This window comes from Equus caballus, chromosome 13 (genome assembly GCF_041296265.1).
Source record: "Equus caballus isolate H_3958 breed thoroughbred chromosome 13, TB-T2T, whole genome shotgun sequence".
Lineage (NCBI taxonomy): Eukaryota > Metazoa > Chordata > Mammalia > Perissodactyla > Equidae > Equus > Equus caballus.
The window spans coordinates 30500361-30770460 of record NC_091696.1 but is presented as its reverse complement, the minus strand read 5'-3'; the positions used below and the strand labels follow the sequence as shown (position 1 = coordinate 30770460).

At 49.4% G+C, this 270100-nt stretch overlaps 22 protein-coding genes and 1 pseudogene across 96 annotated transcripts in view; 11 read left to right on the top strand and 12 right to left on the bottom strand.

The window, feature by feature from the left end:
* APOBR (apolipoprotein B receptor) overlaps positions 1-1639 on the top strand; it is a 4671-nt gene extending 3032 nt beyond the window's left edge. Inside the window, exons 2-4 of the mRNA XM_001496643.5 lie at positions 1-88; positions 174-439; positions 528-1639. The exon at positions 1-88 is cut by the window's left edge and continues 2564 nt beyond it. Of these exons, the coding sequence (XP_001496693.3) occupies positions 1-88; positions 174-439; positions 528-597 (424 nt within the window). The 3' untranslated portion in view covers positions 598-1639. The remainder of the gene's footprint in view (positions 89-173; positions 440-527) is intronic.
* IL27 (interleukin 27) lies at positions 1516-6369 on the bottom strand. Its single transcript, XM_001496628.5, has 5 exons — positions 6216-6369; positions 3981-4153; positions 3799-3897; positions 2763-2921; positions 1516-2055 (listed from the first exon to the last, which is right to left on the bottom strand). Exons 1-5 carry the CDS (start codon positions 6244-6246, stop codon positions 1804-1806), a joined length of 714 nt encoding a protein of 237 aa, XP_001496678.1. The 5' UTR covers positions 6247-6369; the 3' UTR covers positions 1516-1803.
* Positions 6370-28107: 21738 nt separating this feature from the next.
* Positions 28108-41238, bottom strand: NUPR1 (nuclear protein 1, transcriptional regulator). Of its 7 annotated transcripts, none has more exons than XM_070231991.1 (6): positions 40995-41238; positions 32187-32244; positions 31142-31451; positions 29311-30362; positions 28741-28890; positions 28108-28404 (listed from the first exon to the last, which is right to left on the bottom strand). In XM_070231991.1, the coding sequence occupies exons 4-5, from the start codon at positions 29420-29422 to the stop codon at positions 28754-28756; spliced, it is 249 nt and encodes an 82-aa protein (XP_070088092.1). In that variant the 5' UTR covers positions 29423-30362; positions 31142-31451; positions 32187-32244; positions 40995-41238; the 3' UTR covers positions 28108-28404; positions 28741-28753. The 7 variants fall into 7 exon arrangements, with proteins under 7 accessions (XP_070088092.1, XP_070088093.1, XP_070088094.1 ...); XM_070231992.1 differs by having other exon boundaries at positions 31353-31451; XM_070231993.1 differs by having other exon boundaries at positions 31411-31451.
* Positions 40813-77622, top strand: SGF29 (SAGA complex associated factor 29). 10 transcript variants are annotated; one of them, XM_070231983.1, is made up of 12 exons: positions 40904-41048; positions 41425-41530; positions 64023-64220; positions 65052-65141; positions 67394-67469; positions 68168-68240; positions 74866-74930; positions 75740-75869; positions 75941-76087; positions 76329-76364; positions 76470-76632; positions 77417-77622. In XM_070231983.1, the coding sequence occupies exons 4-12, from the start codon at positions 65067-65069 to the stop codon at positions 77531-77533; spliced, it is 882 nt and encodes a 293-aa protein (XP_070088084.1). In that variant the 5' UTR covers positions 40904-41048; positions 41425-41530; positions 64023-64220; positions 65052-65066; the 3' UTR covers positions 77534-77622. The 10 variants fall into 10 exon arrangements, with proteins under 10 accessions (XP_005598868.1, XP_001502107.1, XP_070088082.1 ...); XM_070231982.1 differs by having other exon boundaries at positions 40911-41048; positions 63996-64220; XM_070231984.1 differs by lacking the exon at positions 40904-41048 and adding an exon at positions 41235-41331 and having other exon boundaries at positions 63996-64220.
* Positions 77623-77770: 148 nt separating this feature from the next.
* LOC100064221 (sulfotransferase 1A1) lies at positions 77771-80183 on the bottom strand. Its single transcript, XM_014730034.3, has 7 exons — positions 80036-80183; positions 79800-79925; positions 79616-79713; positions 78966-79092; positions 78772-78866; positions 78102-78282; positions 77771-77972 (listed from the first exon to the last, which is right to left on the bottom strand). Exons 1-7 carry the CDS (start codon positions 80181-80183, stop codon positions 77860-77862), a joined length of 888 nt encoding a protein of 295 aa, XP_014585520.1. The 3' UTR covers positions 77771-77859.
* Positions 80129-84916, bottom strand: SLX1A (SLX1 homolog A, structure-specific endonuclease subunit). 13 transcript variants are annotated; one of them, XR_011424683.1, is made up of 8 exons: positions 84396-84583; positions 83791-83842; positions 83362-83700; positions 82930-83057; positions 82668-82818; positions 82513-82587; positions 81036-81125; positions 80129-80311 (listed from the first exon to the last, which is right to left on the bottom strand). XR_011424683.1 is itself a non-coding variant. In XM_070231989.1 (7 exons), the coding sequence occupies exons 1-6, from the start codon at positions 84581-84583 to the stop codon at positions 82558-82560; spliced, it is 825 nt and encodes a 274-aa protein (XP_070088090.1). In that variant the 3' UTR covers positions 81428-82086; positions 82513-82557. The 13 variants fall into 13 exon arrangements, 4 of the variants coding, with proteins under 4 accessions (XP_070088090.1, XP_001496640.3, XP_070088089.1 ...); XR_011424680.1 differs by having other exon boundaries at positions 82668-82755; XR_011424679.1 differs by having other exon boundaries at positions 82668-82755; positions 83362-83842.
* A 61-nt stretch (positions 84917-84977) lies between these two features.
* BOLA2B (bolA family member 2B) lies at positions 84978-85742 on the top strand. The gene is made up of 3 exons (NM_001433554.1): positions 84978-85110; positions 85200-85297; positions 85600-85742. The coding sequence occupies exons 1-3, from the start codon at positions 85048-85050 to the stop codon at positions 85697-85699; spliced, it is 261 nt and encodes an 86-aa protein (NP_001420483.1). The 5' UTR covers positions 84978-85047; the 3' UTR covers positions 85700-85742.
* Positions 85743-87847: 2105 nt separating this feature from the next.
* Positions 87848-94244, bottom strand: CORO1A (coronin 1A). The gene is made up of 11 exons (XM_001502009.5): positions 93410-94244; positions 91617-91815; positions 90256-90378; positions 90035-90164; positions 89763-89947; positions 89483-89602; positions 89168-89272; positions 88909-89054; positions 88735-88792; positions 88407-88622; positions 87848-88079 (listed from the first exon to the last, which is right to left on the bottom strand). Exons 2-11 carry the CDS (start codon positions 91812-91814, stop codon positions 87975-87977), a joined length of 1386 nt encoding a protein of 461 aa, XP_001502059.1. The 5' UTR covers position 91815; positions 93410-94244; the 3' UTR covers positions 87848-87974.
* Positions 94245-100178: 5934 nt separating this feature from the next.
* LOC100066204 (calcium-binding protein 39 pseudogene) lies at positions 100179-106679 on the top strand (annotated as a pseudogene).
* A 20053-nt stretch (positions 106680-126732) lies between these two features.
* Positions 126733-133379, top strand: MAPK3 (mitogen-activated protein kinase 3). The gene is made up of 9 exons (XM_023616039.2): positions 126733-126934; positions 127976-128158; positions 129954-130143; positions 130328-130444; positions 130737-130851; positions 131247-131378; positions 131547-131656; positions 131749-131903; positions 132774-133379. The coding sequence occupies exons 1-8, from the start codon at positions 126756-126758 to the stop codon at positions 131869-131871; spliced, it is 1149 nt and encodes a 382-aa protein (XP_023471807.1). The 5' UTR covers positions 126733-126755; the 3' UTR covers positions 131872-131903; positions 132774-133379.
* A 147-nt stretch (positions 133380-133526) lies between these two features.
* Positions 133527-139579, top strand: GDPD3 (glycerophosphodiester phosphodiesterase domain containing 3). 2 transcript variants are annotated; one of them, XM_001915522.4, is made up of 10 exons: positions 133527-134189; positions 134450-134492; positions 134727-134862; positions 134945-134990; positions 135148-135266; positions 135350-135439; positions 135775-135908; positions 137457-137516; positions 137622-137673; positions 139385-139579. In XM_001915522.4, exons 1-10 carry the CDS (start codon positions 133685-133687, stop codon positions 139520-139522), a joined length of 1323 nt encoding a protein of 440 aa, XP_001915557.2. In that variant the 5' UTR covers positions 133527-133684; the 3' UTR covers positions 139523-139579. The 2 variants fall into 2 exon arrangements, 1 of the variants encoding a protein (XP_001915557.2); XR_011424672.1 differs by having other exon boundaries at positions 133539-134189; positions 135148-135233; positions 137457-137521.
* A 1204-nt stretch (positions 139580-140783) lies between these two features.
* YPEL3 (yippee like 3) lies at positions 140784-144195 on the top strand. Of its 10 annotated transcripts, none has more exons than XR_011424676.1 (7): positions 140800-140986; positions 141638-141820; positions 141925-141968; positions 142182-142290; positions 142627-142711; positions 142933-143087; positions 143706-144195. XR_011424676.1 is itself a non-coding variant. In XM_070231977.1 (6 exons), exons 2-5 carry the CDS (start codon positions 141704-141706, stop codon positions 142687-142689), a joined length of 333 nt encoding a protein of 110 aa, XP_070088078.1. In that variant the 5' UTR covers positions 140793-140986; positions 141638-141703; the 3' UTR covers positions 142690-142711; positions 143706-144195. The 10 variants fall into 10 exon arrangements, 6 of the variants coding, with proteins under 6 accessions (XP_023471811.1, XP_070088078.1, XP_070088076.1 ...); XR_011424677.1 differs by having other exon boundaries at positions 140843-141089; XM_070231977.1 differs by lacking the exon at positions 142933-143087 and having other exon boundaries at positions 140793-140986.
* Positions 144196-144644: 449 nt separating this feature from the next.
* On the top strand, positions 144645-149511 carry TBX6 (T-box transcription factor 6). The gene is made up of 8 exons (XM_005598805.4): positions 144645-145452; positions 145538-145763; positions 146699-146966; positions 147048-147194; positions 147272-147342; positions 148482-148555; positions 148638-148821; positions 148904-149511. Exons 1-8 carry the CDS (start codon positions 145335-145337, stop codon positions 149112-149114), a joined length of 1299 nt encoding a protein of 432 aa, XP_005598862.2. The 5' UTR covers positions 144645-145334; the 3' UTR covers positions 149115-149511.
* A 406-nt stretch (positions 149512-149917) lies between these two features.
* On the bottom strand, positions 149918-157733 carry PPP4C (protein phosphatase 4 catalytic subunit). Of its 2 annotated transcripts, none has more exons than XM_005598804.4 (9): positions 157565-157733; positions 157171-157330; positions 153341-153392; positions 152751-152801; positions 152430-152531; positions 151655-151828; positions 151436-151562; positions 150436-150625; positions 149918-150352 (listed from the first exon to the last, which is right to left on the bottom strand). In XM_005598804.4, exons 2-9 carry the CDS (start codon positions 157266-157268, stop codon positions 150223-150225), a joined length of 924 nt encoding a protein of 307 aa, XP_005598861.1. In that variant the 5' UTR covers positions 157269-157330; positions 157565-157733; the 3' UTR covers positions 149918-150222. The 2 variants fall into 2 exon arrangements, with proteins under 2 accessions (XP_005598861.1, XP_070088073.1); XM_070231972.1 differs by having other exon boundaries at positions 153341-153456; positions 157565-157681.
* A 2006-nt stretch (positions 157734-159739) lies between these two features.
* Positions 159740-165600, bottom strand: ALDOA (aldolase, fructose-bisphosphate A). 8 transcript variants are annotated; one of them, XM_023616037.2, is made up of 10 exons: positions 164041-164280; positions 162622-162775; positions 162298-162424; positions 162001-162212; positions 161472-161526; positions 161182-161342; positions 160787-160870; positions 160493-160667; positions 160134-160333; positions 159740-160044 (listed from the first exon to the last, which is right to left on the bottom strand). In XM_023616037.2, the coding sequence occupies exons 2-10, from the start codon at positions 162760-162762 to the stop codon at positions 159949-159951; spliced, it is 1251 nt and encodes a 416-aa protein (XP_023471805.1). In that variant the 5' UTR covers positions 162763-162775; positions 164041-164280; the 3' UTR covers positions 159740-159948. The 8 variants fall into 8 exon arrangements, with proteins under 8 accessions (XP_023471805.1, XP_070088070.1, XP_005598858.1 ...); XM_070231969.1 differs by lacking the exon at positions 164041-164280 and adding an exon at positions 163750-163887 and having other exon boundaries at positions 162622-162683; XM_005598801.4 differs by lacking the exons at positions 162622-162775; positions 164041-164280 and adding an exon at positions 165514-165600.
* A 565-nt stretch (positions 165601-166165) lies between these two features.
* LOC102148001 (male-specific sperm protein Mst84Db) lies at positions 166166-172829 on the bottom strand. Of its 3 annotated transcripts, none has more exons than XM_070231973.1 (5): positions 172750-172829; positions 172227-172262; positions 171256-171399; positions 170841-170996; positions 166166-166291 (listed from the first exon to the last, which is right to left on the bottom strand). In XM_070231973.1, exons 2-5 carry the CDS (start codon positions 172230-172232, stop codon positions 166178-166180), a joined length of 420 nt encoding a protein of 139 aa, XP_070088074.1. In that variant the 5' UTR covers positions 172233-172262; positions 172750-172829; the 3' UTR covers positions 166166-166177. The 3 variants fall into 3 exon arrangements, with proteins under 3 accessions (XP_070088074.1, XP_014585519.1, XP_070088075.1); XM_014730033.3 differs by lacking the exon at positions 172750-172829 and adding an exon at positions 172513-172633; XM_070231974.1 differs by lacking the exons at positions 171256-171399; positions 172750-172829 and adding an exon at positions 172513-172618.
* A 7632-nt stretch (positions 172830-180461) lies between these two features.
* On the top strand, positions 180462-190802 carry TLCD3B (TLC domain containing 3B). 8 transcript variants are annotated; one of them, XM_023616029.2, is made up of 7 exons: positions 180462-180565; positions 180839-180898; positions 181554-181684; positions 185923-186006; positions 188632-188863; positions 189311-189406; positions 189714-190802. In XM_023616029.2, exons 3-7 carry the CDS (start codon positions 181560-181562, stop codon positions 189999-190001), a joined length of 825 nt encoding a protein of 274 aa, XP_023471797.1. In that variant the 5' UTR covers positions 180462-180565; positions 180839-180898; positions 181554-181559; the 3' UTR covers positions 190002-190802. The 8 variants fall into 8 exon arrangements, with proteins under 8 accessions (XP_023471797.1, XP_014585517.2, XP_070088067.1 ...); XM_014730030.3 differs by having other exon boundaries at positions 180496-180588; XM_014730029.3 differs by having other exon boundaries at positions 180510-180696.
* Positions 190803-190895: 93 nt separating this feature from the next.
* Positions 190896-191944, bottom strand: C13H16orf92 (chromosome 13 C16orf92 homolog). Of its 2 annotated transcripts, none has more exons than XM_023616033.2 (4): positions 191831-191944; positions 191371-191529; positions 191166-191256; positions 190896-191043 (listed from the first exon to the last, which is right to left on the bottom strand). In XM_023616033.2, the coding sequence occupies exons 1-4, from the start codon at positions 191892-191894 to the stop codon at positions 191022-191024; spliced, it is 336 nt and encodes a 111-aa protein (XP_023471801.1). In that variant the 5' UTR covers positions 191895-191944; the 3' UTR covers positions 190896-191021. The 2 variants fall into 2 exon arrangements, with proteins under 2 accessions (XP_023471801.1, XP_003362788.1); XM_003362740.5 differs by having other exon boundaries at positions 191166-191253.
* Positions 191945-196898: 4954 nt separating this feature from the next.
* On the top strand, positions 196899-202896 carry DOC2A (double C2 domain alpha). 5 transcript variants are annotated; one of them, XM_070231962.1, is made up of 12 exons: positions 196899-197051; positions 197656-197764; positions 198470-198743; positions 199114-199193; positions 199418-199492; positions 199616-199725; positions 201287-201413; positions 201494-201553; positions 201628-201791; positions 201923-202004; positions 202093-202189; positions 202281-202896. In XM_070231962.1, the coding sequence occupies exons 3-12, from the start codon at positions 198479-198481 to the stop codon at positions 202436-202438; spliced, it is 1218 nt and encodes a 405-aa protein (XP_070088063.1). In that variant the 5' UTR covers positions 196899-197051; positions 197656-197764; positions 198470-198478; the 3' UTR covers positions 202439-202896. The 5 variants fall into 5 exon arrangements, with proteins under 5 accessions (XP_070088063.1, XP_070088064.1, XP_070088060.1 ...); XM_070231963.1 differs by having other exon boundaries at positions 197018-197051; positions 198466-198743; XM_070231959.1 differs by lacking the exon at positions 196899-197051 and adding an exon at positions 197113-197324.
* On the bottom strand, positions 201970-211622 carry INO80E (INO80 complex subunit E). Of its 4 annotated transcripts, none has more exons than XM_001501790.5 (7): positions 211487-211622; positions 211258-211328; positions 211007-211059; positions 208174-208252; positions 207964-208075; positions 207468-207584; positions 201970-203445 (listed from the first exon to the last, which is right to left on the bottom strand). In XM_001501790.5, exons 1-7 carry the CDS (start codon positions 211565-211567, stop codon positions 203224-203226), a joined length of 735 nt encoding a protein of 244 aa, XP_001501840.1. In that variant the 5' UTR covers positions 211568-211622; the 3' UTR covers positions 201970-203223. The 4 variants fall into 4 exon arrangements, with proteins under 4 accessions (XP_001501840.1, XP_005598854.1, XP_003362759.1 ...); XM_005598797.4 differs by having other exon boundaries at positions 207468-207533; XM_023616032.2 differs by lacking the exon at positions 201970-203445 and adding an exon at positions 203887-204110.
* Positions 211623-212206: 584 nt separating this feature from the next.
* HIRIP3 (HIRA interacting protein 3) lies at positions 212207-214946 on the top strand. Its single transcript, XM_014730026.3, has 7 exons — positions 212207-212342; positions 212420-212540; positions 212660-212774; positions 213020-214029; positions 214130-214298; positions 214382-214480; positions 214564-214946. Exons 1-7 carry the CDS (start codon positions 212278-212280, stop codon positions 214725-214727), a joined length of 1743 nt encoding a protein of 580 aa, XP_014585512.3. The 5' UTR covers positions 212207-212277; the 3' UTR covers positions 214728-214946.
* Positions 214947-215961: 1015 nt separating this feature from the next.
* Positions 215962-234533, bottom strand: TAOK2 (TAO kinase 2). 10 transcript variants are annotated; one of them, XR_011424671.1, is made up of 20 exons: positions 233624-234402; positions 230396-230562; positions 230137-230208; positions 229940-230041; positions 229388-229433; positions 229160-229256; positions 228896-229009; positions 228699-228790; positions 226479-226572; positions 226298-226379; positions 225344-225511; positions 224906-225169; positions 224544-224705; positions 222676-223041; positions 222386-222589; positions 221806-222045; positions 218440-218652; positions 217622-217729; positions 217303-217485; positions 215962-217217 (listed from the first exon to the last, which is right to left on the bottom strand). XR_011424671.1 is itself a non-coding variant. In XM_023616024.2 (19 exons), the coding sequence occupies exons 2-19, from the start codon at positions 230525-230527 to the stop codon at positions 216696-216698; spliced, it is 3153 nt and encodes a 1050-aa protein (XP_023471792.1). In that variant the 5' UTR covers positions 230528-230562; positions 233624-234533; the 3' UTR covers positions 215962-216695. The 10 variants fall into 10 exon arrangements, 8 of the variants coding, with proteins under 8 accessions (XP_023471792.1, XP_070088059.1, XP_023471791.1 ...); XR_011424670.1 differs by having other exon boundaries at positions 224906-225187; positions 233624-234386; XM_023616024.2 differs by lacking the exon at positions 217622-217729 and having other exon boundaries at positions 233624-234533.
* A 672-nt stretch (positions 234534-235205) lies between these two features.
* TMEM219 (transmembrane protein 219) lies at positions 235206-245145 on the bottom strand. Of its 4 annotated transcripts, none has more exons than XM_005598793.4 (6): positions 244822-245145; positions 243592-243790; positions 243318-243507; positions 237898-238127; positions 236325-236494; positions 235206-235305 (listed from the first exon to the last, which is right to left on the bottom strand). In XM_005598793.4, exons 2-5 carry the CDS (start codon positions 243754-243756, stop codon positions 236357-236359), a joined length of 723 nt encoding a protein of 240 aa, XP_005598850.1. In that variant the 5' UTR covers positions 243757-243790; positions 244822-245145; the 3' UTR covers positions 235206-235305; positions 236325-236356. The 4 variants fall into 4 exon arrangements, with proteins under 4 accessions (XP_005598850.1, XP_070088069.1, XP_005598851.1 ...); XM_070231968.1 differs by having other exon boundaries at positions 243592-243793; positions 244919-245136; XM_005598794.4 differs by having other exon boundaries at positions 243592-243793; positions 244822-244995.
* Positions 245146-270100: the final 24955 nt, after the last annotated feature.

The window sequence follows — 270100 nt, the reverse complement described above, 5'->3', positions numbered from 1 at the left end:
AAACCAGGACCACACAGAGGCTGAGCCTGGGCCACCTGCCAAGTCTGCAGAAAGTACTGGAGGGGATGCCCATGGCAGCTGGAATGAGGTGAGGGCTCCAGGTGGGGTCCACGGCCAGATAGAGCAGAATCTCGAAGCTGGCCCCTTAGTACTCTGTGCCCTCTTCCCTATAGGCCCTGCTCCCCGGGTCGCTCCTGGATGTCTCTGTCCCGAGGAGCCGTGTACTCCTCTCTCGTAGCTCCTCACAGCGTCGCTGCCGGCCCTCTTTCCGACGGACTCTTGCCCCTGAGCAGCAGGAGGAGCCTCCTAGCCCACCACTCAAAGAAGAGCTGTCAGCCCCTGAGCAGAGACTTCTCCAGCCAGAGGAACCTCCAGAGCCCAGCCCCCCAAGGCCTGAAGGGACCCCAGTGCCGACCAGGAGAAGGCCCCTGGGACACGGGTAAGCACAGGGTGAGGTGACAGCAGGGCTGGGAAGGAGGCTGCGGACACCCGGAGACCAGCTCCCATGGCCTGTCTTCCATCTACAGGTTTGGCCTTGCACACTTCGGCATGATGCAGGAACTGCAAGCCAGAATGGGCCAGCCAAAGCCCCAGTGAATGGGACCCGAGACCCTGGGAGCCAGGTCCTGAGTGAGGGTCAGAAGGCTCAGCTGAACCCTGCTCAGCCTGACTCCCTCTGCCACTTTGGTTTGTTTTTTGCTTTTTTTGGTGAGGAAGATTGTCCCTAAGCTAACATCTGTGCCAGTCTTCCTCTATTTTGTATGTGGGATGCCGCCACAGCCTGGCTCGATGAGTGGTGTGGAGGTCTATGCCTGGGATCCAAACCTACGAATCCTGGGCTGCCGAAGCTGAGCACGTGAACTTCACTATACCACCAGGCTGGCCCCCCCTGCCACTTTAGATGCACCTCTTCCACTCTCTAGGCCTTAGTTTCTTGGTGTGTCATTCACGGAGCAGACAGAACCAGATGTCTGTGAGAACTATGAACTTAAAGAGTCTGAGTCTCCAGGGCAGCTGACGGACCACCTGCCCCACCGGGACCCCGTCTCATGGCCCGTCCTGACTACCTCCCCAACCTGTCTCGCCTATCTGGAGGACTGAGGTGACTGAGACAGTCCACCCCGTAGCCTTCCCTCTCTGACTGCCCCCGCGCCCGCCCACCTCCAAGCCTGCTCCCCGAGGCCTCAGAGAGCTGTGTAGGAGTAACACAAACCTCGGGGCTTGAAGCCAGCCCAGAGGAAATGGGTCAGGAGGGCCTACAGAGCTCCATTTGCCATCACTTTGCTGGGAAGCAGACCAGCCACCTTGAGCTTCCAAAATGGGAGCTCGGCTTCAGAGCTCTGCTAGTTACTGTGGCAACCACCAGCTGAGCAAGCCAGAGTTGAGGAAAGTGGGCCAGGAATCTGCAAAATTTAGGAGCAGAGAGGGGTCTGAGGTCCCGAGGCTGCAGACTCCATTCCAGGCCCCCTTTGGGTGTCAGGCCACCCCTTCTCTGAAAAGAAGCCGAGGCAGAGAGAGGGTGACAGTGCTTTATTAGGCACCCTGCATGGCAGCCTACCCAAGGATGACTAGCAAGCTCTGAAACAATAAATAAACCATCATTTCCCTAAACAATAAATAAATATCCAAGAAATAAATATCTGGCAAGGACTGGAGGGGCCTTAAATTATTGGGTAGGGTCTGGGATGGGAGGCCGGTGGAGTCCTGCCTTGTCTAAGGCAAATGAGCTGGAGGCTGTCCTGTTGGCCCGGACTCCAGTCCTAAAGTCCTAAAGAGTGAAGGGGGATGGATGGCTTCACTCCATCAGGGCTGGGAGCTGGGTGTGGGGCACCCCAAGGCCTGGGCTGGGTTCCCAGCCTGGGAGAGCAGCAGCAAGTCCCGCACGGCCCGAGACAAGACAAGCTCCAAGGAGTGCAGCAACTGGTAGGTGTAGAGGAGCTGGGGCCAGGACACCTGGACTGACGTCTGTGAGGGGCTGCCTGGAGCTCCTGTGAGCAGCTCCTTCCCCTTCTCATTCTCCTCTTCCTCAGGGAGGTTGAATCCTGCAGCCAGCACCTGTGAGGAGAAGCCCACAGGTCAGAGAATGGCCAGGCTGAGACCCTGAGTGAATCGTCATTCCTTTGTGTGCCGGGTGGTACAGAATGACATCAGACACCACAAGATCGTGATTTCCCCTGACAACCCCTACTTTAGATCTTCCTTTCTGTCATCACCTTATGTGTCTTGCCTGAGTTTTTCGTTCAAGGAAATGAAAGTCATAGAGCAAAATGATGCTCACAGAGCAATAGCTCACTCATCCAAGATTGCCCTGGGCATTGGGCTCCGGAATTTCCTCTCTTAAGGGTCGTCCTAGGATCAGAAATGAGCATAAAGGTGATATAGTTAGTTTTTATGCTGCTTGCATTTTCTATTCTCCTTTTATTAACGGTAAAATTTCTATTTTCCTTTGAAATGTTCAGGAGGATCTGGTGATGTCAGAGAATGAGGGGGAAGGGAAGCAACTTTGCTGTAGGGCCTGCTGAGGCCACATGCTGTCTCGGGTGCTTCAGAGCTATTCTCTCATTTAAGGCTAAGACCCTGAAAGAAGGCAGAGGTTGAGGGGTCAGAGCCAGGGCACGGTGCAGCTACACACACACACATACTCAGAGGATCTGGAGTATCTTCCTCCCGACTTATCCCACCTGTGGCCAGGGGATGTTAGCAATGAGCCTCAATTTCATGTGTTGGTCTCTGGGGTTGAGGAGGGTGGGTGGGCACTCTACCTGGAAGTGGAGATGCCGCTGCAAATCCCGGAGATCCAACCTCATGGCCCACAGCTGCATCCTCTCTGAGCTGGTCCAGCCCCCCTGGCTCCCCAGCCCTCCCAAAAGGGCATGGAATGGCCGAAGTGTCATGGAGAGGAAACAGAGTCGTTCTGGGTCCTGTGGAAGGAGAGGGAGGGAGTCAGGAATGGTTCACAGGCCAAGGATGACCCACTTCAAACCCAACTCCATCTCTCTTTGGGTCCCATTCACATCCCCAAATCCAATCTCCATTCCATCTCCGTATCTATTTTCATCCTCAACCCCGTCTCCATCTCCGCTCCCTTCCTATGCTCACCACCATTCCCATCTCCACCATCTTTGACCTCTGTCTTATCTCCTTTACCAAACTCATTTTCAGTCCGATGCCCAAACTTAGCTCTGACTCTAACCCCATCTCCATTGTCCTATCACTCTCTATCCACAACCCCATTCTGTTCCCTTCTCTACCATCCCATCTCCATCTCCTCACTTGTTTTCATCCTGTCTCCAAACTCTTTTCCTCTCCTTATTCCTAATCCCAATTCCATCCCTCCTCCATATGTCCAGGCTCATTTTCACTCTCTCTTCATCCCATCTCCAACTCTATCCCAACCTCATTCTACTCGCATCCTCACTAGCAATCCCTGTCCTTTCTCCATCCTCCACTTCATTTTCACTCTCATCCCCAGGTTTCTTCCCAACCCTAACCTATCCCCATTCACATCTCTACATCAACTCCATCCCTCCTCCATAATAATCTCTCTCCCCAATCCCATTCTATTCCTGTCCCCACCTCTTTCCATGCCCAGCTTCACTCTTACCTTCTTCTTAACTGCATTTCTTTGTTCCGGCTTCATCTTTGTATCCAACGACATGCTCAACCTCATCCAGATTCTATCCCTCAATTCATGCCCACATCCATCTTCAATTCAATCCCCAATTTCATCTCCATTCACCCAGCTGAGCCTAATTGCCAGCTCACCTGCCCCACCCCACCAGCCCTGCCCCAACTCACGGAGAGGCTACGCCAGGCCTGGAAGGTCATAGAAACGTTGGGGAGCTGGTCTCCCAGAGGCAGGAGGTCCAGGCTCACTCCTGGCAGATGAGATTCAGCCTGTGGGGCAAAGTCTGTTAGTGGGGCCAGAGGGCGTTGAGGATCTGCCCATCCCCAGAGCCAGTTGCATTAGGGAGACTCACAAAGCGATGGGCCTGGGCCCGAACCTCGGAGAGCAGCTTCCTGGCGAGGTGCAGGCTGACCTTGAACTCCCTCTGCAACTCCTGCAGGCTCAGGGGGGACCTCCCTGGGGGTCTTGGGAATCCCCATACACCAGCTCGAGCCAGGAGCAAGGAGAGCAGCAAAAGACTGAGCCCTGGAGAGATGGGGAGAGGGTGGGCAAGATGAAGGGAGGGTTTAAGAAGAACTTGGGAGAAGGAAAGGAACGTGCCTTTTCTGAGCCTGCCCTCTGGGCAAGCACGGTGCATCTTCTCACAGACCCTTTAAAACCACTAATGAGATGGAAGCTATTGAGGACACCATATGGCATCTCTGTATGAATGAAAGGAAAGTGCCCCTTCCCCCAGGTAGACACAACCCTGCACAGAGTACCCACCCTTGCAAGCAGACCTCAGGCTGGATTTTGACCCCCACTAACTCCCTTGGCCAAGCGTCTTTTTTAGTGAACAAACTGCATAACTGTGTGTGGCAGCCTGAGTGCTGTTATTCTCCCCATTTTGCAGATGAGGAAAGTGAGACTCAGTGAGGTTGACTTGCTTGAGGTCACAGCCAGAGAGTGAGGGAACCGGGATTGGATTGCAGATCCGCCCAAATGCAGAACCTGTGTGCTTCCCCCAAGGAACTCAGAGGAGACAGCCACCTCCCCTGGAGTGAGCACATCCTGTTCTGCCAAGGATTCCTTGGGCTTAGCCAGGCAGCTCTGATGGCCTGACCTAGGGCCCTAGGTGTGGGCTGGCAATGCTGGAGGCTCTATCCCACGGAGTTAGAAGGACAGATTGGTCCAGCCTCCACCAAGGGAGGTGAGTCACTCTGCACTGTGGGAGGAGCAGGGGGTACAAAGAGGGGGAGGAGGGCCTGGAATGGGAGGCAGAACCTCTCTTTCTCATCTAGATTCTTCCCTTGATAAGTCGCTTATTATCTCTGTGCCTCAGGCTCCCGTTTGTAAAATGGGAGAGTCAGACCAGCTGATTTCTGGAAAGCTTCCTGCCCTGTGCTTCCCGGACAGAAGGAAGAGGGGCAGTGGGGCGGGTGCTCTGGGAAGAGGGCGGTGTTCAGCAGTTTCTCCCTCAGGGAGAGGAAATCTAGCAATCACTGTCGTTACACAATTCTCCTCAAAACGCAAACCAAAACTGGCCCCTAGGTCTACGTCCGCTCCTGCACGCCCTCCTCTCCATGCCTCTTCCCTATCCATTCTTGACCTCCAACCCCTGGGCTCTGCCCCTTGAAATGTCCTCTCAGTGAAGACTAAGTGGGTCCTTCCACTTCCCCCATGGACTTCCAGAGGTGGCGGGCAGTGCCTGCCATGTCTAGCGTTCAGGCTCCCTGGCTTGGGGGCCACTCTGGCATTCTAGAGACTTAAGGCAGAGTGGGGTTCTTCCTAGCTCTATGTTGAGGGAGAATAGGTGCCCCAAGGCCCTGGTGGATATCGTCCACCCAGAATTGAGCTGTGCCATTTCCTACAGACCCTCCACTTCCTGCCGGAGTTCTGGAGCTCCCAGACACTTCCCTTGGCTTCTCCTCACCCTCTGCAGCAATCCTGGGCCCTTGGCCCCCACCTTTCAGGGTTCTGTGCTCATCCTCCAGCCCTTGGTCCCTACTCTGGCCCTACCATCTGCTCCTCTGCCTATAGCCCTGGTTCTAGCCTCTGAGTCTTTCAGTCACCAACTACAGATTGAACCTCCTTCCAAGCTTCAAACTATAACGCTTGACCCAGATAGGCTGCTGACTCTGTGCCCCCAGCCTCCCACTCGTGCCAACCCCTCCTGCTGTTCTTCCTCTAGCCAGCTCTAGTTCTCAGCCAGGCTGTCTGGAGCCTGCTCATTCACTCCAGCCAAACTCTTCATTTATCCACCTAGTCCCGGTCCTGGTCAAACCACCTGCCCAACTCTCCCCATTCATACCTCTTCCCAGCCCTCACCAAACCACCACGCCTCCACCTCTCTCCCCCATTCATGCCAGCCAAACTGTCCTATCCTCTACCCCGCCCTCGCCAAACCACCACCCCTCTCCCCTAACCCCTCTTCCCCATTCGTGCCAACTTCGTTCCCATCCTCCAATCAGCTGTATCCTGTATAGTCTTGGCCAAGTTGTTGCCCCTCAGCCCTTGGCTCCATCCACACGGTCAAGCTCTCCCATCCTCTGCCCAGTCTCAACCAAGCCTCCCACCCCTCTGGCCCCAGCCCTGGCCTCAAACTCACGCCAGCCAAGGTCGCCTGCCGTCTGGCCCATGGCGGGGCCCAGCCTCTTTGGCCAGCCATCTCCCGGGTAGGGGGAGTCTTATACTGGGGGCTGTGCCCGGTTTCACTTTCCGTCCTGCTTGTACTTTCAGCTTTGCATTCACTCAGTCTTCCCTCCTCACCACCCCTTGCTGAAATGGGGAAATGTAATTTCCCTTCCCAGAGTGGGTGGGAGGTGCGGTGGGGTTGGCGGGAAGCTGGAGTTTCGGTCAATCCCAGCTCCTGACCCCCTGCTGAGCTCCCGGGTCCAGCCTCCCTTCACTTCCCCGCTCTTAGGTGAGCCACCCACTCTATTTGCTGGTAGGTCCCAGAGACTCAAACCCCCTCCTGTTTCTCTGCTCTGTCATTATCATCCTAGAGCCGTCACCAGCCTTCTGTCCTTCAAAAGATGGATGGCCAGGTAAGGGGCTGCCCATCAGAGGGCACTTGGGTTTTGAGTCATCCTTGCTATCTTCTGGTTTACCAGGTGGCTGAAGAAGGGAGTGCCAGGGGAATCGGGGCTCAGTGGTGGCTGGGATGGGGCTTTGTGTGGGGCCGTGGGGTCTCAATCTGCACAGAGTCAGGGCTCAATCTATACCAGGGTCAGGGCTGGAAGAGAACAGGTTTGTTGAAGGCCAAGAGCTCAGTCTTTGGATAGTCAGATCCAGGATTAGCATTCAGTCTATAACCAGGATCAGGACTTGGTCTAAGGCTGGACTTAGAGCTTCATGCAGGACCAACGTCCCAGCTCTGCATGTGTTTGGGATCAGAGCTATCAATGACCTGGGGGCTCTGCTTGGGACCAGTCAGGGTTGCACTTAGAGATTAGTCCAAATCCGGCACAGAGCTCGGTCTGCGGCCGAGGTTCTGACTGAGCCTGTGATTCAGGTCAGGGCTCAGGCTTAGGCTGGGATAAGAGCTCAGTCAACAATCAGGGTCAGGACTCAGCCTGTGGCCAGGTTGGAATTGTATGAGGTCAGGATCGAGACTCAGAATAATCCTGGTGTTTCTGCTCTGTAGGCAGATGTCAGGGCTGTGCTGCAGCAACCACAGACCCCCCTTCCAGCACGGCCCTGCCCTTAGCCCCACTCTGGATTTCCCATCTTCAGGGAGAAGATGGGGGTTTCTTGGTCTTCCCCGAGGACTACTGCTGCCACTTTCCTTTTGGGACCTGTGGGCTTTCCCTGCTAGGTCCCTGCTGTGAGACAGAAACCAAGGGGGCTTCCCCTTCCTACACTCTTCCTCCTGAGCCCTGCCTGGGCACTGCTTACCAAGGCTGCCTGGGACCAACTTCCACGGAAGTACCAGTACCTTTGGGGAGCAATCCCAGAGGGCTGCTGGAGGAGAAGGAAAAGGAGGCGTGGTTGCCTAGCCTGGGCTCCTTTCCCTTGCAGTGCCCCCCAGTGGTGGCAGCTCATTCCACCACATCCCATGCCACTAGGGCTTCCCAAGAGGGGGGTCCCATACATCCCGAGATTGATGGTGAGGACAGACAGAGGCCCTGGCTGGTCTTCCTCACATCCCCAGGATGCTGTCATCCTGGAGGCCGGCTACTCCACTCACCTGCTGACCACAGCCACTCCCTGACCCTTGGCCATCACACAGAACTGCTGTATCTCTCAAGCGTTGTACTCCATCTCCCAATCCGTGACCACAACCTCCTGGCCCTCCCAACCTACTCTTGGGGTTCCCTGAGACCTCCTGTCCCTTGCTGCTTCTTTGCCCTTCTCAGTTTGGCTGCAGCTGACTCCTCCAGCCTCACCCCTCACTCCCACCCTATTTCAGCTCCAGCAACTGGAGCTTCATGCTTGAACATGATGAGCCACTTCATATGTCCTTTCCTTTGGACAGGCTGTTCTCTATGCCTAGAATGCCCTCAGAGCCTTCTCTGGAGTTCCTTCCCCTGAACCTTCTCGGAACCCAGACCCCTTGTGTCATGGGCTCTCTGCCCTGAATGGCTCGTCCCTTCCTGCTGTAAATCTCATCTCCAATGGACATTTCATGTTTGTTTATCTTTCTCGCTCTGTCCTGGCTCATACCACTTCAGCCATACTGGCCTCTTCATTGCTCCTAGAACGTGCCGGGCTTGCTCCTGCCTCAGGGCCTTTGCACTTACTGTTCCTTCCTCTTGGGACACTCTTCTTCCAGATATTTGCAAAGCTCACTCTCTCCTACGATCTCTGCTCAAATGTCACTGTCTGAAATGGAGTCTTCACTGACTGCCCTACTAAAAAAATGCAACCCTGCCCCTGGCATTCTGTATCCCCTTCCCTGCCTTGTCTACACAGCATGTTAGATATCTAACATTCTAACATTTCCTTTTTTTTTTATTAAAGATTGACACCTAAGCTAGCAACTGTTGCCAATTTTTTTTTCTTCTTCTTCCCAAAGCCCCCCAGTACATAGTTGTGTATTTTAGCTGTAGGTCCTTCTGGTTGTGGCACGTGGGATGCCACCTCAGCATTGCCTGATGAGCGGTGCCATGTCCGCGCCCGCAATCCAAACCAGTGAAACCCTAGGCCGCCAAAGTGGAGCGCGTGAACCTAACTGCTTGGCCAGGGGGCTGGGCCCTAACATTTTCTTATTTATCGTTTTTGTCTGTCTCTATGCAGTAGAATGTGGGTTCCACAAGGGTGAGAATTTTTGCCTGTTTTGTGTACTGACAGTATCCCAGTAGCTAACAATAGCAGGTTCTTAATAAATCGTCAAACAAATCTGTCTTCTGCCACACTCCTGCTAATCCACATTCTGTTCATGGCTAGTGATCTGTAAGTTGTCTGGATGGAGCAGCAGGTCTGGGACCAGCCTGAGCCCTGAGGTCTCACCGTCAGCCTTCTCCTACTCAGGCCAAGGCCCCAGCCAAGGGCTGAGGGAGGTGAAGGGGGCACCTGGGATGCTGAGCATGGCCCTGGGCTGATGATCTTAGCAGATCCCTGGCAAGAAGCAAGAGGGCCAGTAAGGGCAGCACCAGCCTCTGTCCGTATCCTTAGAGGATGGGCTTAGGACTATCTGCCTACTTAGCCCTCAGTTTCCACAAGTAGATCTTGGCTTGTGGGCTGAGGCTTGGGCTAAGGCTGGCAAGAAACGGAAATGATGTGGTGAGGGGTGAGAACTGCTGGAAAGAAAGCCGAGAACCCCGGGTTGTAGATTCCAGTGTATAGTTAATCCTTATGGTGACATCAGGTGTGTCACTAGCCTACTCTGGACCTCAGTGTCCTCATTGAAAAGCGATAGCAATTTTCAAATGTTGCCACTATTATTACGTAGAGAAATTAAAACCTAGATGATTTAGGGGCTGGCCCCGTGGCCAAGTGGTTAAGTTCGTGCACTCCCCTTCGGCGGCCCAGGGTTTCGTGGGTTCGGATCCTGGGCGCGGACATGGCACCGCTCGTCAGGCCACGCTGAGGCGGTGTCCCACATAGCACAACCAGAGGCACTCCCAACTAGAATATACGACTATGTACCGGGGGGCTTTGGGGAGAAGAAGAAGAAAAAAAAGGAAAGATTGGCAACAGTTGTTACTCAGGTGCTAATCTTTAAGGGGGAAAAAAAAACCTAGATGATTTAAAAAAAAGAGAAAAGAACCATCCACCAGCCTTCTGATTATTTTCCAAGCCCTGTTACAGCTCTGACCCTGTGGGGCACTCCATGGGGTTGCATGGGGATCCTGAGCTCAGGAAGCAGAAGTTAGAAGCTTCAGATGTGACATCAGGATGGAATCAGGGAGGGGAAATCTTGCTCAAGGTCATATAGTGGATCAGTGACAACATGAAGACTGGAACTCAAGTCCTCCATTTTCAGCTTGGGCTGGCGAGGGGAATCCCTGAGCCCTTTGATATCAGCTCCAAGGCTTGGAACTAACCCCTTGCTGAAACCAAGATGGTCTTTGGTGAGGACAGGAAGCCTAGGGGGAGATGAGGCCTGGCTGGAGCTGGGGCCACCCCTCTGAGTCTCCCAAACACAGGTGGCGAATCCTGAGGCTAGGCATAGCACCCACCCCCTCCCTGGAGAGCGGAGGAGAGAGGTGGACAAGGCCTGCGGTCCCAGCCCTGATGGCTGGACCTCTTTCCCTTTGTGCGCTTGCACCCCACCCCACAGCAAATGTAGGGTCTACCAGGATTTATTCCACAGTATGCACTCACGGCAGGAGTAAGGGGGCTTGGGAGCCCCGCCCTCTCCCACCTACCTTAGGGGCTGCCCTTAAATGTGGTATCTCTTATGGCACTACCGACCCTGGGAGGGGGAGCCTTTCTCCCTCACCCCCACCTCTTTTTTCCCTATAAAGGAAATAAAGGGTCCCTCTCACAGCCATGGCAGACACCTGGGGAGGGCTGAGAGAGAGTGGGGGCTTCCCATGGACGAGATGTTCATCGCTGGGGGTTCTACGTAAATGACACACAAATGCAGTGGTGAGAAGACTGAGCTAGCAGGGTGTGAGGAGAGGCTGGGAGGCCAGGCCTGTTGAGTGCTGGGAAGAAAGAGTTCGAGAAGAAGTTGAGAGGCCAGGCCTGTTGGGTGCTGGGAAGGAAGAGTTCGAAGCCCAGGAGGCAGGGCTGCAGAGGAAAAGCACCCGCCTGGGGATGAAAAGTCCCGGTTCAAGTCCCGGCCCTGCTCTGCCCTTTCCCCGACGTGAGCAAGATGTTCAAACACTCTCTGCTTCGGTTCCTCCGTCTGTAAAAGGAGGCCCACCATCCCAGCCCGGCCCACCTCTCAGCCCCGACATGAAGGGAAACTTGGGAGGACACAGGACATCATGGGTCAGGGCCCCACTCAGGAGCCAGACAGACCTACACTCCTTTCACAACTCCCACACTTCCCAGTGTGACCTCGGTCAATGCATGAAACCTGCCTTGTTTGGCTCATCTACCAGGTGAGGACACTACTCATACCAACCGGATAATTATGACAGCCGTGATGATTATCCACATAAACGGTTAGCATTGCCTCTGAGTAGCTGTATGATCTTAGGCAAGTTACTTAACCTCTCTGTGCTTCAGTTTCATCATCTATAACATGAGGAAAATAATATAAACTCCTAAGACTCCAGGGGATTCAATGAGCTATTGTTTGTAAAGTGCTTAGAACAGGGGCTGGCGTGTGGTAAGACTGGGGTTTTAGCTAGTCTTGGTAGGGTAAGGCCTGACCCACGAGGAAGCTCTCAAGAAGTGTTAGTTGTCATTAATAAAAGAAAGGGATGGCTGTCATCAGTGGGCAAAGAAAGGCCAAAGGAGAGTTGGAGGAAGAAGGTGAGGAATAGAAGAGGCTGCAGTGAGAGCCTGAGGGGGAAGGGTGTGTGCAGGTGGGGAGGCCACAAGCAGAGGGGGCCTCATGGCTAGAGATGTGCATCAGAGAATTCAGGCCAGGAGCAGAAATCTCAGGGAGGCAGCCAAGCGGGCCCTGGGCCAGGGTGTGGACAGCCTCAGGTCTGAGGACCACCAGGTGAGGCTCCATCCAGCCTTCCTATGAAGAGGACTTGGAATGGAGACAGACCCTGGGCTGAGCCCTGCCAGGTGTCAGAGAGGCTGGCAGGCCCTGGGCAGACACCACGTCCCCAAGCTCCCAGGCTGAGGCTGGGCCCCACACCCAACCCGGGGCTCTCACTTGACAGCCTCCAGGAGGTCTCAGCCACCCCAGGCCACGATGGTCATCTCTTGTCCTGCCCACTGCATGTGGAACCCCCAGGTGAGTGGACATTTCACTCCCCAGGAGAAGGACACACCTGCCACTTACATTTTTATGTACTATCTGATTCATATGAAGAATAGATACCGCATGTGTTTCTGCCCACCCAATTTTCTTCCTCCTGCCTCAGTTTGGTCCTGGGTCCCAGCAGGCTATCTGCATGACTGATTCATTGATTCCCATGGCTCGTTTCACTCTGACTAAAACCAAAAATCCTTCTCATGGCTTGCAAGGTCCTCATGATCCCTTCCATTGACTTCCTCTCCTATTCTCTCCTTGGCCTCCTGGCTGCCCTGCAAACATACCAGGCACACTCCTACCTCAGGGCCTTTGCACCTGCTCTTCCCTCTGTCTAGGACACTCTTCCCTCAGCTCTTCAAATAACTGGCTCCTTTTTCCTCCTTCAGGTCTCATTTTTTCATAAATACCTTCTTCCTTCTATGGCTCTGAGGACTGTCCCATCCCTTCCCACCTACACTAAGACCTTGTGTACAACCTTAAGATCTAGATGTTAGTCTCTTAGCTTTTCAATTTTTCTACACATTCTAGGTTGTAGACCCAAATCTCTGGGGTCTTCTCCAGACCTCGAGCCTCCACCTACCTCACCAGACATCTGGGTCCTGTTAGCAATATGAACAACTTCCAGTCCTTTCCTGTTTCTGAAGTGAAATGGTGCCCCTGGGTTGGAAAGGGGAAGACAGAATTAGGGGTTGAGTACCGAGGTGTGGGAACCACGGTCCTTGTCCACAGAGGGGGCCGCCTAGCTGAGAAACTGGACAAACACGTGCAATGAGAGAGAACAAGACGAAGCAGGCCCATTTGTAAGTTACTGGGTGACCCTGGCAAACCACTTTCTGGCTTTCATTTCTTTGCTGAGAGAACGAGCATAGCAACATCTTCCCCACAGAGAAAGAGAGAGCACATGAACGTGTGCTCTGGAAACTGGAAAGCGCTATTAATATTGAGAGCCCACAAAGCAAAGGTTGTCAATTAACTGTTCAGTGGATGAGAGGATGAGGAGAGAGGGACGTTGCTCGGGATAAAGTTGACGTCTGTCATTTCCGCCTGCCCACCCATTCTTCCTTTTTAAATAAAAAATAATAAAACATCTGGATTTTTCCTTTGGTGAATTATCCATCCTTTTTCTCAGAGGCTGACACCACCCAGGGTGGGCACATGACACAGGCTGAGCCAGTCAGGGTGCCCCATGCCCCTTTCTACAGTGAATGGTTCAAGGATGGGTACACGACACACTGAGAGTCACTCTCTGGACTTGCTGTGAGGAGAGGGCCTCTCTGTGCGGATTGCTAAACTGGTAAGAGGTGACCCCGAACCTGCTAGAGGCTGCAATGAGGGGAGACTCTGCCTCAGACTAGAGCCAGTGCATGGCGAAGTGCAGCCGAGAGCCTGAGAGGTAGACCAGAATCTTGATTGTCATTTACTTTGAGCTCCTGGATCCCACTATTCCTGAAGTAATTAATTTTGAAATGTTCAGTTTCACAAGCCAATCTTCTTTTTTGCTGAAGCTGGTTTGAGTTGTCTTTCTACTACTTGCAGCACATGTCCCCTCCCCTTCTTTGATCTGCCTTCGCAATTGATTTCCCATGTCAAAAGTCACAGACTAGATTTTAAAAAGTCATGACAATGCCCAATAGTAGTCAAATATATAAAAGTCAAATATAGTAGAAAGAGTACAGTGTCAGAAGCCAGCGGGAGAGCATTTCAGATAGAAAGAACAGTGTGAGAACAGAGTAGATGCCCAGTCAGTATGTACTGAGCACCAACTCAGGATTGCCCAGGAATCATTTTAGGCATTAAAGATACAGCAGTGACTGGAGCTGACAGAGAGCTCTGCCTTCACAGAGCTCCTACTGAATGGAATAAAATTAAAATTATAGCTAAAATTTAATCAAATGCTTATATGTGCCAGGCACTCTTCAACTATTGGCTCATTTAATCCTCACAATAACCCTATGTTGTAGGATTATTATTCATGCTCATTTTATATAGAAGAGGGAATTGAAGCCTAGAGAGGTTAAGGCTTCGTGCCCAAGGTCACAGAGCCAGTAAGTGGCAGCTCTGGGATTTGAACCCAGGACATCTGGCTTTCTTAACCACTATACCATACCGCCTGGTATAGCAGTTAGTATTTACTGAGACTTCTCTCTATGCCAGGCACTGTTCTGGTGGCTCTATATGCATAAACTCATGCGATCCTCAAAACAATCCATTTTGCAGATGAGAAAACTGAGGTTAAACCATAGGTACAGAACTGAAATTTGAACCAAAACAGTGTGGCTCGAGAATCCGCATTTCCCCGCCCCCCCAGCTTGATCGAGGTATAATTGACAAAGAAAATTGTAAGATATTTAAAGTGTACATAGTGGCATTGGATATACATATACATTGGGAAAGGATTCCGCCCTCCATCAAGTTAATCAATGCATCCATCACCTCACATACTTATCTTTTTTCTTTTAATAGAAACATTTAAATTCTGCTCTCTCAGCCAATTTCAATTACACAATACGTTGTTATCCACTATAGTCACAAGAGTCCGTACTTTTTTTTTTTTGAGGAAGATTAGCCCTGAGCTAACATCTGCTGCCAATCCTCCTCTTTTTGCTGAGGAAGACTGGCCCTGAGCTCACATCTGTGCCCATCTTCCTCTACTTTATATGTGGGGCACCTGCCAAAGCATGGCTTGATAAGCGGTGTGTAGGTCCATACCTGGGATCCAAACTGGCAAACCCCAGACCACCAAAGCAGAACATGAGAACTTAACTGCTGCACCACTGGGCTGGCCCCACAGTCTGCACTCTTAACCACTAGCCCATACTGTTTCTAATGAGTGAGCAAAGGAATGAAGGGGGGCCAGAAGGCAGAAACCAGGCCCAGAAGTGAAGGACAGTCCTGAGGCCCCATGTCCAAATGGTGCCAGGGTTTGGTCTTGATAAAGAGACGATCCTTCCTGCATTCAGTGAGAGTATGAGCCCCACTTGCCCTGCTACCAGCCCCACCGGCCAACAGCTGGATCTCTGTGTTCCCCAGCACCGTGGGTCTTGCTGTGATGACTACGGTGAGCAGTAGAGGTTAGAAGAATGCAGGGAGGAGACACAATGAGAGGGCAGAGGAGAGGAGCAGGGGGCAAATCAGACAGAGAGGAACCCAGAAGTCTCCCAGGCCCCAGGGGCTCCAGATCTTCCCCTACCAGGAATCTCAAAGCTATTTACCCAAATTCCAGAATTGCTCGCCTGTCCTGGAATAAGAATATACATTCCAAGCTTTCTCAGTAAATGCCAGGAAGTCTTCAGGAGCAAAGAGGTGGATGAAGGCAGGCATCTGGATGCCAGAGAGGGAGCTGGGTGAAGGTCAGAAGTCAAAGCTATGTCAGGCTCCCCGGCTTCACCTCCTCGACCTCCATCTTGGCTCACACTCACCTCTGCAGATGATAGTGTAACCGCCAAAAGGGGTCCTCTACTCACCGCAAGATAAGCCAACAGTCAAGAGGCAAGGTGTTAGGAGAGAAAGGGTCTTTTTTATTACAGCTTGCCAGCAAGGGGGAACATGGCGGACTAATGTCCTAAAGAACCAGCTTCTTTTTTTTTTTTACAGAACTTTTTTTTTTAAAGATTGGCACCTGAGCTAACATCTGTTGCCAATCTTCTCTTTTTTCTCTTCTTCTCCCCAAAGCCCCCCAGCACATAGTTGTATATTCTAGTTGTAGGTCCTTCTGGTTGTGCTATGTGGGACACCGCCTCAGCATGGCTTGATGAGCAGTGCTAGGTCCGAGCCCAGGATCCAAACCGGCTAAGCCCTGGCCACTAAAGCGGAGTGTGCGAACTTAATCCCTTGGCCATAGGGCTGGCCCCAAGAACCATCTTAAAATTACAAAATTTTGAAGCAGTTATATAGAGCAAATGTGCTGAAAAGTGTGTGTGTGGGGAAGGGTCTCTCAGAATGTTGACCATCTGGTGCTGTCGTCCTTGAGACTCCAGAGTGTCCCTTCTCCTGTCACAGGTGACGGACACCAGCAGAGGGCTTTTTCCCCAAGGTCGTTACATCCCTCGGAAAACTTGGAGAACAAATTTATCACCTTATCAGAATGGGGAGGTTTACCTATAAGCCAAGGCTACGAAAATAGCAGAGCACGCATATGCATATTTCTCACAAGCAGGTGTGTACTTATCTAGGCTACATGCAAATTAAAGCATTCCTGACAAGGAAAGCGGAGTGTCTTATGGATCAGGGTCATACATAGTCCTAACATGGTTCCCCTTTATAAGATGGCTTCCCTAATGCTAGCCTATGTTAACGGTTGGCTGTATTTATCTTAGTTATTTACGCGGTGCTAACAATAGATTTTGTGGGTAACTGGCCCCATTTACCAGGACCCCCTCACAGAGCTGGTTGGTCAGGACCTCAAGGCCCTTGCTGTTGTCCTTGCTGGTCTGGGCCACAGAATACAAGTGTCCACCTGGTACTGGACGAGGAGACTAGAGCAGCCCCAGCCAAGTCAAACAGAAGCAGCAAAGTTATATTTACTCCCCCATCTAACTTTGTTTTCATTCCAAGGGAAAGAGATGTTGACACAGACAGCCCTAAAATAAGCTGGACTGCAGCAAGAGGTGCCTAGGGTGTAGGGCTCAGTGTGAGGAGAGCCAGTCCTATGAGGAATCTGAGGAAGCTTCCTGTAAAAGAGAGTCTCTGACCCAGACCAGCTCCAGTTCCACCTTTGCCTCAAAACAGGTGTATGGCTCCTAGCAAGTCATTTTCCTTTTGAGCCTCAGTTTCCCTATCTGTAAAAGGGAGATGATGACCATATTTGCCTGATGAGGTTATTGGGAGGGCCAAATCTGTTGGATGACTGGATAGGGGAAACTTTGCCAGGGGAAAGGCAGCACTAACATAGAGGATCATTATGGAGAATCATTGGAATTCTGACAGGTCGGAATGAGAGAAGAAGTGTCCCTAGGAAAAAGGACAATGTGAAGCAAGACTGTTTCTGACACATTCACGCATGAGTATTGATTGCACACCTGCTCAGAGTCAGGCACCAGCCCTGAAGAAGAGGAACTGGAAGGCACCCAGACTAACATGTGAGGGGTTGAGGTCCTGGAATGTCACACTCAAGAGTACAGACTGTGTCAAACGAGCAATGGGGAACCGTGTTAAGAAGGATGGCGAGGGGCTGGCCCCGTGGCAGAGTGGTTGGGTTCGCGCGCTCCGCTGCAGGCGGCCCAGTGTTTCGTTGGTTCGAATCCTGGGTGCGGATATGGCACTGCTCATCGGGCCACGCTGAGGCAGCGTCCCACATGCCACGACTGGAGGGACCCACAACGAAGAGTATACAGCTATGTACTGGGGGGCTTTGGGGAGAAAAAGGAAAAAAATGGAATCTTTAAAAAAAAAAAAAAAAGAAGGATGGCGAGGGGCTGGCCCGGTGGCACAGAGGTTAAGTGTGCACATTCTGCTTTGGTGGCCCGGGGTTCGCCGGTTCGGATCCTGGGTGCAGACATGGCACTGCTTGGCAAGCCATGCTGTGGTAGGCGTCCCACATATAAAGTAGAGGAAGATGGGCACGGATGTTAGCTCAGGACCAGTCTTCCTTAGCAAAAAGAGGAGGATTGGCAGATGTTAGCTCAGGGCTAGTCTTCCTCAAAAAAAAAAAAAAGAAGAAGGAAGGTGACAGAGAGGGCTTCCCACAGAACAACTTCAGGAGACTCCTGGAGATAGCACATCTCCTCCGTGGAGAGGGGCGGCAGCACCTGGCTGAAGGAGATGGCGAGGTTGGGCCCAAGCAGAAGAGAGGGAACTTAGGCCTCCCCGCCTGGCCCCCTTGGCCCAACCCAACCCCTGCTGTCCACCTATGGTCACTCAGCCCCCAGCCCTTCTCATTGCCTCGGGTTTCTCAGCAGCCAGTGGTCACCTCTCCTGACCCCAGACAATAAGTGAATAAGCAAAATATATAGTATGTCAGATGGTAGTATGTGCTCTGCAGGAAATAAGCAGGAATTACTCCCTAATTTCCTTCTGGTCTTCGTATAAATGCTGCCTTCTTGGGGATGCCGTCCTTAACCAAGGCATTTTATTTTTTTTTATATTGCAGTAACATTGGTTTCTAACACTATATAAATTTCAGGTGTACATCATTATATTTCGATTCCTGTGTAGATTACATCATGTTCACCACCCAAAGACTAATTACACTCCATCCCCACACACGTGTACCTAATCACCCTGTTCTCCACCCCCCCCTTCCCCTCTGGTAACCACCAACCCAATCTCTGTTTCTATGTGACTGTTTGTTGTTGTTTCTATCTTCTACTTATGAGTGAGATCATACGGTATTTGATTTTCTCCCTCTGACTTATGTCACTTACCATAATACCCTCAAGGTTAATCCATGTTGTCACAAATGGCCAGATTTCATAATTTCTTATGGCTGAGTAGTATTCCTTTGTGTATATAAACCACATCTTCTTTATCCATTCGTCCCTTGATGGGCACCTAGGTTGCTTCCAAGTCTTGGCTACTGTGAATAATGCTGCAATGAACATAGGGGTGCATGTATCTTCACGCAATCATGTTTTCATGTTCTTTGGATAAATACCCAGTAGTGGGATAGCTGGGTTGTATGGTAGTTCTATTCTTAATTTTTTGAGGAATCGCCATACTGTTTTCCATAGTGGCTGCACCAGTTTGCACTCCTACCAGCAGTGTACAAGGGTTCCTTCCTCTCCACATCCTCTCCAACACTTGTTTCCTGTCTTGTTAATTATAGCCATTCTGATGGGAGTGAGGTATGATATCTCATCGTAGTTTTTTTTTTTAATTTATTTTTTTTGAGGAAGATTAGCTCTGAGCTAACATCTGCTGCCAATCCTCCTCTTTTTGCTGAGGAAGACTGGCCCTGAGCTAACATCCGTGCCCATCTTCCTCTACTTTATATGTGGGACGCCTGCCATAGCATGGCTTGCCGAGCGATGCCATGTCCACACCTGGGATCCAAACTGGCGAACCCCAGGCCGCCGAATTGGAAAGTGCAAACAACAACTGCACCACTGGGCCGGCCCCCAAAACAAGACATTTTAAATTGTGCAAGCCATGCTGAAATTCTTATTTTTAATTTTTTAAATATTATTTTATTTTATTTATTTATTTATTTTGAAGAAGATTAGCCCTGAGCTAACATCTGCCACCAATCCTCCTCTTTTTGCTGAGGAAGACTGCCCTGAGCTAACATTCGTGCCCATCCTCTTCTACCTTGTATGTGGGACGCCTGCCACAGCATGGCTTGCCAAGCAGTGCCTAGGTCCACACCCGGGATCCGGACCTGCAAACCCTGGGCCACTGAAGCAGAACGTGCAAACTTAACTGCTGTGCCACCGGTCTGGCCCCTGAAATTCTTGTTTTTGTTTGTCCACTTGTGTTTGTCTACCCCCACTAGAATGTAAGCTCCGTGAGGAAAGAACTAGTTTACACTGTAGCCATAGCTTTTAGAATAGCCTCTGGCTCAATAAACGTTTGTTGAATGATTAAGTGATTATTTCCTCAAACAGAGAAAATAACCTCTCCAAACCGGTTCTCCAGAAAACAGAGAACAGGACAAGGTTACCCAGAGCTAGTGTGGGCATTCCACGGAGTGAGTATAAATGAACTCGAACTTTACAACTTAAGCATTTTGCAAAAGTAGGAAAGAGGGTGAGTTTAGTCAGGAATACTGAACCAGAGGTTGGGGGCCATCTTCTGATTCCACCATTAACTGCTTTTGTAATCAGAAAAGCAAAGAAAACCTTGTTTTACAAAGAAAAGGAAGTGCTTCTGGTTGACCGAGACCTGGGTCTGGGCCCACCCCCGGGGAGAGGTCTTCTCTGTCAAGGCTGGCGGCTTGCACGGGAACTTGGCGGCCAGGGTGCTCTCCCTTCTTCATTTGCTAAAGGCCCCAGAGCTCTCTAGAAGGCTTGGGCATGGGTGTTAGCACACCTGGTTTACTCCTGGCTGTGTGTGTGACTGATAGTAAACCCATGACCCAGTCTTTTCCCTTCCCAACGGCTTCAGTAAATATTCAACGTGATAGCAGTAATCATGGTGGCTGGATAATATTTTCATATACAGTCATCCCGTGGTATCTGCAGGGCATTGATTCGGGACAACCTCTACTCCCCAAACCCTACCCGACTCCCATCAAAATCCAGGGTTGCTCAATCCCTTATATAAAATGGTGGTAGTATTTATACATCCTCCCAAACACTTTAAATCATCTCTAGATTACTTGTAACACCTAATACAATGTAAATGCTATATAAACAGTTGCTATACTGTATTGTTTAGGGAATAAGGACAAGAAGAAAAAGTCTGTGCATGTTCAGTGTAGAGGCAACCATTATAGGCTTTTCTGTCCACGGTTGGTTGAATCTGGGGGTGTAGAACCCGTGGATATGGAGGACTGGAGCACTCACTCTACAAACCAAGGTGGAGTTTCCCCCGCATTCCCTTTTACATTCATCCCCTTCCGGTTTAATCAGTGAGGGCCATGTGGCTTTCATTGCTAAAGTGAAGAGATGTCATTGCGGTTTCATTTTTAGTTCAACAGCCTTAGGGGACTCGATGCACAGAGAACTATGATGACGTAAGAGCAAGGTGGATGGGGGTAGCGGGTGGGGGAAACTAAAATACTCCCCAAGTCAGGGAAGGGAGGGGGCAATCTGGAAAGGAAACAAAGAGAACTTAGAAGTGATGTGTCCCTGAGAACGTGGTCCGGTGCGCAGCTCGTTCTGAATAGTTTGGTGAGTTCTGAGGACCAAGTGGACTATACCCCATTTTCAGGTGGACAGACCCCAGCTGTGCCCCTGCACCCCAGTGTGACACCAGGGCTATGGGCGGTGGCCCAGAGCAGACAGACTAAGCGCAGGGGCTGTGTGGGTGGACAGCAAAGAGCAGACAGAAAGTTACTGCCCAAGGGGAGTCGTCTGCTCACCACAAGACATGCCAACAGTCAAGAGGCAAGTGGTAGGAGAGAAAGGGTTTTTATTACAGCTTGTTAGCAAGAGAGAAGATGGCCAACTCATGTGCAAAAGAACCATCTTACAGAACAAAGACTACAGGCCAGTTATATACCAGGCTGGTCTCCGGGGGGGGGGGGGAGGTAGCTGGTCTCCAGTGGGGTCTCCATCTGATCTCTGAGTGGGCCCAGACATTTGGTGCCAGTTCCTGATAGTCCTTTGTTTTTTGTTTTTTAACTTTTTATTGAGTTAATGATAGGTTACAATCTTGTGAAATTTCAGTCGTACATTATTGCTTGTCAGTCGTGTTGCAAGTGCAACCCTTCACCCTTTGTGCCCATCCCCCACACCCCCTTTCCCCTGGTAGCCACTAATCTGATAGTCCTTTGTTTTACTGGATATGCATCAGAGAATGCAGCAACTGCCCTCTACCCTGATCTTTCAGTTGTCATTGATGATGGCTATCAGCATAGGCTCTCTGCCCAGGGGTCATCACATTCCTAAGGAACTCAAAAGAACAAAGTTATCATCTTAAAGCAGCTAGGAGGGGCCACAAAATCTACAGAGCATGTCTGGGCTAGTTAATCAGAGGTCATTCAAAGTTACAATATAGTTTCTCCTCTGCAATATGGCTTCCCTTTTGTCAACCTTGTGTTGAGCTGGTATCAAAAGGCCAGGAAGAGGGAAAGGAGAACATTTTGGCAGATGCCATTGTACCAAGGGCATGTTGAGGCCGGGAGGATACATGCCCCTTCCCAACTCTACTCCCAAGGGGAAAGGAGAGAAAAACTGCAAACTGATTCCATCAGACACCTGCCACCAGCAGAAAAGGAGGAGGAATTATCAATTTAGTTAAACGCTGGACAAGCCACATTTCTTGCATATCTGAGCTATGTTTATGTATCATTGTTTTAATCAAGCACTTACGTGGTACTTACTGCTAAGTTTACAATATGAACTCAGTCACAGCAGTAACTCTATGTTGAATGTTATTGGCTTTCCTATTTTTACACCTGGGGAAACAGGCTGGAAAGGTCAGGTAACTGGCCTAAGGTCACACAGATAGTAAGTAAGAGAGCTAGGACTTGAACCCACAGAGTCTGGGTCCAGAGCCCGTGCTGTCAGCAGCTACTCTGCTAGCTCCTTCAGTTCTTTTTCTGGGTGAGGTACCCTGCTAAGTGCTTGAAAAACACAATTTCCTTGTGTAGGGGAGGAAGCACATTTCCTCTATACTCTAGGTCCTTCTGACTGGGCTATGAAATAAATTCACATGAGACAGAATAAGAGGAGAAAATCAAACAAAGCTTTATAACATGTGTACATGGGAGAGACCCAGGAAAACTTAACAAGTCGCCAGAATGGCAGAGGTTCTCATCTTAAATACCACCTTCAGCTAAAGGCAAAGGAGGACGTTAGGGGTGGGGGTGGGAAGAGTCAATTACAGGAGATTACCAGAAAAGCACAGTAAACAAGAGTAAGGTTATTATGCAGATTTAAGTCCTGCCTTCCCATTGATAAGAGTTTCTAGAGATAAGGTCATCCCCCTCTTCCTGGTGCAGAGAGGAAGACACCTTCACAGATGGAGATTTCCCTACAGAGGTAAATGTCTCTTACAAAGGGTAAGTAAATTCTGCTTTTCAGAGCTTCTTTCATGTCTGCAGTTTTTAAAAGTAACCAGCCCAAAATAATCCTCATGCCAAAGAGACACATTTTGGGTGACCAATTCTGATCCCTTACACTTGCATTCTCAAAACCATTCCAGGAGGTGAGTATATGCTTCATCTCCTGTTTACAGATGTGGAAATTAAGACGCAAGGTAATTATAACGTGTTACAGCTCACAGCCAAGTTTGCAGACAGGGCCTGGACGTAGGCCTGGGGGGCTCTAACACTGTTCCAGTCACTTTTGCTGCATAACATGTATAAGAACACAACTGGCTTTTGACCTTGTTCCTGACACAGACGTGGATGAATCTTGACAATTTGCTACTGTCTTGTTTAATTTGAGGGATGACTCCGGTCTTGAGGATTTATGAGTTTGCTTTGCAGAAGAAAGATAATGCTTTCGGGGAGGTTGTGATCACCAGATGGTCGGCCCCCAGGGCCTTATTGGGAATGACTCCTTTCTTTCTCAGAAGCTCATCCTGATGCAGGCTCGGTGAGCCGAGGAGTTGAAAGAAAGATTTCTTAGGCTCTCAAGATCTGGTAGTAGTGCTCCTTTATTCAGAGACTAGCATGGAGTAGCATGGGGACAGGACCCAGGGGCAGTGAAGAGCTGCAATGGGTTGAGAGTTAGGGCTAAATTTATAAGGCATACGTATGTGAGTTATTTCTTTACAAGACAAAGGAAAGATCATGTAAAAAAGTTGTTGAAATGCTATCAGTGCAGGTGGGGCCTGGTTATTGGGAGGTCCTGTAACTTTGGATACGAATCAGGTGGAATCAGTTCAGGACATTCTCTGCTTCCAGGAGGGTGGTATAGATTTTCAGGTAGGGCAGAATGCCTTGGGCTTCTCTCCCTGGGGCAGCCTTAATCCTCATCACTCCTGCCAAGCCCCTTAGCTCTCTAAAACCCATCTGCTTTCTGCTCCCGGGAAGGTGGATTTGCGCAAACCCACGCTCCCACCTTTTCATCTTGGCCAACTCGAATGGGGCCTTTCTCCATCTCCAAGCACCAATGTCTCAGTATTTGGCTTGCTGTGCACCGAGCACATGAACTTGAAATTAAGAGGTTCAGTATCAAAGCCATCCGCAAATGTAGTGCTGTGAAAAGACTATTTTATTATGCTTCTGGAGTCTATGGGTCAGGAATTGGAGATGGCTTCTCTCCGCTTCACAATGTCTCTGGCTTCATCTGGGAAGACTCAGTTGCTGGAGGTGACTTGACAGCTGGGGCTGGAGCCGTCTCCAGGCTCCCATCACTCACACATCTGTAGGTTGAGGATGGCTTTCAGCTGGGACTACATCTGGGCTAAAGGCCAGAGTGACAACAACACGTGGCCTTTCCGTGTTGTCTCTCCGTGTGTGTGATTTTGGGCTTCCTCACAGCAGGGTGGGTATAGTCCAAGAACTCCAGAGAGTGACGTGGAAGAGCATGGCATTTTATGAAAGCACCACTTCTGCCGTATTCTATCCAGTCAAAGCAATCATAAAGGCCCTCCCACGTGCAAAAGGAAGGGGAACAGTCCTGTGCCACCCATTTGGTGGGAGGGCGTCAAGGCCACATCATAAGGAGAACATATGAGATGGTAAATGCAATCGGAGATGACAGCCCACTGCATCAGTGGTCCTCAAACTTCACTGCACATTAGAAACCCTTTCCAAAGTCCCAATGCCCAGGGGACTCCCTTGGCTGATGAAATCAGAATCTCTGGGCACGGAAGCTAGGCATCAGCATGTTTAACCCCTGGGTGATTACAGTGAGAACTTTGCTCGTGTATGCAAAGCACCGGGAAGTGTCTGGCTCGTGAACAACTGCTGTTTCTCCAGGTGGGAGCACCTACGACTCTTCCTACACCGTCATCTGAGGTAGTGCGCAGGTAGACTTCAAGTTATGGAAAGGTGTTTCTTTTTACAGTTATCTTCTAGTTATGACAAATGATTGTGGTTTTTCATTTTGGTGGTTATGTAGTTTCCTTTTTAAATACATTTGAGTAAAAAAGGTAAGGAGGTAATTTTTAAGGTGCTAACTAAATAATGGTATAGTATTACGTGAAAGAGGAGGCTGGGAAACCCTGAGGCAAATAATTAATCATGGAGCTGTGACTATTACTATCATTAGCATTACCTTTAGGGAGTGTTAATTGAAAGTCAACTTTGGGTGATTCAGAAATTTTAAAAGACAAACATCTGAGAGCTGGCATTTGAGAAAGGAGTGAGCCGAAGAGGACCAGATGTTTGTGAAGCAAATTAAGAACCCCACAGTGAGGGGCCAGCCCCGTGGCCGTGGCGGAGTGGTTAAGTTCCAGGGCTCTGCCTCGGCGGCCCTGGGTTTCACTGGTTCGAATCCTGGGTGCGGACCTGGCACTGCTCATCAGGCCATGCTGAGGCAGCATCCCACATGCCACAACTAGAAGGACCCACAACTGAAATATACAACTATGTACTGAGGGGATTTGGGGAGAAGAAGGAAAAATTAAAAAAAGAAAATAAAATCTTTTTAAGAAAAAGAACCCCATAGTGAGTTTCCCCCATTCTCTGCAAGGAGCTGGGAATCCTTTGAATCCTGGCAACCTGATGGGGAAATTTCCCCAAGCCTCTAAGGGGAAAGAGAGGTTCGTCATCACTCCAGTTCTCGGGAGGACCCCGAGAAATTGAAGAAACAGATATTAAATGCAACCAGGGGATGAAAAAGAAAGAGGGTAGGAAAAGAGAGGGTGGAACAGAAGAGACAGGTTCTGGAAGGCTTGAGTCAAGAGGGAGTTCTTGTCCTGACTGGATCCCTAGGCCTCACGGGAGTTTAAGTCAGTCCCTGACCCCTGCTCACCCCGCCGCCAGGCCTTGATATCCCCTTCTGCAAAGGAGAAAGAGTGGGGCTCTAATCCCCCAGGATCCTTTCAGGGCTGGACATTCTGTAATTCCAGGAATTGTCTGGTTCGTGGAACAGCCAGTTAAAGGCCTCCCAGGCAGATGCTGTGCCAGGGAAGGGCGAGGCCAGAAAAGGCCAATCAGAGGCCAGGAGTGAGGGGTAGTGTGTGGGGCCTCCTGGCAAGTGTCAAAGGACCCAGCAGCCAGGGAGTGGCCACGTCCAACTAGGGACACAACACTCCCCAGCCTGTTTTCTCCTTTGAAGTTGACAAACAAGAGGGTAGTCTCACCATTTGACAGGTGAGGAAACTGAGGTTCAGAAGGAGCAATTGACCAGAAATCAACTACCATCTAGGATTCCTCAGTGTCAGTACATGGTTCTTCTCAGGCATGTAGTGAAAAAGAGAGAAACCCAGGCTTCGAACACCAGACCGACCTGAGTTCAAAATCCCAGCTCCTGCAGGTTGTGGCGGTGTGACTTTGGGCAAATTACTTAACTTCTCTGAACTGCAGTTTTCTGGTCTGTAAAATGGTATTAATAATAGTATGCCTATTGGGTTACTATAAGGATTAAATGGGACAATGCTTATAAAAACAACACCTGTCACAGAGTAGTAGCCCAATACATAGCAGCTGTTGCTATGATTTTCTGAAGCTGACACACCAAGTTTGTCCTGGGCTGAGAGCTCACTGCCCAGTGCTGCTCCTGCCATTTGCCTCCTGAGTTCAAGAGCTGGCAGTGGCCCTAAGGTGTGGTTCTAATCATACCTAGTTCCCATTTGGTCCTCTTGCAGTCCATGCCTTCAACCAGGCTCTGCTAATACAGTAGGCATCCAATAAACATTAGCTGAATGAATAAATAATTTGGCATGGAAAGAGGGATTCAAAGGGAAATGTGAAGGAGCTGTATGCCAAGATGACTGAGATTCTGGGCACAGGCCTGCTGTGCATGCGATCCCAGAGGAGGTGTCTCTCTGGGGTGGAGGTGAGGAGACAGGTGGTGGAGGGCAAGACGGGGAAGACTTTGAAGAGAAGGAGGCATTTGAGCTGCAACTTACAGGATGGGTCAGATTAAAGACACCTCACACAGAAACGACCAGAAAAACAAGTCTGTTCAAGGGGCAGGTGGGAGAGTCAGTTTTCAAGCCCCGTTGATGAGTTGCCCTGAGAAGGAATCAGGCAACTCAAAGGCAGCAAGTTCGCTGTCCCTATGCAAGCAGGCAGACGTGATCCCAGTATGGAGTGGGGTGGGTTGGACTTTTAACGTTCTTCCCAGGCAGCGATTCTGTGACTGTTATCAGGCTGGACTCAGGGGAGGCCGATGCACAGGGGTGCCTTAAGGTTCAAGCTAGTCTTAGTCGGCCGTGCAGCTCTTACTGCTTCAACAGGTGCCTTATGCCTTCTGTCCATATTCCTGGGTCCCTAAGAACAATTGGCTCCATGTTCTCCAGCCTAGGACTTAAACGGAAGGGACAGAAGAGGAAAAAGGCTCTGCCTAGGGCTAGACCCAAGGGTTCCCCCACCACCACCGCCCCCCCCCCCCGCGCCTCGCCCCGCCACTGATGTTGAGTCTGTGGAAAATATTTCTTGCTAGTTTTTTTGAGTGTTCATTCTCTCTGTTTAATAACAAAACCCTGCCCTTCCCCAAGTTTGGGCTAGCACATGGCTAAGCAGTGAAATACTACATTTCCCAATCTCTCCTGTAGTTGGGTGTGGCCACGTGACTAAATTTTGAGCAGATGTAGTATGTTCTACTTTTAGGTTATGGCCTTAGAAATGAATTGGTGTGGGCTCCCCTGGTTCCTGTCCCGCTCTCTTTCCACAGGCTGAGATACAGATGCGATGGCAGGTACTGGACCAGCTAGCTTGAACCTCAAAGTCGAAGCCATGTTCTGAGAGTGGCAGAACAATGAGCTAGAATGAGCTGGAATCCCTGACACAATGGAGTTGCCATTTTAGGCCCAGGAGTGCTTACCCTTGGAGCTGTTATGTGACAGAGAGAGGACTTTCTATCCTGTTTTGTCTGGCTCTTCATTACAGCAGCCCAAATCTGCATCTCAATCAATATATCCTCTTAGCTTCAATCTCACCTCTTATTTGCCCTGTGCTCTTCTCCAAGTGTGGCCCCAGACTGATAACGCTAGGTAAGAACTTCCTCCTCCTGCTGACCTCCCAGAATGCTGTCCTGGTAGCCCCCTGGGCAGAGGGACCCACCTGACACTTGAGGACACCAAGAATCCTTTAATTTGAGTAACTTGGGGCAAGTCCCTCAACGTTTTAAATCTGAGTTTTCTCCATTTTGCAGATGGCACCAAGAAATAACCTTCACTTCAAAAGGTGACGTTATACGAATATGACATGATCAACAAGATTGTTATTCCGAAAATGAAGAGCAGCTGGGGAGGGGGCTTGTTTCATGGGCAGCATTACCAAGAAACAGGAAATCCCCCTGCACCCCAAAAGAGACCACAGAAATGTACGCACCAAAGCACATCCATACAAAAAAATGCATACTTAGCTCTGCACGCCCCTACAAAGTCAGGAGCACATCCTCCCAGGCACATAGCCAGACACAACACTAACAAGAAAGGCTCTCACTGGCTCATGCAAATACAGACACACGCAGGCAGGAACAGAGAGAGGACGAAAACTCACACAGGCTGCAGCTGCTGAATTTTGTTTATTGTCACTGCCACCCTGGGGAGCTCCCAGGTCTTCAGCGTCTTTCTTTTGGGGAGTAACTTCATGACTCTGCCTTTCTATTCCCTGCCTCTTGCTCCCCATCGTGTCCTTTTTCTGGGGCTTGGGGCGCTTCCTTAGTGGCCCCTGGGAGCCTCAGTCAGGTGGGGTAAGTCCTGGGGGTGGGGCGGAGGGCAAGCAGGCCTGGATCCGGTCCAGGTGCTGATTCTTCCATGGTTCTGTCTCCATTGCTGTGTAGTGTCTGTGCTTTGGCCTCATCTGGAGGAAGGAAAGCACGTGACCAAAGGGACAGAGGCCTGGGTTCTGATTCTGCCTCTCCTACTCACTTGCTGTGTGACTCCAGAGAAGGATCCTACCCTCTCTGGGTCTCAGTTTTCCTCTCTGTAAACCAAATTTCCCTCCAACTGGAAAGCTTCTATGTTTCCCCCTTTGCTCTGGTCACTAAGAAGCTCAAAGTCAAACGTATGCCTCATTTTATTCTATGTTGAAACAAGTCCTTTGATCCCTCCTCCCCACCCAGTCAGCACATTCAGGCCTGCCCTTTCAAGGTAGAGGGACCTCCACTGGTGCTCTGGGCCCCCCCCGACTCCTCACCTCCAGCTCTGTTTCAGGGCCGTGCCCCTCGCTTTTTCCGCTCGGTATTCTGGAGCTTGGTCACCAGCTTCCTCTCATGCCCACCAGGGCTGGGGTGGTTGGTGTTGGCAGCAGCTTCTCTCTTGGTGCGACCTTTCCGGCCTCCCACTCCTGGGAACCCAGGCAAGAGGCCAAGGTGAGGTGGGCAGAGGCATGATGCCTCAAAGGAGAGGCAGGGAGTCGGGAGTGTAGGGGTCGGGGGAAGAGCCTGGGTTGGAGTAGGGAGACTGGGGGGGTCGTCAGCACATAGCTTTGGGGCAGTCATAATCCCTGTTCCCCATCTGAGGAAGGAGGGACCTCCAGAATGATCTGTTGTTGCCTCCAGTATTCTAGGAGTGTGTGAGGCCCCAGGGCCAAGTAGGACAGCACTCAGTGGAAGTGGGGTTAGAAGGGGGTGACTCGAGGGATAAAGAACACCTTGGCTGGATAAGGGTGAAGTGTGGGGAGAAGTCCAAGGAGGGAGCCTAGTTTGGGGGTAGGGGTGGGGATTGGAAGGGGAAGGACCAGGAGGGAGGCAGGGCCAGGTCTTACCCTGGTAAGAATGAGCCAGGCCGTAAAGGTCGTACTCATCCAGACTCAGGTCTTCGTCCTCTGGGTCCGAGGGCTGCTGGGACGGGTTGGCTGCTCGTGGGAAGGTGGCCATGATGTCTGGCTCACTCTCGCTGTCTCTCTCTCGTCTTCTAAAGCTTTGTTTGTGTCTAGTTTCCTGACACCTCTCAGTTCACTGGCCCCAATTTATAAGGCCACGTCTCCTCCTCAGCCCGCAGTCTGGCTCCAGCCCCTCAGGCCCTGTCTGATGCAATCAGGCCCTTTCCCAGAACCCAGCCCACTAAACACCAGTCACGAGAGGGGAAGAGTCCTCCGTGAGTCCCAGCCCCCCTCGCCTCCTCCCTCGCACTGGGGCTCGGGGCTCGCCCAGCTGGGTGTTTTTCCACAGAGGAGATCCCCGCCCCTCAGGGAGGAGGAGGAAAGAGGCAGGGTCTGGGCATAAACAGTCCCCGGGACCACGGCCAGCAGGGAACTGAAGGCCTCACCTGGCCAACTCCTTCCTGTCTATCTCCTGCCCTCTGCCACACGCCCCTCTTGGGCTTGGGGTGAGGGCCACACATCTCACGGCCCCCCACCCCAATTCTGGCTCAGATTCAGGACTGTGGTGGCAGAACACGGAGTGAAAAAGGATATCAACACACTGTGCTAGGTCAGTAGTTCTTAGCCCTGTCACACCCAATCCCCCTTTTTTATAAGAAACATCTGGAAAGCCCCTTAATATCCTGAACTGGGCTCCCTAGGTAATTTCCTCACCTGAGAGGAAGGCTAGCAGTGTGGTTAAGAGTGCAGATTCTGGAGCCAGATGCCCTAGGTTCAAACCCCCGATCTACTACTGCCTGTGTGACCCTGGGCAAGTCACTTTCCCTCTCTGTGCCTCAGTTTTCTCCTCTGTAAAAATGAGGATGATAATAATTGTATCCACTGCATAGAGTTGGTGAGAGGATCAAAGGAGGTAATCCATGCCCGGTCCAGCGTAAGCTGCACTATCTAAGAGTTAGTCACACAGTTCCCAAACACTCCGTATGATGCCCTCACTGCAATGTAAAGAAGACACAGAAGGAAATTAATTTATAATAAAATAATACATATTTCAAAACATGGACATACTGAGGTAGAAGACATTATGAAGTAAACAGGTGTTTGTACCTATTTAATGTGAATTAAAGGAAGAGGTTTAGATAACAAACATGTGAAACTGGAATTTTCCACTCTTGCCCAAGGATCTGACCATGTGGGTCGAGTTGACCCAGAGAGGCCACACCCTTGGGTGCCCACTCCTGCTTTAGCTCAGGCTTGTTGTGCACCAGCTCCCAGCCCTGCTGTCCAGGGCAGGCAAGGGGGCAGACACAACAGTCTACCTTTTTTTTTAAACTCTGGTTCCAGCGCTGCAGGACACGCTTGGTGTTATTCTCTGCTCACACTCCCACTTTGCTGTGAGGCTAGTGAAACACGTTCCAACTCAATGTTACCTAAACTCCATGCTTCCCCAAACCCTAGAATAACCCAGTCTTGTCCTCTGTTGAACAAGAAGCAACACTTCTGCTTGTGTCCTTCCCTAGCCTGAGCCAGAATTCAATTTAGCTTTTGTTTTCTAGATTTGGTTGATTTGCGAGTTCTTTAATACCCAGGAAATGAAAGTGAAGACAGGAGGACACTTGAATAAAAACAGAATTGGGATAATAATGACAGACCAGATGAGAAGAGAAAGACGAAAGTCACCTTAACTTAAACAAAGATAACACACCACGGCACATTAAGGTGGAGACAATTAGGAAATAGGATGTTCTTGCAAAGTGGTGGGCTTTATCACTACCTGTAGTAGCAAAATAATTCCCTCTATCATGAGATGGGAGGGGGTAAGGAGTAGGCTCAGATCATCGTAAATAAGTTTTTTTAGCTTCATGAATGTCTAGCAGGACAGTCAAACGTCATGCAGGACATGGGACAATTCCGTGTGCAACTGTCTGGCTCCGCCTCCCTGTCATTGTGACCACCAAGAACGCCCTCACAGATTCCCGAGCTACCCCCTAGGGGGCGGACTTTCACTCATCACGTCTGCCACCAGGACCACGGGTTACTCGCCGCGAGATCTTGGGCTCACTTCTGAGTTTCCATCTGTTCAACTGTAAAGGGAAGACAGAGACAGCACCCGATGTGTGAAAGGGTTTTGGCTACAGCCGGGCACATGGCGTACTATTTCCCCCATTCTTCCAACAAGGAAAACTGAGGCTCAGAGAGCCACTTGCTCAAGGTCACACAGATGGGGTGAGGAGGATTCCTCCCACAGTCTACCTGACCCCAGCTCCAGGGCTGGTGCTAAGTCTGCCCAGCTGGCCAAACACTGGCAAAGGCTGGGTAGCTGCGTGTGTGGAGGCACCTGCCAGAGATTCCTCCCTCTCTCCCTGACTCCCTGTCCCCTCCTCCCTGCCTCCCAGTGAGTGCCTGCGTCAGACCAGGCTAAGCACTGAGGACACACAGAACCACACCTGGTGGCACCTCTGGATGCTCTGTGCGATGCAGGAGGCGGGTCAAGAGCAGATTAGTGCACCTCCCGCCCCAAAATACACACGCACCCCAGTTACTCTTCACCCCATCACCCTCACTTTACTTTCTCCACAGCAGTTAGTTATTGCTAATCAAACTATCTTTTTTGTTTGCTTCTCCATGATTTGTCCCCACTAGAAGGCCATCGTTGGTTAAGTTCAGTTCGTGGTTAAAGGAGTAGGCTCTGCCGCCGGACTTCCTGGGTCCGAAGCTTGCTTCTACTGCTTGTTAGCTGCGTGCCCTGAGACAAGTTATTTAATCTCGCTGCGTCTCAGTTTCCTCATTTGTAAAATTGGATTAATAATAGTACCTACCTAGTGGGATTGTTGTGAGGATTAAAAGGCCAATTCTTGTAAAGGCTCAGCACAGTGCCTAGAATGGAGTAAGTTTCCATAAATGTTAGCTATTATTATTATCATTATTCATGAGGGCGGGAATCCTGTGTATCTGATCATTGTTGTAGCCCCGCTGCTGGCACACAATGGGCACTCGGTAAATGACTAGTTGAAAACATGAAGCTATGCTAAGATCATACTGCTTTCTCAGCTTCCAGATGCTCTGCTCTAAGGGAAGTGAGGGAGCCAATCTTAGTCCCACAAAGGACTGTGAAGACACTGTGGCCACCCTCCATGGAGCTAGGGAGGGTCTCCTTGGCCTTGATTGTGTGGGTGCTGGAAGAACAAAGCCTAGACCTTTCGGGGAGGAGTGGGCAGAGGGAGGGTGGCCAAGAGAGAAGGGACTTTTGGGATCCCACTGGCTTGGACCTGTAGGGCCCCAAAAATGACCCAATGGGAAAAGTCAAGGTGTGTTTTCCCATCCTCTAGCCTCCGGGTGCGTGTATAATCAGCTACAAGGAAGTTAATTTTCTTTCTTTCTTTCTTTCTTTCTTTTGAGGAAGATTAGCCCTGAGCTAACTACTGCCAATCCTCCTTTTGCTGAGGAAGACTGGCCCTGAACTAACATCCATGCCCATCTTCCTCCACCCTATACGTGGAACACCTACCACAGCATGGCTTTTGCCAAGTGGTGCCATGTCCACACCCGGGATCCGAACCAGCAAACCCCAGGCCGCCAAGAAGCAGAATGTGCGAACCTAAGCGCTGCGCCACCGGGCCTGCCCCAGGAAGCTAATTTTCTTGCTGCTTATGACTATACCTTCGTGACATTCTAGATTGCCAGGCACACCTATTACAACCCAGTGTGATCAGCCTGGAGTAAACACGGGCTGGAGGAGGTCTCAGGAGGGCGCCTAATCCAGCATGGGGCCAGTGGGGGTTGGGTCGGGCAGAGGACCAGGGCAGACTTCCTGGGGGTAGTAAAGCCTGAACAAGAATGACTGTGAGGAAGACAGCAAGACATGCCCAACTCCAGGACTTAAACCATCCAGCTCAGGGAAGCCTGGACAGACTGAGGGATGTGCAGGAGTCTTTGGATGGAAGGATCAGGAGCTTCCCAGACCAGAGGCAGGATATGTAATCAAGGTGGCTGGTGACATCGCTGCTTACCAAGGAGACTCAAGAAGCCTAAATGAGGTGAACCAAGACGTATGTGTATGACCTTCTACCCCAGGACAGAGAAACCCTCAAACCTGGCATCTGTGCTTGCAGTTCTTGGCTGTGTGACATCATCCCCGTGAATATAAATGGATGCAATCTTTCCATGAGGGATTTGGGAAAATTGCTAAGAATGTTAAATGCACATCCCCCGATGTTGCGGTTCTACTTACAAGCATCTCCTCCAGAAATGCTCTCAGTTTTGTTTGTAGCAGTGAAAAACAGAAACGACCCAAGTGTCCTTCAGTAGATGAAGTAACACCCTTCTGTGAAATAGCCTGTGGCCATTAGAAAGAATAAGCTATGTCTCTAGCTCTGAAGAGAAAGTTGTCCATAACATATAGTTGAATGAAAAGCAGCTTGCAGAACACTAGGTATACTATAATCCTAATTTTTGCATTAAACTTATTGAAATAATATAGATAACTGTAGTACGTTTTTTTCAGCATAATATAGGTGTCACATATTTCTCCTGGTAACTAAAGAAGATAGATGGCCAGATAAAACAACAGTAGAAGGATCTAGAATAATAATTTCTATTACTGAAAGTCTCCCGAGAGATCAGCAAATCCAACCCCATTTAATAGATGAGGAAATAAGGACGAGAGAGAGTAGCATTCTCCCCTCTACGAATGTTGAGGGCACTAACCACATACCAGGCACTTGCTTGGTGCTGGATATGAAAGTAAGCAGAACGCAGTACCACACTCAAGGTGTGGGTCATCGAGAGGCTGTTGGATGATGACACCCAATATGTAGGATGTTTATCACACAGTGTAACATGTGAGAAAAGCACATTCAAGCTGCAAGGTGCACCTAATTCAGGCTTGTGAGCAACTCCCAGAGAAGGTCATGTGTGAGCTGCCCTGGGAAGGATGAGCAGAAGTCAGATAGACCAGGAGGTCATGGACAGTGTCCCAGAAAGGCCAAAGTAGGGGAAAGCAGAGCTCATTTAGTTAACCAAAGGAGCTGGAGTACAAGGCAATTCTAATCCTGGGTTTAGGAGACACTAGTCTCCTGTCTCCCAGTTCAGTGCTGTTTTTAAAATGACCTGTCTCTCTAGGTCTAATGACAAATATGTGATGATTCAGCACATGTATCAATCATGGCATAGAAAAAAAGCAGCATACAATGCATGGCTCATGCTTACCCAGCTGTAGACATTAAGATTTTCCAAACCCTGTTGCTTAAAATGTCTCTCTAGAGGAATAATCACTTCATAGTATAGACTTCCATTTAAGCTAAAATTTTTCTATCCATTGGGTCATGCCATAGAGCTCTTAAATCTGGAAGGAATTTTTTTTTTTTTTTTTTTTAAGATTTTATTTTTTTCCTTTTTCTCCCCAAAGCCCCCCGGTACATAGTTGTGTATTCTTCGTTGTGGGTTCTTCTAGTTGTGGCATGTGGGACGCTGCCTCAGCATGGTCTGACGAGCAGTGCCATGTCCGCGCCCAGGATTCGAACCAACGAAACACTGGGCCGCCTGCAGCGGAGCGCGCGAACTTAACCACTCGGCCACGGGGCCAGCCCCAGGAAGGAATTTTAAGGGGTTATTTTGACAGTGGCAGGAGAGGGACTGGGCGCAGTCTGATACTCCGGTGCAGGCAAGAAAGGGTCATTGTCTGTCAACTGACCGAAATCACCTGCTTTCTATTATCACCATCAATTCTCAATGTCAGCAACAAAATATGCTTTCCCTGCTCCTACAGACACCTCGCCCCTTAGTACAGTAAGACACTTAGTATACACCTGCACACAAATAAAGAACAGAACCAAACAGATTTTAGAAATACCTGAAGTACCCATATTAGCCATCTATTCCGCTATTACCATATATTCTCCATTCAACTTCATTTTGTAAACATAGCTTGAGTAGTCAAAAATACATAAAGACAAAAAACTCAGAACAATGTTTATCTTCCTAAAATTATGATAGTTAGCTCCAATGAAGAGTCTCATCTCTTTAAGTCTCAACTCCATTTCTAGCTGGGGCTACTGGCGTCTGATGTCCAATGCTGTCACTTCTGTGTTCACAGGCTCATCCAGAGCAGTCCTCACTCACCCTCTCTACTGGGCAGTCTGGCACGTGCTCGGTGGAGTAAACGCCAAGAGGTCTTTACTGTCCAGCTGTATGTTGAAAAACTGGGTGGACAATATCACAGTGTAATTTTTGGTGGTTTCCTGGACAGATTAACAATCCTTGACTGTGTAAATGCCAATCCAGGTTTCATACAGGCTAGCTGATGGACCACTCCTGGATGGGATGTGCCCCTGGGGCCCCGTGTGGTGTGAGGGTCTTCAAGGTGTTGTTCTGAGGAATGTCAAGGGGATCCCGCGGGTCGGTAAGGGTGATCTTTGAGTGTTGCTTGGTGGCTTGTTCCATCTGGAACATAACTCCATCCTTACAGAGTGTTGATGAAAATAATCCATAACCAATCTATAAATGAAAATTTGGGTGAGTTTATTCTGAGCCAAAATGTGAGGGCCATAGCCCAGGGCCTTCCTTCCCCAAGGAAGGAAGGACACCAAAAATGTGGGGTGTACAGAGTGGTTATATACCCTCAAAGAGCATGTTTTACGTAGGATTGAAATGTCCCTTTTACAACAGTCACGAGACTGCTCTGTCGGCACAGCAATTGATGAACACGGCAGGTAGTAGGTCTGCTGTCTCGGTGGACACAGTGGGGTGGCAGGTTTGTTGTCTCGAGCTGGGTGGTCACAGGGTGGGTGCAGGAATCAGTTCCTAGCCTAGGGAGAGATGCTTATCCTTAAGGAAATGCCAGTGTGAGGGGAAGCTGCACGTTTATTTAAGGCCATTTGTTCTTCCCATAGTAAATGTTTAAAGCAGATATACCATGCGTGCTCAATGGCCATGTCAGGCCCTTTTGGAAAAACAAAGTCAGGCCGAATTAGGTTTACACTAAATGGCTTCCTCATAGACTCTCATATATCCTATTGCTTGCCATTTCTATTTGTCAAGAGGAAAATCTGTTCAAATAATCTCTTGCTGGGGATGACCAGTGGCTTGCAAGTTGAGGGGGTGGTGGGAGAGCGGGACCAGGCTGTGGAGCCCCCTACTCTGTGGGGGCAGAACCTAGCGCCCTGCCCACCACTGTCCCGGGGAGTCCTCCGCCCGCCGCCTCCACCCCCACAAGGAGCCTGAGCCCAAGGGGTTGCTGCGCGGCTTCAATCCTATTTCTGTACAAAAAATTATTTTAATGATTGAAAAAAAAGTGGAGGGGCAACGGGATGTGTCCCAAACTCTCCAGAGTGGTTAAATCCTAGACCTGGTTACGGAGAACTTTTCCTTTCTCCATTATAGATTCTAGACCTCTGCGATGTTTGACTTTTCAGTGTATACCTATTTTACAAAGAGGAGAAAAAAATAACTTTTAAGAGTTAATTTGTCTCATCCTCTTCCTCCATTGAGCTCCCTGCATACTATGCCACCTTCTGGCAGTGAGGTGGCTTCTTCTGCATGTGTTGGGGACAAAACCCATCAAATGTGAATAGTTACAATTTCCCTCACCTGCCTGCCTCGGGAGGTGGGAGCCTCTTTTGTTTTGCTCAGGAGGGGGATGGGTGGGCATGAAGAGGGACAAGCCCAGGGACAGGCAACTGGCTCTACACAGCAGGTGCCTGAAATCCCCACGCAAAAAGCCTGTTCTGATGGGGGAGAAAGCAAAGAGGAGGGAGAGACATGAGCACTGTCCTCAGCCGTGGAACTCCGTGTGAAGGGGGGGACTGTAAAGGGATTGAGGGGGAGGCATACTATGTCACTCCCGCCTCATGGCCTCAAGAGACCTTCAGTAAAGATCCCTGTGATTTTTTTTTTTCTTTTTGGAGAAAGATTAGCCCTGAGCTAACATCTGCTGCCAACCCTCCTCTTTTCACTGAGGAGGAACGGCCCTGAGCTAACATCCATGCCCATCTTCCTCTGCTTTATACGTGGGATGCCTAACACAGCATGGCTTTTGCCAAGTGGTGCCATGTCCGCACCCGGGATCCGAACCCACGAACCCTGGGCCACCACGAAGTGGAACGTGCGAACTTAACCACTGCGCCACCGGGCTAGCCGCAGTCCCTGTGATTTTTGAAGGTTCTTTGGAAAGGATTTCAGATGTGATGCTCTGAAGCGATGAAACTAAATGATAGACCAGAAAGGCCTAGATTTCTTTGCCATGCTGTGGTTTTCTCACAGGAAGGGACCATGCTGCTCAGGCAAAGGGAGTGTTCTGGTCAGTTCCACCATTCTAAATCTCCCCACATGACTCAGTGAATGCCTGGTTTATACCTCAGTCTCTTGTGAGTTGTGTCAGAGTGAGTCTATCCTGAGAGGTTGCTGACAAAATGGACTTTCTGGTGCTGCAGAACTGAGCACCAAAATCTATCACAGTCATCCCACCAAAATGCTGCCCCCTCAATGGCTCTCCCTGGGCATTTCATTTTCTCTTTTATCTAAGAAATATTTATATTATGTGCCAGGTACAAGGCTAAGTGCTAAAAATACAGTGATGAGCATAAATGGATATGAACCCAGACTTCATGGAGTCTATAATCTAAAGGGTGAGGAGTAGGACAGATAGGTTACAAACAAATAGAAAATTGTGACATTTGTGTTACTATCACAATTACATCAGGTCTACACTTGCTTTGAGAGATTATAAGAGAGGGATCTGGCTCAGTCAGGGAGATGTGAAGATGAGCAGGAGATAAGGAGGGAAAGAGGGGAGGGAATGTGCTCTAGGCAGCCTTTGCAGAGGTCCTGTGGGAGAGGAGACAGGACAGGTCTGAAAGATCTGAAGACTGGGCAGGCTGAAGTGGAGAGGAAGGTAGAGTGGTTTGGGAGAGGAGGCAGTGGGGCAGGAGACCAGGGGTGCGAGGACATGAACACACTTGGATTTTGTTTCCTTTTTTGAGGAAGATTAGCCCTGAGATAACATCTGCTGCCAATCTTCCTCTTTTTACTGAGGAAGCCTGGCCCTGAGCTAAAATCTATGCCTATCTTCCTCTACTTTATATGTGGGACGCCCACCACAGCATGGCTTGCCAAGTGGTGCCATGTCCGCATCCAGGATTCGAACTGGTGAACCCCGGGCCGCCGAAGCAGGACATGTGAACTTAACCGATGAGCCACCAGGCCGGACCCATACACACTTGAATTTTAAGAAGATCATTCTGGCCAGAGCAGGTTAGGGGAGACAATTTAAGAAGCTTTGTTTACTGCCACTAGTGGACATGGGTTCTTTCATATAAGAGAGTCCATCTACTCTTCATCTCCACTCTTCATGCTAGTCCAAGCTGCCTCTGCTCTTGCCTAAACAGCTACAAAAGCATTTTATTGTTTTCAATCCTGGATGCAGAGGTTGCGTTACTCATTTCTCACTTTACAGCACACTGTCCTCATGGGGCCCAGAAAAATCTTCACATAGGCCACAAGGGGACATGCATGAGTCTGTTCACTGTGGCATTGTTTGTGGTAGCCAGTAGTTGGAGGCAATTTAGAGGCCCACCATGTGGGTCCGCATAACTAAAATTTGGGTGCCCACTATGAAATATTGCATGGTTATTCTAAGTAACAGGCTAGGCGTACACACAACAAGGACGGGTCTTCAAAGCATGCTGCTGAGTGGAAACTGTAAGAAAGAGAATGAGGTTTATAGGACAATACCATTTAGCTGAATTAAAGATACAGGCACACTAAACAACGCAAATGTTTTACAAAGACTCCCACACACCATTGGGGAAGACAGGAGGAATGAAGAAGAGAGACAGAAGGCCATAAATACATAAAACAAGAGAGAGGCCATGCAGAGCCCCATGAGGACAGTGTGCTGTAAAGTGAGAAATGAGTAACGCAACCTCTGCATCCAGGATTGAAAACAATAAAATGCTTTTGTAGCTGTTTAGGCAAGAGCAGAGGCAGCTTGGACTAGCATGAAGAGTGGAGATGAAGAGTAGATGGACTCTCTTATATGAAAGAACCCATGTAAAGCATTTCAATGGTGCCTAATACATACTAAGTGCGCACCAAATGTGAGCTGTTCTTATGTTTATACTGCAAATACTTAGGGATGGACTGAAAACGGGAGGGGAGGGAAAAGGTGATGTCAAGGATAACTCCCAGGGGCTCCCTTGTTGCAGACAGGGAGGTGAGAAAATGAAATGAGAGGACAGATGATTCTTTTGAGGAATTTAGATATGAAGGGGAAGAAAGAGCTATCCCTTACACATGGGCAACTCTTGAAAACACTTTTAAAAAATTAATCAAGCGGGGGGCTGGCCCCGTGGCCGAGTGGTTAAGTTTGCGTGCTCCGCTGCAGGCGGCCCAGTGTTTTGTTGGTTCGAATCCTGGGCGCGGACATGGCACTGCTCATCAAACCACGCTGAGGCAGCGTCCCACATGCCACAACTAGAAGGACCCACAACGAAGAATATACAACTATGTACTGGGGGGCTTTGGGGAGAAAAAGGAAAAAAATAAAATCTTAAAAAAAAAATTAATCAAGTAATACATGTTTATTGTAGAAACATCAGAAATTAAAGAAAATTCAAACAAACCATAGCGAGCTCCAGTTTTCTCTTGTGGAATAAGTAAGGTTGATATTTGACATTCATGAGAACTAGCTCCTAAGACCTTTGCAAATGCAAAATTTGTATCCTTGCTGGCATAAGCCTCCTAAAACGCAGGATAGAGCTGAGACTGGGTGGGTGGTCATGCTCTTCACTGAGGTAGAGACCACAGAAAGAAAAGCAAGTTTGATGGAAGAAAATGATGCGTTAAGTTTTGGACTGAAACAGTTTGTGTTGAAGTCTGAGATTCTTCTAAAGAATACAAAAATACTGAGGGCCTATTATGTGGCAGACACTGTGCTATGTACTGGGAATATACAGGTGAACAAAAAAGATGATCCTGACCTCATGGAGCTGGGAAATGTACCAAATAATCAGACAAATAAATATGTAATTATAAACTTTGGTAGGGGGTATGTAAGAAATAATAAGACACTAGGATGTAAACCATTGTAGCTAAATATTTGCTCACATCCTTAATACGTTCCTGGAAAGATTCCCTAAAAGCACGATTTCTGCGTCTACAAATCTGTTGTTTTTATTTATTTAAAAATTTTTAAAAACAGTTTATTTTTTGGAACGGCTTTAGGCTCACAGCAAAATTGGGGCAGAAAGTATAGACTGCTCATATACCCACTGCTCCCCCCTCGATCAACAAGCTACTCTTTTTTAGGTTTTAAAAAAGTTATTATTATTTTATTATTATTTTGAAGCGGCTTTGGGTAATGGGAGAAGAGACTGAAAACACACAGGAACCCTAGTTTGTTAAAAAACAAGGTTCAGCTGAAGAACCCGAACAGTGTGTCAAAGGAAAGACTCCATTTCCCAAAGGGCAACGCGGCACGTCACAGAGGAAGGACCGCACATGCGCAGAGTGGTCCTCCAGGACGCGACTCATAAAAGGGAAAAAGCCTATGCGGTTCTCAACGTGCCACGAATCTTTGAACGCGAGCGCGGTATTGTCCGCGGACTTTGAAAAGCATTCGAGGGACGCACCTGCTCTCACCGCCGCAGTTTCCAGCGTGAGGTGCCTGTTCCGCCCGTGGCTCGGTGGGTAGGGATGGGTCGTGGTCTGGGATCCCCAGAGAATGGCGGGAGCGGAGGACCTGAGACCCCCACTGCGTCCCCACTTCCCGGCCTCGCTGAGGCGGCTCTGGAGGGGCGATGCGCACGCGCCCTTGGCCGGGCGAGGCGGGGCTCGGGGAGGGAAGGCCCGCGCCGGGCTTTGAGATCTGCGCCTGCGCCGCCGGCCCTGCTAGGGTGGGAAGCGGCGGCTGGCCGAGCTTGGCGCAGAGGCGGGCAGGGACGGGCTACCCAGCTGTAGCGCGAGAAGGTGAGGGCTGAGGATGAGCCTCGAACACTGGCGTTTTTTATTATATGCTCGAGATGTGCCCATTTTAACAAAATAACCTCATTCTCCCTCCAGATTCCTGCAGGTGCCTTCTCGTCTCTCTCGCTCGGTTTGCAGCCAAAGCTTCAGTCTCTACTCACTGGCACCTTTTCTCCTCCGAGTCTGTTCTGAACCCACTCCAGTAAGGCATTGGTCCCCACCACGCTGCTGCAACAGCTCTTTGTCAAAGTCACCAATGATCTCTAGGTCGCCAGATTCGGTATTTAGTTCTTAGTCCCACAGCAGTGTCTGATGCAGTTTATCACTGCTCCTTCTTGAAACGTGTTCTTCACTGGGCTTGCAGAACATTCTCGTCTTTAGCGTCAGCTCTTCTCTGGCCTCTCTGCTGATTCTTGCTCCTCTTCCTTATCATTAATGGTGGCACTGCCCCAAGGCCTCATCCTGGATCCGTTCTCTGTGTTCACTTGCTGGGAGTTATCCATTTCAAGGCTTTAAATATTAATACCATGTATTGTGCTAACTCTCGAATTTCCATCTTCAACCAATGCTCTGCCTTGAACTCCACAGTCTTATATTCAGCTCTTACCCCCACCCCCCCCACCCGCCGCCTTTTTCTCCCCAAAGCACCCCCGGTACATAGTTGTATATATTTTTTTAGTTGTGGGTCCTTCTAGTTGTGGCATGTGAGATGCCGCCTCAGCATGGCTTGATCAGTGGTGCCATGTCCGCACCCAGGATCCAAAACCGTCGAAACCCTGGGCCGCCGAAGCAGAGTGCATGAACTTAACCACTCGGCCAGGGGCAAGTCTCTTATATTCTGTTCTTGCATGACATCTCCTCTTAATGTTTAATCAGCATCTCAAACATGTCCAAAACTGAAATTTTGAGTTTTACCCGCCACACACCTTCCCCAGTCCTCCCATTCTTTCAGTTGCTTAAGCCAGACGCTTGAGTTATTCTTGGCATCTTTTGCTTCCCCCCCTTCCTTCTCTATCCTTCTGTTAGCACGTATTTATCCTTGAGGCTTTGAAGTTTCACTGCTGGGTGTCTAATTGTAAGTATTCTCTCTGGCACTTGGTGGGTCCATTCTGCCTGAAAATTTGTTTTCAGTTTTTGGTGTTCTCTGTCATTATTTCTTTAGATTTATCCATTTATCTGTTCTGTGTCTCTATTAGAGTGTTATTTCACCCACAAAAAAGTGTATGGAACTATTTGTTTAATATCTTTGTTCCTTTCTGGACTATAGCAAGGCAGAGACTGTCTCATTCACTGCTGTATATCCATCATGCCTGTCACAGAGTAGGTACTTGATAAATATTATTGAATGAGTGAATTTATAAAGGGGAAGTACCTCTTCTCCATAGATGGGAGGTAGACAATCCCTCTTAGAACGTGTTGATAGCAGCCAATTTTTTTTTTCTGTGATCGGGGAGGAGAAGATATCGAATGGTCCAGCTTCAGAATTGTTGCAGTGTTTCTAAGACAAAAGACTGTTTTAAGAGGTTTCCAGGATTCAGCTCAGTTCAGCAGTCTGTTCTGAGAACTTTAAGTAGGTGCCAGGCCCTGTGCTAGTTTCTGAGAATATAAAATGCATAAAACTGTATCCCTGTCTTCTGAGAAGTTGTGGTCTGGCAGGAGAGACAAGTAAATGAAACAATTAGTGTCTCGGTGTATGTATGACAAGTGCAAGAATGGAAGTTTCTGTACAGTGTTTTGGACTTTTTTTTTTAAAGATTTTTCTATTTTTCCTTTTTCTCCCCAAAGCCCCCTAGTACGTAGTTGTGTATTTTTATTTTAGTTGTGGATCACTTCTAGCTGTGGCACGTGGGACGCCGCCTCAGCATGGCTTGATGAGCGGTGCCATGTCCCCGCCCAGGACTCGAACTGGTGAAACCCTGGGCCGCTGAAGCAGAGCACACGAACTTAACCATTCGGCCATGGGGCCGGCCCCCTGCTTTGGAAGTTTTGATTGCCCTTGGCATCAGGGCAGATGAGAGGAGCCTGGGGCAGCTGGATCACCCTGCCAGGCTTTTATGGCTGTGAGCAACTTTTCCCTTTTACCGCAGCATGCCATACAGATATTACCATGTTCTCTGTGTGCCGTGGTGTGAGAAAGGTTGGCGAGTACTGCTGTAAAAGCATCAACTTTGCTGCCGTTTGGTTTGGACCCTGGATGATGAGTAAATTTGAGAGACTCTGGGGGGAAGTGGAGGAAGGATGAAAGGGCATTCCAGGCAGGCATAGCAGCTTGGGCAGGCACGACAGAAGGATGAAAGTTTACCTGTTTGAGTTGGGGCACTGGAATTGTTCGCCGGTCTTATTGGAGGGTAGGGTCCGTAGGAGAGGGCTGTTTGAGAGGCGCTGTCCAGGATCTGAAGCAGTGCCTTGAAAGTGTTTCGTAAACCAGAGTGTCCATTTTAGAAATACCTGGCCCAAGCATGAGGCCCTCTGTTCTCAGTTGGTAGATCCATTAGGGTCCATAGTTTTAGCCACCGACTTTGTGGAGCTGGAAGTTGGGACATGCGGTAAGTTGCAGGCCTTTTTTTCTGAATTCTAAATTTTAATAGAAAGATTCTTACAAAGGTTTTAAAAATCAATCTCATTTAGGCTTTGGATGAATCATCTGCATTGGAAAAAATACCCAATTTATGTCACTTCAGGATATGTGGTCACTATATCAGTGGTGTGGATGGTAGTTTGGTGGACACTGAACTAATGGGAGTTGGATGTTGATGATACTAAGGGCTTTCTGAGCCCTTAAAGCTTAGGTTGTGCAGTCAGATGTATCTGGATTTGAAGCCCACCTTTGCCGCTGTTCCTTTTGTAACCTTGGTGAAGTTGTTTATTTCTCCAAGATTCAAGTTTACACAGTGCTAAATGAATAGTACTTACTTTGCAGGATTGTTAGGACTGTTAAATAGGATAATCTACATAAAACTGCTCAGCACGAGGTAGGTACTCTGTAAGGAATAGCTGTCATTATTACCTTTATTTTCCTGCTCTTTTTTTCAGATGCCATAGTGAGACACCATCTTACTGGTGACACTTTCAGGGTAATCATAATAACCTAACAGTTGATTGGCAGTTTACAGTAGACAAAATGCTTCTACTTCCATGATCTCTTTTGCTATTGAATATGCCGCAGTTGTGACAAAATTTGGAAGTTGGAGGAAGACTGTAGATTTTAGAGTTTGCAGTCTTGCAGCCCCAGCTCAGCTACTTGTATTTCCTGGGTTCCCTGGTGTAACTTAACCTGTCTGAACTTCAGTTTCGCCAGCTGTGAGGAGGGTGTCCTTTTCGGATTGCTGTAAGGTTTCCACGAGAATCACTTGTGTAAGCTTCAGTACAGAAGCATGGTAGATACTAGGAGAAAAAAAAGAAGTCATCGCTTCTCCTTAATTTTTTTTTAAACCAGTTGACAATTGTAGATTCTTATTTATGGTAACTGCATTGAAGGTATGGAATCTGAGTGGAGAGTCTTAGATGCCTTGCTTCCCTTTGACTCAGAACAAAGCCCTTATTGTCTTAAGCCCCGAGGGATTAATCTTAGAGTGGCATAAATATAGGATGTTTGAATTTGCTTGTATGAGGCCTCGGCTGCTAGTAGAGGGGCCAGAGAACAGTTTTAGGCTGAATGTTTAGCAATCAATATGTGCTTCCATCTTGCAACCTGGATCCCTAAGAATTATCTATTAGTCAGACTTCTCAGTTGCAGATAACAAAAAACTAACCCAAACTAACCTAAGCAGAAAAGGAGTGTCTACTGACTCTTAACTGGAGTCCTGGGTATACCAGCTTCAGGCATGGTTATATCCAGAATCCTAAATTACGTCACCAGTATTTTCTGTCTTTCAGCTGTGCTCTCCTCCATGTTGGTTTCACTCTCTAGCAGGCAAAAGCCTCCATAAGTTCCAGGCTTCTATGCTACTCTCTTAACAACCAACTGAAAGAGGGTATCCTTTGCAGATAGCTCCAGCAAAAGATCTGAAATTGATTTTGGCCAGACCTGGGTCACTTGTCTCTGCCTGAACCAGTCGTTGTGGTCAGGGAGAATGTAATATTTTCATGGGCCCAGGTCATAGACCCATCCTTAGAACGAAAGTGGGGGATCGTTTCCCAAAGGGAAGTTGGAGTACTGTTACCAAAATGGAGAAAAGGTGCTGGGCAGTGTACTCAGAGGTTGCTTCCGGTAATGGTGGAGTAGCTCATATCAGGCCAACCTTTATGTAAATAATGATTATAAACTCTGCACAAAATATAAAAGACTGCTTGCTATCTGAAGGTACTGGAGAGCAAGCGAAAGCAGGCAGTAACTAACTGCAGAGGAGTTGACACCCAGAAGAAGGGATTGGCACTGGCAAGTCTCTCATTTGTTTGTCGTTTTTTTTAATGCCTTGTCACATGATAAAGGCCCATCTTGGAAAGAAGATAACCACAGAGAAGGAGTTCCAAATTCTTTATATAAAAGTTATTTTATTGGGCCGGCCCCGTGGCCGAGTGGTTAAGTTTGTGCGCTCTGCTGCGGCAGCCCAGGGTTTCACCAGTTCGAATCCTGGGCATGGAAATGGCACCGCGCATCAGGCCATGCTGAGGCAGCGTCCCACATGCCACAACTAGAAGGACCCACGACTAAAAATGCACAATTATGTACCGGGGGGCTTTGGGAGAAAAAGGAAAAATAAAATCTTTAAAAAAAAAATTATTTTACCCAAATGTCCATCAACTGATGAATGGAAAAACAGAATGTGATATTATCTATGCAGTGGGATATTATTCAGCCATAAAAGGAATGAAGTACTGATACGTGCTACCACATGGAGGAACCTTGAAAACATTATGCTAAGTGATAGAAGCCAGTCACAGAAGGCCACATATTGTATGTTTCTGTTTATATGACATGTTCAGAATAGGCAAATCCGTAGAAACAGGAAGTAGAATAATAGTTACCAGTGGCTGAGCCGAGGAGGGAATGGGGAGTGACTGCTGATGGGCACAAGGTTTCTTTTTGGGGTGATGAAAAGATTCTAAAATTACATAGTGGTGATAGTTGCACAACTTTGTCAGTACACTAAAAAGCCACTGAATTGAAAATAAAGGAAGTCAAATAAGCACTTGAGAAGGTTCTCAATGTCATTAGTCACCAGAGAGGTATAAATTAAAACCACTGTGAAATAGCACTTCACACTGGCTAGGATGACTAAAGTTTTTTTTTTTTTTTTTTGAGGAAGATTAGCCCTGAGCTAACTGCTGCCAGTCCTCCTCTTTTTTTTTCGCCAAGGAAGCCTGGCCCTGAGCTAACATCCGTGCCCGTCTTCCTCCACTTTATATGTGGGACGCCGACCACAGCATGGCATGCCAAGCAGTATCATGTCTGCACCCAGGATCCGAAGCGGCGAACCCCTGGCCACCGAGAAGCGGAACGTGCGCACTTAACCACTGCGCCGCCGGGCCAGTCCCTAGCATGACTAAAATTTTTAAAGTAAAAATGACAACACTGTATGTTGGCAAGGATATAGAGCAACTGGAACGTCCATACATTATTGGTAGGAGTGGAAACTGGGACAGCTACTCAGGAAAAGGGTCTGGTCTGGCAGTTTCCTATAAAATATCCACCTCAGACCTGAGTATTTATTCAAAAGAAATGAACATATGTCTAAAAAAAGAGATATGACTGCTCAGAGCAGTTTTATTCATAATGGCCAAAACCTGGAAATAGCCCACGTGCCATCACAATAGAACTGGTTTGTTCCTATAGCAGAATGCTATTCTGCAGTAGAAAGGAACAAACTCCTGCTACACAGCAACACTGGAGAATCTCAAAAACACGTTAAGGGAAAGAATGCAAACATTAAAGAATGTGGATGGCATGATTACATTTCTGTGGAGTTCTAGAACGGGCATAACTAATCTACGGTGGAAAATACCAGAACAGTAGTTCTCTCTGTGGGTAGAAATAGAGGGTGTGGCCTTCTGCGTCAGTGGAAGGAAGAGAGTGTTGGGACCCAAAAGAGTTTAGAGTCCTGGACCTTGCCTCAAAATTCATAAGAATGCCTGAAACTTTGCAGGAATTGCTTAATTCCTAACCTAATTCCGTGGTTTGAGAATAGTGCTGAGATCAGCTGGGACCCTTGGACTCTGCTGACGGGCAGCTTGGGCTGGAAGCTGTTTTCCCCAACCTGGGAGCTGCCTGGCCTTTGGGTCAGATATGGCTCCAGTCCCCAGTGCCTCGCTGCCACTTGCTTTGCACCAGCAGGCGTGGCGTTCTCAGAGTGGAGAGCCGCAGAAACCTTTGCTTCTGTTGGGGGTATTTTCTGAGTAAATTCCGGTTCATGACTGGATCCAGAGATAGCAGTAGTTTGTTATGAAATCATAAAAGGAGGGAGTTCTCCTAGGCAGGGCGCTACCCAGGAGGCAAAGCTCAAACAGGAGAGCCCCCTTAAATGGCGTGGTCTTGAGACAGTCCAGCATCTCAGGGTGCTCCCCTGGCTTGGGATGCATCAGTGTTTTCTTTTGCTTGTGCTTTTGACTGCTTTGCTCAACTCACTGCAGTCCCTGTCTTCTTTCCTGGCAGTCCCCTGATCCCCATCTCAGCAGCTTGTATTCACTAAGTGTGCGCTGTGCCAGGAACTGCCTGGGACCGACCTTACGTAGCTGATCTGCGGGTGAGAGCTCTGGTTTTTATTGAGACTCAGAAAGGTTAAAGAACTCCCGCAGGGTGAGCACATGGCTTTCTGAGAACCTTACAGCTGTTCCGTCCCCATTCCCCTCCTTGGAACACTCTTAAAATACACATGAGTTCATTTCCCTGATGGCTTTAGTGTAGGTGGCATACGTCACTTCTTTAAGTGACTTTATGCCTCTGTCGCCGCTGGGCATGCGGTCTGCCTCTTTCTCTGTTCACCAGAGTAGGTTCTGATAAATGGTTCCCAAAACCTTCCTATGTTTCAGGCTCTATTTTGGGTGCTAAGATAGAAAGATGATTAAGACGTGTACTTAAGGGGCTAGAAGTCTGAGAAGTGGACTCCAACACAATGAGAAAGCAGTCTTAACAGAGCGCATACACTGTGATTGCAATTATACTGCATATACAGAAGGTGGCATCCGAAATGAAAATCATTTTAGATTGCTGAGATTTGCTTTAAGATGTTCTTTAATGTTGTACTATTTTTTCCACCTAAATTAGGAAATATTGGAAAAAGCGGGGTGGCTAGAGTGCTCTGGGGAGCCGCTGACTGCCTGGGTGGGTGCCCCAGAGAGGAGAGGGCGTTTGAGTAGTGAGACTGTGCTGCCGTTTGTTGGTTAGGTCCCGGCAGAAGGGTCATCAGAGTAGTGGAAACAGCTTGCTGGTCACTTTGAGAGTTGACCGCTGACAGGATCTGGAGATGGCAGGAGTGTGTTGTCAAATCATAAAATGAGGTTGTTCTAGGCAGGGCATTACCCAGCAGGCACAGTGATCCTCCAGAATCCTGTCAGTCATCTCAGCACTTCAAAATTATTTCACACTAGATAAAAATGAAGTGAGACAAAAGCTTTTTAAAAATCACAAGTCACCGTTTGTATGTGAGGGGATTCTGATAAGTGGTGTAGGGGCCGAGTGTCGGAGGCCTTCAACAGGTCTCTCTTCAAAAACGGGGCCCTCCTCTCCCGTTGCTGCCTGCTGGTGGCAGGAGGAGGCCCTCCCTGTTTGGTATTTGACCTACTCCTTCCCCTCCAGACCACGTGGGTCAGCTTTTTCACTTGGGTTTGCTGAAAGTCTCAACCTCCATCTCGTGTGTGTGTGTGTCTGTCTGTCTCTGCATCTGCCATTCGCAAAAGTTTTTATGAGATACATAACTTTTTTTCTTGTATAATCATGGGATGTCTCTGGAGAAATACCCAAGAAACAATAGTGGCTGCTTCTGGGGGTGGGAGATTTCGTTGTACTTCTTTTTTTTTTTTAAAGATTTTATTTTTGCTTTTTCTCCCCAAAGCCCCCTGGTACATAGTTGTATATATTTTTAGTTGTGGGTCCTTCTAGTTGTGGCATGTGGGATGCCGCCTCAGCATGGCTTGATGAGTGGTGCCATGTCTGTGCCCAGGATCCGAACCAGCGAAACCCTGGGCCACTGAAGCGGAGCTCGAGAACTTAACCACTCGGCCACGGGGCCAGCCCCTCATTGTACTTCTTGAATCATTTGAATTCTTTTACTGTGTGCATATATTATCTACTCAAAGTTAGGTTTTTTCTCCTCAATAGAAACAGGCTTTGTGTCTAACCATAATGAGACAGAGATGGGGTGATGTTGTGGAATGTGATGGGGGCCTAAGCTAAAACAGTAACAGGTGTGGTGGAAAAGAGGGGGGCGGATTTGAGAGAAATTTCTGAGGCAAAATCAATGGAATCTGACATGAAGGTTGATCCAGGAGGTGGGGGATTGGAGATGAGCAAAAAGGAGGAATTGATGACTATAGGATTTCCAGCTTGGGAAGCTGGCTGGACAGTGACAGACTCCATTAACCAACATCTGGAAGGCAGAGCCTTGCAGGACAGAAAATGTGAGGTGTCTCAGGGGCATCTTGTTTGAGTTATTCAAGTGGCAGCTAGAAGTCTGAGTTGGGAGTCTTGGAGAGAGGTCAGGGCTGATACCGATTTGGAAGTTTCAGAATATGGGGCCTTGCAGCCAATGAGAAGGCTCAGGAAGGGCGTAAAGAATGAGAAGATGATCCTGAGGTGATCTTCCACTGGGGTGGAGGAGGAGGGCAGCAGAAAGACCATGTGAGGCGGTTAGAGAAATAGGGGAGATTGGAGGCCTGAAGCAGAGCCTTGAGAAGCAGCGTGTGGTCAGGTGTTCAGTACAGCAGAAAGGTCCAGAAGCTCTTTGGGGACTCGGGGAGAGCCAGACTTCAGTGGGTTGAGGAGTGGATGGGAGTAGAAGTGAGGATGGTGAGTACTGTGTGCCAGCTCTGTGCTAGGTGCAGAGGATAAAGTGATGCCCACCCTCAAGAGATTGGACAAGCTAGGGGAGGAGACAAATGCAAAGAGAATTTGGATGTGATTGGTAGGCACAGTGGTAGAGAGATGCACAGGGTACAATGGGAACACAGAGAAAGGTAACTTAACTCGCCTAGGAGACTGGGGGTTCTGTCTGTGATTAGTGGAGGAGCTGACTTGGTAGTAAGCCAGGTCTTAGAGAATAATCAGGCAGAGGATTGGGGGTGATCTGGTTACAGGGAGGACATCCCAGATAGAGGGAACAACATAAACATAGAGCATGGGGATAAGAAATTACCTGGTGTTTGGTCAAAAGTGGAACATGTCAGTATTGCTGGAACACAAAATGTGAGGCAGACAGTAATAAGTTGGGAGGAGGTGGAGATGGAAGCCTCTCTGTGGAGTCCTGTGTCCAGTGTCAAGGGCTTGGCTTATCCTGGAGGCAGGGGGTTGAAAGCTTTGGTCGGGGAATATGACCACACTAGTCTTGTAGATGCATGGTTCTGGGGCTGTGTAGAGGGTGGATGTGATGGAGATGCGAATGCTGGAAGGAAGACCGGTTAGGACCACTGCTGCATAGGCTACAGGGAGACCAACCTAATATGGCCTGAAACAATGAGTGAAGGATAAAAAGCAGACAGATTGGGGCTGGTCTGGTGGCGCAGCAGTTAAGTTTGCATCTCTGCTTCGGCAGCCTGGGGTTCACCGGTTCGGATCCTGGGTGCGGACACACGCACTGCTTGTTAAGCTATGCTCTGACAGGCGTCTCCCATAAAATAGAGGAAGATGGACATGGATGTTAGCTCAGGGCCAGTCTTCCTCAGCAAAAAAGAGGAGGATTGGCAGCAGATGTTAGCTCAGGCTAATCTTCCTCCAAAACAAAAAAAAGTGGGCAGATTTATTGGGGCAATAAACTGACAGGAGTGGTGATGATTGGACATGGGGATTGAGGGAGAAGGGGGATTTGAAAATAACTCAGTTTCCAGCATAGGTGGCTGAATGGGTTATGGTAACATCAGCAGAGAAGGAGCAGGCTCCACATAGGAGTTTTGAGGGTGGGGTGGGTAGGGAGATGATGAGTTTGGTTTTGGACATGCTGATTTTTAACAGTTTTATTGAGATACAATTCACATACCAGACAGTTCACCCATTCAAAGTGTATAATTCATTGGGGTGGCTTTTTTTTAGTACATTCACAGAATTGTACAACCATTGCCATAATCTAATTTTAGAATATTTTCTGGAGCATTAATTTAAAAACTTTTTTTATTATAGAAAATTTCTGGCATACAGAAGTAGAGAGACTCGTGTCAGGAATGTCTGTTGGCAATAGTGATTTGGGGTCTTCTCTGGTCAAGATGTCCAGCTGGCATGAGAATGTAAGATTCTGAATCTTGGGGAAGCCGTCTGGATAGATTCAGGAGTCAGTACCCTGTGGTTCATTGTTGATAATGCGGTAGCTTGCAGGAGCCAAGGAAAAAGCCTACACTGGAAAAAGAAGTTTGGATTAGGTGATACAGGAAATTCAGAATGGAGCTAACTTCCGGGCTGGTGGTCAGGGCAGGAGAGAGGTGGTGTGTGAAGTAGAAAAAATGATGAAGTTCTTACCAAGTGCCTGACACTACTTATCAGTGGGCTTATTGAAGAAGGGGGATTGCTGATGAAAGCAGAGATGGCTGTTCTTGCCTGAGGAGCTTCCACTCTGGTTGGACAAGAAAAGATCTACCTACATCAACTGGCTAGAAAGCCAGTTTATAAAGGTAGGTTGGAAAGTTGAGGTACATTCCAGGAAGAGTCAAACGAGAGAAAAATTGGCTTAGTTAGGCTTACTCAGGCAAGACCAGTCTTAAACTGGTCCTTGAAAAAAGTGTAACGTTTGTATCCTTGGCAAGGAGGAGAAGGGGCATGCCATTCAGCCTCTTTGAAGAGTGGGATGGCGTGGGACAGGACATCTGTGTTTGTATGTAGGTAAGACAGGCCAGAAGGAATGTAGCAAATGAGAGATGACACTGGATGTGTCTCAGGGCTAGGTCCCATCCCTCAGCCTCCTCTCCCTTGGACTTGGCGTGCTCCCGCCCCTCAGCCAACACACTCATATTTCCTCCACCTGTAAACCCCTCCAGCCACTGTGTCTCCGCCTCAAGCCTCCCCCACCTCTCTCTGGTGTCACAGCCCTGCTAACAGGAGGTAGCATCTACATTTGCTCCTCGCACCACACCCCTCCTGCATGGTGGCTTCTGTCTCCCACTGAAAGTGTTTTCCCTGAGGTCCTCAGTAACGTCCTGTCAGGTTCAGGAGACAGCTCTGAGCCCTTTTCTGTGGCATTTGGTATTGTTAATCATCCCCTCGTGTACACTGTCCTGCTTTGGTGGAGATGTAATCACACAGATCGGGGGTGGGAAGGCGGTGGCTGGAGAGACCTAGGAGTGCGTGGGATGGTGGCCAACCTCGAGCCCTGAGGAGTGCCAGCATTTGGAGGACAGGCAGGAGAGAGGCCAGCCCAGGAGACTGAGGAGGAGCGCAGGGGAGGTGGGGGCAAACCCCTCAGGAGGGAGGCCCTGAAGTCCGAGGAGGAGGCAGTGGGCACCTGTGTCAAGATGCTAACAGGTCAGGTCAGATAAAGCGGGAAAGGATCTAATGCCTTGATCTGTAGGGGGTTATTCCTTCCCTTGAGAGAATTTTCACTGGACTGATGAGGACATGAGCTAAATTGAAGTGGGTTGAAAAGTAAAATGGGGGCGAGGATGTAGAGGCATATGCTTGGACAAGAAGTTTTGCCCTGAAGAAGAACAGAGATGGGTGGGGAGCTGGAGGTGAGTGTGGGCTTCAGAAGTTCCTCTTCTTTTTGAAGATGGGCTCTCCTGAAGTATGCTTGTTTGTTCCTAAAGCTTAGGGAAGGAGTATCAGATAGTCCAAGAGCACAGAGGAGGGGCTGGTCTTCAGTAAGTACATAGACAGTTTTTCCCTCTGCAGGGCAAGGCACAGCTGACAGGTGCTGCTCCTTTTCATAGTAGCTCCTCATTTTGATAATGGGAATCAAGTCTCTTGGCTTCTCTTCTGAGTAAAGTAGGAACCTCAGACATCAGGTAAGGGGCCCCAGACCCAGATCCAAGGGCAGGAGCAAAGGTAGCGAGGAGAGAGAAGGTTTGAAATGTCAGACAGAATCATCAGGGAAGGGTAACTGGATCGCCCGCAGCACAGTGGGAGTGCCTGCTGTCTGTGTTGTGATGGTGCAGGATAAAGTAAAACCCAGCTGCCCAGTTGTGGGACCGCCCCCAATTTTAACATGCACAGGTGTGGGCATGGAGAAGGCAGGTGGTTCTGACCGGGATTCCTGCTTTATTTAGCGGAGAGAACAACCCTTTTCCATACTAATTCATTCCTTCCCAGGACCTTTCCCTGAACTCTCATCTTCGGTCCCCGCCTTCACCTTTGTAGCTCAGTGGGGCTCTTTCCGCCTCCCTCTTTTCTCACTCAGCAGACAATCCCTAGCGTCATCAGTTCCCAAGACTTTAGTAATGACCTGTCTGCTGATCATTCTCAAATTTATCCACTTCCAATCTCTAAACTCCAGATCCATTATTTTGTGTGGTTCTAGTTAATGCAACTAGACTTTTTTTTTTTAGATTGGCCCTGAGCTAACATCTGTTGCCAATCTTCCTCTTTTTTTTCCTCCCCAAAGCCCCAGCACATAGTTGTATATCCATAGTTGTATATTCTAGTTCTTTTGTGGGGTTGCTGCCACAGCATGGCCTGACCAGTGGTGTGTAGCTCGGTGCCCAGGATCTGAACTGGCAAACCCCCAGCTGCCAAAGCAGAGTGCGAACTTAACCACTCAGCCACGGGGCCCCTAGACTTTTTTTTTTTTAAGGGACACATTCTTCTCTATATTAAAATGCATTCTATAAAGCTGTGGTATAAAAATAGTGATGCACATGTGAGAAAAAAACAGATCAATTTCACAAGCAATCAAAAAATAGATAAATTTGGCTTCATAAAATTAGAAACATGCTTCATAAGACACAATTCAAAAAAGATAACCCAATAAAATGAGAAAAAGGGCGGTTCTCCAAAGAAGATACACAAATGGCCCATAAACACATGAAAAGATGTTCATTATCATTAACCATCAGGGAAATGGGAATCAAAACTACTGGTTACCATTTCACACCTACTAGGATGGCTGTAATCAAAAAGATAGACAATAATACATGTTGGTGCAGATGCAGAGATATCGGAACCCTCATATATTGCTGATGGGAATGTAAAAATGGCACACCCACCTTGGAAACAGTTTGACAGTTCCTCAAAAGATTAAACATAAAGTGACCATGTGATCCAGTAATTCCCGTCCTAGGTATATACCCAGAGGATGAAAATATGTCCACAAAGACTTGTACACAAGTATTCGTAGCAGCATTATTCATAATAGCCAAAAAGTGAACACAACCCAAATGTCTATCAGTTGATTAATTGATGTACAAAATGTGGTCTATCCAAACAATGGAATATTATTCAGCAATAAAAAGAAATGAAGTGCAGAATAGGCAAATCTATAGAGGTAGGAAGTAGATTAGTGTTTGCCCAGGGCTGGGGGTGCTGGGGATTTACATCTATTTAAAATGTACAATTCAGTGGTTTTTCGTATATTTACAGTTGTGCAGCCATCCATACAATCAATTTCAGAACATTTTCATCACCTGGCCAGAAGGGCCCCTACTCATTAACAGTCACTCTCCTTTCTCCCTCAACGTCCTCCCTGTCCCATTTCTGTGATTTGCCTGTTGCGGCTATTTGGTATAGATGGGATCATACAGTGTGGTCCGTTGTGTCTGGCTTCTTTCACTGAGCGTAATGTTTTCAAGGTTCATCCGTGTTGTAGCATGTATCAGTACTTCATATCTTTTTATTGTCAAGTAATATACTCCATTGTATAGATAATACCATACCTTATCCATTCGTACAATTTTTCCACATCCTTGCCAAAACTAATTATGCCTCTTTGATTATAGCCGTCCTAGTGAGTGTGAAATGATAACTCCTCATAGTTTTGATTTGCATTTTGTTGATGGCTAATGATATTGAGCATCTTTTCATGTGCTTATTGGCCACTTGTATAACTTCTTTAGAGAAGTGTCTATTTAGATCATTTTTGCCTGGGGGCCAGCCCGGTGGCCAGGTGGTTAAGTTCGCACGCTCCGCTTTAGCGGTCTAGGGTTTCGCCGGTTCGGATCCTGGGTGCAGACATGGCACTGCTCATCAAGCCATGCTGAGGTAGCATCCCACGTGCCACAACTAGAAGGACCTACATCTAAAAATATACAACTATGTACCAGGGGGCTTTGGGGAGGAAAAAAAGAAATCTTTAGATCATTTTTGTGTATGGTTTGAGGTAGGGGTCCAAATTCATTCTTTTACATGGGGATATGCAATTGTCTTAGCACTATTTATCAAAAAAAACCTGTTCTTTCTCCATGAAGTTGTCTTGGCACTCTTGTTGAAAATCAATTGTCTGTAGATGTAAGGGTTTATTTCTGGTCTCTCAGTTCTGCTCCGTTGATCTTTATGTTCATCCTTATGCCAGTGCCACACCGTCTTGATTACTGTACCTTTGTAGTACACTTTGTAATTGGGAAAACTGTTTTTCATTTAAGATTGTTTTCACTGTTCTGGATCCCTTGAATTTCCATATGAATTTTCAGATGAGCTTATTAATTTCTGCGAAGAAGCCAGCTGGGATTTTGCTAGGGATTGCATTGAAACTATAGATCAGTTTGAGGAGTATTGGTATCTTAACATTGTTAAGTCTTCTGATCCATGAACGTGAGATAACTTTCCATTTATTTAGGTCTTGTTAATTTTTTTAACAGTGTTTTGTAGTTTTCAGAGTGAAAATTTTGCACCTCTCTGGTTAAATTTATTCCTGAGTATTTTATTTTTTGATGCTATTGTAAATGGAATTGTTTTCTTAATTTCTTTTTTTTTAAGATTTTTTTATTTTTCCTTTTTCTTCCCAAAGTCCCCCCGGTACACAGTTGTGTATTTTTAGTTGTGGGTCCTTCTAGTTGTGGCATGTGGGATGCCACCTCAGTATGGCTTTATGAGCGGTGCCATGTCCGCACCCAGGATGCGAACCGGCAAAACGCTGGGACACCGAAGCGGAGCGCACAAACTTAACCACTCGGCCATGGGGCTGGTCCCTAATTTCATTTGTGGATTGTTGTTCACAGCTGTATAGAAATACAGTTGACTTTTTTTTTTAAACATTGGCACCTGAGCTAACAGCTGTTGCCAATCTTCTTTTTTTCCCCCTGCTTTTTCTCCCCAAATCCCCCTAGCACATAGTTGTGTATTTTTTTAATTGTGGGTCCTTCTAGCTGTGGCATGTGGGATGCTGCTTCAGCATGGCCTGACGAGTGGTGCCATGTCCGCGCCCAGGATCTGAACCAGTGAAACCCTGGGCAGCCAAAGCAGAGCGCACGAACTTAACCGCTTGGCCACGGGGTCAGCCCCACAATTGACTTTTGTCTGTTGATCTTGTGTCCTGTGACCTTGCAACTAGTTGTAACCTTTTTATTAGTTCTAATAGTTGTTTAGTGAATTCTTCAGGATTTTCTGTATACAGGTCATGTCAACTGCAAATAGAGATAGTTTTCCTTCTTTCTCTCCAATTTGGCTTCTTTTATTTCATTTTCATTGCCGACTTGCCCTCACTGGAACCTCCAGAACACTGTTGACTTGTTCCTGACCTTAGGAAGGAAAGCTTTCAGTCTTTAACCAGTAAGTATGATGTTGGCTGTGGATTTTCATAGATGCCCTTTATCAGGTTGAGGAAGCTCCTCCACTATTCCTAGGTTGTATATTACTTTTTTGATAAACAGAAGCATAGAATTTAAGAAAATATGAATATTTAAATACATGGAGTTCACAATTTATTAGTGGGGGAAGAGTTTATTCTGTTCAGTGTGAATCTGATCTGTGTAGGTATAGAGATATGTATTAATTGAACAATCTTTCTAAAAAGGCAGGGTATCATGGAAAATTTCAGCACCCTAAAAAGTTTCCTCTTGTTTTTTTTCCAATCTACCTTTATCTTTAGGCATATGTCCATTTTTACCTAGTTAAAATAACTAGGCAAGGATAACTCCTCCTTTTATTACCTTTTATTGTCATTTATTCTTTTTCTAATTACTTTTTGTTGTATTTTATTTTCATCAGTATACATTCATCTTACCTGAAGTCAGATATTTTTTAGTAGTCAATAATTCTCCCATTTACGGTAAGAAAGTAACTGTTTTTGTCGGTGTCGCAGTCCAATGTACACATCAGGATAGATGCGGAGAGGGCTGATGGCCACTCTGAGTTTATTATAACCAGCGTTTCAATATATACATAGCTTACATCTGTTAAACGTACACAGGTGTTCTGGATGAAGTAATTATCGAATGCCAAGAATTCTTAGTGATTTCTCAAGGAGCCGTCCCTCGGCCTCTGTTTGATATTATCATGTTTTTGCTGTGCTCGTATATTTTTATCTCGGAGCAGGCAAGGCCTCCTAGGCAACAGCTCCTCCTGCTCCCGATATCGATATTGTGTCTCCACCTGTGCCCCCGGGCAACCGATGCCTGGCTTAGGTTGCCTCCTCCTGGAGGTCTTACCCGTCATTGGCTAACCGGCCTTCTCACCTCCGGGTCACAGTTTGTTGGCAAGCCTTTTCCAGTGATTATTAACCCTTCCTGCGTCAGGGGTGGCTACAGTTTTATCACTAGGAAATTGTCTTTTGAGTCCCCATTTTGCTGGTTAAAAAAAATGGGGACCAGGGGCCGGCCTGGTGGCGCAGTGGGTAAGTTCACATGCTCTGCTTTGGTGGCCTGCGGTTCGCTATTTTGGATCCTGGATGTGGACCTACACACTGCTTGTCAAGCCATGCTGTGGCAGGTGTCCCACATATAAAGTAGAGGAAGATGGGCACAGATGTTAGCTCAGGGCTAGTCTTCCTCAGCAAAAAGAGGAGGATTGGCAGTGGATGTTAGCTCAGGGTTAATTCTCAAGAAAAAAAAAATGGAGACCAGAATGCTTGAATCATTGGTCAGGATAGTAGCAGCAGAGCTGGGGCCAGAGCATGCTGCTTTTTTTTTTTTTTTTTTATTGAGTTAATGATAGGTTACAATCTTGTGAAATTTCAGTTGTACATTAATGTTTGTCAGTCGTGTTGTAGGTGCACCACTTCACCCTTTGTGCCCACCCCACACCCCACCTTTCCCCTGGTATCCACTAAACTGTTCTTAGTCCATAATTTTAAATTCCTCGCATGAGTGGAGTCATACACAGATTATCCTTCTCTCGCTGGCTTATTTCACTTAACATAATTCTCTCAAGGTCCATCCATGTTATTGCAAATGGAATGATTTTGTTCTGTTTTGCAGCTGAGTAGTATTCCATTGTATATATGTACCACATCTTCTTTATCCATTCGTCTGTTGATGGGCACTTAGGTTTCTTCCACGTCTTGGCTATTGTAAACAGTGCTGCAGTAAACATTGGGGTGCATAGGACTTTTGGGATTGCTGACTTAAAGCTCTTTGGATAAATACCCAGTAGTGGGATGGCTGGATCGTATGGTAGTTCTATTTTTAGTTTTTTGAGGACTCTCCATACTGTTTTCCATAGTGGCTGCACCAGTTTGCATTCCCACCAGCAGTATATGAGGGTTCCTTTTTCTCCGCAACCTCTCCAACATTTGTTGCTGTTTTAGATATTTTTGTCATTCTAACGGGTGTAAGGTGATATCTTAGTGTAATTTTGATTTGCATTTCCCTGATGATCAGCGATGATGAGCATCTTTTCATGTGCCTATTGGCCATCAGTATATCTTCTTTGGAGAAATGTCTGTTCATGTCTCCAGCCCATTTTTTGATTGGGTTGTTTGATGTTTTATTGTTGAGTTGCGAGAGTTCTTTATATATTATGGATATTAAGCCTTTGTCAGCTATATGACTTGCAAATATTTTTTCCCAGTTAGTGGGTTGTTTTTTTGTTTCAATCCTGTTTTCATTTGCCTTGAAGAAGCTCTTTAATCTGATGAAGTCCCATTTGTTTATTCTTTCTATTGTTTCCCTTCTCTGAGAAGGCATGGTGTCCGAAAAGATCCTTTTAATACTGATGTCAAAGAGTGTACTGCCTACGTTTTCTTCCAGAAGCCTTATGGTTTCAGGTCTCAGCTTTAGGTCTTTGATCCATTTTGAGTTTATTTTGGTGAATGGTGAAAAAGAATGGTCAATTTTCATTCTTTTACATATGGCTTTCCAGTTTTCCCAGCACCATTTGTTGAAGAGACTTTCTTTTCTCCATTGTATGCCCTCAGCTCCTTTGTCAAAGATAAGCTGTCCATAGATGTGTGGTTTTATTTCTGGGCTTTCAATTCTGTTCCATTGATCTGTGCACCTGTTTTTGTACCAGTACCATGCTGTTTTGATTACTGTAGCTTTGTAGTATGTTTTGAAGTCAGGGATTGTGATGCCTCCCGTTTTGTTCTTTTTTCTCAGGATTGCTTTAGCAATTCGGGGTCTTTTGTTGCCCCATATGAATTTTAGGATTCTTTGTTCTAATTCTGTAAAGAATGTCATTGGGATTCTGATTGGGATGGGGTTGAATCTGTAGATTGCTTTAGGTAGAACGGACATTTTAACTATGTTTATTCTTCCAATCCATGTACATGGAATGTCTTTCCATCTCCTTATGTCGTCATCCAATTCTCTCAGACAGGCCTTGTAATTTTCATTATATAGGTCCTTCACTTCCTTGGTTAAATTTACCCCAAGGTATTTTATTCTTTTTGTTGCAATTGTGAATGGTATTGTGTTCTTGAGTTCTTTTTCTGTTAGTTCATTATTGGAGTATAGAAATGCTACTGATTTATGCAAATTGATTTTATACCCTGCAACTTTGCTGTAGTTGTTGATTACTTCTAAGAGTTTTCCAATGGATTCTTTGGGGTTTTCTATATATAAGATCATGCTGTCTGCAAACAGCGAGAGTTTCACTTCTTCCCTCCCTATTTGGATTCCTTTCATTCCTTTTTCTTGCCTGATTGCTCTGGCCAGGACCTCCAGTACTATGTTGAATAAGAGTGGTGATAGAGGGCTTCCTTGTCTCGTTCCTATTCTCAGGGGGATGGCGCTCAGTTTTTGCCCATTGAGTATGATGTTGGCTATGGGTGTGTCATATATGGCCTTTATGATGTTGAGGTAGTTTCCTTCTATGCCCATTTTGTTCAGAGTTTTTATCATAAATGGCTGTTGGATCTTATCAAATGCTTTCTCTGCATCTATTGAGATGATCATGTGGTTTTTATTCCTCAGTTTGTTGATGTGGTGTATCACGTTGATTGATTTGCAGATGTTGAACCATCCCTGTGTCCCTGGTGTGAATCCCACCTGATCATGATGTATGATCCTTTTGATGAATTGCTGAATTCTGGTTGCCAAAATTTTGTTGAGAATTTTTACATCTATGTTCATCAGTGATATTGGCCTTTAGTTCTCTTTTTTCGTGGTGTCCTTGTCTGGTTTTGGTATCAGCGTGATGTTGGCCTCATAGAATGTGTTAGGAAGTGTTCCATCTTCCCTAATTTTTTGGAATAGCTTGAAAAGGATAGGTCTTAAATCCTCTCTGAAAGTTTGGTAGAATTCCCCAGGAAAGCCATCTGGTCCTGGGGTTTTATTCTTTGGGATGTTTTTGATTGCTGTTTCAATCTCTTTCCTTGTGATTGGTCTGTTCAAATTGTCTGCCTCTTCTTGAGTGAGCTTTGGGAGATTGTAGGAGTCCAAGAATTTATCCATTTCCTCTAGATTATCCATTCTGTTGGCATATAGTTTTTTGTAGTATTCTCTCATAATCCCTTGTATTTCTGCAGAGTCTGTTGTTATTTCTCCTCTTTCATTTCTGATTTTGTTTATTTGAGCTTTCTCCCTTTATTTCTTTGTAAGTCTGGCTAGAGGTTTGTCAATTTTATTTATTTTCTCAGAAAACCAGCTCTTTGTTTCATTGATCCTTTCTACTGCCTTTTTTGTTTCAATAGTATTTATTTCTGCTCTGATTTTTATTATTTCTCTCCTTCTGCTGGCTTTGGGCTTTATTTGTTCTTTTTTCTCTAGTTCAGTTAGGTGTACTTTAAGGTTGCTTATTTGGGATTTTTCTTGTTTGTTAAGATGTGCCTGTATTGCAATGAACTTTCCTCTTAATACAGCTTTTGCTGTATCCCATATGAGTTGGTATGGCATGCTATCATTTTCATTTGTTTCCAGGTATTTTTTGATTTCTTCTTTAATTTCTTCAATGATCCATTTCTTGTTCAGTAGTGTGTTGTTTAATCTCCACATCTTTGTGCCTTTCTCAGCTTTTTTCTTGTAATTAATTTCTAGCCTTATGGCACTATGATTGGAGAAGATGCTTGTTATTATTTCAATTTTTTCAAATTTGTAGAGGCTTGCCTTGTTTCCCAACATATGGTCTATCCTTGAGAATGTTCCATGTGCACTTGAGAAGAATGTGTATTCAGCTCTTTTAGGGTGAAGTGATCTATATATGTCTATTAAGTCCAATTGTTTTAGTTTTTCATTTAGCTCCACTATTTCCTTGTTGATTTTCTGTCTGGATGATCTGTCCATTGATGTGAGTGGGGTGTTGAGGTCCCCTACTATTATTGTGTTGTTTTTAACATCTTCCTTTAGGTCTGTTAATAGTTGCTTTATGAATCTTGGTGCTCCTGTGTTGGGTGCATAGATATTTATAAGCGCTATTTCTTCTTGATGAAGTGTCCCTTTGATCATTATATATTGTCCCTCTGTCTCTCTCATTACTTGTCTTATTTTGAAATCCACTTGGTCTGATATAAGAATTGCAACACCTGCCTTTTTTCCCTTGCTATTAGCTTGAAGTATTGTCCTCCACCCCTTCACTCTGAGCCTGTGTTTGTCCTTGGGGCTGAGGTGTGTTTCCTGGAGGCAACAAATTGTTGGATCTTGTTCTTTAATCCATTTTGCCACTCTGTGTCTTTTTATTGGAGAGTTCAATCCGTTCACATTGAGAGTGATTATTGATGCATGTGGACTTAATGCTGTCAATCTGTCCCTCATTATCTTGTTTTCCTGTGTTTCTTTTCCTGTGTGCTTTAGCCTACCCATTTAATACTGCAATTTCTTATGCTGGGTTTCTTAGATTTTTCCTTATTTTTGATTTGTGACTCTGTTCTCTACTTTATTTTAGTGTCTACCTTGAAGTTTGTATTTAGAATCTCGTGTATAATATAGTCTGTTCTCTGGTGGTCTCTTACTTACTTGACCAATACTGATTTAGACCCTTTGCTCTTCCCCTCCTAAATAATTATTTTCATTTCTTATTCCAACTCATGTTATGAATATGTAGTTAGAGTGATAAGATCGTCCTTGCTTTGGTAGTTTCCTTACCTTTACCCTAATGCTATAGTTGAATATTTGCTATCCTGTTCTGGTTCTATCCATCGGTCTCCCTAGTCTGTGGACTGTGACCCCTTTCTCCCTTTTTTCTTTTTTCAGGTATGAGAGCCTTCTTGAGGATTTCTTGTAGTGGAGGGCTTTTAGTTACAAATTCCCTTAACTTTTGTTTGTCTGGAAAAGATTTAATTTCTCCCTCATATCTGAAGGAAATTCTTGCTGGATAGAGTATTCTTGGCTGAAGATTTTTATCTTTTAAAGCTTTGAATATGTCACTCCATTCTCTCCTAGCCCGTAAGGTTTCTGTAGACAAATCCGCTGACAGTCTGATAGGGGCTCCTTTATAGGTTATTCTCTTCTTTTTTCTTACTTCCCTGAGTATTCTTTCCTTATCTTTCCTTTTTGCCAATTTTAATACTATGTGCCTTGCAGTAGGTCCTTTTACATTGACAAATCTAGGAGATCTGAAACCTTCCTCTACACGCATTTCTCTGTCAATCCCTAGATTTGGGAAGTTCTCTTCAGTAATTTCCTTAAGCACACTTTCTACTCCATTTTCCTTTTCCACGTTCTCGGGAATTCCTATGATCCTTATGTTCTTACTCCTCATTGAATCCACTATGTCTCGGAGATTTTCCTCATTTTTTTTAATTCTTAGTTCTCTTTCTTCCTCTGTCTGGAGCCATTCAGCCTGTCTATCTTCAGTTATGTTAATTTGCTCTTCTATGGTGTCTACACGGGCATTCAGGGAATCCATATTCTCTTTTGTCTGGGCCATTGTGTTTTTCATCTCTAGTAATTCTGTTTGATTCTTCTTTATGATTTCAATCTCTTTTGTGAAATAACTCCAGAACTCGGCTTGTTTCTCTATCTTTCTCTCTACGTCATTGAGTTTTTTGATTATAGCTGCTCTGAACTCATTATCATTTAGTTTACCTAATTCCAAGTCCTCAGGACTTAATTCTGTGTTTTTATTGTTTTCCTTCTGGTCTGGGGCTTTTATAAATTGCTGGATGGTAGAGGAGCGTTTTTTTCGCATGGTGGTAGAATTCAGTTGCAGTTACAGCCTGTCGCCACTAGATGGGGTTCGAGAGTGGCGTGTCATGAGCGCTCCGCCTTGGGGCAAGATGGCTGCACCCACTGGCTTTGCGGGGGGGGGGGGGGGCGGGGGCTGTTACTCACACGCGCCAGTCTGGGTTCAGATCAGTTCTGTTCTCTGGTCTCCCGAGGCCCTGGGTTTATGGGGTCCCCGTGGACGGAAGCTTTCCCCCCGTCAGCGGGTCTCCACTGAACCAGTGGCAGGAGTCCTGGAGGATCCCCCGGTCGCGCGGCCCCTCCCCCGCTCCTTCCCGACCCGCGCCGCAGCGATCGCAGACTCTAGGGGAGGGAGCAACGTTCTCTCCTACCATTCCAGCGCCTCCGAGGCCGTAAGTAGGGTTTATGATCTCCGCCTTCTTGGTATTGTAGGTCTCTAACGTATTGGCATTACATTTAGTCTCTGAAATTCAGTTTTTCCAATCCTTTGTTGTATTTTGGAGGGGAGAGAATCCCGGGTCAGCTCACCCCACCATTTTGCTCTGCCCCTTCTCCTAGGGCATGCTGCTTTTGAAAGGTACTGCATAAGTACTCCTTGACTTGGTTGAACACATTAAATACAGACATCCTTGGATTGGGGTAGAATTCCAGGACAACTTGCCACTGCGTTGGTTTTTCTAGGGCCGCTGTAACAAATTACCACCAACTGGGCAGCTTAAAACAACAGAAATATATTCTCTCTCAGTTCTGGAGACTGGATTCCAAAACCGAGGGGTCGACTTGGTTCCAAACCCAAGGATGGGTTCCTTCTTGGGTGCTCAGAAGGAGAAAATGTTGCATGCCTCTCCTAGCCTCCAGCGGTTGCTTCCAACCCTTGGCATTCCTAGGCTTGCAGCTGCGTAACTCTGATTCTGCCTCTGTCACATGGCTGACCTCCCTCTGTGTGTGTCCGTCTCTCCACCTGGTGTTCTCTGTGTGTCTGTCTCTGTGTCTCTTCTCCTTTTCTCATAAGGAGCCCAGTCATATTGGATTAAGGGCCCACCCTACTCCAGTATGACCTCATCTTAACGTACATCTTTGTTACATCTGCAAAGACCCTCTTTTCAAATAAGGGCACATTCACAGGTACCAGGGGTTGGAACTTCAACGTATCTTTCTGGAGGGTACAATTTAACCTGCCAGAGTCACTAATGAAGTTCTCTTCTCTTCCTCCTCCACCCCAGGTGACCCCATATGCCATGGCCCTTGTGTCTGCTGATTCCCGAATTGCAGAACTTCTCACAGAGCTCCATCAGCTGATCAAGCAAACCCAGGTAAAAAGCCACAGCCCTGGGGCTGGCCCTGTGGCCAAGTGTCTGGGTTCGCACCCTCTGCTTCCACGGCCCAGGGTTTCACCGGTCCAGATCCTGGGCACAGACATGGCACTGCTCATTAAGCCATGCTGAGGCGGCATCCCATATAGCACAACCAGAAGGACCTACAGCTGGAATATACAACTATGTACTGAGCGACTTTGGGGAGAAGGAACAAAAAAAAAGCCACAGCCCTGCTCTCCTAGAGGGGAACATGGGCTGTGACCCGGAAGTGCAGAGGGGGTGGGGTGGGGGTGTTGTGTTCAGAGAGGTTAGACGTGCAGGAACCAAGATGATGTAATCTGAACTACCATTCCTGTTTGATTTTCTGTCCTGTGTAGGATTTCATGATTCTTTTTGTTTAATAACAACTATATTGAGGCATAATTCACATACCCACAATTCACCCATTTAAAACGTACAATTCACTGGTTTTTAGTATATTCCAAGAGTTATGCAACCATCACCATCATCAGTTTCGGAACATTTTCATCACCTCACAAAAATGCCTGGTATGCCATAGCAGTTCACTCCCCTTCTCCTCCCCTCGTCGGCCCAGATAAACAAAGATACTCTTATCAGGCGAGCTATTCCAAGGGTTTAGAGCTTATCTCCCAGGAGCTGGTCAAGGGCCAAATCTTTTTTTGAAAGGTGCAGGGTTTGAAAACCCAAGCCTGCTGAGTTAATCTTTTATTGCACAGACCACGTCCCTGGCCCTCAACCTTGGCCCTCTTACAGCAAAACAATCATATTTGTCTGATTATCTACATTTAGTGTAGCATTTATATAACAGATACAGCAAGTGGATCAGTATGAATATGCTTAACGTTTGGAGGAGCCAGTGTGGGGTAGGGGTAGATCTTCATATTTTTATACTCATTTGGTGAAACTTGTGCAGGGGAAAGCAGGTGCAGTATATGGGAACTCTCTATTATCTGCTCAGTTTTTCTGTAAACTTAGAACTGCTCTAAAAATATTTTATTAATGAAATTTAAAAGATAAAGAAAAAAGATACTGGCACATTACTAGAATTCCATTCAGTCATCAACCATTAGTCTAGTTTATCAGTATACCATAACTAAAATGTCTCTCAGAGGGATGCCACTCAGGTTTGTAGGCATCTGTTTGACTTTGTCAGGTTCCAAAAGCAGGAGTGGTCTTGGCAAACGTGTGGCTTCACCCTTTTGGTCATCTGGTAGAACTGAGCCAAGAGCCAATATTATTCCCTTGCTCTGACCTCTCTTGAGATAGTAATTAATATTTAATTTCCCTCATCGCATAATCCATTTATTCATTCTTTTACCCTCAGCTACTATTTCTCCTTCTATTTGTCATTGATTTTTACCCCAACTTTTCTCCCTTTGGAAGGACGATAGGTTTGGCCATACCGTGCTGGTCCTGATGCTGGCGGCCACGCTGGTCTAGCAAGTCCACTCCCAGTCAGGTAGACTTGGGTCACACAGGTGCAGAACTGGTGGGCTCTTTTGACCACTAGGCAGTACCGCTGTGTTCACTCTTGACCCCATTTTTCCAGATGGAGTGAAGGCACAACCCGTCCCCTCAGGCACTTAGAAGTTCTGATATAAAGGTTAAAAGGTATAGTTACAATTTCTTCCTTAGGAATCATTCCTGCCTCTGGCATCTTTAGTTGCAGCCCTAGTCCCAGGACCTCTGTTGTGGGGAACAATTGACCAGCATCCTTCCCCATTCCCTCTTCCCAAGATGGATTGATCATAGGTATGTGTGTTAAGTTCCAGACTCTCAGTTCTATTCCATTGATCTATATGCCAGTACCACACTATTTGATTACTGTAGCTTTGTAGTAAATTTTGAAATCGGGAAATGTGAGTCTTCCAACATTGCTTTTCTTTTTCAGGATTCTTTTAGCTATTCTGGGTCCCTTGGATTTCCGTATGAATTTTAGGATGCGCTTGTCAATTTCTGCAGAGAATTCAGCTGTAATTTAGGTAGAGACTGTAGATCAGTTTGCCTCTTTTTGATAAAGGAGAGTCATTAAATGTGTAACTTATGATTTAACTTTAATGCCTTCTGTAATGCTTTTGTATTACTCAGGGAACAAAATCCTTTTGAACTTATCCTGCATTTGGATTTAGAAAATGAGGGCCATATTTATGGGACCTCTGGCCTGGAATACAGGGTGTCACAGCAGGATGGAGGGCCTCCCTCATGTCCTCTTGACCTTGTCCTTGCAGGAAGAGCGTTCGCGGAGCGAACACAACTTAGTGAATATCCAGAAGACCCACGAGCGGATGCAGACAGAGAACAAGAGTGAGTAGCTGGGCTCAGGACAGAAGGGGCTAAAGGAGTGGGCCAGGCCTGGGAAGATGGCTGGCATTTCCAAAAGGGACTTTTGCATTTATCTGCGTAATCCAAAATGAACTGCTCCTTAGGCCAGAGGGACAGTTTTCTTTTAGGCTGGGTGACCTAAGGTGACCCAGGAGACAGATGACAGACTGCCTAGTACTAAGGGACCTTAGAATCCCCCAACTCAAGGGACTGGAAAGTCAATGAAATGTTATGAGGCATCCAGGAACTCTCTTGGGGTGCACGGGCGTCCCAGGTGGCTGGTGTTTTCTGGAGAGTGTTCCCTCCCGAGTGCCCTGCATGTGTCCCTAGGCCCTCAGACAGTCAGGCTCCTGGGCTGGTGCTTTCCAGCTGTGAGAAACTTTGAGAATTGTTTTCTGTTTTCTCCCATGCTGAGAAATATTTTCTGCATGTGTCATGCTGTGGCAAAGGTTAGAAAGTCCTCTCCTAGATGCAGCAAGAGCATTTGTACCCTATGTAAATATAAACTTGTTGAACTTGGAGTGTCGGCCTTGGGGAGCACTTCTGAGCCAGTAAATCTCATACCTTGGTCCATGGCCTCTCTGCGCCTCCCAACGTCTGATTCCGGTGTCCTAGAAGCAGTGCCACATTACTGCCGGCTGCCCCTCACCCATGTCTTTCTCCCTGTCTTTACTCTGCAGTCTCTCCCTACTACCGGACAAAGCTGCGTGGTCTTTACACGACTGCCAAGGCTGATGCGGAGGCTGAGTGCAAGTGAGTACCGCCCACTGCCCTGCGGCACTTCCCCTTCCTTGCCCGGGCGCTGGGCTGCAGGAGCCTACAGACCAGAGCCCCAGCCTACCTTTCCTGCCATGAATTAGCAGATTCCTAGCCCCCAGCCTCTCCCTTGGGGCCCACCTTCCCTAGAGCCCACTTCTAGGCCCCCTCATATCTCTAGCCCTACTGTTGTATAGATGGCAGCAAGGTGGAGGTGAAATCCCAGCGCTGCCAGTTACTAGTCCTGTGGCCTTGGGCTGTCACTTTAGCTGTGACTCAGTTACTCTGTCATTAAAATAGGGATAATAATTACCTACAGAATTGTCAACATAAAATGGGATAATGCATATAAAGTGCCTAATACCAGTGTTTTTCAAATTCCTTTGACCATAACTCAATGTAGGAGCCTCATAACAATAATAATAAATAATAATAATAATAATAAAAACTCCTATGTGGCCTTACTGTGTGCCAGGTACTATTCCAAGTGCTTTATATATTTACCTCATTGAATCCTCAGAGCAACCCTAAATGGGGGTTACCATCAAATGAGGACACTGAGACACAGAGAGGATACGTAATCTGCCAAAAGTCATGCAGCTAGTCAGTGGAGGAGCCCAATTTTAAACTCGAAGTCCATGTTCTTTTGCTTCCCACAGCATACACATTTATTTTATATGTTTATATATCACAGAATTGGAATAAGAATTACAGTTTTTACTGTTACTACGTATAGTCTATTTCCGTTGTACTTTTTAAATGACAGTTGTTACTCAAGAAATTAATTTCATGCCTCACTAATGAGTCTCAGCCTGCAGTTTAAATAATTGCCTTGCACACGTAGGTGATGGCACATGCAGAGCCCGGTGGCGGTGACAGCCATGCACCAGAGTGAACACCCTAAGCATTACTGGTGCCTCCAAGGCTCTTCTTTTCCTCGCATCTGGCTCTTCACAGCCTCTGTCCTGTGCTCATAGTCTCATATTTTCTTTGCCTGCTGTCAGCCATTGTGCAAACCTTTGCTGGTGCTTACCCTGCACCTGGCACTAGGCACTCTCCTTATAGAGCCACAAGGATAGTGAGGATCCTGCCTTTAAGGGCAAGCAGTCCAGAAAGGAGAGATACCCTAAAAAAAAAAAAAACAGTTATAGGACAGTGTAGTTGGTGGGCTAGCAGAGATAGGGCTCACTGTGGCTAGGGATCTGGGACAGCCTCAGGGAGGAGGAGAGACTCAAGCTGGGGGTCAGTAAGCAAGACAGAGAGCCCAGGCAGAGGGGACAGAGTGTGCAAAAGTCATGGAGGAGTACCTGCAGGGCAGTGCATCTGGGGAGTGAGAAGTAGTCCTGTATGGCTGGGGAAGGAGAGGGCAGGACGTGGGGGCCTGGACTTTATCCTGGAGGCCCCAAGGAGCCAATGAAGGTGTAAAAGCAGGAGAGAAACCCCTGGCTGCACCATGGAGAGTACACTGGGTAAGATGCAAGGCTAGTCAGGAGACAAGAGATGGTAATGGAGTTGAGCTGAGACAGTGGCAGTGGGGATGGAGAAGCAAGGGTGCCTTCAAGGACAATTTCTGAGATCAAATTGGGGGACCAGTTGGGAATAGACAAGTTGAGGATTCCAACGTTTTTAGCTGGGACAAAGGGATCTGATGGGGCTCGCTTTGCCAGGTTGAAGAGCAGAACAAAGGGGTGGGGCTGACTCGGGGTGGGGAAAAGATGGTGAATTCCGATTGGACATGTTGCCTTCTTGGCTCTCCAGCCCACCCTTCCCCACCCCAGGTTCTCCCTGATTTGCAGGTTTATCATCTGGCTATAGTTGGGCCCTTTCCCACTCAGCTGGCTGGAGTTTGGCTTGCATAAGTCAGAGTGACGCAGGCTCACTTGAGAGTAAAAAGCACTGTCCCTTCCCCGCTCATCTGCTGACAAAGCAAGGAGACTGCTTCTGAGACCAGTCTGGCCTGGGCTTTCTCTGGCATTGACATAACCAGAATTAAACATTTATGAGCTTGTTTCATAACTGCAGCTCCCAGCTTCCTGCAATTCTGCTGCCATTTCACTTTTCAGACTCTTAAACATTCATTCACTAAACCCTAAGTGAGGCCTCCTCACTTTCAAATGCCATGCTGGGAACAGGAGAGCAGGTGAGATGGCTAAGACGCCCCCTGCCCACAGCAAGCTCCGAGTCTAGGGGGGAAAAATACCTGTTACTGTATGTTCCTGTAGCACTGATCCAAGTGCTGTAACACGCATCAGCCCATTTTCTAAAGGGATTAATTAAAACTCTCAGGAAACTGAAGAGACGCCAAGAGCCCACTTCAGGAACTAGCCCGAGTCCTCTGAGGTGTTGCTGTGCTTTCTACTGTGTGCACCACAGCTGCCTCCCAGCTGGTTTTCCTCCTGTTTTGCAGGAACTGGAAAGTAGTCCCTGTGTCTTCATTTACCTAGAAAGTAGCCCCTGTGTCTTCCTTTAACTGGAAAGTAGCCCCTGTGTCTTCATTTAACAATTGTCTCTCTTTTTTTTGTTGTTGAGGCAGATTAGCCCTGAGCTAACATCTGCTGCCAATCCTCCTCTTTTTGCTGAGGAAGATTGGCCCTGAGCTAACATCCATGCCCATTTTCTTCTACTTTATATATGGGATGCTGCCACAGCATGGCTTGCCAAGTGGTGCGTACGTCCGCAGCCAGGATCCAAACTGGCAAACCCAGGGCCACCAAAATGGAATGGGTGAACCTAACCACTGCGCCACCGGGTTGGCCCCCAATCATCTCTTTTTTTAAAGATTTTATCTTTTTCCTTTTTCTCCCCAAAGCCTCCCAGTACATAGTTGTATATTCTCAGTTGTGGGTCCTTCTAGTCGTGGCATGTGGGACGCTGCCTCAGCCTGGTTTGATGAGCAGTGCCATGTCCGTCCCCAGGATTCGAACCAACGAAACACTGGGCTGCCTGCAGCGGAGCGCACCAACTTAACCACCCGGCCACGGGGCCAGCCCCTCATCTTTTTTTTTTAAAAGGCCTTGAGGTGGCACACTGGCAGCAGGGGTCAAAGGGAAACAAAGGCAAAGGTCTCCCTCTCCATATTGTAGTGGAGGATAGGCAGCCATTCGTGGGTGGGAACGAGTGATGCAGCTCTAAAAGGGCAGTGCACAGCGTAAGGGATGGTGTCCTCAGTGACACTTTGGCCACAGACAATGGGCGTCTCTCTTTGAACAGCCTCAGTCACTCAGAGTTCCAGCTAGGGAAGGTAGTTTTAGGAGTAGCTAAGCTAGTACCAGCAGAGGTACAGCTTCGCTTTCCAAGGGCCTGAATGACTCACAGGCCTGGAGGAGAGAATGAAGGCCATAGTGCCAGGACTGTCTTTCTGAGGCAGGCACTGGGGCCTGGAAGCAGACCGTCTGCTGGTGGGCACCTGCGGCATGGATATTGTTCCATGTTGCTGACCAGATGTCATGCTCTAGTCCAGACATGTCACAGGATGTGTCAGCTCGGAGGCCAGGGGAAGATATTTCTCCCTCCTCACCCGTGACACGGACCACACTCAAGCAGAGACCACTTAGAGGTGGGCAAAAAAGCCATGTGCCTGAGAAGCTACCACCTATTACCTTATCCCCCTATTGCAGCCACCTCCCCTACTGCAGTCTGGGGCCAAGGACTGCTAAGAAGCCAGCAGTGTGGCCGCGGGTTCCTTCTGCTTTCGGTGGGAGGAAGCGAGGAGGGCTCCATCTGTCCAGCGCCCCTGTCATCAGCTGCTTTTCTTCTAAGACACTCTGCAAGCACACCTCCAACTATCTCAGCCAGGGAGAAGGCCCAAAAGGAAATATTTTTTACCTTTTTTCTTTTTTTAAAAAAAATTTTAATTTTTTTTTTAAAGATTTTACTTTTCCCTTTTCTCCCCCTAAAGCCCCCCGCTACATAGCTGTATATTTTTAGGTGTGGGTCCCTCTAGCTGTGGCATGTGGGATGCTGCCTCAGCATGGCCTGATGAGCAGTGCCATGTCCGCGCCCAGGATCCGAACTGGCGAAACCCTGGGCCACTGCAGCAGAGCGCGCGAACTCAACCACTCAGCCACGGGGCCGGCCCCTACCTTTTTTCTTTTTAAAATGTTTCCCTAATCAAATGATTATGCTGTGCATTTGTATGCAGCAGTATTGGATTATTTTGAAGGGCCCACACTGTGTTAGCTGCTTGCTAACGGTCAGGGAGGAGGTGCTGGGGGTGGGGGAGAGAGGTTAGGGCTCTGGGCTCTTGGTTGCATTCGAAGGAATGTCAGCCAGAAAGAAGCCCTTCTCAGTTGTTCCAGGTGAAGTGGGACTCTTGGGGTAGCCTCATCCCCAAGGGTTGCTGCCAGGCTGGCTGGCTGCCTGTCAGAAGGGAGGGTCCCACACTTTGCCTGGGAGGTAATACTCAATGAACTGAAGCTTTTATGGTTCTGAGATGGAGAAGTTTCAGTTCCAGAAAATTGCTTTTTATGTAGTAAGTGATCTTAAAACATTGTTTCCTCGAATCTCTGCTGTGGAACGGCACTAACTTGACGAAATGGAGTATTGCATTCCTCTCCTAGAGACTCACAGCATAAATTAAGGCATTGAAGGCTCTGCCAAGCTCTGCAATAACAATTTCTTTCACTCAGTATTTCACCAAGTTGCTTGGCCCTGGAATACATTTACACACTGGCTCTCAAGTCTGGCAATGCCCCAAGCTTCTGATTTAATTGGGGTGGAGCTCAGACGTTGATACTGATTTAACCTTTTATTTTTGTGTAATTTCAGACTTACATAAATGTAATATTTTACCACATTTGCTTTATCATTCTCTATATATACACACGCTGTTTTTTTTTCCTGAATTGTTTATGTTGCAGACATGATGCCCCTTGACCTCCAAATACATCAGTCAGTATTTCCTAAAAACAATGACACTCGTATACAACCACGGTACATTTCTCAAAGTCAGGAAATTAACACTGATATAAAACTATTCACTTACAGATCTTATTCAGATTTTATCACTGTCCACTCATGTCCTTTATAGCAAAAGAAAAGAACATCTTTCTAGTACAGATCAACACAGCATTTATCATGTCTCTTTAGTCTCCTTCAATCTGGAACAGTTCCCAGGCTGTCTCTGCCTTTCATGACCTTGACATTTTGAAGATGATAGGCCAGTGATCTTGTACACTGCTCCTCAGTTGGGTTTGTCTGACGTTCCTCACGATTAGATTCAGGTTTTACACTCTCGGCAGTAATAGCACAGGAATGATGTTGTCCTTGGTGCCTCATATCAGAAGGCACAAGACACTGTCCCATGCAATAAGGCGTTCTCTTCCTGGTTTCTCCCATGTCCAGTTATTGCTCTTTTCCATTGTATACTTAGTAAGTGTCTTAAGGGAGGTACTTTGAGACTATGTAAATGTCCCATTTCACATCAGACCCAGTAGATTTGGTATCTTTATGATTCTTGCTTAAAACATTTGGGATTTTTTAAAACTTTCCAGGGGATTCTGATGTCCAGCTAGAGCTGAGAACCACTGCATTAATATCTCACAGAATACAGCTTAGGACATGCTACATAAAACTGTCCTCCAAGCAGGCCCAGCAGCAATGACCAGACTTCCAAAGTCCCCTTTGGCCTCCTGGGTTTTACTCTGTCTCTGCTGTCCTGGATGCTGACAGCCCTGTGTCCCAGGGCTCACAAGCCTGTGGGCGCACTAGCTGAGCCCTCCATGCATCCTGCCCCAGCCATGGTGAACTGCGACTACCTGAGCACATGGGGCAAAGTGTTCACCCTCCCTGCTTTGATTTGCCCAGTTCCCTCTGCCAAAGCTGCCCCTATTCTGGCCTCTGCCTGATGAGCTCCACACGAGTCATGCCCTCTGGGACGTGCACTGGGACACCTTCTGTGACACTGTATTGGGCTGTGTTCTTATGTGTCTCCCCCCTGATGAACAAAGGCCTCAGAACCATGGGGGCGTTTACTAAACGTTTGCTAGAGGAATGGACTGGAGAGTAAATGACACAAAGTGGAGTCTGTGCTGCTAACTGCTGTTGAACTATTCTTTGGGGGACATTCCCCGAGGTCTAGGATAAAGAAGCCTTCCTCTGGCAAGGATTTGTGTTCACATCTGCCAGGTTGCTTGGATCCCAGCCACTCTTGAGCCCCTGTAAACTAACTCCAGAGATTTTTCTGGGGCTGCAGCCTTTCAGGGACACGTTCCCTCCACCTGGCCCTGCTCTGAGTCGAGACAACTCCCCATAGTCCTCTGGAGTGTCTCCTAGTACATGTCCCACCTTGGGCAGACCCCGAGTTTGAACTTCTGTCCTCCCTATCTCGGGAGCTTGTTCGAGGCTGCCGGCACTCAGCAACACTTCTTCAGGATTTGTCAAACTCAGGCAATGGCAGCTCTCTCTGCTTTGCTTATGTCTCTAGGATCCTTAGATGTTTTGGCCTGCTACTTTTTACTGTCTCATCAGTTCTTTTATACTTTTCAGATTAAAAAACAGATGTAGGGTTTCCAGTTTTTGGCAGTAGGGTTGGCCTGAGTTACCCAGCCTGCCGTAACCAGAAAAGGAAGTCTATGCTTCGTGCTTCATCCATCGCTCTTCTCTCCCTTCTCCCCAACCTCAGCATCCTCCGGAAAGCCCTAGATAAGATTGCGGAAATCAAGTCTCTGTTGGAAGAGAGGCGGATTGGTGAGTTAGAGACAAGTTTGGCGTTCCCTAACCAGGTGGAGTGCGGGTTCCTGAGAGCAGCAGTATGTCTCCCTGCAGGGGAGCCTGTAACCTCAGCCTGGTGTGATCATCCCATGGGCTTCTGACCGAGAGGCGCACCTGGGCCCTGGGGCTGGAAAGGGAATGGAGATCGTGCCGGGTGCTCAGGCAGGGCCTCCCCGGTTCCCCCTCTGCAGACCAGGACGGTGTGCCCCGCGCCCTCATGTTCCTCTCACATCCTCTACTGCCGGGCGCAGTCAGCCTCCTCCTTCCCCGACTTCCATTCCTCGCAGTGGTGAGAACCTCACTGTTTTTTGAGAGCCACATCCTGGGTGTCTTGAAGCCGGCCTTTCAGGTGGAGTTTACCCAGGGTGTGGTCCAAATCCTTCCAGATAGTCGAGGCTTTCCCACTTCTCTTGCTGAAGCACGTGAGTGTATGTACAGCTGAGTGACAGCGTCGCTCACTGAACAAATGGACGTAACCAGCACCCAGATCAAGAGACAGAACATGACCAGCACCTCAGAAGCCCCCCTTTTACCCGCTTCTAGTTCCTTCCCCGCAAGCAAATCCACTAAGCTGACGTCTCACCATCTGTTAGTGTAGCCTGGCAGTCTCCCTCACCGGGGCATCTAGTGGAAGGGGCAGGGATCACATCTAAGCCCTCGGTGCTAACTCAGGAGGTGGGGCTCCAGGTTGAGCTCCTTTGACAGCTCAGTGCGGGCATGCTAGGGTGGGTCTGGGGACAGGCACCCTGTCCCTGTTGCCTCAGGGGCTCACTTCCTTCCCACAGCGGCCAAGATTGCGGGCCTGTATAATGACTCGGAGCCCCCTCGGAAGACCATGCGCAGGGGGGTGCTGATGACCCTGCTGCAGCAGTCAGCCATGACCCTGCCCCTGTGGATCGGGAAGCCTGGTGACAAGTGAGGGCGGGTCCATGGTGGGGGGAGCTGGCAAGGGAGGGGCTGGGACTAACACTTTATTCCACCCTCAGGCCTCCACCCCTCTGTGGGGCCATTCCGGCCTCTGGGGACTACGTGGCCAAACCTGGAGACAAGGTGGCTGCCCGAGTCAAGGCTGTGGATGGGGATGAGCAGTGGATCCTGGCCGAAGTGGTCAGTTACAGCCATGCCACCAACAAGTGAGTGGACACCCAGCCCTGTGGGCTGTTCTCCTGTCATCACACTTGCCCCTCTTTCACCCATCTGCAGGATGGGAGAAAAGCTTCCCCGAGGGTGCCTGCAGGGACGGAGATGGCAGGGGAGGCAGCCGTCTCCTTGGGCTACTTCTCTTCCCCGCCCTCCTCCTTCCCCTCCTCATGGCTCCCCAACTTGGACTCTGCGTCTCCCTGCATCCACCATTTTCCTTTTGTTCACCCGTAGGTATGAGGTAGATGACATTGATGAAGAAGGCAAAGAGTGAGTGTGCTGGCCAGGGAGGGGCCGCGGAAGCCTTGGGGACAGCTGAGCTGCTGGGAAGGAGCCCCTCACCTGGCTATGGGTTGACCTAAGCTCCCCCTCCAGGAGACACACCCTGAGCCGGCGGCGTATCATCCCACTGCCCCAGTGGAAAGCCAACCCTGAGACGGACCCCGAAGCCTTATTCCAGAAGGAGCAGCTCGTGCTGGCCCTGTATCCCCAAACCACCTGCTTCTATCGTGCTCTGATCCACACACCCCCACAACGGGTAAGGCAGCCCCCATGGGAGAGACCCTGCTTGACACCAGGACGGGGCTGACCAGATGGGTCATGGGATCATCTTCTCACTGCCTTCCCCTGTTGTCCTCATCTTATGGCCTCTCTGGGCTGGGAGGGTCCTGCGAGTTGCCCTCCCTCTTCTGCTTACACTCTGCCCTGTAACTCCCCTCCTGCCCTGTCCTCCAGGGCAGCACCAGCTGACCTCTTTTGAACCTTCAGAGCCTTAGCCAGCCCTGAGTGGAGTGGACCTGGTGTGGCCTCTGAGCTAACCTCACTTTTGCACTGAGATGAGCAGCCTGAGCCCTGAAACAGGAAGCGCCATGCCCAGGGCCTGTCTTCCCACCCCTGACTCCTGCACCACTGCCCTTCCTTGGCCTGAGGCTCTCTTGTGCTCCTGTGACATTGCTGGCACCCTGGTCACCCATCACCCAATGGCAGTTCTCCCCTCTCTCCAGGATCCCTGGCTGCTACCCTCTGGGTTGTCCTTGATCCCCTTAAGCAGAGTCCCCAAAAAGCACCAGAGCCTCCAGTTATGACCCGCCCATGTAGGTAGTCTCCATTCTCCCCACTCTTTATCCCCTGCCCTTGGCCTTCTGTTGCTGAGAAAAGAGCTCTGTAGTGGCAGGGACTGGGTTCAAACATCTAGACTTCATGAGTGAAGATGAGGAAAGGCGGCTGGGAGCCCATGCACCAGAGGTTCCTGTTGGTCAAGGCCTGGGGGTGCCTCACCTGGTGGCCTCTGACCAGCCCCTCCTGTCTGCCCCCTGCCACAGCCCCAGGATGACTATTCGGTCCTGTTTGAAGACACCTCCTATGCAGATGGTTACTCCCCTCCCCTCAATGTGGCCCAGAGGTACGTGGTGGCTTGTAAGGAGCCCAAGAAAAAGTGAAGCAGGGTGGCAGATTCGCAATCTCCTGCCACCTTCAAGGGGGAATGCAACAAAAGATTTTGTGATCAAATAAATATTCTTCCCCCTTGCCCATGTCTCCTGGTTTTACTTTTCCAGACCCTTCTTCCCCTCCCCGTGTAGGGCAAGTTGGAGGCCATAGAGGAAATGGCTTCATTTGGTCCCAGTGGGCATTTACTGTTTTAGCTCAGGTTTGCTCTTAGCTTCCAACAGAGCCTCTCCGTGTGACACAAATTTATTTTATTCTTGAGGCTGTGATCGGGCTTGTTTCACACCACTCCCTTTGGAGAAGGCCTGATGAACACCACTCACACCTCTGAGCGGAAGCTGAGTTTGCAGCCTGCCATCTTCTCAGCATAGTCGGTGTCAAAGTGCTCGTTCTGGGCCACGGTGAAGGTGTTTTTCCAGTCCCCCGCGATGCCTGTGGAAGGAAGGAAGGAGGGAAGCTGGGGGTCCCGGCCACAGAGGAGGCCCTGTGTGGTTCAGGGCTGGCTCTGGCTGCCGCCTCCACCCTCGCCTCCCCAAATGCCCATCCTGGGCGGGCACCCACCTTTCCTCATGAAGGCAGAAATGTTGTGGTCCATGATGTCACAGGGGATGGTGCTGTAGTTAGCCATGGGGTTCTTCTTCATCTCCTTGAAAGATGTGTGCTGGACAATGCGATCTAAGGTCTCCTCTGGCAGGGAACGCCCCACAAACTCCAGGATCTTCTGAATCTCCTTTTTGGGGTTCTGGAGCAGCAGAAGAGCTCTTCAGTGGAGGTTTGGATTGCTCATTGAGCAAACAAAAGGGAGGCCCCTCTCTAACCTCTCTGGGATCTCCTACTGCTGCTTAGAGACCTCTCAGACCCAGCACCTTGACTGTCTGCTCCTCTTTCCCTGGGGCAAATTTAATTGCCTTATGCCCTGTGATCTTGGAATGAGCTCTGATTCCTTAGGGGTGAGGGCAGGACAGTCCTCTTTTCCTGACTGGCCCCAGGGAGAAGCAATGGCAGTAAACGGCTGATGGAGAGTTGCACGTGTTGCTGACCCAGGCGCTAGGAGGTTAAGAGCTGTGCAAAGTGCTGCCACCAAGATGGCACTGCAGCTCTGAGTCCTGGGCAGGGAAGGCGGGGTGGGGACTGCCATAGGGAAGGGAATTTGGGGGGCTTTGGCCAGTGCCCGTGAGGTTCCTGCCTCCCCATGTGTGACGTGGAGGGAAGTGGTAGCAAGTGGTCTCACCTCTTTCATGTCCTCATAGAAGAGATAGAGGACGGGGTGGGTGTGACTCAGCTCCCACCACTCCTGCACGTGCTTGTACCAAGACCCGTAGGACACTGGGGAAAAGGGCAGGGGACACAGACACAGAGGTTGGTATTAGTTTGAGCTGGCTGTCCCTCAGTTCCACCCCCTCCTTCCTCCAGAGTCAGGCCCACCTTCCCCAGCCATGAACTTCTCCAGGAAGCTGTCCCAGGTGCCAGGGTCAGGGTGCACTTTGGCCATGCGGTAGAAGTGGTAATAGGAGACGGCCACATCCTTTGCATTGCGGGCAAGGTACACCACCTGGAGGAGTGGATGACCCCCCATCCCCCATGTCATTACCACACAGCACACCGGGCACTAGGTGTTCTACCCTTCATGGCATCCCTGTGAGGGAGGTTCTCTCCTGGTTTGGCCATGGGGGAAACAGGCTTAGAGGCTGACTTGCTCATGCTCCTGTGGTATGGGAGCAACTGAGCTGATACTTTGAACCCTGCTCTGATGCCAAAGTCCTAGCTGGTCCCTGGAACCATATTTTATACTAATCTAATCCCCTCAATGCCACCATACCCAGATTTGGAGCAAGGCGTGCCAGATGCCCACCAGCCCCCTCCTCTACGGGCCTGTGGGCACCCAGACTGCTTTTCTCAGCTCTGCACAGAGGGCGCTCACTTTCACTGGTTGTGACCCCACCAGAGTGTGAGGCAGATGGCCTCCCCTGCTTAAGGTGAGACCAGTGGAGGCAGTAAGGAGACCTTTCCAGAAGACAAGGGCAAAGCTAGAATGGCCCAAGCAGCCTCCTTCCCAGGCTTCCTTTGCCACTCACCTTGACCTTCTGATCCAGCAAGGTTTGGGGGAGCAGGGACAGGGGCAAGTGTGTCTTGAGGAGCCGTGGGGCTGGTGTATCTTTCAGAACCTCGACACCTAAGCCATGGGTAGGGAAAGGTCTGAGCTGGAGCCCTGATCTTACCTCCCTCTGCTCCACTTGCCCCCAGCACCCCACCACACACCTGAGGGAATCTCTGGGGCCTTAAACTCAAGGAAGGGCACTCGGATGAAGATAGGGGCCCTGCGACACTTTTCAAGGTCACCACCATGGTAGATCATGTCCAGGATCTCGCTCACCCACGTGGTGCCTGGAGAGGGAGGGAAACAGGAAGTGAGCAGGGCTGAGGGCATGCCCTTGCTGGCCCAAGGTGGGGACTGCAGCCCAGGAGAGGGGTGGGTGGTAATGAGGATCACCTACCAGATTTGGGGTAGGTGCTGATGAGCAGGTCATCAGGCCGGGCTTGGAAGCTCTGCAGTGGCCCCAGTGCCTCTGCAAAGTACTTGATGAGAGGGACCCCTTTCACATACTTCAGTGGTGGGCGGGAGGTGTCCTGGATCAGCTCCATGCTGCCGTGTCAGGGACCAGAATGTGGCCTACTTCCCTCAACAATATTACAACACCACCGTCTGTTGAATTCTTGCTTTGTTTTAAGATGAGGAAATTGAGGCTGAGGCACCGTCTGTTGAATTCTTGCTTTAAGATGAGGAAATTGAGGCTGAGGGAGGCTGAGGCTGAGTGACTTGCCCATACCCACAAAGCTGGTGAGGGGCGAAGCTGGATTTAAAGCCAGCTCTAACGCTTGTGCAATGGGTCAGCTGGCTGTACCTTTGACTTACCAGCAGAGTTTTGAAAAATCCCAGTGCCTGCCGGGACATACCCCAAGCCAATTAAATCACTCTCTGGGTATGAGACCCAGATATCAGTTTTTTTGGAATCTCTCCAGGAGATTCCAACGTGCACTAGAAAAAACTACTCCTCTAGGACCTACCAGTCCTAACTCCGTGCCAGCCAGTTTTCTCTCTTACTCCTTCCTGCCATGGCTCCTGGCCTACTCCCAAGAGGCTCCTCTCCCTGACATCCCCTCCTAGAGCCCCCGGGCCCCTCACGTATGGAAACCTCCCAAAGGCCAGCCCGGTCTGTGATCCCATGTGCGCAGCCACACTCCATCTTGGCTTGGGGATAACACAGCCAGTTGAGCAGTTATACACAGTGAGGGTGTGGTATGTGAATGAGCAAAACTGTGGTAACTCAGCGGAAGCGGCCAGGTGGGGGCTGGAGCTGGCGGACTGAGTTGGCTGTCCATGGGGAAACGACAGGGACGTTAGAGGCAGGGGCAGAGTGATCAAGTGATAGAATAGGAGCTAACAGTGCAGAGTGAGGGAGATCTGACCCAGCTGGTCCCCACCTTGGCACTCACCTGATCTCTCTGATTGTGGCCTTGTGACCAGCTCGCTGTGCTGTGGCTTGGCGCAGGTGCAGTGTGGTGAATGCAGAACTTGTCACTGGGCTGAAGGTTTTATAGGGCCAAAGTGGGAGGGATCTGGAGTTAGCACTGGGACTTGGCTGTCCTCCAGGAAGCAAAGGGCAGAGTCTGGGATGGGAGGAACCCTCTGTGCTACCCTCCTTAACACCCCAGCTGGGGCCAAGCTTAGACTGGCTAGAAAACCCAAGATGTGGGTTTAGCATGTAGAAAACAAAAGACGGAAACTAGACAAAGGGCCCACTAGTTTTCTTTCTGGATTTTTGTGTAATCCTGGCTCCTGAGCTCCCCTCTAAACTCCACCCCTGCAGGGTAGGCCAATAGACAGCTTTTTCTTTTTTTCTTTTTTTTAAAGATTTTATTTTTTTTCCTTTTTCTCCCCAAAGCCCCTGGTACATAGTTGTATATTCTTAGTTGTGGGTCCTTCTAGTTGTGGCATGTGGGACGCTGCCTCAGCGTGGTTTGATGAGCGGTGCCATGTCCGCGCCCAGGATTCGAACTGACGAAACACTGGGCCGCCTGCACCGGAGCGTGAGAACTTAACCACTCGGCCACGGGGCCAGCCCCCAGACAGCTTTTTCTAATTGACCCGGTCTAGAGATGGCAGAGGAGTGGAGAGGAAAAGTGGACACTTCAAGGTAGGCATGAAGTGTCAAGGTAGGCTGCTGGTTCCAGGCCAGTCTTAAAGACGCCAAGGATTCAGGCCGGGGGTGGCCCACAGGCCCCCGGCAGCCCTGGTATTCCAGGAACTGCTGGCTCTGACCACAAGGCCAGTCCAGAGTGCTGTGGGTAGGCAGGGTGATGGGGCTAGGGGCAGAGCAAGGTAGGGCAAGCTGTTTCTGAGGCAGCATAAGATAGGAAAGAGCAAGAACGCTGGAATCTAACAACCCTCAGAGTGAGTCCAGCTCCACGGCTGCCATGGGACCTCCTGGAGCCTGATTCATGGTTGCTGGAAGAACAGTGGTCCCTGGAAGGTGCTTTTCTTTCCCTGGGTTTGAAGAGGGGTCCACAGACAGAGACAAGGAGCTGGGACTTAGAGAGCCACAGGTCCCCATCTGAGGGGAGCATCCCCCCTGCCCTCCTCAGCCTTCGTCCTTACTATTTGTTTTAAAGTCTAAAGTCAAGCTGGGTACTGTAAGTGGATGGGATCTGAGTCAAGGGTCCAAGTCTCCCAAGCCCTCAAAAAATGTGTGACCTCAGAAAAAGCTTGCTGGGGAAAGCTGAGGCAGGGGAACCTCCAGGCAGAGGAGAGGCTGGTCCACGCTGGGGCCAGCAGCCCCTCCCCCATCCTCTGTTCTCCTCAGACCCCAGTGACTGGCAGGGTGTCTGCTCCTAGCTCCACCCCCCAGCAAACACACTAGAAGGTACGCTTAACTCAGACTTTTTATTGTACTCAAGTAAAAACTGCCCAGACCTGCAGGGATGGCACAGAAAAGGAGTGGGTTGGGGATGCTGAGCTTCAGATCTCCAGCATGTCTGTCCAGTGCTCCTGTGGGGACAAAAGGGTTGGTCAAAGGAAGCCTAGGGGACGGAGTAGGGTAGGAGGCTGGGGCCAAAGGCACTTCTCACCTCTTCTGATTCCAAGTCGTCGTCCTCCTCCTCGGTGCCCATCCGACCCAGCCAGATCAGATCTCCCCACAGCAGTGAGTTCTTACAGCTACCAAGGCGGGCAGTTGGTAGAAGACACAGAGTCAGGCATCACAAGCTTCCAGGCTAGGCCCTGGGTGCCAAGATGAGGATTCAGCTGCCTCGGGCCTGGACCTGAACAACTGGGCACCATCTTCCTAGAGCTAAACCAGGGTAGGGTTTAGGGGAGGGGTGCTGGACTCACGCAGGGCACTGGCCCTCTAGGGGCAGAAGCTGCTCTGGCTCCTCCTGCAGGAACTCCTCTGCAAGGCAGATCACATGGGCCCTTAGGGGGCAGACAGGGTGGGGGCAACACAGAGGGTGCTCTTCATCCTGTCAGAAGTGGCAGCAGGTTGAGAGAAAAAACAAGGTAGAATGATGTCGCTAATAGTCATGAAAAGTTCTGTGGACCAGACCCTGTTCCAGGGGCTTTACATAAAACTTTCCAGTCAAAGGTGAACGGCAAAGGCCCTTTCAGCAAGAGGGTACCGGTGTGAAGGAAGAGGGGCAGAGCGGACAAGGGGTGTCAGTAAGCTGCCTGGTCCCTCAATAAACAGTTCCGTCCTCAGTCGTCTGAACCCTAGACCCGCCCATCCCTGGAGACCAGGTGAAGCGTCTCCCCTGGAGCGCCTCTCACCTGGAGTGCACGCGTGCACAGGGTGCAGCGGGCCTTGGCGTCCTGGTCCTGCGTGGGCTCGGAGTCGGCAAAGGGAACGGCGCGGTGCCTAGGGGCAGGGGCCCGCGGCGGCGGAGGCCCGAAGGCCAGCGGCACGTGCGGCGGCGGCGGCGGGCAGAGATCACGGCGGAAGTCGGCGCGCAGCCAGCGCACGGTGAGCGGGAGGCGCGCCCAGGGCGGCGCGCGCAGCATGTGCGCCAGCACGCGCAGGTGGAACGCGAAGGCCGCCTCGCCGCGCAGGCGCGGACCCACGTGTGCCAGGCGGCGCGAGGCGTGAGGGTGCTGCCAGGCCCACTCGAACTGCAGGCAGGGAGTACCCGGCTTCAGGGCCGCCCGGGGAAGGGCCCAAGCCCCAGCCCGTCCTCCCCGCATCCCCATCTCCTTCCTTACCCGAAGGGCGGCCACAGCGGAAGGGAAGCCGTGCACGATGAGCACCATCTCCCTGGGGAAGAGAACGAAGGCGCGACCTGTGAGCCCCCCACCTCACCTACCCCACCCCATCCCGAGTCAAGCTGAATCCCCTCGGCAGGGTTAGCCTCTAGTCCTACCCGAGAGTGGAGTCCTCACACCTGTTTTCAAGCCCAGCCCACGAGGCCCGGCCGCCTTCGGGAAGGTACATACCCTCGCACCTGCCAACCTCAGGCCCTGCCTCCAGCACAGGTACTCAGTTGCTATCCTCAGTTTCTCTTGCCTCCAGGTTCTCTCTATTGCAGCCCCAGCCTTGTTCACCAGCCCCCCTGTCGCTGGACCAAGCCTGGATCATCAGTCCCCTTCTACCCAACCCCCGCCTCTGTGTCCCACTGCCCTGTTTCACAGGGCTCCGCCTCTCCACCAGGCTCCTCCCCTGTGGTAGGCCGGCCCTCGTCACTAGCCTCCCCACCGCGGTCCTGTTTCTCAGCCCCACAGGGGCCCCGCCCCTCTCAGCAGGCCTCTCCTCCGCCGGGCCCTCCTCCTCCTTGAAGCCCTCCCGTTGACCATGATCCGTCCCCTCTTACCAAGGCCCGCGCCCGCTAGTGCGCCAGGCCCCGCCTTTTTTGCGGCCCCCGTTGTGCTGCTGGACCCGACGAGCAGGGTTGACTGTGAACCCGACGTAGACGCGACCCGGGTGCCGAGGGTTGAGGCAGTAGAGCAGGTAGACGCCGAAGAAGCACCCGGGCCTCGCCGTGCCCCCCGCAGGGCCCATCTAGACTTCTGGGTTGATTGCTGTGGCCAATGGCCTCGGGGAGGGCTGCGTGGCCTGGGCCGCAAGATGCTTGTCTGGGAAAAAGCGCTTGGGGGCGATCCCGAGCTACCTTAGAGACCACGGTAACGCAGGTTCGTGCCCCTACCCTAGCTGGAGCTAGGTTGTTTAAACCGGCCCACACAACCGGCTGCTATGCAGGCGGCGGGCACCAATTAGCGTCCGCTCGGGCCGAGGCCGTGCTTATGCAGAGTCTGATTGGCTTACTGATGGTAAGCGCGGACACCCATGACCGTTGGAAAGCTGGGCTTGCGAGAGGGCGGAAGTGCTTGGTTTACAGACGCCTTAGTAAGGGCGGAAGTAGAGGCCTCGGCGGAAGTGGCGTCAGGAAGGGCGGAAGCAGTGTGGCCGGGGTCTGAGCTGGTCGTGCGTCCCCGCCGGGCTGCTGCCCTCGCTGGGCTGCCGCGATGGAGCTCAGCGCCGAATACCTCCGGGAGAAGCTGCAGCGGGACCTGGAGGCAGAGCACGTGGTGAGTTGAGCGGCCTGGACTCGCCCGACGAGGGGAAAAGGGCTGCTGGGGGCAGGGTTTAGCACCATCCACACCATTCTGCCCCATAGGAAGTGGAGGACACGACTCCCAACCGTTGCGCGTCCAGTTTCCGAGTCCTGGTGGTGTCGGCCAAGTTTCAGGGGAAGCCGCTGCTTCAGAGACACCGGTGAGGCCCTGGGAGCACCTCGCTCAGCGCGGTCCCAGCTCCGGGACGATACCCCGGCCACTCCCTGCAGCTTAACTCCCTCACCCGGGCCAACTCGGCCCAGCACCGTGGACCACGACCCCAAGGATCCCGCCTTCGTGGCTCCTGCTTCAAGTATTGTGACTTTGGCCCTCTCCCAGCTTGTTCCCAGCTCCCGGGGACTACGACCTGGGAGACACCTCCAGCCTCCCTGGTCACCCTACCTTCAGGGACTGTGTCCCAGGTCCCAGCCTGCATTTTCCTAACGCCGTCTCTCTCTCCAGGCTGGTGAACACGTGCTTAGCAGAAGAACTCCCGCACATCCATGCCTTTGAGCAGAAAACCCTAACCCCAGAGCAGTGGGCCCGTGAGCGGCAGAAATAAGGGACCTGGACCAGCACAGCCATTAAATTATGAATCAGGGCCAGCTTCTGTGTCAGTGTGTTGTGTTTGGGAGGGTGAGAGGGGTGCTGAGTCTAGAGCCTAGCTTCTCCCTGCCCTGCCACAGTCCATGGTTTTACCATGGGCAAGTCCCTCTCCACAGGTAGGCCTGTGTCCCCACTTATAACACATTGTATTCTTAAGGTCCCTTCCAGGGCAGGCCTCACAGGCCTTCTCTGTAATTTCTGGTAGACCCTTAGGGGTACTGCCACTACCCACCCTACCCATCCATTCATTGACCATTGCTGGAGATTCTTGCTCTGCCTGCATTCAAGATGCACAGATGAGAAGGTGCTTAGAGTTTCAGGACCCTGGCCAATTTAACAAATCTCTCCCTCTCCCCAGCATCATTGCAGTGTCAGAGGCATGATACTTCCACACTTCCCCCGCAAGTTCCCCCAGCCCCTCACAGCCTCAGGGACGTAGTACTCCAGCAGCAGCTCCCCAACACCTGGAATGCTGATGTTTTCTGGCCCGCTGGAGAGGGCCCAGTGACCCGTTAGCCCTGGGCTTGATGTGGCCACAGCTGCCCCGGGGAGACCATGAGGTTTGCAAGAATGGAGGTGTGGGCAGGGAATAGGGTTAGAGAAGGAATATAAAGCTGACCTGAGACGCAGAATTGGGGCAGGTGATGCCCCTATGATCAGTCTTAAACACAGGTGCCAGGGTTGATAAGGCCTTGTACAGATGAGGTCCCTAAGACCCAGGAGGGATAGCAAGTGACCCAGTTGGGGGCAGGGCTCTTGCGGAGTGAGAAATGGCAGGTTTCAACCATCCCACCCACCCTGTTCCCCTGTTTTCAAGGCCAGTTTCTTGGCCCCTAAGTTACCTCCACCCCCTACCTCCCTCTCGCTCCTATCAGGGAGAATGGGCTGGTAAAGCTGGAAGTCATGGTGATGACAGGTTCCTTTTGGGTCCAGGAATCGTTTCTGAACTTTTTTTTTCAGTTTCCCTGGGCCAGGAGGAGTGACTGAATCTACTCAGAAGGGCCCATTATGCCCAGAGAGGCTCAGATAAGAAACCTCACCTCTTTAAGAGGCCCAGGCTCCAGATCTTCTGATTCTGTCTTTACCACGTCCCTCATTGGATCCACGCACTGTGTTCACAGAGCTGTGGTGGTATCCCTCCCCGTTTTGTAGATGGGCAGCTGAGGCCTGGAGAGAAGTGACTTGCCCAGGGTATGTCGCTTGAATAGAGGTTGAGACCAAAATGGGCAGCCAGGGATGTTTGTATGGCTGCCTTGCGCAGCTCTCTACCCAGGTAGTTCCTATAGCACACTGAAGACGGGGGAGGGGGCTGCGAGTGGGGCGTTTAGTCCTCGCTGTGGTCCCTGCGTGGATGAACCAACCCTGCTGTGGCCAGGACACCCATCCCTAATGTCTCCCAGCTCAGGGGGTCACCTGCTAAGTTGGGCATCAGAAAGCGACTTCAAGCCCCGTACTGATAGCGCCTGACAGATCTATTCAAGTCCCTGTCACAAAGGCCAGGCCAGGTGGAGGCCACAGTAAGGGCTCAAGAAGCAGCAGCACTGTGGGGAAGGTTCTGAACCAGAAGGGGAGACTCAAGTCACGGCTCAGGATCTGCCCTTTGGCAAGCCCCTCTCCTGCTCTGTGCCTCAGTTTCCTCACCTGTAAACTAGAGTTGAGCCATTGCTTTGGTTTTAAGCTTTTTCCTTACAAAAGGTCCCCTTACTTTGATCCCTTGGGCCTGTAGTTTGAAAGATGTCATGTAAGTGCTACTTGTTTCATTTCTCCATAAGCAACAGTGTCGGTACAGTTGCGTGCAACCTGCTGTTTTGGTTGACTAGGAAGGACAGGTTTGGGGTAAACATAGGAGTTACTGAGACTCCAGGCTAGGGCCCTGAGTATCTCAGACCTGCTATCTCTGAGAAGGAGCTGGGAAACAGAGCAGGCTTCCAACCCACATCAGCACGGAGTGGCTCCCACCCACCAAGGCCTTTTCCTGTGGTCTAGGGCATCCCCCAGCCCCTGCCATGGAACAGTCCCATCAAGGCTACCGAGAGGGAAGCTCAAGGGCAGGTCAGTTCAGCAGACCCAGCATCTAGGTGACCAGGCATCAGAGTCTGAGAGATATCAGAAAATAAAGCCATTTTATTATTATTTTTCTTTTATGTGCCATTGTGGCCTGAGGAGTAGGGAGTATGAATGGAAGGGAAGGTGGTGATGCCATGGGTCCCAGCTGAAGGCCCTGGGGTCCTCTACTTGGCCTGGACTGTCTCCTCCAGCCTATCCAAGCGCTTCTGTAGCTCCTGCACAGTGGCCTGGAGCTTCCTCATCTCTTCCTCCAGCCGGGATACAGCATCCTGGGGGTCCAGTGCTGCATTAGCTTCCCTGGGTTCCCCTTACCCTGCCATCCCCTCAGCCCCCTCCCAAGAGCCCCAGGGCTCAAGCCCTTCCCTCTCTCAGCCAGTTGCTGCCCAGAGAGCTGGAGGCCTATAAACCTGAAACCTGTTTTCTGAGGCCTCAGGATTACCCACTCCCGGCCCCCAAGGGATCCCCAACATTGTGAGTTTAGGATGCCCCAAATGCCAGCCTCTTTCCACTGGGTCAATGACCACATCAGTAGTGTAGCAGCCCCTGCCCTACCCTGTCTTCCCATCTTGATTCCCAGGTTCCCATCAACCTCTCACCGAGCTAGGAGTGCCACTGGCCTCTGGTGCTGTCTTCCTGCGCCCAGTATCCAGGCCCCGGTTGACCCTCAGCTCCCGGCTCTTTGGGGGCACGTAGCCATCCTTGAGGGAAATGAGGAGGGGCCCGGCATTCCGACCCCCCAGCCACTCCTCAGCTGTGAGGGCAGCATCCGGCCCTGCAGTGGGTGGGTACAGGTCCTCCTGGAACAGGTCCGACTGTGGGCAAGGCCAAGGCTGGTTAAGAGAGTGCTTCAGCCACAGCACCACCCTGCAACTCCATGAGGTCAGTGCCCCACCCAGAGCCCAGGGAGGGACATGGGAACATCACCTTTCTAGGCACTGTCATGGCAATGGGCTCACACCTCCGCTCGTGCAGCTTGTAGAATCTGTGGAAACAGGAAGGTGAGCAATGCCCACAGCATGGTTGGGCTGGGACTGAAGGTCAGCGTGGGGTCAGCACTGCCCAAGGAGCATGCTCAGGTCAGAGTCAGGGGGGAATCACCTGGCAATCTCACACTTGTTCACCTCCAGGCCACGTTTGGGCATGTAGCCCATGCCACGCTGGGACTCCTTAGAACTGAACATGGAGAGATAGTGCAGGAATGGGGCCTCAGAAGTGATCTCGAAGTACCGGATAGAGCTGTCACCCTGCAGGTGGTGGGTGCAAGGGACGATCAATACTGACAGATGCCTCCAGCTGTGGTCCTTTCGAAGCCCCACTGCCCACCTCCCTCCCCTGATGCCCTTCCCAACTGGGCCACCTTGCCACAGAGGTAGACAATGTTGGTGTCGGGGTCAAAGAAGGGCAGTAAGACGCCACTGCTAGTGTCCAGCTCCTGCAGGGACAGAGGCTCCTCCAGGTGCTTCTGTAAAGTCAGGTGGGAGGCAACAATGAGCTGGGCCGTGTCAGGCCCCAGGGATGGTGCTCTTCACTGAGCAGTGACCCAGGAAAGACCAACCGGCAGAAACTCCATCTCATGGTGGGTAAACTGAGGCTCGTGGCCTTATAGCCAGGCAAGTGGCAGGGCAAGGCCTAGGCCTCCTATCTTCTGACTCTGCTCCCACCAAGCACTCACCATGTCCCACAGCGCCACCTGCCGCTCACTCATTCGGTTGAAGCCTGTGGTCAGGATCTTTCCATCTGATACAAACACAGCGCGCACAGGCCTGGTCCCCTCGTGGGGGCGGTCCTTCTCCTGGAAGGAAAGGGAGGTGGTCAGTCAGGCACATACACACACACTCTAAGGGCCAGACCTCTGCTGGAGGCGAGAGAGGGCAGCATTTAGGGGCCTGGTTGGTGGTGGGTAGGAGGAGTAAAGGTCCCACGGTCAGGGGTCACGGTTCATAGCAACTCACAGCTACAACAGTGCCTTTGCGGGGCTCGATGATGCGCACACGCTTGTCGCGGCAGGAGGTGCAGATGAGGGCACCGTCTCGGCTCCAGTCCACACTGTAGATTGTATCCGGGTGCACGTCCGTGCCCAGCATCAGCATGGTGGCCCCAGTGCCCACATCCCACACCAGGATCACGTTGTCACAACCTGGATGATGGCCCCAGTGTCAGAAGCCATGAGCCTCCCACTTTCATTGCCAGGTGACCAGCCGACCCCTCCTCTCTCCCCAGGTACCTGCACTGAGCAGCACATTCTGGGCTGTGGGGTGCCAGGCTACGATGCCCACGCGCTTGGTGTGGCCCTCCAGGGTGACGACAGCTTCCCTCAGGGGCAGCACCAGGCCCCCGTCAGGGATCTCCCACACCTGGAGAGAAGGAGTGAGTGAGTCTTAGGGATTCCACATGTCAGATCCAATGCTGGAACCCCCTCCTAGCCCGTGTCCCCCCACCACTCACCATGACTGTGCAATCCTCGGAGCCACTGGCAATGACGTTATCATTGTGCGGGCACCAGGCGATGTCCAGCACAGGGGCTGTGTGGCCACAGACCGTGGGCGCATTCTTGTCCACACGTCCAGTCTAGAGGGCACAGCAGAGCCTCTGAGGGAGGCGCTTTTGCCCTCTGAACCCAATCTAACCTCCCCACACCCCTTCAGAGAGGCACAGAGAGGAAGGCTATGGGGTCCCTGGAAGGCAGAGCAGGCCTAGGGTGGGAGGGTTTGTCCTGTGCCCCAGTCCCAGAGTTGTCTGGGCAGCTCAGGAGGGCTGGGCACAAGTAGTGCAGGATGGGCTGCAGGGTTGAGCACCGGGGCCATGCTGAGCCCTGGTCCTGCTTACTGTCAGACCCTGGCCAAGTTCCTGTCTTTATCTCAGTTTCTCATCCACGCCCTGAGGGCTGGCACCCCCACCCCCACCCCAGCTTCCCTGAGTGAAGCTTCCATGGGATGATAAGCAAAGGCCCTGGGCCTGGGACAGGTAGCGGGGGGCTAGGTTGTATTGGGGTTGGGGTTCCCCAGGGAAGTGTGTGAATGGTGGGGCTGGGTCCTTCCAAAAGGGCAGGGACGTGGGGAAGTCTGCCATAGCTGGCCCCCAGGCAGGGGCAGAGGTTTGGAAATGGCCACTTCTGGGGACAGCTGCTGCAGCAGGGCTTCCTGTGTGAAGAGGAGTGCGGGGCGTGGGCCCAGCTCTCACCCCGACAACCACTTCCTCTTCTATTTGCTTCCATCGGCCCTTTTAAGGTAACAACTTAGGGCCCGTCTCCCCTTCCTGTCTCACCCCCCAAGAGCACAGGAGTGTGCTGGGGGTGGAGTCAGCGGACAGTAGGGGGAAAAGGGAGCAGGACTAGAGGGAGGGCAGGGCTGGGAAGGGGAGAGGGCCTCTTACATCATCCCTGCCTGTGAACTGGGGGCCGCTGCTTGCTGGGTTTCCAAGGGCTCAGACAAGCCTAGACCTGACGTCCCTCCCAACCCTGAGAGCACTGCTGGGCCTGCCCAGACCCCAACCCAGCCCTCTCTGTGCTCCCAGGGGGAGAAAGCCCCAGGCTGAGACTTGGAAGACCTGGCCCTGGGTCTGAAGAACTCACTGCACGACCCTTCTCGTGTCATCTCCCTCTGAGCTTCAGTTTCCATATGACTACTGCATGTAGGAACTGGAGGAAGCTTAAGGCCCATCTGGCCTAGCTCAGTTTTACAGATGACAGTGCTGCAGCCCAGGAAAGCTTGGTGACAATCACCTAATCAGGACCTCCAGGGGGCCATGGGACAGCCAGAGGCCCCCTTAAGTGGAGGACTGCTGATCCCAGGGCTCCTGGGGCTCACCTTGCCCAGGGGCAGCACCAGGAAGGCCCCTCCCCCGCTGGCCTCACATATGAGGGCCACGAACTTGGGGTTGACAGCACAGAAGCCACTGTCCCAGGTGGTCTGCGAGACGCGCACATCCTCATAACACTGGTCGGCCTTGGCTGGCTGCCCAAACACATGGCGGAACTTGCTGGAGCGGACCACTTGTCGGCTCATCCTGGGGAGCACATGGGTTGAGAGCTTTTTCCCCTTCAGGTCAACTCTGACCTTACAGTGGTCCCCGTTTCTTCCAGGACACCCCTCAGCTTAGAGTTTAAGGTCTCAGCTAATTTCCCCAGCATCACCTCCCTGGGCTCCCTACCCCTGTCCTCTGTAACTGACATCCTGCTACCCTCATGCTTGCCTTCCGCCTGCCTCCCCACACCCATCTAACCTTCTCCACCCACCCCAGGCCCCACTTGTGTACCCTTGGCCTCTACAGCAGAGCCTCAGGTGGGGTAGCACCTAGTGCTGATCTGTCAACTGACTGGCTGATGGACACAGAGCCCTTCCCTTCTGATGATTCACACTCCGGGGGCTTCAGTACAGACAGCTTGGAGGGTGCGTTCTCTCAGTCTCAGCATCCAGACCTCACATCCCTCATACCCACATGGGGAGCTTCTATAGGCAGGGGCAGCACTGGCTTTGCCTCCTGGCACAGGGCTAGGCACAGAAGGAAGTGGCCTGCCCAGGAGGCATGTCCTCAGAGGCAGGATGGCCTCCCTAGTAGGTCTCTGGGCATCAGAAATAGGCGGATGGCTCGGGTCCTAGTATCCTCCTCCCCATTCCTCTGCATCTCGCCTCTGCTCAAGCAGGTGCCCTAAGTGCCATCTCCACCCACACTGGAACTATACACAGCAAGGGGGAAGCTGACACTGACTTCTCTGAGGTCCAGCTAGGATAGTTTTCCCCTGCGGTGGCTGGGCAGAGAGCAAGCAAAGCCAAGGGGACTGCCTCTGGTCCCCCAGGCTCCAGGCCCCATCTCAGTACCCAACAGCATCGCCTTCTGTCCAGTGTAGGGGCCTCTGCTTCCCTCTCGGAGGGCAACCTCCCCAGGGCCTCTACTCTACCTCCCCAGCTTCACCCATCTGCCCTGTCTTTGGGCCTGGCCCTTCTCACTGGGGGCTCCAGCCACCCTCACCCACCCTGTGACTCTCCAGGAGGCTCCTGGGTCTGCCCGCCCAGAAGCAAGCGAGGAGCATGTGTGAGAAACAGCAGTCTGGGGCAGGGCATCAGGCCCAGGTGAGAAGCCTGGGTCTGGGGAGAGGGGAGCCCCAAACTGGAGGTTGGGGGACAGGAAGTCATCGCCCCACCCTGCCTCCTCCCCCACCGCAGGTACTAGGTCCGGAAACCACGGAAAGGGGAACTTGGTCTTTTCTTGTTTTGCTCTCAACCCCTTCCTGTCTCCAAGCTCAGGGCAGCTGCTAGGCTCATCCCAGCCTGCCCCGAACCCCCATACCAAAGAGTCCCATTCTGGGGAGAGTCACCGCCGGCTCATGTCCTGACCCCCGGCTCCCCCACCTCCATCTTGGCTGCGCTGGTCCCTCCCCCGCGCCTCTTCACAGCGCTCTCCCACACACACATGGACCCTCCGACGCGCACCCACACCCTCAGGCGAGTCCTCTCCACGCGGGGCGTGGATGGGCTCTGTCCCTATCTCAGAACCAGCTCGACCTGACAATCTGTCCGCCCCCAGAGCCAAGCTCACGCCTGCCTCACAGGTGGCCCAGGGCAGCCATGCCTAGACCCTTCTCCGGGCACCCCAGGCTTACCTGCTGCTGAGATGAGTGACCCCCAAATGGAGGAGGGAGAGCAGAAGGATAAGGAAGGAGCTGGAGGAGCCAGAGACTGCCCGCTGAGGATGCTCTTGTCAAGACAATGAATGAGAAGCAGCAGCCGCCGGCCTCCTTAGGGGTGGCAGCGCCCCTTTGGGCGGAGCTCTTGAGAGGGATGGCCTTTCCCTCCGCGAAAGCGCCGCCTCTCTCCAAGCCGGCTGCCTGCCTTCCCCTTCCTCCGCGGAGGAGCTCAGCGCCTTACGCTGCCAATTCCGAATCAAAACAGATGCTGCTGGCCAGTCACTGACAATCTAATCTGCACCTTTTTTAATGTCAAAATGCAAAAATACCCTGTTCCTTCTTCCCTCCTTCAGTCCATCCCCAGCCCACTCACCATCCTTTCCCTGGCGTTCATAAAAGCGCCCATCAGGCCCGCTCTTCGGGCCCCACGCCCACCCCAGCTAAGGCTGTGTTCCCTTTCTCCCCCCACAGTCAGGGAATGGAGGTCAGGAAGGGGCTCCGCGAGAGAGCCCTGCGCCGACCTGCCCCCGGGAGACCTGGGGACTTGTCCAGGCTCCTACATCTACAGATGGGTGGCCTTGGGAGAGGCACTTCACCTCTTGGGTCTCATGTCTTCATCTAGGAGCAGCTCTGCCCTTCTTCCTCACAAGGAACAAATGAAATAATTTGGCCCTCCGGAGCGCCTCTTTGTGCCTGGTCTGTAGAGGTGAAGGAGTCAGGTTCCTGCCCCCAAGGAGCTCTCAGCCTAATGGAAGGAGGGGCGCGAATAACAGCTTTCAGGGAGCTAAGCAGAGGCAGCAGCCTACACTTCAGACTCAAGAGGAAGGAGGAGTTTGTTCTCATCCCTGGATTCATAGACCACGTCATGGACATAGCAACGCAGAGTGCGAGAAAGACCTATTCTAGAAACTGACTTCCTTCTGAGTTTGACTCCTAGCTGTCACACCTACTGAGTGACCTTGGGCAGGTTACTTAACCTCTCTCAGCCTCAGTTTCTCCGTCTATAACAAAGTCACACCTACCTCATGAGGTTATGGAGAAAGGATAGCCTTTTGTGCCTCATCTGGAATGTAGCAAGTGCTTACTAAATGTTAGTTCTTGTTATTGTTACTGTTACAGAGTATCTGAGCTGGACCTGAAAGGATGAGAAAGCACCTGCAGGCATGACTGGAGGAGGTCTTGTAGGCTGAGGGGCAGCCTGAACAAAGGCCGAGTAACGTGGGCCTTCAAGGGACTGGTTCAAATCCTAGCTCCACTACAGATTGGCTGGGTGACCTTGGGCAACAGGTCTAACTCCTCTGAGCTTCAGTTTCTTCATCTGTAAATGGGGAAATGTGGTTTGTTCTGCTCTCCTCACAAAGTTATGAGGCTCAAATGAGACAAGGTATGTCAAAATGTTCTACACATTATTCAATTGTAGAAACCTGTGGGTTGCACTGTAGCTGAGCGCCTGCTGCTGGCCTGGCCTGGCCAAGGATGAGCAGGGACTGTGATGTACGGTCTCCAGCTGAAGTGGTAAGAATGATGGGAGGCGTCTCCGGAGTGCCTACTATGTGCTGGGCACTGTTCTGAACACTATAAATATGCTACACTCGTTTAATCCTCACAACACTCCTGGGTGGCAGACACTACCTCCATTTTACAGAGAAGAAACTGAGGCACACATTGCCTTCAGCCCTGGAGCATCTCATTCCAATCAAAAGACAGGCACATTGATGAGGGACCTGAAAACCACGCCCCCAAAGGCAAGAGGCTGACAGGCCTTGAGAGGGAGAGGTCGGGAAGCACAGACGCTGCTTCCACATTCCAGTTGGTCTGCAGTGCGGGATGGGAGCAGACAGGTCTGGGGCTGCTGCAGAGGACGGATGCAAGGCCAGTGGTGGAACACAAGAGTGAGAGGGGGCCGGCCCTGTGGCTGAGCGGTTAAGTTCGTGCGCTGTGTTTTAGCGCCCTAGGTTTTCGCCAGTTTGGATCCTGAGCACGGACATGACCCTGCTGATCAGACCATGCTGAGGCAGCGTCCCACACAGCACAACCAGAAGGATCTACAACTAGGATATACAACTACAGAGAAGAAGAAGAAGAAGAAAAAAAAGATTGGCAACAGATGTTAGTTCAGGGCCAATCTTTCAAAAAAAAAAAAGAAAAACAGTGAGAATTAGTTCAGTGGTGGGTGGTGAAGGCCCTGCCATGAGGCGCTTCATGTGTTTGAGAAGGGGCTGAGGCCTCCCTAAGAGGGGTGTTGGGAGGGGGTTCCTGCGGGGTGCTGCTGGCCCGGCATCTTACCATCTCCTCTTTACTGGTGGCCACATCTGGATTTTCCCTTGGGGAACCAACTTTTCTCACTGGCAGTCTCTGAGGTTCAAGAGGTGGGTCCAGGGTAGGCAAGTGGCCTACCCTTCCCCAGTCAAAGCAACCTTTTTTGATTGGTTCAGGGACAGGCACTTATTCAAGTCTATGATCAGAAGCACCAAGGAGCTGCTAGGAAAAAGAGCCCTCTTTCCACTGGGAGTTAGTAGACTGAGAGGTTCTAAGCCCAGCACTAGTAATGACCACCTTGTCACTATGCAGGAAAAGCTGGCCAGAATGAGCGCACACACAGGACTGCAGAGGCAAGATATGAAGACAGATATATTCTTGACATCATTTGAGTATCTGGATCAAGCTGTGCCTGAGCCCTTTAACCTCTCTGTCACATAAAGCATAAGTGCCTTTTTTCTACATAAGCCAGTAAGTTTGAGTTGAATTTCTGGCACTTAGAACTGAAAGAGTTCTGACTGCAACACCCACCATGAAGAGAGACAGAACCAGAGGCCCTTCCAAGGTGCCAGATACATTCAGTAAAGAGGGACTGAACAGCTGAACAAGGGATTACGTCCAAACTCCTTAGAAGACCAGCAAGACTTCACTGGTCTGTCCCACCCTAAGGAGTGGAGCTGTAGAGCATGCTGGAGTCAGACAGGCCCGGAGAACCGCAGCTTCACCATCTGCTGCCCCGCTGTAGCGATGTTCCCTCACCTGTAAAAGGTGCACAGCACTGCTCACTTTCTAGAGTGTGCACCCACCACCCAGCCTCAACAATTATCAAGATGTGGCCAATATGGATTTATTTCTTCTTTCACATTATTTTCTTGGAATCTAATAAAACAAATCCCAGACATCATAGCTTTCAACTTAAATACTTCATATTTACTTCTAACAGGTAAAAACTTTTTTAAAACCTCTTAGAGTTTCTAATACAATTGCATTCACTTTATAGATCAATTTGGGAAGGATATTAAGACTTCCATCCATGAATGTAGTGTATTTCTCCATATATTTTGTCTTCTTTTATGTCCTTTCATATAATTTTCAATTTTCTCTGTAAATGTCTTGTATATCATTAGATATTTTTTCCCCAGGTATGTTACAGTTCTGTGGGTATTTTGAATGGATTCTTTTTATTCTAGTTGTAACCTTGTTTTATTTTATTTTAAAATCAACTTTCTTTACATACAATAAAATACACCTTTATTTCCGTAAAGTAAAACACACTCATTTTAAGTGCATGGCTCAATTAGTTTTGACAAATGTATATCCCCATGTAATCACCACCATTACCAAGATATGAAATATTTCCATCCCCCCTAAAAGTTCCCTCATGCCATTCTATAATCAATCCCTACCCTCAGCCCCAGGCAACCACTGATCTGGGTTTTGTCAGCATAGATTAGTTTTGCCTGTTCTAGAATGTTCCATCCAAATGAAATCATACAGTATGGGTCTGAGTTTCTTCATTCAGCATAATTTTTTTTTTGGATTCATCCATGTTATTGTATTTCAGATAAGGATTTTTATTTTACCTAAGCACAATACCATTATATAAGACACAATTACATCTAAAAATTTCAGCAATAATTTCTTAACATCATCTAATACCCAAGTTGTGACCAAATTTCCATGACTGCCTAAAAAAGAACCCAGCAGTCAGGACAACCAGACATTGTGTGCCTCCTAGAAGATGATGCAGTAAGTATGTAGCAGCACCTATGTAGTGTTCTTACCAAAATCATCATCATCATCATCATCATCATCACCATCATCATCATCCCCATCATCTTGACTCTAATCAAGCCTCCACATCTAACTACCAGTTCATAGGAAGTAAAGGTGTAGAAGAACAGGGTAAATAACACCTTGAGGAAGCAATCATCTAAATTTAGAAGGTGGAAAATTCTGCAGGACAAATGACCTGGCTTCAATAAGTAAATGGCATTAAAAGAAAAGGAGGGGAAATATATTAAAACAGTCTTAAGAAAACTATCAACTGAGGGGCCAGCCCAGTGGCGCAACAGTTAAGTGCGCACGTTCCGATTCAGCGGCCCAGCGTTCGCCGGTTCGGATCCCGGGTACAGACATGGCACCTCTTGGCACGCCATGCTGTCGTAGGCGTCCCACATATAAAGTAGAGGAAGATGGGCATGGATGTTAGCTCAGGGCCAGGCTTCCTCAGCAAAAAGAGGATTGGCAGCAGATGTTAGCTCAGGGCTAATCTTCCTCAAAAAAAAAAAAAAAAAAAAAAAAAATATATATATATATATATATATATATATATCTCAACTGAGCCAGCCCTGATGGCCTAGTGGTTAAAGTTGAGCACTCACCCCTTTGGTGGCCTGGGTTCGCTTCCTGGTCTTGGAACCACACCACCTATCTGTCAGTTGCCATGCTGTGGCAGCAGCTCACACAGAAGAACTAGAATGACTTACAACTAAGACATACAACCATACACCGGGGCTTTGGGGAGAAAAAAAAAGAGGAAGATTGGGAACAGATATTAGCTCAGGGCAAATCTTTCCTTGAAAAAAAAAAAGAAAGAAAGAAATATATCAACCAACTGTAATATGTGGACTTTCTTTGGATCCTGATTCAAACAAATCAACTGTAAGAGGAGATGTTTAAAATTAGGTTCTGTCACTTACAACCAAAAGAGTCCTGACTGCTCCAAGCAGCGCCAGGTCCTCAGCACTGAACTGCCATTCCATCACTGACGGATCTCAAGAGCCCTATGAGGTATGTTATTGTCCCTCTTTTACAGATGATGAAATCAAGGCTCAGAGGAGATAAATGACCTACCCAAGGTCACACAAACTGAGATCCAAATACAAATCTGCCTGACTCTAAAACCCATGAGTCCATTCAAACTGTCCAGGTGGCCTCTCAAAGCGGTGGTGAGCAGTGGAGTTGGGAGGGCACACCCGGAATGAAGCATGGCAGACACTCCATAGATATTGGTGGAATAGATGAATGACATTACGTTTGAACTGAGTCTTGAATAAGAGTTTGCCAAGCGGAGAAGGGAGCGGAGAGGGAGAAAAGCAATTCCGATAAAGGCAAGGAAAAGACAATGACATTTTGGGGAAGGGTGAGCTCTTCCCCATGACTGGAGCCTCAGGTGCTTGGGATGAAGAGGAAAGCGGTAAAGCTGGCAAGATCAGCAGGAGGCAGGTCATGAGGGTCCTCAACCTGTGTCTTCTCAAGGAATTTGCTTTTATAGGCAAGGAGAAGCCCACACAAGTCTCCGAGAAGTGACAGGGTCTCATTCCAGGTCTTCTCACAGCTGTGGTCTTCCACCCACCTGCAGGCTCAGCCCTGACCCACATTCAAGAACCAATCCTGGCCTTAAGCAGGAGGCATATAAGGATGCCATGTCCACAGGCTCAGGCCTAAGTCAAGCTTGCCAGCCACTTCTCACTAGCCATCTGCTCAGGCTGCCTTCCTCACCTTCATGAGATGACTAATGCTACTATTTTGTGGAGAAAAGAGAGAGAACTCTTTCAACTCCCCTGCTTCCACCAGCAACAGTATCCCCAGCTCCTATCAACAGCCACAGACTGTTATGACAGAGCAGGTGTCCTCCTTGGGCCCAAGGCTGATTTCTCCCTCTTGGGACACATTTCTTCCCATTTCCTCAGTGACCTCACTCCATCATTGACTCTCTTTCTCCTGCTCTGCTAAGTTCTCCTCTCCACAGACCCTCTCTCTTAAGTACATAAAAACAAGCTTAAGTCCCCTGTGTCTTTGGGGGAACTGTTCTCAACTTGGTGACCTCAAAGCACTTCCCTATCTCTCTCTTACCATTCACGGTCAAGTTTCTTGAAAGAGCTGCTCACACTCGGTGTCTCCACTCCCTCGCTTCCTACTTACTTTCCATCCACATGAGTCTGGCTTCTGCTCCCACCATTCCACATGGACCTGCCCTCTCCAAGGCCATCAATAACCTTCTGATCTCTAGCTTAAACAAGCACAGCTTGGTGAGCATCTGATGCTATGGGCTCCTCCCTCCCTCTGGAATTCTTCCTGTCTTTGGCACCGGGGGACCTGCTCTCTCCTGCTTCTCTTCCTTCTCTGCAGCTTCCTCTTACAAGCCCCTGCAGAGTGCCTCTGCCTTTGCTTATCTGCAGGCTGCTGCCCAGGACTCCGCCTCATCTGTTGCACCCAAACTCCCCACACTATCTCACGCACATCTGCAGCTTAGCTACAAACTCTGACAACCCCCAATCTGTCTCTGCAGCCCAAACCTACTCCTGCGCGCGCTCCCCAGTTCTGACTGCCAACTGCAGACTTCTCTGACTTTGAATGGTTCGACTTAATGATTTTTCAACTTTACAGTGGTGCAAAAGCAATACACATTGAGTAGAAGCCATACTTTGAATTCTCAATTTTGATCTTTTTCCAGGCTAGCAATATGCCATACTCTCTCGTGATGCCGCAGCTCCCCATCAGCCCCACGATCACGAGGGTAAATACACTTACAACCATTCTGCACCCAGACAGCCATTCTGTTTTCACTTTCAGTACAGTATTCAATAAATTACATGAGATATTCAACACTTTATTGTAAAATAGGCTTTGTGTTAGATGATTTTGCCCAACCGCAGGCTGATGGAAGTGTTTGAGCACATTTAAAGGACGCTAGGCTAAGCCATGATGTTCAGTAGGTTAGGTGTATTAAATGGATTTTCGACTTAACAATATTTTCAACTTACGATGGGTTTACCAGGCTGTAATCCCATCTTAAGTCAAGGAAGATCTGTATATGGCTTGACCTGTGTGTTCTCTTAGCACCTCAGGGAAAACCTCGCAGAGGAGGAAGTCTTGACCTTGAATCACCCCCTTTTGCTCCATGCCCACCAACACTGCCTGAGTTGTGTTGCTTGGACCATTGTGTTGGCTCCCGGACTAATCTCCTTCCTCTGATTCATCTTTCACAGCATTGCTAGAGTCACCTTCCTGGTCATACTATGCCTACCTTACAAAACTCTGTCAGCTCCTCAGCACCTTTAGGGAAAAGCTGAAGGTCCCTCAGCATGGCATACAAAGCCCTTCGTGATCTTCCCCCATCCACCTTTCTGGCCTTGCTGCTCATCGTTACCCAAGCTCAATGTGCTCCCTCCTTCCTCTGGTCCAGAGGCTGAGCCTTCAGACGCCTCTACGGGAAGGAGTGGAGGTGCGTGTTTTGGTTAGCTGTTACAGAGAAAATCACTCCAAAACTTTGTGACTCAAAATGACAACCACTTCTTTATCTCTCATAAGTTTTGGGTTTTGATAGGGAGTGTCGAGAGAGAGAGTGCTCCAAGATAATAGGCCTGTAATTGGCACAGGGTCACTTCTCCCACATTCTGTTGGTTAAGCAGTCACAGGACCAGCCCAGATTCCAGGGGAGGGGAAATTTTTGATGTGGAGAGCTACAGGGAATTTGTAGCCATCTTTAGTCCACTGCAGAGGACTGGGCAGGTAACATGAATACTAATTGATGGGGGCCAGGTGAATTACAATAGGGAGTGGATGGACTGTGGCTGTGCCAGCCCTTTGTCACAGGCCATGTGTAGCTAAACTTTCTGATTTTTCAAGATGAGTTAGAAATATGGATTTTTATGTGAAACCTCCAGATCTTTCAATGTTGGGACCTAATTCAAAAATTTCTAAAAATGTTATATGAGCAAAACTAAATATATCTTTGGTTTGGATGTGCTTTTTCTGGCCAACAATTTCTTGGACTCTGTCCTTTGCCTTTGGCACAGGCCTGAAATCTCTTACTCCTTGTTTGCTGCCAAACTTTTATGTACCCTACTTATCCTTTAAGACGCAGGTCAAAATTTCCTTCTCTGTGAAGCCTTCCCTGATACAGCCACTCCTCAAATGGTTTCTTTTCTCCCCTGTGCTAATGTCCCCTGGTGCATCACTCTATCATGGTAATTGGATAATACGTCAGACAGTAATTGTTTACAGGTCCAGATCCTACACGAGACTGAGTTTTATTTGCCCAGCACAGGGCCCAACACGTGGTCAGCATTCAATAAATATAAATTCTTCTTCTTTCCCAACACTGCTAATCAACCACCAACTCTTGTATACTCTATTTTCACTATTTTCTTTCCTGGCCAATCCATCCTCCATCCCTACTGCAATTACTCTAGTTCAACCCCTCCTCACTTTTCCCAGAATGATTCCAAGAACTGCCAACAAGCCTCCCTAACTCATCTGCTCCATTGCCCCCAATCCCTGTCCCTCAGCCAGACTCTTTCTCCCTAACGCACAGATCTGACCATGTCAATCATGTACTCAGATTTTTAAGATTCCTCCTTTATTCCTCACAATAAAATCCAAACTCCATGAACCGGGTTAGCAGATGCAGGTTTTGTGCCTGTCCAGCACGGCCGGTACAGGGGTGGAAGCCGGGCCAATCAATGTCAGCCTTGGGTCTTTTTCTGGAACTGCTGGTTGCCATTTCTGTCACTATGTGGGGAAAGCCTTCCTGAGAATGAAGCCAACAGGCAAAAACCAAGTAGGAGGGCCAGCCGGGTGGTGCAGAGGTTAAGTGTGCACGTTCTGCTTTGGCAGCCCAGGGTTCACGGGTTCAGATCCTGGGTGCGGACATGGCACTGCTTGGCATGCCATGCTGTGGTAGCCATCCCACACATAAAGTAGAGGAAGATGGGAATTGATGTTAGCTCAGGGCCAGTCTTCCTCAGCGAAAAGAGGAGAATTGGCAGCAGTTAGCTCAGGGCTAATCTTCCTCAGGAAAAAAAAAACAAAACACCAAGTAGGAGTAAGGAGTGGGGAAGAAGAGAGAGAGAGCGAGGAGAGAGAGATTGATATGATGACCTTATTGAGCCCCTTGATCTAGTTTTGTTTGAAGCTGGGTACTTCCCAGGCTTTTCCAGTTCTCAAAGTCAAGGTAAGATCAACAGCCCACCGGCTAGTCTCAGGGGCCTGGTTTGACTGATATGAAAAGTAGAATTGATATGCACATAAAGCAAAGGACATTCAGCAAAGAAGGCCCCAGCTTGTACCATGCTGCATTTTCTAAGAACCAGATCCCCCACTGATAAACTTCCACTTTGGAACTGACAAACCAAGCTCACCACATGTGACCTCTAGGGAGAATTTTGTCCCGAAGCCTTGTCAGCCCCAGCTGGGGTCTCTCCAAGTAGCACAAATCCCTCCTCTAGCCGCCCTTGGGAGCTCTGCAATAGGATCTTGAGACATTAATACCAGAAGGGATCTTAGTATGGCTACCTCTTTTTACCCGCGGTGAAACCAAGACCCAGAGACCACAGTTAGTTACACAGAGTCTGAACAAAATCTGGGGTCTGAACTCCCATGGAACCACATTACCAAGTTTGAGACAAGATCCCTGTCTCTTCTTCACACCCAACTGCAGCTTAGACACAAAACAGACACCAAGACTTCAGGAGTTTTCAAAGATGCATAAGGTGTCCCGCTTCCTTCCTTATGGTAAATAAAACCAAACAGGGAAAGAAAAGGGGATGCAGTAACTTGAGTAAAATAAATACAAATATTTTTTCACTTTCTCCGTGGCTGTTTCTGAACCATCTTTCTTTTATCCATATCCAGCTTGTACTCTCATATTTACACAGCATCAGTGCATTTAATCCAAACTATAAGGAAAGAACTCATCTTTATTAGTCAGGTCTCTTTGAGTTGCAAATTTCAGAAACCCAGCTTAAATCAATTAAAGCAAAAAATAACAAAAGGAATTTAAGGGATCACATAACTGATAAGTCCAGAGACTGGAGCCAGTTGCTCAAATGATGATATCAAGATCATCAGGATTCTCTTTCTTCTTTCTTATGTGTTTAATTCTCAGGCAGATTCTCTCTCTCCATTGGTGGCAAAGATGACCACCAGAAGCTCCAGCTTACAGCCTACCAGATGATCAACCCCGAGAAAAAGAGAGCTTCTCTTTCCCAGCAAAAGTCATAGGCTGACTCTCATAGGACCAGCTTGGGTCACTTGCCCATCTTTGAACCAAGCCTTGTGGCCAGAGGGATGGAATAGATAGAGTGGCCAAGCCTCATTCAAGTGCCCACTCCTCAAGTCGGGAGGGTGGAGTCAACCACGTCCAAACCACTAGGACTAAGAATAGGGGCTTAGACCAGTCAGTTAAAATAGAATGAATTTTGGGAGGCAAATATCATGACCACTACAGTTCCACAAAGTAAAATCAGGGTGTAAGAAAGAATAGTGGTTGGCGGGCAAAAAACCCAACTAAATTGCATGATTTAGGCAGCTATTGTCACTGAATCATCTATGTTTCTGAAGATATAGGAGTCTTATGGTGCATAAATATTAGGGTGATAAGATTTCGATTGGTAGATACAAAAGTTCTTTTATGTTCTTATCTGAGACACAGAAAAGCATGTGAGCCATTTTCCATTGCTGGAAGGCAATATGTATAATCACAGTATTTCAAAGCTGGAAGGAACCATTTCATTTGAAGAAACTGAGGGCTAATGAGTGAAGCGACCTCCAGAATCAACCAGTAAGTTAGTGGCAGAGTCCAGTATCCAAGTTAATGATTTTTCTCACCACATTCCAGCTGTTTCTGATGCTGTAGTAGACATCTCTTGTTTTTGCCTGCTTGTCATCTAGTCTCTACTCTAGTAATAGGGACTAGAATTTACTTTGGAAGTCTGTACGGTAATATGATAGTTGCCTACCTAACCTCTATTTCACTCCAAATGACTAGTCTAACTCAATCATGGAAATCCTATTCCTGGTGCCAGTGATTGGTTCAAGAATGGTCGTTTGCCTCAAACTGGCCAATGAGGCCAAAAGAAGTCATTGGGGGTGCTTCATGTAAAGTTTTCCTTGCTCATAAAAAGATACACTGTGTTGGGGCCCGCCCCGTGGCTGAGTGGTTAACTTCATGAGCTCTGCTTCGGCGGCCCAGGGTTTTGCTGGTTCGGATCCCGGGTGCGGACATGGCACTGCTCGTCAGGCCACAGTGAGGCAGCATCCCACATGCCACAACTAGAAGGGCCCACAACTAAAATATACAACTATGTACTGGGGGGATTTGGGGAGAAAAAGCAGAAAAAAAGAGATACACTGTGTACAACTGAAATTTTACAATGTTATAAACTATTACGACCTCAATAAAATAAAAAAAGATACACTGGTGATCACTTCCTTCAAAAACTTATTTAACTCTTTTATTATAGCCACCCTAGTTGGTATGAAATGAAATCTCATTGTGCTTTTAATTTGCATCTCCCTAATGACTAATGATGTTGAGCATCTTTTCACGTGCTTATTGGCCATTGGTATATTTTCTCTGAAGGAACATCTATTCAGATCTTTTGTCCACTTTCAGTTGGGTTGTCTTTTTTAATATTGAATTGTAAGAGCTCTTTATATATTTCGGATATAAGTCTTACATAAGATATACAATTTGCAAATATTTTCTCCTATTCTGTGGGTTGTTTTTCCACTTTCTTGATGGTGTCCTTTGAAGCATAAAAGTTTTTAATTTTTATGAAGGCTTTTTTTTTTTTTTTAACACTAAGGGCCTACAGTTGTCCCTTACATTTACTTATTTATTTTAAAGATTTTATTTTTCCTTTTTTTTCCCCAAAGCCCCCTGGTATATAGTTGTGTATATTTAGATGTGGGTCCTTCTAGTTGTGGCATGTGGGATGCCACCTCAGCATGGCTTGATGAGTGGGGCCATGTCCATGCCCAGGATCTGAACCGGCGAAACCCTGGGTCCCTGAAGCAGAATGCACGAACTTAACCACTCAGCCACCAGGCCAGCCCCAAGAATGATTTTTTAAATGTTTTCATAATTAAGAATTTTAATCTCAAAAGTAATACATGTTCATCATTTATTAAATCCTGAAAGATACATAAAGAAAAAGTTGATAATTTCACACTAACCCTCCATTCCCATTGCCCTGAGGTAACCAATGTCAACAACTTGTATATTCCTACACACCTGGTAAAGAATATCCTAAATGTGGGTATTTTCCAGAAAGCCAAAGAAAAGTCCTGGGTAACATAAGCATTAAAAGGAGATGAGCCTTTGAAGGAAATTCCGTATGGTACAAATGAAAAAGAACCACAGACAGAAGCGGCGGCCAACTCGCTCAAGAACTCTGTAACAGTGGGCTCCTTAGCACCCTGGTAGCTGACTTACAGCTCATTGACTTTGAGGGCAAAAAAAGATGTGGCTCAAATTTTCAACAATATTCTCAGAAGACAAATTGGTACAAGAACTCCCACTGTTGAATACATCTGCACCCAACAGAATATTTTGTTCGTGTTATTGAAAGGGTATGAATCTCCAGAAATAGCTCTAAATTGTGGAATAATGTTGAGAGAATGCATCAGACACGAACCACTTGCAAAAATCATTTTTGGTCAGAACAATTTTATGATTTCTTCAGATGTGTCGAAATGTCAATATTTGACGTAGCTTCAGATGCATTCGCCACATTCAAGGATTTACTTACAAGACATAAATTGCTCAGTGCAGAATTTTTGGAACAGCATTATGATAGATTCTTCAGTGAACATGAGAAGTTACTTCATTCAGAAAATTAGGTGACAAAAAGACAGTCACCCAAGCTTCTCGGTGAGTTACTATTAGACAGACACAACTTCACGATTATGACAAAATCCATCAGTAAACCTGAGAACCTCAAATTAATGATGAACCTTCTGCGAGACAAAAGTTGTAACATCCAATTTGAGGCCTTTCACATTTTTAAGGTGTTTGTAGCCAATCCTAACAAGACACAGCCCATCCTCAACATCCTCCTCTAGAACCAGACCAAACTCAGAGTTCCCCAGCAAGTGTCAGAATGACAGAACTGAGGACGAACAATTTAATGATGAGAAGACCCATCTAGTTCAACAGATCAGGGATTCGAAGAGACCAGCTCAGCAGGAAGCCTAATTTCTAGTCAACATCTAAAATATTAAATCCAAATTCAGCACCTGCTGTTAGCTATTCAGCACCAGGCACTCTTATCGAGTCATGAGGAACATTACTGCTAACCTGCTGTTAAGTGAATGGTTTTTCATTTTTACCTTTTTTGTTTTTTTTGGTCCAAGTTGGAGAACGTAGCTGCTGCTTTCTTGCACGTGTGGACTTTCTCTTGATCTTAGCGTCATTCCAGAATTCAAAGACTCCGTCAGCTGTAGGAGTTCTGAACATGGCTGGGTTCATGAAGGCAAACGCACAGGTGGCAGCGGTTTAGGGAAGGAGGACCTCGGTATTACCAGAGACACCTACATATTTGCCTTTATCTTTGCTGAGGATCTAAGCGAAGTTCCTTGGTGAGATTGCTGCCTTCACTAAAGGAAGGTTTGAAATGGGAGGGGAACTGTATCCAAGGCAGATAAAGTTGACACGTGAATGAATCAATACTGAAAATTTTTTTTAAAAAAAGGGAAAAAGGAGATGAACCTTAAAAGGAGAAAAAAAGGAACAGCCAATGGACTGCAAACAGGCTAGAAAAATCTTTTTGGGGTGACGGAAATGTTCTAAAACCAGATTGCGGTCATGGTTGCGTAACTCCATAAAGTTACTAAAAGTCATTAAATTGTGCACATAAAATGAGTGAATGTAAGTTATACCTCAATAAAATCATTTAAAAGAGAAAAAAAAACAGCCAGGGAGATAGGAGGAAAATCAGGTGCCAGGGGCACACTCGACTCTGTCGAAGCTTCCTAGACACCCGTGGTGGGCAGAACAGGCCCCCTTAAGGAGGTCCACACCTGGTCTCTGGAACCTCTGAATATGTTACCTTACATAGATAAGAGGACTTTGCAGATTTAATTAAGTTTACGGACCTTAAAAGAGGGAGATTATCCTGGATTATTCAGGTAAGCCCAGTCTAATCACATAAGCTTTTAAAAGCAGAGAACTTTCTCCAGCTGGAAGCGAGAGCGACGTGGCAGAAGTCAGAGATTCTCCCCGCCCTTGCTAGCTCTGGGAGGTAGGGGCTGTGTGCACGCACAGGAGTGAGGCCTCTGGGAGCTGAGCATGGCCTCCGGCTGACAGCGGCAAGGAAGTGGGGCCTTGGTCTTACCTACGACCACAAGCAACTAGGTTCCACCAACAACCTGAATAAGTGGATTCTTCACAGAGCCTCCGCGTCAGAGTGAGTCAGCTGACACCTTGATTTCAGCCTGGTGGCTTCCAGAGCAGAGAAACCAGTTGAGCCAAATTGGACTTCCGAACTACAGAACTGTGAGGCAGTAAATTTGCATTGTTTGAAGTCTCTAAGTTTGTAGTAACTTGTTAGGGCAGCAATAGAAAATTAATACAGTACCTATACTAGGCATCTGATGTCAGACCCCACCTCAAACCTTTCAACGACTTTTTATTGCCTAAAACCAAACAGAGTGTAAACTCCTCTAAGCAGCAGTGTGACCTTCCATGACCCCACCCTTGACTCACTCATCAGCCAAAGGCTGTTTCCCCGCCTGCATGCGCTCTGCTCTTACCTCCCTCCCTCTCCTAGGAAGCCTTTTTCATTCTTTTGGACTTAGTCAGGCAACAGGCTCTCCTGTCTGTGATCTATAGCACCCTCTGTATAGTTCCATCATTAAAACACAATATAATAATAATATAGTGTACAATTACACTTATAATGTAGTACAATGAGCCATTATGTGCATGTATTCCCTGCTTAGGCTGTAATTGCCTTCAGGGCAGGATCAAATCTTATTCATTTTTGCTTCCCTAGTTCCCTATACACAGTGGATACTCAATAAATATTATTTACATGTCCCATTAGGAAGAAAAAGGTTTTGTAACTAATGAAGAAGCTCATTAGTCTACGAAGAGCTTAGATCCTGAGGAGCCATTCACATGTGCACTCATTAGTAAGGAAGGAGTAGTTTCCTGGATATATTTCCATGACACAGGACTGTGTGTCAGTCCTCAAACTCCACACTGCTCCTCTTACCCTCCTTGTAGATAATGTTTCACAGAACACTGCTGTTGACGCCTGTGGCAGAAAGAATCCTCCTTCCTGGATATCTCAGTGTCAATGGGAACTCCTCGCAGCTACCATGTGCACACTCGCCACCTGGTTACTCATTTGGATGTTGTCTATGTCGGAAGGGCCTAGACATGTGAAACTGCCAGAGCCGGGTGACTAAAGCTTCCACACAGTGCGTTCACCAGCTTAGCCTGGAAGTTTTCCTAACTAGTATCAAGCCAACAGGCATTGGAGGCATTTGCCAATCACTTTTCCTCTCCTCTTGATGATTAATGTCAATGACACAATTTTTGTAGGTTACATAATTAGATCTTTGTTCTTCAGAATGGATTTCTTTTTTTTTTTTTTAAGGAAGATCAGCCCTGAGCTAATATCTGCTGCCAATCCTGCTCTTTTTGCTGAGGAAGACTGGCCCTGAGCTAACATCTGTGCCCATCTTCCTCTATTTTATGTGGGACACCTACCATAGCATGGCTTGACAAGCGGTGCCATGTCTGCACCCAGGATTCCAACCAGTGAACCCCGGGCCGCCAAAGTGGACCATAGGGAACCTAACCACTGTGCCACCAGGTCAGCCCCTACAATGGATTTCTACTTGGGAAAAATCATCCCATTATATGCATGACCATTCACCATTTTCTTATGACTTACAATCAGTGCTTTTAACACTGATGAGGTGTGGCAGGGTTAACAATGTTTGCAAAGCACCTCGAAGCCAAGCACAAACCCAGGAAACATACCAAAGATGAAGGGATAATGCTGACGCTGACTAAAGCTAAAATGATCGCACACAACCACTGATTCCATCTGTTGGTTCGAGCAGAGCTGGTACTTGCTTTTTCTCGGGTACAGCTTGACTTTTCCTATAAAGGTTTATAAGTTGAAGAGTAGAGAAAATGTTGTGTTTTGACTTGAAATTAAAATTATGTTATAATATTATAACACACATATTTAGAGGCAAATGTTCACCATTAGCTTCCATAAATTGTTGAGAATGATAAACCATGAACTAAGTATTTAGTTTTCTATTCTTTCTCTCACTGATCTCCTCCTTTCAATAAGGAGGATAAGCTCTGTCTCAAATCTAGCATGTAACCTAACGGTGGCTGCATGTGTCAGTAAATGAGTTCCATGGTCATGTCTCCGGCATTGCTGAGCCCTTGATAACGTTTTCCTTTTCCTTAAAATCCACTTACGATGCTCAAACATCAGCTACAATCCTGACGTGCTGACATTCTACTTTTTCACCCATACTCTAACTGGTTCAATCATATGACATCACTAACACCAACCTGAGATCTTCTCAGGAAACAGTACAAATTATCACACTTCATGTATATTTGTAAATGTCTTCATCAACATTCAAACGTGTGAATGTTTTCCAACAACACCCTGAAGCTGAGTAACATGATAAAATACTCTCTTCTAGCAGAAAATTCACATCCTACAGCATGGATAAACCTTGAAGACATTATGCAAAGTGAAATAAGCAGTCACAAAAAGACAAATGTAGTATGATTTCACCTCTATGAGTTAACCAGAATAGTCAAATTCATAGAAACAGAAAGTATAATGGTGGTTGCCAGGAACTCGGGGGACGAGGGAATGGAGAGTTCTTGTTTAATGTGTGCAGAGTTTCAGTTTGAGAAGATAAAGAGTTCTGGAGATGAGTCGCTCAACAATGTGATGCATTAATGCTGCTGAGCTGCACACTTAGAAACGGTTAAGTTGGTACATTTCATGTTATATGTAGTCCATTCTTACAAAGTCCTATACAGGCAAAACTAAACTGGATTGCTTAGAGATTTAGACATCGGAGGGAAAACTAAAAGGCAAGGCAAGGAGATGGTCATCACAACAGTCACAGTGGTCAATACGTCTCCAGGGTGGGGACCAGACTGGGATTGGGCTTGGGCTTCTGGGGATGCTGGCAATCTTTTGCTTCTTGACCTAGGTGACAGTTTTTTGTTTTGTTTTGTTTGCTTTAAAAGATTAGCCCTGAGCTAACATCTGTTGCCAATCTTCCTCCACTTTATATGTGGGTCGCTGCCACAGCATGGCTGACAAGTGGTGTAGGTCCGCTCCTGGGATCCAAACCTGCAAACCTGGGCCACCAAAGCAGAGCACATCAAACTTAACTACCACACCATGGGGCCAGCCCTGGTGATGGTTTTTTTAAAAATACACACTTCTACAACAAAAGAAAAAAAATACTCACGGAATGAATTTCTAGATTGATGGGGCCCAACACAGTGAATGGAAACAGATCTAGACCAAGATTTTTAGAACACTGGGGCCAGGGAATTTCCCCACATGCTTCCAGAGAGACAAAACAGTTTTCTTTTTATATATATATATATTTTTTTGAGGAAGATTAGCCCTGAGCTAACATCTGCTGCCAATCCTCCTCTTTTTGCTGAGGAAGACTGGCCCTGAACTAACATCCATGCCCATCTTCCTCCACTTTATATGTGGGACGCCTGCCACAGCATGGCTTTTGCCAAGCGGTGCCATGTCTGCACCTGGGATCCAAACCGGCAAACCCTAGGCTGCTGAAGCGGAATGTGTGCACTTAAGTGCTGCGCCATCGGGCCAGCCCCCAAAACAGTTTTATAATAGTCATGAACAAGAATGGAACTGGATTTCTCAGTGTCAACAATGGGAGCCAGAAGACAGAGCTGGCATTCCAAATACTGAGGACAAATGATTTCCAATCTTGAATTCTTTGCCCAAGCTATTAAGTGTGAAAGTAAAATAAAGATATTTTTAGACATCCAAAGTCTCAAAAATGTACCCTTATCAAGGTACTAGAGAATGTAGCAACAACAACAAGGGCTAAAGCAAGAAAGAGGGAGACATGGAATCCAAGAAACTAGGGATCCAACTCAAGAAAGACATGACGAAGTCCCTGTAGATGGTGAAGGGAGTTCTCGAGGAGACAGCTCTGCAGCAGGCCTGGAGAAGCACCCTTCAGACGGAAGCAGGTCATTAGGCTGCAGAGGTGTCTTAAAGGAAATAAAACCAATAGAAATCTAATGTGTTTGAATGTAATGAGATATTTACACCTCGAGGCAGAGTTTAGGATTGAATTAGTGTTATACAAACAAAGTAAACAAATAATAAAAACAGGACACAATCATTAACTCAGTGGCAGGGCAAGGGGAAACAAAAAGTGCAAGAAAAGAGAAGTAGTCATAGTAACTCCATGGTTCAGCTGTGGGTAACTTTTACGTATAATTATAGGGATGTAAGCTGAATAACTATGTAACCAAAACTGTGATACAGTAACACGAGGGGGGGCGGGCGGGGACGGACAATAACAGAAAGTGAGAGATGAAAGAAAGCCTCAACTTCCAAAATGATAACAGATAGTACCTAAAGCCAAAAAAAACCCTATAGAGAATACAAAAGAATCAGTTAAAGGGGTTGAGTGTAGTGCCTCTGGGGAACAGGAGATGAGCAACCGGGAAGCTCTGGTTTTTCATAATAAGCCTCATTGAATTCCTAAACATGCGCATATGTGACTTTGGAAAATAAATAAATAAACTTAATTGAGATGAAGAAGAATTTTCCCACTTTCTCTATGTCTGCGTTTTTCTAAGAAGCATATGCTTCTTTATTTTTCATTATTTATTTATTTATTTATTTTTTGGGGGAGGAAGATTAGCCCTGAGCCATCATCCACCGCCAATCCTCTTTTTGCTGAGGAAGATTGGCCCTGAGCTAACATCTGTGCTCATCTTCCTCTATTTTATATGTGGGACGCCTGCCACAGCATGGCTTGATAAACAGTGGGTAGGTCCATGCCTGGGATCCGAATCAGCGAACCCACAGGCCACAGAAGTGGAATGCGTGAACTTAACCACTGCGCCACTGGGCAGGCCCCGCATTATGTTTATTTTTTAATGAGAAGATGTTTTAATTGATCAAAAGAAGATATTGGCTGAAAATAAATATTTCTGATCATTGATTTGGAAACCTTCCGGCCAGGGATATATACTTCACATTTGTAAATAGTTATTTGTGAAGCTGAGGCAGTTTTAAAACATGGCCATAAATTCTTTTTTTTTAATAGCTTAAAGCAGTAGCCGTTTTATTGAGTGTACAAGTCTATGGGTTGGCTAAGCAGTTCTTCTAAGCCATAAATTCCTTGACACTCCTCCCTCAAGAGGTGGGGTCTATGGCCCCTCCCCTTAATCTGGGCTGGCTGTGACTGCCTCACTAAAGAGTGTGCTGGAAGTGATGTTCCAAGGATGGGTCATTAAAGGCCATGCAGTTTTCACCTTGCTCACTGGAACACTTGTTCTTGGAGTCTCAAATGCCCAAGTAAGAAGTCCAACTACCCTGCCACAACCACGCTGCTAAGGACAATCATTGACACTGTGGTTGACAGTCCCATCTGAGCCTGTCCTCACCCATCCCAGCCCAGGTGACAGTCATATGAGTGAAGAAGCCATCTTGGAAGTGGATGCCCCAGTCCCAGCTGTTCCAACCCCAGCTGTTAGCGTCACCCCAAGCTGTCGAGGTCATCTGAGCTGAGGCTCAGACATCATGGAACAGGGTATAGCTCTTCCTGATATGGCTTTTCCAAATTCCTGATCCACAGAATCAATGAACATTAAAAAAAAAAAAGTTATTTTATGCCACTAAATATTATGATGGTTTGTTACACTATGTAATAGATAAATGAAACAAAAGCTAAAGGAAAAAGCAGTACGTAATTAGGTACTAATGTACTCAGTGTGAAGAAGACAATGCCTATGACTATTACAATGCTAAATTAATCATTCGATGCTAAATGAATGAACAATTATCTCATTGCCCGTACTAAATATTTTTCTCTTTATGTTGCAATAGTAAACTAATATGTGTAATTTTAATTATCATTTTAAGAAGATCCAACCAAAAAAAGCCCGTTACTCCTTCATTCCCTTTAGTTCCTGACAAAGAAGCAACGGGAGAAGCACTTAAGGGAACTAAAGTGGCTGCACAGGATATTCGGTGATAGAGGATGGAAGAGCTACCTACTCAGGGATAAACACGGAAGACTGACATAAACCTAGAAGAATAGTAGCAGGATGGGCGTAACTCGGAATCGACTGAGATTGTGAAACATGCTATTGACAACAAAAAGGGCTTTTATAGCTATATTTGGAGCAAGAAGAAGGAAGAAATGGGCCCATTGCTTAGGGTAGATGGTGTAATATTAACAGATGATCAAGAGAAAGCAGAACCTCCCAACTTTCTCTTGGTTTGTCTTCTATAAGGAGAATGATGCTCAAGATTAAAATAGTTTCAGGCTGTAGCCCAGAGGAAATTGAAGCTCCCAGGAAGGGAAGAACGGTAAGAGAACACTAAGTCAATTGAAATGTTAAAGACCCCAGATTTACGCGCAGTCCATCCCCCAAGATGCCGAAAGAAACTGGAGATATGATTTTGGAACTATTGAGACAGACTGAGAATTTTAGAAAAAATGAAAAGTACTGGGGACAGGCAAATATCATTCTGAATTTCAAGAAATTTAAAAAAGTAATTTATAAAACTATTCACCAATGACTTTGGTATTAGTCACTTGGACAAAGTTCTAGGTTCTATATTCTCTAGGTGATTTGTGAACACCAAGTAGGGGGAGCAGTGAGAACTACTCATGCTGGATTAACCTCGTTTCCCTTTTTCTCAGGGTCACAACACTCTTAGATGGGGGAAACCTTAAGACTTTAATTGCTTTCTGCTTTGATTTCAAGGAAGAAACAGTCTTTTAGGACATCCTTGCAGACCATATAAAGAAACCTGCACACAAGTACAGGAATTTGGCAAGTCTACAGTAGTTTGAACATTAATATTAATTAAATGTTGATTTTGGGGGCCGGCCCTGTGGCTGAGCGGTTAAGTTCCCGCGCTCCACTTCAGCGGCCCAGGGTTTCATGGGTTCAGATCCTGGGCGCGGACATGGCACCACTCTTTGGGCCATGCTGAGGTGGCGTCCCACACGGCACAACCAGAGGCACGCACAACTAGAATATACAACTATGTACTGGGGGCCTTTGGGGAGAAGAAGAAGGAAAGAAAAGAAGAAAAAGATTGGCAACAGATGTTAGTTCAGATGCCAATCTTTAAAAAGAAAAAAAATGTTCATTTTGGTGGTGTCAGCAAAAGTGGCAGAGGAAAGGACTTATGAAAATTCACTCCTACATATAAGCAATGAAAACCCTTGCAAAAATTGTCACAATCAGCTTTTTCAAAACTCTGTAAAGTGACCAAAGACTTGCAGCAACTTGGGGAACGCTTATACAAGGAAAATGGCTGAATTTTGGTAAGTACAGTGTTTTATGACATCTTAACTTGCCCGAGTCCTGTCCCCCGCCTCCAGCTCTATTGCAACCTTGAAAATAACCCACATTCCCAGTGCAACCTGGCAGCCACTGGAGGGAACAGAATGGAGCTGGAGGGCTGTCCAAGTCTTATTCCAAAACAACTGTCATTACTGGCACTGTGTGTTTGGTCCTTCGGAGATCCCACTTACAAGGCTGTCTGTATTTGACTTCACAGGGAGCTTGCCCATCGTGAAAATGCTTCTCCCTACGGGTCATTTGTCAAAAACATTTACAGGCAAGTGTTTTAACTTCGCAGCTGCCTGAGGTAGTGGACAGCTGTTAAGGCGAACAGTTGACTAATCAAAAAGCTTAAAAGGAAAGCTGAGGGAGATCAAAGCTCTGAGATGACAATGTGAGGAGCTCTACATACCCACACCCCAGAAAAACAAGCAAAGCTGGTGAAAATTATTTAAAAACAAGACAAAACAAAATAACCTTAAAGTCTCTGGAAATTGTCCTAATGGCATATAGCCAATGAAGAAAGATTTATTCAAGAAAATCCACTAAAACTTGGTAAGAATACGGAGAGTCTGCAGCATTTGAGCCACAACCAATTCCCTCCCAGACTCCTCCCTCCCTCCCCACCAGCTTAGCCTGAGGGAGACTCCACTCTGAGTAGGTGTGGCCAGGAAGGCAGAGCTCCCTCTCCCCTCAGCTCCCAATCAAGGAAAATATTACACATGAAAATATTTACTTAAAGCAAAAGAAAGCAGTAAAGGAAGAAGAAAGAAAAAAAGACAGGAGACATATATGAAAACAAAAATTTAACTGGTGGATGAAAACTCAACCATATTAATAATATTACATGTGAACGGATTAAACAATCCCATCAAAAGGCAGAAATTGTCAGACCGGATAATCTATAGGTGACACACTTTAGATCAGAAGATACATAGGTTGAAAGTAACAGGACGGAAAAAAGATACATCATCTAAAAAGCAATCCTAAGAAGGTTGGAGAAGCTATACTAATATCAGAGAAAATAGACTTTAAAACAAAAAAATGTTACTACAGATAAACAGAGACATTTTATAATAAAAAGATCAACCCATCAGGAAGATATAACAATTATAATCATATATACAACAACAACAGAGCCTCAAAATATACGAAGTAAAGGCTGACAGAATTGAGGGGGAAAATAGAAAATTCAACAACAGCTGGAGATGTCAACACTCCACTTTCAGTAATGGACAGAATAATGAGGCAGTGGAGCAACAAAGAAAGAGAAGACTTGAGCAACACTAAACACAAAACAGACCTAACAGATATCTATAGAATGCTCCACCCAACAGCAGCAGATACACATTCTTCTCTCTCTCTCTCTGTTTTTTTGGTGAGGAAGATTGGCCCTGAGCTAACATCTACTGCCAAGCTTCCTCTTTTTGCTTGAGGAAGATTCTCGCTAACATCTGTGCCAATCTTCCTCTATTTTGTATGTGGGACGCCACCACAGCATAGCTTGATGAGCGGTGTGTAGGTCCACGCCCAAGATCCAAACCCGCAAGGTTTCTTTTTGGGGTGATGAAAATGTTCTGGAATTAGATAGTGGTGATGGTGGCACAACCTTGAGTACACACTAAAAGTCACTGAATTGTACACTTTAAAATAGTGAATTTTATGAGATATGAATTACATCTCAATAAAAAAGTTGATTTCAAGTAATGAAGTATTAGTATACACAAGAACATAGATTAATCTCGAAAGTATTATCTGAGTGTAAGAAGTCAAACACAAATGCCACCTGCTATATGATTCCATTTATATGATATCCTAGAAAAAGCAAAACTAGAGTGACAGAAGTAGATCAACCGTTGCCTGGAGGAGAGAATCACTGGAGAGGGGCTGTTTTTTTTGCTTCCTGCTTTTTCTCCCCAAATCCCCCCAGTTCATGGTTGTATATTTTAGTTGTGGGTCCTTCTAGTTGTGGCACGTGGGACACCACCTCAGCATGGCCTGACGAGCAGTGCCATGTCCACGCCCAGGATCCGAACCCGTGAAACCCTGGCCCACCGAAGCGCACGAACTTAACCACTCGGCCACGGGGCCGGCCCCTGGAAAGGGGCTTTTTAGTTTAAAGAAACTGTGCTAGGGCTGGCCCAGTGGCACAGCGGTGAAGTTCACACGTTCTGCTTCTCGGCGGCCCGGGGTTCACTGGTTCAGATCCCAGGTGCAGACGTGGCACCGCTGGTCAATCCATGCTGTGGTAGGCATCCCACATATAAAGTAGAGGAAGATGGGCATGGATGTTAGCTCAGGGCAAGTCTTCCTCAGCAAAAAGAGGAGGATTGGCAGTAGTTAGCTCAGGGCTAATCTTCCTCAAAAAAAAAAAAAAAAAAAGAAGAAGAAAGAAAAGAAATTGTTCTATACCCTGACTAAGGTGATTGTATACAACTACCAAAATTCATCAAGTTGTATATGTACTTAAAATGGGTGGGTTTTATTGAATGTAATTAATATCCTAATTTTAAAAACAATAAAAATTTGTGTCCACTTAGTGAGGTGTCTCCAATGATAAGAGATGTCCAACATCTGTACATCCTTTGCAGTTTTAAGGTCTGCATGTTCAAAAACCTCCAAAAGTTTACCACACGTACCAACTTTGTGAAGTAGACAGAAGCAGTTTTATTATCACCAATTTACACTTGATAAAACTAAAGTTTAGAAAAGTTATGCTACCTACCCAGGTTCATATATAAAAGCATTTAAATCTCAACATCCCTATGAAGTGAGTACTACATTCTCTTTTCAGAAAAGAAAACCGAGGAAGAAGTTAAACTGATAAGTGGGGACAGGATTCAAACTCAGGCAGTCTGATTCCAGAACCTGTATTTTTGTTTTACTTTGTTTTTTTATATTAAAGAGAAGCAAGATGACATAGGCCAAGTGATATACGTTTGCAGGCTGAATATGGCCTTGGAACACCCATTTACAGCCTCTACTCTAAAGTCATACAGGCGTAGGTTTGAGCCCCTGGCCTGACACTTATCATGTGTGTCTCAAGCTAGCCACCCAACTTTTCCAGTCCAGCTTCCCCGTGAGTGAAAAGAGGGTGGCGTCTGGAGACTTCACAATGCTGGTGTGAAAATCACATAAGATCACGTACCCAAAAAAATCTAGCACTCAGTAGGCACTCAGTTTAGCTATCGCCTACCTAGCACAAAGGTACTCAATAAATGTATGTTGAAATAATATAATCAAGGCTTCTGCAGTTGATGGAAATACATCTCATCTCTCCATGGCTCTGGGAAGTAAATTCACAGAAGCAGAAAGAGAAGGGAGCTTGCAGCCTCCACTCCATCACCTCTCAATTAATCTATAATGACAAATGGTGATAATTTCCATGAAAGAAAAGAACACCATGAGAGAGGCAAACGAACAGCATATATTTTAGACTGGGGGTTAAGGGAAAGGCTTGTGTGGAAGTGAATAAAATATTGGGCCAATACTCCTACTGTACTCCCACTGCTCAGACTACATATAGAAAATGGTATCTATTTTGGATACTGCATTTTAACAGGAACACAGTCAACTCTGAGCTCATCGAGAAAAGTGCATTCCAGCTGATGAAGGGTGTGGAGGCTATGGCATAAATATAAATACAAAAATTCATTCATTCAACAAATATTAAGTGTAAAACACTACTTGATACTTGGGAGGGTTTAAAAGTAAAGATACCAGCATGACGGCCTTCGAGAAATTTTACAACCTAGTAGGGACAGCAAGGTGAGTACATATAACACAAATTTGACATTAGCTCTAAGACATACGAGCTACAGTTTTGGCACATGCAGCTGGAGAATACCAAGAAAGACCTCATAAAGGAGTGGTATTTGAGCTAATCTTGCAAATAGAAAGGATTCCTTTTATTAAAAAACCCATATAAAGAGCATCTCAAATAACAGAATAGCATAAGCAAAGGTGCAGAAGCAGGAATGTGTGTGGTATGCAAGCCACTGAGAAATTCAGTGTGGCTAGAGCAAAAGCTTCATCTAGATAAGGAGCCTGAAAAGATAGATTTGGATCCAAGTAAGTAAGGCCTAGGATGTTGGGAAGGAATTTGGACTTCATTTGGCAGTTAATGGGGGGCATTAAGAATTTCTAAACAAAAAAAAGAATTTCTAAACAGGGGCCGGCCCTGTGGCTGACTGGTTAAGTTCGCATGCTCTGCTTTGGTGGCCCAGGGTTTCGTCAGTTTGAATCCTGGGTGCGGACATGGCACTGCTCATCAGGCCATGCTGAGGCGGTGTCCCACATGCCACAACTAGAAGAATCCACAACTACAAATATACAACTATGTACTGGGGGGCTTTGGGGAGAAAAAGGAAAAATGAAATCTTAAAAAAAAAAAAAAAGAATTTCTAAACAGAAACACTGTAATGGACACTGCTGTTTTGCCTGCTCAACACTTTCTGGGGATAGCATCCCAATTTTCCTTAGGAAAACCATCCCTCCCCCAGCCCTGTTCATGTCATGCAAGTAGAGATAACTAAACTCCAAATTCCACATTGACTGGTTCAGGGATTTGCACAGGCTCCAAACAGAACCAATAACCAATGGGAATCGAGGATGGGGCTTTAGTTACAAGGAGACAAGAAAGAGAGAGAGAGGAAGAAACAGAGACAGAGACAGAGACAAAGAGACAGAAAGAGATGAGCTTTTCCTCCTGATGGAGTTACTGGAAAAAAAAAAATCAGACACGAATCTAGAACTGCTGGCAGCCATCTTGCCACCATGAGAGGAACCATCTGAGAATGGAACCAATTCAGAAGAAAGCAAAGCTCAGAGATGGGACCTAAGTCCTGATGACATTGTTTGAGTCCCTGGAGCCAACTGTGCCTTAATATCTACCTCTAAACCTTTCAGTAAGAAAGCCAAGAAATTTCCTTTCTTGTTTAAGTTGGTTTGAGCTGGGTCTTTGACCACTTGTTACTGAAAGATTCCTGCTTAATACAAACCTCATGAGAGCTGTTTTAGGCATCTCTGAGGAGGAAGAAGCCTGAAGGAAAGGAGACTAGTCAGTACAATAGTTACAGCGGAGTACAACAACAGAGGCAGAGGGAAATGAGGAATCGCACGGAAACGCCAGCCAAACCCAAAGTGAAGCATATTCTACAAAATAACTGGCCTGGCTGGTAATCTTCAAAAGGGTCAAAGTCACGAAAGAAAGAAAGAAAAAAGACTAAGTAACAGAGTAACTGTTCCAGATTAAAGGAAATGGAGTCATAACAACTAAATGCAACATGTGATCCTGAATTGGATCCTGAACCAGAAAATGGAGATTAGTGAGACAAAAAGCTGAAAAATATCTGTAGATTAACTCTATTACAGTTAACGTCTTGACTCTGCAGAAATACAACGGATTATAAGAGAATACTACAAAAAACTATATGCCAGCAAAATGGATAACCTAGAGGAAATGGATAAATTCTTGGACTCCTACAATCTCCCAAAGCTCACTCGAGAAGAAGCAGACAATTTGAACAGACCAATCACAAGGAAAGAGATTGAAACAGGAATCAAAAGCATCCCAAAGAATAAAACCCCAGGACCAGATGGCTTTCCTGGGGAATTCTACCAAACTTTCAGAGAGGATTTAAGACCTATCCATTTCAAGCTATTCCAAAAAATTAGGGAAGATGGAACACTTCCTAACACATTCTACGAGGCCAGCATCACTCTGATACCAAAGCCTGACAAGGACAGCACGAAAAAAGAGAACTACAGGCCAATATCACTGATGAACATAGATGCAAAAATTCTCAACAAAATTTTGGCAACCCAAATTCAGCAATTCATCAAAAGGATCATACATCATGATCAAGTGGGATTCATACCAGGGACACAGGGATGGTTCAACATCCACAAATCAATCAACGTGATACACCACATCAACAAACTGAGGAATAAAAACCACATGATCATCTCAATAGATGCAGAGAAAGCATTTGATAAGATCCAACAGCCATTTATGATAAAAACTCTGAACAAAATGGGGATAGAAGGGAACTACCTCAACATAATAAAGGCCATGTATGACAAACCCACAGCCAACATCATACTCAATGGGCAAAAACTGAGCACCATCCCCCTGAGAACAGGAAAAGACAAGGATGCCCTCTATCACCACTCTTATTCAACATAGTACTGGAGGTCCTGGCCAGAGCAATCAGGCAAGAAAAAGGAATAAAAGGAATCCAAATAGGGAGGGAAGAAGTGAAACTCTTGCTGTTTGCAGACAGCATGATCTTATATATATAGAAAACCCCAAAGAATCCATTGGAAAACTTTTAGAAGTAATCAACAACTACAGCAAAGTTGCAGGGTATAAAATCAATTTACATAAATCAGTGGCATTTCTATACTCTAATAACAAACTAACAGAAAAAGAACTTAAGAACACAATACCATTCACAATCGCAACAAAAAGAATAAAATACTTCAGGGTGAATTTAACTAAGGAAGTGAAAGACCTATATAATGAAAATTACAAGGCTTTTCTGAAAGAAAAGGATGATGACATAAAGAGATGGAAAGACATTCTATGCACATGGACTGGAAGAATAAACATAGTTAAAATGTCCATTCTACCTAAAGCAATCTACAGATTCAACCCCATCCCAATCAGAATCCCAATGACATTCTTTATAGAAATAGAACAAAGAATCCTAAAATTCATATGGGGCAACAAAAGACCCCGAATTGCTAAAGCAATCCTGAGAAAAAAGAACATAGCTGGAGGCATCACAATCCCTGACTTCAAAACATACTACAAAGCTACAGTAACCAAAACAGCATGGTACTGGTACAAAAACAGGTGCACAGATCAATGGAACAGAATTGAAAGCCCAGAAATAAAACCACACAGCTATGGACAGCTAATCTTCGACAAATGAGCTGAGGGCCTACAATGGAGAAAAGAAAGTCTCTTCAACAAATGGTGCTGGGAAAACTGGAAAGCCACGTGGAAAAGAATGAAAACTGACCATTCTTTTTCACCATTCACCAAAATAAACTCAAAATGGATCAAAGACCTAAAGCTGAGACCTGAAACCATAAGGCTTCTAGAAGAAAATGTAGGCAGTACACTCTTTGACATCAGTATTAAAAGGATCTTTTCGGACACCATGTCTTCTCAGACAAGGGAAACAATAGAAAGAATAAACAAATGGGACTTCATCAGACTAAAGAGCTTCTTCAAGGCAAATGAAAACAGGATTGAAACAAAAAAACAACCCACTAACTGGGAAAAAATATTTGCAAGTAATACATCCGACAAAGGCTTAATATCCATAATATATAAAGAACTCAACAAAAAAAATTAAACAACCCAATCAAAAAATGGGCAGGAGACATGAACAGACATTTCTCCAAAGAAGATATACTGATGGCCAATAGGCACATGAAAAGAGGTTCATCATCGCTGATCATCAGGGAAATGCAAATCAAAACTACAGTAAGATATCACCTTACACCCATTAGAATGACAAAAATAACTAAAACAAATAGCAACAAATGTTGGAGAGGTTGTGGAGAAAAAGGAACCCTCATACACTGCTGGTGGGAATGCAAACTGGTGCAGCCACTATGGAAAACAGTATGGAGATTCCTCAAAAAACTAAAAATAGAACTACCATACGATCCAGCCATCCCACTACTGGGTATCTATCCAAAGAGCTTGAAGTCAGCAATTCCAAAAGTCCTATGCACCCCAATGTTCACTGCAGCATTATTTACAATAGCCAAGACGTGGAAGCAACCTAAGTGCCCATCAACTGATGATTGGATAAAGATGTGGTATATATATACAATGGAATACTACTCAGCCGTAAAAAAGAACAAAATTGTCCCATTTGCAACAACACGGATGGAACTTGAGGGAATAATGTTAAGTGAAATAAGCCAGATAGAGAAGGACAGTCTCTGCCTGACTCCACTCATATGAGAAATTTAAACATGTGGACAAAGAGAACAGATTAGTGGCTACCAGGGGAAAGGGGGGTTGGAGGATGGGCACAAAGGGTGAAGGGGTATACCTATAACACGACTGACAGACAATAATGTACAACTGAAATTTCACAAGATTGTAACCTACCATTAACTCAATAAAAAAATTTTTAAAAGTTACCGTCTTGATGTTAATAATGTACTGTGTTTATTTAAAATGTTAACATTCAGGTTGATGAGTGTTGATGAAGGGTATAGAGAAATTCTTTGAACTATTTTTGCAACTTTTCGGTAAGTTTTGAAATTATTTAAAAAGTAAAAAAATATATACACAATTAGAGTTGGAACAATAGTAGAGGGGATGGCTTCAGGAAATATTATGGTCATGAAATGACAAGGAGTTGACTAGATATGGAGAAAAATTGAAAAATGAGAAAACAACAAGGTTCAACTCTGAGAGAATGGTAATGGTCCTGAAGCAAATAGAGTCTGGAAGAGAAAAAGGTTTGGGACTAAAAAGGGAGACTTTCATTGGACATGCCGAATTTTTTGTATCAGCCAGCCTCCAAGGGAACTAAAGCTATCCAGCAAACACTGAAACTCTGGAACTGGAAGTAGGAAGAAAGGCAATGGCTAAGGAGAGAGATTTTACATAAAGGAAAAAGTTGACACCACAGGAATGTGATGAAGTGACTAAGGGAGACATTGTAGAGAAAGAAGTCTGGTGAGAAGGACAGCCCAGGGAAGGAGCCCAGCGCGGGCAGGCAGAGCTGACCACAAAGATTTCAGAGAAGGGATCAGCTGGAGAATGCTTATACCAGAGGAGAGATGCTTGGGCATAGCTGTTCTCTAACATATGAAGAAGTGTTACAAGAAAACTGTAACAGATGTTTTTTGATTTTCAAAAAAGGCCAGTAACTTAAATCTTGATAAATTACTACATGTGTTCTGACCCCTGTTCCTGCACATTTGCTGCCTTCTGTCTCTGCTGGCTAGCTGAGTTAGTTGAAACGGGAATGGTCATTTGTTCCCTTCAAATGCTACTCACTTGTGTTACCTGGGCAAATTACCCACTGGCCTCTCTTGTGACCTCGACATCACAAACAGACAAGAACTGGCTTAAAACTTAGTCTAGGTAGACCCAGAGGATAGAGCTAAACCTAATAGGAGCCATTACAAAAACTGTAATAATGCAGCGAGCTGTGAGGTAACGACCTACCTGATGGAGGAAATGATTCCCAGGGCTCCTTCCAACCCCGTAGTTTCACAAGCTTCTGATTTTTTTTTTCTGTTAAGTGTTCATAGTATCTACTTTATATGTCTTCTGCGAGGATGATAGGAGATAAAGTACATAAAAGTGCCTGGCACAGAATAGCTCTTCAGTCTAAGTTGAATGTGAATCTATGAAAGGGACTAAGAAATCCCAGTCCAATCTCCTGGAAGTACCAATCTCAGCCACTAGAGGGGAATCTCAGCCACACTCCTCTAATGAGACTTGGCTACCGGCTGAGGCGGCAGGCACCCCTCCGGATACACCAGCCTTTCCTATGCCGGGAAACTCACTCCCACTCAGGAAACCTGGCTCCATGCTGAACTCCAGGGTGTTTTCTCTGAGTCACTATACTCTCCCACAGTTGCAAAATGGTCTGGCAAAAGTCCCTCAAAGGCTTTTACTGCTTACTAATATCCAAACCCCTTGCCAGAATCCAAGGCCTTCCTCAATCTGGCTGCTCATGCTGCTCCTTCTCCTTGATGCCTTTCTTCTACCCCAAACTTCTGAAACCCCACTTCTTTTTCAATGACACAAATGCCATCTCCTCCTTTACTCCCTCCTCACTCTCTAGAAAGAATGATCTCATCCCCTCTGAGTTCACACACCATTTATTACATCCATGTATCTTATATTAAATTGATTTATGTATGTGCATATTTCTCTTCAATAGATTAGAAACTCCATATGGAGAGAGGCCAGTGGGTAATCTGCCCAGGGTAACACAGCGAGTAAGTAGCAAAAAAGGGATTCTAACCCAGGTAATCTGGCTCCAGAGCGTTCTTGCTGTTCACCACTGTTTCATACTACATAGTAATCTTTCATCAGCCACAGCGCCTAGCTCAGAGCTTTGTACACAGTGCCATTCAATATCTTACCAAATGAATAACTAAAAAAACATTGATCTAATTAGCACCTCTTGAACCTTCACTGACTTATGGGCTATTGGGAACCAGCAACTCAGCCTCATTAATCTGAATTAGAGTGCCTGGCCATAGATCTAATTATGAGCAATTTCAGAATCATAATTACTGGTCCATTTTGTCTCTTGATCTGTAATGCATATAAGGACCAACTCCCAGCTTCTCAGGGAGAAAAAAACAACATGATTACTTACTGAAGCCTAGGAAACGTGCTTTTCTGAAGCTTCCACCTCACATCTTCACTGCGAACTGAGGGGGATGGACTTGATGCTCTCCGAGGGCCCTTTCTTCAGTTTTAACAGTCTATGATTCTGAGAGATGGCAATGGAATTAAAAAGAGCCTCTGCCTGTGTGTCAGAAGATATCATTATGAGTCTCAGCTCTGTCTTTATTACAGTGACCTTACCCAAGTTAGAGGCCCCAACTCTAATTTCCCTCCATAAAACTTGATTCACTCATTCAAAATTTTTGCGCGTCCAGGTGCCAGGCCTGGGGGAGGGGGGTTGGGGGGTGGTGTACAGTAATGAACAACACAGACATGAACCCTGCTCCTCCAGCTAAGAAAATCAGACGACACCTCTATTGTAGGGTTGTCCTAAGGAAGAAACTGAAGGTCAAAGTATGGTGTGAACTATGAAGTGCAGCACAGGATCAAAAGATGATCTTGACAGGATTCCAGTGTTGCCCAATACAAGGACAACAAAAATGTTACCTATTTTGCTGTTTTCGAGAAAAGCGTGATAGTGCAGTTTAACCAAACCCAGTCAACTTTGCATGCAGCTTTCTTGCCTCTCCCCTGCTTTCCATGTAAAGGTCGGCTGGGGTTATCTGTCCTGGGGGTACAGGCACTGCTCCGTTGCCGGCAGAGGCCAGATCCCTAGCCCACTCCCGCAGGCCTCTGTCCAAAACCCATCAGGCTGGGAGTATGGACCCTGGGTTCTCCAGCTCTCCGTTGTCTGAGTGGCTCCAAGCCACCAGCCCGGGCTCGGGATTCAGCTTCCTCATCGGTGAAAGGCAGGCTACACCTGTGAAGAAGCCATCTCCTACAGCTACTGTGAAACACGGATAGGATCACTGAGCATCGGGCGGAGCCTGGCTCAGGAAGTTCAGAGGGCTGGTGAGGGCTCCCTTAGGGTTCCATCTCGAGTTCTGGGCTGCTCCTCGGCAACCCGGCCCTGGTCCCAGCTCCAGCACTCACTTGCTGGATGGCTCGGGATGAGGTCACCCGGCGGCCCAACTGGCTGTTCTACATTCAGGGGGAGAGTCTGGACCGTCTCAAGACGGCCCTGGGGAGCTTCTAGCTTGACTGGAACAGACGGAGCCGGCAGGTGCGAGGGACCACGGCATTAGCGGCGAGAAAACCGGGCGCGCGCGGGTCACAAGACGGGCGCAGGGCGCGCGGGGGCGCGCGGGGGCGGGGCCTGGCGCGCGGCTCCGCGGGTGACAGGGCGGGCGGGAAGGGGCGGGGTCTCGGGCGGGGCCGCCGGCGGGAGGGGAGGAGTGGAGATGGCGGCGGCGGCGGCGGCGGCGGCTCAGGGGGGCGGGGGCGGGGAGCCCCGGGGAGCTGATGGGGTTGGCCCGGGGGTCCCAGGGGAAGTGGAAGTAGTGAAGGGGCAGCCGTTCGACGTGGGCCCGCGGTACACGCAGCTGCAGTACATCGGCGAGGGCGCGTACGGCATGGTCAGGTGAGGGGGCGTTCCGGGGGAGGGGGCCCCGCGGGAGGGGGCAGGGAGGGGTGCTGAGTGCTCTCTGAGCCGTCGAGACTCCTAGCATCCCGAAGAGGCAGGGGCTCTTGGAGACTGGAGAGCGTCCCAGGGCGAGGGCCTTTGAGTGCTTCCTGGGGGAGGGGGCGCAGCGTATTCGAGGGAGAGAGGGCTTGGGGGCTTTGAACGACTATTCTAGAATGAAGGAGGGCCATCTGAGTACGTAGATGTGTGGGAGCTGTGGGGACCTTGGGCACTCTATAGACACGGACTGAGGCGAAGAGAGTTAAGTATTCTTGGGGAGGAAATAGCCTGAAGTGGAGAATCAGCGAAGGACCCTTCTTTGGGGGAGAGGATGCTTTGATTCCCCCCCAGTGAGGCCTGCCAAGGAGTTTGGGAGAGAAGAGCTCAGGGCTGAGCAGGATGGGGCAGGGCTTTGGGCCGGGGGCCAGGGGCCCAGTGAGCTATGAGGGGTCCGGCAGTGCCTCCCTGCAACTTCCAGGAGGGGTCTGTGAGTTCTCCCAGCCCCACTGTGTGGTCTGGGCCTTTGTTCATCCGGGAACAGCTCTGCTGCTTGGGTCTCTCACCCTGACACCAGTGCTTGCCTTATCCCTTTTCTCCAGTTCCTCCTATGACTCCCTCCTTCTCACTGTGTTTGCCTCACTGTACATCCTCCACTCATCTCCCACCTCCTAGACCTGTGTTGGGATGAGGGAGCCCATCCCATGGGGATGGAATCAGGGGTCAGGGCAACTATAATGGAAATGGTTGAGGAGAAGGGAAGCCAGTGGTCGGTCAGTCTCTTCCTCTGTTTGTGAAGTCACTGAAGGGCTGCCTGGCTAGTCCCCGGCTTTCTCCCTGGAGATCCCAGGCCTTCATAGCAGGAAGGAACCAGCATTGTTTATGACTTGGCCACAGCCCTCTCCTGCTCCCTTCTCTCCCTGCCAAGGCCTGGGTGGGGCCACCAGGCCTGGACTCCCCCTTTGTAAGGCCACACCGACACCACCTCTCTGTCCCTCTCAGCTCAGCTTACGACCATGTGCGCAAGACTCGAGTGGCCATCAAGAAAATCAGCCCCTTCGAGCATCAGACCTACTGCCAGCGCACGCTGCGGGAGATCCAGATCTTGCTGCGCTTCCACCATGAGAATGTCATTGGCATCCGAGACATTCTGCGGGCACCCACCCTGGAAGCCATGAGGGATGTGTATCCTTCACCTTGGCCAGATGGCTGGCCGGGCACAGCCTCAGAGCTGGGCTGGGAGAATGTTGGCTTTCTTTCTGTTTCCTTGTTCCCTACCACCCTCCAAAACAAACCCAGTACACGAAATTTTCCAGCAGAAAAGAGGCCACAGAGTGTAAGAGGACCAGGAGGCCTCAGATGAATCCTGGCCTGCTGTAGCCATGCCGTGTGGCCTTGGGCAAGTCCGTTCTCTCTGCTCTGCCTCAGTGAGGGCTGGGCAAGATGGTCTCTATGGGAGCTTTGTCTTCTGACCGCTGCAATTCTGTGACGTAATCCAGCCTCTGCCCACAGTCAGTTCTTGTTTAACAGATGATGATTCTTTCCTCTCTGGGTCCTCAGACTGGAAGGAAGACAGCTGTCTTTTTTTGAGGACCTACTATGAGTCAGGTGCAGTGCATGCCAAGTGCTTTCACATTTCTTATTCTACCTCCCAACTGCCCTACGAGATGGGTCAATCAGCTTCATTTCAAAGATGAGCACCCTGAGGCTCAGAAGGCCTGAAATCAAGTGTTTCTGCCGCTGCCACCTCCCCTCCCCTAGATGAGAACCTGTCCTTCTTTCTCTGAGACTTTCTGCCCAGAGCCCCACCCCAGTTACCTGTGGACTTGAACCTTGCCCAGGGAGGGACAGCCTTGCCTTCGTAGCCCTCCCCCCAAATCGCTTTCCTGGCGTGTTGTCCACTTCCTGCCTGGCTCTGTTGTTAGCAGCTTGTAACACCCGCCACCTCCCCACCCCCACCTCCTCACTCCCAGTCCTCCACCCAAGAGTGGGGATTTGTACTGCAGTGTCTGCAGTCCCCACCACAAACTGTGGGCAGGAAATCTCCACGCTCACCCCCAGCTTGCTGTGTGACTGTAACCAAGTCACTGCATCTTGCTGGGCCTCTTCATCTGTAAAACAGCAGGGTTGGTCCAGATGTTCTCAGAAGGCCCTTTTGAGGCTGATTCTAAACGACAATCCTGACTTATTCTTTCAGAGACAAGCCAAAAGACGTTTATTTATTTATGTTTAACCTTTGTTTTCTCCTAAAGTATAAAAGGACATTTACTCCTCCATCTTCTGATGTGTGTCTAAGCACTCTTTGAGTAGGAGTGTGCTCTTGGGAGTTTCTCCTCATTTGTCTTGCACAAACCATTCCCATAAGGCAGGCATTTATTTTTAAGCAAACATTTATTGCATGCCAGATGATGTTCATACATTATCTCATTTAACCTTCTCAACAGCCATGTGGCTCAGGCATTTACCATAGCCATACCAGTTCATGTTTGCTGATCATTTACAATGTGGCAAGCACGGGGCTGGCTGCTTTACACAGGTCATTTCCTCTAATCTTCACAACTACTCTCTCAAGAACGGTTCTTCCCCCTGCTTTACAGATGAGGAAATGGAGGTGCAGACAGGTTGAGGTCCTGAAGCCCGTGAGCAGTGGAGTGGGGATCTCAGACACAGGCAGATTAACTCCAGAACTACTGCTCTTAACGGTGCAGTTCTCCTGCCTCCCGCAGTTTATTATCCCTCTTTTCCCAGTAGGGAAACTGAGGCCAGAGAGCTGAAGTGCTTTGCCCAGGGTCATCAGCTGAGGCCCTGAGCCACGCTGCTGAGCACTGGCCTTGCCCAGCCCCTCATGTGGGTGGGCTCATCTGGTGAGTCCCAGGGGTGCCAGCTGGAAGAGATGTGAAGCCTGCTCACCAGAACCTGTTCTTCTTAACCAAGTGCCTCCTGCTACCCCCACCCGGGGGGTCTCCGGTGCCATCCTCAGCTACATTGTGCAGGACCTGATGGAGACAGACCTGTACAAGTTGCTCAAAAGCCAGCAGCTGAGCAACGACCACATCTGCTATTTCCTTTACCAGATCCTTCGGGGCCTCAAGTATATCCACTCAGCCAACGTGCTCCACCGGGATTTAAAACCCTCCAACCTGCTCATCAACACCACCTGTGACCTTAAGGTCAGAGGGTTAGGTGCCTGTCCCCTCCTCCCCCGGCGTCTGGGGCTTGAAGGTGACCAGTAGCCCCCATGGGTAGGAGAGTATCACAAGCAAGGGGAACAGCATGGGCAGAGGCATGGCAATACGATTACATGGGCTGGGGCGGCCTTGAACACCAAGCTTAGCAGCCTGGGTTGGATTCTAGATCTGCGATTTTGGCCTTGCCCGGATCGCCGATCCTGAGCACGACCACACCGGCTTCCTGACAGAATACGTGGCCACTCGCTGGTACCGGGCCCCAGAAATCATGCTTAACTCCAAGGTATGGGGTTCACCACCTCTGAAGGGAAGGGGCCAGATCCCTTTTAGAAAGCGCTGGAGCCACCCCTGAGCCAGGCACTGAGTCCCATGATGCAGGAAGTCTACCCCCTGGGCCTGGTCACACTACTCTAGTCCTTGGGCTCTGGAAAGAAGCTGAGCATTAGCTCTTCTGGGCCTCTGCCCTCTGCCTTCCTGGCTGTCGTTGAATCTAGGTTGGGGGTGGTAGCTTGGCCCAAACAACAGGGCCCTTTTGAGGCTGGTCCAGGAGCCCACCACTTTCTCCTCCTCCCCAGGGCTATACCAAGTCCATCGACATCTGGTCTGTGGGTTGCATTTTGGCTGAGATGCTTTCCAACCGGCCCATATTCCCTGGCAAGCACTACCTGGACCAGCTCAACCACATTCTGGGTGAGAGGGGCCTGGCCAGTGGAGTGGGAGGGAGATTAGTTTATCAGAAGTGAGATTTCTTTAGGGTCAGGGTGAGCGAGTCTTCAGGAATTGAATCAGGGATACCATCACGTATGGAGCCTGTAAAGCATCTCACAGTATTTCAGTGAGGTATAGATACCATCCCGACTTGATAGATGGGAAAAGCAAGTCTACACCCCACACTTAGGAAGTGCTGGAGCTGGGGTTTAAACCTAGGACTGCCCGAATCCAGACCCCTTGCTTTTCACCACCATAGTATTGGCTGGGCGGGAACTGTCAGGGCCTGGAATTGATTGGTGGGGGCTCTTGTTCCTCGGTCCTTCTGTTCCCAGAAAGGAGAGGAGATTTCTCACCATCACCTGCCTTACCCACAGGTATCCTTGGTTCCCCATCCCAGGAGGACCTGAATTGTATCATCAACATGAAGGCTCGAAACTACCTACAGTCTCTGCCCTCCAAGACCAAGGTGGCCTGGGCCAAGCTTTTCCCCAAGTCAGACTCCAAAGGTGAGAGAAACATGGGGGCTGATGTGGGATAAAAACTAGGTGCACAGGAGGGTACGTGAGCCCAGAAGCTGCCTGAGTAGACAAGCCCCTGGCCATGGAGAAACAAAGTAATGCCTCTGGGAGCTCCTCTGGCCTTCCCTTTGACCCCTGACTCCTGCCCTTCACTAGCCCTTGACCTACTGGACCGGATGTTGACCTTTAACCCCAATAAACGGATCACAGTGGAGGAAGCGCTGGCTCACCCCTACCTGGAGCAGTACTATGACCCAACGGATGAGGTGGGTCAGCCACCAGGAGCAGGGCTGGCAGATAGGTGGATGGGTAGGGACCCTCAGTACCTGGCCTGAGCCTTACTTCTTTGCCACCCCAGCCAGTGGCGGAAGAACCTTTCACCTTTGACATGGAGCTGGATGATCTACCAAAGGAGCGGCTGAAGGAGCTCATCTTCCAGGAAACAGCCCGCTTCCAGCCTGGGGTGCTGGAGGCCCCCTAACCTAGACAGATGCCTCTGCTCCCTGGGGCCTGGTGAGTGCTCCCCACCGCCCACGCACAGATTCACCCTGATACCAGGGTCCCCAACACGTCTCCATACAGTCACAAGCTTGCTCACGCCCACGATCCATGTGTATGGTGGCAACAGAAGGGCCCAGAGCCTGCCCAGGCCCAGACCTGAGGTCCGCCAGTTCTTCATGTCCTTCCTCCTCTATCTCAGCCCCAAATGTCTCCCGCCTGTTAACACCCTGCATCCTCCAGCCCCAATAGCCATTGCAGACCCTCGGAGGTCACTGATGGCCCCTCTCACCTGTCTGAGGAACAGAGCCAGATTTTGGCTCTCCCAGTATGGGCAGAGAGGCAGGTGGGGCAGTCATTGTTGTGGGAGGAGCCAGCAGCACCCAGCCTGACCCAGATGCTTTTTCACACCTGGTGCCCAGGTCAGCAGTTCACATACCTTTGGGGGACCCTGATGTGCCTGCACCCACACACACTGCCCTCTTTTCCTCCTCTAGTCTCCTCTCTGTCTTTGGCCAGCTGTGGCCTGATAGAAGGAAGGCAGACACACCTGGGTTCAAACCCTAGTTCTGACACTTGATAAGAGCTCCATGATATTGTACAAGACACCTCACCTCTCTCTGCCTCTGTTTCCTGGAGACAGTCTTGATAAGGAGAGCAAACACAGAGCACTAAGCATTGTTCTAAGAGGTTGACATGTATTAACTCATTTAATTCTTATAGCAGTACCTTGAGATAGGTACTAATGTCATCCCCATTTACAGATAAGGAAACCGAGACACATCCCACTTACCTGTGAGGATGAAATGAGAAATCTGAGGTCAGGGCTCTGGCAGGTCCTCTTGTGGGTGCTAATGTTCCTTTCCGGCCTGCCTTTTTGTTTAGGCCCTGCCTCCTGACTGTCCCTCCCCTGCCGGACTGTTAGAAAATGGACACTGCGCCCAGCCCAGACCCCGGCAGCCCAGGTCAGGGCAGAGGGTGGGCCTGGCCCCCTCCCCTTGCTTTGCTCAGGCCTCCCACTTCAGGCAGGCCAAGGTTCCCTCCATCCCCCCCACTCCCAGGACCTGAGAGGCTCAGGTGGCCCCAAAGCAATTCCCCTCTGCTGCTCTGCCTTCGTCTACCCCAGCTATCCCAGTCTCTGGTACTTCTGGAATCACACAGCTCTGGCTGCCCCGGGACCTACTGAGGGGCAGTGGGGGATGGGGAATGAGGGACACTGAGTAGGGATTCAGGGCAAACCCTGCCTGACTCACCTCATTAAAACCCCACCCCATTTTCCTTGAAGGAACATTCCTAAGACTCAAGGACTAGTATCCCTGAGGAGTAGGGCCTGGACCTGAACCCCTTTCCCAAAGCTGCCCCATCTAACACTCCCCGCTGCTTCTGTGTGTGGGTGAACAGAAGTGGAGATGGGGGCCCATGGAGAGCCCAGTGCCCCTGCCCACCCCCTGTGCCTGTATCTAATATATAAATATAGAGATGTGGATGATGGCCTTGGCTCTTTCTGTGTTCGCCGATGCCCTGACCCTAACCATTGCTGCTTTGAGGACTGACTCTCTGGGCCAGCTGCTTCCCGTCTGTGGCTTCACCCAGCCCTAGTTACCTTTGGCTCCCCAGTTGGCTAGGGTTGAGGATGGCAGTGTAAGGAGCTCCAGACTCCTGGACAGAGTGGAGTCAATTTTCCCTTTAGTCACTGTTTTCTCCCCTCTCTGATGGCTTCCCGTCTAACAGGCTGAGGGTGATTTGGGGTTGACTCAGGGGCACCTTACACCCCCCCCCCCCCGCATTTTCTGGAAATGGCAAGGGGCAGTGTGTTGTATACCCTGGCCACACACACCAGTGGAAGGGGGAATGTTATGGCAGATCTGGTGTTGGGGGACTTGATTGCCCACTCTGGCCAAGGACAGAGGGGTGCTGGGATCTGTGAAGGGTCTCGGGGTATGAGGGCCACAGCTGCCTGGCCTCTGCTCCTGCCTCTACCTCATCCCCAGCTGAGCCCTGCAGCCTGGCCCCAGGCCAGCAGCAGGCTCAGCAGGTCCCAGGGGCGTGGTAGCAGCCAGCGGTGGAGCCAGCCTATATCGGCAAGGCAGTCAGAGAGGCAGCATAGTCCATCGGGAACAGCTGAGCTCACTGCAGTCAGTGCCTGGAGAGGAAGCATGGCCATGAGCCCTCTGCTGTACTACGCCTTGCCTGCCCTGGGCAGCTATGTTGTGATCTCCATGTACTTCCTGCGCCGGCCTCACCTGCTGCACACACCCTGGGTCCCAGCCTTCTTTCCCCGCCTAGGGGCCCACCGGGGAGGTAAGCTGGGCATGGGTAGGATGAGGGGGTAGCGGCTACTGAAGGTGGAGTGATGATAGCAAGACAGGAGCCACGGTAGACAGCAGGTCCAAGGGGTGGGATGTTAGAGGGCAGAGACCAAGGTCGGAGTGGAGCAGGGTGGTGGAGCAGGATGTAGAATGGGAAAAAAGTTCAACTTGGGCTGACTAGGGGTGATGAGGCAGGGGTGGGGGAAGGAGGGAGGCCAGGCCCCAGGGACCCACCCCAGCTGCCCCACACAGGATCTGGAGAGCGGCTGGAGAACACCATGGAGGCCATGGAGAAGTGAGTGCACCTGCCTGGCCCAGCTGCCGGGTAAGGTTGTGCTAGTTGAACACTACATGACACCAGAGGGTGCCATTCACTTCCTATCTGAGTGACTGGAGCTCCCTGGAGGTGTGTGGTGTACAGCCTGCACATCCCACCTTGAACTCTGCCCCACGCTCCCCAAACCTCCCCACCACCCCACGGTCTGGCCCGTCCCCATCCCCCTCCCACCACTGACCTTCGCTCCCTTAGCTCCGTGGCCCAGCGAGCAGACCTCCTGGAGCTCGACTGCCAGCTGACACGGGATGGCGTAGTGGTGGTATCACATGATAAGAACCTGTCCCGCCAGTCAGGTGTAAATAGGGATGTGGGCAGCCTGGACTTTGAGGTGAGCCCTGCTCTCACTGTACCCAGAGAGCCACCACGCCTCCATGCATGCGTCCTGGTGACATGCTCCCTGCTTTCCCCAGGAGCTGCCCCTCTACAAGGAAGAGCTGGAAGTGTACTTCTCACCAGGTGAGACCATGGGCTGTGAGCCCAGGGCTGAGCCAGCCCCACTGGGGTCATGGCGTCAACCTCTTGCCCTCTCTTCTCTGGGACTTGCCCCCTCCCTCTGGGTTCCCACCCTTATCCCACCAATCCTTTTCTGATCCCTATTTCTACAACCCCCCAGGCCACTTTGCACATGGGTCAGACCGGCATATGACACGTCTGGAGGATGTGTTCCAGAGGTTCCCTCGGATGCCCATGAGCTTGGAGGTCAAAGGGGAAAATGTAGAGCTCATTCACAAGGTGGTGCTGCAGACAGGAGCGGGCGGGGCTCAGGGCTGGAGAGAAGCCTGACTCTCCCCTTGGTTTCCTCCTCCTCCTCCCAGATAGCAGGCCTGGTGAGGCGATTTGACCGCTGTGAAATCACCATCTGGGCCTCGGAGAAGAGTTCAATTATGAAGAAGTGCAGGGCTGCCGTGAGTCCCTGTTCCCTCCCTGCTCCCCACCTCCCCCCAGCCTCAGAGGCCTAGGCTGGGAGGGGCCTGGGCGTTCTGGAGGAACTGGCCCTGTGTAGGGTCTCCAAGAGTAGGATTGGGAGAAGTGGGGTGGTGGGGAAAGTGTGTGAGCAAAGGCCTGCTGGTGGGCACGGGCAAGTGCACTTAGGCCCAGAATACCCGGCCCAGACGGGGCTCTGATCCTGCACATGGTTGGGCTTCCTGAATGTCTAAAACTGTTTCCCCTGAAGGCCAAGCCTCTCCTCTGCTTCCTCAGGAGAGACTGATCCCCCTTCTTCCTTCCCCTTGCCTCCCAGAACCCCGAGATGCCGTTCTCCTTCACAATAAGCCGAGGATTCCGGTTGCTGCTGCTCTATTACCTGGGGCTGCTGCCCTTCATCCCAATCCCTGAGAGGTTCCTCATCTGCTTCTTGCCTACCATCATCAACAGGTACCCACAGGGCCCCGTCTCCCTTCTTCATCCTCTCCCAGACCTCTGGCTGTTTCTGGCTTCAGAAAAACACCCACCACCTCAAACCCCATTGGACAGGGTCCCTTTTGGAACAGGAGACCCGGTGTCCCCAGCTCCCTGGCTACCCTCAAGGATAACCCCCAGGGTACTTTGAAGACACTGGTTCTCACCCAGCATTCATGAATACTAAGGGGGCCATGAACCCCCTGTAATTCTATGAAAATGTGTGTTGATGTGGATGGAGTTTTGGGACAGAGTTATTATTCATCCATTCATCTGACAAATATTTATTGAATGCCTATTCTGTTCCAGGTGGAATTACACTAGTAAATAAGACCAGTGTGGGTGGGGTAAGACGCTCTGTGAACTTACAGTCTGGCAGGGGAGACAGCTATTAATTAATTATAGCATCACTCCGATTCTCAAAAGGAAAAGCAAGCATTTTCCGCTGGAAGACAAGGATTAACAAAGTAACAGCTGGGTCAAGTATCAGGAATTTGGATACTTCGCCAGCTCTCAGGCCTGGCTCCTCCCTTTGCTTTCTGAGAACTCTATGGCCGCCCCCAGCGCTTTCTGCTCCCCTCTGTTGTCCTTGCTAGTCCCAACAATCCCTTGCTACCAAGACATCATTGTACTACAAAATTTTGTATACATAACTTTTTTTTTTTCTTGAGGAAGATTAGCCCTGAGCTAACATCTGCCGCCAATCCTCCTCTTTTTGCTGAGGAAGACTGGCCCTGAGCTCACATCCGTGCCCATCTTCCTCTACTTTATATGCGGGATGCCTACCACAGCATAGCTTGATGAGCGGTGCCATGTCCGCACCCAGGATCCGAACTGGCGAACCCCGGGCCACCGAAGTGGAGTGTGCAAACTTAACCGCTGCGCCTCCAGGCCGGCCCCTACGTAACTTTTTATACATGGTTTACAAAGTGTTTTTACATCCTTTAGTTTATTGGAGTTTTACCTTGTAGCACCCCCAGGTTACAGGAATCATGACCCCCATAGTACCATGGAGAATGGGAGGCTCAGAGAGGTTCTGTAATTTGTCCAAGGTCACACAGCGAAGCCTGCCCTTGGACATTGTAAAGGGCCTCTAAAGTCACCCCTGGAGTGGGACAGTTTGGCGCAAGTAGCCAATCCGTTAAACACTGTCTGGTCTCAGAAAGCTGGACCAGCCCAACCAGGAAGACCTCCAGATTCCATGTCCAGCTTGGGAATCAAGCTGGGTGCTGGTGGTCCTGGCCCACTATGGATTTGGTGTGTGACCTTGGACAAGTCACTTTAGCTCTCAAAGACTCAGTTTTCTCTTCTGTAAAATGGTGAGGCAAGGGGCACACCTTCAAAGCATGGAGTCAAGGGTATGGGAGTAGGATCTCACTGCACAATGGGTGAATTGTCCTCTGGGAAACTGTGAAGGCTCTTCTAGAGGGGGCAGGGTTATACTAGGCGGGGTCACTGCCACCCCACCCACCCCAGTGACCGAGAGACCCCCAAGGGGCTGACTACACCACCACCTCTCCACAGGACCTACTTCCCATTTTCCTCCCCTGGGCTGAACCAGCTGGCTGCCGTGCTTTCCAAATGGTGAGGTGGGCGAGAAGGTTGGGTGGAGTGTCCCCACAGGCCCTGCCACTGCCCTTCTCCTTGGTCCCCTCTCATCATGGTCTTTGCCACCCCTCTCCCCACCAGGTTCATCATGAGGAAAAGTCTGATCCAACACCTGGAGCAGCGAGGGGTGCAGGTAATGCTTGCCGCCCCCCGTAAGTGCGCGGTTCAGCACGGGCCTAGCACAGCATTCCAATCATAGCTCTGCCACTGACTAGCTGGGGCAGTTGGGGAGGTCACCTTCTGAGTCTTGGTTTCTTTGTCTGTAAAATAGAGATGATGGTATATTTAAGTGTTCTGGATATGTAACTGGTACGTAGTAAGGGCTTGATAAATGTCAGCCATGCTGCTGCTGCTGATGTATTGAAGTGTCCTGATCCCTGATGAGGGGGGCAGGGGAAAGAGCAGAGAAGTGAAAAACCAGCCCAGCCCACTGCCTCCCTCTCTCCTGGGCATCATCAGCTTTGACCAGGTCATTTAATTAGCAAACCTTTGTTGAGAACGCACTGCATTCCAGGCCCTGTGGTACCGGGGACAGAGCATGGAGCTTACCATCAAGGGCAGAGGAAGGAAATGAGGAAGGTCATCGCGGGGGTGATGAGTGGACAGAAAGGAAACAGTGCTGTGTGGGGTTAGAGAAGGCCTTCTGGAAGAAGTGAGGAGCTGGCTCATGGGGAGGGGAAAGGAAGAGCATGAGATGGTAGGAGGTAGGAGGCTCAGCGTGTGGGAAGGCCAGGAGGAATAAGAGGCCATGGCAGTCCGAGGAACTGAGACGGGTTCTGCCAGGCTGCAGTTGAGGAAGCAGCGCAAGGGGCGCTAGAGGAGGCAGCAGAGGCCGAGGCGGGCAGCTGGTGCACCTCAGTGAGGAGCCTCGACTTCAGCCCAAAGGGAGGGGAAGCTTTTGAGGGGCTTAAGCAGGGAGAGATCCAGTTGAGGTTTGTTGAGTGAGGGTCACTCCAGCCACCATGTGGAGACGGGATTGTGGGGCCAGTGTGGAAGTAGAGTCTCATTAGGAGGCTGAGGCTGCCAGTGACAGGACTTTGGCTTGGGTGGCAGCAGTGGGGATGGATGGGAGAGTTAGCCCACAGACAGGCCAGGACTCGACCACTGATTAGATGTGGGGCGAGGGAGGCCTGGGGATGACATAGGTCTTTCCGATCAGCCCTCTCACTCTGCGGGTCTTCACAGCTCTTGGAGGTTGGACCGTCACTCTCATTTGTCACATTAAGAAAGCAAGAGGTCCAGTGACTTGCCCAGGGTACAAATACTACGACTGCCTGCCTCACTACCCACAAGAGGGGACTCAGGAGGCAGGAAGATGCAGAGCCGCGGCAGATGCGGGCAGGCTGGGCGGCACTGATCACTGGTAAACCTTCCGCAACTGGCTCTCCGGAAAAAAACACAGCACCCTAATTTGACCATTGGATAATTTTCCTGCTGTATATATTCCCACAGTGGCCAATTTCAGGCTGCCAACATGAGGTCACTGAACACAGAGTTGAGAAGCACACCATTATATAGTATTTCTATCTTATACATTCAACAGACATAACCTCCAGAGCACAGGTAATTGTAAAATGTAGTAAAATAATTAGGAAGTGATGAGTTTTGGGGATCTATTACCTTTGTTTTTAATATAATTTATTGACTTGTAGATTTATATAATTTAGTATTTAATAATGGCTGTTTTTAATAACCAGTTTACAAAATTCCTGAAAACTTAGCAATTTACTTCAGCATACCACTGCTGGGGGCTCTCCACAGAGGAGAACTCCCACCATCTGGATGTAAGGGGGAGTTCCAGGTAAAGTTGTGTGGAAACTACAAGCCCATCCCTCCCCACTCAGGTGATATTTTGGTGCCTTAATGAAGAGTCAGATTTTGAAGTGGCCTTCAGCTTGGGGGCCACTGGCGTCATGACCGATTACCCCACAGCCTTGAGGCGCTACCTGGACAACCAACGAGCAGCTGCCAGGGCCTCCTAAGCCTGGTGCCCTCTCCCTCTCTTCTATTTCTCTTCCCCAATAAATATTTTCTTTTCAGTCATGTCTTTGTGCTTGGGGGACAGAGTTGGGGAGATCCTAGACTGCAAAGATGGCAGTTTAGGGCAGACGAGGCCAGCCTAGGGCCAGAGTCTGGGCCCCTAACCAGCCTGACCCACTGGTTCCACCACATTCCAGACCTAGAGTAGAACCACACCCTGTGGCAGCCTGGCCTCCACTCTCCTCAGGAATGTCCCTTGCAGGAGCAAGGCCCCCTACCCCTTCAGAGCCACAGATAATGATTCCATTCTCCTGAGGCCACTAAGAGCCCCAGGCACACAGCAAGGGGCTTGACTTGCCCCTGTGGGCCTGTCAGCTGGCTGCAGAGGGTGGGGCTGGCTGGGACAGCGCCCATGTGCTGCCTCAGACATTCCAACCTTCCATTCCCAGGTCTCCTACTCCAGACCCCAAATTCCTCAGCCCTCTCCAGCCTGCGTACCTTATTCATTTAATGAATGACGTATTTCACAAAAAGTAGTCGTTTATTGACTACTCTAGGCCAGGCTGGGGAGTGGGGCCCCTGCAGGGAAGAAGACTAGTATGGCAGACGTGTTTAAACAGACATTTTCAACTGAGTTCAGAGCTGAGAAAGAGAAAGGAGGAAGACCACAACAGACATGTAACCCTGCCTGGAAGGCAGGGACAACAGAGAAGGCTGCCTGAAGGAGGTGATGCTCCACAGTAGGAGCTGGCTTGTTCTGAGGCTCTGGCTCCCAGGGGAATGACACAGATGGACACCTTTAGCTCTTCCATTCCAAGAGTCTGTGCCTGGTGCTATGGCAAAGTCCGTGGAATCAGACAAAAGTGAGAATCCTGACTTTGCCTCTTACTAGCTGGTTAACTTCGGGAGAGCCGCTACACCTCTCTGAACCTCAGTTCCCCGGTAAAAATGGGAACAATAGCAGAAGCTGCTTCATAGGATTGCTGCGGGGATTAAGAGAGAGGGGCACCGGCGGCGGGTGAAGGCAGATAGTTGACTGTTTCCCGGGGGCGTGCGTCCAAACGCCATCCTCCTCCTAAACCCACACGAGGTCAGGAACCTCAGATCCTTGCCCCCTCAAGGACCGCGGGACGCCAGGGCGGCCGGCCGCCCGGGTTACCGGCCGCAGCCGCATTTCCGGGCCGGCGGGAGCCGGGAGCAGGGGGAAGGGCAGCCCAGGCCCGCACCGGCCGCTGTGTGACGCGCCCCCTCATTTGCATGCTGCGCGCCGATTGGCCGCGGCGGCCGCCGGGACCAAAGGCCGGCCCCCTCCCCCTCCCGCCGCAGCCGCGGCAGCAGCTGGTCTCGGTGTAAACAAGTCGCGGCGGCTGCGATCCTGGGCCGGGGGGGACGGCGCCCACCAGGAGCGCCCCCCACACCCAGGCCAGGCCACCTCGGCGGACCGGGCCCCCGCGCGCCCAGGCGAGGTGAGGCCCGCATCGTCAGCGCTGCGCGTCGCCCCGCGCCCCCGCCCAGCCAGCGAGGACTGTCCCCTTCCCCCGGCGCCCGCCCCCCACCCCTACGCTCCAGGTGAGCCCCGGGGTGTCAGGTAAGGTTCCTCGATGCAGGTAAGATCTCCTCGACATAGACAAGGCCTCAGCGTCCCCGGATAAGAGCCCCTCTTCTCATTGAGGCCTCCTGCCTTCTCCAGGTGAGGGACCCTCTCCCCAGGTGAACTCCCTGTACCTCAAATGAAGCCCCCCCCCCTTTGCCCAGCAGTTCAGATGAGGTCCTAGGGACCATCCAATTCCTAACCCCTCCATGCTCCCCCTAAACGAAGAACTGACGGCTCATCCATGCTAAAGCCCCTTCCTCCGACTTCAATTGCCAGGCCAGCAGGGGTGGGGCTGAAAGCAGGTGGGTGACTCATCCTGTGCTCCTCCTAGCCTCAGTTTCCCTATCGATGCAACTCCAGGCCTCCTCAGTGAGTCAAAACGGAGATCGTAGTAGCCCCTGGAGAGGCTGCTGGCTCTGGGGAGAGGAGACAGCAGCCAAGTGTGACAGAGTCCCAGTGGCCCTGGGTGTGCTTGTATGTGTGTGGCCCAGGTCCTGACAGCCCACTCACTTCCTCCCTGCAGGCACTGGGCTCCCTCTGCTCCCCTTGGGCTGCTCCCCGCGTGGGGCCACTGCCCCCGGCCCCCGCCATGGTGCGGATTTCAAAGCCCAAGACGTTTCAGGCCTACCTGGATGATTGTCACCGGAGGTATAGCTGTGCCCACTGCCGTGCTCACCTGGCCAACCACGACGACCTCATCTCCAAGGTAACCAGGTCACAGTTGGGGCTGGAATGGGAGGCTAGAGGGGCTGCCTGAAAGCTCCCCACCAATAGACTTGACCCCCCTTTTCTCTCCCTCCCAACCTTTAGTCCTTCCAGGGCAGTCAGGGGCGTGCCTATCTCTTCAACTCTGTGTGAGTATTTGGCCTCCCTTCTTGCTTTCCTTGACCTCTGTTGTGACCTGTGACCCCTGGCATCATGCTAAGACTCCTAGAGTCCCCTGGTTCAGGCAGGAAGCTGTTATTGCCCTTTTCTTGGATGCTAAGGACAGACACAGTTGGATACAAGATAGAGGGGGGCCTTCTGATGGCGGGACCCTCCCTGGGACTGCCCCCATGTCCCCGCAGGGTGAACGTGGGCTGCGGGCCAGCCGAGGAGCGGGTGCTGCTGACAGGTCTCCATGCTGTCGCTGACATCCACTGCGAGAACTGCAAGACCACTTTGGGCTGGAAATATGTGAGTCAGTGACCTCTGACCCCAGGCTAGCCTTTGACCTGACCTCACATCACCTCCTCATCACAAGCAGTCATCTGGTAATCTTTCAGAGTGTACAGGCCCAGCTCACATGAGTAAAACTATCTTTTCATTCTCTGACCATGTTCTCTTCTCTCGCATCCTGCAAGGGCTTTTAGAATTTTTCCTTTAACGCATCCCTCTCCTCACAGGCACAAGCATCCCCATTTTAGAGATGAGGATATAATCAGAATTACCATGTACTGAATGCTTATGTGCCCTGCACTGTTATGTGCTTGGCATATATTATCTTATTCAATCGTTGCAACAATCCTATAGGTAGAGTCTATTCTTATCTCCACTTTACAGAAGAAGAAAGGAATGCCCAGAGATGTTAGGTAACTTGCACAAGGTCACACAACTGGTAAGTAACAAAATAGGGACCAGAATTCTAGTTTTGTTTTTTAACTCCAAACCCTTGACCCCCAGCTTCTACTGCCCTTCAGATGATCAGAGAAATTGCCCAAGATCCCACAGCAACCTGGAATTTGGGTCTCTGAGCCTCCATTTCCCCTGCCCTCATTGCCACTGCTGCTGTCCAGGGTCTGATTTCTCTTTCCTGAGTCTCATTTCCTTATCTGGCAGTGGAGGATACAGCCACTACCTGGCATCCAAGATTGTTATGGGGATCAGATTAGATGGCACAAAAGAAGATGCTCTTGAGAAACTGCAAGGGACAGGATTCTTGAGGTGTCACTTGGAGCTGTGATGCCTCTGTGAGGCATCTCTGGATGCCCCAGGCAAGAGACAGGCAGATAGACAGCCCTGACCTGAGTTCACCCCTAGCCCTGCCACAGATTTGCTTTGTGTCCCCAGACAGGTGGCTTGGTCTCTGTGGACCTCTGTAAAATAAAGAGGTGGCCTAATCCAGAGATTAAAAACTCAAGTTCTTGGGGGACCAAGCAGATACTGTGGATCTGCAAAAGGGGCAGCATAGACCTGGGGAGGAAGGATGGTTGTGGCAGACTGGAGTGAGCATGGCCTGCCTATATTTTAGTATTTTAAAGTTATTTTTATTAAACTCTGTTGGCCAAACAAAACACAGGTATAGGCCAAAACTGGCCCTCAGGCTACTGGTTTGTAATTCCTGGATCTTTGTTGGAGCCATATCCTCTCTGTTGGAGAGCCAACATTAGTACTTAAAAAGTACCTGTGATTCACAGAGTTCTGTCTGTCCCCTGTTAGTGAGAAACCTGGCCCCGCCATTTACCGGCTTTGTATCTGTGGGCAAGTGGCTTGGCTTCTCTTGGTGACAGTTCCCCCGTATGTAAAATGGGGCCAATCATATCCACTCCCCAACCCCTATCCCTTTTGGTAAGACCCTTGCCCCAGAGTGACGGCCTCTCCCCTCTTTCCAGGAACAGGCCTTTGAGAGCAGCCAGAAGTACAAAGAGGGGAAGTACATCATTGAACTCAACCACATGATCAAAGACAACGGCTGGGACTGACCCCTGCCTCTGCCGCATGTGGCTCCAGCCCGGCCTGGCCGCCAGGGGGCGCCACTGGCTTCCCTCCACACGAAGGGAGCTCTGGACCTTCAAGGCCTCTGCAGAGGAAGGATCCAGCTCCTGTACATATATTTTATTGCATGCACTGTGACCTTGGGGGGGGAGCTCAGAAGGTGGACGACGCCCCCGCACCTCCCCGCGATCTGGCTGGCTTGGATCTCGTTTTTAACCCCTTCCTGCCCCGCCTGCCCTATAGATATGGCCTACGTGCTGCTCTCTTCGCCCCAGTGCACCATCTGCCCTGTGAACTTCTTCTCCCACTGGGCCCCTCTTACCCCAGGCGCGTCTGCTCCCCTTGTTCTGTAGCGTTTGTACATAATAAAACAATGGAGTGGAGACAGCCCAGGCTCATGTGGAATCCGGGAAAGTGGGTCTCCATGCAGATTCCTGCCTCTATAGACCTGTTCCTTTTTGAGCCCCGACGGGGCCGGGGGTAGGTACGGCGGTCAAAGCTGGGGGCCTGTATTCCTGGGGCCTGGCTTCAGCCATCTTCTCTAGGACCCAGGATTTGTCTTACTGCCGGTAGAGATTCCCGCGCTCACTCTGGGCTCCCTAGGCCTTGACCTCGGCTGATCTGCGTCTTCTCGGCCTTAGCGTTTTGCCGCCGCCTGGGGGCAGCGCTCCTGCGAGACCACCGCACCGCCAGTTTCACCGCCCCTCTCGTCTCAACTACAACTTCCAGCGGTCCCAGCGGCAAGTGTCTGTCTCCTCCGCGCCGAGCCTCGGCGCTGGGCCTGCTGGGAAGTGTAGTTCCGAGGGCGCCTCAGCGCGGGACCTTCTGGGAAACCCAGGCGCCAGAGACTGTCGAGCTGTGGGCGCCTCTAAACTTTTGAGACTTGGCCGAGGGTGAAGGTTTTTCAGAATAGGAAGCAGGAAAGACTGCAGGGTTTAGGCCTCAGTTGCGGACTCCTCGAGGTCCCCACTGCCCGCGTAACAAGCTCAGGCCGCGTCCCTCCAGCTCTGCTCTTTCCCTCCCTCCAGTCATGCTTAGTCCCTCCAGCCCTGTCCTCCAAGTGAAGGGAGGTCACCTGCCAGAAAAGTCTGGGGGCCAAGATCTGTCCCAGGACTCCGGTCTCCATCCCAGGGTCCAGGTCCCGCCCCTCAGTAGCTTATCCCTAGCCGGGGCTCCCCCCGTGGGAACGGGGACCAGCTGGCCGGAAGCGCCAAACTGCATCCCTGTCCGAGCCCAGGGGGATCAATCAGGCCGAGGAGTTAATTATGTAATGAGGGGGCAGGGGGTCGGGGCTAATGAAGCCTGGGGGGAGGAGGGGGGAGGGGAGGGTACCCAGGTATCCGGCCCCCTCTTGGACCCCTTCCAGGCCCCAGGGGTCTCCACCCCAGCCCAACTCCAGGGCCCCAAAGAGGGGAGGGGCTGTGATCCTGGGTCTGGAAGAGGCTGAGCTGTGAGCTATAAAGGGGGCATCACTCAGCAGTGGGGGACTCCAGGCAGCGTGATCTGAAGCCAAACAGGACTACTCCATGTACCATCCACGGGAATTGTACCCCTCCCTGGGGACTGGCTACCGCCTTGGGCCCCCTCAGCCTGGGGCAGATTCCAACTTCCCACCCGCCCTGGCAGAGGGCTACCACTATCCCGGTGAGCTTTGGGATGAGCTCCTGTGTGCGGATTGAGGGGGCTGCTGTGGCCCTTGGCTGGCTCCTCATTCTCCTCTCATCTCCAGATCTGGACACTCCTAAACTGGATTGCTTCCTCTCCGGGATTGAGGCTGCTCCCCGCACCCTGGCTGCTCCTCCACCTCTGCCCCCAGCCCTGGGCACTGAGCCAGCCCCACCAGCCCCAGAGGCCCTTCATTCACTCCCTGGCGTCAGCCTGAGCCTGGAGAACCGGGAGCTGTGGAAAGAGTTCAACTCCGTGGGAACAGAGATGATCATCACCAAAGCTGGGAGGTGAGGGGGCTAGGCCAGGATCAGAAGACCCAGGGTGTCCCTGGTGGGGGTCTCTTGGGAACGGCAGAGTTCCTGGTGATGGCGCTAGGTTTGAGGGTTTCTAGGGGGAATAGAGCTCTGCCTAAGTTCACAGTGTGATTGTGGCCTGGGTCATTCTATGGCCAGGGTCAAGTGTCAGTCTGTGTAGTCTGTGGCTGGTTTAGGGACCAACCTTTGGCAAGGGTCATAGGTCAGTCTAGGCTGGGGTCAGAAAGTATGACTGGGTTATGGGTTAGTATGTGGCCTAGATCAGGGGGTCAGTCTGTGGCTGGAGTCAGGGTTCAGACTATGATTAGAGTCAAGGGCCGGCCAGTGACTGGCATCAGGGAAATCTGTCCAGGATCAGGGGTCAGTATGTGACCAGGTCCTGGGTCACCCTGGAGGCAAGGATGTGGTCAGTGTGTAGCCTGTATCGGGTCTTTGTCTAGGCCAGGAGCTCAGGCCCTAGCATGGTAAGTCCTCTGCCCCGCTGAAGGCGGAGCATTTTTTTCTCCTGAAGCACATTTGTCCAGGTGCTGTAGATTCTGGTGCTGGAGATAGGGTGAGGAGGCCAGGGTAGAGAGCAGGAGGCCCCTGGCAAGATTTCCGGGAGAACAATGTGTCACCCCTGTTTCTTCAAATGGAGTTTGAGGGGCCTGGAGTCAGGAGTCGGGGCTCCGCTCCTAACCTGTTGTATAACCCTGGTCAGATCACCTGTCTGTCCTGTTTTCCGTCTGTGAAATGGGATGAGACAAGCTTCCAGCTCTAAGATCCTGCCCTCTGAGTTCTGATTCTACTTCCTTCAACATTTCTCTGACAGAACTGGGTGAGCTAGTGGCTATGGCCCCTTGCCGATGCTGGGCCCACCTATGGCCAGTGGATAGCTCCAGGCCCCTCCTATCCCCTTCCCTGTCCAGGCGCATGTTTCCTGCTTGCCGGGTATCTGTCACCGGCCTGGACCCCGAGGCTCGCTACCTGTTTCTTCTCGATGTGATTCCAGTGGATGGGGCTCGCTACCGCTGGCAGGGCCGGCGCTGGGAGCCCAGCGGCAAGGCGGAGCCCCGCCTGCCTGACCGTGTCTACATTCATCCTGACTCTCCTGCCACTGGTGCCCACTGGATGCGGCAACCTGTGTCTTTCCATCGTGTCAAGCTCACCAACAGCACACTGGACCCCCATGGCCATGTGAGGCCCAGGCTGGGACCCTAGAATGGGGGTTAGGGGTGGGGCCCAGGGCAGGGGTCACTCTCGTTTCTTCTCTCCCAGCTGATCTTGCACTCCATGCACAAGTATCAGCCCCGTGTACACTTGGTGCGGGCCACCCAGCTTTGCAGCCAACACTGGGGGGGCGTTGCCTCCTTCCGCTTCCCTGAAACCATGTTCATCTCCGTGACAGCCTACCAGAACCCACGGGTAAGTGACCCTGCTTGAGGGGGTGGTGGCGCCCTGCCCAGGCTGCAGGAGCTTTGACCTTGAATGTGTGCCCCCAGATCACACAACTGAAGATTGCGGCCAACCCCTTCGCCAAGGGCTTCCGGGAGAACGGCAGAAACTGTAAGAGGTGGGCATTGTTCATTCACTCACTCGTTCATTCAACAAATGTTTATTAATCACCCACTATGTGCCAGGCACTGTGCTGGATGCCAGGAACACAATGGTAAATAAGCACATTTATTCACTCACTGATCCAGCAGACACTTATTCAGCACCTGCTGTGTGCCAGGCACAGCTCTAGGCCCTGGAGATGCATCGGTGAACAAAACAAACCAAACCCCTGCCCTCATGGAACTGATACTCTTCTAGTGGGCAGACTAGACAGGTAAACAAGGGAAATAAAATATTATATAATATGTTAGGAATAAGTTCTAAAGATTAAAGCAAGCAAGGAAGGGCTGGAGTGAGGCATTCGATTAGAGGCCTGGAAAGGTCCTGAAGGAAGTATGGGAGGAAGCCATGTGGATATGAGGAAAAGCTTGCCAGGGAGTGGGAACAGCATGTGCAAGGGCCATGAGGTGGGAGCATGCTGGAGTGGAATCAGAGGCAAGTTGAGAGGTGATGCTCCCGCTGGATTATGTTGGACAGTAAAGGTTTAGTGAAGACTTTGGTTTCTATTCTGAGTACTGCCCCCTCAGAGCCGGCCTTGCCCTCAAGGAGCTTACAGTCAGGCAGAAGACACAGACATTATTCACCCTAACAAATGTAAAAGTAGAACTGTTGACAAATGTTATCAAGGAGGGTGTGTGGTGCTGTGGGAGGTCGGGAGGACTTCCTTGAGGAAGTTCTACTTGAACTGAGACAAGAAGGATGAGCTAAGTTGGTGAAGAGGAGACAGAAGAGGATTCCAGAGTGGAGCTGAAAGGCAGCTACCGTGGAGATGGACACAGTGAGCAAGGTAGGACGAGCTGGGTTCGGACCATACCTTGCCCTTGTAGCTTGGGAAGGAGTTGCTGTTGATTCTAAATGCAATAGGAAACCACTGGAAAGTTTTAAGTGGGAAATAAATCCCAGCTTGGCCACTTTCTAGTCATTTAATTCTCTAGCCTTCAGTTCCTTCATCTGTAAAATGGGTATAATAACGGCACCTACCTGATATGGTCCCCGGGAGGGTGAAATGCCTGGCACCTGGTAAGTGCTGTTATTACCATCATCACCATCACCACCATCACCACCACCACCATCACCACCATCATTGTTCCCCAGGGAGCGAGATGCCCGTGTGAAGAGGAAACTACGGGGCCCAGAGCCAGTAGCCACAGAGGCCTATGGGAGTGGAGGTGAGTGTAGTCCCAATGGTGATGGAGACAGGCCTGAGATGCTGATCCTCCTTAGCCCAACCTGTCCCTTCTCTCCCCCCAGATGCACCAGGTGGTCCCTGTGATTCCACATTGGGTGGGGATATTCGTGAGTCAGATCCAGAGCAGGCCCCAGCCCCTGGGGAAGCTGCCCCTGCCTCAGCTCCTCCATGTGGTGGCCCCAGTGCTGAGGCCTACCTTCTGCACCCTGCAGCTTTCCACGGGGCCCCTGGTCACCTTCCAACCAGGCAAGTGAGACAAGGGCACAGGGCTGGGCTGTTCCAGGCTGGAGGTCCCACTCCCGTTCTGACACCTCTCCCCCCACTTCAGGAACCCCAGCTTCCCTGAGGCTCCAGACTCTGGGCACCCAGCCCCCTACTCAGCTGCATTCCTGGAGCTGCAGCCCGGGCCAGGGGCCTCAGGATACCCAGGAGCTCCCCCAGCACCCTTTGCCTCGCATTTCCTCCAAGGGGGCCCCTTCCCCCTACCTTACCCTGGACCTGGGGCTTACCTCGACGTAGGCTCCAAACCAATGTACTGAGCTATTGCGAGGCCCCTTTGCCTCCCTCCTTGTCTTCCATTACAAACCTCCAGTTCCCTTCCCCCAGGCCTATAGCCCCACTTCCACTGGCCCCATCCCCCACACCAAATGGCTGCGTTGGGCCTCTCCTCTCCACTTCACACTTTGATTTCACTCCCACCCCCCTCTGGCTTCAAAGCTCTGGCTAAGCTGCCGAGAGTCCAGCTGGGGCCAGCTTCCCCTTCCCAGCTCTCACCTCTCACCTCCGTGTGAATGGAGGGAGGCTCTGCCTAGCCAAATGGGCGTCGGACCAGCGCTCCCACCTCCCGGGCCTCACCCTTGGGCTCCTCACCCTGTCTCTTCTCATCACCAGAGTATTTTTGTTAATAAAACTCTAAAGACACTGGTGCTCTGGAAACATTGGGCTAATGGTGTTTGCCATTGGGCGGTGCTAGGTGAGCAAAGGTTTCGTGGGGAGACCCAGGCCCGGACCCAGACTTGCCATTTCCAGTTGCTTGACCTTGTGCACATAAATCAACCTGATCTGGGCCTGTTTCCTCTTCAGGAAAATCAATGTCCTGACATTCACCGTTTTGAAAATTAAAACAGGCCTCTGAGGACCCAGCCCTCTACCTGGCACTCAGGAAGCCCTCAGGAGAGGTCGCTGTCACTGGATGGGGACCAGGAGGCTTTAGGCAAGTTGACCGGCCTGAGCCTCACCTTCCGGGCAGGATTAGGGCTCTGGTGCAGTCAAGGGCCTCACTGGCCCTTGGTCCCAGGGCAGCATCGCTGCTCAGTTCCAGTCAAGTCTGACCAAACCCAAAGACCATTTTTCTTCTTTTATTAGAATTTTTTTCTTTTCTTTTTCTCAAAATTTTTATCTAAAAACAAAAACGAAAAAAAATTATTGGAAACTTCATAGTTCAACTGGGGAGAAAGGAGAGGAGGAGCATGGAACTGAAGCTCCAAGCCTCTTCAGAGAAAGTCCTCACCCTCGAAGTGCCCTCTTTAGGGCGAGAGCAGAGCCGGGGACAGCACCCCTCCATGCCCAGCCTCTGTCTGGAGAAGAGGGCAGAGTCACAGTGGTCCAAAGGCCAGAGGGGCTGGAGGGGGACAGGGGCCAAAGGGGTCAGAGGAAGTAGTCGGCCACGGGCTTCTTGGAGGGGATGCCCCGTGTCTCTTGGGGAGCAGCCTCGAAGATGATGAAATCTTTCTGGAGATGCTCGTCCAGCTCCAAGATGGCAGCCACATTCCCACAGCTGGAAGTGAGAGGACAGCAGTGTTGGAGTGTGTCAGCCTAGATCCCCACCCCTACCTTGACCTCCTGGCCCAGGCAGCTCACCGGTAGCAATAGTTGGGTGCCGACCACACCGTGAGCACAGTCTCATTGAAGTGCCACTTGTAACCTTCCATCACCAGTTGGTGGGCACGGCAGATCATGTCAATGTCGTTGGCTGCATTGAACTGGGCTACCACGTCACTGCCAAATAAGTAGCCAGCCCCCCGGGGGCTCACACCCCAGCCAGTTGTGTCTGAAGCAAATAAAGGTACGGATGGGGAGAGGGTGTCTTCAAGGCTTCTCTGGTTGTCTATTGCCCTTCGAAGGAGAGTATCCTCTCCCCCTCCCTCCCTGAGACCACGGGGCAAGAGCACAGGGCCTGAATGTGTTCTGGGGGATCCTGGGAGATAGGACAGCAAATGTTGAAGCAGATAAGCTCCAAAGAAGAAAGAATTTCCTGATAGTTGGAGCCACCTCATAATCAGAGTGACCATGTAATTTGCTGTCCAAACAGATACACACAAGAGTGAAAGGAGGTGCTCACAATCATCACGCTGGAATAGCAGGTGTGAACAAGGGCTGTCCTGGCCAGCCCAAGTACCCAGGCAGGGGCACAGCCGTGAGGGACTGTGGTACAGCAGAAAGAGCTCTGGACTGGCATCTGGGAGACTTAGCTTCAGTCTTGGCTCTGTTTCACACTAGCTGGGGAACCCCACAAAATGAGGGGCCCTCAGTGGGAATCTAACCTCTACAGAAGCACCTTCGCATTCAAGGAGCCAACAGTTTTGTCCTAAACAAGCCTCTAGGCCATGATATACATGCCCCAACTCCCTCTCTGAGCTCAAAGTACCCAGCTAACCATGCTCCACTTCCTCATGGAGGGCGCTGGCTGGGCAGCAGGTCGAGCACAGAGACCAGTGAAGACCGGCCCACTCTGCTCTTCCCCAATTGCACCTCGCCTGACTGTCCCTTCAGCATACTTACTTTATGCACAGGACTCCCTCAGTCTCTCCCCAAGCAAGGGTAGAACCTGCCGTCCCCTGCTCCGCCTGCCAGCCCTCACCTTCAGGGTCGGACCAGAGCAGATCACACATGGGCCCGTCATGAGGCACCTCTTGCTTTCGGTCAATTGTCCGGATCTGGTCCAGGGTCTGGATGGACGGGGAGAGACCCCCATGCACGCAAAAGATCTACAGGGGAGAGCACGAAAGGAGGGAACAGAGGCTGAGGCCCAGGCCTCTCCCATCCCACCAAACCCCATGGAGCCCTGGTGCCAGCCTACCTTGCCATCGATGATGGCCGAGAGGCTGAGGTAGTCAAAGATCTCAGTGCAGTAGCGCCACACCGTCACCGAGCCATATTTGCGTAGACACTCATCATAGAAGCCGTAGACCTGAGTGATCTGACGGCTCTCATGGTTGCCCCGGATCAGGGTGATGCGGTCAGGATAGCGAACCTGGAGGTAGCCATCAAGCCACGGCTGGGGTCTAGGACCTGTCTCCCCAGCATAGATCTCCTCACATCTGCCAGCCCCACTCCATCCTCCTCACCACTGCCCTGGCCCAGATTCATGTCATCTCTTACCTGAATCATGCTGCATCCACCTCATAAGCTCCCAGTCCCTCCTCCAGAGGATGCAAAGCTGACCCCTGCCCCATCAACTACAAACCTAATGGGTTCTCTTCCACCTACCAGGGACAGACCAAGTCCTTAGCAAGACATTCAAGGTGCTTTGTCATCTAGCCCCTTACCATCTCTCTCCCACCAATAGATACTGTATCCAGTTGAACTCAACTCTTTGCCACTTTCTGAACAGTGAGCCTCTATTCCTCCCCTACAATGCCGCCCCTCTGACCTCATCCTCCAGGGGCCCAATCAGATGCCCCCCAGTCAAGGAAAGCTTCTCTGACCACCCCCTGCCAGGCAGCATCTGTCCCTGACCGGCAGCAGAGCTCAGAGTTGGGGCTGAGTGGCGCAGGAGTTGAGGGCAGAAAGGACGCAGATGGGTCAGGCCTGAGGTGGCCTAGGTTTGGGCTCCAGAAAACAAGGGTTCTCACCTTAAGTGCCAGCAGCAGGAGGAACGTTTCGACGCTATAGAAACCACGATCCACAAAGTCCCCCATGAAGAGGTAGTTGGTCTCAGGGACATCACCTCCCACCTGGGGGGAAGGACGAGGTTCTGCTTGGTCCTAACTGTCCCCCACCCACTGTGGTGGCCTGTTTTCCTGTCAAGTTAAGGCCTGTCTTTCATGAAGGGCCCAGCTAACTAGAGGCCTCCTGCCCCTACTCCACTCACCAAATTCAAAGTTTTCACTCTCAATAAAGGCTCTTCCAGCCAATCCCCCAGGTCACCTTTCCCAGCGTTTCCCCACACTCACTCTGAACAGCTCCTTGAGGTCATAGAATTGTCCATGGATGTCACCACATACCTGGGAAGCGAGAAGGGGGGTCGGAATTCACTCGGTCCGAAAGCCTCTGCTCCCAGCGGCTAGCCTTCAAACACCCACTGCTTTAGGAGATCCTTATTGCTCCTGGCTAAGCCTCTACTTCTCAAGGTCCAAACTCTACTCTCTCACCCCAAGTTAGCCTGGTCTGGAATCCGCCCTCATCCCACAGTGAGTGCCAGCTATTCTGTGGGCAAGCTCTAGAGCTAGGTCTTTCCAGCTAGACTGGTAGCTCCTGGAGGACCTGGCCCTCCTCTCCCAACTCCTCTCAAGGTAACCCAGAATAAAGGTACTAATAACACAGAAAACATAGAAACACGGGGAGAAGAATCAGTCACCAAATTAAGAGTCCTTCTGCCCTGGCCAAGAGCATCCCCCCAACAAATCAAAAGACCCTTCCCAAAACATCCATTTCTTATAGCAAGGCTCCCCTGAAGATGGGGAGGGGACAGATACATGGGGCTTTCTGGGCTCCCTGGGATGAGGGGTAGACTTTTGGAGCCTGAAAGACTAAGGGTACTCACTGTGACTGGCGAGTCCACCCTCTGCACGTTGCTTTCCTCTACCAAGATCTCTCTGGAGACAGGAGAAGACCAGGGTCACCACAGCCAGGCCAGCCCAGCCCAATTCCTGACCTTTTCTGAGGGGGAGGGGAGGATATGGGGTGGTCCTTGAACCTCTAGGGGGCAGGAGCGAGGTGTGCAATTTCCCCAGGATAGGCTGACCACAGCGCTCACTGCTCAACACCCTTCCACGGCTCCCGGCTGCCAACAGGCCAAAGCCCAGGCTCTTGTTCCAGCATCCAAAGCCTGCCCAAGTAGGACGTGACTCTCCCGGCCTTGACCCTCCCTGCTGCTTCCTTTCATGCAGCCAGCACTCACAAAGAAAATCTATCCCCTCCTCTCCACACAGAGCCCTCTCTCCGTTCATGTTGCTCTCTCAGCCTGGAGCACTCTGAGACTGTGCCCCTGGCTGGGCTCTCCAGATCCTCTCTACCCATCATAGGGGCCTTCTCCCAAAATGTCCAAAGGCACAGGGGGGTCCCCTGGGCAGGCTAGTCATCAGATGTGATAGGCCGTGATCAGATGTGCTCCCCGTCAAAGTGATATGCTGTTGCTACTTTCCCATTATTTATTTAGAGGAAGCAAGGACTTCGTTCTTTCATTCCTCCTTGCAGTGCAGTCTACTTCTCCTTGAGTGAGCATGACACACAACTACTTTGTCAGTTATAGACACTCAATTTCAGTAGTACCATATTTCCAGATTTCGTCCTCGATAACACTGGTGGTGAACATTCCAGTTCACATCATGCACCAGGACTGTAGTAAGAGCTTTGCATGGATGAGGCATGCCATCAGTCACCCTCAAACACAGGCACTTGGATGATCGCCACTGCTCAAATGAAGTTAACTGGCCACAGTCATATAGATGGGACTTGAACCAAGACAGCCTGGCTCCAGGGTCTGGCTCTTATACAGCTATCCTGATGTGGGAGGGCCCCAAGCACTGGTTCAGGCCCCTCTCTTTCTCCCACTAGGGGAGGAGCTCCCTGCATGTCCCTCAGGGTGCTCTGTATGACAAAGGCAGCTCAGGGAGGCATGCCTTGGCTTTCTGGGGATGGGAGGAGGCACTGGCGGTGGTCCAAGGGGCCACAGACAAGCAGGCTCTCCCACCTGTATTGCATCTTGTGTTGAACATCCTCCCACATCAACTGCTTATAATGACCTTGCCAACTGACTAGAGGAGGTTCCTTTCATCCTCATCTGACAGATAAAGAAACACGCTTAGGAAAAAAAGGGACAGCATCAAGGTGACAAAGCTGGAGAATGGCTGAATTGGACCTCAGTAGCCCAATCTCTTGAGAATTTATGCCAGCCCTTTCTAAATTCTGGGTCAAAACCCCACCTGAGTGCCAGTAGGGCCCTAGCATGGTCATGGTGGAAGGCCCAGCCTCCAACCCCAGCTCTGTCACTTGTAGCATAACACCAGCTCTCCCAGAGCTCACATCTGCTCACCTTGACTTCCACAATGAACACTATCTTTAGGAAGTGCCTACGCAAGTGCCACGCCCTGGTCCTGGATATGCAGAATCTCATTTGAACTCCATAATGATTTCAAAGACTTGGAGAGATAAAGTGACTTGATCAAGATCATATTGTTTATAGGTGACAAAGCTGGGATTCATACTGGAGGCCACCTGATTCAAAATGTCAAATATGCTGACATTTTTAACAGGAGGAGGTTCAACTCCCACACTTCAGGCCTCTAGAGTTTCACAGGTTTGAGTCTATGTACCCTCTGAGCAAGCTGAAGCTCTTGACTGCCAGCCTTGGCCTGGACTCCTGGTGGGTCCCCCAGGAGGCCATGGCCAGGTGCTAGAGTTGGCACCCCTTCAGATTGGGCCTGGGATAATAGTGGCCAACTCAGGCCTCAGCCTAGTACCTCCTAGCTCCATCTCAGTTTCAACTGCGCAAGACTCTCCCACCCCTCAGTCCGCTATAGCTCCCTACTGCCTCCCACACAGTCTAAATGTCTCTGCCTGGCTGTCAATGAGCACGGAGTATAGTGCAAGACCCGGATCCAAGACCCACCTCCCCTCCAACCAGCGGCAAGACATTATCTTCTCTGAGGCTCAGTTTCCTCTTCTGTGAAACCCTCACCCCTGCCCTGCCTATTCCACAGGGCTGCTGCAAAGAGCAATGGAGACTGAATACATCTCTGTTTTTCTGAAATCTCCACAATGCTATCCAAGCATTAGCTACTACCACCAACAAATGGATGTAGGCCCTGTGGAGAGAGAAGACTTATTGGAAAAACAACGGTGCCAGGCAGCAATTGGTTTAAGTTCCTAAAAATGCCAATCAAGACTGAGTAATCAGGGATGACTAAAAACATCTTGGGGTCTGGTCAGGGAAATTTTCTCGAGCTGGCAAAACATAGAAAAGCCATAGACAAGGATTTAAAAAGGGGCCTTGCTTGTTCACCAAACCCATGCAGGCCCTGATGGCCACAAGTTCAGAACCCAGCTCTGCCACTTTCTCTCTGGGTGACCTTGATCAAGTCACTAGTCCTCTAGGGGTCATGGCTTCCTGTTCTATAAAATGAAGTAAATAATTCCAACCTCACGAGACTGCTGTAGGGAGGAAATGGACTAAGTTCTTTGCTAGTACAAGGCCAGGCTAATAATAGGCCTGTTGTTCAATAAATATGGGATAATTCTGCTGGCTCTTTTCCCACAATTCCTCACCTTGGTGGAAGCCACAGTCAAACAGGAACTCAGAGGAGGCAGGTAACTGGTCTCCTCGCTGTTACCTACACATCTCAGGGCCTCCACTCCTACTATCATCCTGCTCCCATCAGCTACTCAAATTATTTTCATCTTTCAAGACCAACTTCTCTTAAAAGCCTTCCCTGATGACTTCAGTTCCTATCACCATTGTCCTCGTCCTTCACAGTAACAACAATAACACCTAGAAGACTGCTGAGCACTCACTGTACCAAAGCACTATGCTAATCCCAAGCACCAACTGACTGACTCTTCACGACCATCGTATGAAGCGCTATTATTCCCACTTTACAGATCAAGAAACTGAGTCTCAGAGACCTCGAGATCACCAACACAGCTAGTAATTAGCAGAGCTCAGATTCCAAACTAGAGCCACGGCATTCTAAAGTCTGGGCTCTTAACCACTACATCATTCTATTTCCCACCTATGAGTTGGGCCCCTCTCCATATCATGCTTAATTCTACTCTGGCTTATTTGCTACCATTTCTTAGGCTCCCACACTGAACGTGAGAAGGATCTACTCCACCTTCTTGCATTATGGCCTGAAAAGGGACAGGACACGGAGAACTGGCTTCAGACTCCATTCCTTACTTGCTGTAAGGGAGTCCTCACCTGTAAAATGGGGACAATACCACCCACCTTTAACAGTTGTCTTTGGAACTGAAACAATCTTATAAACCAGAGTCTTTACCTCTTCTGCCTTGAGCTTTTGTTCTTGCGGACATTCCCTTTTGTCACCTTATTCTTCAAAGTCTACCCGCAAAGTTGAGTTCCTCCAAAAAGCCTTCTCCGTTCCCTCGACAGATACAGTTGTTTCCTTAAGCTTCCCAAGTACTTTCTATGATTCTCTAACTCCACTGAAAATATATCATCTAATACTTTTATATGTCTTTATCCAGGTCTTTCTTCCCCCAACAGGCTGGCTGTTCCTCGGGGGAAGCGGCCCTATTCTGCTCCTCTCCGGGAAAGCTTCCAGAATAAGCCAGGCCCAAAGTTCTCAGCTGAGTCTGCCCCAGGCGGGAACCCCTGGGCAGCAGCCAGGCCTCTCTTGGGGCCGCCGGGCTCACCTGGCCTTAGCGCACAGGGCCTTAACTTCGCTCTCCTTGATGAGCTCGCAGCGCCGCAGCTGCTCGATCTGCCGGTCCAGGTCGCTGATCTCCGCCATGGCCCCCCCCGGCGCGGGTCAGAGCCGGGGCCACCGCCCCCTCCGCACCGCACAGGGGTCTCCTGGGAAGGGCGAAGACGAGCCCGCGGTTCAGAGTGTCCGGGACGGGGGGGAGGGACGCCGGGGGGGGGCGCAACTCAATTCCGGAGCTGGCCCGGCCGCCCCCACCCCCGCCTCTCCTCACAGGGCCCCCGGACCCCCGGCGTCCCGCGACCCTGGCCGCCCCCGGCTAACTCCCGTCGAACCCCGCGGTCCCGCGCTAAGGACGGTGGCCTAGAGGAGTCTCGGACTATTACCGCCCCTGCGACTGCGGCGCCCGCTCTCGGGCTCCCTGCTTTCCTCCTTCCCTCCGATTTGGACCACCGCCACCGCCGCTCCTACTTCCGGCCCCGCCGCGGAAGCAAAGTGAGGCCAGTTCCGCCGCGCGCCGGACGTGACGTCATATACACCCCCCTCCCCCGCCGCGCCCTGAGCCCTACCTCACAAGCCTAAGAACGGCTGAGTGCCAAGGGACCGGATGTCGGCAGCGAACGAGCGGAAGTGATTGTGGGCTAAGCCGATTGGCGCTGTGAGCGCTTTGAGGGACCCCTGTCCAGTCCCGTCCCATCTCGGTTAGGGAAACTGAAGCCGAGCCGGGGCTCCGCCTTGTAACTTTATGTTGCACGTTTTTGTTTACCAGCTTTACTCGGCCTCCCCCATTACAATCCCTGACGGATGGAACTTGCTTTGGTTCACCCTTGCGGCCCTAGTGCTTAGAACAAGGCCTGGCACAGTAGGCATACGTGGGTATTTGCTGATGAATGAAGGAATCCCAGTCCAGATCTCTTTCTCTGGCCCCAGAGAAATCTCTGCCATGGAGGAACTCCGAAGTTAGAGGCAGAAAGGAGTTCACCTCCCCCACACCAAGCCTCTGCCTCAGTCAACATGACCTCCCTAATTCTAGAATGGTCCCCTTGACGCCCCTCAGTTACTTTCTGTTTTTTCTTTCTTTTTTGAACAGGAGAAACTGGCTCAGAGATTAACTTGTTCGTGGTTACATAGTTAAGAATTTTGGGTTTGAATCAAGGTTAAAATTTGAACCCAGGAAAGCTGCGTTCTCAGTTCTAGTTTCTCCTCCTTCTGTCACTTTCTTTCTGGAGCTCCCTTTGTCACTGTAAAATAAGAAGTCCAAAATTCCCCCAACCTAGTGTGTGAAGTCTTCTGCTTGCCTAGTCTCTTTGCTGCAGGCAGAGGAAGCAAACTTTAAGAAAACTTCAGTGTCTGAGCCCTTTTGGAATGTTCTTTTTGCTATTTTTGACTGACATTCAATTTTTATTTGCTTTACGTTAGATTTTGTTTCAAATAGTTGAGTGAGGCTAGGCACGGAAGTGAGGGCAAAGTTTAGAGGGGCCCTAGGAAAGGGTTTGGTTTTGGATGTAGGCAACAGATGCATATGTGCACAGAGAAGCAAAGGCCCAAGTCCTTAACCTCCTAGAAGGTCCTAGGTCAGTCAGTTCAATGCAGATCACGATAGGGATTCAGTAGGTCCACAGATCAGAAAGGTCAAGATTTTTATTTCTCTGGAGGGGAGCTCAGACAGGAAAGGGCCCATATCAGGAAATGTGAGAAGCGGCCTGACTAACTTAGGTCCTTAGTTATGACTAGAATCTTTAATAGGTGAAAAGACCTGGTGTAGTTGCTTCTACACCCCAGCCTGGGTGATTGCGGAAGGGTTCAAAGCATGGCATAGGGGTTTAAGTGCAGGGCCCATTCTGGCTTCATGGAGCGCAGCCGCTAGAGGTTCAGTTCTTAACCTGGAACCTGAGCTCTACACTTCTGTATGCCTGTCTATCTGTATTGTTGAGTGAGTGTGTTAGAGACAATTCCAGGTTCTTCAAGGGGTTCCACAAGCCCAAAGACTACGAAGCCAGTTCTAATCCCATCTCCTATTAAAATGGGAACACGGACAAGCTCAACAGTATAGATTAAGGAGATATGCATTCGTAATCTGTTTCCACCAAGAAACAGTGCAGTCTTAGGTAATGTAGCCTTAAGGATGAATTGAGAATAACAGCACCTCTCATACAGGACACTTATGTTGCCTGGCTCATAAACTCAGGAAATCTTGGCTTTTGTCAGTGGCTGTTTTTCTCACAGGGACCTTCTGCATCCATGAATTCTGGGTGTAAAAGTGAGGCTGAGCCTGCAACCTCGTAAGACTAGCAAGTCACACACACACACCCCAACTGTGAGCCTTATCGGATGCTGCTGGTAGAAAGGAGTGGAACACTTGGTGGTTGGAATAGAATTCCACAAGCTCTCCTCTTGAAGCCCTGGGCAAGTATAAAACAAAGCAGGAAGGTCCTATCCCGCCCCCTTCACCTTTTCCCTGCCCAAGAAGGAAGAACACAAAACAAGGGCTCTTTCTTCTGGGCTCTGCCACCTCCCCCAGCCCTGCCCTGCCCCGGACACCACAGAAATGAACAAGAGACTCCCCCTTAAATAGTTGTTTATTGGCAGTGGGCTCGAAAGGGTGATGGAGTTAGCATACACAGACAATACCACAGACCAATGTCACCAGGGAGGCAAGGAGAATGGGAAAGAACAGCCTAAAGCCCTGGATGAGGCCCCCTCTTCAAGAGTGAGAGTGGGAGGAGGCAGGGCCTGGAGTGTTGAGGGGGCAGCCTTAGAATACCTCCACTTAGTAGGCATGGTTAGAGATGAAGAGGGACTCGCTGGCTGCAGCCCCAGCGTGACCACTTGGGGTGTATTTTCCTTGGCAGGCGAGGCTGTTGGCCTAAGAGGGGAAAGAAGCCAGAGTAAGAAGGTCTCTTCTCAGAATTCCATCCACCCCAGCACCCTGCCCGCCTCCTGCCCCATCCTTACCAGGGCTCGCTTGACATATTCCTCCTGGGCAGCCTTCAGGTTCTCCTTCTTCCCACCCCAGGCCTTCAGGGCAGAGGCCTGCAGGGCTCGGCCATAGGAGAAGGTCAGGGCCCACGGCTTCAGCAGGGGGCACTTGTTGATGGCGTTGAGGTTGATGGATGCCTCCTCCTCACTCTGGCCTCCAGATAGGAAGGTGATCCCTGTACAACGGTGAAACAAGGAGAGGGAGTGTAGTCAGAGATCCAGGGGACTGGTAGGAGCCCCGAGAAGCTGACCTGGAAATCAGACCAAGTGAGCATAAGGATTGTGGGTACAGTTTATCTATCTCCTAGAGGTCAAGATAAGGGTGTGGGTCTCACCAGTGACAGCAGGGGGCACCGTGCGACGCAGTGCCGTGACAGTTGCCATGGCAATCTCCTCATGAGAATATTTGTGGGTGCAGGCGTGGCCTGGGGTTACCATATTGGGCTTCAGCAAGGTGCCTTCCAGGTAGATGTGGTGGTCACTCAGAGCCTTGTAAACAGCAGCCAGCACCTAGAGCATGGCAGGACCAAAGTGGGTGGGGTGGAGTTGGGGGAACAGGGGTCAACCCCAGGGACCCTGGCCCAGCTGCCTAGCCCACCACACACTGCCCAGGCAGCCAGACAACCTACCTTCTCGGTTACATACTGACAGCGCTTCAAGTCATGGTCCCCATCAGGGAGGATCTCAGGCTCCACGATGGGCACAATGCCATTCTGTGGGGTAAGAAACAGGGTAGCTGTGAGGCCTCCTAACCCAGAGCCCCACCTACAGCTCTCTACAGCCATCGGCCGAGATCTTATCTCCATGATGGAGACTCATGGCTGCACAGCCCTCAGCACACTGTAGGCGAGAGGTATCTCTCCAGATCCATCCACATAACACAATGTGTTATGCTTGCAAAGCCCTCGGCTTGCAAAGCCCTCGAGTGAGGGAGGGAGGTATCTTGGCAGATGGGAGGCAGGCTAGCTGACACTCTGGAACCAAATGACGTGGGAGGTGGCCTGTTGGGGTTCTGCAGGCCCACCTGCTGGCAGATGCTGGCATAACGGGCCAGAACATTGGCATTTTCCATGATGGCAAGGGATGAGGGAGTGTGCTCCCCAATCTTCAGCACACAGCGCCACTTGGCAAAGTCTGCTCCGTCCTTCTTGTACTGGGCACAGCGCTCAGACAGCCCATCCAGCCCTGGAGAGGGGACGGAGGAGTCAGAGCACGGCCGAGGAAGGGGCAGGTGGCTCCCATTCACCCTGGCCACCCAAGGGGTACTGACCCGGGTGGACTGGTTGGTAAGGCAGGGAGCCAAACAGTTCTCACCTTGCGTGGTTGTCTCGCCGTTTGTTCCTGCCAGGGGTACCACGCCCTTGTCTACCTGTTGGGGTGGGGGCAACATAAGACAGGGAAAATGACCTCTACTCTAGTACCCTTTTCTCCTCTGTAGTCCCAGTCTGCCCCCAACTTTACTCAATCTCTCAAGTGGCATCTCATGATTTGCAAATGTTTTCACTTACAGCCTCTGATCCTATGACGCAGGATACACAGGGATGTTATCTGACAGAGAGTATGGGCTCCTACCATTTCCTAACTCTGTAAGCAAAACACTTCACTGCCTTGAGCTTCTGGTTTTTCATCTGTACAATGAGAGTAATACAAGGATCTACAAGGATTAAAAACGCCACGCACTTCCCGTAAGTTTCGAGCTTTTCTTATCCATGCTTCAGGGGTGATCTGTGACAGACTCCACTGAAGTCTCCGGGCTCCCAGTGTTCATCCCCTGGCCTATTACTCGGGGTTTCTTTCCCCCAGATCCATCTCAATCTCATATCCTGAGGCCCAGCCCCCTCACCTTGATGCCCACAACACCGCCCTTGGATTTGATAACTTGGGGGAAGGGACGCCCATCATCTGCTTTCTGGTAGAGCGTCTCATGGAAGAGGATGACACCCCCAATGCACGGATTCACGCGGTCGTCGGCAGTCAGCAGCAGCTGGCGGTAGAAGCGTCGGTTCTCCTCTGTGTTCTCAGTGCCAATGGATTGCAGCCGCTTGGCAATGCTCCCTGGAGGGGAGCCGCACATGAGAATAAGGGGATCAGCCTGTCACCCCCAACCTTGGGCCCTCCTCCCACTGTCTCCTGCCCGTACCAGTGGACTCATCTGCAGCCAGGATGCCCTTGCCCGGAGCCACGATGCGGTGAGCGATGTCAGATAGCTCCTTCTTCTGCTCCGGGGTCAGTGCTGGATATTGGTGAGGCATGGTGGCAGTGAGTTCCTGGGCAGAAGAGACAGGTGGGCGAGAACTGCTTAGCTGGGTCCTCCCATGGTCTCCCAACGAGCAGGGCCACTTGCCTGGAGGTCAGGGCAAAAGTTCCCTACCTCCCCTGCCCCACACCCACAGGTCTTGGGGCACTTCCTGTCCCAAGCTCTCCCCTACGCCCAACTTCCCTATATTAGGCCTGCCTTCTGTACCTTTCCTAACTCTGTTTGTTGCTGGGTGTTGCCCAGCTGAGGGTGGGGTTGCGTACTGGCACCTGGGGTAAAGGAATAGGCCAGAGCCATGGACAGGCTGGTCATGTAGAAGCTGGACCCTTCTGGCTTGCGCTTTGCCATGGGGTTACCTTGCCTAGAAGCAAAACCGAACTGGAATATTTTACAATTTAGAGGGGCTGGCCCGGTGGCACACCGGTTAAGTTCGCACGTTGCGCTTCTTGGCGGCCCGGGGTTCGCCGGTTCAGATTCCGGGTGCGGACATGGCACCGCTTGGCACACCATGCTGTGGTAGGTGTCCCACATATAAAGTAGAGGAAGATGGGCACGGATGTTAGCTCAGGGCCAGGCTTCCTCAGCAAAAAAGAGGAGGACTACCAGTAGTTAGCTCAGGGCTAATCTTCCTCAAAAGAAAAAAAAGTAGAATTTAGAGGTTGTGCATAAGGCATAGGGCCCAACCCTCTCATCTGAAAGGACCCAGAGAAGGGGAAGGTCTGTGCTTCAAGCCACACAGAAACCTCAGGGCCAGATCTGAGATTAGAACCCAGATCTTCTGACTGCCATAGGGCTGTTCCTTCCAATCCACCCAAGATCCCAGGGCTGGGCCAAGCTCCCACGCCTCAAGGACATCCCAAGGTCAGCCCCCCCGCCCCCGGAGGGATATGGGGAGGGTGTTAAGGGTGTTAGGAGAAATGTAGGAGGGTAATCAGAAGCCCAGGAAAGGGTAGCAGAGGAAGCCCAGCCGAGGTGGAGGAAAGGGGTGAGGTTTGCCGTTCTCACAGCTCATACTGACTAAGAGAATGGAGGAGAGGCAAGCGCCCCACCCCTTCCCCTGAAAAATGCTCCCGTCTGTTCGTTCGGCTGCAGCTGTTCCAGGCTCAGAATCAAGGTCACCCGATAAGGAAAGACACGGAAAGTGTTAATGGGGCATCATGCGCCGCCAAGGGGTTTCCCCTCCTCGCCATGGGTGCCTGTCTCCCAGGGCAGGGACCAACCACCCGCTTTCGGGAACTCTGAGGCAGTCTATGAGCTGGCCCCCCACCCATCGCTGCCTCTTAGGATCCCTTCAGAGGCAAAGGGTCCATAATCTTTTGCACCCGGTGTCCTTACAAGAAAAGGGGAGAGGGAACGGCTCTTCATTTCGTCCTGCTTCCTCCCCCGCCATGACTCAGCGTGCCAAGCCGTGGCTGCACTGCACCACAAACGGAGGACGCTCAAGCTGGAGAGGGCTGGGGCGTCTGGGTTGGGGGCGTCTGGGTTGGGAGCACGCGTGTGTGAGTGGCGGTGGTGCGGGAGATGCTGGGACCGGGTGAGGGGCTCCGCGCCGAAGCCCGACCCGCCACTGCCCCCAGGATCCTTCTCCACGGTCCCTGACCTTCGCACGTGGCGAGGGGCGCTCACCTGGCACAGGAGAGGGGCGGGTTTGCGGGGTGGAGCGGTGGAGGCCGGCGGACTGGCGAGCGGAGTGAGGGAGCGAACACGGCAGTCGTCACCAGCACCCTGCGTCTGCGGCGCGTTCCAAGAGGAACGCTGCCTATTGAGCTCCCGAGGGGGCGGCGCACGGGGCGGGCAGTGGAGAGGAGGTGCCGGGCCTTATAGAAGCACCGCTCCACCCTCGGTGGGTTTTTTTTCCTTTGTAGGGAGTCGGGGGCCCCGGCGTCCAATTGCAGGCGAGGAACCGTGCAAGAGGCGGTCCCCGAAAGGCGAAGGCTGGAGGCGGCGCTTGGGCGGAGACAGAGCAGCGAGAACACGATCCCTCCCCCGTCCCCTTCGGACGTGACTCGGCCCACATCTCGCGGGTCGCCTGGGCCCTCCCCTCCCTCTCCTTTTCCCCCCTGCCTGGCGCGCTGTGGGGCGCCGTGACTCAGCCGGGTTCTGGCACCGAAGGGGGTGGGGGTAGGGGAAAAGCGAGTGAAAGAGCCCGAGAAGACGGAGGTTCAGCTTGCCCTCCCAGGCCCGGCCCAGCAGCCCGCGGCAGCCCCAGCTTCCGGCCTGCGCTGATGCAGAGCGTGTCACTTTGTAACAGAACCCGGAGGTCAGGCGTCTGCCGGCCTTGTCCGCAGGCTGGACTTGCGGGCGCTGGGGCGCGGGGCTGACCCCTCTCTCTGTCACTAGCCCAGGCGGAAGAGAAGGAGAAGGAGCACAGGGAGCGCAAGGAGGCGGCTGGGGTTGGCGGAGGGCGGGAGCGCGGCGGCAGCGGTGTCTGGCGAGCGCCCCCGCCCCATCCGCGCCCCTTCGGTGCCGGGCTGGCTCCCGCGGCTTGGAGGGCCAACCTTGAGCGCGCGCACGCCTTCTCCGCCCGCAGCCGGGGCGAACCGGCCTGAAGCCCCGGCCGCCACGCACAGCCAGATGACGTGGAAATTGGCCGGTCACCGTTCCCCTCAAGCAAGTCTCGGGGATGCGGGGCTGGAGTCCCTGCGAAACGTTTCCCTTGGACTGACCTTCCTCTCCAAAATAAAATCCGTCCCTGAGCTGGTCAGCCTCCCAGATACTTTCCGAGGCGCCCATCTTACCGGCCAGGTCCCCTCTCCTAATCTGGATCCCTTCAGCCCACCCTCACCCCCACTCCGTCCTGCTGGCGCCCACCTACGAGGAGGCTGAAGAAGCGGGCAGAGCCTGGTCAGCAGCGAGTGAGCCCGTGCCTACCTGGGCTGGGTTATAAGGCAGCTCCAGCCCTCCCCCAAGCCAGTGTCCCCGACATTCTCCAGTGACCCCTGCCCTTTCCTAGCCACAGATCCCCTGGTAGGGACCTATATTTAGGGAAACCTGAAGCCCCTGACATTCACGCCAGCGTGGAGCCTAAATTGAGGGAAGGGGGAGGAAGCTGTGGGCCTGCCCTATTGGGGGAGGGGGGAGGGCGCCCTGCCCACTTACCGGTACTTCAGAAGAAATTTCTTCTCTTGAAATTCAGACTGAGGCCCTCAAAAGGTTGTCAAGAGAAATCAATCTTTGGATAGAGATCTGTGGGGAGGGAAGGAACAGTACCAGGACTTAGATGGTTTGGCGTTCCCTGCTTCCTCCTCTGGTACCCCCTCCCCTGACTCTGGGCCTTGACAAGTGGCCCTTGTGATTCTCTTGAGCTGGTTTCTTTAGATGGAGAGCAGATGCACAGACTACACTCACATCTCAAAATAACCAAGATCCATGGACGGGGTGTGGCTGAGAGACCCCTACATCTGATACTCAAGGCCCAAGCTCCTCCCATAATGCTGTCTGTGGTGAGCAGCGTCCCCTGCCCTCAACTTTAAATATAACAGCTTACTAGGGGAGGAGGAGAGGAGGGCAGGAGCACCTGCCAGAGCTCTAGCCCCTCTCTCTTCTGGCCCTCCAAAGGGGTTGCAGTCCAGCTAGCCAAGGGCTCTCTGAGTCCTGCTCTGCAGGGAGCCAGTCTCTCCACGGCTGGTTCCCAGGCTGGTGAGCTGGACAGGTCATTTGTGGTTCCAGTGGCCTGGAGAAAACTGTCCTGAGGCCTCTCAGGAAAGAGGTCATGCGGGCCCTGGGGGCTGGCCTCTCCCCAAAGGGCAAGGACTCTGGGTCCTCATCGGAGCTTGATCTCAAAGCAGAGACAGTTGAGGCTCTGGCAGTCAGGAAGTTGGCACGCACAGGCACAGTCGCAGAGTGGACAGCAGCGAGGGCAGCAAGGGGCCCAACCCTGAGGGAGAGGAGAAAGGGGTGAGGGAAGTGGACAGGAGGAAGGTGGACCAGAGCCTAACGCTGTTTCCCTCTTAGGGGAGAAGGGAACAGGGAGGCCTGGAAAGTCCCATTTGCTCAGTGGAACAGAGGGTACCATCCACCATTCTTGGGAACAAATCAATTCCCTGTGTTGTTGAGAAATCAGCAAGGAGGCAACATTCCAAACAACTAAGTTCAGGAGCTGGAAGAAATTATTCAGGGGGTTCGCTCTTTCTCCATTTTATAGGCGAAGAGTCTGAGAACCAGAGATCAACTGGCCCCGGTCTCACTCTAGGTCCCAATGTTTGGCTCAAAGATGCTTCTACTATATCCTCGTGGCCTCGTGCAATTGAAAGTCAGTAAACAGGGAAAGCATGGACACATTTTCTGTCCATGATGAAAACAACTTGCTGGTTTTGTGGATTTCTTCCTTGGCATGAGCACCTACTCTATGCAAGGCACAAACTGCATTCATGAATGATTTAAAAAAATCTTTCTGGGGCCAGCCCCGTGGCTGAGTGGTTGAGTTCGCACATTCTGCTTTGGTGGACCAGGGTTTCGCCGGTTCAGATCCAGGGCGCAGATGTGGCACCGCTCATCAGGCCATGCTGAGGCGGCGTCCCACACAGCAGAACCAGAAGGACTTACAACTAGAATATACAACTATGTACTGGGGGGCTTTGGGGAGAAGAAAACAAAGACTGACAACGGATGTTAGCTCAGGGCCAATCTTTAAAAAAAAAAAAAAAACTTTCTCATTTTCTTTGAAAATGGCAATTTGCATATTTTTAAAAAGAGTTACATCTCTTTTATTTATCAGAACCTTGAGTAGAGGGGCCACTTTACAAAAGAGGAAATGGAGGGTCAGAGAGGGGAGTGATACCCAAAGGATCACAACTAGGGAACGTGCTGGGACGGCCCGGGCCTGCCTGCTTCCAGTCCTGAGAGCCCCTCAACCCTACTGCCTCCCAGGCCGGGAATATCAGCTTCTTTCTGGGTCTGCTAGGGGAGGGGCATCATCTCACATCTCCGCTGAGCTAGCACGAGGACTCATGCTCAGCAATGAATGTTGAATGAATGGATGAAACGAAACATATCATTTTTCCCTCTTTAGGCAAAAAAGAAAAAAAGAAAGACTTCTCAGCTCTCAGGGGAAACAGTCTGCCTCTTGGGAAATAGGAACAGCATGTCCTTAGAGACAGGACTGGAGAACCAGCCCACTCCAGCTCACCCCTCTCCTGCCCTGGGACGGGAAGGATCTGCCACTGCTTCAGGCATGGACTGGAGTCAGGCCAAGTGGCAGGGTTGGGGCACACCCAGGATGTGTGACAGAAGATTGGCTCCTTGAGGCCTGAGGCAGAGCTAGTGACAGTCACAGTTGCACAGCTCACTCAGACACCGGGCCAAGCCAGGAATAGGGGAATGACCTTTTGAACAGCTGAGGTTTCGGGGTGCAGTGTCAGATGACTGGTGAGATCAGATATGACTAGGGGCTCCACTGAGCGGAGGGGACCTGCCATCCACTGGGCTGGTGTTACTGCCAACAGAATTCTCTCTCAAGGAGGAGGCTGGAAGTGTCATGGTGGAAGAGAGAGCGAAGTCGTTTCCTTGTGTTTGATGAGGGTCTGGTTCGGGGCATCTCTGGGGATGAAGTTGGCTCTGTGGGTTTTTGGAGGACCACACTGTCATTGTGTGTGCAGAACTGGGGACTGAGAGAGGCTCTGCTGCTGTCACCTCAGAGAAGAGAGTATTAAAAGCATTTCTTGGCTCTGGCCACTGGAAGGGTTTAGACCTGGTCGTTAATAACTGTCTAATGGATTTTTCATCTCTCACAAGCAGCCATGTGGCTTCTGGAAGGAATCTGCTGTTTAAGTACCTTAAACAAGGACTCCATGTGACTGTTAACCCTTGTGTTTCTCTAGGCTCTGCAGTTTTTCACTCTGATTTCTTTCACTTTGATTTTGAAGGCCAGCCATCTTTACTGGTTAGAGCTTAGGCCCCAGTTTGAATCTACTTCATGCCCAGGTTTGGGTAATTCATGTTTTGAGCCTCAGTTTTCTCATCTCTGAAACAAATATAACACTTACTTCATAGAGTCATTGTGGGGAATCAGTGGAAAGAACTAAGTGCAGTGAGGCCTGGTGCATAGGGAAAGCGCTAGGGAGCGCTAGGGAAAAGGGGCTCTTCTCCTTGTCATGGCTCTCTTGCCCCTCAGCAGTAGTTCTTAACGCTGGTGTGGATCAGAGTCACATGAGAACTTGTTAAAATTCGCAAATTCCAATCCCATCCCAGACTAACTGAGCATGGGGCCTGGACGCCTGGCTCTCTGTTTAAGCCTCAGACCCACTTCTGGTCACACACAGGGCTGAGAAGCGACCACTGCACTGTATCACATCATTTCTCATGCTCTGCTAGAAGTGCCTGCTTATTTCTCTCCATTCTTCTCCAGAATGCGAGCCCTGTGAGGGCTGAGACTGTGTCTGTCTCGTTTCCACTGAGCTCCCGGGGCCCAGCAAGCGCCCCAACGACGACTCCATAAATCTTTGGTAAGTGAGTAAACAAGCGGGTGAGTAACTAGATCCTCACAACATCTCTGTGAAAGAAGCAGAGCAGGCAGGTTTCCCCCCAGAAAGAGGAAGAGAAACCTGGGTTTGTGTCCCGGCCCAGGCCTCAGGCAAGTCATTCAAGCATCTGTAAGCTTCAGTTTCTACAGCTGTAAAGTAGACACGAGCTTTGTAACATCAGTGGTTGTTACTGTAACTTAGGGAAACTGTATAACAGAGACACTTTAATGTACTTTGTGGAAAGACAGTTCAAGGACAGTATGACTCTGGGCTACCCTCTGCCATTCTAGAACCCTTCTTGGCTCTGGTGGAAGCCAGGCAGAATCAGGCCCTGAGGACTCCAGGTTTGGGATTCCCTGCAGCCCTGGAGAGGAAGGTGGGAGGAGCCCACCTTCTGTGCTGGCAGAGCACCTCACTTCATCCTCACTCTCAGGGAGGAGGACAGGTCCCTGACTAGCCCCTTGCTGCCGACAGAAGAGAAGGGGGCGTTGTCCCCATGACAGGGAGCCAGAAATAATTTTGTAATTCAGCATTTCCTACAAAATAGGAGTTTTAGGACCCATTGTCTTCTTTTTCCCCTTTGTCCCCTTAGCCCCAGGCCTGGGACCCCTCTCCTGGCTACCTCTGGGAAACCAAAAGCAGATTATTTGAAAGAGGAGCGCTCTTTGCCCTATAATTTATTTTGAAACTCAAAACATCTCCCAGGGATTTACATCAACTACAGTCGTCCCAAGCTATGAATTTGCTTGGTCTTTTATCCTCACTCTTCCCTCCGGGGAAGGGCGCCACTTGAAGGGCAGGAGCTTTGCTGTCTAAATCCTGAGCCCAAAATAAACACTGCCCAGGAAGGTGGTCAATTACCTGTAATATCTTTAAACCCACAAATGCCAAAATGGCCTGTCCTCTGCAAGCCAGGCTTCTCCCTGAAGATTCCGTTTCAACACACTATGGAGCAATTTGCTACGAAAACTCTGCTGTGTAACATTGGAGAAGTGACTAAACTTCCCTGAGCCAATTTATTCCCCTGCAAAAGGAGGATAAAAATCCTTACCTATCTACATGGACAGCCAGGGACAGGGGACCAAGATGTGATGCCAAGTAAAAAGGGCAAGTGGCAGATGGGATGAAATAATGTATGTAATAGAACCCCATTTTTACCCAGTAATAGTACGATACAGCAGTGATGGTACTGTATTAGTATGCGAGGGACACACATAATACGTAGCAACCTTGGTCCGAGAGCTGGTTTTTAAAGTGAAGTGTACTTTCTATGTATTTCTACGTGCATACTTTGTAATCAATGCTTTTGTAATCAGGAAAAAAATCCATATATAGGTTTTTAAAAATACCCAGCTCTCAGGGTTGTTGAAAAAAATAATAATGTCAGGGGCCGGCCCCGTGGCAGAGCAGCTAAGTTCGTACGCTCCGCTTTGGCGGCCCAGTGTTTCACTGGTTCGGATCCCAGGCGCGGACATGGCACCGCTCATCAGGCCACACTGAGGCGGCGTCCCACATGCCACAACTAGAAGGACCCACAACTAAAATATACAACTATGTACTGGGGGCTTTGGAGAGAAAAGGGAAGAATAAAATATTAAATAATAATAATAATAATAATGTCAATAAAGTGGCAGAGTCTCTGGAACACAGCACACATCAACGAGCAGAAGGGGCTCTGTCTTTTTTCTTAACTACTATTTTCAAAATTGATTATGTGCCCTACATGTTACACACCTACTTTCTCCAGCTGTCAACCTATTTTCTTTTCTCCAAGTAGCTTTTATCACCAGAAAGTATCTGATATGTTGTTTCTGCTGTTTTTGGCTGACTCCACCTGACCCTGTATGTGGAACTGTGCCTGGCCTAGAGTAGGTACTCAGTAATAAAATTGTTGAACAAAAAAATGCATGCACCGATGGGCCTAGATCAGGGCTCAGGGGGTCAGGGGAGAGGGTGGGAACTCACAGCTTCCGTGGGCTGGAGGCAGCAGGCATCCAGGCAGTGGGCTGGGCCAGGCAGAGGGAAGTCACAGGCTTCTGCACAGGTCCAGCAACAGTCTTGGGGCCCAGAGACACCTTGCTTCCTGCAGGGGGAGCTGCAGGCTGTGCAGCAGCCCTGGGCCTAGGAGACGGCAGGGCTCAAGATCCGGGAGAGGCAGCAGGGAGAGACAGCCAAGACTCGGTTTTTGGGAGAGAGGCAGGAGAAGGTTCAGCTAGGGACAAGAGAGGAGGGACTTCCTGGTCCCACAAAAGGGACAGATGTGGGGACTAAATGGCAAAGGAGCCCCAGGGTAAGAGCCTGCAGATGAGGGGCAGATTGACTGGGTTCCTCTTTCCTAGAGCCCACCCTTCAGCCACCCCACCACCACCAGGCCCCTCACCAGCAGGCAGTGCCTAGTCAGCAGCACTAGGCCCAGCAGCGACAAATAGATGCCCACAGCGATGAAGACGATGGCAGGGATGGGGAGCAGCAGGGGAGGAGTGCTGACAGGAGCCGGGGTTGGATTCCAGGGGCTAGAGGAGGCCTGGATGAGCACAGGAGGAAGGGGTGACAAGGACCCGGTGGGGAGGGACTGCAGGAACACAGAAATACCAGGAGGGACACGGAGGTGGCTAGGAAAAGGGGAGGAACAGCCACCACATGGTGGGGAGAGATTCCTGGGACTACACTACCTTGTCCTCCAAACCTGCCTTTTTCCCTGTCATCTCCATTGCAGCACCATCAAGGACCTGTTGGTCATTCTAAACTCTTCCCACACTTTTTGATCTTCCTTTCAGAACGCCTCTCTGACCGGGTCTATTGTCTCTAATTCCACTGCCACTACTTTACCATCTTCAGTCCATATTACTGGCCTCTATCTTCCAACCTGCAATTTTGCCCCCTTCCACGCCATTTGTCCTTGTGTATCCCTCCCTTCCTTACAATCCATCAATGGCTCTCCCAACTCAGTCCCAACTTATCTCAGTGACAAAGGCCCCACACTAGCCCCGACTACCTCTCTCTCCCTCCCTCTCTCCACTCTAGCCATAGTGAAGTCCCGGCAGTTCCCCAACTACCCTATCCTCTACCTCACCCCCAGGTCTCCGCCCGTGCTGCTCCCTCTGCCTGGAATGCCTTTTCCCCTTGATTACTTGGCACACTCCTCATCTTGCCAGGAAAGGCGGGAATGTGCCCTCCCGTGGGAAGTCCATCTTGGCACTGTCTGCCAGCTCTTGTCCTGAGCTGGAAGGGTCTGTGTTGGGTAAAGAGCCCCCTCTCCAGTCTGGGCTCAGCTCGAAGGCAGGCACACTCAGGGTGAGTTTAGGGCGCTGAAGGGGCGGCTCCTGAGAGCGGTAGGGGCCTGGGACTCACGTCCATGGGGCAGGACAGCGCAGGTCAGTTCAGGAGCTGCAGAGGAGAGAACGTCCTGCACCTCAGAGGCTGGGAGGGGCCATTGCACTGCGCTGCCCACCCTTCTCCTATTTCCCGTCTGGGGAAACCGAGGCCCAAAGATGGCCCCTGGTCGGGAAAGTGCGGGTCGGGGGTCGGGAGATTCCGGGCGACGCCTCCCTCGCACGCGCCAGCCCGACCCAGGCCACGCCCCGCCGCTGTCCCCACACTCTAGGCTCCCTCCGGCGACCCAGCCCCATCACCTCACCCTCGAGGCCGTGGGCGGTTCACGGATTCTGCGCCGAGCTGGGTCCGCTCGGCCGCGGAGGCTGCTCCAACCAGAAACCTCCCTCTGCTTCTCACTGTTGCCATGGGGATCAGAGCGCGGCTCCTACGGCGGCCGCCGAGACCCATACCTCCTTCTCCTCGCCTCGCTTCCCTTGCCGGATCCCCCGGGGCCGCTAGCTCTTATACGTCGCGGTCTGCCGGACTTTCCCTCACTTACTGAACGGAAATGGCGAATTAATTCCCGCCGCCACCGCCTGAGTCGGATCCTCATCCTATGCTGGGTCCTGCGGTGCTACAAAGGGAAGACTCAACTCCCGGGCTACACCACCAACTTGCTGTGTGACTTCGGCCAAATCACTGAGCCTCGCTGAGTCCATTTCCTCATCTGTAAAACGGAGAAGTGGCTGCCTCACAAGGATAGTGTAAAAATCAAAGCTACTTGTTAATTGTACGGAATTATCCTCAATATTTTTTCAACCCAACCCCACTCATTTTTATTGACAGTGCCCTAATTTAGGACTTCATCATCTGGTCTCTTCATCCTTCACATCACTGTCAAAGCGATTTCCTCCCACCCACATCAGATCTTGTTCCTCTTATAATTTTTAAACCCCCAAAGGCTCCCCACTGACTCCAGGATAAAGCCCAAATGCCTCAGCCGACTGTCAACACAATCGGCCCCCGGCTCACGTATCTTCCATTTATTCATTCACAAAATGTCCCACTGGGTGCCAAGCACTGCTCTAGGCTCTGGGTCTTTAGCAGAGAATAAGGCAGACAAATTTCCTGCTTAAATTCCCCTGGGGGAGGGGGATTAGATAATATGTAAACAAACAACATTGTTTTGTGCCCCATCAGCTCTTTCAAGTTTCCCCCGTAGGGTCTGTTCCAGGTTCTTGAACCAGTGCACACAGTTTCACAGCTCCACACCTTTGCAGATGCTGTACCCTCTTCTCAGAACACCCTTCCCATTTCCTCCCTGATGAACTCCTTCCTCATCCTTCAAGCTTCTGCTCAATTTTGCGTCAGGGAGGTCTTCCTGCCAACCTCAAACACTGGTGGCTGTTTGGGGCTGTTCTAGCACTTATCACAAGGTATTTGAGTTCTCTGCTTTGGTGCCTGGCTCCCCAATTAGACTGGGAGTGCCTGGGTCTGATTCATCTCCATGTCCCAAGCCCTAGCAGTTGGCCTGGCCTTGGGGGCCTCCAGTGAGAACTCACTGATTATATGAATGAGTCAAATCCAACTCTCTCCACCAATGAAGTCTTGTTCTCCAGATGCTCTGGTTCTCTTGGCTGTCAAGGCACTCACACCTCCCTCTTCCATTCTAGACCTTTTTGGGTCTACACACACACTTGCACACTCATGTAAGCACACATCCCCTGCAGAGGCGACAGACTTCATACACGATTGCTGCATCCTGGCACGTTCCCCTGAAAGCAGTGTCACCCTGTACCTACTTTTGTCCATGTTCTCCACCCCAGTGTTCCTCGCTACAGCTGCCGCCCCTGGGGATTTCCTGTACCATGAGGCAACCAGAGAAATTGCCAGAGTCTGTGTCCCTGGTTCTCAAATCCCCTCTCTGACCTTCAGCCACACTGAGAGGGTTCCAGCCACCTCCTCTGCCACCCCCAACCCTCTCAGAGGGGACTTCAAGCCCAGAAAACAGGAGTCTAGCTGTCCCCAATGTCACCATTGTTGATTCTAAGGCAGGGTCAGACTGTCTTCTTGGGGGGTGTCTTCTTATCTATCCCTAGCTTCCCTGCAGAATCCTGAGGGCAAAGATGAGGCCAGTTCCCGCCTCAGCACCAGGAAAGGCCTCAGGTGACACATACTCCCTCCCTCTCCTCAGCTCCTGCCAACAGAGAGACGTCAGCCTTGGCAAGGCCTCTGGCCACGTCCGTGACCTGCAGTGGTCACTCTCACTGCTGCTGGTGTTCTGTTCCTACCATGGGCTCATACATTATGCAGGAGGGCGGACTGCACCAGGCCTGCTCACTGCAAGGCAAGCCATTAGGAGAGGTGATGTATGCACCCTCTTTGCCAGGGCCGTACTTCTACCACAGGACATCATTTGTTGGAGGCAGGGGGAAACAAACTTCACAACAGCTGAATAACCATGAGGTCTCCCTCTACCTAAAGTTCAAAGCTGGAGATGTCAGATGTTATCAAATGCAGTTTTGCACTGACCCTGGGAAAGGGAGAAAAGGGTTATGTGCTCCCAATCATCGTGGGGTGGGTGGGACACCTGAGAGGCCCAGAAAACCCAGAAGATGAAAGCAGCCTCAGCAGGTCAGGGTTGGGGCGTGGGAAGGAACCCTGGCAGTTCTGATTTTGATCTAATACTTTCAGCCCCTCCCATGGCCATCAGATAATACTGCCTCCCAGAGACTAAGAGGAGGTCCACAGCCTCCTTACTATGAAAATGAAAGGCCTATGCTTAAGTAATTACCCTGGGGAATGAGAAGCTAAGTTGAGCTGAGCTAGAGCAAGCATCAATAGAGGCCTCTTCACAAACTTGATCTTATTTAATCCTAACAGTAGACCTAAGCGGCAGAAATTATTATTTCCATTTTATAGCTGGAAAGAAAATTATGACCCAATTTAAAAAGAATTTTAGAACAGGGCAAGATTTAGGTTTGAATTCTAGTTCTGCCATGATGTGTCTCTGTGACCTTGGGGATGTCACTAGATCTCACTGAGCCTCAGTCTTCCTACTGAGGAAAGTAGGGATTACATCAGAGACGTGATGATTAGAGAAAATGTACGTGGAGTCCCTGGCACAGAACAGGGGCTCGTTAAAAAAGATCACCACCACCATTAAAGAATATCACAGCGGAGATCCACACTGGGTCACACAGGAACTGTGCTTTACACATATGTCACTCATCATCCCAGCAGCCACATGCAGAGGTTCTGCTCTTGTCTCCATTTCATAGATAAGAAGCTCAAGGCCCAGAGAAGTTAGATCACTTGCATACGTTCTACTGGCTAGGGAGCAACAGAACCAGGATTCGAGCCCAGAGGCTCAGAGAGGTTCTGATGCTTGGCCAAGGTCACATAGCCAAGCTATGGGAGAAAAAAAGGGCATGCACCTTTAATTTTCTCACTTCGACTCACCTGTTGTGCCCCTCAGCTTTTGCTGTTGTACAGATAAAGGGTGGGACTGGACTTGCTTGGAACAGTACCTAACCTGGGACAGGTACAATAAAAGCACTAAATAATAAATGCTCTGGCACCCTGGCCAGGACTCTCCCCAGAGCACGGGTAGGGGGAATTGGACCCTTCCCCGGGTATCGTGTGGGAAACAGGCCACTTCTGGCTGCTTATTGTTTACTTATTCACAGCCTTCCACGATATCACGCCTGCACATCTCCGCAGGGCCGAGGCGGCGCTGCCCCCAGGCGAAGAGGATGCCCAAGGCAGCATTTGGACAGAGGAGCCTGAAGTAGGAAGAAACGGTAAACTCCAGGCGCAGGGTGAACTGTGACAGGTCTGCGAGGACCGCATGGGCGTAAGACAGTTACCTGGAGAGCCAGGCCGGGGCGGGAAAGCGGCGGCCGAAGTCGCTCGCGCCTGGGACGGGCCCTCGCGTGGTGCCACCCCTGGCTGCCCCTCTCCGCGCGGACGCTGCCGGCTGCCTTCCAGAGGCGTGGGTGGCCCGGGGCCGCACCTCCACGCTGGAATTGGCTGGCGTTGTCTCCCTTCCTCGGCTGGCATGTTCAGGCACTCCTACAACGCCCAGACAAGGGACCATCCCATCTTGGTTTATTTTAGACGGTATACCAATTAGCGGGAAAGCGCGGGTGCCCACATGAAAGCTATTCTCTTTTCAATTCCCTCTCAACACTTCTGACTATTCCAGGAGAAAGTCTCATTTTGCTGCCAGAAGCCCTTTAACACCTCTCTATCTCTGCTTATCTTGTCTTGTCTTTTCTTTAACAAAGAAAGAGCAGGCCTCCAGCTCAGAATTGGGAGCAGGTGATAGTATCTAGCTAGAATGTTAGAACAAGTTTTTTCACTTTATTTTTTTGTTTCCTTCTGTTTACTGGTGATACTGATTTTCTACTTTTGGTGGAGATAAAAAGTTTTCTTTTAAAGTACATGGTTAAAAGCAGATACTCTGGCAATCAGACTCCTAAGTTCAAATCCTAGCTGTGCCACTTACTACCTGTGTGACCTTGGGCAAGTCACCCCATCTCTCTGTGCCTCAATTCCTTCATCTGTAGAGAGAAAGTAATAATGGCATCTCCTTCTTAGGTTATTGTGAGGAGGATTCTATTAGTTAATATATGTAAAGGGCATAGATTGAAGCCTGACGTCTCGCATATGCTGTATCAAAGTTTGTTATTATGAGGTCAAATGGGACAAAGAAACAAAACCCCTGCGGGTTAGCGAGCCCTTCTTTGGACCAATCCCACCAGTTTCCATGTGAGGAAACGAAGCTTTGGAGAAGATCATTAAGAAGCTGAGCTAGGATCTCAGTAGGTCTCTGGATTCCCCATCCATTTACCAGCCACTTCAATCTTCAAAAATTAAAGTAACCTCTCAGCCTTGGCTTATTCATCTGCAGAATGGGACTAATACTATTTCATTGGATGAGGGAACAGTGTGCGTAAAGGCGGCTCAGAAAATGAGTATGACGGCTCCAATACATTCTCAACAGGGGTAATATTGCCCCCAAGGAGCAGAAATTGGTTCTTGGAAGGCAAAAAAACTTACTCTTTTTTTTTTAAGATTTTATTTTTTTCCTTTTTCTCCCCAAAGCCCCCCAGTACACAGTTATATATTTTAGTTGTGGGTCCTTCTGGTTGTGGCATGTGGGACGCTGCCTCAGCGTGGTTTGATGAGCAGTGCCATGTCCACGCCCAGGATTCGAACCAATGAAACACTGGGCTGCCTGCAGCGGAGCGTGCGAACTTAACCACTCAGCCACAGGGCCAGCTCCTACTCTTTTTAATATATAAAGCACAGATATACACTATATCTGTTATCAAAATGTCAGGAGGAGTGACAATTAGGAAACAAAAGGTCTAAAAAAGCCTCCTCAGGGGAGCAATAATGAAAAAAAAAGTTGAGAAACACTGCTTTAAACCAAGGTGTTTCCAACTTGGGTTGTTTCCCACAAGCGTATTGTGGAATCTGCTTAATGGGTCATGATCAGCATTTTGGGAGAAAACAATGACGTAGAAAATGCCACAGTGCACTGCCCATAATAAGGATCATCAGCATCGTGAGGGAGTTTGGGTTCAGTTCAGTGTGTATGTTCGTGTGCTGAGTTGTGAAATAAAAGGTATCTCCTATGAGTCACTGTAAAAAGTCGAAAGCCACTGCTCCAAACAACTATTTTGCTTTTTCTCCCCTCATCCTTTATTTCTCAGACAAGCCTGTGCGGCCTTGGACTCTTTTGCTTTAAACGGGAAGAAATTGATAACGAAGAAACGCGCAAGAGTCCAGATTCCAATGAAACTGGGGCCTGACGTTGATCAGCTCATGGCCCAGGATCCTTCCCCTCCTCAGGCTGTATTCCAGGGTGAGCCACAGGCACGAAGGAGGAGGGCCTTCCCTCAGCACGGAGGCGAGGACGCCTCCCACTTTGCTGCCTCTTCTCATCTCCTTCTCTGCCTCTCCCTGGCCTCCTCCCGCTTCTCCCAGCTTGGAAGGCAGCAGTTCGGTTGACCTGAGTCTCAGTCCTAGCTCCACCACGCACTCTGCAACCCTGGGCCAGGTCATTTCGCTTCTCAGAGCCTCAGTTTTCTCAGCTATAAAATGGGAGATCGTTCATAAGATTGTAGTCATGCTTAAATGAGAGAATGTATAGAAAGCATATTAGTATTTTAGTGCCTTATATACCACGGATGCTCATAATAATAGTAGCTAACAAGCCCTGGACCCCGTGCTAAGTAGTTTATATGCATTATCTCTATTTGATCCTCAAAACGAGCTTACACAAGAGCTGGGAAGGTAACAGGGCAGACTCCAGGCAGGCTGCCTGGTTTCAAACAGTTCAGTATTTTTCTGTATGCTTGAGGGCCATCTCTATTTCTTTCTTTGTGACTGCACTGTCTCCCTTTTAAAAAGGAGCTTCCCCCATAACCCCACATAATGACTTCTGCTTACATCATATTGGCCAGACCTCTAACTGCAACGAAGACTGGGAAATAGAGGGTTTTTTTAAAGATTTTATTTTTTTCTTTTTTCTCCCCAAAGCCCCCCAGTACATAGTTGTATATTTTAGTTGTGGGTCCTTCCAGTTGTGGCATGTGGGACGCCGCCTGAGCGTGGCTTGATGAGCGGTGCCATGTCCACACCCAGGATTCAAACTGGCGAAACCCTGAGCCACCGAAGCAGAGTGAGCAAACTTAACCACTTGGCCACAGGGCCGGCCCCCGGCAATAAAGTTTTTTAAATAGACACATTTCAGTCCCCAACAAAATAAGAAAAATAGTGAGAATGGATCCTGATTAGGCAACTACAGCCTCATCTTCAACTATCTTATCTCGCTCTTGGTTTAACCTTTAATTTTCAGAGGCCTATCCAGAAGGGAAAAAATGGAGCAACTACAGAAGCAAGAAATATTAACACAGATAAGCTCTGAAAATGTGACTGAGATGTCTAAATTGTACTCAATGATGTTTTGTTTCTTTTTTTATTTTTAAACTTTCAAGTTCCTTTAGGGAAATGAGTTTATGAGTTTTCTACATCTTCTTAACGTTATAGAGACCAATATATTCAGAAAATATGATTGAAAAAAAATCCTACCTCATTTACTTTCTGACTGTATAACCTTGGGCAAGGTACCAAACCTCTCTGTGCCTCTGTTTTTTCATCTGTCAAATGGGTACAATAATAATCCCTACCCACAAAGTTTTGAGGAAATGATTTTATTTTTGTTTGTTTGCTTTTCTGTTTTTTGGGGAAGATTAGCTCTCAGCTAACTGCTGCCAATCCTCCTCTTTCAGGATGGCCCTGAGCTAACATCCATGCCCATCTTCCTCTACTTTATATGTGGGACGCCTGCCACAGCATGGCTTGCCAAGTGGTGCCATGTCCGCACCTGGGATCTGAACCGGTGAACCCCGGGCCGCTGAAGCAGAATGTGCGCACTTAACCACTGCGCCAGTGGGCCAGCCCCTGATTTTATATTTTTAAGCATTTAGATCAGTGTCTGGTCCACAGTAAATGCTACATAAGTATCATTTAATGAGTTGGCATTACTATTATCCTAACTTCACGGATGAAGAATTGAGGCCCACAGAGATTGGCCCACCATCGTTCAGGGAATGGCAAAGCCCACATTTGTGTGGCAGTTTTAAAATTCCAGCTTAATTTAAATAAAGTCCACAAATTTTAAGAGTCTGCCTTAGAAAGTTCACATACATTTACACCCATGATCAATATAAGGGCATTCCCAACACCTCAGAAGACTCCCTGAGTCTCCTCTCTGCCAATCCCTCCCCACAAAGTCAAACGCTGTTCTGATTTTTCACCAAAGATATTTTGCATGTTTTGAACTTCATCCAAACGGAGCCATACAGTATGTTTCTTTTATTATCCGTGGAGTCTGAATTTGACGCCCAGATGGTCCCACTGTAGACACTGCCGTCTTAACTATTATCCTATACTGCCTTTTAAAGCAACAACTACTTAGGCTGTTCTTATTCCCGCCCCCCCCCCCCGCCCCCCTTCCTTTCCCCTCTCTCAGCTCCGCCCCTGAAACACAGCTGTCCATCAAGCCATCGACGAATTCTAATTGGTCAGTTCTACATTAGAAGGCTTTACACCCCACCCCCCCCACCCCCCCCCACCCCCCCCCCCCCCCCCCCCCCCCCCGCAACAGAACAGGCTTCTCCGCCAGGAAGCACGTGATAGGGCACATGTGTCAAGAGGTGGGCCAATGGGAGGATGGCATATTCCAAACCCTCCACCAGTCAGCCAATGGGAGGGTGATGTTCTGCCCTCTCCAACTGCCTCAGCGAGCTGCCTCGGCCTCGTGACCTTGCAGTTTGACACCTTGCTTATATCCTGAGAAGGTGCCCTCAAAGCCGCTTAAGGGGTGCGGGATGGCAGGCCCTGACTCCTTACATTCCTCCTAGGCCTTCCCCACCCCTCCCCTCTCTGGAGTGGACGGGAGGGGAGGCTTTTCCAGACAAAAATAACATATGTAAATATATATGTTTTCAGGGGTTATCCTGTTTCTTTTCTTCTTTTTTAATAGCTAATACTTTGGTTTTTCTTTTTAAAGAAATATTATTTTTAAATTTCAATATCTTTACAATTTGAACTCTCCTCTTCCTTTTTCCAAGTTCTGGGTGCTGATGAGAATCACCAGCCTTCCTCTCTAGCCTCCACCTTGCCCCTCAGAGGTGAGGATGTAGGAGAAGGCAGAGGTGACACAAAGGGCTTAGGGTAGGGGGACAGAGGATAGAATGGGGTGGAGTTAAAAAAGAGCAGGCTCGGGGTGGCCTGGTGGCACAGTGGTTAAGTTCGCACGTTCCACTTCTCGGATCCCGGGTGCGGCCATGGCACCGCTTGGCAAGCCACACTGTGGTAGGCGTCCCACATATAAAGTAGACGAAGATGAGTACCATGTTAGCTCAGGGCCAGGCTTCCTCAGCAAAAAGGGGAGGACTGGCAGTAGTTAGCTCAGGGCTAATCTTCCTCAAAAAAAAAAAAAAAGTAAAAGAAAGAGCAGGCTCATCATTAGGTTTGAAAGAGAAGGAGAAGGAATTTTAAGACGTGAGATGGACTGGGAGGTATAGAACAGCTTCAGGGATTACAGGGAAAAGGAATGAAATGGTTGGCATTAGGTTGTCCAGTTGCCTCGGATGAGGGATATTTAAAGTGCAATAAGGATCCCAAAGAGATTAGGGAGGAGCTGCGCCTGGTGGCTTTTGATGTTTACAGATGGATGGATCCCATGGGACATTGAATTATTGGAATGAAGGGGGTCTCTTGAGTGTGAGGGACGCTGTGCGGAGGTGTTCACATGGCCATCTCTTCTCACCTTCTCTACCCCAGAGAGGCATGACCCTGCTCTTCGTACTGGGCTGCGTCTTCTTCCCACTGAGCTTCACTGTCCTCTGCTGGGGCCTGCAGAACCACTCCACCCTGCGGATGCAGAGACCCGAGGCTGTTTTGGTGGCATCCAAGTAAGAAAACAGAGGGAGGGGCCCCTTCCTGGGGCTGGGGCTGGTGAAGCTGATCTACTTTCAGGAAGAGTTAGTGGGGAGAGCAGAAGCAGAGTGTATGTGTGTGGGGGGTGGCGTGGGGGGGGGCGGGATTAGGAGTCAAAAGACCCTGGCTATGGGATCTTTTGCATGTCATTTAACCTCTCGGAACTTCAGAGCCCTCATTTGTAAATGGGTTTAATGAGAACGTCCACTTGCCATTCTTCATGGAGATATTGTATGATGTCTATAAAGTAGGGGTTGCAAACTCCTGCAAGTAACCCAAGAGACGTAGGCTCTGTGGGGACTGCATGAAATGTGGGACTCATGTAGAAACATCACACTGGAGGCAGGGAGCAGCGGCTCAGCTCTCGCCAAACAGTATGGAATTAGAATGTGGGCCCAACGTTGTCTGATCTTCTAATTCTTTCCTTCAAAATGTTGAGCTTTTATGTGAAATCTCCTAATTTTCAAACTGACAAATAACTTAGAATTTAAGAAAATACTGTACTGGCAACACCATACTGGCCAAACAAAACATGTTTGTGGGCTGGATTGGGTCCCTCTGCTGCCAATTTGTGACTTATTTGACAAAATGTAATATACCTGTGAGCTATCATCAAACCTTAGGTAGGAGAGGGAGCGAGCAGAAGGCAGAATTTACTTGGGTGTCTAGGTGAGTTCCTGAAAGATGAAAAGCTACCTCTGCCTGCTTAAATCCACATCATCCAAAGTGAAGCCAGGTTTGTGGTCCTCCGATGAGCAGTCATGGCGGCCTACCATCAACCATCCTGCCCCCAACTCAGCATCTTCCTGTAGCTTTGTTCATCTTCGGCTTTGGAGACATGCAAACACGGGTTTGAAATCCAGCTTTGCCAATTCCCATAAAGCTGTCTTATCTTGGACAATTTTTTTTGTCTTTTGTTTTTTTAAATCTCTAAGACTCATTTTCTTGTCCATAAAACAAAGATACTACCACCTGGGAAGATCAAGTAAGAATGAACATAAACTGTCCCAGGCCCAGCACAAAGTAAACACTCAGGAAGTTGGGTCCCCTTTCCCCCTAAGTGCAGCCCTGAGGTCAGGAAGCTAGGTCCACTATTGTCTCTAAAATCACCCCTAATTCCTTCTGCCTAAAGCCAGAGACGTCTCAGGCTCTGTTTCTGAAGCCTGCCACTAGAGGGCAGCACAAAATTGCAAATCCCAGCCCTTTGACTCACTTGGGGAAGTGGAATGGGCTTGCAGAGACAAATTATAGGGTTGCTAATTGAGGCGTGTCTTAGGGCAGGCATGAAGACCAAAGTATGGTTTGGATAGCAGGCCCCACATCATTCAGAAGTCCACAGGACAGGGATGGGAAGGCCTAATTCCAGGGAGGCAACTTGAAAGGGTTAGGAGCAGCTTGGAGGCTGGTCTGGTTCTGGCTGGGCTTTTGACCTACAGCGTGACCCTGGCCAAACACTGGGCCTGGTTTCCTTGCAGTTGAGTGAGGGGCTTGAACCAGCCAATTCATGGGGTCCTTTCCCACTCCAAACAACTGTTCTGTGAAGTCCAGTAGAAAGGGGAGTCAGGAGCATAATAAACTTGGAGAAAAACACAGTGACCGGTGCTTAGGGAAGGCCAGGAGAGGCCAGGCAGCCTGAAGGCAGGGGCAGGGGCATCCTTGGGCTCAAGGTGGGTTTTCAGAGAGGCAGTTTCCCTATCCTCTTCAAATCCTGCAGCCACTATGACACCTACTATGAGACGGTTTCTGCCTCTTCTTAACTATGTGACCTTGGGGAGGGTCACTGAAGGCCTCAGGACCATTTCTTGACATGTAAAAAGAGGACAAGAACTGTTACCTCAGTGCTGGTACCACAGTTAGCCAGAATCACGGGACGGTCTTTCAGGAGTCAGGATCTAGAGACACCTCATGTATACCTAGAGCTTCCCTTCCTCCCATTGCCGTGAAGGACCTGCAGGGGGGTCTCTGAGTCTGAAGATAGGTTTTGAGGTGTTTTTATTCTCATCCATTCCTTAAACTCATCCTTTGGAGACAGCAAGATGCACCACTTTCTTCCGCTCCCTCCTATTCCGATCCCCTCCAGGGAATCCTCTCTCTCTCTGCTGGAGTGGGCACCCCTAAGCTGGGACCCCAGCAGGCCACTGAGGAACACGTTGGGAGGGTTGGCAGAGGAGGAAATGGCAGGCATTTGCAAAGTGCTGGTGGCGAACAGGGTCAGGTCCATCTGGGGGCTCACAGCCCCCTCCCAGCTGGCCAGGGAACCCTGGGCCACCTCCCTCCCCAAGAGGAGAGCCAACCCTCCCCTGGTCCTTGTCCCCAGCAGCCCCCTGTGCTGCGGCTGCTGTCTCTTTAAGGGCCTCCCCCTCCCTCTTTCTCTGCTCCCCCCATCTCTGTCGCAGCCGCTGCTGTGGCTCAGAGCTGCATGGGGAGATGCTGCTGCAGGTCCGGTTTCTTGGTGTCTGGTCAGTGCCATCACTTCCCCACCCGTCCCTCGCCCTCCCCAAGCTGGTGCCTTCCCCTCCCCCTCCTCCTCCCCACCGAGGGGGCAGGGGGCTGGGCATGAACTCTCTATAATGCCCTGTGCAGCTTCCGCACTGGGCAGCAGGGACTGTGGCGGCCTCGAGAGGCGGGAGAGCAGTGCTGACCACTGACCACTTGCCGGGCCACTCCTCTGTCTCCCTTCCCTCCCTCCCTCTCTCCCTCCCTTTCAAGGGCTGGCACCACAGTCCCACCCCCCACTCCGCCTTCTCGCCTTCTCAGGCCCTCCCAGTCTCTCCACGTAAGCCCCCCCTCCCCACCTGCTCCAGCTCTCCCTCCCCTCCCCCATCCACATCCTCCTCCTCCGGTACCCTCTCCCTCTCTGTCCTCTCACCAAGTCCTCCCTCCTCTCCTCTTTCCATCCCTCTGGCTCACTGTTCTCCTGCTCCCTTTCTTGGATCCTCCCTTTCCCTCGTCTGCCCCTTTCCCCAGTCTCATCTAACTCCCTTTCTCCCTTCCTCCGGTCTGACTCCCCTAGCCCCCAACCTCCATCTGCCCTGTCCCCTTTGTGCCCCTTTCTCTTTTTCTCTCTCCTTCTCTGGCTTGGCGTCCCTTCTCTACCTCTAGTCCCTTCAGCTTGGCCTCCCTGTCCCTCCACGGCTGCTCATCTCCCTGCCCAAGGCCTGAGCCACCATGCTGGCCCCAATGGTGGCTGGGGGGGTGGTGTTCCCCGGACTCTTCCTCCTCTCCAAGAATACACTCCAGCGGCTGCCCCAGCTGCGCTGGGAGGAGGCCGACGCGGTCATTGTCTCAGCCAGGTAAACTGCATCCCTCCCCCTCTGCCCCTGTCCCCTTCCCAGGCTTTATGAGGATGGAAGGGACCTCAGCCCTTCTCTGGACCCTTGGCCCAGTGGGGACTGAGGGCTCCTGGAGTGGCCAGTGGGCTTTACCTCCAAGCTTCCTTCTCTCCTCACTGCCTTACTTGCCATCCCAGGAGACCTCATCCAAACCCTGCCATATGGTCTACTAGTATTCAGGCTGCTTTTCTTTCCTTTCCTCATTCACCCTCCCACCCTCCAAAACAGGGCCCGCATGTGACTAAAATATTCCTATAAGATATTAGGGAACCAGCCATGGAGCAGAGAGCCATGTATTGTTCAGGGCATGTGTTTAGGGGGACAAGGGACAGAGGAGTGAATGATAGAATTCTGTACAACGCTGGAATAAGGGCCAGAGTTGGGGAGGGGAGCATGGCGGCAGTCAAGGGGAGAGCGGGGAAAGTGGTCAGGGGTAATGTGGGGTCACTGAGGGGCTGGTTGGTGGCCAGCATGATGACTGGGTGGCTGAGTGGTGCGAGAACAGGCTCAGGGCTTCCCCTTGCCATCCTGTGTTGTCCCCCTGCCCCTGCCCAGGAAGGGGCCTTGTTATCAGCCACACATTCTCAGCACTGTCTCACCTCAAGATGACCTCCCTGGTGTCCTCCTGAGAGGAAGGTGACTCAGTGTCCACAACTGAGGGAAGGGAGATGGCAGTGGGGAACAGGGTGAACTGAGTACAGCAGTTAGGCAAGCCCAGGGGCCTGAAGAGCAGGGTGAGCCCTGGGCAAGGCAGCCTCAGGGAAAGATGGGTAGGGACCAGCCTGAGAAGTGACTGAGTCTGAAGCACAGGAACTGGAAAGTAAAGAGGAGACAACAAGGGCGTATCTCCTCCTCTACCACTGCTCTTTCTTCCTCCCTAGGCTAGTGTCCTCTGTCCAAGCCGTCATGGCCTCCACAGCTGGCTACATCGTCTCCACCTCCTGTAAGCACATCATTGATGACCAGTAAGTGCTGTGAGACCACATCTGTCCACGTTCCAGCACCTCTGTGTGTGTGTGTGTGTGTGTGACCCTGAGTATCCCAGGCCTTCCAGGGGACTCCTTCAGTGGTCACTTGGGCCTGAGCAAGTTAACTGCAATAGCTGCAATTCAACACCTGGGGATAAATTTATCCTCATCCTGTCCTTAAAGGTCAGAACCAGAAGGAGGAATGGGGGTCAAAAAGGATTCTCAAAGCAGCTCCTAGACTTCCTGGCCTCTTGTATCATAGTAGGTTCTGAACGTTGTCTTCTCCCTTACCTTTTCCCGTCTTTACACCCCGCAGGCCCTGTTTCCAACCAGCATGCAACTGAGGTGCCTCCCTCCTCAGGACGGGCTCACCCCTCACCTCCTCCCAAAATCCAGGTGTCCAGCCCCAGCTCTGTGCAGAAGAGGGAGATGAGAGGAGAGAGATGAAAATGACAAACAAGGCCACTAATGGTTAGGCAGTGGGGTGTGTGTGTGTGAAGAGGCCAAAATTTGGCACTGGCAGCTGCTGCAATGCCTGGTGCTTGCCGGGAAAGCCCAGGCCTCCGTGGTGGGGCAGGAGGAGGAAGGAGAGGGGCCCTGTCCGTGGTGCTGACGGGCCAGCTCTAGGTGACCCATGGGCTGCTGCAGTGTTGCCTTTGAGGGTGCTGACGACATCCCATGCTTAACTTCTGGCCCTGCTCCCTTCTCTGGCAGCCACTGAGCCCCAGGGACACTGTCTGGATGACCCTTACCTGGAGGCGCCCCCTCTTCCCCTGCAGATGAGTTCCTTCATCTGTGGAGTGAGGTCCATCCCTGCCTGGAATAGCTGCTGTGAGGAGGAATTGAGTTGTGTGTGTCAAATGCCCAGGGCAGTTCTGGCTCATACACAGTGGATACTTAACTCTTTCTTCAGACCCTTCCTGATGACTTGGCTTCTTCCTGCCCTCTCCCCACTTCCCACCCTTGGGTCCAAGATGAGCCTGGATCCCTGCACACTTCCTCCTCTTGCCTTCTTACCGAGGTCACCTTCCGGCTCTTACATTTCTTTCCCCCCAAGTCTGTTTTTGTCCCTCCTCCCTTTAATCCTCAGGTGGGTGGGAAGGATCAGGGTTAATCCAGGGGCAACAGCTGTTCCTCCTTCTGAGCACCTCATTGCTGAGAAGGGGGTTAGCCTTTCACACTGCAGCCCAGGGCCTGGTGGTCCTGGTCCCCTCACAGCCAGTGGTCCCAGTGTGTCTGCTGCAGCCAGCTCTCTCTGGGCCTCTCCCTGCTCTAACTTCTCTCAGGCCAGTTGGACCCCTTTCCATTTTCCTGCCCTCTAACCTGGGCTGCACCTCCCTTCCCTCTCTCTCTCACTCCTGGTCACACACTCCAGCATGGGTCTCAGCTTCTCTTTTCCTGAAATCATGCCTGTTAGAGTGGGCTGCCTGCTTCCTTCCAGGCCAGCCACCCCCAGGCTCACATTCTGCTTCCATCTCACCCCCAGGCCTTAGCTGGCCTCCCGCCAGAGCTCACTCCACTTCTCCCTTCAGCAGCTCATCATATTTGGTCTCAGTTCTTTTTGTGTTTCACTTCTGGATGACTTTGCTTTTGTCCCTCCACCTACCTGGGTGAGTTCCCCTGGGCCTGCCTCTTTGACCTCCCACCCCCATCTCAGACCTGTCACCGGACTACAGGATTTAAGAGAAGGTGCTCAATGTGCTGATTCAAGAAGAAAAATGCAATGTTGCATATTCATGCACTTTTCATTTTTGTTTACTCTCAAAGTACATAGAACTTTATCTGCTCTTGGCTCCTTTCGCTCAGCATTTTCTCCCTAATGCTTGGCTGGGCCTGAAAAAACAAGAGATTGGGCCACATTCAGGCAGAACAAGCACCACTGACAGCACCAGCAACTCGCCCAACGGGGCCTGTCTGTGACACCTGTCTTGAATCTTCTAGGAGACAGCAGGGCTGAGAGCAAGAGCTATGGGGCCAGACTTCTCATGTTTATTCCTTGGTCAGGTTACCTAGCCTCTCGGTTTCCTTATCTGTAAAATGGGGATGACAACCATACCTACTTTTTATAGGGCTTTTGTGGGGCGTAAATAAGTTTATGCAAAAAAAGATTTAGAATATTAGAATAGTGCCTGGATGCAATAAGCAGTCACTTAATGTTAGCAAATATGATCTCTCTCCATCTCTCACCTCTTCTGCTATTTATCCTAACCTCGGCTGTCTCTCATATCTCACCTGAGCTTGTTTTCTCACTCCACCTCTGCCCTTGGGTCTGTGGCTGTCTTTGGTCTGTCTGCTTTTTTCTCCCACCAACTTGCAGACAGAGAGAGAATACGAATGCGTGAATAGGAAAAATGGGTGGTTCTGAGGTTAGACAGGCTGGGTGTGAATCCCAGCACTACTGCTTACCAGCTGTGTGACCATGTGACCTTGGGCAAGTTTCTCGCTCTCAACCTGTGGGTTCCGTCATGTAACTTGGGAGTCCACTTCCATCTCCGGTTGTTGTGACTATCACTTGAGATCTGACTCATGTGATGCATCTACACTGACCCCAGCACCTGGAGCTGCTCTGTCCATCTCCCGTCCTCCTTGATCCCTCTCTTTCTCTTTTTCTCTGCCCAACAGACACTGGCTTTCCTCTGCTTACACGCAGTTTGCAGTGCCCTACTTCATCTATGACATCTACGCCATGTTCCTCTGTCACTGGCACAAGCACCAGGTCAAGGGGCACGGAGATGAAGCGGGAGCCAAAGCCTCGGGCAGCACCTGGGCTGTGGCACGCGGCTACCTGCACAAGGAGTTCCTCATGGTGCTCCACCATGCCGTCATGGTGCTCGTGTGCTTTCCGCTGTCGGTGGTGAGTTGGGAATGCTGAGAGCCAGGGCCCCCATGTTCTGCTCCTGCCAGCACTGCAGAAGACTCTGAAGCCCTGAGTCCAGTTTGCAGCAGCCGGGCGGGCCCAGAATGCAGGGTCCATCGAGGATTTACTGAGCACCAGACCAGCCCGACAGCAAGAGGGTCTGCGGTCAGCCTGGCCTGCTGGACCATACCCAGCTGTGGTGCTTTGGAGCTGCTGTCGTATGTCTCTGAGGCTCAGTTTCCTCATTTATAATATAAGGTATAGAGTCTTACCTGTAGGGTTGTGGGAGGGACACAGCGAGGTAAGGCTCCTGGCTTTGTTACCGCACACGGTTCAGACTTTCAGAGTTAAGCATCTCCGAAAGTGACAGAGAGGAGAGAGGGAGGGCAGGCACTACCCAGGAATCCAGGGTGAGGCCAGGCTGTTTCCTTTCTCTCTTCTCAGGTGTGGCGTCAGGGCAAGGGAGATTTCTTTCTCGGCTGCTTGCTGATGGCAGAGGTCAGCACCCCCTTTGTCTGCCTTGGCAAAATCCTCATCCAGGTGAGAGGGTACCTGAGGCTATATGAGCCTGACAGGAGGACACGGGTAGGGCAGGCACTTTTAGGTACTTTCAGGGATTCTTTAAAGGACAGGCAAACTGTCAGGTCTGGGAGGGGCTTTGGGCGGGGTAGAACAGAGGCGGCAGAATGCGGGGAGGCAGCTTCTGGGGCCTTTAAACTGGCCCTTGTCGCGACGGGAAAGGCAGGGAGGTGGGCGGGGCGGGGAGGCGGGGCCCGGGGGCTGAGCCGGGGGCACGCCCCTGCGCCCTGACCCCGCCCCCTGCTCTCTGCCCCGCCCCCTCCCGCAGTACAAGCAGCAGCACACGCTGCTGCACAAGGTGAACGGCGCCCTGATGCTGCTCAGCTTCCTCTGCTGCCGGGTGCTGCTCTTCCCCTATCTGTACTGGGCCTACGGGCGGCACGCCGGCCTGCCCCTGTTCGCAGTGCCTCTCGCCATCCCGGCCCACGTCAACCTGGGCGCCGCGCTGCTGCTCGCCCCTCAGCTCTACTGGTTCTTCCTCATCTGCCGCGGGGCCTGCCGCCTCTTCCGGCCCCGGGGCACCCCGCCGCCCTCTCCTTGCCAGACCAAGGACTGAGGGTGGAGCCAGGGGACTCTCCCCACTCCCCTCCCCCTGTGGGGACAAGGCCCTGGGCTGCTGGGTGGGTGGGGGGAACCAGGGGCCTCTTGCTCTGACAGCCCCAGGAGTGACAGATGGACTCCAAAGGGGTGGGGACATCTCCCCTCAGGGCCTGAGTGAAATGGAAGGCAGGGAGAAAGGACCTCTTCTCCCCACTGTGCCTGAGCTGAGGGTAGCGAACCCCTTCCTGCATACCCGCTTCTTCTATACCAACCCTGGGGCCCTGGAGAAGGGAAGGACAGAGAAAGGGGCACCACTTCCCATCCGCTGAGGGCTTGAGGGCTGTGAGGAGACCGATGGGGACCCAAGGGGACCAGGAGTCAAAGAACATGGGGGAGGCCCTGATACCAAGGCCATCCCAGCACCCCTGCTGCAAACTCTCTCAGCTCCCTGTCATCTTGGAGGGAGGGGACCCCAACGAATCCCATGGGCCTCGTGTGGGGGTTGTTGCCCACACAGCTCCTCTCCAAGGGAGGCCAGCCTGAGGAGTCTTATTTATTTATTCACCCAAATTCAAACTAGTTTGTTGGGGTGGGGGGAGGGAGGTGGCTTCTCCCCCCTCAGCCTTCCCAGCACTGAGTAACCCCGGGGGCAGGTGAGGGGCGCTGAGCCCTTCCCCGTCAGGCTGCACATCTTGCTCTCGGGCCCTGGCATGTCCCTGGTGCTACACATCTCTCAAGGCTTCCTCCAGTCTGGGGTCAGGGGGACCCTGGGAGGTGCTTTACAGACTGCTAATAAAGATGATCTGTGTGACCGCCACCAAGGCCCTCTTCACCCAGTTCTTTGGGGCTGGGAAGGGAGCAGCGGGGGCAGGGAGGAGACTGGGAATAGAAAGCACTGATGACCATAGGATGGGGCAAGACCCCCTGGCTGATCACTGAGCAGTCAGGGAAGAAAAAAGCAAGGATGTTTATTCATCACCTGGAGACAAGGGCAGTTTTGGGCACTTGGCAGAGTGCAGGGCCCTTGTCCAGCTCTTTAGGCCCCTTTCTGGCAGCTCCTATGGGGTAAGGAGATCAGAGGTGGGAGGTCACACACTGCCTCCCTAGGCTTTTGGGTCCTTCAGCCTTTCCCAAGGAAGGCTGAGGTGGGTGGGGCCAGGAGCAGGGGGGAAGTCCTTACATGTGCGTGCAGAACTGGAAAAGGAGGAAGAAGAAGGCCAGTACCAGAGCACCCACCAGGATGTGATGGAAGAACTCAGACTTGGAATCTGCTAGACAAGGAGGGGAAGACGGGGACTCTGGCCTCATCGCCAACAGAAGGGTCAAGGGCAGCTTTCCTCCAGGCCCTGGCAAGGAGGAAGGCCCCTTCTCAAGCTGGTTCATACCTGAGTTATCAAAGACGACAGGTCTCTCTCCAATAAACTGGGCCAGTGCCAGGAGCCTGGCTTGGTCCAAGTCTGGGTAATCAAAGAAGTCAGTTCCGTCTATGAAGAGCGGAGGCTCTGCTTCTGGGGCCAAGATCTTGGCACTCTCTGGGCTGGGTGCTGAGGGCCCAGAGCAAAGTCTATGGCAAAAGCTGAGCAGACCCCTGTCTCCCACCCTAAGAGACTGAGGCAGACCCACGCAGCCTTTGCATGGCTATGGAGGGGATTGATTTTGTTCCAAGAACTTCTCGAGGATCAGCTCAGTTCTCCATGGGAAGGCCCACGTTGGATGGGGAGGATGGGAGAGAAGCATGGAACACAAAGAGAAAAGCCCAGGCTTGGCACCCCCTGCCCCTCAGGGGGCTTGACCCTTTCCCCCCAAGCCTTCCTCCTTCCCACTGCTCCCAGGACAGCTTCCCACCTGTTTCTGTGGCTCCTAGCCCAACCAGCCACACCCACCCCCACACCCACTGCCACAGCCTCATGACCCCTCCACTCCTGTGGCAGGGGTGGAGGCTCTATGATGTCACAGCCTGGAGCCGTTCTGATCATGAGCTCTGGGGTGAGGGGAGAGAGAGCTAGGAGCTGGGAGCCTTCCCCTAAGCCCCCGACTCGGGGAAGAGGAGAGATTGGGACCCACAGAGCCTTCATCCTTTGGGATGATGCTGAGGATAAAACAGTAACAGTGGCAGCCCCAGAACTTAGAAATAGGAAGGGACTTGGTAGGACAATTTTGCTGAAAGCCTGACTAAGGAAAGCTGCATTTGTATAGCAGGCAGTTTGGGGTTGGGCAGGCAAAACACCTCCAGTTAACCCCAAGATCGACCACAGGTAGCATTTACTGAGCATGTTACTAGGCCAAGTACTTTGCATGGATTGACTCACCTAATCACAACCCTTAGGTAGGTACTGCCCTCATTATACAGAAGAGAGAACCAAGGCACGGAGAAACAACGTAATGTGAGCAATGCATACTTCCAAGGGGAGTGTATTTTCCTCCATGAGGCTCGCCCTGGCCTTGTGTCCCCAAATTCAGAGGCACAGAGGTCTCCCCCATTCCCTCAACCCCATCGCTTAGTGCTCAGCTGAGGACTACCCTGGAGCTGGGAACCAAGAGAAATAACAGGTTTTTCCCACTAGATGGCAGCAGTGTCCACGCCTGCCTGCCTGCCTGTTTCCCTCTTTCCACCCCAGGAAGGCACGGCTCCCATACTCCAGGCCCTCTTTCGGCCTCTTCCCACAGGTTGCATCAGGTGCTGCAGGCCTGGAGTATTGCTGGGGGAATGGCAGAGGAAGTCCCAAGGCAGGTCTCTGGGTCATGCACAAAGGCTTAGCAGGCTCCCCTCTCTGGATGGGCTCCCTCAAGGGCCATCCCACTTCTTCTTTCTAGTCCCCGATTTTCTCTTATTTGTCACTTCTCAACAGCCACTTTCACTCCTGCGGCCCCCTCTCAGCTTCTTAGAGTTAGCTCCCCTCTGATTGGCAGGTAGGCCTGTCTGTCACAGATGTGTCCCACCCTACTTCAAGACCAAGGACGCTTCAGGGTCTCCTGTTTTACTACACAGATGCCTGTTCAACAGCCTCTGACAGACCCAGTTCTATGACATCCCCCACGCCAGGCATGTGAATGTGACATGTATGAGGACCTCTGCCCTATTGCTGAAGGCTCCCTCTGCCACTGGATCCCCACGCTTCATCTTTCCTGCCCTCAGAGACAGCCCACCCATTCTCCTCACAGCAACCCTGGGAGACACCTGTCACTGTCAGCTTTTAAACCCTAAATAAGAAAAAAGCCCAAAGAGGAAAAAAGAGGGGAAAGAGGAGGCAAAGTAACATCTATGGGGCCTTGTGGGGCTGGCTCATGTGGGCCTGTTTCCCCTACACTGATCCCTTCTTTTTTTTTGCTGAGGAGGATTCACCCTGAGCTAACATCCATGCCAATCTTCCTCTGTTTTTCAGTATGTGGGCCACCAGCACAGCATGGCTGCTAACAGAGTGGTGTAGGTCCACACCCAGGAGCAGAACCCAGGTCACCGAAGTTCCTGAACTTAACCACTAAGCCACCGAGGCTGGCCCCACTGATCCTTTCTAAGAAAGAAGAAGAGACTTAAGCAAAGTCACAGGCATGTTCAAGGCAGCAGGGACTCCACCTGGTTCTGGCTCTGGGCCAGGGCTCCCCCTCAGCATGTATGCAGCTGCTCCTCAGTTTGGCTGGGAAAAACCGGCCAGAGCCCTTGGCCTTTGGAGTAGATGTTGCAGTCTCCTCAGTTGCTTCAAAAGAATACAGCTAAGCTCTCTACCAGACAAAGCCCTTTTGACACAAGCAGTGAATTGTCCATTCATTTATTCATCCAACCATTAAATAAATGTATTGAGCTCCTGCTATGTTCTGGGCTCCATTTATGGCTTAGCTAGAAATCACCAGGGCCTGATCACAGGGGAGAGAACTCATGGATGCATAGCATTGGAGTATAGATAGACAACCCCTAAGGGGCTGTCTATACTTGCTGTCTCCACTCCCCACCGCTCCACTGAAGCCACTTTTGCCAAGTCCACCAGTGACCTCTTAACTTGCCAAATATAGTGGTTACTTCTCTGTTCATTCTGTCTGTCTCTCAGCAGAGGGCACACCTCCCTGGCTCCAGCCATGGGAGCCATGCTCACCAATTTTTGGGACTCCTCCTTCTCTAACCAGCTCAGCCTTGGACTTTCTCTTTTCTGTCTATACTGTTTCCTGAGGTGATCTCATCCAGTCTCATGGCTTTAAATACCATCTATATGCTGATGACTCACAAATGTATATTTCCAGCCCAGCCCTCCCCTCTGAGCTCCAGACTCCTCTACCCAACTTCCTGCTTCATGTCTCCGTATCTCCAAAAACATCTTAAACTCAATGGATCCCAAATGAAGCTCTCAATTCTCCTACACCGAACCTGCTCCTCCTTTCTGTCACAGTAAGTGGTCTCACAGAGCCTCCAGATGCTCTGCTCAACACAAAAACCTAGGAATCCTCTCTAGACCCCTCCCTATCTCTCTCCTGACAAACTCATAATCAAGGCCTGTTGGCTCAATTTCCACGTAAATCTCAGCTCCATCCATTTCCCTCCCCCTCTGGTGCTGCCCCTTCGTTCAAGCCAACCCCATGTCTCGCCTGGTTTATTGCAACACCCTGTGGACTGGTTGATCTCTCTCTATTCACTCTTCCTTCAGCAAGAACAAACCAGAACACGCGGATCCACTACTTAAAACCCTCCAATGGCTTCCTGTGGCTCCTGTGTGAATTCTGAACTCACCCTGATCTGCAAGGCTTTTGCCCAGCCCTGTTCACCTACCCACCTTGGTTCTTCCCACACTCTCCCTTCTTCAGCACACTCCAGCCTTTGCACACACCTCTGTCTAGGCCACTCTTGTCCCCACAACTGACCTGCCTAACTCCTTCCCATCTTCCAGGTCTTAGTGGAGACCACACTTCCCCTGGGACATGAACCTGAGCTCTCACAACCTTCTGACCATGCCCTGTCACGGCACCAATCTCACTACACTGGTCTGTCTCCCCTACAAGGCTGTGAAGCCAGAGATCGTTGATCTTAGTCATAGTTGTATCACCACGGTATATAGTAGAGGTTCAATAAATATTTATTGATTTAATGAATGGCCTTTCCACCTCTGGACACACCAGGCCTCATCACTGTCTGCATTTTCCCCTGCAGTTGGCTCAGGCTCCAGACTCACCCTCGCCTTCCAGCAAGGCTTTCTGGCGGCATATTGCTGGGTCTGAGCTAAGCCCCATGAGAAGACAGCAGTGGAGGAAGCAAGACTCTGTGGCTCTTTGCCTAGCCCGCCCCATTCCCCTCACTGCAGACCCAGGTCTGCCTCTCGCCAAACACACCAGCTCTGGTCCTGGATGGCATCCCCCTTAGTCCTGCCTCCTTTCTTCTTCTGGAGAGCACTGAAGGAAACCTAATGGTTGCCTTTACTTAAAAAAGATATTATTTTAATATATTCTTTTGAGTAGGTAACATATGCACATGGTACAAAATTCAAAACGCACAGAAGGATGAATGTTGAGAAATAAGTCTTTCCTATTCCTGCCCTCCTCTGCCTCACAGCAACCCCGTCAGAGGTCACCATAGTTACCCCTTTCTTGTGCAGTCTTCCAGAAATAATTTATATTAGCACAAATAAACAAACATATATAAGCTCTTTTTTTTCCACTCAAATGGAAGCATTCCATACATGCCGCTCTGTACCTTTTTTGAGTTAACACGAGGTTGTGAAGATGATTCTGTGTAAGTCCATAAAAAGCCTTTTTCTTTGTCATGGCTGCATACTATTTCATTGGATGAAATTGTGTCATAACTGATTGGACTGGTCCCCTACTCTTGGACATTAAGGTTGTTTCCAATCTTTTGCTATTGTAAACATGCTGCAGTTAATAACCTTGAACTTCTATTATTTCACTCATGGGCCAGCATATCTATAGAATAAAATCCTAGAAGTGGAATTTCTGGGTCAAAAAGTCTATGTATTTGTCATCTTGGTATCCACCATCAGAGTGGCTTCCACAGAAGTGATGCCCACTTACCCACAGCCTTGCCAATATTGTGTTAACAGATGCTTTGAATTTTACCATTTGATAGGTGACAAGTGGTATCTCAGTGTAATTTGACTTTGCATTTCTCTTTTTAAAAAAATCATGGTAAAATCCACATATCAATATTTATATCCTAGCCATTTTCAAATAGAGTTCAGTACTGTTAAGTATATTCACATTGTTGTGCAACTGCATTTCTCTCTTTTAAATCACAATATTTAGTCTTGCCAGCTTAGTGCCAGGTCCAGCTTGGGGCAGACTGCTCCCTGGTGGTGGGGAGACAGTAATGTAAACAGGCAAGACCAGCGTTACCAGAGCTGGGTCTGAGATAGCACTGGAAGCTGGGGAGTTGGGGGAGATGCTCCAGGAAGGTTCCATGGAAGAGGTGACCCAGGATGACCCCTGAAGCAAGGGAAGGTCTTCCAGGCAGAGGAACTTGTGTGAGCAAAAGTCCAGAGGCCTGAGAGATTCAGGTGTTTTCTAGGAACAGCAAGAAACGTTCCTGAGAGCCAGCGTGAGGAGTGGGGGTGACGAGATCAAAGTAGTCATGGTCTTGGACTGAAGGGCCTTGAAGGCCACTGTTAGGACTTTGTCTTTGGAGAATGGCAAGTTTGGGGCAAAGGAGGGCAAAGATCAAAGGTTGGAATTAAACTCACAGGCAAGTGGCAGGGTTCAGGTAAGAAATGGCAGACTGATGAGGAATGACTGTGAAACATTCAGAACGAAGCCCCTCCGCATCTGAGGGACGGAACAGAAGATGGTAGGGGGTGGTGTGAGGGTGGATTCCCAAAGGAGATGCCTTCCCTGGGAAGGGGACAGTGGTCCTTGGGGGCTGGCTTGGGTTACAAGGCGAGACGCCTGAACAGCCAAAGGGCGGAGACGTGGGGGAAGCCACAGCCTGGGACCTCAGACTGTGAGATTTCCCAGCCGGCCGCCGGGACCCGGAGATCCCAGGCCAGAGATCGCAGGCGGATCAGACCCCCTTTCCCGCCCGCCTCTGGGCGGCTGCGGATCTCTAAGCCCCGCCCCGCAGGCCTCGCCCCTACGGGTAAGGGGAGGGAAGGGCCGGACGCCCTCCCTCCTCCGCTCGTTCTCTGCGGGGGAGGGGCGTGAGGAAGCGCAGGGGGCGGGGAAGGATGAGCCGGCGTCGCCCTGGCAACTAGGCCGGTGGTCCGCCCTGGAGGGAAGGAAGGAGAAAGCGAGAGAGGGAGGCACTGTGGGCCCTGCGCGGGAGCCTGGGTCTCCAGGGAGGAGTTGGGGAACACCGGGCAATTCTCACTGTTGGTTCCCGGTGGCGCAGGGAGCCCGTGTGTTTGCGAGTGTATGTATGCGAGGTTCTCCGGGGTGAGAGTGTCAGCGCGTGTCAGGGTTTGTGCATATGTGTGAGCGTGCGCACGTGGGCACAGGCGTGTGAGCGCGAGTGCCCGTGCAAGGTGCGTGTGCCAGCCTGCGTGCCCGTGTGTGTGCACTCGTGTGCGCCCCTAAGTGTGCCCGGGACGGCGCCGGCGGGAGAGTCCCGCCCCCTCCCCAGCCTCCGGCCGCCCCTCCCCGCCCCCCGCCGCCTGCGCCGGCTGCATCCTCGCCTCCACCTCGCTCACCTCCCCCTCCCCGCACTTTCTCCGGCTCTGCCTCCTTCTCGGCTCACACAACAGGACTCCGCGCTCTTCTCGCTGGCCGCCCTCGGAATCGCCGGCCGCCGCCACCCAGGCTGCACCCCCCGTCCCCCCAGTACTTGGGCACCTGTTGGAGGCACAGAGGCAGGTGCAGGGGGCTGGGCTGCTGGGGGCGTGAGGGTGAGGGTTTGTGTGTGTTAGCCTGTGTGTGCCTACAGGGGTGTTTAGCTCTCTGACGGCTGCAATTTCTGGTCCCTCTGGAGAGCTAATCTCAGGAGGAGGCATCTAAGGCAGGGGTCCCCATCCTGGGCTGCAGGGGTGGAGGGACCAGGCAGGCAGGCAGGCAGATCCTGGGGCTGAATGAAGGGACAGTGGGAAACGAAAGCCTAGAAGGGTGGGTGACACCTGGACCAGACAAGTGCCCTGTGCAAGATGGACAGAGCCTCAGGGAGACAGACCTCAGAGAGACAGAGGAGGCCGCCTTGGGGCCTCTTTGGGGGTAGGTGGGGCCCAGGGGCAGAAGCAAGCCCAGAATGAGGGGCAGGAGCTGGGAAGATGACAAAGGGACAATCTAGAGGTAATTGGGCAAGGCTGAATTGGAGCCAGGACCTATCTGGGGGCAGTGGGCTGGCAGCGCAGCCCCTGTGGAGCAAGGCTTGAGATTTGGAGGGCCCAGGCCTCCTGCTCGCCCATCAGCTAGCACAGGCTGCCCTCTCCCTCCACACCTAGGAAGGGAGGCCAGTGAGGGCCCCACAGACCTGGCAGGTTGCCACCTGGCCCTCAGCCAGCGGATGATAGGTATGAGGAGTCAGCCCCCGGCTCACACTCTCTTGAACCTCCCTCCCCCAGCCAGGGGTGCTGCATGAGGGGCCGCAGGGGCGACCGTATGACCATCAACATCCAAGAGCACATGGCCATCAACGTGTGCCCTGGGCCCATCCGGCCCATCCGCCAGATCTCTGACTACTTCCCCCGCCGGGGACCAGGACCCGAAGGGGGTGGCAAGGGCTCCGGGGAGGCCCCTGCTCACCTGGCCCCCCTGGCCCTGGCCCCCCCTGCAGCCCTCCTTGGGGCCACCACGCCCGAGGATGGTGCTGAGGTGGACAGCTATGACTCGGATGATACCAGTGAGTCTGAGGGCTTGAAGGGCTCAGGGTGCTAACGGGGGGCCTCCAGGCTTGTGGGAAGGGGATGGGGCCTTGTTGGGGGGAGGCGGCGGGAACTGCCGCCACAGCTGCAGTCAGGGTGGAGATTACAGCTTCAGCACAGCTCAATATTCATTATTTCTGCTGAGACACTCAACCACCCACATAGCCTCAACTGCAGCCCAGCCAGGGACCCAGACGCACACATACTTGTAGGCTGACAGACACACACACACACACACACACACACACACACACACACACACAGCATTCAGCCAGCCTGCCCACCGGTCTCTCACACACACCTGTCAGTTTACACACTGACTTAGGCTCCATCTTCCCTCTTCTCCAGCCGCCCTGGGCACGCTGGAGTTTGACCTTCTCTACGACCAGGCCTCCTGCACTCTGCACTGTAGTATCCTCAGGGCCAAGGTAGGCACTCCCTGCCTCCCAAGCCCGGTCCCTGTTTGCCTCCTCCCCTGGGAGGGGTGAGTTTCCATCCTCCCCTCCCTTCCCCAGGCCAGACCCCTGCTCCCCCCACCCCTACACCCTCTAGTACCTTTCTTCTTGGTTCTCCCCATCCCAAGGATCCACTCTGCAGAGAGAGGGAGGGAGGGCTGGGAGCTCATAGCCTTCTTCCTTCCCCTTCTCTCCAGGGTCTGAAGCCCATGGATTTCAATGGCCTGGCCGACCCCTATGTCAAGCTGCATCTGCTGCCTGGAGCCTGCAAGGTAATGGCCTTTCCTCTACAGCAGCCTGACCCAGCTTGTGGGTCTGTCCCCAACCTTCCCCTGCCTTGAGCCTCTGTGGCTCTGGGGGACATGTACTGAGAACTCTTCATCCCCACACCTCAGGCCAATAAGCTAAAAACTAAGACTCAGAGGAACACGCTGAATCCTGTGTGGAACGAGGACCTGACGTACAGTGGAATCACAGATGATGACATCACTCACAAGGTGCTCAGGTGAGGGCTCCGTCCTCCCCATTACCAAGAATTCCAGCGCTCAGCACCTCAACTGCACAGCTGTCACTGGAACTTTGGTTGGTTGATCTACCTCCCATTAAGCCCCTCTCAGATGCTCAAGAACAATCAGTGGCTCCCCATTCCCTTTGGCAGCAGGTCAAAATGTTTCACTGGCATTCCCATCCCGCAAATAATCTACTGCTCCTCCAGTAGAGAACTGCCATATCCTAACTGCTCGGGTTCATTACTCCTGATTTTTGCCTGTTGTGTCTCTTCCACCTGGAAAGGGTTCCCTGCTTCCTCTCTCTGCCAGCCTAAATCCCACTCATCATTTGGGGCTCTGCCTCCTTCTGAAAGCTTTCCCTGGTCAAAGAGACCCCTTCTCAGAGGCCCTGACTTAAGTCAGACCTATGCAGCGGAGGGCTGCCCATTCTGTTGCCTATGTCTCCCTAACATCTCTAAGGCGTAAAGCCTTCAGGGACAGGAAACTTGCTCCATCATTCCAGGAGGGAGGTCGAGCTGTGGGGAGAGTAGTCCCTGGTGTGGAGTGAAGGGCAGAAAAACCCAGGCTTGAGAGAACTTTTCCTTTGTTCTTGGGCAACAGGGAGCCATGGAAGGGTTTGCATCAGGGCAGGGGCATGGTCAGAGCTTTCAGAGGGATCACCTTGGTGTTGGGTGTAGGGTAGACTGGAGGGCAGAACAGGGGCAGAAACCAGAAAGGCTGGCCCCATATTTCAGATGTGAGAGAATGAGGCCTGAATTACTTACTGAGTGCTTACCCATGCCCAGCCCTAGTCTTCGCACATTTACATTTATTTCACTTGATCCTCCTAATAGCTTTAGGAGGTGGGTATTCATTATCTCCATTTTATAGATGGGAATTGAGTGACTTGCCCAAGGTCACAGAGTTGCTAGTAAGTGGCAGAGCTGGGAACTGAACCCCTCCCTACAGCTGCTCAAGAGTGTCACAGCAGAAGGAAGTGCAGGGGGCTGCAGAAAGGGGCAGATGTAAGTAAAAGCAATCGTTTCTTAATTGCTGGGCTCAGGAGTCTCTCCTAAGCTAGCTCCCTGCTCCACGCAGTAAAGGACAGGAGCTCCAGAGGAGGGGTGAGCTCCTCATCCGACTGCCCAAGACTCCTCAAGGCCCTTCTAGCTCTTATATCCTGAATCCATGACCCACATCCACCACTGCACGCCCTGTGCACATTCAGTTGGATCCTGTCCCCAGGCCCTGAATGGAGGCAGTTCGGGGGGAGGTACTCAAGATTTATGAGGGCTTCCTGAAGTAGAGTGGCAGGTCCTGATGCACCAGGGACAGCCTGGGCAGCTGGAAAGGGAGGGGCAGAGGAACAGGGCAAATCAAAGCGTCTTTCTCAAGGTCTAGGCCTGGTGCTCACCACAAAGCCTGTGAGATGGCCTATTTTACAGCTGGGGTATAGAGTATTTAAGGAAAAGCTGGGACCAGCCTCTGGTGCTCAGAGTTTGGTCAGAGGCCCTTTCTCCCACACTGAAGTGGGGCTCAGGTACCCCAAGGGGTCCTGACCCTGCAGTTCCCCACCAGGATCTCTGTCTGTGATGAAGACAAGCTGAGTCACAATGAGTTCATCGGGGAGATCCGTGTACCCCTCCGCCGCCTCAAGCCTTCACAGAAGAAGCATTTTAACATCTGCCTTGAGCGCCAGGTCCCGGTCAGTGCAGGGCTGCAGGGCACCAGGAGAGGGGGCCCTGAGGAGGCCAGATTTCCAGAACCTTCTCTTTGCTCCTTCAGCTGGCTTCACCCTCTTCAATGTCGGCAGCGCTGAGGGGGATCTCCTGTTACCTGAGGGAGGTGAGGCACCTCACAGGGACCATGTGTGGGTGGAAGGTGGTGAGGACGCAGGCTGATGCGTGTCTGCCCCGCAGCTGGAGCAGGCAGAGCAGGGGCCGGGGCTACTGGAAGAGCGCGGGCGCATCCTGCTGAGCCTCAGCTATAGCTCTCAGCGCCAGGGGTTGCTGGTAGGCATTGTGCGCTGTGCCCACCTGGCTGCCATGGATGTCAATGGCTACTCGGACCCCTATGTCAAGACGTGAGCCCTTGCCCTGCCCTGAGGCCCACCCTTCCCTCCCCAGGGAACCTGACCCCTGCCCCATCCTCCTCTGGGACCTGGCCTATCCCTGACTGCCCCACACCCCCACCCCTGCCCACCCTCCTTGGCAGGTACCTGAGACCAGATGTGGATAAGAAATCCAAGCACAAAACATGTGTGAAGAAGAAGACTCTAAATCCGGAATTTAATGAGGTAAACAGGGCAGGGACCAGAAATTGAGGGGCCTGGGCGTGGGGGTGGGGGCAGCGCCTCATGTAAGGTGTGACTTGTCCTGTCTCAGGAGTTTTTCTACGAGATGGAGCTCTCCGCTCTGGCTACCAAGACTCTGGAAGTCACAGTCTGGGACTATGACATTGGCAAATCCAACGACTTCATCGGTGAGGGAGGAGCCCAGTTGGGTGGGGCTGATGGAGGGCAGACTGGCAGTGAGATGGGCTCTGACTTTGCCTGCCCCTACCTACTCCCCAGGTGGCGTGTCCCTGGGGCCAGGCACCCGGGGAGAGGCCCAGAAGCACTGGAGCGAGTGTCTGCAGCAGCCGGATACAGCCCTGGAGCGCTGGCACACCTTAACCAGTGAGCTGCCCGCAGCGGCCGGGGCTCTGCCTTCAGCCTGTGTGAGACAGTAGCTGCCCAGCACAGGCCCCTCAGGGCTGGGTCCAGTACCCAACCTTCGCACGGGTGTGTTGCACGTTTACACGGGGTGGATGCCCCACCCCGCACTACCTGTCTTATTTCGTGAGACTCTCCGTGACCATGGGTCAGTCTGTCTTGTGAGGGACTGTGGAGATCTATATTCACATATGCAAACTTCCTCCTGCCTGACACGCTACAACACGCAAATATGCAAACTACCCATCCTGTGCACACCTGCAGGGGGAGTCCTGTCAGTGCCCCCTGCCCCAAGGCCCCAGCTGCTGCTCTTCTCTCCTGCCTCTCCAGGCTGCCCGTTCCCCTCCCCGCACAGGGAGGAGGTCGGATTAGGGGGGTTTCGGAGGAAGAGAATGTTCCCAAAAAAGAAAAGGACAAAGAACCAAAAAAGAGCCACTCCTTTAATACAGAATCTTCGTTAAAAAAAAAAAGAACCTAGCCCTGTACAGCTGCCCTTTTAAACAGGGGACCACGGCAGGGTCTCTGCCTCTCTGAGAGGTGGCAGATGCTCCTGGCCACTCATTTAAATAACTGTCTCCTGGATGGGGCCACGATGTGAAGGCAGGGCCCCTGCCTCCCTGGTGAGGGGCCCACCTTCTGGGGGACATTCGTGCATGTTTACGCCTTTTCTGATTGTGTCAGTGGCCGCAGCATGGCAACTGGGCGTCAATAAATGTCTCTGTGGAAGCTAGGGGCTCGTGTGTGCTAGCACAGAGGGCGCTGGGCAGGGGCTTAGGTGGGGGGGCGGGGGGGCAGGAGGGTGTCACTCCGGGATATCAATCACCAGGTCATCATCCCCGTCCAGGGCATCATCCCCGCTGCCCGCATCGCTGAACATCTGCCGAGGGACGGCGCTCAGGATCGTGGGAGGGGGCATCTTAGGCGGGGGCAGTGGGGCTAGGGCTGCCCCCACCCCAGCCCCAGAACCTCGGCCAGGGAAGGTCAGCGGCCCTCCCACAGGGCAGTCGGGGGGTCCCACCGCCATCTGCAGCAGGGGGGAAGAAACATAGGGAGGGCTTGTCAGGGAGGTACTGGGACCTCTAGGAGGCTGGCATTGCCCCTTAAGGCAGTTCTGGGGGACGGGGAAAGGAGCAAAGGCTCATTCAAGGTATAGTGGACACAGCCGGGCCAGCGAATGCTGGAATCAGGGGGCCTACCCCACCTCAGCTTCTTCAGAGTCTCAAACCAGCAAGTGCCTGGGGGTGAGGGGTGGTGATGGAGGCGTTGATGAGGGTGGTGGTGGTGGGGTATCTTACAGGAAACCAGGAGGGAAAGGCTGGACCCTGTCCTCACCAGGGAGGCACCTTGGCTGCTCTGTGATAGCAGTTACAGCCAGTCAGTCAGCCTGGAGTGCCTGCCTGCCTGCCTGCCTCTGGGCACCTCAGATACCTCTTGCCACCACTGGCCGCCTCCTCCTGCAGGACTCACTGGTTCAGTGAAGGGTGTCACAGGCCTTCACCCCCCACCGGGTGAGGCTTCTACCTCTTACACCTTGGACGAGTCCCTCCTTGGGATCCCCACAGCCACTGGCCCAGGCAAGGCCCTCCTCTCAGCTCACCTGGGCCATGAACCAGCCTCCTAACTGGACTCCCTGCCTTCAGCCTCTCCCAGATCCAGCTCCTCCTCCACACTGCAGCCAGAATGAGCTCTCTAAAACACAAACCTGAGCGTGTCATTCCTCCACTTAAGGGCCTCAGGCTCCTTGCTGCCCTCGGGGCAGGCAGTGCAGTGTACCTGAGAACAGGCTGGTCTCTCCACCTGGAGTGTCCTTTTCTATCTGTCAAAAGTCCTGCTTTGTCCTCTGAGGCTGGGAAGTGGTCTCTGTCCTGCCCAACCCTCTAGCCCCATCCCTGCCAGGCCCTTATGAATCCTCCCCATAGAGAGCTCTGTGGGCCTTGTGCTTTGCCGTGGGCACAAACTGAGCACTTACTAAGTGCCAGGTGATTGCTGTTAAGGATTTCTGACCACTCAGATCACCCTGGGAGGGAGGAGAGGTCATGGGCCAGAGGAGGAAGCCGAGACTTGGAAATGGAGATTTTAAGGAACAGGCCTGACAGGTCCCCATGAGGCAGTGTCCAATCTGCCCCTGGGTGTGGGGGTGACAGGGGGTACATGGTCTTCACAGTGACCCTTCTGAGTGCTTTAACACATTCAGCCCTCATGGCCTACTCTTTGCTTCTCAAGGAGCGCTCCCCTCACTCCCCTACTGCTGTTCCTGGGGTAGCATGAGCGGCCAGAGTGGGTTTTTACCTCAGAGTCAGTACCTCAGGGTACAGGAGTCTACCAGGAGTGATGACACACAGGAGGCCCAGCTCTGAATAGCAGCCTGACACTCGGTACCAGGCACCCATGTGTACACATGGGAGCACACACACATGCATGACTGAAAAGGACAGCTGCATGAGGACTGTCCCCCTCCTCTGGCTACCACCTCTCGATCCCCACCCTAGTCCCCACGTTCCACCCCTGCCTGGACATACTCAGTGGCTTCCTCAGTGTGCCTGAAGGCAGCTAATGTTTATCTCTGACCTACTAGGGACCAGGCACTGAGCTAAATGTTTTCTATTCTATACTCATCTTATCCTCATAGTGACCCCACTGAACAGAGACGAAGGCTGAGGCTCAGAGAGTTAAATGACACACCCAGGGTCACACAGTGAGTACAGTGAGTACGTGGAGGAGCTGAGATTGAAACCCAGCTAAGTCTGACTGAGGCCCAGGCTCTTAACTGACCTGCTTCAGTCGTCACAGCTTTCCCTCCTCTGCTCAGACTTGCTACCTTCCGTCTGCTCACACCAAGTCACCTGGAAACTTCAGGGATTCCCAGTTCCTTACAGAACATCCTGACTCTGGGTGTCCGGACCTTCAATAACTCCACCCACCCAATCTTTCTTTCCAGTGTTGTTCTCTCTTCTCACTGCTGCTTCAGCCCAAACAACACTTGCACCGTGTCCCTGTCTTCCTTCCACCATTGCCTCAACCTGGAACATCCAAATCTCAGTTACTCTAGGCTCAAATGTTTCCTCTTCTTTGAGGCCTCTTCCACGCACAGCAATTATTTGGGCCCCTCTCTCAACCAACATTTTCTCTCTCATACGTCCAGAACTTAGCTTCCCGACTTTCCTCTCCTTCAGGACCCAGCACCTCAGAAAACCTCAAACTGCCATGCCCATGCCACACCACTCCTCTACGCATCTGCTCCAGGCCTCACAGACCCTTGCCTTCTCCACTGTCCTGCCCTACAGGCCAAAGCAAAAACCCTGCTAAGTAGAGCAAAGGGCCAGTATTATCACCCCCATTTTTCAGGATCAAGGGCCAAGATCACAGGGAGTAAGTGGCAGAGCTGGAATTCATACTCCAGAACCCATACTCCTAGCCACCACAAACATGGCCTCCCATTTTGCTTCTGGCTCCAGAGCCTTGAGTGTATGGTCCACCCAAACTTGAAAGCTGGGTCCAGACTGGTCCCTATTCCACTCTGATTCAGAGCTGGAAGAGCATTATGCCTTCTCTGTGTCCTCATCTCTCCTGGGGCTCAGTGCTCAGGCCTCTTCTCCTCTCCATCCACACTTTCACCTGATGATCGCATCCATCTCCATGCTGATGAATTCCAAATATGCACCCCAGGAGCCCCAGGCTCACAGTATCCAGCTGTTTCACTGGCATTTCCAGACAGCCTCTCGACATGTCCAAAACCAAACTCCTCATCTTCCCTCCCAAACCTGCTTCTCCAGTCCTCCTCATCTCAGAAAAGGGCTACTCCACTTCTTTAGTTACTCAAGCCAAAAACCCTGGAGCTTCCTTTGACTCCTCTCTTTCTCACAGCCCACACCACTGGTCTTCCTGAGGCTCATTCTTTGAAATGGACCCGTGACCTACTTTTTGCCCTCGCTACCTGGTTTACCACGGTAGTCTTCTCATTGGTCTCCCAACTCCCATCCCGACCTTCCCCCTAGTCTATCCTCCACACAGCAGTGTCAGCAATTTTGTTAACATGTAAATCAGATCAGATTCCCCCTCTGCCCAACCTTCTTCAGTGGCTCTCCATTTCATTCATAGTACAAGCCAAAGTCTTTACAACACCTATAAGGCCCTCCACAACCCTGCCCCTCAGTTACTTCTCTGACCTGCTCTCTGATCATTCTCCCCCTTTCACTTTCCTCCAACCACACTGGCCTCCTTCCTGGTCCTTGAACAAGTCAAACACACACCCTCTTCAGGGCCTCTGCACTCATTGTTCTCCCTCACCAAAACACTTTCGCAGAGAGCCACAAGGCTTGTTCTCATTTCCTTTAAGTCTCTGACCAAATAACATCCCAGATCACCCAACCATAAACATCAGCCCCCATCTACTCTGGGGCTTCCCATCCTCTTTACCTGACTCCATTTTTCTGCATTGTTATCTATTTATCTTGTCTATTCTCTGCCTATCTTGCTAGCACGTGCACTCCACAAAGGCAGGAACTTTTGTGTTTTGTTCACTATTGCATCTGCAGCATCTAGAACACTGCCTGGTACACAGTAGATGCTCCGTAAACACTTGTCAATTACACGTAGTTTGATCACACTCACTTTTACCAGTGCAGAATCTGAGACATAGAGGGTCAAAGAGATCTACTCAAGTGTACATGGTTTTTAACTGGTGCAGCCTTGACTTGATTTTAGATCCCACAACTCCACCCCTCTCTGGAGCTGCCTGGCATCACAGAACGCCTTTGAAAACGAGCCTGGTCCCCAGCCACACTGTAGCAGTGTAAGGGCAGGACCCCAGGCATCTTCACTCCGAGTCCCCCAAGGCTGGTTCTGCCCCTGATTTGTCTCCACTTCGAGCCTGTGAGCCAGGACGTCTCTGACCCACTCCTCAGTGCCTAGGCCTGGGCTGGGCCCCCAGCAGCCCAAATCAATCCTTCAAAGTTCTTGGACAGGCCCCCAGCCCATCTTGACCTCCCTCAGCTGGCTGTCCTCCTGCTGTTCTGGCCCCTCCCTAACGTCCCCAAATCAGGGTACCTTGAGTTTCCGGGGCAGGCGGGGCCGTTTCTCCCGCTTGGGCCTCAGGGGGCTGGGCTCGGGCAGCTGCAGGGCCAGGTAATCAGAAGGGAATGGGGGGTAAGGAGGGGAAGCCAGCTGCAGGTGGGAGTGGGGGGATGGAGACAGGAAATGGAATAGATGGGATGGGGAGTGAAGGGAAGAAATGCAAACAGGAAGAATGAAAAACAAGAGATGGTAATGAGTGTGGCTCCTGAGAACAGAAGGGGAGGGGACAGCAGCAGGACTTTGTCCTGGGGTCTGCTCTCCTCAGTCATGTCTGTCCCCCATCTACACCAGAGAGAGGTGGGCAGCCCCGACTCACACCCCACCAAGGGATGCTTGCTGGCCACACCCAGCAGACGTCCTCAGAGGTGGGCTGGCTTCCCCTGCCAAGGCCTGGCCCCTCTGCCCAAACAACGCCCACCTTATTCCCAGGCATCTTAGTTACCATTTCCCACACTTGACCCCAACTCACCGAGCTCAGGTATGGGGAGGGGGCCCCAGAGGCCTGAAGGGGAAACCCTGTTGAAGGAGGCAGGGAGAGGCTGGAGGGGGAGGGGGCGCCCCCCAGCGGAGGGCTTCTCTTCCTGCAGAAAGGACAGTGGAGGGAGTCAGAGGCAGCTAGGAGGCCCAGGTACCCCCCAACCCCCACCCCCAGAGAAGAATGATGGCTTCTTCTTCTCACCTCTTGGGGGCTGACGTGTCCGACAACTTGGGTGTCCCCTCTGTCTCGCTGTTATCTGAAGATGCAGTGGCATCTGAGTCTGTGAGAGGGGAGGGCTGGTCAGTGTGTGTGGGAGGGTCCTTGTCTACCTCTGAGGGGTGTAATCTTGACTCTATGGAAGGGCTCCAGGGAATATGACTCCCCACTTGATGCACCCATGCTATTCTGGGAGGCCTACAGCTTCCTCAACTTCTCAAAATGTTTTTTAAAACCTACTTCCTGCCTGGGCTCCTCGCTGAAAACATGTTTGTTGAGCACTTACTATGTGCCAGGCTCTAAACGAGCACTTTACATTCACTGTCTCTCCTTGTCTTCATACCTAACCAAGGAAGAAAGTGAGGGTATCACCTACACTTGCCAGATGAGGTCACGGGGGCTCAGAAAGTAAGGTGTGGGGCTGGGACTTGAACCTAGGTCTCTGACTCCTTTACCATTTTACGCCACTCTCTCCTTATTCACCTCTAGGCTACCTTCAGCTCCTGCCTCTGCTCCCCATATTCAGGGTCCTGTTAATCTACCCCTCAAATCTCTCCTACCTTTACCCATTCCACTGCCAACAGGTCAGGCCACCATCATGTCAAAATCACCTGCTAAGCAGTCTCACCTCTCCTGCCACTCACTGTACACTCCAACTCCAGAATGACGTAAACCTGATCACATCGTTCCTGATGATGTCCCCCAGTGCCTGCAAGCATTCAAAGTGCTTCTTAATCTGGCCTCAACCTACCTTTCCCAAACTGTACTCTTTACATCACACCAATCTATTTCCTCAAAAAAGAAACTTTATTTCCCAGTTCTGCACTTCTACCTAGAAGGCCCATCATTCATTGACAAATAACCAAAACACATGATATATGCTGTTCCCAATTTCTCTGTTCAGACAGATCCTTTAAGCAGATTAAATGCCACCTCTCTGAGAAGTCTTCCAGAATCCCTGAGGCCCAATTAATTGCTGGCTATGATCGAACTCTCTACTCTTAGTTGTCACGGCTCTCCTCACACTATGCCAAGACATGTCACGTGTGGATCTCCCTGACCAGACTATGGGCTTCTCCAGGATGACTGGTAGTTTGCATGTCTGGCTCTTGCTCCTCAGATTTACCTTGCTCTGACCATGAACATGCTGGTTTTCTCATGCCTCCTATCCTGAAGTCCCTCTTGCACAGGAAGTTAATTGGAAGACCTCAGGGAAGGAATAGGCAGGCAATGAAAAGCCAGGATAAAAGCCAAACGTTTTGCCATGACCTACAGAAGCTGGCTCCTACATACTTCTTTGACCTTACCTATTGCCTACTACCCTCCTATAATATGCAAATGAATGGGTGTTGTATGTTCCAATAAAACATTATTTACAAAAACAGGCAGCCTGGCTGGCTGTTATTTGTTGACCCCTGCTCTAGACAAATGTTTAAAGGCACCAGGAAGAAAGGCAATTGTATGTGACATGTGGCATGGCTTATAAGAGCTTCACCCTAAAACAGGGCCACAAATGCCCACCTTACGGCTTTTTCAAACTGTGGGTTTCAACACATTAGTGGGTCATGAAGTCAATTTATTGGTTTGCAATCAGTATTAAACGGGAAAAAAAAAGTCTAAAAAGTATCAGAACAAATTGATGATATAGTGATCTTAATGTTGTTTCATTAAATGTTGTTTTGTAACTAAGTATGAATGCGGGGGCTTGGTCATGGTGTAAAAGATATTATTGATTGTACCTAATGCTCAAAAAAGTTGGAAAACACTATATGCTTGAGCTTTTGTACTCTTCAGACAAGCTGGTCTATTCTTTCCTCAGGGCATCTGCATTTGTTATTCTCTCTGCCTGGAGATCTCTCACTCACATCTTCACCAGATTGGTTTCTTCTCATCTAGGTCCCAGCTTAATATTACTTCCTGAAAAAGGCCTTTCTTGAGCACTCTGTTGAGATGTTGCCTGCCATCTGCTTTTTTTTTTTTGAGGAAGATTAGCCCTGAGCTAGCATCTGCTGCCAATCCTCCTCTTTTTGCTGAGAAAGACTGGCCCTGAGCTAACACAGTGCCCATCTTCTTCTTTATATGTGGGACTCCTGCCACAGCATGGCTTGCCAAGGATCCGAACTGGCGAACCCGGAGCCACCGAAGCGGGACGTGTGAACTTAACTGCTGCACCACGGGGCCAGCCCCTGTTATCTGCTTTTGTAGAGTCTTGCAAACTAAGAATGTCTTTTAGATTTTTAAATGATTCGGAAAAAAAATCAAAAGAAAAATATTTCATGATATGAATGTAAATTCAAATGTCAGTGTCCGTAAATAAAGTTTTATTGAAACACAGCCACGCTCATTTATTTACATATCACTATGGCTGCTTTTGCACTACAACAGCAGAGCTGAGTAGGTGTGACAAAGATTGTATGTTCTGCAAAGTCTAAAATATTTATTACCTGGCCCTTTACAGAAAAAGCTTATCAACCCCTGCTCTACTCTGATCACTACCATATAACCCTGATTTTATTCCTTTCAAATCTAAAATTCTAGTTTCTTTCCTTACTTATTACTTTCAACTAGAATACAAATTCCAAGAGACGTTGTCCATCTTGGTTACCACTGTATTCCCTGTACAAAGCACAGTGCCTGAAACACAGTAGATGCTCAATAAATACTTGAGTGAAAGAATGGCAGAGGTGGAGGCCACGCGACTAGGTTTAAGAACCACTGGAGGCTGCATTAGCCTCCACAGCCTAAAAGGAGGGGCCCAGGAAGCTTGCTGAAGCGCCAGGAGCCAAGTCCTCCACCAATTTTTCATGATCTTGCTCACCAGAAGAGTCTTCATCCACGTTCTCGTACTGCAGAAGTCGGTCTAGGAGAAAACTGAAGGGGCGGGGAGGAAAAGTGTTTATTCCCGTCTCGGCAATGTTCTCTTGGGCCCTCGTCCCTTCTAGTTGCCCATTGGATCCTCGCAACAGCCCCAAGGCAGGCACCAGGCATTTGTGGTTCCATTCCAGGATAGAGTCCGAATGTAGACCCACATCACCCGCCGGCTCCCCTCTCCCCGACAATGTGTCTCACCTCTTGTCCCGGGACACCTTCAGCAATTTCCTCTGCGCCTTCCTCAGTTCCTCCTGGAAGCACTCGTGTTCCTGTATCATAGGCAAGGTGGGCGCTGAGCCAAGGGCCATCTGTAAAGGGGCCCGGAACCCGGCGACAGCTCACCCGACTCTCTTCACACGTGGGTAAACTGATAATCCTGCCAGCGCCAGACCTCACCTTCTACCACCTCCCCCGCCCCAGCACTCACGTAGATGAGGAACTTGAGCTTCCGCTTCAGGTTCCGGTATTTCTTCTTGTAGTCCACTTCGCCGTCCGCCGGCCCATTCATGACCGGCCTCAGGAGCAGTGTCCCACTGCTAGCCTGCAGTCCTGCTACCCCGAGCCGGTTCAGCCCAGCCTCTCACGCCTTCACTTCCGGAGACTATGCAAGGAAGCGTCCGCTGGGACTACAACTCCCGGCGTACCCCGCACCCACCGATCGTACCCACACGGATTGCCCTCTTAGGGAACACTGGGAAAGGAATCTTGCTTCGAGGGGCTACGCTGAAGATGGCGTCGCAGCGACGCGATAACGTCACAAAGATGGCGGACGCTGGTGGCCGCCCTCACTGACTCTAACAGTGCTTAGCGGTTGGAAACCAGAAGACTTTCCCCCAGGGTTCCCCAGGCTCCACGGGAGGATGCCCTTTTTTTTCTGTCTTTAGAAACCACAGCGGCCTAGATGGTGCCCGTGACCACGGACGGAGGCAGCGTCGCGGGTTGATTACGTTACACCCAAAGGTTGCCGGCGCCGAACTGGTTTCTAATGAGAACTTTAAAAACGATTCGTTCTAACGAAAGGAAAGAGCCACGAGACCCTCCAACTGCCCGGAGAAAGCAAGTTTCTACAGTTCTCCGTCCAAGTGACCAGCGACCGACTCCCAACGGTCCCTTGCCTCAGGGCGCCACGACACTGCGCGTGCGCAAACTCCTGTCAACCGCGCTGACGGAAGCCGAGAAGAAAAAAAGGCGGGAGCCACCAATCCCAGGTGGAGCAAAATGGCGCGGGAGAACGAGATGCAGGAGTTCGCCCGTAGCTTCTTCCGAGGCCGGCCGGACCTCAGGTGCACTGGCGGTTCAAGTTGGGGTTGGAAAGGGCAGGGGCGGGACGGGGACTCCGTCTTGACACATGTCTCCCCAGCACGCTCACGCACTCCATCGTGCGGCGGAGGTTTTTGGCTCACACGGGCCGCGACCACCTGGAACCCGAGGAGAAGCAGGCGCTGAAGCGGCTAGTGGAGGAGGAGCTGCTGAAGATGCAGGTGTGGGCGCGAGCCTGGGCCACGGGAGGTGGGGTTTGTTGCCGAGGAGGAGGGGCCTCAGGGAGGGTGGGACGGAACACAACCTTGGTACACGTTTTGCTCTCTTGATGCACACACAGGTTGATCAAACCGGTGCCAGAGAAGAGAGGCTAGGCCTTGCCAAGAAGGTGAAGAGGCCTCCCATCCCCTGCAGTGATTCAGAGCGAAAAAGGTTCCGTTTCGATTCGGAGTCAGGTTAGTGCCTTCTATATAGTTGGCTCATTCAAAAAGTATTTATTGTGCATGTTTTACGTCCCAAGGCATTAGGTGAGGGCGCAAGGCCAGTGAGTCAGATACCAGGAACAGGGTGGGCCCATGGCTGTGTTTCCTGCTCCCCTTCCCTCCAGCTGTCAGAGCAGGGTTTGAGGCAACCTATCCCAAGTGGAGGGGGAAGGGATAGGAGGAACCTGTCCCAACCTTGTCTTCTCTCTACATTCCAGAGCCCAGCTCTGCAGCCTCCAGTCCAGACTGCTTTGGCTCCCCAGCAAAGAATGGGATGGCAGCAGCAGCAATCAGTCCAGCCAAGGAGGAGAGTCCAAAGCAAGCCTCAAAGAAAGCAGTTGAGAGCAGCGATGAGGAAGAACAGCAGAGGGACCCGACTGCAAAGGTTGGATTAGAGAGGGAGGAGGTGAAGGAGACAAGTGAGGAGGAGGAGGAAGAGGGCTCTGCCAGAACAAGTAAGGTCTGGAAGGAAGAGAGCAGTGAGGAAGAGGAGGAGGAGGAAAAGGAGGCCAAAGGCAGGACTAGGAAGAAACTTGTGACAAAGAACAAGCAGGCACTAAGCAAGGCCTCGGCCAGTAGGAAGCAGGCCAGGGAGGAGAGTGAGGACAGTGAGGAGGAACCTGCCCAGAGAATGAGAAAGAAGGCTGAGGGAGAGAAAGGCGCTAAAAGTGAAAAGGAAAGTGAAAAGGAGAGTGAGGAGGAGGAGACCCTTGCCAAGAAGAAAGAGAACAGAGAGGAAGAGGAGGAAGATTGGAAACCCAGAGCCTGGGATAATGGAGGGAAAAGGTCAGCTTGGGAGGAGAGGAGGTATAAGCAGAAAAGCAGGGCAGCGAGACTGCTGGGAGACTTGGGGGACCAAGAGGAAGAGAAGGAAGAAGCAGCAGCAGACAGTGGGAATAAGAGCAGGGGAGATGAAGAGCCCCCAGTGCAGAGGAAGAGCAAAGACAAGAGCCAGTGGAAAGGTGGCAAAAGGCAGAGTGGAAGCAGTGAGGATGGGGAAGACAGCGGGAGAAAGATGAAACCAACTGCTAAAGGCACTGGGAAGACAGCCAACATGGGCGGTATCAATGGTGAGGCAAGTGACTCGGAGAGGGAGGTAACTGACAGTGAGGCAGGGGGTAGCCCTAAGGGGGAGAGAAAGAACCGTTCTTCCAAGAAGAGCTCCAAGAAAGACAGGACACAAAGCTCCTCCTCCGCAGATGGCAGTCCAGAACCCAAAGGCAGGAAGGTAAGGGTGAAGATGGAATGGGAGGCCACCACTCTGGAAGAGGGAGACCCTAGCTCAAGTTCAGAAGACTTGGCTTTCAGCTGCTGTCTTTCCTTGCCAGGCTGGCTCTGGTTGTCGCGGTGAGGACCACCCAGCTGTGAGGAAGCTAAAGCGCTACATTCGGGCCTGTGGTGCCCATCGCAACTACAAGAAGCTGCTGGGCTCCTGCCGCTCATACAAGGAGTGCCTGAGTGTCCTCCGGGCAGAGCTGGAAGCCCTGGGCATGAAGGGTGAGGCTGGATGTGCCCTGGGGGCTTCAGGAGAGGGCCTTGGCTGCTGGGGAGGAGAAGATCACGAACCTTTTCTGCCCCAGGTAACCCCTCCTTAGAGAAGTGTCGAGCCCTGAAGGAGCAGCGGGAGGAGGCAGCCGAGGTGGCCTCCTTGGATATTACCAACATCATCAGCAGTTCAGGTGAGGGGCTTCCTCCCACTCCCCAGGAGCAGATGTGGCTTGAACTCTTAGGCAACTAATCTCCCACCTCTCCTTCCCCCTAGGCCGGTCACGCAGACGCACGGCCTGGAACCCTTCAGGAGAAGCAGCACCCCCAGGGGAGCTGTACCGCCGGACCCTGGACTCAGAGGAGGAGCAGCCCCATCCCCCACCCCCAGACTGGTCACATTTGCGGGGCATCATCAGCAGTGATGGTGAGAGTAACTGAACTCCCTCCCTCCTCCAGGAGGGACTTCCCTCTTGTAGCCAACATATAAAACACCCCCACCCCCAACTCTGTGCCTGCACAGAGCAGAAGCAGCTTTCTTCAGAGAAGACTTGCAGCCCCTAGGGACATAAGTTGTTGGGATCCTACTTCTCAGCCTCGTGTTTAAGGTGTTTGTTTTTTAAGACTCAATAAAGGAGTGTTTGAATCACCTCATCAAAACTGCCTGGCATTCTCACTCTCTGTACTTTGGGCCAGGAAGCCGAGACGTAGCCACTGTCCCCTGCGGTCTGATATCCTTTCATTTTCCCAAAGTTCTCCAAAGTTCCAGCCTTCAGACCCTGCCATTCAGTCTAACACCAGGCTCCTATCCTCCTTCCTTCAGCCTGACCAGCGGGCCCCTCTGATCACCCTGCTTTTCACTGTGTTTGATAACCTAATGCCTAGTTGGGAGAAGGATCCAAATAACTGGCCTTAAGAATGTGCAGCACAAAACAAAATGACTTGCGGACAGCTGGTGTCTTCCTTACCTCTTCTGGAAATAGCCACTTAGTCCATCGGCCCACTCTTTCAGCCTTAAAGGGGTGTGTTTGGGACCTAATCTGATCAATTAGAGCACCCCAGGCCTCTGGCTACAGACTGAGCCAATGAAGGCACTTCAGGACTTTGCTGGAATTCTTGCTGTTGAGATGTAAGCTTGGAGCTGCCAGGGGCCCGTGTGTGACCTGTGTGTGAAGTGAACCTTCTGAAAATCTCTGAAGCCAAAGCAAAGGGGAGAAGAGGTCAAGACACTGATGACCTCCTTTGAGGCTCTGGATTCAGTCATGCCTGAGAGGCATTAAAATCACTGAAATTTTTAGTTACACGGCCCAATACATTCTCTCTTTAAATACAACTAACACTAGGGCCGGCCCGGTGATGCAGGAGTTAAGTTTGCACGCTCTGCTTCGGCGGCCCGGGGTTCACCGGTTTGGATCCTGGGTGTGGACCTGTGCGTCGCTTCTCAAGCTATGCTGTGGCAGGTGTCCCACATATTAAAAAAATTAGAGGAAGATGGGCACAGATGTTAGCTCAGGGCCAATCTTCCTCAAAAAAAAAATTACAAACTATACAATAACAAGATACTTAAATACTTCTTTAAAATAAACAAACAAATATATACATAAAAGTAACACTATCACCTGCCATCCAACAGTCCTTAATACACACCTTAAGACAGAAAGGGTGAGTCCTGGTATCTGTTAGAATAACCAACAGTTTATTAAAAGCTTGCTGTGGGGCTCTGTGCCAGCCCCGTAGCTTGGGAGGGGCTCCCATGACTGCCCCCAGGCCTGGGAGCAGCCCCTTCCCTGGTCCTTCCCTTGGTCCCCTGCCCCAGCTCTGATCTCAATTAAAAAAAAAAAGATAAAGGACAAGACGGCACAGGACGTCATACAGCAACAGGGGAATGGAGAGACCCAGGCATCCTGATCCCAGACCCCATCCTGATCCTTCTTTCCTAGGAAGGCCTTTATCTCCCATTCTCCCCACCCCAGGCCCCAGACCTGCTCTGCCACATCCCAGGTCTGGGGGGCCTGGCGACCCCAGTCGATGGCCCCATTGCAGGGGGTAGTATACTTCTTTGAATATAATAGATCTAGACCCACCCTTCCCCTCCCCAAGGGGACTAGATGAATATTTGACACGCACATCTCTCTCCTTTCCTGAAGTTGTGATGGAGAGAGACCCTGGCACCATGGTGGGGAGGCAGGGGCTCCTGGTCAGCCTTGAGGCACCTATGCCCAAGCTGGCCCTGGGCCATTGGCCAGCCCAAGAAGCTCATGAGATGAGGTTTGAGGGGAGCTGGAGCCAACATCCTATCCCCTACCTTTGGGTGGGCCTGGAGCTTACAGCCCTCCAGGATCAGGCTCCACCCACCCCTGCCCCTGCCCCTGCCCCTGCCCCATTCATCTTCCCATCCACCCTTGCACTTCAAGAATAGAAGTGGGAGGAACCATTGAGGATGTGGGAAGCAACACTGGTGCTGCGGCTCAGAGGCCCAGGCACTGCGGCAGCAGGTGGGCCCACGGTGTCACTGCCACTGCCCCCTGAGGCTGCCCGCCGCAAGGGCTGGGGGCTGTTTCTTAGCAGCAGCAGGGCTCCACCACGGGGTGTCCCACTCTGTGCTGGGGGCCCCAGCCAGTTTGGGGGACCTGGGGGAGCCAACAGAGAGGGCTGACGCCAGGCTGGGGGTGGCATGCCTGGTGGAGGAGGACCATGGCTCCAGTGTGCCCCTGAACGAGGAACAGGACGGGAGGGCCAGGCAGGGGCAGGGGGTGGAGTGGGATAGCCCTGGGCAGCAGCCTCAGCTGGGATGCCCCCCAGAGCCATACTGGAGAAGCCAAGCCTCATGCTCTCAGCATCGAAAGCCTCGATCTCACGGGCCTGCCGCTCGAGCAAACTCCGGATTCGCTCGGAGCGCCCTGTCTGCAGGGCCAGCAGCTCTTCCTCCACCTGGGGCACCCAGAACAGAAGTTAGAGAGTCGGGGGCAGCGGGGGCTCCCCTCCCCACCCTGTGCTAGAGGCTGAGCCCTCTCACCCGCTGCTCCAGCAGTGCCCGCCTCAGAGCTACTCTCTGCTCCAGCTCCCGTAGCTCCCTCTCATGTTGACTCTCTGTGCGGATCTTGATCTTGCTCTGGTAAGCATTGAGCAGCTCCAGTTCCTGTTGAAGCTGCTGACGAAGGGCCTGGAACTCTGCCTCCTGGGTCTCATCAAGCCGCAGCTGGAGAATAGGAGGAACTAGTTTTAGGGGCCTCCTCCTTCACCCCCACATCCTCCCCTGCCCCAGGTAGGCCTGGACCCTAAGGTTTCAAGAAGCAGCCAGCCTCAACATCTATCAAAATGAAAGGTCGTCATACCCTGTGACACAGCAATTACACTTCCAGGAATTTATCCCCCAGGTATACTTGCACATGTGCTTGAAGGTGTTCACTGAAGCGTTGTAATAGCAAAATACTGGAAACAACCTAAATGTCCACCAATAAGGGATGGGTTAAATAAATTACGGTATGTTCATACCGTGGGCAAGTCTACGCTGTTAAAAAAAATGAGACAAGTGCACGATACGGAAAGATGTCCAAGAAATATTAGGTGGGAATAGAAGTTAGAGAACAGTATGTAATGTATGATTCCATTTTTGTTTAAAATTTTTATATAATTTTCCAAATAGGTGAGAAAAAAATCTAAAATGCAATTTATTAACAGTTACATCTGAGAGGTGGGATTGGGTGAGGGAATGGCAATGAACAGGGGCACTTTTACTTTTTACACTAAGTGTAAATTTTAAGTGGCCCATTCCAAGTGTTACGTGTGATCATTTTTAGAACAGCAACCTTTAAAATCCTCCAGAAGTCTGAGGAAATCGGCCTGAGGGCCACAATCATTTTGATTTGCTCCCTGTTCACACATTAAACTAACTCAGGCCCAGGAAAAAATTATAGCCACTCTTTCCTTGGTCGTTCTTGGTAGAGTAGGCAGGCAGGCTTTGTCAAGACCTTAAGAAAATACTTCAGAGAGATAATAAAACCATTGCAGAGAATACTAAGAGAGTATCTGAGTTTCCCAAGAACAAAAAATCCCATCTCTGTCCACACCCCCTGACTCCCACTGCCCATAACTAAGCTGGAAATACAGAGGCAACCTCCACCATGCTCCCTCCCTGGACCCCAGGCCTCACCGCCTGTGAGCTGAGCATCTCCGAGATGGACTGGTCATATTGCTCGGCTAGGATTGCCAGCTTGCGGGTCTGTTCTTCCTTGAGCCGCTTGAGGAGGCTCTTGTGCTGAGCTTTGGGCGTCGTCTCCAGCAAGTGTGCCCGTAGAGCCTTGTACTGCCGAGTCTGGATCTTACACGTCTCCTGGAACTGCTTCTTTATCTGCAGCTCCTTAGACTATGCAGTGGACGGACCGAGGGGAGGTGGGGGCAGGGGAGGAGAGGAGAAGGAGAAGGAGGAGGAGGAGGAGGAGGAAGAGGAGGAACAACCAGGGGAGAAGGGGAGATGAGAGAGAGGAGGAGAGGAGACAGAAGCAGAGACAGGGAGAGGGAGAGAAACAGAAAACATGTTAGACAGAGGGGGCGGGGGGAGCTGTATACAGACAGACATGGAGAGATGGGATTGTGTTGAGCAAGATCAGGAAGATTCTCAATAGGCAAGAGATGCAAAGAAAACAAGACAGGTTCCAAGAGCATGTTCACAGAGTCAGGTGGGAAACTCACAAGAAACAGCAGGAGAGTTCATGGACAGGGAAGTGAGAATCTTTTAAAGAGTAGTGAGTGCACATAAGAAGTTTTGACCATGCAAAGAGGGATAACATATGACCTAGAGAAAGAAGCATGTGAGCAGATACAGAATATGCACAAGAGTGAGTAAGAAAACCAAGTTACAACACACCCACGGAAGAGAAGAGAGCTAAGGAAAAGACAGAGGAAGTCTTAGGTTCAGCACCTCAGGGTGGGAGGGAGGAAAGGAGGATAAGCACTGAGCTGAGAAATGGATAAGAAGGGGTGGCTCCATGTGGGGCCACATAAGGGAAAGGGGCAAAGGAGGTGGCCAGAAAGGGCCTGACAAGTTCAAGGGGCCAGCAGGTGCCACCCGGACCAGATCTCCACATTCCAGCCTGACTCCTCACGCACTCAGCTCCCACTCCAAGCCCACCACCAATCCCATTTCCACAGCCCCCACTCTCTCTGCCTGGCCCCTCAAACTCACCACCCACTACTGTGGAGGGTTTGCAGTCCCATCCCCCAGCCCTCTAGGGTAACGCCTAATGCCAGGAGAGAACCTCAGTTCCCAGACAGAAGGGAACCACATAGGGATTGGGTTGGGATAAAAGGCAGGGGATGAGGACAAAAGAACCCAGAACCTAAGCACTCTCTGGAAGGAATCCACAAATGAGAACTGCAGGACCAAGAAGTTCTGTGGAAGCTCAACAGGGGCCCAGAACCCTGAGCTGGTGGTGGTCATGGTGCAACGAAGCTATGGAGGCAGAGAGGATGAGGCTGAGGAGTGAAAGGGGTTGAGATAACGTAGATGGGGGTGAAGAGTTCATGGAACTGGGAGCCAAGGGTCCAGATTGGGGGCATACGGGGGAGGCTAGGCGGCAGGACAAAGCAGACAGAGGCAGCCTGGGCCAAAAGTACAGTTCCGCTCAGATATTTTATTTGTGTTTGTCTTTTTCTTTTTTTGGTTGGGGAAAGGGGACAGGTTGGAAGGGAGACAGAAAAACAAAATCAAAGAGAGAAAAAAACCATGACTCTTCCCACCCACTGCCACCCCTGGCCCCAGGCCTGAGTCGATGAGGGTGAGGATGAGCACACACACAGGGAGAACAGCAATAACTTAGGGTGGGGGAGGAGTGTCAGGACATAAAGTGTAACTTCCGGACTCCACGGTGGAGGAGGCTGCCTGTCTAGAGGTCCAAAGGGCTCGAGGTAAGGTGGGGAAGCATACTGAGGAAGGAGGGGTAAAAGGGAGGAGAGGACTGGGACTGGAGAAACTTCACTGAGTAGTGGGAGATAAAGTGCTCAATGCTCTAGATTTGGGCTGGGGAAGAGCTAGAGTTGGTCACCTCCAGGGGGGCAGGGCCCGGGACTGGCGGGTTTGGGCTCTCCGCCCAGCTAGAATCCCTGGTGGTGGTTGGCGGGAGGCAGGGGGCCCTAGCCGGCGCTGCCTGCGTGGTAGCAGCCGGGGGATACGGCTGGGTCGTTCACCCCGAAGCAGGCCCCAGCTGGCCAATGCGTGGATGGCTGAAGGGGGCAAGCAGGAGGCTAAACCCTGGCTGGCCCGTGCCAGGCGCCAGTTCCAGCCCTTGCACAGGGCCCAAAACCTTGCCAACAGGGCTAGTGGGTGTCGAGCAGTGCGGGGATTACTCCGCCGGGGCCCAGGAACAGGCAGACGGCTGCGGAAGCCATTCTTGTTGGTCTTGGGGTAGAGTGCAAACAGGCCCCGGTCTCCCACAGCTCCACAGCCCTGTAGGGCTCGGAAGGCCATAGGTGACAGGCGCAGCAGAGCCCGCAACCAGAGTCGAGAGATGCCCCGGCGCATCCGGGGGCCCTGCTGCTGTACCCATTTGCCCCCAGCTGCCATAGCTGCTAGAGGTAGAGCCAAGCCTGGCCAGGCTAGGAGCCAGGCAGCCCCAAGGCCCAGAGGGACGCCCATAAGGCCTCGGCGCCAGCTCAGACCCAGGACAGCCCCCAGTGCAGTGCCCTGGGCCAGGAGTAGGAACAGACTGGGGGGCAGGTGCAGGGCTGTACAAAGAAGTAGATAGGAGGCTCCCAGGCCCACCAGCCCCACCTCAAGGGCCAGCAGCGCTGCCTGCAGGCCACCCCCACCCTGGGCTGCCAGCAGTGGGAGCAGCAGCAGAAGTAGTAGGGGTAGGAGGCCAGAGGAGGATCCCACTGCAAAGGAGAGGCCAGCCAGGAGGCCATGGGACAGGAGTCCAGGGAGCTGGCTAGCAGGGCCAGGCCTCAGATGTGTTGGGGGAGGTTCAGGGGGTATGTCTGGTGAGGGACAGCCATCTCCAGGATCCCTTGGGGTCCTAATTAGAGCTCCCTCCTCCTCTTCCTCCTCCTCCTCCGGGACTGGGGTCAGTGCTGGGCCCTGGACCCAGCCAAGCTCAAATTCCTCATCCAGGAGGCTCCCATCCTCCTTCCCCCACAAGCTCCATGCCTCGGCCACCTCTTGGCCCACAATGCTCCTCTCCTGGGGTGCCAGGGATGGGACTCTAAGCTCCTCTAACTCCTCCTCAGGCAGAACCCAAACTTCCTCATCAACCAAACTCCTATGATGTTGTGGACTAGGAATAGGGGTTCCTGATTCTTCCCCCAATATCCTCTGCTCCTCTGGCACCAGGGTGGCCCCTTCCTTTCCCAGAATCCTTCTCTCAGGAACTGCTTCCTCCTCCTCTCCCAGAATTCTTTGGTCCAGGACTGCCTCCTGGCCAGATGAGCAGGGCTGCTCTTCTCTAGGGATGCCTGTGCTGGATGGTCCCAGAGCCCCAGGAATGGGGAGCGGGAGGCCCGGGGGACGCTGGCCTGCACGTACTTTGAGGCTCTTGGGCTGCTGGCGAACCTGGGCTGCGTGCTTCTGCCGCAACTCTTGTTCACGCCGCTTGTTGTACTCCAGCTGGTTGCCCAGCTCCGTCTGGTGCTGCAGGCGGGTGAGCTCAGCCCGTGTGCGCTGTACAGCCTGGAGCTGCCGTAGCTCCAGCTCCCGTGTGGCCTCATGCTGCCGCAGCAGCAATGCACACTCCAAGTCCTTCTGTGTCTGTTTCTTGTTCAAGTCCTGAGGCAGAAGAGAGGCAGGGCCCAGAGCCCAGTCAGGAAGCCTTATTGGCATCAGGGAAGTGAGAGCCCTAGGACCTCATGGTAGAGGGAGCACAAGGTGGAAAGATGAGGGGTGTAGATGAGGGGTATAAGGGAGCCAAGCTCCTGGCTGGCCTGGGAACAGAAGCCTAAGAGAACTCTAGCAGAGTCTGATAGGCATGAAAAGCAAGAGGGATGTTGAGGAGAAGCCCAGGCATAACACAAACGGGGACAGAGGGGAAAGATAACTACAAGTGAGGTAAATAGAAAAGGGTCGGTGCCTGGGATTCGGGAGAGGAACAGCGGATGGGGTGGCCTACCTCTCGCAGAAGGTCCTGGTCCAGGCTGTGACGAGCCAGCAGCATCTTGCGCTTGTACTGGCGACACTGTAGCTCAAAGTATTGGCGCTGCCGCCGCAGCAGCCCCGCCTCCTCCTCTGCCTGGCACTGCTGTAGCTGTTCCTTCTGCCGCAAAAGCCACTCGGCCTTCTCCCGCTTGGGCGTGCTGGGGTTCTCCTGGAGCTCCTGGGCAAGGGCAGTAGGGAGAACAGGGAGCTCAGGACCTGCCTCACCCAGCATTGGCCCCACCTACTGCTGCAGGCCTATCCCACCTCCTTTAGCTGCTCCTTCCGAAGTTTGTAGGTTCGTTTCTGTGCCTCCAGAAGGGCAGCGAGCTCCTTCTTCTGCTGTCCCAGGATGTGCTGCTGGAACTTACGCTCCTCGGCCTGGGCAGCTCGCGCCTCCTTCTCACCAATGGCCTGGTGCCTTCGTGACAGCTTTTCTGCCTCAGCCCCAAAGCCAGCCCGCTGTGCCTCAAGCTCCCGCTGCAACCGTGCACTATGTTCCTCACGTTCACCCCTCAGCCTCGACTCCAAGGCCAGCAGCTGTTTCTGGTGCTGTCGTCGCATCCGCTTATAGCCACTCAGCTGCTCCCGCAGGGCTGAGTCCTGCTCATGCTCCTGGATCTGACGGCTGACCTGGGATGCAAGAGAGAATGAGAAGCGGGGCTTAGCCCTGACCCCATTTTATTAATATACACAGTCTTTGTGCTCTATGGGTGAAGAACATGGGTTTTATTCATGGGTTTAATTCTCATTTGGTACCTTCCTCACACTTAACCTCTCTGAGCCTGCAACCTCAACTGGATAATAGAGATACAGTCTACTTCATAGTTGGTGTGACTGAATGAGATGAAAGCTGTCCAGCACAGGGCCTGGCATAAAAGCAGGAACAATTCAGATTAATTCAAAAGAGTAGAGGCATCACACAGACCTGGGCCCAAATCCTAGCTCTATCACTTACTATGTGACCTTGTCGCTAAGCCTCAGTTCCCTCATCTGTTAAATGGGGCAATACTACTTCCTCTTGGGGGCTGTGGAGATTAAGTCTGATACATACGTAACAGTGTCTAGAACACCCTACCAATACGTGTTGGCTTTCTCCACCTTCAGGAAATACTGAGGACCCATTACAGCCCAAGTACAGAGCCAGATCTGAGCCACCAGATGTTCGAATAACAAGAACACTGGGCTTGGATGTCTTCATCTAAGGTTTGAGCTCAGGTCTCATTGTCAAGGGGCTATGTGAGTGGACCCCAAACTAGTCTAGGTGGCCAAGCCCCTGGAAGAAACACACCTCACTGCATAGTAGCACAAAGCACCAAGCATCAGAGGATCTGAAGAGTTTTCCTAGCAGAACAACCAGCCATAAGCAGAAGCCATAAGAACATACTAGACCAACCAGTGGCCTCTAAGGGGATTGTTGGTGCTTGCAGCCAAGCAGGAACATAATCTAAAGGTTTATTAAAAGTATGGATGAAAAACTATGTTTTATAACAAGTCTACCCACTTTTTCCTGTCAACTGAGAAAAATACTGCCATGATTTGATTTTAGGAGAGGACCAAGGTCCTGCTTACAGAATTTGAGAACCACCAAAGGTGCCTGAACAAGTGCCTTGGGCAAGCAGCCCCTCTGAGTCACAGCTTCCTCATTTCTCAAATGGGATCATACTCTCTCCCTCCCAAAGGAGCTGTAAGGATTAAATACAGGCAAGTGAGTGGGCCTGAAAGCCAATCACTGGCATGAGGCAGACACCTGAACACGATCCTTGCCCTCCAGGGGCACAGAATCAAGCAAACCTGTCATAATGCCATTCAAGGTACACCACAGCACAGGGATGTGAAGCACCTGGCTGGCCAGGAGCCTGGAAAGGCACCCCAGAAGACAATATTTAAGCCCAGTCACAAAAATTAGGTAAGAATTTGCCAAGCTAGGAACACCCACATTGGGCAACATAACCAAAACAGTCTGTTGGGAGGAGAAGCGATGGGGGAGGGTCAAGGTAAGGAGAAGGAGACAGACAGCAACAGAAAGTGAGGGTGGAAACTGGACTTAATCATGTGCCACAGAAAGAAAATAATTTCTGGACTTAGAAAAAGAGTTTGGGGTATCCAGGATGAGGGAGGATGGCTGCACTTACCAGGGAGGCAGTACGGATGGTGGCAAAGTGGTCCCGGTTGCGGCAGTAGGCCCGGCGGCGGGCAGAAGAGGTGGTAGAGGTGGGAGCTGGGGCTGCAGGTGGCTGGAGAGGGCTTGGGGTCACCTCTGGCTGGTAGGGGTCATCATACAGGTTGTCAGAGCCCTAAAGGAAGGGAAGGTGGAAGAGATGCCCAAGGTTCAGAGGGCACTAGGCAGAAATGGAGTTCCCTGGGGACCCAGTCAGATTTAGAGGAAGACCAGTCATGTTTGGGAGGGACAACAGGGAACCCAGGTGATTCCTGAGTATGAGCTGGGGCTTGGCTTTGCCACTGTCAGGACTACTATTCAGGGTGAGCTGCATACCGGCAGACGGTGGATGATGGAGCTATGGGAGGTGACTGTGTGCTCCCCCTCCTGCATCATGGCCATCTCCCGAGCTTCAGGGCCTTCCTCCTCCTCCTCCTCCTCCTCTTCTTCTTCCTCCTCCTCCTCCTCATTGTCCGAGGCATCTGCTAGGCTATTGACTGAGCTGCTCTGGCTGGAGGCGCTGATGGACATGCTGGGCACTGAGTGGCTACTCTCTAGACTGGTCAGTGTCCCGGCCCGGTGCATGTAGGGCTCTGTCTCCTGTGGATAGGGTGTAGGCTGTTGGGCAGGGAAGGGGAAGGACAAGGGGTATGTACATGAGGTAGTATAAGGAGACAGAGGGCATGGGGAGGGTTGGGGAAGGGAAGCCAAGCAGCTGCTAGGACGCAAGCACAACATGGTGGTAAAGAAGGGTGGCAGGGCAAGCTGGGTCACCTCCTCCTCCTCTGGGGCCTCGGTGCCAGGGCCATTGGGTGCTTCTTGGAATAGTATCTTCTTCATCTTACGGTACTGTAGGTTGTCCAGCTCCCGCACAGCATCCTTAGTCCTCTGGATTAGGTCCATGATGACTGTGGGTGGCCGCTCCCGGAGCACAAAGCGGTGCTGGGAGAAGAGAACACTGAGGCCTGCTGCCAAGCACTCCCCACCCCCGAGTATCCCATGGGTCTTAGCATTCCCTCTGGCCTGAGGCACTCCCCTGGGGCTCATGCTCACCAGGGATGGATGCTGGCCTTGTCCAAATCCCTCCTCCCACATTAATCTTCCCCACCCAATCTCTACTTCCCGGACAGTCTCTTATCCTTCTAGCCATGGCTGACAGGCGAGAACAGTCGGGAGATGTAGATTCTAGTCCAGGCCCTCTATCAAAGTGCTGCATGCCCCACATCTCATGTGGCCTAACTGGGCCTCAAAAGGTATCCCACAATTACAAAACAAGTAGGTCAAATTAGACAACCTACATCAGTTTCCAACTAGGGCTCCTTAGGCCCCCATGTATCTGTGACGGGAATGGGGGCCTCTCTACTTTTGATAACTCAAAAAACCCTAAGGGAAATCATACATTTACCCATGACAAGGCTATACAGGCTTTTGGCTTGAATTACATTAGATCAGTGTGGTAACCCTGGTTATCGCACAATGACCAGAAGCTCTGGCTTATATACATCTTTGGTTAATAAAAGATGGGAAAACAAATAATTACTTAATAAATAAAGGCAGCGTGGTAGACAAAAGCTTGCAAAACATAGTGTCCACTGGGGATAGGGGTGGGAATTCACAAACGAAGTTCTTGGTGGAGGAAAAAGTGGGAATCACTAATTTCATTGAGGGGTTTCTGTGACTCTTAACAAGCTACAGTTCTGAGAGAATGCTAGACCAGTGAGCTCTCACCTTCAGAAGAACCTCTGAGGTTGGTCTGTCCTGAGGAATTTTCTGAAGACAGGAGTCGACAAAATTCCGGAAGTACTCAGACCTAGAAGTCACAGGAGGGAGAGGGAGGGGTGGCAAGGGCATGAGCCAGGCAGCCTTACCCTATAGCCTAACCCCTAAGCCCAGGAATCCCAGTCCTCACCAGTGTCCTGACTGGAGCACGGGGGACTCATTCTGTGCAATGTGGTATAAGGCACTCATCGCATTCATATTAAACAGCGGTGGTTTCCGTTCCGCTACAGAGAAAGGTCAAGGGGAAGAAGGTGAGAGGTGGCAGGTGGGCAGAGGAGACTGGAATGGAAATCAGAAGACTTGGGTTCACACCCCAGCTCCCTGACTTCCTCACTGTGTGACCCTGAGCAATTCCCAGAATCTCAATTAATTCCTTCTGTAAAATGCAACACCCATGCTCTCCCTTGCACACGGTGGAATAGGCATCAAAGAAAATAACGTATGCGAGAGTACCAAAGAAGGCAAAAAGAAGTATTCAGTTAACGGCCCAACTAATATGTATTAGATACCAAATGAGAGCAAAAAACTTGCTAAGCATTATGGGGAAGATAAAGAAAAACAAGAGACAGGCCCTGTCCTCAAGGAACTTCCAGTCTAACAGGGAGGATGAAATAGGACTGAACAAGTAATATCAAGTTCAAACTATTAATTAGTTTGATGAGAGGAAGACAGGCAAATGGCTGTGAAGCTGGGTGTCTGGTGGGCCCTTAGGATGGTATGTTTGCAGGGGATTCAGGGAAGGTCTCCTGGAAAAAGGGATATTGGAGCTTGGCCTTAGATTTGAAGTTGAAAGCCTCTTGTGGCCCAAATGTTTTGTGTTTATGTTTTTGGCCTAAACAGTGATTTTTAAATTAAATTCCAACATAACAAATAATAATCATCTAAATTTCCAATTTCTCTTAAAAAATTAGACTGGTGAACCAGAGCCTGGATTCCTGCATTAACAACGGGCTGGAGCTAAGCAATAGCAATCTCCAGTTTGCCAATCCTCTCCATATTGGTTCTCTGATATGGAGTATCAGTTGCCATTTACAATCAGTATTGATGGGTTTTTTAATAGAGAAATATTTCTCTGTATCCGTGTCTCTACCAAAACCTAGGAATAAAATGGACAGCTCTAGACTTTTCCTATACCTGCCTTCCTTTACATATTTGCATTACCTGTCTGGCTGTGCCTCAAATGGTAAATGTAGACATGTGAAGATGGACAGAAAGAGCTTGTCCAAATCTCTGACCTTGGGCAGGGGACACAATACAAACCAAGGCAAGAAAGTGGAAAAGTTCATGGCACACTAAAGTGGGTGGGGCTCATGAAGGGGAGAGTCAGCCTTTAGGAAGCAGAGCCTTTAATTTGGTATAAGGAAGGATGGGGACGGCTTCAGTCTTGAAAGCAATGGGGAGCCTCTGATGGCTCTGAGAAGGAGAGTGAAACAACAGCACCAAGCTTGGGCAGATCTCTCCGACATAAGAAAGACTGCAAAGAAGAAGAGACTGCGGTAGGAAAGATCACTGCAGGAAGTTGCTGTAAGAGTAACTACCGGCACCTCTTTCTTGGGCAACTATTCTGTCTGTGCCTCGCATCGCATGGGAGGCCTTACAAACATTATCTCGCTAAATTGGTATTTTAATAGTGTAGGCTGGCAGAGATGAGAACCTTGACATGACCTCAAAGCCTCATGAACTCATTTGAGCCAAATTCTCTGGCCTCATCACTCACTGCTCTTTGCATTACATGTAATATTTCAAACAACTGAAGCTAGTCTCAGCTCCCCATGCCTGCTCTTACCTGTCTGGAATGTTCTTCCCTACAGTCTTCAACAGCTAACTATTACTTATGTGGTTCTAGTTTAGATATCTCCGCTACAACCCCTGACAAGTAGGGGGTATAGCTCAGGGGTAGAGCATTTGACTGTAGATATCTCCGCTACAAAGAGAATTTCCTTAGGCCCTGAACTAGGTCAAGTCCCTTGTTTTATGACTGTACTGCTCCCATAACTTCTCCATTTAGCTTTTCTCACATTGAGAGAAAATATGCCTATTTCCCTAACTTGAATGTAAATTCCATGAGGACAGGAACTTCATTTACTGCCATAGTTCCAGAATCTACTAGCACAGTACATGGCACACAAAAAAGAGTCAGAACTAGAGTGGTGGACAGGAAGAGATGAATGCTACGAAATCTTCAGGTCTAAGAATTGGCGGGATTTGACAGCTGCCTGTACTGGGGATCAAGGGTAGAGTCAAAATGGACAGGACCTTAGAGGCCTCAGAGGTTGGGCAGGAGACAGTAAGAGACAGAAAGGAGCAGAGAGAAAAGAGGATGAGGGAGAAGAGAGGAGGATGCCCTTACCCAGCTCGATGCAGGTTATCCCCAAGGACCAGACATCCACCTTGCCATCGTACTGCCCCTCATCCATTGCCAGGATCACCTCTGGAGCCATCCTGGGAGAATAGTCAGGAGAAAGAGGCTAATCACCTGCCCAGACCATGCCAACTCCTGCTCCCAATATCCAGGGAGCTCTCCCCCTCACCATCACTCCCACTCACCAGTATGGGGTGCCCACAAAGGAGTTGGCGGGTGCCATGATGGAAGCAGAGCCAAAGTCCCCTAGCTTCACCAAGCCTGGCTCTGATAGCAGGATGTTTCCAGCTTTCACATCCCTGCCAGAAGCAAAGCACAAGGATAAGACATGTGTCTCAGGAAGGCTGGGCAGGGGCTTTAGCATCAGTTTCCAAAAAGGGTGTAGCCCAGCTGAATGAGGAGTAGTGTAGTGAGCACCCCCTCCCAGCCATTGTCAGTGCTGCTTATACCTATGGATCATGTTGTGGGAGTGCAGATAAGCCAGGCCCTGAAGGGCGCCGTGGGTCACAGCTGCAATCTCCACCTCCTGAAGGGGCTTCTTGTGCACTGGGGAGTGAGGGTAAAACATCAAACTGGGGAAGCTCAAGGATGGACTGGAGCACGCTCCCCTTAACCATTCCCTTACAGCTTCTCTGCTCTTTTCTCGTCTCCCACTTGTTGGCCAAAGTGTCACTTACCTTCTAGAAGGTCAGAAGCTGAGCCCAGGCAATACTCCATCACCAGCTAAGGAAGAGTCAAGGGTCAGAGATCAGCAGATCTGGCCACCCCTGGCCCATCTCCCTTGGGCAGAAATCCAAAACAGAGAGTGTCCTTGCCTATCCTCCACTCAGGCAATGCCCCCGGGGTAATGACAGGGAGGAAGGACAATTGAGAAAACAAGGGGGTGCTGGGAGAGTCCCTAGAGTCAGGGCCTCCCCTAGAAAGAGCGCTAGATACCACCACTCTCATCTGAATCCTTTCAAAGCCCCATTCAATCTCCATCTCCTCCAGCCCATGTGCCCCTTTCCAACTGCTAACAGTCTATCTCACTCTTCAAATCAGCCTCTCCTTCTGGATGGACACTGATGCTCATGCGTTTGTCTGAGCACTAAAGAAGTTGGATGAGACTTTCTCCTTCCCAAGATCCCTACAATGGCACCCTGATCAAAGCCCGCCTAAGAGACTGGACCAGGATAAGGATGGGCCTGAGTAGGGACAAAGATTAAGCCAGAGGCAAAGGGCCAGCTCACCCAAGCCGTGTGCTCCCTCAGGTAACAGCCCCGGTACTGAATGGTATTGGGATGCCGGAGCTTCTGTAGGAACCGCACCTCCTTGATGATGTCCTGCCACTTCTGGGAGGAGGTCAGGCAGGGGAGAGGCTTACTCAGCCAGCATCTTGAGATTGGGGTCCCCTGCCCCTAACCCAGTCTTGTCAAGCCTGACCTACCTCATTTGACTGCTTCCCACTGTAGGACATCTTCTTGATGGCCACCACCTCACTATTCCGGACATCTCGAGCCTAGAGAACCAGACCAGAAGATGGTGAAGGTCTCCAGCGAGAATTGAGCAGCAGTAAGACTTGCTGGCCCAGTAGGACAAGGCAGGAAAGACTTTAGTGGTGGAGTAGTGTAGAGGGCTTTTTGGAAGTCCACATGGGGAAGAATATAATCACCAGCCCTACCCTACTCTCCCAAGCCCCAACTCACAAAGTACACGGCTCCAAAGCTGCCATGGCCAATTTCACGGAGGTCAGAGAAGAGCTTTTCGGGGTCATCCTTGAAGAAGAGCTCAGCCACATCAGGGTCCTTCAGGCTCCCGGCCCGGCCCCCAGCTGGCATGGTGGCCCCTGGGGGCCCTGAGAGTGGGGCCTGACCTAGAGAACAGAAATGGGACCCTGAGAGCAAGGATGGGGACTTCAGAGAGAGAAACGGGCCCCTCAAGTTTCTGCCTTCTCCTCTAGTTTCCCAACGAGAGGGAAGCACTGCTGAGGAAGGGCAGGGGGAAATTAGGAACCACTACAAAGCTCCAAAAAAATAAAGTTGCCCTGGCAACCAGAGCACAGGAGCCGGGTCCCTTGAGTCCCTAAAACTGCTAGGAAGACTGAGAGCTAAGCATCTTCACCACCTTCCTCAGCCCTCAACAAGTTCCATTTCCTAACAACCACTACTTCTCCCCTCCAAAGATTTTGCCTCCCAGCCAGAACCCCAGATCCCCAAGCGTCCTGTCCCACAAGTCCCATACCCCAAACATTTCCAGGCACCTTCCTGCTCCCCTTGGCACGGAGGCACCACCCCCCCCCCCCCCCAACTCTCACACCCTGAAAGAAAGCAGGAAACGGTCAGGCCGGAGGCAGTGGAAATCCGGCCATTGTTAGAAGCGGGTACTGGTCCAGAGGGGCCAGAAGACTCACTCTGAAAAAGGATTAGGGACACTGTGGCAGGGAGGAGATCTAGAATGGGAAGGACAAGGATAGAAATGGCACCTGGCTTTGGGGGCATCTCTGTGATCTGGGCTGCCTTACTTGTCCAATCCAATCACGTACACATCATATACAGGTACAAGACATTTGCAGCGTACAAATAGCATTTATTGAGCATGTATAGTGAGCACCTTACAGGTATTATCTCATTCAATCCTCACCACAACCTTATGAGGTATTACTATTACCCCCACTTTGCAAATGAGGAAACAGGCTCAGAAAGGTTAAGTGACTTGCTCATAGCTGGTCCTCCACCACTGTGTTTCAGAACAGCATATGAAACAAGCAGGGCAGGGTCATGATCATCACTTCACAGATGAGGTCACTGAGGCATAGAAAGGAAGAACTTCTCCAGTCAGAGAACAGGACTTTCTCATAACTCTCTCAGCAACTCACCCCAAGTTCAGCCCCTTCCTGCAGTAAGCCTCTCCTGATCACTCCATCCCTTGGAGAGAGCTCCTAGGAGCACTCAGCCAAACACCCAGAGAAAGCTCCTGCAGGACATCAGAGCCAAGACCCCCAAGAGGATCCCAAGCCAGGCTCCTGGCTAAGCACTTGCTGAAACTTAGGCACAAAGGGAGCTTCAGCAGAGCTGGACTCCCAGGGCAGAGTTCTAGTTCCTTAAAAGCACCTAACAATTTAGCATGTAATTATATTCTGTCGTGCCTTGTTTCCTGTTATGTTGTTAATTTTGTCTCCTCAGCCCAACTGGAAGCTGGAGGGCAAGGAGCAAGCCCTCCTCTCCAGTGGGCCCCCAGGGTGCAGAGGGCTCAGAATAGCCTGGGAGATTGATTGATTGCCCTCAGCCCAGTCCTCAGCAGCTCCCAGGCTACTCAAAGCAGGCCCCTTTCTCCTCTCCCGCCAGCAACCCTGCCAAGCACTCCTCACCCTCACCACACACCCACACACAAAGGCAGGTACTCACAACTTGCCAAAGGAATTTTCCTGACCTCTTTACCACCACCCAGCCAAGAACGCCAGCACAGGACCCCAGGTCACATGTAAGGGATGCCAGCAAAACATCACATGGGGCCTCTTCCTCAAATATCAACGAACATTTGACCGACTACCAATGTCTGTGCTAAATCACAACCACCTTCTAAAACAGACAGTGTTATCTCCATTCTGCAGATGAGGAAACCCAAGTCTGTCCCTAAGCTACACTACCAGTACATTTCATCTGTAATGTACAGCAACAGGGCTTTGACTAAGTTCCCTATACTTGGTGTTCTCTTTGGTAAAATGGATTACAGCATGTGGCTGTTGAGATTTTTAATGACATCGCATACTTAGAACACTATGCAGACACTCAGCATGTGGATTTTTCCTTCCCTGCCTCCAGGGTCACCACAACAAGGCTTTAATACTTTGGGGATCGTCCTACCTCTCAGCAGCTGGGCTTTAACAGTTAAGAGACACTACTATGGCTATCATTTTTGAGGAGAGATAGCTCTCTTGGAACCCAGGTCAAAGACTGGGATAAGGGTAAAGATGAAGGCCACAGCAGAAAGCAAAATCCATGAGGCAGAAGGCAGGAGCCAGAGCCTCCCATCAGGAAAAGCTTCTGAGCACAGCCCTCCTAAAAAGGAAGCTCTTGTCCCTGTCATTCTTAAATCTCACCCCAACTCACTCTCCTCTGGACCCCTGGCCAAGCCCAGGCACAGAAGAAAACAGATGGCAAGAGACAGGTCTGGAGTAGGGGCAAGACTTGATTGAGGACCTGGGTTCAAATCCTGATTCTGCCACTGTGTGACCTCGGGCAGCCTCTCTGGGCCTCAATATCCTCAACTGTAAAATGGAAAGATGGAAATAAAAGAGCCCCCAACAAGAGGAATGGGAGGTCACATGAAAGAATGGATGTAAAGCACTTTGTAAATGATAGATTGCTTGACAAATGGAGAAGATTATTTATACCATCACAGCAAGAGGTTGGAAGGCAACTATAGCTGGGGGAAAATATTGCCAGGCACCCCTAAATACAAACGCACACACACACTTGCTAGCATGGACAAGAAACCCAACAGACCATGCCTAAAAAACAGATAAGCAAGCAGACGCACCATGGGGATCAGAAGCATGGGAATCAACACCCAGAGCAATAAGGAAAAAGGGGTATAAGCCTGGAGAAGAGGTAGCTGTGAGGGACAAAGTGAACACGGAGAAGACCAGAAGGGTGCAAACCCATCTGATTAGCTCAAGCACCCTAGGGCGTGACCCTCGGTGACATAAGAGACCCTGTCACCTGAGGTCCCCCATCAACCAGACATAATGAAGGGAAGAGGAAGGGGAACAGGGTGGCCCCAGAAGGCAAGGCTAGCCAGAGGCTGACCACTGGTCCAGCTGGGCTCCCCCGTCCTGAGGAGAGGGCCCACCCAGGCCCAGCTTCTCAGAAAGGGGTACCCTTTCTTCTCAACGCTAGACACAGGGAACCGCGCCCCTGTACCCCGTGTCTCACCTGGTAGGGGTCACTATGATGCCCCAGCGCCTCCGCCTCCTCCTGGGGTCCTCCAGCGGCTCTGCCAAGCAGGGAGAGGGGCAAGGAGACCTTTCCCCTTGCCACCTCTTCCTCGGCTTTCGCCCCTCCTGAGGGGCGGGCCCGGGAAGCCTCCCCTGGAGGGGAGGGGGTGACAACCTGATCTGACCTCGCGGTCCAGTCCTCCTCCTCCTCGAGGGCGATAGTTGCTGAATCCCGGATTTCTGATTGTGGGGTCTGAACCCCAGATATTTGAACGGAGGGAGGCAGAATCTGGTATTTGAACGCGTGGGGAATGAACCCCGGATACCGGTGCACGCAGGGGCCTGAACCCCAGGTATTCGAGATCCTATGAAACAGAGCCCCAGGTTTAGAGAGGTTGGGACCCAAGTCCGGGATATCTGGAATCTGAGGGGTTGCTACCCGGATATTTGAGAAGCGAGAGGTCAAGCCCGGAAAAGGGCCTGAGACCCAGGTCTTCGGCCACCGACAGGGGGCCCACCCCGGGGACGTTCGGCCGCACGGCCCCTCTCACGCCAGGGTCCGACGGTGACAGCCCCCACTCCCGCGCAGGCCTCCTCCCTTTCCCCTTTTCTCTCCTGAGGGTAGCAGAAAGATTATGGCTATGGGCGGTCCCCGCGCCCTCTCTCCCTCTCTTCAGTCTCAGCCTCTCTCCGCACCACAGCCCGGTCTCGTCCCAGTCTCCCTCTCCCTCTTCCTCCCAATTCCAAGATGGAGACCGGGCGGGAGGGCGCAGGCGCGGTAGGTACGCCCGGGCAGAGGGGGCGGGGCCCCAAAGGAAACAGCCCCGCCCCTCCCTCCTTACTGCTGCGGCATGGGAGACGGGCAGCCAACGAGCCAGAGTGCGCGCGCGCCCCGCCACGCGGACCCTGGGTGGGAGGAGGAGGGGAGAAAGGCTCAGCTGGAGGGAGGAGCCCAGCGTGCTGTCCAACTGGCGGTGGCGAGGGCCGCGGCGCATGCGCTCGCCCCGCCTTAAGGGCTAAGCCCGAGCTTGTTGCTAAGGGAAGCTTTGAGGGGGCGCCGGGGAAGGAAAAAAGAAGCCGTGATCTGCGCCTGCGTGCAGTGTAGAGGTTGGGAGGGGTAAGGGAAGGCTGCCGCTGGGCGCAGAAAAGGCGGGAAAATGGACTGCTTTGGTTAGTGACCGTCCAACCGGGATGTGGGCTCTCAAGTTCGAGGAATCTTTGCTGGGAAAACTCAATCTGTCAAATCCCTTCAGGAAACTGAGGCCATTCGCACTTGCATGACACTGCATTTATGTCACAGCATTCCCATGACCATATCCACCTGACTCTCCCAGCTAGCTGGAATTATCTATTTTATTTCATAGAAGAAAATAAGACATAAAGTGGCGGAGCTAGGATCAAAACCAGGATTTTTCCAAAGCCAAGTCACAACCGTGGGAAGAGCTGCAGTAACCCAAGCACTATGCTAACTTGTATCTCAAACTAAAGAGTCAACAAGGAAAAGTCCCGCAATCCTCCTGAGCCGGTCTACCCTAAAATTTCTCCCTCAATCCAATCCCCAGTAAACACCCTGGGCAACGTTGGGCAAAAAAGCCTTTTATTTTCCACCACATTCCAGCTTTCCACTTTTTGTAACATCTCTTCCAACTCAGGACCAAGGCCCAAGAAGTTGATTCACACCTGGAGAAAAAGAAAATTAAAAAAGAGGGCAGGTCAGAGGGCCCTTAGGGGAAGCTCTGGGATGGCTGCAGAAACTGAGGAAGGAGCAGAGGAAGTTACAACTAGACACAGGCACAGGCACTTATCACGATTCAGGACCCCAGGATCTGCTGGGGCCAGAAGGCACTCCTTTCCCAGTCTGCTCAGATCTGAGAAAGGCTGAGCAGTTTCCTGTCCCAAGTAAGTGGTTGGAGCAGTCATGTCTAGCCCTAAGCAAAATAAGCAAAGTTGATCTTGAGCGTCTAGTTCCTCCGGCCAGAGGCCCTTCCCTGGGCCTGGGCTGTTTCCACTTCTCTCACAGTTAGTTCCTAGGGCACAGCAGCCAGCTGAAGCTAAGAACACCTTAAGAGCAGGGTGCACAATATATGACTCTCAAATTATATGAGACCTACCTGACAGGGTGAGAATTTTTTAGAGATATTTTTTTTCCTCAATGAGTTGACACACGAAATTGTTAGCCAATATGTCCCCCACCCACTGCTACCTTTGTAGGCTGTGTCTCTCCAAAGATCCTGTTAGCAGAATCAACTTTTTCTAAATGCAACAATGGCTAATGGAAAAGAGAAGGTGCATGTAAAGTGTTGGACACACAGCATATGCCTAGTAAATGGGCATCATCAATCAATTCTTTTGAGCTGTTCAAGATGAATTTTACAAAATCAGAATTTTGTAATTCTCAGTATCAGAATTTCAGGAAAAAAGCAAGACAAACATGATTCACATCCAGGATGCATCATCAAATTTGAACAACTCACCATTGTTGCCAAAAAGCCTGAATGTGAACTACAGCTATGGATGAATCTTAAAATCAGAATGTTTGCCAAAAGAAGTCAGTCATAAAAGAATATGTATGATTCCATCTATATAAAGTTCAAAAATAAGTAAAACCAAACCATATTATTTAGGAATGACTATCTCAGTTACAATTGCCATCCCCACTCCAACACCTACTCCCATAGGACTAGGGCAAACAACCTTACCTGAGAACAAGACAGGAACTATGCCAGTGCCCTCAGAGCCGGGTTCTAGACCAGTGGGACTCCCGGCGGGGATGGAAGCACATAGCAGTGAGACAGCAGAGAAGGCCACAGAAGAGAAGCAGGAATGAGCCCAAAACCAGCAGCCTGGAGCCACACAGAGCCAGCTCCTCCTAGGGGTGGACATAGGGAGGGAAGGAGGAATGAATGAGAGAAAAAGAGAGTGGAGAATTTTCCCTTGGGAAGACATCTTACTCCCAAGGACTATAGAGAGAAGCCTCCATGGGGGAGAATGCTGTCCATATCCAGGAGGCAACTAAAGGGAAAATGTTATTTCTATACAAGCTAATTGTCTTGATGGTCTACAAACTGCTTTCTTGCCCAACCATTGAACTGAACCCCCATGATGACGCCATGAGCTAGGACAATTCACTATTACCCACATTTTAAAGATGTGCAAGCAGGACCAGTTCTGGAAACCTGGATCATCTCTGCTTCCAAGCTCCCAGGTGATGCTCTTCACCAGGGTCTTTGCAAATGTGAGGGAAGAGCATGCAGGAACCTCCGAACTGGTCTCCTCCACTCAGCCATTCTCTTGCACTCTGCACCAGTGACCCCCATGGCCTGAGTGTCAAGTTGTAGCATCTTAGCCTGGCACCACGGTGCCCTTGCATCAATCTTCACTCTTCCTCTAAGTCATTCCTAAGCCCCTCATCATGGAGTGTTCCCAGAGGCTGAATACTTTTCAATCTCTAGGCCTGTCCTTATGCTGGTCCCTTTTCCTGGACTGTATTTCTCCTCTCCTGAACCTCCTCTACTGCATTCTCTGCCCAAATCTTCCTCATTTTCCAAGGATGACAGGGCAGAACAAGGCTGGGACTTGGGAGTCAGAAGGCATAGGCTGCTATCCTGAAACTGCCACTTAATCAGTTGTGTGACCTTGGGCCATCACTCCCACCCACCCTCCCCATCTAAGTCTGTTTCCTCATCTGTAAAATGGGATAATAGTGGTCACCTCAAAAGAGTATTTTAAAATCAAATGAGATAAAGAACCTGAAAGTACTCTGTACATTATAAACTACTGTATACAATTCCCTTTCTTAAATGCCACCCTCTCTGTGAAGCACTTTCCATAAATATTGGCTAGGGTTAATTGCTCCTTACTCTGTGTTTGAATAACACTTTGCTCGCACCTCTATGACAGCAATTAGCCCATTCTGCCTCCTATTACAGCATCTGAATGCCTCTGAAGTGGAGATCAAATTTTATTGTATTTAAAGACAATAGTTAATAGTAATAGCTGTCATTTATCAAATCTCTATTATGTACAGGCAATGTACTGGGCACTTTACATTCTCATTTATCCTTAATTGTTGGAATTAGGAGAGAGTACCGTGTTACAGATGAGGAAGCTGAGGCTCAGAGAGGCTCAGATACTTGTTCAAGGTCACACAGCCTCGGAGGCAGGATTATAAAGCCTGTGCTTTATCTAGTAGGTAAAACTGCCTCCAGAAGCTTTCAAGATACAACATTTGGCTTGGCAGCCCATGAAACCCCAACAACCTGAGACTCTTACCGAGGTGAGCAGCTTGGTGAGTACAAGGCCTTCGTGGCTCCAGACCCTGACACACTCTTCAGCCATCCTAGGGCTCAGGGTGGCATTTCCTGCTCCCTCCTCCAAGCAGGATATGGGTGGCTGGCTGGAGGGCAGGATTCCTGGAGCAGCACTAAAATACAGGCAGGTTCCTGGTGTCCTTTCTGTGGTCACCCTGGCTGTAATGAGGACTAGCTCTCCTGCAGAAGACCCTATGAGAAGCACAGGAGAGGAGATGGAAGAAAATGAAGGGTGGGATGGGAGCGACCCATCTTCAGACTTCTATTCATTTCTAAGGCTTCCTAAAGTACCAGGTGTTTTGGCATTGACTCTATTCAATAAAGTACTCTATATACCATTATTTACATCATTGAGAAATGAAAATAACTGTGTACCAATATAAACAAAAATTAATTTAAGTTAGCTTACAATCAATAAAACAAGCATACCAATACTTGCAAAGTTGCAGTGAAACTGGGGCAGATACACACTGCTGATATCAGTTTGTATAAACTGGTTCACCCTTTTTAAGAGCAGTTTCCCACTAGGTACCAAAATCCATTAAAAGGTTCACACCTCCTTTCAAATTAGTGAGGAAAGGATGGCCTATTCAGTCAATGGCCTCGGGACAACTTCCATTTGGAAAAAAAAAGTTAGATGTATCTCACACTAGAAAATAAAGTCCAGGTGTATTAAAGACCTATACAAATAAACCAAATAAAGCAAAACAAAAACCAAAGAAAATACAGAAGAATATTCTCTAATTTTAACGTGGGGAAGGCCTTCCTAAAAAAGACACAAAACCTAAAAGCCTAAGTAAAAGGACATGAGCAATAAACTTAACCTCATAAAAATTAAAGGCTTCTACACAATGAAAGATAAGTTAAAAAAACAGTTAACAGGGGCTGGCTCCGTGGCCGAGTGGTTAAGTTCGCACGCTCCTCCGCTGCAGCGGCCCAGGGTTCGGATCCTGGGCGCAGACATGGCACCGCTCATCAGGCCACGTTGAGGTGGTGTCCCACACCTCACAACTAGAAGGACCTGCAACTAAGATATACAACTGTGTACAGGGGGGTTTGGGGAGATAAAGCAGGAAAAAAAAAAAAAGATTGGCAACAGTTGTTAGCCCGGGTGCCAATCTTTAAAAAAAAAAGAAAAAAAAAACAGTGAACAGAGTGGTTGAAAATACTTATATTCAATTGGCAAAAAGGTTTACAATTCAGAATGTATAAGAATCTTTGAAAAATCAAGAAGATAAAGACAAATAACTTAAAAGAAACACGAGCAAAGGATAAGAACGGGAAATTCACAGAAGACATGAAAATGGCCAAAAACCCTCTAAGAAGATGTTCAACCTCACAGGCAATCAGGAGAAAGTAAATTAAAACAATCAGGTATTCCTTTGCCCATTAAGTTGGTAAAAATAAAAAAGATTGATAATAATAAGAGTTGCTGAAGATGTGGGAAAATGGGCACTGTCAACTGGTGATATCTTTCAGAAGACAATTTGGTTGTATCTGTCACAATTTTAAACGGGTACAGAGAGGGACTGAGAAGATGCCCACCAAACTGGATTCTGCAGGGGAGGTAAAGAAGGATCTTTACATTTGCTTTGTATACTTCTGTGTGATCTGAATCCACAACGAAATGAATTTGTCTATTAAAGGAAGGGCCATACCTTTTGACTCAGTAATACTACTTGGAGAAACTAATCCTAAGGAAAGGATTCAAAAGAAAAATGCAAAGTATACCAAGATGTTTACTGTAATTTCATAACAAATACGAAACAATAGAGATGTTTAACAAAAGGGAAAATGTTAACAAATGATGGCCTAACCACTTAATGGATCACTTTACATCCATTAAAATAATAACGTCCAGATCATGCAGTAATACCAAAAAACACATATCATAAGTGAAAAAGGAGATCTACAAACCAGTATATACATCATAGTTACAGCTGAGAAATGTACAGGCAAAACTCTGTAGGAGAACTCCCCTTTCTTCTATGTTCCCCAAATCAAATCGGTCACCAAGTCCTGTCAATCCCTCACTTCTAACATCTCTCTCAAATTAGTCCCCTTTTTTCACAGTACTATCTTAGCTCAGTTTTTCTCATCATCTTTTTATTGCAACCACCTCCTAACTGGTTTTCCTGCATCTGGACACATTCCTCCCAGGCAGTCAGCCAACAGAGTGTGATCTTTTCAAAAGAACAACAACAATAACAAAATCCTACTCTTTTCCTGATTAAAATCTTTGAGTTTGCTCAATGTATTGGATAAAGTCCGACTACCTTGGCTTGACACACAACACCCTCCCTGGGATTCTGCTTGCTTCTTCAGGCCCATCTCCTGCCACTCATTCAATACTCTTCCCCTGCAGCAGTCAAACTGAGTCCCTTGAAGCTCCTAACCATGCCGTCATGATCCCCGTCTGCATGCCTTTGCATATGCTCTTCTCTCTGGCTGGAAGGGCATACTCCTAAACCTCCCTCAAGCCTCAGCTCAGGCACTGTATCCTTGGAAAAGCCTGTCTTCACCATCCCTGCTCGACAGACTTCTGAGTACTCCCCGTGTACCTTGTGTTCTACTTCACACACTGAAAGGTATTTACTTCTGTTCACATCTGTATTCTGGCCAGACTGTGAGCAACTTGAGGTGAGGGCCCACGACTTACAAATCTCTGCATTCCTCGTGCTTGGTACGTAGTAGGTGCTCAATAATTATTGCTTAGCTGATGCAATCATAGGTGATTATTTTTTATTTTTGTCCAAAATAATCTTTGATGATATTACTTTGTTTCTAACCATAAAATGAATAGGGCTTCTTTGCAGAAACAGAAACTGATAAGCTGATCCTAAAATCCATATGAAAATTCAAGAAGTCCAGAATGGCCAAAACAATCTTAAAAAGAAGACCAAGTTGGAGGACTCACATTTTCTGATTTCAAAACTTAATACAAAGCTACAGTAATCAAAACAGTGTTGTACTACATAAGGATAGAGACACAGATCAATGAAATACAACTGAGAGTCCAGAAATAAACTCGTATGTCCATGGTCAATTGATTTTCAATAAGGGTGCCAAGATTATTCAATGTGGAAAGAATAGTCTTTTTAACAAAACGTACTAGCCACCAGCAAAACAGTCTCTTCAACAAAACTTGCTAGCCACCTGCTAGAATGAAGTTGGACCCCATCCTCACACTATACACAAAAATTAACTCAAAATGGATCATAGACCTAAATGTAAGAACTAAAACTATAAAATACTTAGAAGAAAATATAGGATTAAATCTTAGTGACCTTGGGTTATGCAAAGTCTTCTTAGATGTGACACTAAAAGCACACGCAACAAAATAAAAAATACATAAATTGAACTCCATCAAAATTAAAAACTTTTTTCCTTCAAAGAATAACATCAACAAAGTGAAAAGACTACCCAGAGAATGGGAAAAAATATTTGAAAACCATACATCAGATAAGAGGCTTGTATCTAGAAAATATAAAGAACTCTTACAACTCAAAAAAGACAAATTACCCAATTTTAAAAATAAGCAAAGACTCTAAACATACATTTCTCCAAAGAAGATATACAAATGGCCAATAAGCACATGAAAAACATGCTCAATATCATTAGGCATCAGGAAAATGCAAATCAGAACCACAGTGAGATACTACTTCACCCCGACTAGGACAGCCATAATAAAAAAACAGATAATCACAAGTGTTGATGAGGATGTGGAGAAACTGGACCTTCATACACTGCTGGTGGGACCATAAAATGGTACAGCCACTTTGGAAAACAATCTGGCAGCTCCTCAAAAGATTGAACATGGAGTTACAATATGATCCAGCAATTCCACTTGTAGGTATACACCCAAGAGAAATGAAAACATATGATCACACAAAAATTTGTACGCAATTGTTCATAGCAGCATCATTCATAATAGCCAAAAAGTGGAAACAATCCAAATGTGAATTAACTGATGAATGGATAAATAAAATGTGGACTATTCATACAATGAATGCTATGTATCAATAAAAAGAAATGAAGTGGGGCTGGCCCCTGGCCAAGTGGTTAAGCTCACACACTCCGCAGCAGGTGGCCCAGTGTTTCGTTGGTTCAAATCCTGGGAGCGGACATGGCACTGCTCATCAAACCACGCTGAGGCAGCGTCCCGCATGCCACAACTAGAAGGACCCACAACAAAGAATATACAACTATGTACCGGGGGGCTTTGGGGAGAAAAAGGAAAAAAATAAAAATAAATAAATTTAAAAAAAAAAAAGAAATGAAGTACTGATATGAGCTACAACATGGATGAACCTTGAAAACATTATGCTAATTGAAAGAAGCTAGTCACATAACACCACATATTATATGAAATGTCCAGAATAGGCAAATCTACAGAAAAAGATAGTAGATTGGTGATTGGCTAGGGCTGGGAGGTTAGGAGGAAAAAGGAAGTGACTTTTAATGGCTACAGGATTTCTTTCTGAGGTAATGAAAATGTTCTAAAATTGATCGTGGCGACGGTTGCACAGTTTTGTGACTATACAAAAAGCCATTTAACTGTACATTTTAAATGGGTGAATTTTATGGTATGTGATCTCAATAAAGGTTTTACATATCTTTTTAAAGAAAAAGAACAAGAAAAATTGTCCCAAGTCTGTATATATCAGACACATTCCTTTATTCTCATTCTTCGATCACACATGTACACTTGGACAAACAGAGACCTCCCCCTCAACACACATACATATGTGCAATTCACAGGAGAATCTTAGAAGGATAGTGTAGGAAAAGACCTTAGAAGTCAGAGAATTCCACCTTTCTCTTCTCCCTCTTCATCTCCCCATTCTTTAGACAAGGAACTTGAGGCCAAATCTCACACAGGAATTAATGGCACCCATTGACTCTCTCTCCTTCACTTATCATTTTCCCTGAGGATTCCATGCTCTTTGGGAATGGGTGATGTCTAATTTTTTCTGTACCCTCCATGGCACATAGAGCTGTGCTAAGCACGCAGCAGGCACTCACAACACTAGCTTAATTGAACAGAACATGCTTCTCTCATATCCTTGAGGAAAAAGAAGGTGCCTTTAAGAGGGGAATGCCGTAGAAATAAAGAAGGATGAGAAAGACAATTAGGTCAAATCTAGCCCATTTCATCACACCTTCAAGGAGGGAATCAAAGAACCTCAGAGCTGGAAGGGGAGAGAGAAAACATTTATAGAGAACCTACACAGTGGGCCTCAGGTTCACTGTATCTAATCCTTATTACAGCAGAAGTGATCAAGGCCCAAGGATATGCCCAGGTCATCAGGTTAGTGAGGTCAGAGGCAGGGCCAGCCTGAGTGTTCTAATGTCCAACCCCACGGTCCTCCTTGATCTCACCTTTCAATCCCATCTGACTACCAGGGACCGTGGCTTGGAAGGCCTGGGTTTTGTTCTTGTCTGGATCATCTCCGAAGTTCAAGGTGGTCAGCAAGCCCACGATATGAGACCCACGCCACTTCCCTGTGACTGTCTCATTCACGGGGCACAGGGTCACCTGGCCAAAAGATCTCAAGAAAGAGACCCAGTCCTGTGTGCAAAAGGAAGACGGGAGAAAGGTGAGAAGTTAGTAGCACAAGCAGGACTGCGTGGGAAGGATGAAGAGGGTACTCACCTGAGGGATGTCAGGGCTACGCAGGCCAGTCCTGTGGGTGAGGAGGAAGCCACCAAGGCCCAGGCCAGAAAGGCCAAGCAGCAGCAGGATCAAAGTGGCACAGACCAGAGGTGGGTGATGGGCCAGACAGAGATGCAGGTTGTGTCCTGCCTGGCAGCTGCCCATGGGGAGCAGAGGGGTCTGGGCCTCCACGGAGAGCCTGCTGGAGGACAGGAAGGAAGAACTGGACAAGAGCCTACCATCAAGAAACCACTTACCCATTTTATTCAAAGGGAAGCTAAAACACCAAGAAGACAAGGGACTTCCTCAAAGCCACACAGCCAGTCAGTGGCAAAGCCAAGACAAGAATCCAAGGTTCCTGACTCCAAGTTTTCATCTCCCTGCACTACTCAATAAATGTTTGCTGCATTTCATTTCGAAGTAATCAACGTAGAAGCAGAAGCAGAGCACGCTGCGCTCGCAAAAGGAACCGAAAAATGAGAATTCTCAAGGTGAGGAATTTAAGAAGCAGCTGTTCTGGGGTTAGGGTTTGGCTGAGAAAGGTTTCTAGCCAATAGCCCAGACAAAGGAAGTGTCCGACAGCACTCTTCTTTGGACCTGAACTGCTCAATTTGAATTCTCCTCTGCCACTCGTTGGCTATGTGAGAAAAATCAGTTAACCTTTGTGAGCTTAAGAATCTGTGAAATGGGAGTTATAATGACTACGTGTGGCAGATAAAGCAGTTTGCATAGTACTCGGCCTTGCAGGAACTCAACAAATGTCCATTTCTTCTCTATCTTTCTGTGTCATACTTATCTTCAAAACCAGGTGAGACAAGACAAAAATACTGTGGGGGAAACTGAGGCTCGGGGACTTTAACAGAAAAGTGATACAGCCAAGGTCTGAAACCCGCCTCCTGCTTCCAGGTGGAATGCATTCCCTCGCGAGAAGCCACAGCCTGATAAAAAGGAACTGGAAGGCGAGATAAACACATGGGGTGGGGAGAGAAGGAGGGCTCCAGGGAAATGCAGGCGTCACAAATGCTCAGCCTCTGGCCTGCCTCCCGTCCCGGCCCATCAGGAAAGGAGAAAAAAGCAAGAAGCAGAAGGGCAGAGCCTGAGGGTCAGCAGTTGGTGTAGCCCCTGGGCCTCCCCTCCCCCGCAAAGCCCCTGAGTTCCTCCAGGAACTCAACACCCGCATCATCCCTTCTCGGTCTAGGGGCGTCGAGTCCGCCCGCCGCTCGCTCTCACCGTTCGGAGCAGGGCGGAGGCCGGCGCCCCCCACGACGTCACGCGAGGAGCCGCGAAGGGGCGGGGTCCCTGCTCCCCCCCCCCCCGACACACCCACCCCCGCGGCGGGGATTCGCATGCGCAGTGCCCACGCGGCGGCCGTCTTTCCTCTCCAAGTCAGGGTGGGGGCGTACCAAGAGGAAATCCAATAAAGGGGCCAAGGGGAAGAAATAACTCCGCGGGAGGAGAGTAAAAAGGAGAGAGCCAAGGGACCTAATTCTAGAGACGTTGTTAGAATTGTAAACTCTCCCTCCAGAGAGACCGTGGGGGCATTTCAATGAGACTGTCGTCTCAGGCATTTTTCTGTTGCTCATCCCCTACCCGCGCCAATCGCACAGCCCAGCCGCGCCCAGGTTCCGGGTAAGGATTTGGGGTCCGCCCGGGGGGCGGGGCTCCAGCCCTCGGACTTCGGCCTTCAGGGCTGGCTGTTGTGTTCAGGGTTCCTGTTGTCTGCGGAGCGGTAATGTTTAAGGTTTAAACCTCGCCCTTGGCACCTGGGTTTTAGCGACTCCTTAATGCATAGGATCTTACGGCTGCAAGGGTGCTCAATAGAGACCATCTCATTTTACTTCTGCCCATATTTTAGAGATGAGAAATTTTAGAGACGAGAACACGGAGGTCCATCTTACCTGAAGTAGCAGGACACGTGGAACTAGGAACCCTGGTTCCAGATCCTAACTCTGTCCCTGCCTCTGCATAAGCCATAACCGTGCTCTTCTGGGGATTGAATTTACTCGTTTGTTAAAGGGGATCATCCTACCTACCTCACTGGTTGGATGGGAAGCTTAGGAGGCAAAGTGCCCACTGGACACACAATCAGCACTAAACAAATGCTGCTTGAAACTGAATCTGAGTAGTCGCCTCTACTGAGGCTTCCTTAAGTCGGAGACTACGTCATTCCTGTACCGCCACTCCCAAAAATTTTTAGCACAAAACTCTCACATATGGTCAAATCATACTCAAAAAGGGTGCCAAGACCATTCAAAGGGGAGAAGCTAGTCTTCAACAAATGGTATTGGGAAAACTGGATAGCCACGTGCAAAAAAATGAAGTTAAACCTTTACCATACCACATACAAAAGTTAATTCAAAATGCATCGAAGAACTAAATCTAAGAGCTGAAACTATAAAACTTCAAAGAAAACATGAGGGAAAAGCTTCCTGACTTTGGATTTGGCAATTTTTTTCTTGTATATGCCATCAAAAGCACAGACAACAAAAGAAAAAAATAGATAAGTTGACTACATCAAAATTTAAAACTTCTTTGCGTCAACAGAGTGCAAAGGCAACTCATGGAATGGGAGGAAATATCTGCAGATCATGTATCTGCTGAATCAATATCTAGAATATATAAAGATCTCAACAGCAACAAAAATCAGCCTGATTAAAAAACAAAGAACTTGAATAATTTCTCCAAGGAAGACACACAAATGACCAACAATACATGAAAAGATGCTTAATATCACTAATCATTAGGGAAATGCAAATCAAAACCACAATCAGCTATCATCTCACGCCTATTACGATGGCTACTATATTTGAAAAAAGGAAAATAATGAGCGTTAGCAAGGCTATGGAGAAATTGGAACCTTTTTGCACTGGGGGTGGGAGGGTAAAATGGTAAAACCACTATGGAAAACAGAATGCGGTTCTCTGAAAAATTAAAAAATAGAATTACCATGTTATCCAGCAATTCCACTTTCGTGTATATGCCCCAAAGAATTGAAAGCAAGATGTCTAAGAGATATTTATATACCCATGTTCATAGTAGCATTATTCACAAGAGCTAAAAGGTAGAAGCAACCCAACTGTCCATCAACAGATGAATAAAAAAACCAAAATATGGTGTATATATATGTACAATGGAATATTATTTAGCCTTTAAAAGGAAAGAAATTCTGATAGTGCTACAACATGGATGAGTCTTGAGGACATTACGCTAAGCAAAATCAGCCAGTCACAAAAGACAAATACTGTATAATTCTGCTTTTATGAGGTACCTAAAGTAGTCAAATTTATAGAGACAGAAAGTAGAATGGTGGTTGTCAGGGGCCAGGGGAAAGGGTAATGGGGAGTTGTTCACTGGGCACGGAGTTTCAGTTTTGCAAGATGAAAAGAGTTCTGGACATGGATGGCTGCACAAGATGAATGTATTTAACACTATTGAGCTGTATACTTAAAATGGTTAAGAGGGTATAATTTTATGCTATGTGTATTTGCCACAATTAAAAATAATAATTAAAGGGGCCCGCCCAGTGGTACAGCAGTTAAATTTGCACGTTGTGCTTCTTGGCGGCCCGGGGTTCGCCGGTTCGGATCCTGGGTGCGAACATGGCACCACTTGGCAAAAGCCATGCTGTGGTAGGCATCCCACGTATAAAAATAGAGGAAGATGGGCATAGATGTTAGCTCGGGGCCAGTCTTCCTCAGCAAAAAGAGGAGGATTGGTAGTAGTTAGCGCAGGGCTAATCTTCCTCAAAAAAAAATAAAATAAAAAATACCTAGGGAGGGGAATTTATGGCACAGTCTCCTAAATTATAGTGGGTGATAAATGCCATTGATTGACTCAATTGAAATTCCAAGCATAGGAATTTTCTTCTCAAAGGAAAAGTAAATGTGGCTGACAGAGAATTTTAGAATCTAAGAATTGGAAGGCACTTAAAAACTAAACAAGTTCAACAATCCACCCCCCCCCCCGCCCCACCCACACTTTATTTCTCAGCTGCTAAACCGATGTCTGGAGAGGTTAAGAGACTTGCCCCAAGTCTCCTAATCAGTGAAGCCTCAGCCAGAACTGGAGTCCAAGTGTCCCATCACCGAACCCAGTCCTTTCCCACTGAATTTTCCTTCTTCAGTCCTGCCAAGAGCTCTCTCCTGAAAACCCAGAAAGGTCTCTGCCTATTCGCGCTCAGTCACACCCAGCCCCAGTCTTGCCCAACTAGATAACTTTCCTCTAGTCTTGGGCCGGTCTCTCCAGTCAGCTCCTCAGCTCCTGGAGTAGTATGTTCTCACAAGCCCCAGGTCTTTTCATATTTGAGCACGTAGTATTCACTCCATAAATATTTGTTGATTAATTTATTAAAAACAGCTTTGTCTCGTTTTGAGGTTGGGAACACATCTGCCCGTATTTGAATGTTTGTGAAATTTAGGACAAAAGTAAAAGAAAGTTTATTCAGTCAACAATTGTTTTTTAGTGCTTTCTATGGTCCAGGTACTAAATTAATGTCAATATAGCAAAAACTTTGCCAATGCTTCTACTTAATGACAAGTGTAATTTGTAGGGTAAGATAAGGCATGAAAGTTCCCAGTATAGTGCTGGTACACAATAGGAAGTCAACAAATGAGAATTTCCCCCCACTATTCTTGTGCCGCAGGGTAATTAGGCATATTTGGACAGCAGTCCTTTAAATGACCATAATTGATATTTACTTATATACACAAACCAAGCAATTCTAATGGACCAGTAGAGGCAAACTGATTAGAGCAAGGAACTGCCTCAAGGACTGAGAATCAGGGGAAAATGGTTGTGAACAAATGTCTTACATAGAAAAAAAGTGGTTGGCGGGGGGAGCAGGAGAGAACACAAAATTAGTTGCACACTGTAATGCTCCCGCATTATACCAACAGCCTAACTTAATCTACTCATCAGGCCCTCAAGGTGGAAATTACTGTGGAATCCTGGTCCTAGACAGCTTAAATAACTTAACCAAGGTCACACAGATGGTAGGTGGCAGAAGCTGGCTTATGATTCAAGCTTGACTACAACTTATCATTGTATTGTATTTATCATGTGAGAATCAGAAAGCCAACTGAGAAGGCAGTCACCCAGTCCCTTGAAAGGAATTGAGGAAGGGGCTCCTTAATCACTCTCTTAAATTCGTCTGATAAATTCCTCTCTAAGCTCTGGCCCAGATAAAAGCTTCTCTCAGGGATCTGTTGGATTTTTTCATTCTATATTATTGAGTCTTACAACTTTTGGGGGGTTACAGACCCTGTTGATAATCTGATGAAGATTTTTCATTCAATCAGTCAGATATTATTCAATAAACATCTATGAACTGCCAGGCTCTATTCTGCAGGATGGGAATACAAAGGTGGACAAAGTATTCAGCATCCCCGGCCTCCTGGAACTACAATCTGCCTATGGACCTTCTACCTGGAAAAGTGCACTTTCATCTGAACTTTTTTTTTTTTTTTTAGAAGCTTAGCCCTGAGCTAATGTCTGTGCCCATCCCCCTCCATTCCATATGTGGGATGCCCACCACAGCATGGCTTGATAAGCAGTGCCATGTCCGCACCCAGGATCCAAACTGGTGAACCCCAGGCTGCCAAAGCGGAATAAGCGAACTTACCTGCTGGGCCACTGGGCTGGCCCCCACCTGAAAGTTTTTATGCAGTTTCAATCAGTGGAACCATAGAACTCTGAGCCCATCCTTAAACAAGAGCCCCTAAATATTCAATAAGGTTCCTTCTCCCCTAAGTTGGACCTCAGTTTTGTGTTTAGTTTCGTATCAGAACTGCTTGATAAAATTACTCCTTCTTTCTCCCTTTACTACTTGGTTTTATCATGTGCTATTCATCCATTCAATCAACCGATTTACTCATTCAGCAAACATTTGAACACTTGCTAAATGCCAGGCACTTGGTTAGGCAATGAGGGAAGCCACATTTCCTATCAATGAAAAGCCTTAGTGAAAAAGGCAAATACACAGAGAGTTAGGATAAAATATCAAATACAATAATAGATAGGTAATAATATAATATATAATAACAATGGTTACCCTCTCCAGAATAACTTCCAAATGGGTCAAGCTTTTAATGGCCTTTAAATATTATCTTGTCATGTCTTCAATCATGTCAATAACAAAACAAAATAGGTATTGTCCCTACTTTACAGATGAGAAAACCAAGGTGTAGCAATGTTAGGAAACTTGCCCATGGTTTCCAGCTAATCAATAGCTACGTGTAATACACACATACAAGCACACACATTCATACACATGATAAAAAATATCGAAAAAGTAGAATATGTTTATAAATCTGGAATGAGATGCTTTCTAAAGCAAGACGTAAATACAGAAACCATAAATAAAAAAATTGATCAACTTAACTATTTAAAATTAAAAGCCTCTGTATGATAAAAGACTCCATACAAGTGGGAAGTAGGAGAAAATAACTGCAATATATATTAATAGTCAAGAGATTTGTAGTAGCTAGTAATATTCCCTCCTCCCCAAAGGTGAAATTTACATTGAGTAAAATGCACAGACCTTAAGTGTAAAATTCCGTAAGTTCTGACATACATAGTGCCCATGTAAACACCCCAGTCAAAATATAAAATATTTCCATCACTCCAGGAACTTCCCTCATTCTTCTTTCCAGTTATTCCCTGCCTCCTCTGTCCAAAGGCAACCATTATTCGGCTTCTATCACCAACTACTTAATATTTTTTCTATAAATGTCCAAATTCTCTTACTGGATTGTAAGTTTCTTTAAAGGAGGACCTGCCTGATTCTTTTTTTTCTTAGTTTTTTTTTAGTGTGGTAAAATATATATAACATAAAATTTGCCTTTCTGAAGTGTACAATTCAGTGGTATTAGTTACATTCACAATGTCGTGCAACCATGATCACTATTTATTTCCAAAACTTTCATCACCCCAAACAGAAGTTCTGTAACCATTAAGCAACAACTCCCTATGCCCCCTTGACCAGACCCTAGTAAACTCTTATCTACTTTCTATCTTTATGAATTTGCCCATTCTAGATATTTCATATAAGCAGAATCATACAATATTTGTCCTTTTGTGTCTGGCTTGTTTCACTTAGCATAATGTCTTCAAAGTTCATCCATGTTGTAGCATGTGTCAGAATTCCTTTCCCTTTTAAGGCTGAATAATATTCCATTGTATATACACACCACATTTTGTTTATTCATGGACACTTAGATTGTTTCCACATTTTGGTTATTGTGAATAATTCTGCTCTGAACACTGGTGTACAAGTATCTGTTTGAGTCCTTATTTTCAAATCTTTACATGCCTAGGAGTGGAATTGCTTAGTCATATGTAATCCTATGTTTAACTGAGAAACTGCCAAACTGTTTTCCATGGTGGTTGCACCATTTTATATTCTCACCAGCAATGTATAAGGGTTCCAATTTCTTCACATTCTCACCAACACTTGTTAAAATGATTTTGATAATAGCCATCCTGGTGCATTGTAAGTGGTATCTCATCATGGTTTTTATTTGCATTTCCCTAATGAATAATAGTGTTGTGCATTTTTCATGTGCTTATTTGTTATTTGTATATCTTCTTTGGAAAAATGTCAAGTCCTTTCCCCATTTTTGAATTAGGTGTTTGTGGTTTTGTTGTTTGAGTTGTAGATGTTCTTTATATATTCTGGAAATTAATCCCTTATCAGATGTGTGATTTACAAATATTTTCTCCCATTCTGTGGGTTGTCTTTTCACTCTCTTTCTCTCTTTTTTTAATTTGCTGAGGAAGATTCACCCTGAGCTAATATCTGTTGCCAATCTTCCTCTATTTTGTATGCAGGTTGCTGCCACAGCATGGCCACTGACAAGTGGTATAGGTCCATGCCCAGGAATTGAACCTTGGCCACTAAAGTGAGGCATGCCAAACTTATCCACTAGGCCACAGGGCCAGCCCCTGTCTTTTCACTCTCTTGGTGGTGTCCTTTGATACACAAAAGTTTTTAATTTTGATGAAGTTCAATTCTTCTTTTTTTTCTTATGTTGCCTGTGCTTGGTGTAATATTTAAGAAGTTGTCAAGGTCATAAAGACTTGTCCCTATGTTTTCTTCTAAGAGTTTTATAGCTTTATTTTTTGCATTTAGCTCTATTACCCATTTTCAATTAATTGTTTTATATGGTAAGGTAAGTGTCCAATGTCATTCTTTTGCATGTGAATATCCAGTTTTCCCAACACTGTTTCTTTCTTTTTTTTTTTTTTTAGGAAGATTAGCCCTGAGCTAACTGCTTCCAATCCTCCTCTTTTTGCTGAGGAAGACTGGCCCTGAGCTAACATCTGTGCCCATCTTCCTCCACTTTATGTGTGGGACACCTACCACAGCATGGCATGCCAAACAGTGCCATGTCTGCACCCGGGATCTGAACCTGCAAACCCTAGGCCACCAGAGCAGAATGTACGAACTTAACCACTGCACCACCGGGCCGGCCGCAACCAGCACTGTTTCTTGAAGAGACTGTTCTTTCCCCATTGAATGGTCTTGCCACCCTTGTCAAAAATCAATTGACCTACAGAAGCATGGCCAGCGGCCAATGTTTCAAGACTTGAAAAATATAGATCTAATCATTTTTCACAAACTGTCTTTTTACTCCAAGAAAGTCTTTTTTCATCCATCTTGTTTCCTACTGTCTTCATTTAATTTACATAGAAATATTTATCTCTGTTCATTAACAATGTAAAAACAAAGCAACCCTGAATTCTTCCGATGAAAACAACCTTGTCAATAACGCCAATGTCCAAGTCTTTTTGATTGTGCATTTCTGTCAGAAGAACTTTTGAGCCTATGCATTTGATATATATATTTATTTACTTACTTGTAAAGTTTTTACAATGTTCTTCTACTAATGCATTATTTATTGTATAAAATATGCAAAACGAATTGAAAAGTGTGAAAAAATCAGTTGACCATACACGTGAGCATTTATTTCTGAGCTTTTAGTTCTATGCTGTTGGTCTCTATGTCCGTCTTTATGCCAGTACCACGCTATCTTGATTACTGAAGTTTTGTAGAAAGTTTTAAAATCAGGGAGTGTGAGTCTTCCAACTTTGCTTTTCTTTTTCAAGACTGTTTTGGCTTTCAGGGGGTTCTTTGCAATTCCACATGACTTTGAGGATTGGCATTTCCACTTCTGAAAAAAACTCCATTTGGATTTGATGGATTAATTTGAATGTGGAGATCTCTGATCAGAATTGTCATCTTAGCAATGTTAGGTCTTCCAATCCATGAATGCAGGATGTCTTTCTATTTATTTGTCTTCTTTAATTTCTTTCACCAATGTCTTGCAGTTTTCAGTGTAAAAGTCTTACACCTCCTTGGTTAAACTTACTCCTAAGTATTTTATTCTTTTTGATGCTATTATAAATGTCATTGTTTCTTAATTTCCTTTTCAGATTGTTCATTCCAAATACAGACAAACTTCATTTTATTGTGCTTTGCAGATATTACTTTTTTAATTAATTTATTTTTTTTTAAAGATTTTATTTTTTCCTTTTTCTCCCCAAAGCCCGCCAGTACATAGTTGTATATTCTTCGTTGTGGGTCCTTCTAGTTGTGGCATGTGGGACGCTGCCTCAGCGTGGCTTGACGAGCAGTGCGATGTCCGCGCCCAGGATTCGAACCAACGAAACACTGGGCCGTCTGCAGCAGAGTGCGCAAACTTAACCACTCGGCCATGGGGCCAGCCCCAGATATTACTTTTTTTTTTTTTTAAAGATTTTATTTTTCCTTCTCCCAAAGCCCCCCAGTACATAGTTGTGTATTTTTAGTTATGGGTCCTTCTAGTTGTGGCATGTGGGACACCGCCTCAGCATGGCCCAATGAGCAGTGCCATGTCCGAGCCCAGGATTTGAACTGGCGAAACCCTGGGCCGCTGCAGCAGAGCACATGAACTTAACCACTTGGCCACAAGGCTAGCCCCAAGATATTACTTTTTTTAAAAAAAAAGATTTTATTTTTCCTTTTTCTCCCCAAAGCCCCCAGCACATAGTTGTGTATTTTTATTTATTTATTTTTTTTTGAGGAAGATTAGCCCTGAGATAACTGCTGCCAATCCTCTTCTTTTTGCTGAGGAAGACTGGCCCTGAGCTAACATCCATGCCCATCTTCCTCTACTTTATATATGGGACGCCTACCACTGCATGGCTTTTGCCAAGCTGTGCCATGTCTGCACCCAGGATCCGAACCAGTGAACCCAGGCCGCCGAGAAGCAGAACGTGTGAACTTAACTGCTGCGCCACCAGGCCGGCTCCAGCAATAAAGTATTTTTTAATTAAGGTATGTACATTTTTTTAATACATAATGTTATTGCACACCTAATAGACTACAGTATAGTGTAAATATAACTTTTATATACTGAGAAACCCAAAAAGTTGTGTGAGTCACTTTATTTTGATACTTGCATTATTGCAGTGGTTTGGAACCAAACCTGCAATATCTCAGAGGTATGCCTGTAGTCAACTTTTAACGAAAGCTTACCATGTACCAAGCGTTGTGCTATGTGCTTTTCAGGGATTATTTCATTTAAATCTCAAATAAAAACTCCACAAGAAACATACTATTTATTATCACCACTCCACTTTATAAAGAAAGTAAGAGTAGTTTGCAAAAGTTACACATATAGTAAGTGGTAGAGCAAGTATTTCAACTAAGACAGTCTAAATCTAGAGTCTGTGCTTTTAACTTCTGTAGTATATTGTGTTAGGATAATATCTTGAATATATTAAAGACTATATATAAATCTTTACTGATATGGAAAGATCTCCAAGATACATATACAAATATAGATAAAAGCTATCTGCAATATATAATTTATACTATATACATATGTAGTAAAAATAGATAGTAAATGGTCTAGAAGGACACACAGGGCCAGTCATTAACTTTAGGGAGGCAGGTGGCAGTAGTAATTTTGCTTTCTCCTAAAAAGGAATTAATTTATTACTAATGTAATTTGAAAACAACTTCTTTTTCATCAGTGGCTTCAATTATTTTATTTTAAAGATTTTATGTTTTCCTTTTTCTCCCCAAAACCCCCCAGTACATAGTTGTATATTCTTCATTGTGGATGCCTCTAGTTGTGGCATGTGGGACGCTGCCTTATCGTGGTTTGGTGAGCAGTGCCGTGTCCACGCCCGGGATTCAAACCAATGAAACACTGGGCCGCCTGCAGTGGAGCACGCAAACTTAACCACTTGGCCACGGGGCTAGCCCCTTCAATTATTATTTATACATTGATGATTCAAAAATCCTTATCTCTAGGCCATACACTGACGTCAAGTTTAAGGTCTATATTTTCAAATGTCTACTAAAAGGCTCTGTTCATTCAATAAGCGTTTGTTGACTGCCCCCTGTGTGCCATGGACTGTTCTAAGTGCTGGGGATCCAATGGTGAACATAACTGACATATCTCTGGCCTCAGAGTTTATAACTGTCTACACTTGGTTTCCTACAGGCACCTCACTTAGTATGTTCAAAACTGAGCTCGTGGACTGACATCAGTAAAAAGGGCAGAGTAGAGACCTCTGGCAGCCCATCCTTTCCCAGAACTACCAAAAAACGTGGCAAAAACTGTAAGAATAAATATATCAGAACTCTGAAAGATAGTCAAAGGTTTACAACAACCCAGGGATGGATTAACCAAGAGAAAGTTCACAGAAACAGAGTAGGAGAGCTTTGTGGTGTTTTAACATTAGTCTCGCTCCATCTCCCTCCTGGCACAGTGGCAGTCTTGAAGACAACAGCCTGTGTTCCTGGTGTGAGTACTGGTCCCAGAGTGAACAGAGTGGACCTTGTTCCCAAGGAATTATATTTGTCCCTTTTGACCTGTCTGTGGGTTCCCTGAAGGACTGATGCACTTGTTATTCCTAATTCCAAACACTCTCAGGGAAGCGAAGCAGCTACATGAAGGATGTTCCTAGAAAACATTGAAAGCTAAATGAACAAGCCAGTGCCACCTGGGGCAACAGATAATAGGTGAGGCAAACAATAGACATACCAAAAACCAGGGAGAAAAAAGTGGGAAATGAGAATTTTTGGAAAATAGGGCTTTGAAAAGCTCCCACATCCAGGCCAGGATGCATGCTCAGAAAATATCTGAGAAGACCATAGCTTTCATCTCTGCCTGATCTTTAGGTTCAGCATGATCAGGAAGTAAAGGCTAAGGCAGAGTTATAAATGGCCTGGCTAAGTGTTGAAGGAGTGCCCCAAACACAAAGACAATCTTTGAAGACCTAGGAAGTATTTTTTCTTCTCTTTTCCTCTCCTCTCCTCTCCTTCCTGTCATCACCTCTCCTCTTCTCTCCACTCCCTTTCCTTCTCCTCTCTCTCCTTTCTCCATATCATAATTTCAAAATGTTCAGTTTTCAGCAAAAAATTACAAAGCATGCAAATAAACAATAAAATATGGCCCATTCACAGGAAAAAGACAATAATAGAAACTATCCCTGAGGAAGCACAGACTTTGGACTTACTGGACAGACTTTAAATCAATTGTCTATAATGTACTGTAGAAGCTAAAGACAACCATGGACAAAGAACTAAAGGAAGCCAGGAGAACAATGTCTCAGCAAATAGAGAAAATCAAAGAGAGACAGAAATTATAAAAAAAAGAACCAAATAGAAAATTTGGAACTGAATCGTGTTTTTAAAAGTACAATGATGTTTTAAAATGTACACAGGATTTGTTTTAACCAGGGATGGTAAGACATACAGACATGGAAATTAACGTCATGAAGGAAAAAATTTTTATACTCAGAGATACTTAGAAGCAGGAGGCACAGCACACAACACAGGGCAACATGAGGAAGCACCAGGGTCAGTCAGGAGGCAGAGGAAGTTGGAAGAAAATGTGGGCAAGAGGCTATATTGTGGTTTCAATGGGAAGGAATGGATGAGGCAGAGTAAGCATGCTTAGGATTGGCTAGTTTGAATAATTTCAGTGGGCTCTTGGGTGTTGGAACTGTACCTAGTTGTTTGGTATCTGGCCCTGGGGCAATTAGGGCAAGCGGACAGTGTCCTGGAGTGTAAGAGCTTGATAAAAGTGTTTGGGGGTATGAGTTTTGAATTAGTTGGTTTGCATATGAAAGGCACACTTGCAGATACGTTTTACTATTTTTTTACTATCCTTTACTATCTCTAGGAATCAGCTAGCCCTTGGAAGAGTAGTCTTTCCCAGGTCAGCAAGGCCTCAAATGTCAAAGCATCAGGAAATACAGAAAACTTTAAAGAAATGATTAATAGAATTAAAATGAAAAACTTACCAGAAGGGTTCAACTGCAGATTTGACCAGATAGAAGAAAGAATCAGTGAACCTGAAGACAGGTCAAATAAAATTATCCAGTCTGAGGACCAGAAAGAAAGAAGAATGAAGGAAAACAAACAGAGCCTGAGAAACTTGTGGGACACCATCAATTGCACCAACATAAAAATAATGGGAGTCCTAGAAAGAGAGAAAGGGGCAAAAAGAATATTCAAAGAAATAATTGTTGAAAACTTCCCAAATTTGATTTTTAAAAAAGATATGAATCTACATATCCAGGAAGCTCAATGAACTGCAAGTAAGATGAACTCTAAGCAGGATAAATCAAAGAGATCCACACTAACACATTATAATTAGACTGTCAAAAGCCAAAGTTAAAAGAGAAAAATCTTGAAAGCAGCAAAAGATAGCAACTTGTAATGTACAGGGATCTTCAATAAGATTAACAGCCAATTTCTCATCAGAAAACATGGTGGTTGGAAGTCAGTGGGATAATATTCTTAGTGCTGAAAGAAAAAAACCTGTCAACCGGTAATTCTATATCTCACAAAACTGTCCTTCAAGAATGAAGGAGAAATCAAGACTCCTACATATATGAAAGCTGAGAGAGTTTATTACTGGTAGACTTGCTCTACAAGAAATGCTAAAGGGAGTCCTTCAGTCTGAAATGAAAGGACATCAAACAGTAATTTGAAGCTCTAAGAAGAAATAAAGAATACTAAAGGAGGAGGTAACTACATAAGTAAGTATAAAAGTCAGTGTTACTATAGTTTTGATTTTGTAACCCCTCTTTTTTCTATATGATTTGAAAGACAGATGCATAAAATGATAATTATAAATCTATGTTAATCAACACAATGTATGAAGATATAATTTATGACAATACAATATAAAGAGGGAGGGACAGAGCCATATAGGAGCAGGGTTTTTGTAGAGTATTGAAGCTAATTTGGTATTAATTAAAACTATGTTGTGGGGCTGGCCTGGTGGTGCAGCAGTTAAGTTCGCACATTCCACTTCAGCAGCCCAGGGTTCACCGGTTCAGATCCCGGGTGTGGACATGGCCTTTGATAAAATAAACACCATTTCATGATCAAAACTCTCAATTAACTAAGAATAGAAGGGTACGTCCTCAGAATGATAAAGGCCGTAGATGAATACCCCATAGCTACCACTATACTCAATGGTGAGAGACTGAAAGTTTTCCTCTAACATGAGGAATAAGACAAGGATGCCTAATTCGGCCACTTCTATTCGATGTATACTGCAAGTTTGAGCCAGAGCAATTAGGTAAAAAGAAAAATAAAAAGACTTCCAAACTGGAAAAGAAGAAGTAAACTTATCTCTTTTCACAGATGACATGATCATATGTAGAAAACCCTAGGGAATCTGCAATAAAATTTTTGAGCTAATAAATGAATTCAGCAAAGTTGCAGGACATAAAATCAACACACAAAAATCAGTTGTATTTCTATACATTTGCAACAAACAATCTGAAATGGAAATTTAAAAAACAATTACATTTGAAATAACATCAAAAAGAATAAAACACTTAGGAATAAATTTAACTAAGGAAGTCAAAGATTTGTACACTAAAAATTACAAAATATTGCTAAAAACTTAAAGGATACCAAAATGCATGGAAAAACTTACTATGTTCATGGACTGCAAGATTGTTAAGATGACAATACTACCCAAAGTGATCTCCAGATTCAGTGCAATCCCTACCAAATCCCAATGGCATTCTTTAAAGAGATAAAAAGAAAAATCTATCCTAAAATTCATATGGAATCTTAATTGATCCCAAATGGCCAAAACTATCTTGCAAAAGAAGAACAAAGTTGGAGGATTCACTTTCTCAGTTTCAAAACACACTACAAAAACTACAATAATCAAAACAGTGTGATACTGGCATAAGGATAGATGGATAAACCAATGAAATAGAATAGAAAATCCAGAAATAAACCCTTACACACATGGTCAATTGATTTTCAACAAGGGCGCCAAGACCATTCAATGGAGAGAGGACAGTCTTTTAAACAGATGACAAGAGGAAAACTAGATATTCACATGTGAAAGAATAAGGCTGGACACTATATACAAAAATTAACTCAAAATGGATCAAAGAGCTAAACTAAAAATCTTGGAAGAAAACATAGGAGTAAATCTTCATGATACTGTATTTGGCAAAGATTTCTTGGATATGACACCAGAGGCACAAGCAACAAAAGTAAAAATAGATAAATTAGACTTCATCAAAATAAAAAACTTTTGTGTCTTAAAGAACACTACCAGGAGAGTGAAAAGAAAACCCACAGGATAGAACATATTTGCAAATCGCATATCTGATAAGAGGTTAATATCTAGAATATATAAAGAACTCCCATAACTCAACAACAACAACAAATCTCCAATTTTTAAAATGGGCAAAGGACTTGAATAGACATTTCTCCAAAGGAGGTGTAAAATGGCCAATAAGCACATGAAAAGATGCTCAACATCATTAGTCATTAGGGAAATTCAAATCAAAACCACAATGAGGGGCCGACCAGTGGCGCGGTGGTTAAGTTCGCGAGTTCTGCTTCTCGGAGGCCCGGGGTTCGCCGGTTCAGATTCTGGGTGAGGACATGGCACCACTTGGCATGCCATTCAGTGGTAGGCGTCCCACATATAAAGTAGAGGAAGATGGGCATGGATGTTACCTCAGGGCCAGGCTTCCTCAGCAAAAAAGAGGAGGACTGGCAGTAGTTATCTCAGGGCAAATCTTCCTCAAAAAACAAAACAAAACAAAAAAAACAAAACCACAATGAGATAATACTTCATATCCACTGGATGGCCATAATAATAAAAAGGAAAATAACACGTTTGGAGAAAGTGAAACGCTTGTACGTGGCCGGTGGGAATGTAAAATGGTGAAGCCACTGTGGCAGTTCCTGAATAAATTAAGCAGGATTACCATATCACCCAGCAATTCCGCTCCTCAGCATATACTCCCCCAAAATTGAAAAGAGGTGTTCAAACAAAAACCTGTACACTAGTGTTCACAGTATCTATATTCATAATAGCCAAACGGTAGAAATAACCCAATGTCTTTCAACAGATGAGAGCATCAACAAAATGCGGTGTATACATACAATGGAATATCATTCAGCCTTAAAAAGGAAGGACATTCTGACACATACTGTAACATGGATGAACCTTGATGTTATGCTAAGTGAAATAAGCCAGTCACAAAAAGACAAATACTGTATGATTCCACTTATATGAGGTACCTAGAGTAGTCAAATTCATAGAGACAGAAAGTAGAATGGTGGTTGCCAGGGGCTGCGGGGAGAGAGAATGAAGAGATTCCTTAGTGGGTACATGGTTTCAGTTTTGCAAAATTAAAAAAGTTTTGGAGATGGATGTTGGTGATGGCTGCACAATGTAAATATATGTCATGCCACTGAACTGTACACTTAAAGATGGTTAAAATAGTAAATTTGATGTTATATATATTTTACCACAATAAAAAAATGGAGAAAAAAAAGAATGAAATGCTGATACGAATGAAATACTGATACATACTACAATGTGGATGAACCCTGAAAACATTATGCTAAGTGAAAGAGGCCAGTCACACAAGGTCACATATTGTATTATTCCATTTATATGAAATATTCAGAATAGGCAAATACATAGAGACAGAAAGCAGATTAGTGACTGCCAGGGGCTGGGCAGAAGGGGGACTAGGATTTGGGGTTTCCTTGGGGTGGTGAAAATATGTTGGAACTAGATAGAGGTGATGATTGCACAACATTGTGAAGGTACTTAATGCCACTGAATTGCACTCTTTAAAATGATTGAAATTGTAAATTGTATGCTGTGTGTATTTTACCACAATTTTTAAAAATACTGAGCTTATTATGTTTCCTTAAACTATACTCCTTGTACTGTATCTTCCTCTCAGGTAACAGTATCACCATTCATCCAGTCTCCCAAGCAAGAAACCTCTGAGTCAGCCTTGACTCCACCGTTTCTCCTCACCACACACATTCCGTTTTCTCTGGAATCCTTTCCTGTTTTTCCATGCCCACTGCCTTTGATTACTCCAGGCTCTCACAATCTCTCATCAGGACGACTGCAGCTGTCTCCTAATCCTTACTGCCTCCAGTTTCTCCTCCCTTCAATCCATCATCCACATTGCCTACTGAGTTAACTTCCTAAAAGAACAATCAGAAGATTCTGCTGCTCTGGTAAAGACCTCTGCTGACTCCAGGAGAAAGTTCCAACTCCTAGTACCTATAAGATTCTTCACAACGCAGGGGCCAGCCTGGTGGTGCAGTGGTTAAGTGCACACATTCTGCTTCAGCAGCCTGCGGTTCGCCAGTTCAAATCCTGGGTGAAGACATGGCACTGCTCAGCACACCATGCTGTGGTAGGCGTCCCACATATAAATTGAGGAAGTTGGGCTCGGATGTTAGCTCAGGGCCAGTCTCACTCAGTGTAAAGAGGGGGATTGGCACCAGTTAGCTCAGGGCTAATTTTCCTCAAAAAAAAAAAAGGTTCTTCACAACCTAGCCTCAGCCCTCCTTTCCAGCATCATCTCCCAGTTTTTCCCTCCAGCCACATAAAAGTCTTGCAATTCTAGCCATTGCACACCACTGTATTTTTGACTAGTGCTGTTCGCTCTTCATGGAACACATTTACTTCCTTCTACCTTGTATATACTTTCTCTTTCTTCAAGACTAACCTCAAAGGTCACAGCATCTAACGTTTTCCCCCGCTCTCAGAATTGAGCCCCTGTCCCCATCATGCCTCTGCAATACTCCATGTATTATAGTACACAGCACCCTGCATTTTAACTTTCTTGTAGAAAGTCTGTCTCCTTTGGATTGTGAACTCCTGAAAGGCAAAGACTATGTCACATCCTCCTCATCTATATAACTTTAACACTCAATGGTGCCTGGAACATGGCAGTCTCAAAATGTTGGTGAGTTCGCTTGTCCACTCCCCTCAGCAACTGTTCTAAATCTCTTCCATTCTGTTCAAATCATTTACTCAACCTCTGAAATTTCCATCTGAACTGTCAACAGATGACATCATCAGAAAGAAGCCATCACCCATGAAATCCTGGGTGTGCCACACACCCCTGCACCCACATGCACACTTCCCTGCATACCCCTCCAAACTTTCCTCCTTGCCTCTCTTCACAGAGAAAGATGTGTCCTTCATCCAGACCAAGGCCAATCCCTTCACAGTGCTCCAGATCCCCTCTCATCTTCTTAGTGCATCCTCATCATCCTTCTCTCCTTTTCCACTCATATTCATTCAACAAATATTTACAGAGCAACTCTATGTACTTGGACGCTGGGATTATAATGCAGAACAAGTTAGATAATGTTCCAGACTTCATAAAGCTTCTATTGTAGTGAGAAAAATAGACAATTAGCAGGTAATTTTGAAGCAGATAGGAAGGAAATGAATATGAAGATATAGGGAATAAGAGGCAGGTCACTTTAAATAAGGAGGTCCAAGAAGGTTCTCTTGTGGAGGTGACAGTTGAACTGATGTGTGAAGGATGTGAATGAGTTTTCCTTGTGAAGGTCTCAGGGAGGAGGATTAGAGGTAGAAGTAACAGCAGTGCAAAGATCCAGAAAGGAAAGGACTGGCTTGTAGGGGGACAGGAGTGAGGGGAGGGTGCTGTGAAAAGAGGTAGGAGAGCTACTCCAGAGCCAGGACCTTCAGCATGGTAAAGAGATTGGAGTTCATTATAAAGAGAAATAGGAAGCCAATGGAGATTTTTTAGGAGGATAATGACATGATAATGTATGCATTTTTAAGCAATCACTCTGGCTATTAGAGGGAGAATAGGCTGAAAGGGACAAAACTGGGAAAGGGGAAATTAGGAACAATTCCCAAAGTACAGGGAAGATACAATGGGCTAGGACCAGGGTCACCACATGGTGTTGGAGAAAAGTGGGTAAACTGAAGATGCCAGAGCCAACAGGACTTGGTGATGGAGGGAAAGGCAGAAATCAAGGACTCTTCTATACTGGTTCCTTTCCCTCATCCAAAACACACTCATACCCATGGTTTTAACTATTTTCTGATGACTAATTCTAATGGACCCAAAATCTCAAGAACAAACCTTCTGGCTAATATTTCCAACATCCAACCACCTGGTGGACAGCTCCACAGTTACCTCCAACTCAGCATATCCAAAACAGGACTCCTAATGAGCTCACGTTCTCTCTGCTCCTCCTTCACCTCCACTGTTCCCTGTCTTGGTTGACACCACCATCTGTACTCTCACCCAAGCCCGAAACCTCAGAATCATCCTTGCCTCTTCCTGATTCCTGATTCCTCATATGGAATCAGTCACTGAAACTTTACTGTCTTGCAGATTTCTCCAATCCACTCTTTCCTCTCCTTTTGCCATTGCCTTTGTGCAGACTCTCCGTCTCTCTCTTGCCTGGATTCTTCAAACCGTCTCCAAACTTCTTGCCTAGAATTTCTTGTCTCAGATGCAGAATGATCATTCTAAAATACCAGTTTGGTCATTCATCTCCAACTGCCTTCATGGTAAAGTTGAAGTTTCTCGATTTGGCCCATCAGGCCCTTGGCAGTGGTATTCCTGCTGACCTCTGCAGTGTTATAAACCACCACTCTAATCCATCTTGTACTTTAAACTCCAATAAAATCTGAACATTTATGGTTCCTCAAACACAAGTTGTTGTTTGTGCCTGTTCTCAAGTTGTTTCTTTCACCTGGATTGCTCCCATCCTCATCTACCTAACAAACTCCTATTCATCATTTATGTGCTGAATTTATATTTCTAGTCTAGACCTCTCTCTCAAACTCCAGATTCATATATTTCACCAATGACTTAACATCTCCACTTGAATGTCCAATAGATCTCAGAAACTTAACATATACAAAACTGAATTCTTGATCCTTCCCCCTGAAACTTCCCTTACCTTCAGCCTACTTATCACAGTTGATGGCCACTCCATTTTTTTCAGTAGCTTAGCCAAAAACCTTGAGGTCATTTTTAACTACTTTCTTCCCCTTTCACGCCACTTTCCATTCTTTGACTCTGTCTTGAAAACATTCAGAATCCAACCACTTCTTACCACCTCCTCTACTACCATGGTGGTCCAAGCTGCCATCATCTCACACCTGACTTACTGATCTCTCTGTTTCTACCCTTACCCCCACTACAGTCTGTTCTAAATACAGCAGCCCGAGTGACTTAAAAAGAAAGAAGTAAGATCACGTTACTCCTCTGCTTAAAACCATGCAACAGCTCCTCATTTTACCTAAAATAAAATCCAAAGTTGTCTCAATGGCCTATAAGGCCCTCCAAGTTCTCACTCCCTATCATCAATCTGGCCCTATCTGCCACTATCCCTCCCCTCCTTCATTCTACCGGCCTCTTTGCTGCTCTTCAAATATGTCAGGCCGACCCTCACCCTAGAGCCTATATGTTGGCTCTTCTCATTGCCTGGAAATTTTTCCTTAGATATCTGCTTTACTAACTCTCTCACTTTCTTCAAGTCTTTGCTCAAAAGTCACCATCTCTATGAGGCCTACCTGACTCCCCTACTTAGAATTACTACTCACATCCTTCTCCACCACAGGCATTCCTCATCCTCCTTGCCTTATTCTGCTTTTGATTCTGCCATAGTGCTCATCACCTCGTAACATACTATATAATTTACTTATTTATTACGTCTACTGCTTATTGACTCTCTCTTTACTAGGCTATAGGCTTCATAAGGGCAGGAATCTCTATTTTGTCACTAACATATCGTAATGACCCAGAACAGTGCCTGGCACATAGCAGGTACTTAACACATATTTGTTGAATAAATGAATTCTTCAAAACTTACCTCAAATATCAGCTTCTTCACAAAGTTTTCCCCAGGTGTGAATAATCCCCACTCTTCCCCAAACAGATAAAATTAACCCCTCTCTTCTTTGTGCTACCTTTGTACCTTGTGGTATTGTTGCATTTTCTAAATAATATTGTAATTTGCATGTTAGATTATGAGGGCAAGGGTCAGGACCTATCTGATTCATTTCTATCTTTGTTGTGCTCAGCTCAGGGCCTGGCACATAATATACATGTGTTATTTTGATGAATAAACTAATAAAGCCACATCAACATCAAAAGTCTGGAAATACTCTGTTGGTCAAGGTAGGGGAAAACAGGCCTGCTCACAATGGACGGGAGTATAAACTGGTCCAAGCTCTCTGAAGGACAAAGTGAAAATATCTGTCAAGTTGAACATAACTTTTGACCCAGAAATTCTACTTTTAGGAATTTATCTGACAAACTTACTCATTCACGTACTCTAAGTAGCATTCCAAAGATGTTTGTTGCAGCATTGTTCATAATATCAAAGGACAAGAAACAAACGTAATTGTTCCATCAGTAGGGCCTTAAACAAATCATAGTATATCCACAATAGAATACTATGCAGCTGATAAATAGGATGAGACATATCTACATGTACAAACGTGGAATAAGCTCCAAGATATATCAAATGGGAACACTATAATGTAGGAAAACATATATAGTATGTTAATATTTGTCTTTTAAGAGAGAGAGGAGATTAGATACACACATGCTTATATATGCATAGAATGTTTTGGAAAGATAAACAAGAAACTGAACAGTGGCTGCCTCTAAAGAGAGAACTGGAGTCTTAGAAGTCAAGGTGGGGGGAAACTTAGTTTACTCTGTATATTCAGTTACTGTTTGAATTATTTTATATTGTATGTTACCTTATCAATAATAATTTACATTTTTTTAAATAATAAAAGAAGCCTCAAAGGTGCATATTGGGCAAGAATGGAGAAGAGATTTAGCCCTCTGTTATGCCCTAGGTCACTGATTGATTGATTGATTGATAGAAAAATGTCAGATCTTTTTTAGGATTCCCTGTCCTCAATCTCTGTGTGTCTGTGTGTGTGTGCATATGTCTGTCTGTCTGTCTGTCTGTCTGTCTCTCTTTCATCTGTCTTTTTTGGCCACCTCTTTCAAAATGAGTGGCTTGGCCCGAGAGGCATCTGGGATCTTAGAATTATGGTCTGGTGAGTAAGAGGACATGACTGGGACTGGACACCTGGACCAGAAATCTGTTTTTGCCATAGAGCCACTCCTTAACAGATATGGCCATGGCTCACTGGACTGTGTCCAAAGCATCTTGATTCAGGCTAGTAAGATCCATATAGCACGTGAGAGGCAGCCAGAGATTCCTTTCAGTGGCTATATTTAGAATGGGGGTTCTGAGTAAACAGCTTCCTCCACAGCAAGGCCCAGCCTGACACTATGAACATAGGAAGACAGTTTTGACTCCAAGGACCAGCACTGGCCAGGGGAGTCTGGGGTGCCAAAGGGTCAGGGCTAGCTCTAGTCCTAAGGAAACAAACTGTTTTGTCATGCAGGGAAACAAGGCAGAAACCTTGGCCCAGAGAGCAGAGGAAAGGGGAAAGGCAGGGGGTTTGCTGGCATAAGGGTTCCCAGGGCTCATCTCAGGCAGTCAGAGGAAAGCAAAGGCCCCTGGGCTTTTTGGAGAATAGAGTAAAGGACACATTGTGTGAGAAATGGCAGGGATGCAGAAAGAGAAGTGAATTAGTTGGGTATAAACTCCCTCACTTAGCCTCAAGCTTTTCTTATTCCCTTCCATTTGCACAGGCCAAAGTAGCTGTCACAGAATTGGGTCCCTTGCTCCTATGATTCCACAGATATAAGGGTCCTTAAAGATATTCTAGCCAACACCCTGGGTGATGCTAGAATCCTTCTATACTCTAGGCTCAATTCATATACTCACAGAACTAGTCAAGCCCTTGGAGACCATGGAACCTGGTACACAAGGCCCTTCTGTCTTCCACTCCAGAGAAGCAGCCCTGGAAGATTTTTCCCCATAGCCTTTCTCTGCCTAGCTCAAGTCCCAGCTCCCAGTAAGAAGCCTATACCTGAGACAGCTCCACCTTCTCCTCCTCCAGAGCCACCTTAAAGTCAGGAGGCAGCACAATGCTGGGAAGCCCAGAAAGTCCCCCAGATTCCTCTGTGATCAGGCCAGTTTTATGAAAATGGACTTTATTCCCCGAGGATTTGTTCATGGAGGTGTTATTTTGTACTTGATTACAGTTCTCATGGCTACAGGCTCACAGTGAGAAGGGAATGGATATACATCAGCATTGTCCTGTAAAATAGAGACTTGACCTCATTTATAGTCAAACATGCAGCAAGCAACTCTGCAAATGGCACAGCTTGAATAGAGTTCAGAGAGTTCTGAATGACTTAAGTAGAAAAGAACATAAATTAAAACAGTACACGTAAAGTATGTGTTCTATCCCTGGTGCAGCTTAGGTGCTTAATAGCTGTTAACCATTCCTAACAGTATTAACCTTTATGTCCAAGAAGGAGATCATCCAACTGAAAGGTTGGAAACTGTCAGCTGTCAGGCCAAATCAAGCCCATAGACCTGTTCTGTATGATTTCAGAGTGTTTAAAACTTGCTTTGAGGGGCTGGACTCTGTTAAGTTTGGTGTGCTCTGCTTCGGTGGCCTGGTTCCTGGATACAGACCTACACCATTGTCAGTGGCCATGCTGTGGTGGTGACCCACATACAAAAATAGAGGAAGATTGACACAGATATTAGCTCCAGGCAAATCTTCCTCAAGCAAAAAGAGAGGAAGATTGGCAACAGTTGTTAGCTCAAGGCGAATCTTCCTCAGCAAAAAAAAAAAAAAACAAACTTGTTTTGAGACAACTTTTTAAAACTCAGTATCTTTCAGTAAAAAAAAAAAATTCCAGTGTTAATGTCTTCCCATCAAAGGCTACCCAAAACACATATAATTGAAGAAAGTTGGGTTTATTGACTCACTGCAATAAGGGAGACCAGACAATGTGGGAAACTGTGGGGCATCTCAGTAAGAGGATGTTAGAAATGACTTCTTATAGGACTTGATCTCGAGCTTGTATTAGGTTTCTGGGGAAGATTCAAGGAAAGGGGCTTTGCTCTGGTTTGGATGCTGTGAGGAAGTGGGGATAGTTCTATGATTGGGTATCCTAAAAATTTTTATCTAAAGGATGGGAAAACAAAGAGCAAGACTAAAGCTATAATTGATAAAGAAGCAGAAGTCATTTATATTAGCCAGGATGGAGACATTTGGTCATTTCCGTTGTTTGGATAATGTTCTGGTTTTTGTCTGTGATTATACATGATGACAAAGTGGTCTTGTTTTTGTCTTGATCCATGACTGTCACAGACTAGCCTTGTCTCTGTGATGTTGGTGTTCTATAAAATTGTTTATGCTCATCAAGGGAAAACAGCAGTCTAGCTGCAAGTGTCATACCAGCTCCTATTGACACCAGGGCCTCGAGGATAGTTCCAGGCCAGCTTCAGGCTGTGAGGGGCTGCTTTCTCTCTCTCAGTCTCCCCTCTTGGCCAAGGGCAGATGGAGTCAGGCCTCAGAACATTCATCTGCTATACAACTCTTCACTATTGCCAAGATTTTGCTCATCAGGACACTGTCAAGAGAACATCCATACTTAGACTAAGGTTAGTCTCTCCTTCTCCTTTTGGTGCAGGATAAGTTATCAAGTCCTCCAACATGATGATGGTTGCATTATAGCATTTAAGACTGAACAGAGAACGTCAGCCAACTGCATCATAGGAAATGACCAGAAACAAAATAGTTATTAATCCTTATAATAGGCCCTGAAGACAGGGGCCGAGATTAGCAAACCTAGGAAATGAAAACATGTCCCAAAGCCCAGCTTGTCTTTTTTAGGGACTGGAGGGACTTATTCTTTTAGCATAGTCACAAACTGTTCTACTTGATCTGTGGTATTTGTATAGGTGCAGCATGAAGTGTTTGCTAAAGCATGAATTTCCCCTTGGCTAATCAATTTAAATTTAAATTGGTTGTTGGGCTTCTGAGTGGAACTTGTGCTATTTCTGAGGTCTGCTGGGGTTAGAGACAACTTGCAGATCACCTTTTCCAGTAGTATTATCTCTACTCTAGGAAGTGTCACTCAGATAACATTCATGATAAGGGAGTAGGTTATCCTCTTCGGAGTTTTCCTGAGTGGCCTATTCTTGCCTCATTTTGGAGATTTCTGGGTATCATTCTCTGGAAAACATGATTCACTGGACAGGTGGCAGTTTAAAATAACTAAAAGGCTCTACACAATTACCCCAAATACACAGGATAAGTTAGTGTGCAGCAGGCAGGTAAAAGCCTGAAGTCTGTAAAAGAAGCAGGACCCTAGTCAGGCATAGGTTGTATTGGGAGTATAAATACCATTTATCACAATAGCAGTAGCCAATTTTTTGGACTCTTGAGGTAGAAAGTTTCCTTCAGTGGAATCACACATTTCCTTAAATAGGGTGGAGTGTCTTGGAAGAGAATAAACTGACTATTGTAGCAAGGATAGCCCCAAGATTAGTTCCCACTCCAGATGACCTAGGTTTTACTGGTAGGGTTATAATGACCTCAGCAGAAGCATTTTGTTCAGGTCCAATTTTTATAAGGTCAAACTTTGGAATTCATTATTAAGGAAAACTTAAGGCCAGAAAGGACTTGTAGAAGGAAAACTACCTTCTGAAGTGTTTGGAGCTATTACATTTTGTCGGCAGGATTAGGTGGGGAGGTAACAGATCCAGCAATGAGTTAAATTCAGAGCAGTAGCTAAGGTCTGAGAAATACGCATCAGTGTATTTTTTTCCAATAGCAAAAGAAGACTGCAGGGGTCAAAAGTAACCATAGGAAGACAGGGAAGATCATATTAAGAAAACTTTTAGTCAGTTAAATAGGGTGTTAAAGATAATAATAGACAAGATTTCTAGGAGAACAAAGGGTATGGAAAAGGATATTAAGGAAGCAAAAAATTAGTCTTGTTCTGTTGTCTTCCGCAGAAGCTGTTCATGTGTGCACTTAGCTCTTGTTCCATCGTCTTGGACAGAAGATACCCACAGTCAGCGGCTTCGGAGAATCGCTAAGAATCCTCAGTTTGGGGTCCCCCAATGGACTGGATGCTCAGTACTCAGGAGAAAGTAATGTATGTCTTTTTAGTTGGGAAATATGAACGCAAGCATCAGCAACTTGGAGTTTCATTGTTGTGTCAGTTATCTGTTAAAGGTTCTTTTTGTAGATGCTCAAGGGCAGTTTTTTCTTTCTTTTTTTTTTTTAAAGATTTTATTTTATTTTTT

Bases quoted from the DNA above. Each gene is read 5' to 3' on its own strand.
- IL27 (XM_001496628.5), bottom strand. From the start codon at position 6,246: ATGGGCCAGACGGCAGGCGACCTTGGCTGGC. The intron at 3,898-3,980 runs GTGAGTCTCCCT...TTTGCCCCACAG, and splicing joins GGGCCCAGGCCCATCGCTTT to GCTGAATCTCATCTGCCAGG. The intron at 2,056-2,762 runs GTAGAGTGCCCA...TTCTCCTCACAG, and splicing joins AGCGGCATCTCCACTTCCAG to GTGCTGGCTGCAGGATTCAA.
- NUPR1 (XM_070231991.1), bottom strand. From the start codon at position 29,422: ATGGCCACCTTCCCACGAGCAGCCAACCCGTCCCAGCAGCCCTCGGAC. The intron at 28,891-29,310 runs GTAAGACCTGGC...CTGGGTTCCCAG, and splicing joins CCTGGCTCATTCTTACCAGG to GAGTGGGAGGCCGGAAAGGT.
- SGF29 (XM_070231979.1), top strand. From the start codon at position 41,585: ATGATCTCTAGGTCGCCAGATTCG. The intron at 41,609-65,051 runs GTATTTAGTTCT...CCTCCACCCCAG, and splicing joins TCTCTAGGTCGCCAGATTCG to GTGACCCCATATGCCATGGC. The intron at 65,142-67,393 runs GTAAAAAGCCAC...TTGTCCTTGCAG, and splicing joins AGCTGATCAAGCAAACCCAG to GAAGAGCGTTCGCGGAGCGA.
- LOC100064221 (XM_014730034.3), bottom strand. From the start codon at position 80,183: ATGGAGCTGATCCAGGACACCTCCCGCCCACCACTGAAGTATGTGAAA. The intron at 79,926-80,035 runs GTAGGTGATCCT...CTCCCTCTCCAG, and splicing joins CAGCACCTACCCCAAATCTG to GCACCACGTGGGTGAGCGAG. The intron at 79,714-79,799 runs GTGTGTGGTGGG...CCCATGGCTTAG, and splicing joins GGCCCCAGAGATTCCCTCAG to GTGTCGAGGTTCTGAAAGAT.
- SLX1A (XM_070231988.1), bottom strand. From the start codon at position 84,583: ATGGGCCCTGCGGGGGGCACGGCGAGGCCCGGGTGCTTCTTCGGCGTC. The intron at 82,756-82,929 runs GTGAGTCCAGCA...CCGCCTTGGTAG, and splicing joins CTAGAGGGCCAGTGCCCTGC to CTGTAAGAACTCACTGCTGT. The intron at 82,588-82,667 runs GTGAGAAGTGCC...TTGTCCCCACAG, and splicing joins ACGACTTGGAATCAGAAGAG to GAGCACTGGACAGACATGCT.
- BOLA2B (NM_001433554.1), top strand. From the start codon at position 85,048: ATGGAGCTCAGCGCCGAATACCTCCGGGAGAAGCTGCAGCGGGACCTG. The intron at 85,111-85,199 runs GTGAGTTGAGCG...TCTGCCCCATAG, and splicing joins ACCTGGAGGCAGAGCACGTG to GAAGTGGAGGACACGACTCC. The intron at 85,298-85,599 runs GTGAGGCCCTGG...CTCTCTCTCCAG, and splicing joins CCGCTGCTTCAGAGACACCG to GCTGGTGAACACGTGCTTAG.
- CORO1A (XM_001502009.5), bottom strand. From the start codon at position 91,814: ATGAGCCGACAAGTGGTCCGCTCCAGCAAGTTCCGCCATGTGTTTGGG. The intron at 90,165-90,255 runs GTGAGTGGTGGG...CCTTCTCTCCAG, and splicing joins CCGAGGATTGCACAGTCATG to GTGTGGGAGATCCCTGACGG. The intron at 88,080-88,406 runs GTGAGAGGTTGA...CTGGACCCCCAG, and splicing joins CCAGTGGCACTCCTAGCTCG to GATGCTGTATCCCGGCTGGA.
- MAPK3 (XM_023616039.2), top strand. From the start codon at position 126,756: ATGGCGGCGGCGGCGGCGGCGGCGGCTCAGGGGGGCGGGGGCGGGGAG. The intron at 128,159-129,953 runs GTATCCTTCACC...TGCCATCCTCAG, and splicing joins CTGGAAGCCATGAGGGATGT to CTACATTGTGCAGGACCTGA. The intron at 130,445-130,736 runs GTATGGGGTTCA...CCTCCTCCCCAG, and splicing joins AAATCATGCTTAACTCCAAG to GGCTATACCAAGTCCATCGA.
- GDPD3 (XM_001915522.4), top strand. From the start codon at position 133,685: ATGGCAAGGGGCAGTGTGTTGTATACCCTGGCCACACACACCAGTGGA. The intron at 134,863-134,944 runs GTGAGCCCTGCT...TGCTTTCCCCAG, and splicing joins TGGGCAGCCTGGACTTTGAG to GAGCTGCCCCTCTACAAGGA. The intron at 135,440-135,774 runs GTGAGTCCCTGT...CTTGCCTCCCAG, and splicing joins TGAAGAAGTGCAGGGCTGCC to AACCCCGAGATGCCGTTCTC.
- YPEL3 (XM_023616043.2), top strand. From the start codon at position 141,704: ATGGTGCGGATTTCAAAGCCCAAGACGTTTCAGGCCTACCTGGATGAT. The intron at 141,821-141,924 runs GTAACCAGGTCA...CCCAACCTTTAG, and splicing joins ACGACGACCTCATCTCCAAG to TCCTTCCAGGGCAGTCAGGG. The intron at 141,969-142,181 runs GTGAGTATTTGG...ATGTCCCCGCAG, and splicing joins GCCTATCTCTTCAACTCTGT to GGTGAACGTGGGCTGCGGGC.
- TBX6 (XM_005598805.4), top strand. From the start codon at position 145,335: ATGTACCATCCACGGGAATTGTACCCCTCCCTGGGGACTGGCTACCGC. The intron at 145,453-145,537 runs GTGAGCTTTGGG...TCTCATCTCCAG, and splicing joins AGAGGGCTACCACTATCCCG to ATCTGGACACTCCTAAACTG. The intron at 148,556-148,637 runs GTGAGTGTAGTC...CTCTCCCCCCAG, and splicing joins AGAGGCCTATGGGAGTGGAG to ATGCACCAGGTGGTCCCTGT.
- PPP4C (XM_005598804.4), bottom strand. From the start codon at position 157,268: ATGGCGGAGATCAGCGACCTGGACCGGCAGATCGAGCAGCTGCGGCGC. The intron at 151,829-152,429 runs GTGAGAACCCTT...GGCTACCTCCAG, and splicing joins TCCTGCTGCTGGCACTTAAG to GTTCGCTATCCTGACCGCAT. The intron at 150,353-150,435 runs GTGAGCTGCCTG...TCTCACTTCCAG, and splicing joins GCACCCAACTATTGCTACCG to CTGTGGGAATGTGGCTGCCA.
- ALDOA (XM_023616037.2), bottom strand. From the start codon at position 162,762: ATGGCAAAGCGCAAGCCAGAAGGGTCCAGCTTCTACATGACCAGCCTG. The intron at 162,425-162,621 runs GTACAGAAGGCA...TCTTCTGCCCAG, and splicing joins AACAAACAGAGTTAGGAAAG to GAACTCACTGCCACCATGCC. The intron at 160,045-160,133 runs GTAAGGATGGGG...TTCCCCTCTTAG, and splicing joins AATATGTCAAGCGAGCCCTG to GCCAACAGCCTCGCCTGCCA.
- LOC102148001 (XM_070231973.1), bottom strand. The intron at 170,997-171,255 runs GTGAGGGGCCTG...GCCGTCTCCTAG, and splicing joins TGACTAGGCACTGCCTGCTG to GCCCAGGGCTGCTGCACAGC. The intron at 166,292-170,840 runs GTGAGTTCCCAC...CCTCTCCCTCAG, and splicing joins GCCTCCAGCCCACGGAAGCT to GGTTGGGCCCCTTGCTGCCC.
- TLCD3B (XM_023616029.2), top strand. From the start codon at position 181,560: ATGACCCTGCTCTTCGTACTGGGCTGCGTCTTCTTCCCACTGAGCTTC. The intron at 181,685-185,922 runs GTAAGAAAACAG...CTTCCTCCCTAG, and splicing joins GCTGTTTTGGTGGCATCCAA to GCTAGTGTCCTCTGTCCAAG. The intron at 189,407-189,713 runs GTGAGAGGGTAC...CCCCTCCCGCAG, and splicing joins TTGGCAAAATCCTCATCCAG to TACAAGCAGCAGCACACGCT.
- C13H16orf92 (XM_023616033.2), bottom strand. From the start codon at position 191,894: ATGAGGCTGTGGCAGTGGGTGTGGGGGTGGGTGTGGCTGGTTGGGCTA. The intron at 191,257-191,370 runs GTATGAACCAGC...CTCCTTGTCTAG, and splicing joins TGTCGTCTTTGATAACTCAG to CAGATTCCAAGTCTGAGTTC. The intron at 191,044-191,165 runs GTAAGGACTTCC...CTTACCCCATAG, and splicing joins TTCCAGTTCTGCACGCACAT to GAGCTGCCAGAAAGGGGCCT.
- DOC2A (XM_070231962.1), top strand. From the start codon at position 198,479: ATGAGGGGCCGCAGGGGCGACCGTATGACCATCAACATCCAAGAGCAC. The intron at 199,726-201,286 runs GTGAGGGCTCCG...GTTCCCCACCAG, and splicing joins ATCACTCACAAGGTGCTCAG to GATCTCTGTCTGTGATGAAG. The intron at 202,005-202,092 runs GTAAACAGGGCA...GTCCTGTCTCAG, and splicing joins TAAATCCGGAATTTAATGAG to GAGTTTTTCTACGAGATGGA.
- INO80E (XM_001501790.5), bottom strand. From the start codon at position 211,567: ATGAATGGGCCGGCGGACGGCGAAGTGGACTACAAGAAGAAATACCGG. The intron at 211,329-211,486 runs GTGAGTGCTGGG...CCTATGATACAG, and splicing joins AGCTCAAGTTCCTCATCTAC to GAACACGAGTGCTTCCAGGA. The intron at 211,060-211,257 runs GTGAGACACATT...CCGCCCCTTCAG, and splicing joins AAGGTGTCCCGGGACAAGAG to TTTTCTCCTAGACCGACTTC.
- HIRIP3 (XM_014730026.3), top strand. From the start codon at position 212,278: ATGGCGCGGGAGAACGAGATGCAGGAGTTCGCCCGTAGCTTCTTCCGA. The intron at 214,030-214,129 runs GTAAGGGTGAAG...TTTCCTTGCCAG, and splicing joins CAGAACCCAAAGGCAGGAAG to GCTGGCTCTGGTTGTCGCGG. The intron at 214,481-214,563 runs GTGAGGGGCTTC...CCTTCCCCCTAG, and splicing joins CAACATCATCAGCAGTTCAG to GCCGGTCACGCAGACGCACG.
- TAOK2 (XM_023616020.2), bottom strand. From the start codon at position 230,527: ATGCCAGCTGGGGGCCGGGCCGGGAGCCTGAAGGACCCTGATGTGGCT. The intron at 228,791-228,895 runs GTGAGTGGGAGT...CTATTCTCCCAG, and splicing joins TTTGTGGGCACCCCATACTG to GATGGCTCCAGAGGTGATCC. The intron at 222,046-222,385 runs GTAGGCCACCCC...CTTCTGCCTCAG, and splicing joins ACCAGGACCTTCTGCGAGAG to GACTTGAACAAGAAACAGAC.
- TMEM219 (XM_005598793.4), bottom strand. From the start codon at position 243,756: ATGGGCAGCTGCCAGGCAGGACACAACCTGCATCTCTGTCTGGCCCAT. The intron at 243,508-243,591 runs GTGAGTACCCTC...TTTTGCACACAG, and splicing joins GTAGCCCTGACATCCCTCAG to GACTGGGTCTCTTTCTTGAG. The intron at 236,495-237,897 runs GTAAGAGTCTCA...GTCCACCCCTAG, and splicing joins TCACCAAGCTGCTCACCTCG to GAGGAGCTGGCTCTGTGTGG.